This window comes from Centropristis striata, chromosome 13 (genome assembly GCF_030273125.1).
Source record: "Centropristis striata isolate RG_2023a ecotype Rhode Island chromosome 13, C.striata_1.0, whole genome shotgun sequence".
Taxonomy (NCBI): domain Eukaryota; kingdom Metazoa; phylum Chordata; class Actinopteri; order Perciformes; family Serranidae; genus Centropristis; species Centropristis striata.
Window position 1 is genome coordinate 31,967,401 of NC_081529.1, and position 227,929 is coordinate 32,195,329.

Sequence of the window (227,929 nt, forward strand, 5' to 3'; positions counted from 1 at the left end):
GCACTTTGAGACAGTAATTGAGACAGTACTCCTCGCTGTCCTCTTTTAAAAGAAATCTTAAAACCCATTTTTATTCACTGGCTTTTAACCCAACATGAGCCTTTGCTCTATTTTATTTGTTTTTATCTGTTCTTTGTGGTTTTTAAAAATAAGATTAATTTTAAAACCCACTTTTATTTACTGGTTTTCACCCAGCATGAGACTCACTCTGTTTTAGTTGTTTTATTTGTTCTCTGTTTTTATTGTTGGTCTGTCCTGCCATGTACAGCACTTTGTATCAGCTATGGCTGTTTTAAAGGGCTCTATAAATAAACTTGATTTGATTTGATTTGAATGTTGAATGGCTAAACATTACAAGTATGAAAAAAAAAATCTTATTCCACACACTAAAAGCACAGAAACAAAAACAACAAAAAGTGGTTCCACCAAACCTCATTCAGACAAACACATGAATTTGGGCTTGTTAAACGTCATTTTTAATGATAGTTACCAAAAGTATTTAGGAGCAATGGCATTCGTGCATATTATGAGGACAGGCAATGTGTGTATTACACACATCGTGCTTGAGGTACACAACACTCGCAATGATTAACACAAACCAATACAGTCATGGCACGGCACTTATAGATCTCACATGTTCCTGCTGTGTTTCCAGTGCAGCAGTACAACCATCTGTAGGCTTATGTGTGGACTGATGCATCACAAAGTGGTTGTAATGCAGTAGTTGAGCTTCAAAGAACCAAATTTAGATGTCTTTTCAATACATTGATGGTGAAAGACCACTGCAAAAAAAGAAAAGTTGGGTGAACTCAAAATTTCAAGGCAACAAACTTCGATAAAATTTTACTTTGGACAATTAAACTAAATATTTTAAGTTGGTTTTTGAGTTTGCTCAACTCTGAATTTAGGTTTTTGTCAACTCAACTATAAGTTGTACTAACTTATAATTTTACATTGTAATAACTTTTAATCCTTACTTCTGCTAACTTCTGCAATGTGCTGAATTGGCACGATTGTAACGGCGCTATGAAATGTCAGCTAATGTTGTGACCACAATTTTGAGTTAGCATTGATACGCTAATGGCTACTCTTTCAGCTGTAACAAGCAGCACCGCTAGCATCAGTTAGCTGCTAGCTTTCGCTAATGACCGAATTTCACCGCTTTCCCACATTTCACAACAAAGAAATAAGAGTTAGCAGAACTATTGTCCCTTGTTGTGAACCCCAACTTAAAGATATAAGTAACAACAAGTCACCAACTTGTTTTTGAGCAGACAACTGGCTTCCTTTGTTGTGCTAACTTACATTATTGCCCTAAATGTCAACCATTTATATTTCCAAGTTTTACCAACTTAAATCACTGTTTTAGGCCCAAAAATACAAGTTGGCTTTTTTTGCAGTGCAGTTCCTTCCACAAGTCAATATTTTGATCACCTCAGAGTGAGAAATCCCCTCTGTGCATGGCTCAGTGGAAACTTTATCTCCGCCATCGAACTGAGGAGAAACAAATAGGATTGGAGTGCGTGCCAGGCCAATATGTCACCAGTCAATGAGCCAGATCTGGAGCAGAATAAATACCCTCATTAGCAGACGCTGAAGTCCACTCTAAATGAGACTCCAGTGGCATCTGATAGGGAAATTAATCTGGAAACATCAAATGGTGAACACCCACAAGAAATTACTGTGAATCTGATTACAAAGCAGGGTGATCACCGCCGTGTGCTCGCAATTACACAACCATCTGTATTTGGTGTCGCGGGGCATATGGATTATGGTGTCACACACATCTGGATAATCGGAGGGATATGCATTACAGTGACGGTGGCAAAACACAATTATTCAGTCTACAAGATGATGGAGTGCAAGGAGAGAAGTGTGTGTAGAGGAGAGGAGAGGAGGGGAGATGAATCTTCTCGGTGTCATGGCAGTTAGATAGATTACCTGAATCTAATTCACCAATGAGGGTCCTCACAAAGATAGAAATACAAGAATGTGTGTGTGTGTGTGTGTGTGTGTGTGTGTGTGTGTGTGTGTGTGGTAAGTTGCTGGGAAGAAAACCTGACCTTGCTGTCTCCACTGTGGATGTTAACAGCATTGATCAGTCCACGCCGCCAGTCGAGGTGAATTTCAGAAATTAAATTATGACCCCGGTCGGCTGACCCGTCTGGCAAAGGTCAAAGTTCAACGGTCAGGTTGTTACCATATCAACCTGACCCTGTGGGAAATACACAAGGGGGTCAGCAAAGTGTCATTTAATGAGGAAACGGCAGACAGAGACGCATTTGTATTGATTGAGTTCAAGGTGTTACTCCGGGTCGGGAATACATAACTTATGACAGCGATTCCCAACCTTTTTCTTGAGGGACCCACAATTTTACCATTGTAAACATTGTAAATTACTTACTTTTGAAAAACGCAGGTATTCAAATTTGCATGAAGCCTTGCCAAGTGTTGTGAGTTTGTAGATTGGCTTTTTTTTTCTTTAAATTTATAGGTATAGATGTATATATTTAACCCATTAGATTTATTACATCCCTTAAAATCAAGAGGGCTTTGCAAACCCCCGCGGATCTTTGGCGCCCCCCTGGAGGGGTCGGGACCCCCGGTTGAAAATCCCTAACTCATGACATAGACGAGCACACAAAATTTCCCTATTTCTATACTCTTCCTCCTCTTTGCCTGTATTGATGCATTACACTACATTAGAGCCGACTCGGCTAAATCTTATGTTTGGAGTGTAGTGAGACAGCAGGTGACAGTATAGTTGACTGGAGCCTGTCCATTAGAGTTTGTAAATTATGATATTGTTTATATTAGTGTCAGTCATCTGTAATCTGGAGGCAGTCCATCAGTGTAATCTGTCTGATGTGATGCAGGACTACAGTCTCTGAGATGTCTGCAGTGTTTCACTACTGACAACTCTTTTTTTTTTTTTTAACCCTCTATGGTACGGTGTTGCCCCATTTTTGGCCTGTCAAATTTCTACAATGCATCTTTTTGAGTGATGCAATACTTAAAAAAAGAGGGAAGAGTATAGGGAACCAATAGCAATGCTTTACTTTGTCACATGACCTCCAGGAGGCCATATTGAAACCCTATTTTGCAGACTTTTCCAAAGGAAACAGCTTTGCCATTTTGCGCCACAAAAAATCACTTAAAACATAATTTTGTTGCTGTTTTCCATCTAGAAGAAAATATATTCCTACTGATAGGTGAGTAAACCTTCATTTCTGATAGTTTCATACACTTAGACTGTTCAAGACATTCATTTCAATGGGTCATTGGTTCAATGGTACAATGTTTCCTACAGGCAACATTCAGACCAGAAACCGGTTAAAAAAGTTCCTTTTATAATGTTTTTAAATTTAAAATGTTATGTATTGTACCCTGTTGAAGCTACTGAATCTTCTACACATGTTTATTAAATAAATTATGTTAAAATTAATTTTAAAAACTTTCTTAAACTTACTTGTGCACTGTTATGGTACAATGTTGCCTATGGACAACAAACCCCAAAAACTTACAAAAAAAAAAAAAAAAAAAAGAATTATAAAAATTCTTCAGATTATGTTAATTTAGTCTATTTTAAGACCCAAAAAAACTCCAAACATTTTTTTCCAAACTGGCATCATAATGAGGGTTAGAGGTAGGCTATACTATGCAGAAAACTATTTATATACTTTATATTTATATTCTGGAGGCTTTTTCTGACCATTTTCATCCATTCTCGATATGAATAAAATTACATTACTGAGCACCAAATGTGTGTAGCAAATGACATCAACCCAAAAATTGCTGAAACAACTTCTGGGACACAGTTGAACATGGACTGGACTTTAGAAAGCGTCCACTAATGTTATAACCCTTTATTCACCATAATAGGCTTCAATAAATAAACAGTTAATTCATTAAGTCATTTTAATTAGATATTTTTGACCAGAACAACTTGACAATTCTATGACCACTTCTATGTGTCATTTATTGTTGACCTGCTATCTCCCCCTAAACATCCACTACCCACAACCACCAAAAAGGTCTTTGAGCAATAACAGGTTAATAAAACTCTGTGAAGTTAACTTTGAGTGTCACATCATCTGACTTCACAGACAACAGAAAAAGAGATAAGTGATGGTGCTTTGTTGCTAATCAGACGTGAGCTGTGTGGGTGGGCATTAGCCCCCCATACTGACTGTTGTGTTCTCAGAGCGGCACTCAGCGCTAATCAGATTTATGACATGCATAAACATAATTGTGTGTCTTTATGGATTCAAGTGATTCAATTGAACAATTAAGCTTCTGCAAACATTAATTTGCCTTCTTAATGCTTTTTTTAAGCTTTCTGTCCTTTCTCTTTCTGTTTCATATCTACAGTGTAAGATCTATTTCTCTCCCTTTCCTCTTATAATAGTAATAATAAAAATCAAAGTGCTTTTTTATTGATTTTCAACATAAAATTCAAACATCCCATTCGAGACAAAATAGTAGGACTCAAAATACACATCACAAATACAGGTCTAAACTACAGACAAAACAGTAACAAGAGACATAGTACTAATACTAATAATTTTTGGTCGTTCTGTGTCTTTTTTGGTAATTTTGTGTCTTTTTTGTGTCATTTTGTGTCTTTTTTTAGTAATTTTGTGTCTTTTTTTGGTCATTTTGTGTCTTTTTTTTGTAATTTTGTGTCTTTTTTTTGGTCATTTTGTGTCTTTTTAAAAATAATTTTGTGTCTTTTTAGGTAATTCTGTGTCCTTTTTGGTCATTTTGTTTCTTTTTTAAGTAATTTAGTTTTTTTTCTGTCATTTTGTGTCTTTTTTTAGTAATTCTGTGTCCAGCGGCCCCCAGGTAATTTGAGTTTGAGACCCCTGTCTTAGAGAATCTCTTCGTGTTGCCCTGCAAAGTAAATCTAAGATGTTGTAATTTAAGATGTGCCATCACCTCCTCTACCTATCATTTGTGAGTTGCTGCCTTTATCCAGTTAAATAAGATCAACCTCCTGTCCAACAATGACCTCCCTTTCCTCTTATAATAACCATTACGTCTTCTTATGTATCCTCAGTAAAGCTCAAACACAGCAACATGAAGCACACCTCGCCTCCCACAGAGAGGAGACACAGGGAGGGAGAGATGACACAGTAATATGCCGTGAAAACTTGTCAGCCTGTCATCCTTCAAAGTCAGCAAAGACCGCACCTGCCAAGGTCACTGGGCTGTTTGGGCTGTGTGGCTGGAGAGTGACGAACGTGCTACGGCGCTTAAAGTGTCATCCACCAGCAGCTATGGTTGTTTCTATTTTCATTTGAGATGAGATTAAAGTCCTTGGGGGGCAGAGATATCAATCTGTTGTAACATAATGAGTCTTTTCTAGAGAGCAAATAGACACTTGGGCCAACAATGGCCCGGTCGATATTTGTCTGCCACTCATGATTATATGCACAGGAAGCACAAAGTGACATAGAGAGACTGGGCACGGAGAGCGAGGGAGTGAGAGAAGACGAGCAGTCTTTCACCAGACACAAAGGAACTGTAAGGGAGCTGTTATCAACCTCCAGATCCACTGGTCTTTACTCTCTCTGGCCACTGACCTGCTTGCTTGACTGCTTGTAGTTTTTGTTGTAGCTCAGGGGTCTCAAACTCAAATTACTAAAAAGACACAAAATTACTAAAAAGACACAAAATTATTACAAAATTACTAAAAAAAAAAAGACACAAAATGACCCAAAAAGACACAATACGAGAGAAAAAAACTAAATTACTTTAAAAAGACACAAAATGACCAAAAAAGACACAGAATTAACAAAAAGACACAAAATTATTACAAAAGACACAAAATGACCCAAAAAGAAAAAAATTACTAAAAAAGAAACAAAATGACCCCAAAAAGACACAAAATGAGAGAAAATTACTTAAAAAAGACACGAAGCGACCAAAAAAAAGACACAGAATTACCAAAAAGACACAAAATGATTTACAAAAAGATACAAAATTACCAAAAAAATACACAAAATTACTAAAAAAAGACACAAAATTATTACAAAAAGACACAAAATTATGAAAAAAGACACAAAATTATTACAAAAAGACACAAAATTATTAAAAAAGAAACAAAATTATTTAAAAAAGACAAAAAATTATTTAAAAAAGACACAAAATGATTAAAAAAGACACAAAATTATTTTAAAAAGACACAAAATTACCAAAAAAAGACACAACATTATTTAAAAAAGACACAAAATTATTAAAAAGACACAAAATTATTTAAAAAAAGACACAAAAATATTTTAAAAAGACACAAAATTATTTAAAAAAGACACAAAATGAACAAAAAATACACAGAATTATCAAAAAAGACACAAAATTATTTTAAAAAGACACAAAATTATTAAAAAAACACAAAATTATATTAAAAAAATGACAAAGTTATCTTAAAAAGACACAAAATTACCCAAAAAAAGACACAAAATTGCCAATAAAAGTAATTAAAGGGACCTTCCACACACAACACGATAAAGTGCCATTCATATAAAACTCACATTAAACTTTCATATCAAGGTGGGGGCCACAAAATATCGTCACGAGGGCCATGAGTTTGAGACCCATGTTAGGGATATAGGGAACCAATAGCAATGCTTTAATTTGTCACATGACCTCCAGGAGGCCATATTGAAACCCTATTTTGCAGACTTTTCCAAAGGAAGTAAAAATGAAATAATAATCAGGTCATATAGGTGAGGTTGTGCTGAAAACAATGATACCAACACGTCATGGTAAAGATTTTTAAGTGGTTTATAAACAGACAGAATGAAAAGGAGTCAAAAACCGACAAAATACCCCCAAAGGGTTAAATCATGTGAATGCTTAGACTTCTAAGGATTAATAGTATCAGGAAGTGTTGGGTGGAATAATACTGTAATAGTTGCAACACACACACACACACACACACCCCATCCTCTTCTCCCCACAGCATCCATGTGTCAGAGTGATGAATGTCTCCTTCCTGTGAGTGACCTCCGAGGTCAGCGGCAGCGGGGCGAATGCAGCCTGGCTGCTTCATTTCCCCGGCAGCTACATCGAGGTAACAGCTCCGGCATAATTCACCATCGCTTGGCCACGGCTCTAATCGCAAATGTAATCAAACCGGCCGGGGTGCTGCAGGCTCTGCAGCGCCGGGCCGGGCTCCATCAGGGTGGGGTTGGGCTGAACGGAGGATCTGTTTCATTGATTCTGTAGCTGGAGCATGCAGCCTGTATACACATGTATGAGTGTCTGATGCAACACATGTTAATCTGCATCCATAGTGGGACATCACACACATTCCTGCACAAGGTCTAACGCCTTTATTACATCATGATACATACATGGCACTGTGCTTACATTACTGTCAAGTGCACCATCTGCTGCTGTGACAGGCCACACGTTAGACTGCTGGCATACATATGAAACAACCTGGTCTCACAGGAATCCGTGAAATAGCCACGGATTTGCTTAACTCAAAATCCGTGGAATAGCCACGGAATCACTCAAATTTCCGTGAAACTGACACGGATTTCGCTACAATGCAAGTTAATGACAGTCATATCCCGTGGCTATTCCAACATACAAAGTGATTATGTACATTCACTGAGTGAATATTTAGAAAATAAAACATATATTTCTCGCTAGAAATATGATCAAAATCCATTTTTATGCAGAAACTAAGTCAAAATATTGATTTTTTTCACTAAGAATGAGAGAACTGTCCGCCATGTTTTTTGTTCTGACCGCCGGGACCTTGAAAGTCACGTGACTTGGAACAAACCAATAGGAAAAAATATCCATGGAATAGCCACGGGATATGACTGTCATTAACTTGCATTGTAGCGAAATCCGTGTCAGTTTCACGGAAATTTGAGTGATTCCGTGGCTATTCCACGGATTTTGAGTTAAGCGAATCCGTGGCTATTTCATGGATTCCTGTGAGACCAGGTTCATATGAAAACATACTGGACCTGCTGCATGCTGCATGGACATTATAGACGACACAGTAGTAAGAAAGCTATGCACATATTTATAAGACTGCAGATAGGACTTAGAGATGACTGTGATTGCTGAGTGAAGTTTGTCCCAACTGTCTCTGCTCTTTGTGTTTGCCGTTCTTCATACAAGTTGTGTGTCTCTAACGTGGTGTTTGTTTACTTCAGACAGACCTTTGTCCTCCACAGTGTTAATTGGCCTGCTACACTGTTGGTGTTCCAGGGCTAACGGGACTATCTGCAGCAAATGCTATTTAACCCTCTATGCCAGGGATGGGCAACTGGAGGCCCGGGGGCCGCATACGACCCGCACCCTCACTTTAAGTGGCCCTCAGGACAACTACATGCATTTGAGCATGAAATCTTAAAAGTGCAGTGTAAAAATGCACAAAATTACTTCTTGCAATTAATGTTGGTCTGCTGTTCTTGCACTGAAAAAAAATCACAGTAAGTGGTTATTTTTTATTTGCTTCAAACCTTTTGTATTCCTATTTATACTGTTATACATGCATTTGAGCATGAAATATGTTAAGTTACTGCACTGTAAACATATTGAAAATTGCAGTTTCATCATATCTGGTTAAGTGCACGCTCCTATATGTGGCCCTGTGGTAGTGTCCATGAAAAATTGTGGCCCCCTCCAGCATTTAAGTTGCCCATCCCTCCTCTATGCCCATCCTTTGCCATTTTGCGCCACAAAAAATCATTCAAAACGTCATTTCCTGGCCCTTTTCCATCTGGAAAAAGATATATTCCTACTGATAGGTGAGTAAACCTTAATTTTTGATAGTTTCATACACTTAGACTGTTCAAGACATTCATTTCAATGGGTCTTTGGTTCAATGGTACAATGTTTCCTACAGGCAACATTCAGACAAGAAACTGGTTAAAAAAGTTCCTTTTATAATGTTTTTAAATTTAAAATGTTATGTATTGTACCCTGTTGAAGCTACTGAATCCACATGTTCATTAAATAAATGATGCTCAAATTGCAGTGAAATGTAAAGAATTAGCTTTTTACACTTAAATGCATGTTAATTCAACTCAATTAACATAAATGTAATGAACACATGGCAACTATTTGGCATTTAGTATTCATATTGCACAAAAGGTTTTGTTCTATTGTGTGTTTCTTTTGTTTGTTTGAGCAGCAACTGTGTGTCCTGGGAGGTAAAATTACTGTTTTTTCAAAGGAGTCTGGTGGTTATAAAGAGCATCTGAAATTGATTTTTTAGGAGGCTAAAATACGTTTTGCTGATGCTGCCATTTACAGCAGTACATTTCTTAGGCTGCCATCTACTCTAGGTAATACACTGATATGGATAAGTACCTCATAGAACCCCACCTCTATAAATCTGAACCATCCCACTCAACCGATGTGAACAAACTGCAGGATTGTAAAGAAAAACTCCATATGCCTCGTGCCAAAAAACCCATTTGTTCCGTTCCATCACGTATGCCACCTCTGCCTTGGGATGTGCCTGTAAATTATACATAAGTATGTCATTACGCACAGAAGCCAATGACAGTGGCCTAATGAATATGGGCAGCGTGGCAGTCAACAGCATCCCCTCACTGGAGAGATCCTATCTAGGCCACGGCATCAATCTTCCTGTCAGCGCCGCAGCACCCACTATCTGTGCCTCGCCATCATAAACAGATATATTATTCATGAATTAGCATTATTGTCCACTTAATTATTCAGCAGGTCTTAATCATCTGGCGGATAATCTATTCCAGGTCGTGGGAAATTAGATAAGGAAAGATAACGTTGTTTCAAGGGTCTCGACATCTTGAGGAGAGCGTGAGTGTTTTCTGCTTGTGTGGTTATGAATTTATTAAGAGTGTTCGAAAAACGGTGTTTTGGGAGAATTATTTGGTAGAAAAACGATATGAAAGAAGGAATAAAGCAGATTAGATAAAGAACTAAATGAGCCTGGGATGTATTTAGATTAATCGGACATTAAACATGTTTGTATACACCAGGGGTCTCAAACTCGCGGCCCGCAGGCCAATTGCGGCCCTCGTGACGATATTTTGTGGCCCCCACCTTGATATGAAAGTTTAAAGTGAGTTTTATATGAAAGGCACTTTACCATGTTGTGTGTGGAAGGTCCCTTTAATTACTTCTTTTTGGTAATTTTGTGTCTTTTTAATATAATTTTGTGTATTTTTTAGTCATTTTTTGTATTTTTTGGTCATTTTGTTTCTTTTTTCAGTCATTTTGTGTATTTTTTTAGTCATTTTGTGTATTTTTTTAGTCATTTTGTGCCTTTTTTTATTCATTTTGTGCCTTTTTTGGTAATTTTGTGTATTTTTTTAGTCAATTTGTGTCTTTTTTGGTCATTTTGTGTCTTTTTTTAAAATAATTTTGTGTCTTTTTTAGTCATTTTGTGTATTTTTGGGTAATTTTGTGTCTTTTTTGGGTAATTTTGTGTCTTTTTTGGGTAATTTTGTGTCTTTTTAAAGTAATTTAGTGGAGGTTTTTTTAGTAATTTTGTGTCTTTTTTTGGTCATTTTGATACTGCCTCCAGCGGCCCCCAGGTAATTTGAGTTTGAGACCCCTGGTATACACCCTTAGATTTAGATTTATGTATTTTTAAGAACAAAAAACGGTACAATATTTAGATATTTAGACATAGTCTGCATAAAATGATCAAACTGACCACATAAACATTACAGATGAAATACATAAATAATAGGAAAAGAGAGAGGGGAAAGAGAGAAAAGAAAAAAAAGAGAAAGAAGTCCATAAACAGTTGCTATTTATTGTAGAATTTGCTCAAGTTTCCCCTTCTTGAATATCTAATTTTCTCTACTTTTAAAAAGCCTCTTTAGTAATATGTGATTTTACATGGATAATGAATTACAATTAGCACCCTGAGGACTGTGCACCCTTAATGAGAACATTAATTTCAAAAGTTGTCTGTCAATGAAGGAGAAGAACGTTCTTAAGAGCATAAAACAAGATTAACATATGAAATGTCATTATGAAATGACACAATGGTAACTGCATGCATGCTGTAAGAAAACAGCCAAATTGCATTCTGGGCACATTTGTGTCTTTGTTGGTCAATTCGAGTCCTTTTTTGCTTGATTTTATGTAATTTTTTGGTCATTTTGTGTCTTTTTTTATATAATTTGGTGTGATTTTGTGGTCAATTTGATTCTTTTTTGGGTAATTTTGTGTCTTTTCTGACAAATCCCAAAATAGCAAGTTATTACTTCACAAGGAGTCTCTGGCTTGAAGCTGACTGTTACACTGTAATGTTGTGTTTGTTTTTTTAGTCATTTTGTATCTTTTTTTGGTCATTTTGTGTGTTTTTTGATAATTTTGTGGTCAATTTGTGTCTTTTTTTGGTCATTTTGTTTCCTTTTTTTTGGTAATTTTGTGTCTTATTTTGGTCATTGTATTTCTTTTTTGGGCCATTTTGTGTCTTTTCAGTTAATTTGTGGTCATTTTTTGTCATTTTGTGGTCAATTTGCGTCCTTTTTTGCTTAATTTTATGTAATTTTTTGGTCATTTTGTGTCTTTTTTTTATAATTTTGTGTCATTTTGTGGTCAATTTGATTCTTTTTGGGTAATTTTGTGTCTTTTCTGACAAATCCCGAAGTTTACAAGGAGTCTCTGGCTTGAAGCTGACTGTTATACAACAATATGATAAAAAAAAAACAACAGAGAAATGTTTTAGTTGTTGTCTGCTTCGTTATTTGTCCAAAATTCGTCGTATCAACTGAGTTTGTATGATCTGAACTGTGAGCGGACAAAATGCATGTTAAAAAAAGGTTGAGAACTACTGTTAATTGACAAGACAATCGTTTACAAAGCAGGTGAATAAGAAACATCCTCTTTGTCTTGTTTCAGCCCAAACCTCATCATTTCTCTCTTATAGTCCCTTCTGCCGTCCTCCACCTCTGGCTACATTCTGTCACCTCATCTCCCCTTCCTGCAACCATCTACCTCATCCTCTCTTCCCCTCCTTGTTTTCTAGTCCAAGCACATACACCACAGAGAGCGATGAATCATTCATAGCAGCACATAATGCCCTCGGCCCTCTCCCCAGAGAGACAGACAGACAGACAGACAGAAGAGAGAGAAGAGGCTCGGAATAGAGACGCTACAAATGAAATGGGTTAAGATGCAAAACAATACAGAGTGAGACAGATTAAATAGATGAAATAGATATAAAGCATGTTACAGGGAGGCTGGGTGAGACATTTTACAATTTAATAAGGTCTGATTTGCTGATATGGACAATTTTCATATAGTAGATAAGCCTCATCATTTAATGTTTTTAATAAAACTTCAAGTCAAAACACTTTCCTTTTTGTTTAATCATGCATGTCTATTGAATATTCATGCATAACATTAGGTATGAAGCTGTTGGAAAACTGAGCTTTAGACTCGTCTGGTACACAAAACAAGTCAATTTTAGACTAAAAGACTAAAATAACACTGCAAAAAACATGAAGCTTACCACGTATTTTCTTCTTATATCTAGCAATAGTGTCTTAATTATAATGTTTTGAGTATAATTCACCTACTGAACATAGCTTTATGAGTTTATTTAATTATTAGTATTATTATTATGTAATTATCTTATTGTTTAATAATAATTTATACATAGAAACGTAGGAAAATGTGTCTTCTCACTCACAATCCTCTGGTAAAGCTGTCAGAGTTATAGTTTGGGCGTAGGACGCAGAGAAGATCCACCAACACACACCAACAGCCTCATTGGCTCCCATATTAAAAACGCAGGAAGATTTCAGAAAAAGGGACATTTAACAGTTTTTGTAGATCGCTCTAACAAAGCTATTTTTTCATTTTTCTTAAAAAAACAAAAATATGTAGACGTTCAGGAAAAACTCAGGACGCTCAAAGTGAAGTCGGATCAATGATAGGTATTATGGTTTTGCCAAAAATGCTTTCTGTTCGAGGCCAGAAATTTCAGTCTGTCCACCTCTGCTGTCACTGTGCCGGAACATTCAGGTGCCAGTTAATTCTGTTGATTGCTTTGGTCTGATTGCCTTTGATCCTTTGATGTGATTACAGTTACAGATACACGCACACACACATGCGCATAAGCGCGCACACTCCTCAAGATACACATGCTTCAAACACGCGCACACACACACACACACACACACACACACACACACACACAGGGAACGTTATGTGATTTTAATTACACACACACACAGGTAACTTTATGCGATTTTCGTTACACACACAACTGCGTGTGTAATACACATACACACACAGACACACACACACATTTTGAGGTTAAAGGGCATAGGTTGCAGTTATTAGTTGTAGGTGTGCTCCTTGTATATTATATAGTATTATAACATTACTAGTATTAATTGTTTGAAATCTCTGAAGAATCTCATCATAGTGTACACACACCAGCAGTAGCCCACGTGGCCCTTTCAGAATTTCCCCAGAGGAAATTTTCAAGTTCTAAATATGCTATTGCTACATTTAATGGCAAAAAATGCACTGGTCTGTTGGACTTGAACAAAAATGAAAAATATTTAGCAAAATTTAGCATAAGCTTAAGCTTATGTATTCAGTCATTATTCAATGGTATACTAAAAATCCATGTGAAAAAAATGACTTCTCACTGTTCTCAGGTCAAATATTTATATGCGATTAAAATGCGATTAATTTCGATTAATTAATTACAAAGCCTCTAATTAATTAGATTTTTTTTTTTTTAATCGAGTCCCGGCCCTAAGAATCATATCTGGCGTGCAACAGCTCTGTGTGTACAGTAGCATCTGCTGCAAGTGCAGCCTGAGGATATCTATTGCTGTAACTCTGGTCAGCAGGGCTCTAAATCTTACAGCTAGTAATACACTTATGGTCCCCTGAGAGCACCCCGTGTGGTGCAGCAGCAGGTCTGAAACAACACACGCAGTGGCAGAAGCTAACACGACCACATATGGTCAGAGGAGGGGTCTTGATGTCTTTTTGAGAGCAAATCTGTGCTTGTGTCTGTGATAGTATCAGCAGCGGGAGAGTCAGATAACGCGTGTTAGAGCCTCCATTCTTTCATCAGCTCTGTATGGATTTTCCATTTCTCCTCTGCTCTACTCTCTCTCCTCATATTTCTTTTCTCCACCTTTCCTCCCTTATCCTTACTTACCTATCAAATCTGTAAAAATGGCCCGTTTGGCTCACACTATTACATTACAGCTACGCCAGCTCATTCCCCTTGGGGGGGAATTAATCAGCTGCTGCAGTGTTTGGTTGCAATGAAAAGATAAACACTTGTGGGTCATGATGGGACACCGTTAAAAACCTCTAAAGATCCATTTAGGAAAGCACAAAATGCTCTAAATCGGCAAAATTAAAAGAGCCTTTTAAGAAGTGCTCTGGCAGCAGCCCAGCAGACCGTACATCTCTTTATGGCCTCTTAAGATATTATGCTGACGTATGGCTACGCCTCACTGGGGAAAACATAAATATTCACCCCACAAATGTATGTGCAGGAATTGTAGAAAGTGAGACAATGAGCAGTAATAGTGTTTAGCATAATAAGCCGTCACATTAAAGTTTGTTTACCTGTCAAATGAGGTACACTGCAAATTATTTGGTTCTTACCAAGATAAAAAAAAAACTTAGATTTAGAAGTGTTAGATAATTTATCTTGTTTTAAGAGTTAATTTATTTTTTTTAAGCATTCAACATGCTTATTTCTAGATTTAACAAACTTAATTTAAGAAATCTTGTCAAGTGAAATTATCTGTCCATGCAGCAAGATCATTTCCCTCAGATTTAGTGTTTTTATCTTGTTTTTAGACAACCCTTTTTTTTGCAGTGTAAAGATAGACTTCTGCAGACTGGTTGTTTTGTACACAGTATGTGACCGGCCTGTCTGACAGGTACGGTCGAATGAGTGCTGGAAAGTACCAAAGTTACACAGAAAGAGGAAGGAGTTTGTTTATATGTCTATACAGGCAGTGGTGAGCATGCTTGTGTTTCTTTGTGTTCAATACAGAAAGTTCAAGCATGTGCAACACGTCTACAAAGGTCGCCTGTTCCTACACTCAGATACAACCCACAGGAGCTCAATTTGTGCTTCAGGTAAGAAAAAAAGTGCATGGTGGTTAGGTGCAGAAAAAGTAGAATAAATAGACATAACTACCAGAAGTAAGTTAATTAGATAGGTCGTGTAAAGCGTGACGAAGCCATGCATGGGCTAAGCAAAGTAGTTGAGCTATGTAACTTCATATGACAGTCATGTGCATTTTCATGCACAGTTTAATCGAGCTATGCTTAAAAATCGATTTTGGCGTCTAATTGGACTTCTGTCCTTGTCCCAGTTTACATGCAGCTGAGAAAATCGAATAACTGAAGGGAACGTGTCCTCCTCCTCAACGCTGGGTGGCAATATGCGTCATTTCAACAATACAGCCCCCTTACCAGTTGACCTGTTTGACACTTTGTGCCGCCGCTACTGACCGGCTAATGCTACTGGCTAATGCGTCCGGCTAATGCGACCGGCTAATGGGTCCAGCTAATGCGACCGGCTAATGGGTCCAGCTAATGCGACCTGCTACTGCGACCAGCTAATGAATGGCTAATGTGTCCGGCTAATGCGACCGGCTACTACAACCGACTAATGTGACCGGCTAATGCGACCGGCTAATCTGACTGACTACTGCGACCTGCTAATCTGACCGGCTACTGCGACCGGCTAATGTGACCGGATACTGCGACCAGCTACTGCGATCGACTAATGTTACCGGCTAATGCGACCGGCTAATGTGACCGGATACTGCGATCAGCTACTGCGATCGACTAATGTTACCGGCTAATGTGACCGGCTAATGCGACCGGATATTGTGACCGGCTACTGCGACCGGCTAGTGTGACCGGCTACTGCGACCGGCTAATGCGACCTGCTAATGTGACCGGCTACTGCGACCGGCTACTGTGACTAATATTTCTCTTTTTCAAGTGTCATGTAAACATACTGACTGATTTAACAGCCTATGAACTTGTTTTTTGCTGCTCGTCAAAGATAGAAAACACACACACACACACACACACACACACATACACACACACACACACACACACACACACACACACAGATGTCTTGGTATATTGTATCTTGCTGTGAGAATGACAGAAAAGTGAAATCCACTCTGACAGCCATTACACCACAAAGGGCCACAACATGACAAGCCTGGCCTATATGAGAAAAGGAACAAGTGCTGTTAAGTCTTCCATTATCCCCCGCCCTCTGCAACCTACAAAAGCGTATTTTTCCATCTCAAGGACCCTGAGTGTTTTCCTGTTAATGCATCCACTCACCAAGACCTCACCTCATCCTCCCCTGTCCTCCCCTCTCTCACATACAAATGCCTTTAATGTCTTCATCGGGAGTCAGGGGCCACTGTGTGAGAGTGTGTGTGCTTTGTGTAAGTGTGTATTAGCTCTACTGTTATCATGACAAGCTCTCAAAGTCCTAATTGCCACACTACGGCTGTAGCTACTGGGACGGACCCTTTAAACTCTCACCCTGTTTTCATCCTTTTCATTGGAAAGGTGGGGGAAGAAAAAGTGGCACAGACGAAGTGACGGAGAGATGAAAAGAGAGGGAGGAAAGCAGAGAGGGGATAAATGCAATGTGAGAGACAGAGAATGATGAGGATCACATACTGTATGTTGGAGGATCTGGGGGAAGAACAAGCACATAAAGATACAAAAGAAAAACTGCCTTTATCATTTTAAAGTCAAATACCTGAGACTTTATACTATTATACAATTAATTTTCATATTAGTCTGCAAGAAAATTTTAAATCCACTTGTTTTATTGTTGGGGCGTACTGTGTGGCATTATCCCATTAAAGGAGAAAAGTTATAATCAACTCCAGGATCTAAAAATAAAGATAGTAATGTCAGCTCGAGTAGTTATTAGTAACAAACGTATACAGTTAAAGATACTTCATAGATTAGCACGTTTACCTAAGGGTAAATTAGGGAGTGTAGGTGGGTGCATATAGGAAAAAACCCCACCTAACTCTAAAACAATTCTAACAAAAGGTTTCTCAGCTGTTTGTAGTATTAGATGTACTTAATAAAATACTAAAAGTTTACCAAAATCTGACCACGAGAAAGGTGTCCTTTTAAAAGGGGAAGGAAGCCTCCATCACTAGACAAAGAGATATGAGAAAGGAGAAATCTGTAATTAGTGAAGGGAAACTGTAAAGTGTCTGTGGTGCAAGGTGTTCATGCAGGAAGGCTCACTGGAACTGACCAGATCTTTGTGGTTGTAAATGTAATAAATAATACGAGTGAAGCTAATAAAGTTCAATTAAATGTATGCATGGTATTCATTTTTCAGAATATATGCACTGTATATGACCTATATAAATTAGTTGGAAATTCTGTAAATACATGGCCAAAATGAACATATCTATTGGATCAAATAATCATCTAGTGATATTCTCAATAGCTTTAAATGATTCTTTGACCCAGAAAATGTAGATTTTGACACCAAGATTGACCTTCTAAGTGGCTTGGAAGATATTTTGGTTCTCATAGATTTTATATGGCTGCCATCTCTGATCCTCCGAAGTGGCTCCCACCAAAAATTTAAACTTATGGTGATAGATTTGGTAGATTTGGTCTGAATTTGTCCAACGTGTCCCCTTCATTTAGCTCCACCTCCTGACTAAAAGGAGTAATGGTTTTGAAATGTGCTTTATCCAATGTTCAGATGTATGTCGTCGACATATATGCAATTTAGTTCCTGCCTCATTTGCATATCTGAACATAAAATTCCAGAAAACTTGAAATGCAAAAAAATATATTCTTAATGTTTGATATATATAAGTAAAAAAATACCCTATTCACCTGTGTCTCCCTATAACTTTAAGGTAGATGCATCCATGTATGACAGTTAAAATGTGCGTTTTTTTTCCTCAAAGTGGCTCATAATTACAATCCTAAATAGAACAAGGTATTATTAAACTGTCTGGCTAATTACTGTACTTACTTATTAAACGGGCAGCAAGAAAATCCCCTGCATGCTCAACAGTTTTATTAGCAGGCAGCCGGCTAGACGCCTTGACCCAAGGGGTGCAGCTAACACACTCAGCTCAGGCCCCCACTACTGGTTGCCATAGAAATAAAGGGAAGGAGATACAGGACCTGCCAGATGGAAAATGTCAATTACTGTAGATATGTAGATATAAACAGGAAGAGGAGAGGCTGAGTAGACGCTGGTGAGCCCACCTGCCCACTTAAATATAATCCTGGACACATCTGTCTCTATCTGTCCATCTTCTCTCTCTGTTACTGATCAGGTGCTGAGTGTGAATGTGAGAGGTGTCAGAGAACAGGGGGTTTCTAGGGCAGCACCGAGGACTTAACTCCCTCCTATAATCCACATATTGATCCCTCTACTCGGCCTGAGCCACGATCAATAGAGGCAATAAAACCAGTCCCCGGGAGCCTCTCTGGGGAGCTGTGACAGACCCTCAGGCTGGGTATGTGTAGTACATCTCTCTGTGTGTTAGCAGCGTGGTGTGTGAGGTGATGGTGTGTGTGTGTCCCAACACAAATCAGTCAACTGGACAGCCCTCTTTGGCTGTCATGCGCGCTTCCCTCCCGGGACACTCTGAACATTCAATATGACAAAACAGTCAGCGTGCTGCATAAATGATCAGACATCTGCCGAGCACAGAGAAAGTTGTATCACAGCATATGCTATCATCGTTTCTGCACGTGCACGCACACATTGTGCATGAATGTGTAAATGCACAATCACAGAAGCATGTACACACACATGCATACATGCATAGACACGCACACACACGCACACACACACTGAAATACACTGCCACCTGCAGGTGAGTCACACACTGATCATCTGCAATAACTTTCTGATATTGGGCCACAATATCCTTTTATATCCCACTATTCTACTGGCTCAAACTAAGAATACTCCTATATTCAGGGTTCGTACGGGTGCTTGAAATCCTTGAAAATGCTTGAATTTAAATGTTGTATTTTCAAGGTTTAAAAAGTGCTTGGATTTTGGATAAAGTGCTTGTGAATGCTTGAAATTCTTACTGTATTTCTCTTGAAATCTGACTATAGATAATCACATGTTCAACGTAAAAAATAATGAGTAGCCTATCTGAAATGAAGACCGTTCCTCCTAAAGGTGTAATACCATCGCTGTTGGTGTGGTTAAGTGAAATCTCCCCCTTTTAGTATGTAAGTACTCATCTAAAACATGCAATTTACAACAGGTGTAAGATACTGTAAAAGCTTGAAAATTTACCTTGAAAGTCCTGGAAAAATGCTTGAATTTGACCACTGCTAAAGTGTACGAACCCTGTATAATATGTGTCAGAGACAGTAAGCTAACACACAGGGATTATGTGCTCACTGTGTGCATACACATGATGAACTGTATGCAAACACACAAACAGATGAAGTCATGCATGCAGCAATTAGAGCCCGACGGATATGGGATATTTAAGACCAATATTGATTTTGAAGGGGAAAAATTACCAATTTGGTGGTCGATAGAGCTAGGCATTAAAAACAACCTCACATTACAATATATACAAAAAATCAGTCCCACAGAGATAGATTTGAAAATAAAATAAAATATTCTGTTTCTAGTCTAACATTAATTATATAATGCAAATAAACATTTTACACATTTTACATACAATGTATTACACTGTTAACCAATTCTAGAAATGAAAACTAAGAAAATACTATAAATAATATTAAATAAATAAATACAGTTATAAAAAAAAAACATCAGTACTGTGTGCTCATCATAGGTTAATTAGGGACCATTAAAATAAATAAATAAATAAATAAATAATGCCATTTCTAAATGAACTAAAACATAATTTTCTGCGTTGCATGTTCTGCAAAAAAGTTTTTCATATTGGTGTATACTGGATAGCATGCACACTGTCAGTGATAAATTGTGCCAGGATATGAAAAACCTGCTAAACATCTCTATGCATATGCTTATTTGCAGTCAAACACACACAATAGTTAAGCAAAGGGAGCCAATTTCCCTGACCCGGAATAAAAATATAAATTAACTATGAAATTACAGCAGGGAGGATGTTTATAATTCACTATACATCACAGGGTTTGTTATTGTTACCACCCCCACCGCCTCGGTAATCATCATTACTTTTATTGTGGCTGTTAGCGTAGCATCATTAGCATACTGTATTGCAGTGGGTGAGGGGAGACCCGAGGTGGATTGCGATGCTCATAATATTGTCATTGTGGGGCAAAACTATTGTTACAGGCAACACAATTATGCAATTTTGCATCTTTTAATATCTGTTGGAAATTACACAGTTCCAGCTTCAATCAAATTCATGAGGTGTGTGAGGTGAAACACTGGAGTATTTTATATTTATGGAAATCAGCTCATGAAAATCTCATTTCTGTGATTAGACATCTCCCAGGCCGTAGTTAATACTATTAGCAGCAAATATTATGCATCATTTTTATGTGGAATCCTGCACAGTGAGTTATTCTGGGGACATGTTTTTGCTATAAACACAGTCTGAGGATAATATTGTGCACTGGACTCGGCTTGTAAACAGATAAAATTAAATCTGACCTGCTGGTGGGCTCCTGGCCATCCACTAACTGCAGCAGAGAGAAGGAGAGAAACACAGCAGAGTGAGAACTAAAAGATATACTAGGAAGTATTTTAAAAACAAGAGAAATCAGGAAAAAATCCAGGCAGATGGGCAGGCAGACTGAGACACAGACACTGTAATATTAAAGAGTAGCAGAGTGTTGAGCCGGGCAGACGAAGCAAGCCTGTGATAACTTGACAAATCCCAGTGCTTGTGCTCTGGAGAGGATTGTGCTTCATTAACAGATAAAGAGTGGATGAGACGGAGGAGAAGAAAGAGAGGGGCGAGGGGAGACAGGCGGCTCCGCTCTTTGTTCCTCAGCCTTTACTCATTTCCCTGTTATCTGCTTCAGGGAGCTTTATTTGATGACATGACCTTTAAGTTGCAGGAACATGAATTGACAATGAGCACAAGTTTCCAACAGTAACATTGATTTGTGTTTCCTGTCCTACTAAGATCCTTTCTTATCACATCCCTACCTGCAGTGTGTGTGTGTGTGTGTGTGTGTGTGTGTGTGTGTGTGAGAGAGAGAGAAGGTTTTAAATGTGTCAGAGAAATAAATATGCTGCGTTCACAAATGGCTGCATCTAAACTACACACTTGGTCTGCTGCCAAAAACAAACGTCAAAGTAGCAGAAAAACACACTCAGTTATCTCGTTCAGTCACTTTAAAGAAGATATAAGAAGAACTATAACATTTCTAAAGACATTTTGAGTGTGCTTGAGGCTTTGGTAGCTAAGCAACCAGGGAGCCAATCAGAGCAGAACAATCAACTGAAATCAACTGCTCCTGTGAAGCCACTGACTGAGAGCGAAAAACAGCAAAACGTTCTCCTCGAACAGAAAGCATTTTTGGCTAAACCGTAGCTCCTATCATTGATCTGACTTCACTTTGAGCATCCTGAGTTCTTCCTGAACGTCTACATATGTGTTTTGTGAAGAAAATTAAGAAATTGTTTTTTTAAAGCGATCAGAAGAAACTGGTACCTCTTCTTTCCTCCAGAAATGTTCCCGCATTTTTAAAATGCCGGTCTATGAGGCTGTGGGTGAATGTTGGTTGCACATCTGTGCGTCCTACGCCCAAACTATAACTCTGACAGCTTTACCAGAGGATTGTGAGTGAGAAGACCAATTTTCCTACGTTTCTATGTATAAATTATTTCTGTAGAGTGGTATCTGCGGCCTTGAGCATAGTTTCCAAATGTATTTCTTGACAAATTTTTCTCTCCCTCTGCACTCTAGCGATGATGTCATCCACTCTAGCCTCTCCATAGGGTAACATAGGGAAGATTTTTTGGCGTGTCTTTGACGAATAATTTGAAAACCGTTTGCAAAAACCCTTAGAAAAGTCATAGCGCACTTGTCAAGGCAGAGCCGGTCGATATGAGACTCTTTTTACCTCATCAATCCCAGACTCCCCTGGGAGTCCCAGGAGAGGTCAGAGGTCACAGCCTCAGACAGACCAGCCCAGACACGACCCCTGACATTATAACCTTCACATCAGCTGATCAATAACTGAAAGGGAGAAAGCAAAAGTTAATTTCTAAAATAAATGACCTGCAGGATTATAATCAGAGCGATACTGGCGGAAGGACTGTGATTAAAAGCACTCTTTAATTATAGTTCACAACTCTCCTTTTTTTGTTTTTTAGGACTCAAGAAGAGAATGTGGGAGGCGCTGTTTTATTTTACATCTTTATAAACAGTTTTCTCTGGGTGAAGCCTTGAGTTTGACTACACTATTTCCTTTTAAGAGTGAAAACTTGGTTGTGGCTTTTTTTTAGCAAAGAAATAAAATATAGCTTTGTATCCAGGGAGGTTGCTGATTGTGTACGTGCAGTTATGGAGAGTGCTTTTATTATTGCAGAGTGTGGAGAAGTAGGGAGGGTGTGAGGAGGATGATGAACAAGGGTGTTATTTATAAACCGCAGATCAATAACCATTACAATTTTAATTTCGTTGCAACAGGGGTTAGTGCCTGTGTGCATGTGTGTGTGTGTGTGTGTGTGAAAGGGCAAGAGAGAGAGAGAGAGGAAGGGAGGGAGAATTGGACAATTATTCCTTTTAGACAATATTTGCAAGCACACACACACACACACACACACACACACAAACGCTATGCTTTTGTTAATTTTCCCTTCAATCTGGTGATGAATGGAAGGCTGAGGTCGTTCTATTAAATCTCTCTCTCTGGTGATTGAATAAGAGTTCCTGAGAGAGATTTAGATTGATATCACGCCTCTTCTGTTAGAGAGGCAGAAGCAAAACACGCCGCCTGCACTCGACAGCACATGTTCATTCCTTCAGCGCTACTTCTCACTTTATATAACCATTCCTCAGATATACTCTGTATCCAAATTCTCCTCATATCTATTTTCTCCTTTCTTCGTAGTGAGTTGGAAAAGGTTTTTTAGAGCATGAACGGCAGCTGGTAAAGCAGTTGTTACCACTGTGATTGTGTACTTAATGGCCTAACACTTATGCATGAGAAACTAGCTTTTTAATGTGCTACACACTGAATTTCATTTGCAAAACAATTTTTTTTTACCATGCCATCGACATGGCTTTGGGATGCCAATAGGTGCACCTCCATTCATATGTTTTTTTAATATGCATTTCTAATTTGCACATAATAAAACATGAGTGGAAACACAGAAAATTCCCCCCCAAGCTTTTGAAATATTGCAAAAATGATTTTTTTTGTTGGGGGTGGGGGTGGGGTTTTGGTGGGAGTTGATATATCCATAAAAGCAAAATGATGGCGTACATGAAGTGACTTTTTGCATTGAAGCATCTGCTCTGTTTAACCTGTTAGTGTTCCTTGACTCATATATATAACTACACTGTTATGCTTAGATACAAACCCACTGTGTTGGAGTTGATATGCATGCTACATATCATTGGAAAGCTAAGATTCTTGTGATTCTATTGATTAAAACCACATTTTAACATTTTAAAATACAACCACAACGGCAAAATTTTACTGTCATTAGAGCCCAGAATGATGACTTTAGGTTGCAGGGTTCAAAATTTATGCACATTCGGTATGTCACCATGGTTACCGAGGATGCTATTGTAGTCTCCATAAACACATAATCATAATTATTATTATGATAATTATAAAATATGTGTAAAATGGTTATTTTTTGAGATATCTTCATCAAATCTGAACTGGGAGTAGGCGATATTTTATACTTTGACCCCATTGTGTTTTCCAGCTAATAAGTCCCCGCTGTAATGATCTGCAGGCCTGTATTTACCAAAAATATTCAGGCGGACAATAAAAAACAAATTAACAGCAGCACTTTCTGTTATTCTGTCTCTTTGGGAATAAACTCCAGAGTGTAACCTTTCAAATGTGACCAAAACCAGATTTACTCTTAATTATTCAAGAACAGCTGTTGTGTGTGTGTGTGTGTGTGTGTGTGTGTGTGTGTGTGTGTGTGTGTGTGTGTGTGTGTGTGTGTGTGTGTGATGATTTTTTTTAGGTGTTTTAAGGTTAATTTGCAGGAATGCTAAGGGGTTAAGAGACAAAAATAGCAGCAGAATAAAGAATATCCACATATCTGATGTACTGTTTCTCACATTAATGCAGAAATGTCAGGTTTCTATTGCATTTTCTAAATAGTTTTTCACCTTTTGAGGTTCAACTGGCACTTTCTTTTACTCCAGTACTTACTATATTTACAGTTATTTATTACAATCTTGTTCCTCCCTCTTCTTCTGCAATGCTACGATGGTTTTCTGACTGGAGAATTAGCAACACCTACCCCTTATCTCCATTAAACCAACTCCTAATAAACATATAACGGATAATGTATAGAAATGAGCATTCATTTGGATTTTCTTTTGCAGATTTTCTCTGCGTGTTGGTGGCGCATCTGTGCGTCCTAAGCCCAAATTATAACTCTGACAGCTTTAACAGAACAATGTGAGTGAGAAGACCAATTTTCCTACGTTCCTAGGTATTAATTATTTCTGTAGAGTGGCATCTGCGGCCTCGAGCGCAGTTTTCAAATTTTCAAAAAGCAACCAGGGAGCCAATCAGAGCAGAACAATCAATTGAAATCAACTGCTCCTGTGAAACCACTGACTGAGAGCGAAAAACAGCAAAATGTTCTCCTCGAACAGAAAGCATTTTTGGCTAAACCGTAGCTCCTATAACTGATCCGACTTCACTTTGAGCATCCTCAGTTCTTCCTGAACGTTTACATATGTGTTTTGTGAAGAAAAATTAAGAAATTGTTTTTTTAGAGCGATCAGAAGAAACTGGTACCTCTGCTTTCCTCCAGAAATTTTCCCGCCTTTTTACCATGGTGGTCTATGAGGCTGTGGGTGGTGTTGGTGGATCATCTGTGTGTCCTACGCCCTAACTATAACTCTGACAGCTTTACCACACCAATGTGAGTGAGAAGACGTATTTTCCTACGTTTTTATGTATTAATATTTCTGTAGAGTGGCATCCGCGACCTCGAGCGCAGTTTTCAAATGTATGTTTTGACAAATTTTTCTCTCCTTTTCCACTCTAGCGATGATGTCATCCACTCTAGCCTCTCCATAGGGTAACATTGGGGGCATTTTTTGGCACCTTTTTGAAAAATTTAATTTAAAAACCTTTTTAGTGTATGTACGACCAAAACTGTGGGAGGAGTAGTGGAATGGAAAAAACCCAGAAGAAACAGAAGAATAATAAAATTAGGTTTAAACCCGGTGGAGAGTATATAGTGTGCTCTTTCAAGCACACTCAATTATGTATATGAAATATGTATATTCATTACCTTGGATAATCTACTTTTAGAGGTCATTTCTTATTTCTGTTGGGAGTGTGAGCCTCCTACAACAAAACCTATTTAGCGAGCGTATGCTGTACCACTCAGCCTCCAATCAGCCCTGCCATGATCCCCTGCCTAACCCCTAATGTACTGAGGCCTGGGTGGGCAGTGAGTTAATTGCCGTCTCGTTTGACACCACGACGGAGACTGCATGCTAAATAGAGCCGTTTCCCTGGAAACCCACATGAGAACCCAATGTTTATTTCAAGACTTATATTCGTGCTCTGTCTGACAGGTAACGAATGTTTGATCGTTGATTGTGTTAGCTGGGTGAAATGTCATTGTGTGGGATGTCGATTTCCCCCGGTGAGCTCTGAAATGTGTGGAAAACACCCAGCAGACGCATCGCTGGAACCTGATATAGACGGAGGACGCTGCGGTTTGGCCACAGCTCTGCCTGAAGACAGAAAGTAATCACGGTGAGTTATACTTCATCTCCAGCTCTCTCTCATTCTCTCCCTGATCAAACATTAACTCCACGGGGAGTGATAGACACACACTGAGCCCACCTGTTCTCCACAGCAGCTTTGTGTGTGTGTGTGTGTGTGTGTGTGTGTGTGTGTGTGTTCTTCTACTTCCTACATAGTGAGGACCAGGACACATTTTTAACCAACAGAGTGAGGACATTTTTGCAAAGTGAGGACATTTCGGCCGGTCCTCATTTCTTTAAAGGCTTTTTTGTGAGATTTCAGACTTTGTTTTAAGGGTTAAAGGTTACATGATAATGATAATTAACTGAAACTGTATTGTGTGGTTACCAATCTAACTAAAATTATAGTGGAAATGTCCTTCATTATCCTCTTTGTCAACTTTTTTCATGCATAATGAAGATGGATAAGACAAAGGAAATAGAAGCAAAATTTACTGTGACCTCTTTTAATCTCCCACCCAACAAATACCCCATTACAAAAAACTTAAACTAATAAAAACTAAACTAAAACTAAAGTATTTAAAAAATAAATAAATACTAAACTAAAACTAGCAAACTCACTCTAAAAACTCATTAAAACTAACTGAATTTTAAATAAAAAAATCACAACAAAATTAGATAACGCTTTATATTAAGGTCCTTGTAATAACCATAAATTAACAAGCAATAAGGCCCTTGTAAGTCCTTACAAGATGCTTATTAACATTATTGTGTGTTTATAAGCTTATATAAGTGTTAATAATGGCATTACAAACACCCATGGCCCACCCATTATGTCTTTGCCATGCCTTTATTAATCTTATTTTGTTTGCTTATTGATATTAAAATATACTTTATTGCTCATCTATTATAAGTTAACTATAAGTTAACTATGCTTTTTGCAACTACCGGATCTAAAGCGAGAACAATGCCTTATTACTTGTTAATTAATGGTTATTAAGGACCTTATTATAAAGCGTTACCCAGAATTAAACTAAAACTAATGAAAAATCCAAAACTATTATAACCTTGCAAGGGAATTCACTGTTCCAATGAGGGTCCTCACAAAGATAGAAGTACAGGAATGTGTGTGTGTGTGTGTGTGTGTGTGTGTGCTTGCAAAGATGCTGAACTCCTGCTTGCCTCTGCAATCAAAAACCACAACTGCAGTGGAGCGCCTTAATACAGAACAAACACAAAAGAGGAGTCCAGCCACCAATCAAAAAGAACAAACTCACACGCTCACTGTCCGGCGACATCTTGGTGGGAATGAATCTGTGCCGGGCTAAGTCCAGGCACACACTGGGGACGGAGAGGGGATTACAGGCCAACGGCCTATTCTTCTCTCCACAGCAGCCAGACAGCCGGCCCCAGATGAGCTCTATTCACCATTCCTATCTCGTAGCCGCAGCCCCGCAGGCTCATCCATCTCCATTTCCCGCTGCCTGTCGACGCGTCTCCAGCAGCAGCTCAGCCTTAATCAATCTAATTACCCACCGCCGAATGGACCCCAGACCCATCTACCTGTGCGCTGAAACCCTACAGACCCCCTCAGAGCCTTTGCTCTAAACACCCCCACCCTGCTGGAGCTTGATTAAAGAGTGCTTGATTATTGATGGTTAATGGCAAACAGGGAAAAAAAAACAGAAAAAGGGGGAATAGATGGGGAAATTGTGCCTAGAGTGGCTGTTGTGATACAGGTACAATATAGAATAGATTGAAAATATATTGTGAAAAAGTATAATATTTTTTGTCAGTCATTTCAGAAAGTGAAACTGATACATTTTATAGATTCATTACACATAGAGTGAAATATTTCAAGCCTGTTTTTCTCGTAATTTTGATGATTCTGGCTTTGAGATAATGAAAACACAAAACTCAGTGTCTCAGAAAATTAGAATATTGTCAAGAAGTTTGAGGTTTATTTCTCGTTAATTTGTATTTTTCTCATGAATTTTTAGATTTTTTTTATCATGAATTTGTATTTTTTGTCTTAAATTTTGTATTTTTTCTGGTAAATTTATGATTTTTTTCTTGTTAATGTATGTTTTTTTCTTGTAAATTTATGATTTTTTTCTTGTAAATGTATGCGTTTTTTCTCCTAAATTTGTGATTTTTTTCTCCTAAATTTGTGATTTTTTTTCTCTTAAATTTGAGATTTTTTTTCTTGTAAAATTTGAATTTTTTGATCGTCAATTTTAGATTTTTTTTTTCGTAAATGTGTTAGTTTTTTCTTGTAATTTTGATGATTTTGGCTTAGAGATGATGAAAACACAAAACTCAGTGTCTCAGTATAAAAGTAGAATATTGCTGGTGAGTGTAATCTACTGGTCCTGGGTCAGTGGTGGTTTGGGTCCATGTCCTCTGCTGCTGTTGCTCCACTGTGTTTTCTGAAGTCCACAGTCAACATAGCAGCCATCTAGCAGGACATTTAGAGTCTTCATGCTTCCACAAGCTCTTTGGAGATGCTGCTTTCATTTCCCAGCAGGACTTGGCACCTGCCCACACTGGCAAAGGTACCAAAAGCTGCTTCAATGACCATGGTGTTACTGGGCTGGACTGGCCAGCAAACTGGGCTGACCTCAACCCCATAGGAGTCTATGAATTATCTCTAAGCCAGAATCATCAAAATTACAAGAAATACAGGCTTGAAATATTTACCTCTGTGTGTAATGAATCTATATAATGTATGAGTTTCACTTTCTGAAATGATTGACAAAGAATATTGAACTTTTTCATGATATTCAAATTTTTTAGATGTATCTGTATACTGAATCATGATTTCACAATAAAAATACACATATGCTAATATCGTGTTTCAGTTGACATTGTGTTGACACAAGATGTTTGCATGCATTGTGGATTTTTTCACTATACAATACGAATAATTGTCCTTTTTGACGTGTTTCAACCAGTTATGGTTACAGGAGATCTCTCCCGCTCCTTAGACGCGTATTTTGAATGTAAATAATTTGCCAAAAAAAGGAACAAAATACACAATAATTCTTTTTCAATTTTGTTTTATAGATATCATCATAATATCTCTTGACCACAATAATTATGTAGTGAAAAACAGGGCAGCCCTATTTTTTTTTTAATTATTCCAGCAAAAAAAGTTTAATTTGGCTCCTGGGACAATAATTTAAGAATTTGCATCTGCTTTATATTTCTATGTTTCCATACACCTAGCGTTTCTTCAAATAATATTTTGTATATAATTAAATATAATTATGCAATTCAAATAAATATATTGAAAAGAAAGACAACACTTGCTCTGTGTTAAATGAAATAACAAATATACATTTAACATTAATTAAAATTTAAATCCACAGCTGATACATGTGCAGTAAAAGAGTGAAAATGAACTTGGATGTACTCTCCGACAACTTACTGATTGTTACAAAGGGATCAAATCACATTCCTACCAGGCCTTTATAATATAAAGCGTGGCCAAGCGAGGAGAGAAAATTAGTCCGTGATTTCTCTCTCTTCCTCTCTGACAACGGCAAGCTAATTAAAATCCTGGCATTTCATATTCATGACTAATTAGCTAAACGAGATGGCAGCTCCAGAGTGGGCTGCTCTTAATTAAGCCGGAGAATTTGAGTTACACCTTGGTGCGGAGGTGTGTGTCTGTATGTGCATTGTGTGTGTGTGTGTGTGTTTGTGTGTGTTTGTGTTCATGTGTGCTAGCATTGAGGCAGTATTCATCTCGTCTGGCGCCCTGGCATTTTCCAAGAAGCTGACCCGTGTCTCAGAGGAGTTAGAGGGTAAAGGTGGTCTAATGCTGCCTGTATATACTGTACACTACACACCGTGTCCCTGTTGTTCCAGAGTGTCTGCAGTCCTGTTTCACACCCGGCTAATTATCAAGGTGTTATTATAATACAGGAGCTTATTTTACACAGCAGCTTCAGTGGCGCAATGGCACAAACCTTGGGACATTTTTAATATCACTATGAAACACCGATATCAGTCAAATCAATCAAATCAAAATTACTTTATTTATCCCCGAGGGGAAATTCAGTTAGTCTGTTAAAATGAGACAGCCTGATGGCGAAGTATACAAGCGTATATGTATAGGAGCGAAGGATCCTGGCGGCAACCTCCGGGTGTGAGCAGGGAGGCAAACCAGGAAGTGCCTTAAGCTGCATTCTACCAAAAATTCCAGCAGGGGGCGCTAAGGGTGGCTGCAAAAAACATTTCTGTCCATTCATTTCAATGCAAAAAGAGAAAACTTCTCACTTGGTTTATTAACTCAGAAATGTTTTTTAGGACAACACTATGGTCTCAATCACTAGTAAAACATCTTCTTCTAAACAATTTGATGTTAATAGTGTAAAAATGGCCCCATTTAGAAGAAAATAGAAGATAAAGAATCATATGATTTGGGGCGTGGCTACCTTTGATTGACAGGTCACTAACAAGGCGAGCCGTCATCAGGAGAGAAGCAGAACAATGCGTATCCACGGCAACAGGGGACTTTTATTTCATAATGCCATTTTATGTCTGTACTTATGTACTTATGTATTTCTTTTATATTTTATTATTTTTGAAAATAATTTTATTTATCTCTATTATCTATTTCAGTGGATTTATATTTCCCAATGTCACATTTCTTTCACGTCTCATATTCAAATGAATGGAATGTGGCTACTTGACAGATTCAAACTAAAGCAACTATAGATAAATAAATGTGGAATTCTGAAAATAAAAGTCCCCTAAAAATAGTCCTTCCCTTTACAAAATGTACATATTTTTACTCCCTTTTTTTTATTTCAGGATTTATCTAATAAGCATATTTTTTAACATATTGACTTAAATGGCTATCCATAGGTGAGAAGATTAATAGCACTCTTAAAATATCTGTTTCCTATTATGAAACCCCATCCAGCAGGCAGTTAGCTTAGCTTAGCTTAGCTTAGTTTAGCTTAGCATAAAGACTGGAAACAGGGAAAAGAGCTGACTCTGTAAAGGGAACATCCACCTAGCAGCACTGTTAAACCTCACTAATTAACTAATCACTCATTTGTTTAACTCATACAATATGTAAATAACAATTTGCTGTTTTATAGTTTACTATACTTTACTACCTTAAACTTAATGATGGAGATGACAGGAGCGTATGGAAGTAAATCTGTGTCATCGGAGTTTGAAATAAAAAAGACGTTGAATTTCTAGCACTGAATATTTATGCATTGCAATTATGTATCTGAATGTTTTTCAACGTTAAAAATTCAACCTCAAAAAATTCAACCTCAAAAAATTAAAGTGCAAAAAATTAAACCGCAAAAAATTCAACCACAAAAAATTCAACTGCAAAAAATTAAACCGCAAAAAATTCAACTGCAAAAAATTCAACTGCAAAAAATTAAACCGCAAAAAATTCATCCTAAAAAAATTCAACCTGAAAAAATTAAACTGCAAAAAATTAAACTGCAACATCCGGGGACCCAAAGATGAGCAATCAAATTTTTTGCGGTTGAATTTTTTATCGTGAAAAACATTCAGATACATAATTTCAATGCATAAATATTCAGTGCTAGAAATTCAACGTCTTTTTTATTTCAAACTCCGATTACACAGATTTACTTCCATAGGAGCACCTTGACCCCAGTAAAACTCCTAGATTTACTAAAGATTTTCAGTTTTTAGTCTGGGACGGTGGAAATCTTTTGGTGTAAGTCCAACATTACACAGATACACAGTTAGTAAGGAAACATTTTTTTGGTGCTTCTGGCCTTCTGTGTCCGGTCCCCTGTGCCTGTGTGACCGTATTAATTTGGTGTTTTAGGGTTTCTATGCGTGTTTCCCTGCGGCAGCGTCCAACATGGCCATTAAATCTGAAAAGAAAGCTTTAGTTTTGTCAGGATCAACACGTCCCCCAGGCCTCAGTCTGCTCCCCTCACAGCACAGCTTAGACACACTGTTTAACCACCAGCTCCCATTTAGTCATATTATGTCTTTTAGGTTGACTGATCTCTGACACACACACACACACACACACACACACACACACACACACACACACACACACACACACACAGTCCTATACAGTGAATTTGAGATTAAAAAAACAACTTTTTATATGTAAATTGTCTTTGTCCCTTCAACCGTCTCATCCCTGTCACACCTACATTTTCATACATGCTTTTTTTAAAAATGTTTTTAAAATAATTTAATGGTTGTTAACTTCTGTCTAAAATATTGGGAGCTATCATAAGATCATTGATTTTGATTGCAATTCTTCAGTTGTACTAAATTTTTGATGAAAAATTACAAGAGTGCTTTCAAGCATAGGTACACTTCAGGCTTTAAGATGGCAAAAATGTGATATTTTATGTGGTTTTTCAATTTAAAATTATTGAATTAACGTGGGGGACGTCTGATCAATATAAAAAATATTGCTTTCATTAGAACATTTTTTTATGATAATATTCAGAGAGCTTCCATAGTGTACACAACGGAGAATTACAGTAGACACATCCTGAAATAATGACCAATAAATAAAGAAAACTAATGCCTGAGATGGGAAAATGTGTTTTTCTGATATTTAAATATGTCCTTAATGATGTGGGATGTACATACAAATAAAACATTTTGGTAAAAAATGTGAAAATGTCAAAAAAGTCCAATTCTATCCATTCTCATAGAATGACTCACACGTTGAGGACTTTTTCTTCACTGTTCATATGAGACATATTTGAAGCATAAATCTCCAAAGTCTGGATAAAAATATAATATTCAAGGTTTTATTACCTGACAAGCACATCCTCCTTTGTTTTGTTACAAATATTTCCTTGTGTGTGAGATCTTTACTCTGTGGCGTAAGACGCAGAGATCCGAAGAGGAGGAGCAAGACGAAGAGAAAGGTGAGAAAAGGATAAGAAGAGAAAGGACAGGTACGTAGAACTTTTCACTCCCTTATTCTGATTCTCTTAATCTCTGCCAGAAAATCCTCCTTTATTCTTTACAAGATTCCCAAATCCTGCACAAATCCACAGCAAGACATTAGTGCACTGCAAACCCCTGTCTGACTTTCTAGAGATTTGCATCCTTCAAAGCCCTCAGAGCCTGAAGACTTTCATGTGGTCGTGTTACACAGAAACTGAACTATGCTGCTGTTATTTTCTATCTGAGCGTCAGAGGAGAAATGTTTTGTTTTGCATATTGTACCTTTAACCCTCTATGGTACACATTATGATGCCAGTTAGGAAAAAATGTTTGGAGTGTTTTTTTTTGTCTTAAAATAGACTAAATAAACATAATCTTTTTTTTTTTTTGAAGTTTTTGGGGTTTGTTGTCCGTAGGCAACATTGTACCATAACGGTGCACAAGTGAATAAGAAAGTTTTTAACATTAATTAATTTTAACATCATTTATTTAATAAACATGTGTAAAAGATTCAGTAGCTTTAACAGGGTACAACACATCACATTTTTATGTGTAAAAACATCATAAAAGGAACTTTTTTAACCAGTTTCTTGTCTGAATGTTGCCTGTAGGAAACATTGTACCATTGAACCAACGACCCATTGAAATGAATGTCTTCAACAGTCTAAGTGTATGAAACTATCAAAAATAAAGGTTTACTCACCTCTCAGTAGGAATATATTTTTTCCAGATGGAAAAGCGGCAGGAAATGACGTTTTGAGTGATTTTTTGTAGCGCACAATGGCAAAGCTGTTCCCTTTGTAAAAGTCTGCAAAATAGAGTTTCAATATGGCCTCCTGGAGGTCATGTGATGAATTAAAGCATTGCTATTGGTTCCCTATACTCTTCCCTCTTTTTTAAAGTATCGCATCACTCAAAAACATGTATTGTAGAAATCTGACAGGTACAGATTTAAATCATCTCAGAAAGAATCAATAAAAATAGATACAAAAGATATTTTCACATAGTTTTGATGTTATATTTTGTCATATCACCCAGCCCTTTTCTCATCCAACTCTCAAGAAAGCTATGAAAAAGGAAAAAGCATATCTATCCTCTTTATCTCCTGAAAACATTGAGATTCTTCAAATACTACGAATGCATTGGTAACGAATACTGAACTCACACATGCAGCTTCCTTTGTGCTCGATTAATAAAAATGAACGGACCAAGTGAATTGTCTCTAAATGGTAAAAACTTCAACACATATAATCATATTCAACCAAATAAAGCAATTTAATTAAAGGTAGGAGACGATACTGTACGTGGGTGCCGTGTCTCAGTAACTAAGCAGCTTTTAGCCGCGGGGAGTAGAATGTAGATTTCCATCCGCTGAATAAAGGACACTAAGCTCTCTTGCTTTCATTCTTTGTATCACAGTATCGCTGCATCAGCTCCAACAGTCTGTAAAGCAGACTGTAACGCGGCCTCCTCTCGTGTCTCTTTGAACCCTGGCGCCCTACATAATGAATGAAACCTACCAGGGGTCCTCTGTAATGAATGGGACCTGAGCAGGAGAGCTGTAAAAATGATAAAACCACATACTTCCTTAATAAAGCAGTCTCATTTGGAGTTTAAGGGAGATTAAAGGGACAGTGTTTCCCCTTCTCCCCGTCTTTTATATCATCAGCACGGCTGTAAAAGCCTCGTTGAGGAGACAAAATAGAAGATGTCATGTTCTGTGCAAGCTTTGCTTGTGTTTGCCTTTAAGGGTGATTCATTATTTTTTCTTGTTTAAGCATCTTCTTTCCTAGCAAAGTACGCTTGGTAAAGAATTGTCACTAGCACTTATTGATGCACTAATAGCATCAATAAGTGCACTATACCTTGATTGTTTGCTTTTATTCTTCCTGTAAGTCGCTTTGGATAAAAGTGTCTGCTAAATGACTAAATGTAAATGTAAATGTAAGTCCAGTCCATAGACTGTATATGAATATTGGACGTAGTCATCGTGACATCACCTGTTAGTTTGTGGCCCGTTTGAGGCATCGAGTTCAGCGTTACACTCGACGCCATCTTGTTTCCGATACAGGAAGCAGACCATATTTGGACTGTGGAGGAGCGAGAGGGATGTGATCACTGACTACAGCCTCTCTACACCTCAACATGACTGACTCATGTTAGCATTAACTGGGATGTTCATTTTGGCAAAAAACAAAAACAAAATGTTACTGACCTCAGAAAACTGAGCAGCGACTCCTTGGAGTGTCTGTTAGTCCAACCAAACACTGAACAAGACATTTAATGAACAAAACATTCAAATAAACATCCTTTTTCATATCTATATAACGTTAATAATAACTTTATTGTCACGTTGCCGTGGATACGCATTGTTCTGCTTCTCTCCTGATGACGGCTCGTCTTGTTAGTGACCTGTCAATCAAAGGTAGCCCCGCCCCAAATCATACGATTCTTTATCTTCTATTTTCTTCTAAATGAAGCCATTATTTACACTATTAACATCAAATTGTCTTGAAGAAGATTTTTTACTAGTGATTGAGACCATAGTCTTGTCCTAAAAAAAGATTCTGAGGTAATAAATCAAGTGAGAAGTTTTCTCATTTTGCATTGAAATGAATGGACAGAAATGTTTTTGCGGCCAAACTTTGCGCCCCCTGCTGGAATTTTTTGGTAGAACGCAGCTTAAGGCACTTCCTGGTTTGCCTCCCTGCTCAGACCTGAAGGTTACCGCCTGGTCCAGTCTTTGTTCTGATAGGTGGATTAGGTCACATGACACTGCCAGGTCATAATGTAGAGACTTTGATCATTAAAGCATTAGCTTCTTCATGCCATGTGGTTAGCTTGTAGCTTCCAGCTATCTTCATCATTTCCTCCCGCTGCCTGGGAAAAGGATCCCTTGTGAGTTATGTTAACGTTTTCAATCAATCCTGTTGTTCAGGTGTTGATGTAGTGCATTTCGATATGTTATATAAATGTTTAGTTTATTTGCATGTAACTGTCGCTAATGCTAAATTAACAGTGAATTACAACTATCTACATCAGGGGTCTCAAACTCAAATTACCTGGGGGCTGCTGGAGGCAGTATCAAAATGACCAAAAAAAGACACAAAATGACTGAAAAAGCACTAAATTACTTAAAAAAGACACATCATGACAAAAAAGACGCAAAATGACCAAAAAAAGACACAGAATTACCAAAAAAGACACAAAATTATTAAAAAGACACAAAGTTATTAAAAAAGACACAAAATTATTTTTTTTAAAAAGACACAAAATTATTTAAAAAAAAAAGAAACAAAATTACCAAAAAAAAGACACAAAGTTACCAAAAAAAGTAATTAAAGGGACCTTCCACACACAACATGGTAAAGTGCCATTCATATAAAACTCACATTAAACTTTCATATCAAGGTGGGGGCCACAAAATATCACCAAGAGGGCACAATTGGCCGGCAGGCCGGGAGTTTGAGGCCCATGATCTACATCATTTACAAGTTATGTACAGCTATTTACATTATTATCTCTGTGATTATATTATGTTATTTGACCAACCAGTCAGTAACTGATGCTATATTTTTTCAGTATCATTTCAGTTTTACAAAAAAATTGTTTCATGAGAATGAAGTAAAGACCAAGAACTTTACTCCAGCTTCTGTCCTTCTCTTGGAGTTTGTTCGCTATCTGTCAATTTGTGTACAGAAACACACACACACACACACACACACACACACACACAGAGGACAGAATAGAAGACAAGGTTTTGTTTTTTAACATGAGTGACGGAAAGCCGGCGGTTGTTTTCAGCAGCTGACACTGTTGAGACGGGTTGTCTCGATGACAGGAAACGAGTATAAAAACAGACTATTAGGTGTAAATATGCACAGCCCACATACAGTACACACACTTCACACACACACGCTTCGAGTCATAATAGATAAATCTAATTTCATGTGCGGGGTATAATATTATTAGGGCACTGAACTACTTGTGTGTCGGTGTGAATGTGTGCATCTGTGTGCATGTGTTTGTGTTTGAGTGAAGGCTGCTATCCGTCAAATGCTATTGGCTGCTGAGGCTGGCGGGCTCTAATCCACTTGTTTCTGCAGTGTGTAGATTAGCACCAGGTTAATGGATAGGCTGCCAATGGCACACACACACACACACACACACAGGCAAAAAAAACAAACTGTAACAGACCTTTTGGTCATACCACTAAGACAATCAAGGAGCAATAAAGGATGTGGTTTTATAGAGAGGGACACCTTAAACGTCCTGGAGGAAAAGAAGAGAGAAAGAGACGCAAAGTCAGCAGATGGAGATAAAATGTGAAAAAAAAAGGAGCGAGGAGGAGGAGGAGAGTGATGAAATCATCTAATACAAACACTTGTCATCTCCATGGTGCATAATCTCCAAGCTGCTGTGCAGGTGTGGTGCACAGGGATGTTTGATACATGATCACAGCCTCTTATTATGAATAATAACACCGTGCTGATTTCAATATATATACAGTCATGTAAAAAATTATTAGACAATCCTTGTTTTCTACTTGCTTTCTTGTACATTTTAATGCCTGGTACGACTAAAGGTATATTTCCTTGGACAAATGTAATGATAACAAAAAAAAAAACCTCATAAGAGTTTTAATTTAAGAGCTGATATCTAGACATTTTCCATGGTTTTACTGACAATGATTTTGGTTATTATCAATAAAACCATGAAAATGTCTAGATATCAGCTCTTAAATTAAACTCTTAGCAGCTATTTATGTTGTTATCATTATATTTGTCCAAACAAATGTACCTTTAGTTGTACCAGGCATTAAAATGAACAAGAAATTGCAGAAAACAATGGTCTAATAATTTTTTACATGACTGCATATATATATATATATATATATATTATGGCAAGCCGTTCAGGAAATTATGATATTATTATATCATGAGCAATTATATATGGATTCAAAACCTGAGAATATATATTAAAAGTTTGAGAATATATATTGAAACCTGAGAATATTGAAACCTTAGAATATATATCAAAATCTGAGAAAAAAAATTGAAGTCTGAAAATATATATCAAAAGTCTGAGAATATATATTGAAACCTGAGAATATATAAAGAAAATCTGAGGTTTCTCTATATATTGTCAGACTAAATATATATTCTCAAGTTTCAATATATATTTTCTATATATATTCTCAGGTTTTGAATCCATATATAAGTGCTGATGATGTTTCTGTCATATGTTTTCTTCCTTATTGTCTGTCTTAATACATCTCTCCTGATGTGACAGGCATCGATCAATAGCTCTCCACCCACCTCTCACAGAGGAATATAGCCAACACAGAAATTCTTCTGTGAACGGTGAAGTGGGTGGAAGCTGCTCAAATCTCCCAGCCACATGTGGAAACTAAAAACAAAATAATTCCATGTCATACACCAGGCCTAACGATATATCAGAGCGGAGACAGAGACAAAACAAAGTGCAGACTGAGGAGCCTTGGAGACGCAGTGAAGGAGGCGGAGGATCAGTGGAGTGAATCTACTGAGGGACTCTGTGCCAACATTTCTCCTCTAATAAAGAACACGTTCTCCCTCTGCCTCTCTGCAGGCTTAGGGAGGCTGGCTTTATTGGTTCATATCTGACTGACTGACTGCTGAAGCCACAGGGGGAGTGTGTGTGTGTGTGTGTGTGTGTGTGAAGTGGGTGGTCAGCATTCACATAATATTAAACCCTCACACAAAGAGAAGAGACAAGTTGATGGAGAGAGAGCGAAAGCCCTGAGGACACATGTGCACACGGCAATAAAGGAGTTTACTTTTTCAGTTAATCTTATGGCATATTTGACATAATAAGGGCAGGGAGGTGACTTCGATCAAGGTTTGCGCTTGTAGAACCCAGGCGGCAATCTCCGTGTCTGAGCATGGAGGCCAACCAGGAAGTGCCTTAAGCCTGCAATCCACCGAAAATTCCAGTAGGGGGTGCTAAGTTTGGCTGCAAAAAAAATCTGCCCATTCATTTCAGTGCAAAATTTGAAAACTTCTCACTTGATTTATTACCTCTGACATTTTTTTTAGGACAACACTATGGTCTCAATCACTAGTAAAAATGATCTTCAAGACAATTTGATGTTAATAGTGTAAATAATGGCCTCATTTAGAAGAAAATAGAAGATAAAGAATCGTATGATTTGGGGCGTGGCTACCTTTGATTGACAGGTCACTGACCAGGTGAGCCGTCATCAGGAGAGAAGCAGAACAATGCGTATCCACGGCAATGTGTCAATAAAGTTATATATAACGTTATATAGATAGAAAAGAGGACGTTTAGCGGTTTGGTCTCATAACTTTGACCCTTTCACTGTATTTTCACTTAATGACAGTTTATTTGAACGTTTTGTTCATTAAATGTCTTGTTCAGCGTTTGGTTGGACTAACAGACACTCCAAGGAGTCGCTGCTCAGTTTTCTGAGGTAAGTAACAAACATTTTGTTTTAGTTTTTTGCCAAAACTAACATCCCAGTTAATGCTCCAGTTAATGCTAACATGAATTAGCAGCAGCTTCTCTCAGTCAGGTTGAGGTGTAGAGAGGCTGTAGTCAGTGATCAGATCCCTCTCCTCCTCCACAGTCCAGATATGGTCTGCTTCCTGTATCGGAAACAAGATGGCGACGCAAGATGGCGACGAGTGTAACGCTGAACTCGAGGCTTCCAACGGGCCACAAACCAATGGTGACGTCACGGTCACTACGTCCATTATTTATATCCAGTCTATGGTAGAACCTGATAATGTAATAAATTCCCGATAATGTAATAAAAATCTGCACTTGAGTCCATTGAAAATGTAATAAAACCTGATAATGTAATAACTTCCCGATAATGTAATAAAGTGCATTTCCCAATAATGTAATACACTTTTTACCAATAATGTAATAAAGTATAACATTAATGGGAGGTTATTACATTATCAGGTTAGACTTCATTTCGCAAGTCCTGATAATGTAATAATTCCCCAATATTGTAATAATTGAACAGCAGACCACCCATTACTTGGGTTCAAGTGATGATACTGTGTATCAACTCTAGCTCAAGAGCTCTAGCGCCACCAACAGGTCAAAGTTGAATGTTTATTCACTTTTGACCCGTTCATCCGTTTTTCACAAAGGATGTATCACTGGAACCCTTGGGCCAATCCCAGCTCAATGCGTCCTCAATGGGGTTTTTCGGCCATATTTGAATTTCCGCCATCTTTGATTTGATCAAAAACCTTCCATTAATGTTATACTTTATTACATTATTGGTAAAAAGTGTATTACAATTTTGGGAAATGCACTTTATTACATTATCGGGAAGTTATTACATTATCAGGTTTTATTACATTTTCAATGGACTCAAGTGCAGATTTTTATTACATTATCGGGGTTATTACATAATCGGGAATTTATTACATTATCAGGTTCTACAGGGCTTTATGGGATATGTCCTTTAGTATCTCCAGTGAGTTCCTGCTGGGAGATTTGTTTAACGAGGCAGCTATCAGAGGTTTAGGGAGGGGTTTTGTAACGTCAGTGAATTGGCTCTTATGACTGACAACCAATGGGGAAATAAAAGGAAACACCTACCCGTGCTGAGCTGTTGGTGATGTGTTTGTCCTCAGTGTCTCTGTAGACGCCTGATGGCAGTTCCATAACCTGGGTGAAAAAAACAAAAAGGCACAGGACAGACAGTCAACCGAGACTTGGTGATAAGATTCTGAGGCGGCGACCAGATTGTTGTCAGTTTTGAGGTCAATAGTTGGAAAATAAACGAGGTTGCTCACAGTTTCATCCTGTGTGTGTGTGTGTGTGTGTGTGTGTGTGTGTGTGTTTGCTTCTCTTCTTTCCTGCTGCTGCCTGTCTACTTTGCCATCCAGTTTCCTGTCACACTTTCCTGCATTCTGCTTTTTCACGCTGATCTACTTTTTCCAATTATCAGCATCAAAGGGGAGGAGGTGCTGTTTCAGTGTAGTATTAAAGGATTTGTGCCTCTGAGTGGATAAACAGGGGCGGCACCAGAGGGGGGACTCACTACAGGAGTCAGGAGGAGACAGGTACAGCTGTCAAAAAAGAGTTGTGATATATACAAAAGGATACAAAATGACTCTTAAGTGATACAAAATGACAAAAACTTGCCAAAACAACTACAAAGAGATGCAAAGGCTCTACAAGGAGACACAAAGTGACACAAAAATTGCTTCAAAGAGATGCAAAGCTATTACAAAGAGACAGAAATGACCACAAAAAGGCACAAAACTACCAAAAAGAGACACAAAACGACCACAAAGAGACACATAATGACCATTAAGAGATACAACATGACTTCAAAAAGTTGGAAAACAACTACAAAGAGATACAAGGCTCTATGAAGAGACACAAAAAGACACAAAACTGATTTATGGAGATGCAAAGCTATTATAAAGAGACAAAAAAACCCAAAAAAGGCACAAAACTACAACAAAGAGCCACAAAAAGACACACAATGAGCATTAAGAGATACAAAATGACTACAAAAAGTTGGAAAACAACTACAAAGAGATACAAAGGCTCTAGAAAGAGACATAAAAAGACCACAAAAACACTACAAAGAGATGCAAAATGACCACAAAAAGACACAAAACTGATACATAGAGATGCAAAGCTATGATGAAGAGACAAAAAAGACCACAAAAAGGCACAAAACTACAACAAAGAGACACATAATAACCGTTAAGAGATACAAAATGGCTACAAAAAGTTGCAAAACGACCACAAAGAGAAAAGATTGTAGATCTACAATCTCTAGAGCAAAGGCTCTACAATGAAACACAAAGTGACACAAAAATTCCTCCAAAGAGGTGCAAATCTATTACAAAGAGACAGAAATGACCACAAAAAGGCACAAAACTACTAAAAAGAGACACAAATTGACCACAAAGAGACACATAATGACCATTAAGAGATATAAAATGACTTCAAAAAGTTGGAAAACAACTACAAAAAGATACAAGGCTCTAGAAAGAGACATAAAAAGACCACAAAAAGACACAAAAACTCTTTCATAGAGATGCAAAGCTATTATAAAGAGACAAAAAAAGACCACAAAAAGGCACAAAACTATGACAAAGAGACAGAAAATAACCATTAAGAGATACAAAATGACTTCAAAACATTGGAAAACAACTACAAAGAGATACAAAGGCTCTAGGAAGAGACATAAAAAGACCACAAAAAGGCACAAAAATACTACAAATAGATGGAAAATGACCACAAAAAGATACAAAACCGATTCATAGAGATGCAAAGCCATTATAAAGAGACAAAAAAAGACCACAAAAAGGCACAAAACTACAACAAAGAGACACATAATAACCAGTAAGAGATACAAAATGGCTACAAAAGTTGCAAAACAACCACAAAGAGATAGAGATTGTAGATTGTAGATCTACGAAGAGACACAAAAATATGACAAAGAGATGCAAAATGACCAGAAAGAGACATAAAACTAATTCATAGAGATGCAAAGCTATTATAAAGACACAAAAAGACCACAAAAAGGCACAAAACTACAACAAAAAGACACACAATGAGCATTAAGAGATACAAAATGACTACAGAAAAGTTGGAAAACAACTACAAAGAGATACAAAGGCTCTAGAAAGAGACATAAAAAAAAACACAAAAAGGCACAAAAATATTACAAAGAGATGGAAAATGACCACAAAAAGATACAAAACCGATTCATAGAGATGGAAAGCCATTATAAAGAGGCAAAAAAGACCAAAAATTGCACAAAACTTCAAAAAAGAGACACATAATAACTATTAAAAGATATAAAATGGCTACAAAAAGTTGCAAAACAACAACAAAGAGACACAAAACGACCACAAAAAGACACACAATGACCACAAAGAGATACAGATTGGCTACAAATTATTATAATTTTTTTTTTAAGGATTTACTATTGCCTAGAACCAGTGAGAGTCTTGACTGAACAAATATTCCCCTCTCCCCACTTTTACACACGTAAAATCTGCTGGTTCCCCCATTGAAAAGTTTCTAAAGCGCCCCTGTATATAGAGGCAGCATCCACTCCTCCCTCCTCTGTATCACAGCTCAAAGTGATGTGCAATCATGGGGAAAATTAATTTGGTCTGACATGAATCTCCTCTCCGTCCTGCTTTCTACCTCCAGTTCTGCAACAGATTCTTTCTCTGTAACATACAGCCCTCACTCCATTCATCAACAACCTTTCTGTTCTGTGCTCTCACATGAATCATTTCTCCCCTTAACCTCCATTGCTATTCACCTGCAGTCTCACCTGGCTGCATACATCAAACCGGCTTTTTAAAACCCTCTTTTCCAGACAGCCGGCTGGCTTTATTCGCACTATCTCTGATGAAATTTGCAGGCTGTCAGGAGACTTGAGCAGGAAAGTCAAACACCAATCTGGCGAGCGTGTCCTTGCTACAGGAGCACATTTAGGATTTTCCCCAGGCACATACACACTGATTGGATCTTTTGGTGTGCGCTAAGTCCTGCATGCAGATGATATACACAAACACACACACACACACACACACACACACACCAAAGACAAACCAGGCCGTGCTGGATTCAATCCTCCAAATCCCTCAGCCTGCATAACTTTCATTTTCAACACTGGAACATTTCTTTTGTGCTGGAAAAACAAACTGCAACTTATGCTGGGTTTAGAGCAAAAGATTTCCCAGACTAAAAACTGAAAGTCTTTAGTAAATCTAGGAGTTTTACTGGCGTCATGGCGCTCCCGTCATCTCCATGGTTAAGTTTAAGGTAGTAATCTGCTCTGTTTCATATCAGTCTTTCCTAGTCTTGGTTTGGATCATATCAAACGTGTTTGATATTATCTCAAGTCTCAGTGACGTAACACAATCACCAACCAATAGATGAGCGGGGCCAAAAGCTGCTTCTCCTCCATTTAGTAAGTTTTAAAGTTAAGAGCATGATGGAAAAAAATGCTAAAATGATCTAGTTGTAGTCTTGTAAATAGTTACTCTGCAAGATTGACAGTCTGTCTAAAGCAGGGGTCTCAAACTCAAATTACCTGGGGGCCGCTGGAGGCAGTATCAAAATGACCAAAAAAAGACACAAAATGACAGAAAAAAACTAAATTACTTAAAAAAAGAAACAAAATGACCCAAAAAAGACACAGAATTACCAAAAAAGACACAAAATTATTTAAAAAAGACACAAAATGACCAAAAAATACACAAAATTACTAAAAAAAAAGACAGAATTATTTTTAAGACACAAAATTATTAAAAAAGACACAAAAATATTTTTAAAAAGACACAAAATTACCAAAAAAGACACACAATTACTTAAAAAAAACACAAAATGACCAAAAATAGACATTACTAAAAAAAGTAATTAAAGGGACCTTCCACACACAAAACGGTAAAGTGCCATTCATATGAAACTCACATTAAACTTTCATATCAAGGTGGGGGCCACAAAATATCGTCACGAGGGCCGCAATGAGCCCGTGGGCCACGAGTTTGAGACCCATGGTCTAAAATCTCATTGTGAAACTTGGCTGGGACTAAAAACTCTTTTCCAAATCTTTTCAAAGTCTTCTGATGTTTAGGGAGCATAAGAAGGATCTCAGTCTCAGAGAGGGGTAAACGATGTTTGCACCAAACAGAACAAAATCAATTCACCTAGACTATAAAAGTTCACCGTCTGCATAGTGAAACAAACACAGAAAAACAAACAAATATGTGGCCAAAATGAAACATGATTCAGAGTGAAAGTAGACATGGTGAAGGACTTGAGTAGCGTATTGATTCAGAGTTCTCTTGAGGACAAGTCCCTGCAGGAACTCTCCATCGACACAATTATGGGAAGTATTGAGTTTCACACTTCACTCCAGACGCTCTTCTTCCATTAACAGGAAGGAAACGCACAGAAACACACCCTCAATGTCTGATTGAGTCCCTTTCAATCTTCTTTTTCAAACTGTGAAACTTTCGCCATCCCTTTCTTTCTTTCTTTCTTTCTTTCTTTCTTTCTTTCTTTCTTTCTTTCTTTCTTTCTTTCTTTCTTCTGTCTTTTGTCACAAACTCCCACCAAACATCGTATTTCTCACGCATGGAAATGTATTGTGTGACATCCACCAAGTTACACTGTTATTTATGCAGTGGAACATGTAGCAAGATGCTCTGAGCATCATTTAACTCAACGGGAGCTTGACATGCCCCTGTCAATAAGATCAACTACTCATCAGCCATGATCCAATTAGAAAATAGCACTGTTGTATCTGACACAACACCCCCCGACCCCCCCGGACACAATCTCACCATGACAGACTCTGTTGCTCACAGATTTCTGCTGCTGAACTTCGATGTACATTTACATTTCAGTAGAGGCTAACATGACAACATGCCTCTGAAGTTTGACTTTTTGCACCATTAAAATACTTAAAGGCTAATCTTCTGCTGCATGAAACATGTTAATGCTCAAATAGTACACATTTATGCTTCTTTAATGTTTTTGCATTGTACTAAAATATGTAATAACATTTTCAATGGGCATAAATGGAGCTGAAACAGGTGCATCCCAAATGTTTCAACATTTACATATTAATATAACATAATAGTTATTATGGCTTTTTTGTGGAGGTTAGGGAGTGTACGATAGGCCCCCGTGGCCCCTGTGGCCCCGGGGCCTAAGCTTTCGTCCTTAATGGCATTTTTCCCCCTTACATTACTTTTACTTTTATACTTTCAGTAGTTTTGAAATCAGTACTTTTATACTTTTACTTGAGTAAAAAGCTTGAGTTGATACTTCTACTTCTACAGAAGTCTTTTTAAACCCTAGTATCTATACTTCTACTTCTACAGAAGTCTTTTTAAACCCTAGTATCTATACTTCTACTTCTACAGAAGTCTTTTTAAACCCTAGTATCTATACTTCTACTTCTACAGAAGTCTTTTTAAACCCTAGTATCTATACTTCAACTTCTACAGGTCTTTTTAAACCCTAGTATCTATACTTCTACTTCTACAGAAGTCTTTTTAAACCCTAGTATCTATACTTCTACTTCTACAGAAGTCTTTTTAAACCCTAGTATCTATACTTCTACTTTTATAGAAGTCTTTTTAAACCCTAGTATCTATACTTCTACTTCTTTTTAAACCCTAGTATCTATACTTCTACTTCTACAGAAGTCTTTTTAAACCCTAGTATCTATACTTCTACTTCTACAGAAGTCTTTTTAAACCCTAGTATCTATACTTCTACTTGAGTTATGAATGTGAATACTTTTGACACAACTGTTGGGTTGCAACCACGACACCCAACTAACTTCTGACACTGAACTCCTCACCTTGGTGCTCCAAACACAGGGTGTAGGACTAACGGAAGACAAGAACCAGGATTATGTCATTAAAATACAAAATATGAGTAATTGCATTCTGCTACAGCTACAGTTTAAATTGGTCTTTACTTGAAGGGATTACTTTATGTTTCAGTTAAGTTTGTTTGTTGGTTTGTCAGCAGGATTGTGTAAAAAACCACTTGCCCGATTTTTCTGAAACTTGGTGAAAGGGTGATACATGGGCCATGGAAGAACCAATTATTATTTGGAGCAGATCCAAATCACACGGAATACACAAATTATTTTTTTTCTTTTGTTAAATTTGCCAGATTGGGCTTGGTGTTGGCACAGCTCTGCACTTTCTTTTTTTTGTTTTGTTTACTTGCTGAAAATCATATGAGGCACGGAAAAAATGTGCACCAATTTGTGAGCCTGTCACCTGAAAATGAAGAACGAGGCACAGCAGGACACTTTGTGAAATGTGTTTTTGGCACGGCAATATAAGACCCAAACAAATGAGCTCAGCAGGTTGATTCTGAAGTATTCAAAAAGTATTACAAAGTATTTAGAATACAAGTAATAATATAGTATCATATATGTTACAAATTACATTTCAGGGCATGTATTCAGGAATCTATGGTTTTAACCCTCTATGGTACGCATTATGATGGCAGTTAGGAAAAAAAAGTTTGGAGTGTTTTTTTTGTCTTAAAATAGACTAAATAAACATAATCTGAAAAAAAAGTATATTTTTTTTTTGTGGAAGTTTTTGGCCTTTTAAGGTTGATTTTAGTTTTTAAAAATTTGTTTTTAAAAATGAATTTCAACATCATTTATTTAATAAACATGTGTAAAAGATTCAGTCGCTTCAACAGGGTACAATACATAACATTTTAAATTTAAAAACATTATAAAAGGAACTTTTTTAATAATAATAATAATAATAATAATAATAATAATAATACATTTTATTTGTAAAGCACTTTTCATAAAGAAATCTCAAAGTGCTACAGAAACCAGAAACAAAATAAACAAAAGACTAAGAGAAAAATCAGACACATTAAAATCAGCAGTAGATAAAAAGACACTAGGTAATAAAGTACATTAAAGAAAACACTGCCTGAACAAAAAAGTTTTAACCGGTTTCTTGTCTGAACCATTGAAACTCACCTATCAGTAGGAATATATATTTTCCGAAACCTGGTCTCACAGGAATCCGTGGAATAGCCAAGGAATCACTCAAATTTCCGTGAAAGTGACACGGATTTCGCTACGAGGCAAGTTAATATTTTTTCCTATTGGTTTGTTCCAAGTCACGTGACTTTCAAGGTCCCGGCGGTCAGAACAAAAAACATGGCGGACAGTTCTCTCATTTTTAGTGAAAAAAATCAATATTTTGACTTAGTTTCTGCATAAAAATGGATTTTGATCACATTTCTAGCGAGAAATATATCTTTTATTTTCTAAATATTCACTCAGTGAATGTACATAATCACTTTGTATGTTGGAATAGCCACGGGATATGACTGTCATTAACTTGCATTGTAGCGAAATCCGTGTCAGTTTCACAGAAATTTGAGTGATTCCGTGGCTATTCCACGGATTTTGAGTTAAGCAAATCTGTGGCTATTTCACGGATTCCTGTGAGACCAGGTTGTTTTTCCAGATAGAAAAGGGCCAGGAAATTATGTTTTGAGTGTTTTTTTTGTGGCGCAAAATGGCAAAGCTGTTTCCTTTGGAAAAGTCTGCAAAATAGGGTTTCAATATGGCCGCCTGGAGGTCATGTGACAAATTAAAGCATTGCTATTGGTTCCCTATACTCTTCCCTCTTTTTTAAAGTATTGCATCACTCAAAAACATGTATTGTAGAAGTTTGACAGGCCAAAAATGGGGCAACACCGTTCCATAGAGGGTTAAAAATCACCCTCCCAACCTGGCACTATGGTCACTTCTGCTAAATGACTCTATACACACTACTATAAAAGTCCTCTGGATAAAAGTGTTCACCACATGCTAAGTCAAGAGCAGCAGAATGAACAAAGACAAGATTCACAAAGCTACAAACTCCAGATCGAAGAAATACTCCACACGTAAGCATGCGCGGTTACAAGCTCGCATTTACACACGTTCGCTCGCATTTATTTCCATTACAGCAGCGTAATCGCTGACATACATCCACGACTCGTTTAATTACTCACAGTAATTAGCCAGAGGCATCGATGCTCTCCTCTCTGTGTCTCACCTCTCTTCCTCTGTCTGGATCTCTCTCCGTGTGTCGCAAGTGTAAGTCAACCAGCGTCCAGCCAGTGTTTTATACACCGCTGCATTCTTTTATTATGGCCAGTGAGTGGCATCACGTATACAGCTTCAAGAGTTTATGCCCTCAATAATGTGACCCTTTGAACCCCGTTTCTACCTTTTTATTAAAACCCCTAAAACCCTTCAGCTGTGATTTTAGTTTTTCCAGCCTGAACCTGCACAACATTTTTTTTTTTGATTTTCTTTTTTTTTCTTTTTCCACTTTGATCCAAGCAAAACCCACTATACCTCCCTCTCTGTTCAGTCAGCTAATTGAATTTGCATGTGACTTTTAATTAACAGCAGGGCTGATTTGCATAAAGTGGGATCATTTGCATATGGTCGACAGCCCCCCACACCCCCCCTCCCCCCCACGTGTCTGAGTGCCTGGCACAGAGCCAAGAAGAAGAAGGGGAGGAAACTGACATCGGAGAGAGGAATAAGGAGGGAGGAGGAGGCGCATGGAGGAGGAGAAGGTGAGGTGTCTGCCAACAAAGGAGAAGAGAAACAGCAGATGGGGGAAGGAGGAGACAAATGGGGGCAAACAACAACTCATGCCATGCAATGGAGGAGGCAGACATGCACGTACACAAAAAACAAATGTATGCACAGGATCAACCACATGCACACACACACAATACACAAGACACACATTGGCGCAAATATCTCCACAGATTTTGTAATCAAGTTAGCTAATTAGAAAATCAAAGGGGAAAAAATAACGCGATGCATGCTAAATAGTTATACTCGTCTTACAAACAGGTGTTAATTGGTGGCACGTTGCCTCTATGCAGATGAGCCGAGAGGACGAAATAACAAGACACGGCAAAGAGCTGCAATGCAAACGCATTCATCGACTAACGGCAAGACAGATTCATACAGAGGGAGGCTGCAAGAGAGCATGCAACTCATGTAGGGCTAAAAAATGACCAAAAAAAAGACACAAAATGACCAAAAAAAGACACACAGTAGGCCTAAAAAGAAACAAAATGACCAAAAAAGACACAAAATGACTATAAGAAGACATAAAATGACCAAAAAAGGAAACAAAATGACCAAAAAAGACACAAATTGACCACAAAATGACCAAAAAAAGACACAAAATGACCAAAAAGACACAAAAAATAACACGATGCATGCTAAATAGTTATACTCGTCTTACAAACAGGTGTTAATTGGTGGCACGTTGGCTCTATGCAGATGAGCCGAGAGGACGAAATAACAAGACACGGCAAAGAGCTGCAATGCAAACGCATTCATCGACTAACGCCAAGACAGATTCATACAGAGGGAGGCTGCAGAGAGCATGCAACTCATGTAGGGCTAAAAAAATGTCCAGCAGTTTTTCCAAGTTGAGGTCTTGTTTTGTCACTCCTAAAAACAAAGATTTTGAGTTTAATAAAACTAGTGCAGAGCCTGTAGGAAGTATGTATTCGTATAGTGGGAGATTAAGTAGATTTTTTATTTATGGCCAAATGAGGTTGTGTGTGAAAGTGGGATGTACAATGAGGTGTAATACTCTTGCGTAGTGTTAATATACAAAGTGTATATTAGGTAATACATGAATGTACATTGAGATATAAAGAGACACAGAAATAGTTATTTTAAGATAAAGAAACTTAATCATTCAACATGGTTAGACATATATACAGACACAGATATAGGAGGGAATAAATTTACATGCAGCACAAACAGATGAATGTGAATAATGTGAGTAAGGGTTATTAGGTGTGTTGTGGAATGTGTAGATTGATTGATAACTATTGTGTTTCATATATTGTGACTACGCAGACTGCTACAACGTCTACAACTCCATAAAACACTTACTTTTCATAAGGTACCACACCATCCAGCACATACACATTGAACATTGATATTCGCTGGAAACTATTAGAATATTCTTGGAAAATCAAACCTTGTAGCCACTTTAAAACTCCTAAAGATAGGTAGGCTAAATAGACTTACAGATGAGATGAGTCAGGGTGGAAATCCAGAGTGAATTGTGTTACTGACCAGGTGTAGGCCTGTCACACAATGGGGCGGAGCTCCCCTAAAAGGGGGCGGAGCTCCCCTAAAAGGCGTCCGATCGTAAACAAGCGTATAAAATCGTGTGTATCAGGAATCCCCATATTTAAGAGGCAAAAAAGCATTTTCTAGAGCCTGACAGATTTATGGGATGGCCAATTTTATCAGCTGACATTGAACTATCACAGACATATCAGTATCTGTCAGAATCAGTGTATATTTTTTCCCAATATGTGCTGTTACCAAAACAATTTTTATAGATATAATGCAAAAAACGATCCTCTGGGTGGTTTGAAATGTTGTCATATAGCCATTTTTTTTTTAAATTTATAATCAATGAGTCTACTAATCGTTGCAGCTCTAAACTCACATGGACTATGCATTCATGTTAGAGCAGACATACAGAATCAACGTGTAGTTTAGCATTAGATAAGCACCCCCTCCCCCAAATCCACTGCCACTAGAACCACAGCTTGCATATTCATGCAGTCACACATTAGGTTGAGTATTCGTCAAAACCACTTCCTGTCCAGAGGGCTCGCTCTGCTCTGATAGGTCCCATCTATCACACTGTGCCAAGTTCACCCAATGAACCTGCCCTTTTCTATTAATTTCCATCCAATAATGCCTGGCAGAGCGCTCTGTCTGTCTATCTGGCAGTACTGTGTGACGGTGGATGACACACTAGAATCTGCAGTGCAATCTGGCATCAGAGTGGCGGAGCTGTTAAGGTGTCACCAAGCATTAAAACAGCTGGCGTGGTGCAGTCTGGAGCGTGCACGCAACTTCATACACAGTGTGTAAAATTGTGCGTTCGAGCAGAAATATCGCCACAATCTGCATAATATCAAAAAGCTGAAATACAACTCGACATGTGCTCGAACACAAACACACAGCCTGTAAACAAACTCTGTGCTGAACAACACAGGTTCTCTCTCCGTCTGAGACTTCATTAGTATCCAGAAAGAATGCAGCTCGTTAATGAATGTCATTAAGGCGGGCGGTGGAGCGCTGGGTGGCTGCCAACAGGACGACTGCTGGGCGGCGTGCAGCAGGGAGGGACGAGCTGCGGCCACAACGAGGAGAGATGCAGCTGCTGCTCCGCCGGCTGTTCCCCGGGGAGACGGAGAGAGAGTTGGAGGGCAGCAGTGGGAGAATGTGGGGGTCTCAACTTATGACTTGGTGCAGGGTTGGCTCCAGGGCTGGGGGTTGCAGGCGTGTCCCGTCTTCATGCTGCGGGAGAAGACGGGGCACGGCACACGCCATTTTGAGGGGCGATGCGGTAAGTCGCCATTTTGAAGTGGTCTGCGTGGGGAAAATGGGAATTGATGGTTTAATGTTGACACTCGGAGAGGCTGATTCATAACGGGGCTGATCCCTGTGTTCTTCATGTAAACTGTTATAGTAACAGGTCGGTGAGGCCTATCGCTGCAGTTAACATTGAAGCAAAGGGAGTGGACGTTTCAGATGTAGATATCAGTCCAAAGTCAAGAAAACTGGCCAACAAATTAAAGGTTTTACCCTCTATGACAGTAGTTCTCAACCTTTTTGAGTCGCAACCTCTGATTTAATATGCATGTTGTCCGCGACACGCACAGTTCAGATCATACAAACTCAGTCGATATGACGAATTTTGGACAAATAATGAAGCAGACAACAACTGAAACATCTCTCTGACCAAAATGACCAAAAAATTACATAAAATTAAGCAAGAAAGGACTCAAATTGACCACAAAATGACAACAAATGACCACAAAAAGACACAAATTGACCAAAAAAAGACACAAAATGGCCCTAAAAAGAAACAAAATGACCAAAAAAGACACTAAATGACTAAAAAAAGACATAAAATGACCAAAAAAGGAAACAAAATGACCAAAAAAGACACAAATTAACCACAAAATTATCAACAAAAGACAAAATGACCAAAAAAGACACAAAATGACCAAAAAAAGACACAAAATGACCAGAAAAGACACAAAATGACCAAAAAAGACTAAAAGACATTAACACATGAACACTTTAACACAGAGCTGACTTACAAAATGATTTGGCGACCCCCAGAAATCATCTCGCGACCCCAATTGGGGTCGGGACCCCAAGGTTGAGAATAGCTGCTCTATGGTTCAGTGCTGCCCTCAGGCAACATACCCATTTTTGGCCTGTCAAATTTCTACAATGCATCTTTTTGAGTGATACTTTAAAAACAAGGGACAAGTATAGAGAACCAATAGCAATGCTTTAATTTGTCACATGACCTCCAGGAGGCCATATTGAAACTCTATTTTGCAGATTTTTCCAAAGGTAACAGATTTGCCATTTTGCACCACAAAAAAAACACTAAAAACGTCATTTCCTGGCCCTTTTCCATCTGGAAAACAAATGTATTCCTAGAAGTGTAATTCAGGAGAGAGACCCTTGTCCAAATATTACCATTTCCCAAGAGGCCTCAATCATTGTCACAGCAATAGCTAATGGGTTCCAAGATTGCCTTCGGGTTAATTCCATTGAGCATTAAGTTCTTTAAATAAAAAATAAATATTGAAATCGCTATAATCTTAGCTAGTTAGTTTTTACTTGATATAATTCCATCAGCTGTGTCTACATGCTGCTGCTCCAGTAGCTCTGCACGCTGACGTCTGCACATCTTCACAGTGATCGAGGCGTCATGCAGAGCTCAGGACTCGTCTCCTCCGTCTCTCTTACTGAAGGAACAAAACACGTACTTATGCATTCAAGTAATTAGTGCTAATCAGCCATGCACTGACCTCGCAGACGGACAAATTGATTTCAGAGGCGAATCAAGGAAAAGCTTAATGATATGACAATTAAAATGCTCCAGAATGTGAATTACACCTGCGATTAAATGCTTTGAGGATCCACTGTAGTAGAAAATGATCTAAATCATGGGTCTCGAACATGCGGCCCGCGGGCCAATTGCGGCCCTCGTGAAGATATTTTGTGGCCCCCACCTTGATATGAAAGTTTAATGTGAGTTTTATATGAATGGCACTTTACCATGTTGTGTGTGGAAGGTCCCTTTAATTACTTATTTGGTAATTTTGTGTCTTTTTTGGTAATTTTGTGTCTGTTTTAAATCATTTTGTGTCTTTAAAAAATAATTGTCTTTTTTTTGAGAAATTTTGTGTCTTTTTTTGGTAATTTTGTGTCTGTTTAGTAATTTTGTGTCTTTAAAAAATAATTTTGTCTTTAAAAATTTTTTTTTGTCTTTTTTTTAGTAATTTTGTGTTTTTTAATAATTTTGTGTGTTTTTTAAAGTAATTCAGTGTTTTTTCAGTCATTTTGTGTCTTTTTCTGTCATTTTGTGTCTTTTTTGGTAATTTTGTGTCTTTTTTATAGTAATTATATGTCTTTTTTAGTAAGTTTGTCTTTTTTTGGTTACTTTGATACTGCCTCCAGTGGCCCCCAGGTAATTTGAGTTTGAGACCCCTGATCTAAAGTGTGGTCTTCATCTTTAGCTCCTCTGCAGGCTGTAAAATGTATTGATGGGGAAAAACAGTACAGTAAAGAGGAAAATATTCACTACTGCAGTGATATAAATAAAAAAAAAATCAAAGAAATTATATATTTACAACTTTAATCTTTATTTCTTTTAAAATAAGATAAAGGAGAATTTGTTATTATCAATAATACAAGTACAAAAAAATGTATCAGAACACAGAAGAATATACAGGACAGAGCATGACAGTGACAGCTTAGGGAATTATATATGCTTCAAACAGATAAAGATCCTCGGTATATTATGAAAAATAGAAGTAAAAGTGGGCTAGTCAATGGAAGACTTGATTATTTCCCCCGAGATAAACAAGGGAAAAGACTGAAAAAAATGTCTAAATGTAGTCAACTTGGCACCAACAAACCTGCTCTCTTTCCAGTTTTCAGCCAAAAATGCTTCCAAACATTCTCCAATAAATAAGGCACTACGACGGGCCCAAAGGGAGGAAAAGTATGTGTGTCTGCGCACGTGTATGTGTGTGAATAAGTGGACCACAACTGATGACAAACGTTCACATTTTATAGCGTGCATAAATACTTATTCATCTTAAAATCACTCTTAAGATATTTCTATTAATAAACATTTATTACTGGGAGTTTAAAAAGGCGTCGAGGAGCGGACATCCACATTTAACATTTAAAAAAAAAAGCAAAAAACGCAGCTTGTGACAAAAAAAAAAAAAAGATACAAACACATGATGTGCTATTTGATAACCAGTTTGTGTTGAACCAGGGGAGAGAGCTGACAGACTGGTTGTGTGTCACATGCTGGCAAAGCGCGACCCGGCCCTCCTCCAACATGCTTGTCGATGACAGACTTTGTAAGCGATCAAGTGCAATAATGAATATCATCACCTCCCACATGTGTTGATACAGCTGTGTGCATCAAGGCAGAAAACTGTGCTTCTGTTACTGCATGAAATCTTATAAGCACTGCTAAAAAAAAAAAGAAACCCATCAAACTGAAATTAAAAAAAGGAAAAGTGGACGAGATTAATCCGTGTATCATTCGTTCTTTCCATTTTCAATTGGCAATCAAAAATCAAATAATGAAAAATTGACTGGTTATTTTGTTATTTGTTTTTTATTATAGCACAAAAAACTGAACATTTTTTTGTTTTTTCAGGTTTCAATATCAGGTTCAGATCAAAAATACGAAATGGAAAATCAGGCACAAGGACAGAATTTGATTTTAATATTTAATTGTTCTAGTTTACGTGAACAGGAAGTTTGACTGCGGTCAAGTGAGCCGTCATTTGTTTCTCCGTAGTCAAACCAGCCGTCCCTATATTATAATAATAATAATAATATATAATGTAGTGCGCCCGTATTGTGATATTTACGGTAAAATTCATTGAGACTGCTGAGAGCGAGCTGACATGAAGGATAAACACTTTACTGTCATTCTTTCTCACTTTTTTTCGCACAGTCTATATCCAGATGCGTTTTATTTAAAAAAAAAAAAAAAAAAAACCCACAATGAATATCATGCAATTATTCTTATTTCCATATTTATCTGATATTTGGGCCTGGTTGTGTAACACTTTATTCTGAAAACTGAAAACCGCATGTCAACGCAATTCGATTATTTCACGTGTTCAAAAGTAAAGTTAATACTTCATCTCCTCTCTGCTGGTAAGAGTTTTATACTGAAAAAAAGTGAAAAAGACTGACCGTAAAGTGTTTATCCTTCATGTCAGCTCGCTCTGAGCAGCTTCAATGAATTTACCGTAAATATCACAATATGGGCGCACTACATTATATATTATTATTATTATTATAATATAAGGACGGCTGGTTTGACTACGGAGAAGCAAATGACGGCTCACTTGACTGATGTCAAACTTCCGGGTCACGTAAACTCGAACAATTAAATATTAAAATCAAATTCAGTCCTGGTGCTTGATTTTCCATTTCATTTTTTTTTTATAAATGAGCCCAATATTGAAATCTGAAAAACCAATAATTTTTTCAGTTTTTGAGCTATAATAAAAAACAAATAACAAAATAACCAGTCAATTTTTCATTATTTGATTTTTGATTGCCAATTGAAAATTGGAAAGAATGAATGATACACAGATTGAGATTAACATGGTTAAGGCGATTCTGATATTAAGTCCGTTCTGTTTGGCACCACGTGGGTTTATAACTGTAAGATGTGGAAGCAGGTAAAATCAAGCCGCAGCACATTAGGAAGAACCAAACGTCTCTTCACTCTCTTCGTCAGCGATAGTGAGAGGAAAGTGTTTGTTAATGAGGCAATAATCTGACACCAACAGTCCATTCAGCCGCCGGAAGTCACGGAAAAATAAAGTCCCTCTGGCAGGCTTTGAGTTTTCTATCCCGCCTGTGAGATGGAGACTGGATGGAGTGGAGGGCTGGAGTGGTGGCAAGACTGTCAATGGAGGTTTAAAGTCTCAAAGCGAATGAATTTCACCCAGCTGAGGTCACCTGCAGCGAGGCGGGTGGCGTCTACATCTCGTGGGCGGCGAGATGGTGTTCTGGGACGCCGTTAGCGTGAGCCACCACCGTGTTGTTCTCGTTGAGGCGCCTCACGCGATACATTTCATAGTGGATGCTGCTGGTGATGTCCTTAATATTCTGCATATGGGTCCTGGAAGAAAGACACATACGCAGCAATTAGGAACTAGTGGACGAAAGGGACACACCTTCACACTTTACAATAATATCTAAAATTCCCTCAAGTTGGATGGATGGATGGATGGATGGATAGATAGATAGATATCGATATTCTTGGCGATATGACAAAATACAGAAAAATATATAGAAAATATGATTTTTTTTTAGCCTGTATAAATAAAATAAAAAATAAAAATAAAACTCTTGACTCTTGAGTATTAGCAAATAATAAAAAATTATCCAGGGGCCCCACCAGGAGAAAAATGTGTACATTTTATAGTACAATGTGATTAATCTTGTCCACTTTGAGAGCTAAATGTGAGCAAACACCTCACATAACATTTTCCACAGTCAACAGGGCTTTCCACTTGGACATGGAGCAGCCACACAGTGTTGAAAAATAGTCTGTTAGGGGGGTCTGGGGGCATTTCCCACTAGAGAATTTTTTTTCATCATATAAACTGATCTTATCATTGCATATTTTAATTAATTATTGTAAAGGGCAATAAAGGTTCTTGTATGTTTTATTTATCTTATTTTGACAGACTTCTTGTGAATTCTGAGGTGGATTAACACTGTGCTCTTATTTTGAAAGCTGTTGTTTAGCGACAGGAAGTAATAGTAGCTTTTTGTGATTGAAGCAACTTTAATTGTTAGCTAATGTTAGCTTGTGGCTAATGAACAGCATAATGCACCAGTGTGTCTTATTAAAAACATTAATTTGGATTCCTGTTTTCTTTGATAGGATTTTTTTTAGGAATGTTTAACTAGTGATTAATCTTTTGTTTATGGAATAAGCATATTGGATGCAAATTATTATTCAAAGCAGAGCATTTTTGCATGTCATAAAAACACACACAAGGCTGTATGAAAACTTACAGAATTTAAGATGGAGACATAAACATATGAAGACAAAATGACTCACCTGATGAGAAGATCCCGTAAATAGGCGAACTCACAGTGGGCTATGTTCTCAACTAAAGGAGAGAAAGAGAAGTTATCAGAAATGACTGGCATGAGCCACACCACACAGAATAGGACCAAAAAGACAGACTGACAGCTGAGGTATGCTTTGTTGCTGCTAAGTTTCTTAAACTGTCCACTAGGTGGAGCCAGTGATCTCAGTGTGACGTCTCTGTAGACACAAAGATACTGAGTGTTGTCTCAGGACTTAAATCAGGGGTCTCAAACTCTAATTACCTGGGGGCCGCTGGAGGTAGTAACAAAATGACCAAAAAAAAAGACACAAAATTACAAAAAAAAGACACAAAATGACAGAAAAAAAACAAATTACTTAAAAAAGACACAAAATGACCAAAAAAAGGACACAAAATTACTAAAAAAAAAAGACACAAAACGACTAAAAAAAAGACACAAAATTAAAAAAAAAAAAGGACACAAAATTACATTACATAACATTTCCACTTCTTCCAGAAACAACAACACGGCAGATAATAAAAGGTCCGGTAGCAGCTGCCTTTCTTTTTGTTAACGTCGTCATAGAAACAAGTGAAACAAAGCTCCAGCTGGAGCAATAAAGGGACCTTCCACACACAACACAGTAAAGTGCCATTCATATAAAACTCACATTAAACTTTCATATCAAGGTGGGGGCCACAAAATATCGTCACGAGGGCCGCAATTGGCCCGCGGGCCACGAGTTTGAGACCCATGACTTAAATCATCATCAATATACATCTCTGTTTCTAGCTTCATCTCCTTAGAGTCCTCCGGAAGAGATAAAAACTAAATGCTCTAAAACCCCAGAGTGTGTGTGTGTGTGTGTGTGTGTGTGTGTGTGTGTGTGTGTGTGTCTGCACAGCACACTCTCGCAGAGTTTCATTTCCTGCAGACACTTGATAGAGGGGTGGTGCCTCCTGTCTGGAGTGGATAACATAATTAAATATTGAAAGAATGAAGCTTGCAGTAAGAAAGGATGTTAACAAAACGCAACACTGTACTGGTTCCCTCCTGGCTAAACATTAAAAAAAAATGTAACCTGTTATTGTTCAAAGACCTTTTTGGTGGTTGTGGGCAGTGGATGTTTAGGGGGAGATAGCAGGTCAACAATAAATGCCACATGTGTGTCAAATTGTTCTGGTTAAAAAAAACAAAACATCTAATTAAAATGACTTAATGAATGAATAATTTATTTATTGAAGCCTATTATGGTGAATAAAGGGTCATAACATTAGGATACGCTTTCTAAAGTCCAGTCCAGGTTCAACTGTGTCCCAGAAGTTGCTGCAGCAATTTTTGGGTTGATACCATTTGTTACACACATTTGATGCTCAATGATCCAATTTTATTCATATGGAGAATGGATAAAAATGGTCAAAGAAAACCTCCAGAATATCACATCAATATATAAAGACCTTTGGAACAACATAGAAGAATCCATGCTGAGATTTGTGTTCAAAAACTTTGGTCATTTTGGAGATTTCTGTATTTTCAGCGATTGGATGACGAGCACTTCTGTTCTACAAACTGCTGAGAAACCCTCGTATTGTCAATAAACCTAGGAAAGCTGCACACCCTCTGAATGCTCCAGGTCTCTAGTTTATGCTTGTAAAGTTTCATGAGGCTGTGATTATCCTCGAGGTCACAGCAGCTCATTTTATACACCGAGGTCCAGACTCAAGAAATGCCCTCAGTGCAATGAACTGGCTACTACTGATGACTAACATCATCCCACATGAAGAGAACTGGACTCACTGAATCCACAAGAGTCTCAGCTTTACACTGATACCCAGTTTATGTCATTCAGCCTGTTTAGGGACCTCAGTGTGCACAAATATTCACATACAGTAGGAGGAAATGGAACATTTGTGCTACATGAGAAAAACTATGTGGTTTTGCCTTAACCCTTTGATGCACAACATGGGTCTAAAGTGACCCGACTGAGTTTTTATATTCTATATCTTTGCAATAAATACATTTCATCATTCAGAATTGCAGGTTTTCCTCAAATAACTTGTTTTTGACCATCATGCAATCTAATTATTTGTTTTCATTTCTTACTTTTTGAATAAAATCCCTTTTTTTATCACTACGCTTCTAATGCACAAGGTTGTTTTTGACCCATGTTGCGCATTAGAAGGTGTTTATATGTTGTCACCAATTTAAAACCTGACAAAGAAGACACAAATATTAACTATCCTATTTTGTTAAATTGGTGTTTTTTCCAATGGAAATTATTATTTGGTGGCTCTAATAAGTCTCAAATGTTAAAATATGTGATTTTCCAATGAAATCCTGTGGTTCTAACAACTCTTTTAAAGTTAAACCTTCAAAATAAGACAAACATAGTTACACATATACTCAAATTGTTAATTTAGTGTTTCACTTTTTGTATCACTACGCTTCTAATGCACAAGGTCATTATTGACCCATGTGTGTAAACTTGATGTAATAATACAAAAACTATTTTTTTTCATAAAGTATGAAAGGAAAAATGGATATAATGATCTGTTTTCATAAAAAAAAAAAAAAAAAGATATTCAAACACACAGCAGCATGAAATAACATGGGGAATGAATGTGGGTCATTTTTGACCCATGTTGTGCATCAAAGGGTTAAACTGCATGTTATCAGCCTACTGCCTATTTTCATTGAGATGGCATGACATGCAAAAAACATATATCCATGTTCTATGTGGCTATCAACAGAGTTCCCTTTGTGACACAGAAGGGGTGTGTGCTGTGGGGGAACCAAGCAAACAAATGAGGTCTCTTCAGACGTATAAAATATAAGTAAATTATTAGATTTGGAACCATGATTTGAAAATGAATTTTATGGTTTTTTGGGATGTTTATTGGGTCCAAATGTTAATCCGGTAAGTCAAAGTGAAAAAAATAATGATCATGTCATGAAGGTGAGATTGTGCTGATTTGTAACCAACATTTAAAATTCTTCATTGAGCATGATTGTGTTTTGAAATTAAAAGAAACATTATTTTCAAAATCCAATCTAAAAAACAAGCAAACTATCAGGTCATATAGAGGAGATTCTGCTGAAAACAATGATAACACGGCATGGTAAACATTTTTGTTTTTGTCGTTTGTACAGGGAGAATTATAAGTATACAAGAGACTCCAAAGGGTTAAACTGCATGTTATCAGCCTACTGCCCATTTTCATTGAGATAGCAGGACGTCCCCCCCACTAGATTTTATGAATTTCAGCAAAAAACATATATCCATGTTCTATGTGGGTATCAACAGAGTTCCCTTTGTGACACAGAGGGGGTGTGTGCTGTGGGGGAACCAAGCAAACAAATGAGGTCTCTTCAGAGGCCTGAACCAGCTGCACGGCACACGACACCAGTCTGCAGGCTGAATGGACCATTGTTTTATTGACTGACTGCTCCCTCAGCGAAGTCTTTACCCATCTCCCTTTTGTCTTTTCTCCTCAACAAAAAAAAAAAAAACACTTGCAGGGTAAGTTATGTGCAATCTGACAGATTCTGTCCTGAAAGTGTCGCTCAAAACAAATTTCATTAGAGAACAAAGGCAGAGAAGAAGGAGGGGGGAGTCTTCATTTTATCTGCCGTTTATTTCTCAGTCTTGTGTTTTTAACCCTCTATGGTACGCCTTATGATGTCAGATAGAACAAAAAATGTTTGGAGTGTTTTTTTGTCTAAATAAACATAATCTGAAGAACTTTTATAATTCTTAAAAAATGTTTTTTTGGGGTTTGGTGTCCGTAGGCAACATTGTACCATAACGGTGCACAAGCTAAAAAGAAAGTTTTAAAAATTAATTTTAACATAATTTATTTAATAAACATGTGGTAAAGATTCAGTAACTTCAGCAGGGTACAATACATAATATTTTAAATTTAAAAACATTATTAAAGGAACTTTTTTAACCGGTTTCTTGTCTGAATGTTGCCTGTAGGAAACATTGTACCATTGAACCAACGACCCATTGAAATGAATGTCTTGAACAGTTTAAGTGTATGAAACTATCAAAAATAAAGGTTTACTCATACTTTGTGGCGCAAACTGGCAAAGCTGTTTCCTTTGTAAAAGTCTGCAAAATAGTGTTTCAATATGGCCTCCTGGAGGTCATGTGACAAATTAAAGCATTGCTATTGGTTCCTTATACTCTTCCCTCTTTTTTAAAGTATCGCATCACTCAAAAACATGTATTGTAGAATTATGACAGGCCAAAAATTGGGCAACACCGTACCATAGAGGGTTAATCATAATTAGTCAACATCCTGTTTTTTTTAGTCATCAGATTATATTGAACATTTCAGTCAATACCAAATTTATTGGTATGAACCTGGTGTAATCCTAAAATGACATGAAACTGCATTACTGAAAATAAAATATTCTATTTGTCATGGAAATCTAATAAACTTTTTTTTTTTTTAGTCTTGTATTGTCACTAGGGTTGAGAATCACAGTAGTTCACCGTACGATACTATCACAATAATGACAATACATTGGGGGTTGTCTACCTATTTTTCATTATTATTATTTTTTTTTTATTTTTTCCCTTTTTCTTATTTTTCAACACTCAATATTGTTGATATGTTTGGTTGGTAGTATTGCCATTGTTATTTATTTATTGTTTGTTATGCTACACTACCATTTTATCTTCTTTGTTGCTGTTGCTATTATTGCCCAATTGATGCTTGCCACACCTGCTTGTTTGTTTGTTTTAAACTAAATGGAAAAACCTATAAAAAAATTGATCACAAAAATAAATAAATAATGACAATACAGTGATTCTGCAACACTGCAAGACAATAATCTACGATACATTGTGTTATCTGTGGAACTGAAGGAGAAAAAACACCCCTAAAAAGCCCCAAAAAAACAGGAATTGTGTATTTATTCACTCCATTGTGGTGTCTCAGTAATTGCTGCCGTCTCATCATCTGTCATGGAAAGAAAAGCTGTTAGACATATTTATTCCTACAACACTGACCTTCAATAGTTCCCCACTTGGTCTTCCTCCCCAGCAGCCTCCTGCCGTTCACCTGGTACTCCTGGTCGCTGCCAACCACAGCAAACGGGATCATCTCCTGCTCAGAGTAAAGGCCAACAGATGATGGAGTCAGAAATGATTCACGCTAAATCAGGGGTCTCAAACTCACGGGCCGTGGGCCAATTGTGGCTCTCGTGACGATATATTGTGGCCCCCACCTTGATATGAAAGTTTAATGTGAGTTTTATATGAAGGTAATTTTGTGTCTTGTTTTTATATAATTTTGTGTCTTTTTTGGTAATTTTTTTTCTTCTGTAATTCTGTGTCTTTTTTTGGTCATTTTGTTTCTTTTTTAAGTAATTTAGTTTTTTTCTGTCATTTTGTGTCTTTTTTGGTAATTTTGTTTCTTTTTTAAGTAATTTAGTTTTTTTCTGTCATTTTGTGTCTTTTTTGGTCATTTAGTGTCTTTTTGGGTCATTTTGTGTCTATTTAAATAATTTTGTGTCTTTTTTGGTCTTTTTTTTTTTTTAAGTAATTTAGTTTTTTTCTGTCATTGTGTGTCTTTTTTGGTCATTTTTTGTCTTTTTAGTCATTTTGTGTCTCTTTTTTGGTAATCTTGTGTCTTTTTTGGATCATTTTGTGTCTTTTTTTTGGTCATTTTGTGTCTTTTTAAAATCTTTTTCTGTCTTTTTTAGTAATTTTGTGTCTTTTTTTGGTCATTTTGTGTCTTTCTTTGGGTCATTTTGTGTCTTTTTTAAATTATTGTATGTCTTTTTTGGTAATTCTGTGTCTTTTTTGGTCATTTTGTGTCTTTTTAAAGTAATTTAGGTATTTTTCTGTCATTTGTGTCTTTTTTTGGTCATTTTGATACTGCCTCCAGTGGCCCCCAGGTAACTTGAGTTTGAGACCCCTGCTCTAAGTACATTATAGAAGACTGTCATGATTCAGTGCTCTGTGGAAAGGCATGTCTGAGCATAAATGAGGAGAACAGAGTCACAACCCCTGCCACATGTATCTGTAGTGGATTCTCACCCTGATCTTCTCATTGATCATTCTGTCCTCAGCATCCTCGTCAAATTCTTTCTGAGGGTACACGTCGATCCCGTTGGCTCGCAGCTCTTCCCTGATCTGGTGATCAAACATAAAGAAAAACACAGAGAATGTTTAAACCACTACAGTTTTAAAAGGATACAAACTAAGGCCTTTAATTGCAGGAGTAATTATTAGACAGACGCACTTGATGCAGTCTTCAGAGAAATCAAACAAATGTACCTAAATCTGCACCGTGTACAGATTAAAGTGGTATTAACACTAATCTGCCTTCTAATCTACTCCAAAAGTTTGGGTTTAGCTGTTAATCGCTGTCTGTAAACAAGCAAAAAAGTCACAAGATGGATAAAATGTATAAACCTGTGCACACACCAAGTCTGCCATGCACATATACAAACACACACAAACACATATGAGCATGCACACATAAACAGGATAAACAGGGGGGAGTTAAGGCTTCTCATTGCTCATGAGAGGAGGGGAAATCCTGAGATCCTTGAAGTCTGCCAATAAAAACATTAAATGAACGGCTGCAGCTTTATTAACTGTGTAAAGGAAGTGTAGAAACTAAAGGGTACAGAATGAGCAAAGCTCTAAATACCATCTGCATGTGCATATCACATAAAATGTGAGCTGTGCACGTAATTCTCAGCTCGACATGCAACGGTGCACACAACTTGGTACAGAAATGATGCATGTTGTGCAGGGCTGCCTGTCATGCTTTCACGCCACATGTCCATTTTGTCACGCAGTGAAAAACAAATAAAAATTGAATAATGATAATAATTTCATTTTAAGTGTCTTACTACACGCGGCAAACAGGACACAACTCTCCATACGGGATTTAATTGCTTTTTCTAAATCCTATCTAAAATTAGAAGTCGTTTCACTGACATGTTATATTGGCTCCAGCTGCAATGGAAGTGCCAAGAAAGAAGGACAAATAGGCCGAATGGTGCAGGTAATTTTAAAAGTTACATGCACCAGTGCATGCACAACACATTACATCTATCTATAAAGCAAGAAGTGTGTGTGTGTGTGTGTGTGTGTGTGTGTGTGTGTCTAGGGCATATCTCTCTGACCGTTAGTCAGACTGACCTCAGATTTCGTATGTGGATTGCACATGGCATGAAGTTGTGCATCCTCGATTTTGAAGATTTTTGAATTATTTTTTTCAAAATATCATTATTTACGTAGGACGTGTTGCAGCATTGCAGTTTCCGATCGGACGCCTTTTAGGGGAGCTCCGCCCCATTGTGTGATAGGCCTACACCTGGTCAGTAACACAATTCACTCTGGATTTCCACCCTGACTCATCTCATCTGTCAGTCTATTTAGCCTACCTATCTTTAGGAGTTTTAAAGTGCGCTACAAGGTTCAATTTTCCAATAATATTCAAATAGTTTCCAGCGAATATCAATGTTCAATGTGTATGTGCTGGATGGTGTGGTACCTTATGAAAAGCAAGTGTTTTATGGAGTTGCAGACGTTGTAGTGGTCTGCATGTAATGTGCAAATTCGGTTATTCGCGATTAGCATGCTAAGCGGAGATTTAGCTTTATTCACTTCTTATGTTGCATTACTATGTAATTCAGGGATGACATTCATGTTGCTTAGCGTAATGCCCATAATCATTTGATATGAGATACCTACATGCAATATAGTATATCAGCTAATTGGGTTCATGTTAATGTACTTTTAGTGCAGCATACTGCGTAATGTGCTATCTCACCATTAGCATGCTATGCGGAGATTTAAGCCCTTTCTTCCGCATCAGTTTGATCCATTGAAAACAGTCAAAACAAAACTTTATCAACTGACAGCTAAGCATAATACGGACTGAAAGATACTTCCTACAGGCACTGCACTAGTTGTTATAGTGTTACAATTGTAGTTGTGCATGTATACAAAAAAAGAAAGAAAGTATTTTGAGCCCTGAAGAGAGAGAGATGCTCTGGAGCTGTTGCTGGAATGTTGTGTGACTGTCCAGAGAGCATCGGGGAGAGAACCACCAGAGGAAACCACAGGAACTTCTCCTATCTCTGGTTACGGCTCCACAAACATTGAAAAATGCAAGCATGAGGAGGGAGACAAAATGGGACGTTTCTAGATGGTAGATGTGGATTTAATGGAACAAAAAGTATTACTTTACATAAAATATTACAGAAATCTATTGAAGTAAAAAAAAGTATAGGTTGCAAACTGGATGAGGACGTTCTTGTAACTGCCTTCAGTGTTTTGTTTTGTTGATAAATTTAAAAAAATTATACATATTTATTTGACATTAAGTGGCTATATATAGAGAGAATCTCTTATTTGAAGTGTTGAGTATCAGGGTTTAGGCCTAGATAAGTATTTATTACTTCAGCCTACTCCCTTTTTTTCGGACAAAAATGATATAAGGAAATGCGTATTGAATATTAAGTTAACTGGTTCTTATTTCTATCTTATTACTTAGACGGGGCAGATGCATGTATATGTATAGGGCTTTATATACTGTATGTGTGTAAATGTTTATATGTTTATGTACATCTGTTTAATGGTGTCTATGTGAGTATGTGTATGTACATATATCTAGCCTTCACTATTGCAGTTTATGTTATTGTTTATTTTTCGGTTCGAAAAGAAGAATTAATTAAATGAAAAAAAATGAAATGAAGAATAGACAAATGAGGAAATGGAACAGAGAAAATGTTACCTTCTTTTTGAAGAAGTCCCTCTCCTCCAGGGTGAGTGTGTCCGCCTTGGCAATGACTGGGACGATGTTGACCACCTTACTGAGACGTCTCATAAATTCTACATCAAGAGGCCGCAGACTGAGAGGGAGAGAGAGAGAGAGACAACATCTGTAACACAGAACTCGTCCACCAGGGGGCAGATGATCCTAACTATTTCTCCAGATGGAGAAACTACTGTACCAACTAACAGAGTATTCACAGCTCAAACTGTTGCACCCATGACCTGATAATCATACTATACAGTGTGTGTGAGCAGCTACTTGATGAGGTTGAAAGGACTTGTGGTAGGTTTAAGACAGGGGTCTCAAACTCAAATTACCTGGGGGCCGCTGGAGGCAGTATCAAAATGAGCAAAACAAGACACAAAATGACTTACTTAAAAAAGACACAAAATGACCAAAGAAAGACACAGACTTATTTAAAACAGACACAAAATGACAGAAAAAAAAAATTACTTAAAAAAGAAACAAAATGACCAAAAGAATACACAAAATGACCAAAAAAATACACAAAATTCCTAAAAATTACACAAAATTATTTTTTAAAAAGTCACAAAATGACAGAAAAAAAGACAGAATTACCAAAAAAGACACAAAATTATTTAAAAAAGACAAAATGACAAAAAGACACAAAATTACCAAAAAAAGACACAAAATTACTAAAAACAGTCACAAAATTCTTTAAAAAGACACAAAATTACCCAAAAAAGTAATTAAAGGGACCTTCCACACACAACACGGTAAAGTGCCATTCATATAAAACTCACATTAAACTTTCATATCAAGGTGGGGGCCACAAAATATCGTCACCAGGGCCGCAATTGTTTGAGACCGCGAGTTTGAGCCCCATGGTTTAAGATACTTCTTCCAGTTTGACAGAAGCATCTGCATGTGGTTACTGTGGAGGATTCCAGCCTGGCTAACAACACTTTGACAAAGAATCACTACTGTCAACAAGGAGTCTCATGCTCTCATGCATGAGCACACTCAATAAGACAAAAGAGCTGAATTGATTGCATGCTCCCAGACACCCAGACACCCACACAGACTCTCTGTCTCTCTCGTCCTTCCTTCCTCCGTCCCATTAGACTTTTTAAGGCAATGGCTGAGCAGCTGCTGGCCAGCCCATGTGACATCTGCAGCGCTGGATCAACATGAAACGTTACTGGATGCGGCACCGAGAAGGGGACATTTCACACCCCGCCCCCCTCTGCCTGAGTAAAGACAGGCCAAACAATAATAGAGGTGAATGGAGCTCTGTGATCGACTGTGTGTCTTAGTGTGTGTGCTCAAACAACGCTGACAATCTGCAGCTGCTTTTTAACATTTTCCCCAGACTGGCCGCTGCACTATGCTAGAGTTACACGAATGCAAAAGGCGATAAAATGCGTGGTGAATCTATCACTTGATTTCCCCAGACGGAGAAACTACTGTACCAACTATTCACAGCTCAAACTGTTGCACCCATGACCTAATAATCATACTATACAGTGTGTGAGAGGAGCTACTTGATGAGGTTGAAAGGACTTGTGGTAGGTTTAAGACAGGGGTCTCAAACTCAAATTACCTGGGGGCCGCTGGAGGCAGTATCAAAATGAGCAAAACAAGACACAAAATGACAGAAAAAAAACCTAAATTACTTAAAAAAGATGCAGAATTACCAAAAAAAGACAGAATTACCAAAAAAGACACCAAATTACTTAAAAAAAGACACAAAATGACCCAAAAGGACACAAAGTGGCCAAAAAAATAAACAAAATTACTAAAAAAAAAAAGACACAAAATGACCAAAAGACACAAAATTATTTAAAAAAGACACAAAATTACCCCAAAAGACACAAAGTGACCAAAAAAATACACAAAATTACAAAAAAAGACACAAAATGACAGAAAAAAAACTAAATAACTTAAAAAAGAAACAAACAATGCTGACAATCTGCAGCTGCTTTTTCACATTTTCCCCAGACTGGCCGCTGCACTATGCTAGAGTTACACAAATGCAAAAGGCTATAAAATGCGTGGTGAATCTATCACTTGGTGGAGACATGAGACTGTGTGCACTCTGCCCCTAATTTCTCCTGCTAGTCTCCTCCAGCCCCCTGAGCTCTGAGCAGCGAGGGGCTGAACCAACACTGTGTGGAGAGGGACGGCAGTTTATGCAGTTCGATCAGAGCCAGATGTGTGTCTGTAAGAGATCCAGGGAAAGAAACTTGGGACATTGTGCTGCTTCGGGGCTTGGCGAGAACAGCCCATCTTTCCAGTGTGTGTGTGTGTGTGTGAGTGAGTGTGCGTGTGTTCTTGTACTTCCTACATAGTGAGGACCAGAACATGTCTTTAACCAACAGAGTGAGGACATTTTTGCAAAGTGAGGACATTTCGGCCGGTCCTCACTTCTTTAAAGGCTTTTTTGAGATTTCAGACTTTGTTTTAAGGGTTAAAGGTTACATGATAATGATAATTAACTGAAACTGTATTGTGTGGTTACAAAACTAACTAAAATTATAGTGAAAATGTCCTTCGTTTTCGTCTTTGTCAACTTTTTTCATAGATAATGAAGATGGATCAGACAAAGGAAATAAAGGCAAAATTTACTGTGACCTCTTTTAATCTCCCACCCAACAAATACCCCATTACAAAAACTAAAACTAACACTAAAACTAATAAATACTAAACTAAAACTAGCAAACTCACTCTAAAAACTCATTAAAACTAACTGAATTTGAAAACAAAATCTAAACTAAACAAAAACTAATGAAAAATTCAAAACTATTATAACTTTTGCAGGAAATTCACTATTCCAATGAGGGTCCTCACAAAGATAGAAGTACAAGAATGTGTGTGTGTGGTGAACTGGTGTTCTGGGATATGTTGCATCGTGCTGAGCGGAAATGTGTGTGGGCGTGTGTGTGTGTTCAATATGAGGGGTAAGAAGGAGGAAGGGAGATGTTTCACATTGCTTCACATTGAAAAGCTTGAGAACAAAGAGAAGCTGTATCTATACAAGATCTGTTACCACAAGATATGTAATTCTGTTGTCACATGAAAACTAGTCAGGTTAACCCTCTGGAGTCTCCAAAAGCTCCAAATCCAGACTTCTTCATGACATCCAGACTAGAAAACAAAGCAGCGTGGAGCCCTACTGTAAATTTACCTCTAAAGTTCTGGCTGTAAACTCCATGAGGCCAGTTTCAGTTTGATGATGATATACCAAGTAAAACTGGAGACAAGCTCAAATATATTTAGTATCAAATGATAGAACTGGATGGAACCCTCTTATATGTTAGATGTGCAACCTTTGTTCACATGTGGAACATTTAAAATTCTTTATTGAGCATGATAGTGTTTTGAAAGTTAAAAAAACGATTCAAAATCACATTTTATGTTGGACTAAAGGACTAAAAGAAACACAAAATGACCAAAAAAGACACAAAATGAAAAGACAGAATGACCAAGAAAACCCCCCACAAAAGACACAAAATGACAAAAAAAGACACAAAAAGACACAAATGACCAAAAAAGACACAAAATTATTAAAATAAGACACAAAATTACCAAAAAAAAGACACAGAATTAACAAAAAAGACATTATTTTAAAAAGTCACAAAATTATTTTAAAAAGACACAAAATTACCAAAAAAAGTAATTAATAATTTTGTGTCTTTTTTGTATTTTTTTTTGTATTTTTTTTTGTAATTTTGTGTCTTTTTTTTGTTGGTCATTTTGTGTCTTTTTTTTTGTCATTTTGTGTCTTTTTTATTGTAATTTTGTGTATTTTTTTAGTCATTTTGTGTATTTAAAAAAAAAAAAAAATTGTGTCTTTTTTTGGTCATTTTGATACTGCCTCCAGGTAATTTGAGTTTGAGACCCCTGCTTTAAGGTAAGTTAGCCGGCCGCTGCTTGTAGCATCATTTTTGCCGTACAAACACACGAGTGGTTTCAATCTTCTCACTGAACTCTCAAGCATGAAAGTGAATAAGTGTATTTGCCAAAATGTTGAAAAATGTCTCCAACATGTTGTGTTTCTCATCTCAGGGAAGCTGATATGCAGCTCTGATATTTTATTTTAGTGTTGGGCGGTGACCAAGGGAGAATCAATAATCTGGCCTTGCTCTGTGTTTTCGACTTGAGTGCACTTGTGCTTGCGTGTCTATATTTAACTGTGTTTGAGTGTGTGCTCACCAGTGTCCGGTCGGGGGGATGAAGTATATGCAGCAGTGGACTCTGGAGTCTGGAATCCTTTTCTTCCTGTTGATGTTGATCTCCTCCTGCAGGTACGCCTCGTACTGGTCGTTAATGAACTTCATGATGGGCTGCCAGCTGCACCGAGACAAGGAGGGATTGAGGGAATGATAAGGAAGGAGCGGAAGAGCAAGAGATGGACAGATATGAATAAATGAGGAAAGAAGGAAGCAACACAGAGGTAGAAAAGGAAGAGAAGAGGTAGATGGGTAAAAGGAGGATGTGGGGAGTTAGACACGTGAAAAGGATAAAGAGTGACAGAGAACAGGAAAAGTAAGGAGATTGGAAGTTGCATGTGGTTATGCTGCGTTCGATTGCACTCGGAAATCGGAAAGATCCGACCTCCGAGTCGGAAAAGTGCAATAGAACGGCCCTTGAACTCGGGATTCCGACTCGGGAATTTGGGTAGGATCCGAGCAGCCCGAGTAGGTCGGAAATACGTGGAAAACGTTTGGCTAGGGTTAACACACTGTGCTCTTATTTTGAAAGCTGCATTGTTAAGCGACAGGAAGTAATAGTAGTATGTAAAATGTAAATTAAATTGTGATTGGGCTTGTTTTGATCGGCCACTGGACTGGTTTTATCACACAGACCTGGCAACCCTGGTGCACAGTTTAACAGAAACGGTCGTACTTTGGCAATGTTCTTATGATGATAAAAGGCAGTTTTGGTAATATTTTTAATATGGGGCTCAAAGCTTAGATCACAATCAATGATAACTCCCAGGGTTTTAACTTGTTGACAGGTTAAAATGCAAAATGGCGCCACACACCGTGAGAGGTAAACAGTCACTTCATCTTCAACATTTAGTCTGTTATGTGTCGTTTAATTTAGCATTTGTGTTACTAAACCTGTAGGATTACTTTGTAGTGGTGTTTGCGCTCCCACTCTGTTAATTAAAGAGTTTGTGTGAGAGTAGTAGGGACGAAAAAGCACAGTAAAATTGTAAATAATATTATAGTTTTTCCCCATATTTAAACTACATTAGTCTATAAGGTGTAATACTGGACTTCTTTTTATTATATCCAGGAAATTGATAAGATTTAATTAGATTTTTGTCTCTTAAGTCTTAACCCTTAATAGGGCACTCATTGAAATACTTGCAAATTCCAAATTTCAACCCTAGAGAATATTAGAGGATATTACATACTGCCAGAATGTGTAAAAAACAACAACATACGAAAAAATATTTTGAGAAAAAAGTTTACGAGATTAAAGTGGCTACAAGAATCTACAAGAAAAAAATGCGTAGATTTATGAGATTTAAAGTGGTGAATCTGGGAGAAAAAAGTTGCTTTTCCTCCCACTTTTTTCTCGTAAAACTGCAACTTTTTTCAAGCAGATTTGCCACTTTAAATCTCTTAAATCTGCAACTTTTTTTCTTGTAGATTTGCCACTTTAATCTAGTAAATTTGCAACTTTTTTCTCGAAATATTACCTGAAGTTACCAAATATAGTTCTTTGCCTGATAAAGGGTTAAGCAGACAACAATTCCGTCCTATATTTGGACCCAGAGAGGACACAACCATTTAACTGTATGTTGTACCAGGTAGCTGATTTAGTTCCCCACAATAATCTTTAAATGCTCCAAAGACATCCAAACAAACATCAGTTTGCTGTGGCCGGCCATGTTTTCCGAGGTTGAGCAATGAAACGCATTTACCTCGGAAGTCGGAATTTCCAACTCGGATCTTTCCGAGTTCCGAGTGCAATCAAACGCAGCATTAGACACAAACGACATCTTGCTGTTTGTACACTCGTAGAATTGTAGCGTACCAGTTCTCGTTGTTGATCTGGTCCCCAAAGCCTGGTGTGTCAATGACCGTCAGCTTCATCCTCACTCCCTTCTCCTCGATGTCTGCAATCAATCAATCAATCAATCAATCAATCAATCAATCAATCAATCAATCAATCAGACTTTATTTGTATAGCACTTTTCATACAAGAGAAATGTAACACAAAGTGCTTCGCATTAAAAAAGGAGAAAATAATAATAATAATAATAATAATAATAATAATAATAATAAAACATAGAAACAAGCAAACACCCTCCATCCCATTATAAACAAAGCACAAACTGAGGAAGTGAGGAAACACTGGAGGCAGCTTAGAACTTAATTAGATAAAATAAATAAAAATAAAGTAAGGGAGAGGACAGGGGAGGCTGGAAACATGACAATACTTCAATATTTACAATATGTGGAGACCTAATTTATTCTTTTCCGATATTTCATGACACTTTCGGGCACTTGGTAAAGTGTTTATATTTAAATTCCATTTTATCAAAGAAATTGAACTTTTTTTTCTGATTTCTGTCATTCTAACTGTGTTAATCTGCACAAAGACATGTTTGAGTTGTTCCCACTTCTAGCCATGATTGTGCTGATTCTAAATTTATAGATTTATAGATTTTATATATTGCAGTGAAATACAAGGACACAGAGAGGAAAATGTAAAAAAGAGCAAAAAACACCCTGAAACGAAATGAGCCATCCAAAGTGAAAAGAATGGATGTAAATATTAAAACTTTTATACTTTCTTTAGCTTTATTTTTTGCACACACCAGTGTTGCCAGGTCTGTTGTTTTCTAACATAATCTGGCTACTTTAAAGTGTTACCAAAGGATTCATTTAAGTGGGTTAAGTGTGCAAAATAAAGGACTTGTCAGTGAATTGGTCTTCATAGAGATTTGTTTTATTAACTGCAATTCCAAAAAAAAGTTAAAACTGTGTAAAATGTAAATTAAATTGTGATTTGGCTTGTTTTGATCGGCCACTGGGCTGGTTTTGTCACACAGACCTGGCAACCCTGGCGTAGAGCTTAACAGAAACGGTCGTACTTTGGCAATGTAATTAAGATGATAAAAGGCAGTTTTGGTAATATTTTAATATGGGGCTCAAAGCTAAGATCACAATCAATGATAACTCCCAGTTTTTAACTTGTTGACAAGGGTTAAAATTGGAGTTTCATAGTTAGTTTCACTCTGTGCTTCAATAATGATAATTAAAACTTCGGTTTTGTCCTGGTTGAGCTGTAAAAAAAAATCTCTGCACACAAAGAAACACACACACTGTAAACTATAATCTCAAAAACACAATGTGCACTTCATACAAGAAAACATTTATTTAGCCACAGCCGCCCTGAAGCCTGAAGCAGGCTTAGTAGATGTAAAAAAAAATAATTAAAATGTAGCTTGACTCTGCAATTGCACTGGCTTTTTTTTTGTTGTTGCCTGAAATGTATTCAGAAACTAGAGTGGATAATTGGTCATAAATTTGAAAAACATTTTTAAAACAGCCAGCTGCCAAATCTGAAACGACGCTGGTTTTTACGAGGAAGAGGAAGAATATGGTATATTCAGAGATTGTTTCAGCCATGATTATAGTAATTAAAGATAATTAGAATTAAAGGAAAGTAGAGAGAAATAAGGATGAAGTACTATAAATGTGTGTCAACCATGGCTTGTGTAGTCACTCCAAAGACAAAAGTCTGAATAGAGAAGGAGAAGAGAAGAAAAAGAAAGTGTCTGAGATGAGTTGAAGGGGGCCGTACCGTGACTGATGGACTTTATTTCGATTGTTTTGGGGATCTTCTCCTGGGCCGTGGCCAGCACCGACTTACGGCTGACTTTAGACTTGAACAGCGTGTTCATCAGAGTCGACTTTCCCAGGCCACTCTGTCCTGTAATCAAAAACACAGTCAGAGAGAAAGAAACACACATTTCAAGATCAACCCCACCCCCAATGATACCTTACAGTCTAAACCATGGGTCTCAAACTTGCGGCCCGTGGGCTAATTGAGGCCCTCGTGACAATATTTTGTGGCCCCCACCTTGATATAAAAGTTTAATGTGAGTTTTATATGAATGGCACTTTACCGTGTTGTGTGTGGAAGGTCCCTTTATTTACTTTTGTGGTAATTTTGTGTCTTTTTTAATAATTTTGTGCCTTTTTAAAATAATTTTGTGTCTTTTTTTGGTAATTCTGTGTCTTTTTTTTTGGTAATTTTGTGTCTATTTTTAAATAATTTTGTGTGTTTTTTTGGTCATTTTGTGTCTTTTTTAAGTAATTTAGTGTTTTTTCCAGTAATTTTGTTTATTTTTGAAATAATTTTGTGCATTTTTTTGGGTAATTTTGTGTCGTTTTTGGGTAATTTTGTGTCTTTTTTTCGTAATTCTGTGTCTCTTTTTTTGGTAATTTTGTGTCTTTTTAAAATAATTTAGTGTCTTTTTTTAGTAATTTAGTGTTTTTTCAGTCATTTTGTTTCTTTTTAAAATAATTTTGTGTCTTTTTTGGGTAATTTTGTGTCTTTTTTGGTAATTCTGTATCTTTCTTTAGTAATTTTGTGTCTTTTTTTGGTCATTTTGATACTGCCTCCAGCAGCCACCAGGTAATTTGAGTTTGAGACCCCTGGTCTACACAATATGTGACATCATCATATACCCAAACAAGACCCAGTTTGGATGACTCCACACTGTCTGCTTTTAGGCTGAAGCCGTGACAAGCTGCAGGTGTCTGTCTGCACAAACACCGCCAGCACGGCCATCATTACACATGTGTAAACCCAAACACGGCCTCAATAAGACAGAGTGAATCCAAGGTAAACCAGACACAGTACAAAGAATCCTCTGTACACAGTAATACAATACAATTTGACAGTCCTGGAAGTTTTATTTTAATTTCTGCTTCAGAAATGCTTTATTTTTTGCACACACCAGTGTTGCCAGGTCTGTTGCTTTCTAACATAATCTGGCTACTTTAAAGTGTTGCCAAAGGGTTCATTTAAGTGGGTTAAGTGGGCAAAATAAAGGACTTGTCAGTGAATTGGTCTTCATAGAGATTTCTTTTATTAACTGCAATTCGAGAAAATAAAAAAGTTAAAATTGTGTAAAATGTAACTTAAATCGTGATTGGGCTAGGGTTAGCACACTGTGCTCTTATTTTGAAAGCTGCATTGTTTAGCAACAGGAAGTAATAGTAGCTCTTTGTGATTAACACAACTTTGATTGTTTGCTAATGTTAGCTCGCGGCTAACAAACGGCATAATGCAACAGTGTGTTTGGACCATTTTGACCTCTGACGGCCCGGACAGGTTGATAGGATTTAGCTCGGTGTGTAGATGAACACAGAGAGATGATGTGGGGACGGGACTGATACAGTCTAGGTCATTAATGGGAAACCCTTACGCCACTACGTCAAGAAGTAGGAATGTTGCCAATATCATGATATGCATTTTTTTGACTCATAAAAAAATGATACTGGTGTAATCGTGAACGATGCGATATTGCACACCCCTAGATTGGGCTTGTTTTGATCGGCCACTGGGCTGGTTTTGTCACACAGACCTGGCAACCCTGGCCCACAGTTTTGATCTATATGAGCACATGAATGGTTGCCGCTTTCTTGCAAGGGCATGATGAGTGAGTCTTAAAGTTCACATTGCAGTGGGATGATATAATGCTCTCCATCTGGATGAGACTGACTGAGGATGACTTTATGAACCAGTGAGACTCCCTATCCATGAGTCATCATCATCAACTGTCTGTTTATATGAAGAGGACCCTCTCTGACCCCTGCGCACCATGCTAACATAACCACGGATTAATGAAGCGGAGTTGGGAGAGGCCGAGTGGGCAGCGGACATTCACAGTTCAACTTCAGGTTAAATCAACAGCCAGACTGTCACTAATTTATAGAGACTCAAACTCAGATGCATGTACAGGCAGTCAGCAGCTCAGATTACACAGAAACATGGATCTATGCGACCAGTATGGAAGCCAACAGCTGCAGCTGTATTCCCCAAAGTGTTTTGGTTCAACATTCTCCCACTAACAAGCATCACAGAAAGTAATGTGGTGCCAAAGTCCCACACTTTATTATGTTTGAAAAACGTATGGAGTTTATTTAAAACTTTTTTTTTTTTGCCTAAATCATCTCCTCATGGTAAAATCATCTACATCCTCAGTTGATCAGATCATGTGATTTTACCCCTTTAAGATCATCACTTCTTTGACAATTTGCCACATTCATAGGCATCAGATAAGAACCCAGCAAAGAAGAGCTAGAGCAGGGATGGGCAACTGGAGGCCCGGGGGCCGCATACGGCCCGCACCCTCACTTGAAGTGGCCCTCAGTACAACTACATGCATTTGAGCATGAAATCTTAAAAGTGCAGTGTAAAAATGCACAAAATTACTTCTTGCAATTAATGTTGGTCTGCTGTTCTTGCACTGAAAAAAAACTAAATCACAGTAAGTGGTTATTTTTTATTTACTTCAAACCTTTTGTATTCCTATTTATACTGTTATACATGCATGAGCATGAAATATGTTAAGTTACTGCACTGTAAACATATTTAAAATTGCAGTTTCATCATATCTGGATAAGTGCACGGTCCTATATGTGGCCCTGTGGTAGTGTCCATGAAAAATGTGGCCCCCTCCAGCATTTAAGTTGCCCCTCCCTGACATAGAGGCAGATTGTTTAGTTATCAGTTTAGTTTATCAGTGTTTTATTGTTGACACTAATATTGGTAACACTTTATTTTGAAGGTGTCTACATAAGAGTGACATGAGCGTGTCATAAACATGACATGGGATGTGTCATGAACATTAATGACACTCTGAAGTAACATTAATGCTCATGATACTTGTCATGTCATGTTTCTGACAGTCTTGTGTGATTCTTATGTAGACACCTTCAAAATAAAGTGTTACCATATCTTGCTTAAGTCACAAAGGCATGTTCAAAAAATTGCCTCAGTCATTTATTTCTCTTAAGTTACATAATTTACACACAGTGTTATTACTATGCCAATAGCCATCCTTTGTTACATCCTTTTTGAGTGAAATGATCAATAAATGTCATATGTTACACATTTGGTGAAATTTTTTGCGTTTCCTGCAAAACAGGAGAAAATTAGTTGACGATATATAATCAGGATGAGATAAAATATCTTTCATTCCTGTGTCGCTGTCAACAGATAGAGCTTTCTTCCCTTCTTATCTCTGTTGTAAGTTTCAACTTTACATAACTCAGTCTCAACCCTGAGGCTGCTTCTGAAACAGCTTTTTTTTTTATTTGTGGATGAAACACAAGACCAACTGGCGCTACATCATCAAGAGAAGACGTACAGTGGGGAGGTGGTGTGGGTTTTATGGTGGCCTGTCTACTGCTGAGGTGTGTGTGTGTGTGTGTGTGTGTGTGTGTGCGTGTAATTAGCTCCTGTTTTAAAAGGTGTCTGATCACAGTGATGAGGGCTCAATAAAAAAGAGGTCCGACTGTGTGTGGCTGCTTATTAAAATAAGTTTGAGGCCTCCATTTTCTGTCAGTGATTAGAGAGAAAAATGTACCTGCCTGAATAACAGGAAGCATGTTATAACAGCTGACTGAGGTTTTGAGACACATATTTAAATGTATAATGGTTATGGCTTGATACTATATGAAAAACTGGATTCTGTCTGGAGTCTGCACTTGATGACAAGGCTCTAGTCAGGTGCAAATATGGTTTAACCCTAAAAAAAAAATCTAACAAAAGGTTTCTCAGTGGTTTACAGAAGTATCAGATGAACTTAAAAACATACTAAAAATTTAGCAATTTCTGACTCCAAGAAATGCCCCATTCAAATTAGTGGCCGCCAGGTCTTTAAAATGACCATTAGTCCTTTTAGTCAGGAGGCGGAGCTAAATAAAGGGGACACGTCGGACAAAAACTAAATTTTTTCCACATGCTCTCCATCACCATAAGTTAAAATTTTTGTTGGGAGCCACTTCATCAAGATTGCAGATCGGAGATGGCAGCCATATAAAATCTATGAGAACCAATATATCTTCCAAGCCACTCAGAAGGTCAATCTTGGTGTCAAAATCTACATTTTCTGGGTCAAAGAATCATTTAAAGCTATTGAGAATATCAGTAGATGATTATTTGATTATTTTTTAGGGTTAGGTGTTGTTTTTTTCCATATATGCACACGCCTACTCAGAGAATGAGAGAGAAAGAGACTCATGATTAAAGATAATAATTGTGCCGTATGTTAAGTTTCCTGCTTGACGCTAGCTCAAACCAAATCTGGACAATATAACTGAAACTTGCTACTTACCCACAACCATTATGTTCAGCTCAAAACCCTGCTTCATGGCTTTCCTTCTCATCTGCTCCAGAATGGCATCAATGCCCACATAACTGAAGTCCACCGCGGGGCCACCGGCCTTCTCCCCATAAGGGCCACCACCCACTGCTGGGGCCACCATGGCATCAGGCACCACCGCCTCAGACATGGCACTGCTGCTGTAGCTGGAAATCACCTCGGATCCTGAAATAACAGAGAGAGAAGGTTAGAAAGGAACTGGACGAGAGAGGTGTGTTGCAGGGTAAGATATCGTCACACTGTTAAAATAATTGCCCAAGTCATTTTTTGTCAAAATTGTTTTTTTTTGCCTAAATCATCTCCACCTATGGTAAAATCGCCTACTTCCTCAGTTGATCAGATCATGTGATTTTACCCCTTTCAAGATAATGGCCTATGTCAAGTGTGTGACTTAAGCGGATTTTTTATGCCTAAGTCAAAATAAAATGTGACTTAGGCAATTTTTTGAACATGCCATTGTGACTTAAGCAAGATATGGCAACACTTTATTTTGAAGGTGTCTACATAAGAGTGACATGAGCGTGTCATAAACATGACATGGGATGTGTCATGAACATTAATGACACTTTGAAGTAACATTAATGCTTATGATACTTGTCATCTCATGTTTCTGACAGGCTTGTGTCACTCTTATGTAGACACCTTCAAAATAAAGTGTTACCATATCTTGCTTAAGTCACAAAGGCATGTTCAAAAAATTGCCTAAGTCATTTATTTCTCTTAAGTTACATAATTTACACACAGTGTTATTACTATGCCAATAGCCATCCTTTGTTATATCTTTTTGAGTGAAATGATCAATAAATGTCATATGTTACACTTTTGGTGAAGTTTTTTGTGTTTCAGGCAAAATTTGAAAAAAATGAGTTAATCGATTATTTTAACAGGGTGACGATATTGGAAAACATTCATCAGAAGAACTGTGTGAATATAAGACCCAATAAAACACCTGTTGGCGAGCTGCCAAGGTGCATAAAAACCTCCAGCAAAAGTAACACATTTTGGGTGAAATGCTTATTTGCAAGTCATATGAGAGGATCAAAACCACTTTATACCTGTCTGTTATATATAAAGCTGCAGTCAGCAGCCGATTATCTTATCTTAGCATAAAGACTGGAAACGGGAAAACAAGCCAGGTTCTGTCCAACAGTAAAAAAATGTTGCCTGTAGCTCACTAATAAAGGCATTATCTCATTTGTTTAATCCAGATAAAAAAGACAGTTTTACAGGGGGTGAAACAGGGGGTTGTGTGCCAAACTATTTCTTGGCTCCAAGCAGGTGCCAAAACAACAAGAGGAGACTCCAGGAAGTTATTGGTTGCAGCCAAGAAGTTGTCTGGCACATAACCCCCTGTAAAACTGCAAATGGATGCTGTGAGACTATGTTATTTGTATGCATTAATTAAATAAGATTCAACATCTTAACAATAAGTGAGCTTCAGAGTTGCTGGTAAGCAGATTTTGTTACCTTTGGAGAGAGCCAGGCTATTGTATCTGTTTCTAGTCTTTGTGCTAAGCTAAGCTTATCAGGTTAACCCATTTAGGCCTGAAACGCCTGGAAAAAAAGCCTGTAAAACCTCTTGCCAATTTTAAAATAACCCCCTGAAACCTGAAGTTTTTCTGGAAATTCAACAGAAGTGTCAACGCTTCCTACTAAATAATAGATTTTTCAGCCTCTGTAGCAGATAGAAATGAAATTCAAAAAGTATTTGAGAGCTTATAGCTGTGGCTTTCATGAGAAGTTGGGTTTATTTGTGCAAACCTTCAATAAAGTTTTTTTTTAAATCATTAAAAAATCTAATGCATTGCAACACTAGAGGAATAAAACCATTTACAACCAGAATAAAACCATTTGAAACCAGTTAAAACCAGAATAAAACCATTAAAACATTTAAAACCAGAATAAAACCATTAAAAACCAGAATAAAACCATTAAAACCATTTAAAACCAGAACAAAACCATTTAAAACCAGAATAAAACCATTTGAAACCAGAATAAAACCATTTGAAACCAGAATAAAACCACTTGAAACCAGCTAAAACCAGAATAAAACCAGAATAAAACCATTTAAAACCAGAATAAAACCATTTAAAACCAGTTCCCACACGTGTTCTGATGCATTTCATTGGCCAAGAGACCAAAATAGGTGGAAAAAACTACAAATACTACAAAACGAGGTATTCGCTTTCCTGGCTTTAATGGTAGAATAACACAACAGTGCCCCCGGCTTTAATGGTAGAAATGTGGTAATGCTTTCCTGACTTAGGTGAAAAATTTGATCAATGGATCAATCCCAAATCGATCCATTAACCCATCTAACTCTCTCATAGAAATGAATTTCCAAAACTATTAAAACTATCCCTTTAATCATCAGCGACTTCTTGAGCCATGAAAAAAAACAAAAACCTGTCTGCTCACCAGTGCTTTGGATGCACCTGCAGAATAACTGGAGCAGAAGTGACAGAAAGATCTGGTTAGTTGTTTTAGTTTGCTTTTTATTCAAACAACACACACCTTTTGAAAAACACACCTCCTGACTTTCAAAGAGAACAGACAGCTGATCTCATGCCTATACAGACTTTTGACTCAACAGAAAGTTATTGCAAAATATACTCGGTAGTATTAAAATACTTTGCACTTGGCGGGAGGTTATCCCTGCAGTTTGTTTTAATAATGATTAGCTTAATGTCCTCCTGTGGAATGCCTTCGGATGTGTGTCCAATTGTAAGATAAATATTTTACTTTTAATATGTTCAGTAAGGTCTGTTAACCCTCTGGAGTCCACGAAAGCACCGGAGCACGACTTCTTCATGACGTCACCACGTAAAAACGAAGCAGCATGGAGCCCTGCTGTCAGCTGAACTCTAAAGTTTTGGCTTTTCCAGAAGTTTTCATGTCCAATTTAATGTATAAACCCTTTTTTAGCAAAGGTAAGTAAAAAAAACAAACACCTTGAAGTGTATTAACATGATTTTACTTTTTTTGCAGAGATTTTTCTAATTTAGCTTTGTGCATTTAGCATTTGTAATGCAATCTTTTGTGTTTACAGTTTTTTTTTGGTTGTTTTTTGTGTTTTTATCTGTTTTTTGTAATTTCTTTGTGTTTTTTATGTGTGTTTTTTGTAATTTCTTTGTGTTTTTTATGTGTTTTTTGTATTTTTATTGTGTTTTTGGTGTGTTTGAGTGTGTTTGTATGTGTTTTTTGTAATTTTGTGTGTGTTTTTTGTAATTTCTTTGTGTTTTTTATGTGTTTTTTGTATTTTTATTGTGTTTTTGGTGTGTTTTGAGTGTGTTTGTATGTGTTTTTTGTAATTTTGTGTGTGTTTTTGGTTTGTTTTTCATGTTTTATGTGTTTAACGTGTGTTTTTTGTAATTTTTTTGTGTGTTTTTTTTGTGTGCAAAATGTTGTTCCAATAAGTCAAAATGAAAAAATTATCAGGTCATATAGGTGAGGTTGTGCTGAAAACAATGATACCAACACGTCATGGTAAAGATTTTTAAGTGGTTTCTACAGGCAGAATGAAAAGAAGTCAAAAACCGACAAAATAGCCCCAAACTCCAAAGGGTTAAATAATGTGCTTAAATAATGCTTAGACTTCTAAGGATTAACAGACACCAACATGCATGCATGAAGTGGCTGCAGCTCTGCTTAACAAAGTGTTAAGTCAGCGTAGGAGGAGAGTTTACAGTGCATACGTAGGTTTGTGTCTGTATGTAGAGCGGTTCATGGAGCTGCTCCCCCTCTCGAGGCCTCCCTCTCCCTCGCTCTCCACAGTGCAGCGTTACTGTCCTGCTAATGTGAGAGTGGAAAAGAGAGGGAGACTGCTGAGGCTGAAACCTGATCCGCCTGGGTCACACACACACATAAACTGAGAGTAGATGCCTGTGCATTTAACAGTGGACGCCGTGACCTCGTACACACACGGCCTTCCCTCCTTTTGATCACATAGCTGACCTACAGGCACCGGGGTTATAATAGTTAACCCTTAATAGGGCACTCATTGAAATACTTGCAAATTCTAAAATTTCAACACTAGAGAATATTGGAGGATATTACATACTGCCACAATGTGTGAAAAAAAAAACATACCGACATTAAAGTGGCAAATCTACGAGAAAAAAATGCGCAGATTTATGAGATTTAAAGTGGTGAATCTGCGAGAAAAAAAGTTATTTTTCCCCCACTTTTTTCTCGTAAATCTGCGACTTTTTTCGTGCAGATATGCCACTTTAATCTAGAAAATGTGCAACTTTTTTCTCTAAATATTTCCCGGGTTTGTATTTTTATTCATATTGGCCCTAATATGCCGTCATAGTCAAGTTCTCCTGGTACAAGTCATTGAAGAAAAACTCTGACTGTTTCTTGCAGATTTTTTTTCAAAATGTTTCATTTTTATATTGGAGGTCCAGGTCAATAAAGTTAATATTATTATATTATTATCATACTGGTTGGTCAGATGTCATGGTGTCACCGTCTGTGACGTAGCCTGATCTTTGCTGATTAGCTGGCAGAAATCCATGTGGTTCTACGACCAAACAGAGAGACATGGGGACCCCATTTATATATCCACTGAAGTTACCAAATATAGTTCTTTGCCCGATACAGGGTTAACGAAAACTAACGAAATAATGAAAACTACACTGAAAAAAACTTTTTGGCCCTGTAATTATTATTTCAATCATCTATATAAATTCTACAAAGAAATACGAATTCAGTGCTTTTACTTTAAAATAGCAGTTTTTCATGTAGTGCATTACTTAGTGATTGTTTATCACACACACACACACACACACACACACACACACACACACACACACACACACACACACACACACACACACACACACACACACACACACACACACACACACACACACACACACACACACACACACACACACACACACACACACACACACACACACACACACACAGAGTCAGCCTTGAACTGGCTGCCAAGAATTAAACAGCTATTGAATTCCAGCTCAGTCACAAATTTTACTTCACTTGAACACTTGACCTGCACAAGAAGAAGAAATCCAGACAACCTGCCAGTTCACTTGTACCACTCTGGGTTTTAAATATTATACAGGGAAAGACAAGTAGAAAGTCCACACACTTCAAACTGGCACCGCATTGATTAATGGAAGAAATTCAGTGAAGAATAACACCGCTGTCTAAACTCAACACTCACATTCAACATTGAGTCTTACTTTTATAATGTGCTCCATTGTGTGTGTGTGTGTGTGTGTGTGTGTGTCATAGAGACCCACCTATGGAAGCAGCTCTCCTGGCCTCCTTCACCACTTCCCCATCCTGTTCCAGCAGTCAGTCAGCAACTTACTGTGACTTACTGCCCTCCACCTCTCCACGTCACCTCCCACATTCCCGTACCTCTGCTCATGTCTTTCTCTCTCTCAACCTCACCCTTTCCTCTCTCCACACACACTGACACTGTCCTATCTCCCCAGTCATCAGTTTCCCCTCTCCGCTCCATCTTTGTTTTGCACCCTCCCGTCTGTCTTCTCTGCTTCTTTTGTACAAAGTCGCCTTCATCCTCCCCTCCCACTGCTCACCACGCTTTTATCTTGAACATCACATTTTGTCCTCCTTTTTCTAAACTCTGCAGAAGTCACCTCTTTTATTACCTTTATCTCTACCTCACAAAACCTTTGTTTCTTTATATCCTACCGCTGTTCATGTCAATCTCTCTGTCTCTCTCTGCTCCACCAATGCTTCTTTGACTGCGTTGTGCTGTAAACAGAGATGTGGGCCGGGGGCTAGCACACCTTGCCAGGCACGGCTGTGACAACTGAGCCTCACCTGAGGCAGGACAGAGCCAGCAAAGCATCAAAGGGAACGGACACAAAGTGAATGATACTCGAGATCAGCCTCAGTGGACTCAAATTAGGGCTGGGCGATATGGCCCTAAAAGATTATCACGATATTTCAGGGTAATTCTGCGATAACGATAATTTTGACGATATCAAAAAATACTGAAAAATATATTGAAAAAGATTCTTTAGTCTGTATAAATAAATAAACATCATGCAACAAAATAAAAATCAATCATGAATCTAAAATGTAGTGTAAATTGCAAATCTCAACAGTTGCCAAATACAAAAAAAATACTCTTGACTCTTGAGTATTAGCGAATAATAAAAAATAACCATCTAGTGGGTCCAGGGGGAGATAAATTTGTATATTTTATACTACAATGTGATCAATCTCGTCCACTTTGAGAGCTAAATGTGAGCAAAAACCTCACTTTCTTTTTCATAAAAGCCCAAATTTGGTGCCTCTCACACATTCTAATGCCGCTATTCCATCATATACACTGATGTCATCATTGCCTATTTTAATTAATTATTGTAAAGGCGAATAAAGGTTCTTGTATGTTTTATTTAAGGCATCTTATTTTGACAGTCTTCTTGTGAATTCTGTGGTGGATTCTTTGCTCTTATTTTGAAAGCTGCATTTGTTTAGCGACAGGAAGTAAAAGTAGCTTTTTGTCATTAACACAACTTTACTTGTTAGCTAACGTTAGGCTAACGAACAGCATAATGCATATTACCCATAAAAAAAAAAATATATACCGCTATAATCATGAACGATACAATATGGCACACCCCTAACTCAAACATCACCCAAAAGCAGCCAACTACAGCTGCAACACACTAAAATGAAATCTTCTCTTTTAAAGTGAAACAAAATCTATTTTTAAAGGCTTTATGTGCACAAACCAATACAGTACATGTGTTTGATACAAGGGCTTGCCCTGAAACAAGTGTCTCACTTCATTGTTTGAGTACAAGGTACTGAGAACAATAACCACCCACATGTATTGTATTAACAAGCTGTCTGTTCTGCTTAACAAATAGTAAACACAGAGCAGTTTTCTGGTGTGGGTGGGAAGATACTAAAGCCACCAAAAGAGCTGAAGAGAGACAGAAAGATGTCTGTGTATCCTGTGTCTTAACTAGCTGGTTTCCCGGACGGAAGCAGAAAGACTCTTCAGAGCATCGTTAACTGTCCTTCATGAGTCATGAGTGGCATTTGCCCAAGTCAAAGTGGAGTCAAACGCTGTAAAAGACTTGGCAAACATACAACACACACACACACACACACACACACACACACACACACACACACACACACACACACAAAGAAGTGCAGCAGCATTACTGTGGGAACCCCAGCTCTACCCAACAATTGGAATCAATCACTTTCATTACAGGTAGTAAACCGTTTCAGTCCCGTGTCGTCAATTTCAGCAAACGACAAATCCACCAAGTGAAGCACACTGTGTTTCCTGTTGTTTTGAGAGCGAATAAAACCAGACTAGTGAAGGACTAGAAGTAGTGTTCTGTAAAAACATCTGGATAAACTAACCATTTATCAAACAGAGGCATTCGTACTCTCAGCCCTTCCATGATGTCCAGCCAAAGTGCTGTAGACCTATAATGGATTTGGAGCCTGTAAACACAGGTGTCAGGAGACAGCCGGTTGGAGCACGACCCTATAAATGTTGAAAGACATTTGACCTTAACATGAAGAAAAAGAAGTCTGGCCCTGGTGGATTACCAGCTGGTGGACATTACCCCAACCTTACCAGACACAGGCCAGTCAAAACACTGCCCTGACTGAAAAAGTACAGCTTTATGCCAGGTCAAATAGGAACGAGAACAGGAACATCAGGCATCTTAATAACTCTGGTAGATGTTCTCACATAAACTGGTTTAGGTGTTAACTTGTGTTAAAATAGTCTCTTTTAGCCTCAGGTAAACTGATCTAGATCCAATTTCTAAAAAAACAATTGTGGTGCAAAGTTTATTAAATATTATGCTAAAATGCCTGCAGTGTTTGACTGTCTCGGTGTGAAGATAAACACTTTTTTCACCTGCAGCAAAAGGTAATAATGGAGGGGAAGTCAGAGAATGCAATGATCCACCAAGGCCACGCCCTTACTTGCAACGTTAACAACAGTGTAACACCTCATTGACTGAGGTAAATAAGAGTCAGGACATGGTTAATGAATGTCAAAAAGTAGCAACAAAACAAATGGTGAAAGCCCTTTAACCAAATTAAGCCGGGAAAGCATTACTGCATTTCTACCATTAAAACCGGGGGCGCTGTTGTGTTATTCTACCATTAAAGCCGAAAAAGCGGATACGTTGTTTTGTAGTATTTGTAGTTTTTTCCACCTATTTTCGGTCTCTTGGCCAATGAAATGCATCGGAATACATGTGGGAACTGGTTTTAAATGGTTTTATTCTGGTTTTAATAGTTTTATTCTGGTTTTAATGGTTTTATTCTGGTTTTAAATGGTTTAATTCTGGTTTTAAATGGTTTAATTCTGGTTTTAAATGGTTTTATCCTGGTTTCAAATGGTTTTATTCTGGTTTCAAATGGTTTTATTCTGGTTTTAAATGGTTTTATTCTGGTTTTAAATGGTTTTAAATGGTTTTATTCTGGTTTTAAATGGCCAATGAAATGCATCAGAATACAGGTGGGAGTGTTGCAATGCAACATGGGAACTGAACTGAAATCATAGCGGAAGACGACTATAGCAGAGGGAGCTCAGATATAACAGGTATAAGCTCTCAAATACTCTTTGAATTTCATTTCTATCTGCTACAGAGGCTGAAAAATCTATTATTTAGTAGCCGTTGACACTTCTGTTGAATTTCCAGAAAAACTTCAGGTTTTAGGGGGTTATTTTAAAGTCGCCCAGAGGTTTTCCAGGCATTTTTTCCAGGCGTTTTAGGCCTAAATGGGTTAAGCACAGCTGAACTACATAAGATGTCTTCATTTCCAAACAAATTGCCTCCAAAAAGTTAGACTTAAACCTGAATAAAAGCTCTCAAACACCATCTCAATGATGACAACACATTATCATCTTAGAGTACTGCTCACCTTTACTGACTCAGCAAGGGAGTCTGAACACAGAACAGTGTTCAGTAACAATAACTTCAATGAGGGCACAACAAAATGAAAGCAGTTATTCATTTCGTTTTAGGGCCCTAAAACCTTCTTCAACTTACTATGAGGGGAAAGAGTTCACATAAACACAACATGTTCTGTCAAAGTTGCAACAATTATTGTAATGTATTTGAGCAATCGTCTGTATTTTGTGTTTTCTCTGTGCTTATCTCTGTCATCACATTTTGATTAAAATATTCCTTGTTTGCTTGTGTTGCCTTCGCTGCCAGTCAAATCTGGTCAAACCACAGCCACACAGTCCTGATGAGGCAGATTAGCTCAGTTTTTATCGGGCGGCAACCTCCTGATCTGAGCAGGGAGGCAAACCAGGAAGTGATTTAAGCTGCATTCTACCAAAAATTCCAGCAGGGGGCGTTAAGTGTGGCTGCAAAAACATTTCTGTCCATTCATTTCAATGCAAAATGAGGAAACTTCTCACTTGATTTTTTGCCTCAGAATTTTTCTTTAGGACAACATTATGGTCTCAATCACTAGTACAAAATCCTCTACAAGACAATTTGATGTTAATAGCTCTAATAATGGCCCCATTTAGAAGAAAATAGAGGATAAAGAATCATATGATTTGGGGTGTGGCTACCTTTGATTGACAGGTCACTGACAAGGCGAGCCGTCATCAGGAGAGAAGCAGAACAATGCGTATCCACGGCAACGTGTCAATAAAGTTATATATAACGTTATATAGATATAAAAAAGGACGTTTAGCGGTTTGATCTCATAACTTTGACCTTTTTACTGTATTTTATGTCTATGGTTTTTATGTGTTCACCTGAAAGTATTAATGCACAAGTCTTTAACTGAATGTTTTTTAAGATTCTGAACCATGTTTTCATTCATTAATCATCCTTTAGCTCTACCTTCTAAAATGTTTCTCCCTGTGTCAGGTCCAGTTACGGGATGGCATATGTGATGTATTTTCTTTGAGTCTGTAAGAAAGTTGAATTAATTTTAGAATTTGGAAAGCACTGAATGACTCATTGGTCTTGCTGATCCTGTTTTCAGTTACAGGCACTAAAGATTTTTTTTTTCTTGCTTCCAGCAGTATCAGATTACTTTTCTTTTTGTAAATATGGTCGGCGAATACCACAAAGCTTTTTTGAGGGGAGAAAACAGGAGAAACAAGAGCAAGGAGGAAAGGTCAAGAGAAGATGTAGTCAGGAAGAGGTGGAAGAAGGCATGAGCCAAAGAGGGGAAGCAAAAAGGAAAAGGATTATTGAGTAGGGGGAGGTAAAACAAAAAAGAAAAAAAGATAAAGCCAGGAAAAAGAGGACATAGGAAGGAGTGTGGAATGGAAGAGGAGGAGGAGGGGAGAAACCAGGGAGAGAGAAAACAGTCTGGAGATTACCGTTTGTGATTTTTTCACTCTGGGTCATTCCTCACTCACAGGCCTCCACACGGGGATGTAAATACATTTGAAAACAGTTAAACATGTCCCTGTTTGTTGCCTTTTCAAAGAAAAGAAGAACCTAGAAGAACTATGAAAAACACTGCAGCAGTGTTGTCTGTGTTTAGTGGAGATGTGGTCAGAACCACTGAGCCATGCCTCAGCTGTCCAGGGTGTTGATCTTGACAGCGTGGCGAGCAGGTCAGAGGTCACGTTCCCAGTTTAGGTTGGAAATGAGTGGCGCTGAGGTTAGTCCCTTCATGACACACCAGTGGTTTGACCCTCTATACGAACTGACTTAAATCACAAGAAAGGAATCCAGAGGAAGAAAAGGACTGGAAACTTGGACCAAGACGAGTTCAGATCAGGAGAGTGATTCACCCACTGACTCTTCAGACTCCAATTCAATCTTTCCCTTTATTAACCCTTTTAAGCCGGGAAAGCATTACCACATTTCTACTATTAAAACCGGGAGCGCTGTTGCGTTATTCTACCATTAAAGCCGGGAAAGCGGATACGTTGTTTTGTAGTATTTGTAGTTTCTGTATTTTTTTCCAACTATTTTTGGTCTCTTGACCAATGAAATGCATCAGAATACATGTGGGAGGTATAATAAGGGGGGTAAGAGGGATATAAGCCCTCAAATACTTTTTGAATTTCATTTCTATCTAGTCTTGGGTTTGGATCATATCAAACGTGTTTGATATTATCTCAAGTCTCAGTGACGTAACACAATCACCAACCAATAGATGAGCGGGGGAAAGGTTCCAGACCGGCCAGTAAAACCAGTAAAACCACTTCCACAGGAAAAAGGAACATCACAATAATGCCTCAATAAAAATATAGTGATGTCATATATTTAGATGTTTCTCAGTAAAGACAACAGTAAGGAGACCCAGTTAAAATGTATAAATAAATGTATACATAAATAAGTAATAAATAATCAATGATTAATGTATGATTTTTTTGAGGGGGCATTTTGTGGCGTCTTCTCTTTCTTTTGGTGTTTTTTTATTTCAACACAAACCACTGCACACACTAGAGCAGCTGGAGCCAAAAGCTGCTTCTCTTCCATTTAGTAAGTTTTTACTAAGAGCATGATGGGAAAAATGCTAAAATAATCTAGTTGTAGTCTTGTAAAAAGTTTCCCTGCAAGATTGACAGTCTGTCTAAAATCTCAGTGTGAAACTAAACACTCTAAACACTTGTCTTTAGATGTGAGCTGATAGTTTTCCAGGAGTCTTTTGAGTCTTAATGTATAGGTAGCATCTTATTCTACAAATAACATTATACTGACAATATTAGTGTAACCTAATCTTTATCTGCATATGTGCATTAGTACCATGCAACATTCACATGCTGATTTAGAATTGAATGTTATTTCATGTCAGGTCATTCCACTATTTGTCTGGAGTTCCACGTCAAACACATCAGTGGACTAATCCACTAAACGGGTCGTGTGCATCTTTGCTCTGCTCTAAAATCTTTTTATGGGCCCTCTTTAAAAAACATCTGCTCCTCTCGTCCTTTATTTACATTCCCAGGCAGGACAAAGGAAGTTTGCAGGCAAGTCCCATCTTTTCGTGGCTACAACTGTTTTGACGATGACTCAGATGCTTCTTCAGAAGTGTGTGGTTTGCTGTAAATCTTATTCGATGTGATCGTATCAGAACGGTTTCTGTGAGGCTCTTCCAGTGTTTCTCAAGTTTTCTTTTCTATGGTTGGTTTCCCCTGACTTCCCCTGAACTGGGGCTCCAATAGCCCTCCAGCACAGAATCAATTAGATTCCCCCGGACCACATGGGTTTAGGGCAGGCCCATGGGGAGGGGTAGAAACACACATATGCATACACCCAAACACTTTTTCCCACCCTCTGACAGTGAATCCCTTAATAAAAGGGGGAAATTGGAGTGGTGGCAGTGCAAACATGGTCTGTTGTGTTATTAAAGTCAGCATGTTTGTGCAGCAAGGCCCAGTTCCCAGAGTCCTCGTCATTCAGCTCTCTGGAGAAATGTGCCCTTTGACCCCTGTAAGGTCCAACTAGCTCATCGTGTCACCTGGCACTGGACAGTGACTGTGCATCTGCCTGTGTGTCACATGCTTGTATAGTTTCTTCTATTTATAATGTGTAATGCATGTCTTATATGCACTAGAGCAGGGATGGGCAACTGGAGGCCCGGGGGCCGCATACGGCCCGCACCCTCACTTGAAGTGGCCCTCAGTACAACTTCATGCATTTGAGCATGAAATCTTAAAAGTGCAGTGTGAAAATGCACAAAATTACTTCTTGCAATTAATGTTGGTCTGCTGTTCTTGCACTGAAAAAATAGAAATCACAGTAAGTGGTTCATTTTTATTTGCTTCAAACCTTTTGTATTCCTATTAGGGTTGTCAAAAGTATTGATACTCAAAAAAGTACTGATACTAAAGCACTGTATCCGGATACGATACTCATTTTCAAAAGTATCGATAAATAATAATAATAATAATAATAAATAAATCAGGCACGTAGTATGCCCATATTACATTAATTGACGCAGTGTCAGTATACATAAGCATGAAGAGTTAATAAGTTTACATGAATGTTGGTGACTGAAAAGTGTTATTTTCTCTCTTGAAGTCCCAGAATGAAGCTGAGAAAAGTCGACCTGCAACCAAACAGCAACACACACAGCCGAAAATATTGTTCTAATTGTTATTGTTTATTGTATTTATTTATTTTTTGCACTACCTCAGACCTGAAGCTTGTTATCATAGTTGCAGTTTCTTTTTGCACAACTGTTTATTATAAATATTTAACCTGTGGTTCTGTTAATTTTTACATGTTGCATTTTTCTTGTTAATAAAAATATTTCAGTTCAATTTTGGGGTCTTTGTATTTATCCTTGTGGTATTGAAAATGGTATTGAGTATCGAATATTTCCCTGAGTATCGGTATCAAGTTGAAAATGTTAGTATTGTGACAACCCTAATTCCTATTTATACTGTTATACATGCATTTGAGCATGAAATATGTTAAGTTACTGCACTGTAAACATAATTCAAATTGCAGTGTCATCATATCTGGTTAAGTGCACGTTTCTATATGTGGCCCTGTGGTAGTGTCCATGAAAAATTGTTGCCCCCTCCAGCATTTAAGTTGCCCCTCCCTGCACTAGAGTGTATTTTGTGTGCATGTTTCTAAAGAATTAAGACAACTACCTACAGATACAAACCAATGCAACTTAATCACAGTCTAAATACAGTCTTGGTGCTTCCAGTGCAAGGCCCTGGTTGTATCCATGTCAGTGCAAGTAGCTTCAGCAGCTAGGGTTACTTTGCAGACAGTTGAGAAATGTTGGTAAATTGCAGTAATGACAGTAGAAGCCCACAGGTTTGTCTAGACTGCCAGAGGAATTTGTTCAGTCTCCACACTGCTGTGGTGCACAAGAGAGCTGTTGTCTTTCTAGGCTCTTTAACTGCCTCTGACACAGAGCAGCTCGCAAGAAAAAGGTCCTCCAACTGCAACAAAGTGCATTCTGCAAGATTGAATCCATGAAAAACAAGATAACTACACCTTATGGACTAACTCATCAATCCAAGGCTCGTTTATTTATTTATTTCTAACTCAACATCTACATTTAAGGAAATCTATTATACTGTAACAATGCATTCCAGGAATCGACTACATTTATAAGTCTTAGAAAATAATATTCTAGCCCAGAGCACCTGCTAAACATTAACCCCTAAGTGTGTTTACACAAAATCTAACTGAATCAGGAAGTTGCCAATTTTGTGAGGCTCTTGGCAAAGAGGCTGAATAATAAGTTAGCTAGCCATTATCTGCTAGTTGCTCACTGACAGGAGTTGTTAAAGTCATTAGGCAGGCTGTAGTAGCTAGCCAGTGTAGTTCTTTATCTCAGTGTGTGGGTCAAAGTGTATCAGTGAAATGGTTGTGGGTCCCCAGGGCCAGGGGCCTCAGCAGTCTGACCCCTGTCCTTACCCACAGCTCACATCAGGGACACATTCAGAATATCACACTTAGAAAACTTAATTTTCACATGTAGCTGTATGTTGATAAGCATCAGTAAATAAAACCAACATCAACAACAATCCTTTTTATATTTAAGCATCTACTCAGAGGTGAGTGGTCAGTAGAACTAATGGGAGGTGTGTATTTTGGTTGAGTGATATGACAATATCACTATATATAATGTTGTCAAAGCAATATGAAAATATATAGTATACCGGTATAAATTATAAAAAAAAGCACATTTTTAACAGCAATATTTACATAATTTAGACAACGCTTTAGGTCAAATGGGAGCAAAGCTAGAGCCAACCATAGAGGTCATGTTTCGCTAACGTATAACGCTATGTATAAAAAAAAAAGGCTTTATCATGTGGTTATTACATATAGAATAATTATTTATTGAATTACCAGAACACATATATCATGATATATATCAGGGGTGGGCAATTCATTTCCCCAAGGGGCCACATGACCAATACCACGAAGGTTGCGAGGGCCGGACCAAAACTCTGGACTAAATTCTGCTTAATATTAATTTTAATCGCTAAATTATCTGGTTTTGAGCTGCTACTGATAAGAATACATGTTATGATACTACTGTTAATGTGGAGTAAATCAAATATAGTAAAAAGTAGGAAATACTCCAATCACTATATCACTTTAACATCTATTTCAAACACAAGTGTAAATGACTTTTAGCAAGGTTCCTATTGATGTTTTTGCATTATATATCTTGTTTTTCGTGATGCTTTTATTTTGAAAAAGGTTAGGGTTAGGGTTACAGACAGGACAGGACAGACTGAAAGATGCTAAACAGAGACAGAAACGAATGCATAGGAAGTTGACAAACTTGAACCAAAATCTCCTGGACTTCATAGGTTTAAACAGCTCGTAGTAATGTGCAAAGGCCCACTGTTGGTACTAAAATCATTACATTGCATTACATTACATGTCATTCAGTGTGATTACATCAGGTACGCTCTTACCCACACTGTATATTTCACTTTCAGAGGTCAACTTTATTTCAGTGAGTGTTGAATCTCAAGGCCACCAATAAAATGTCTGTGTATGTGTGAATGTGCACAACACACGTCCATCACTCTATTAACAACACAACCAGCGGGAATCCTTCGGCTCTCTGACACATTCCACTATCGGTGTGTGTGTGTGTGTGTGTGTGTGTGTGTGTGTGTGTGTGTGACATAAAGCCTGTCACTGTGGTCCTCTGCAGGCCTCAGGAGCAGTATTTATGGACTGTGACTGACCCACATACACAGCTAAAGAGTACAACAGCAGACAATAGCTTCAGGAGAGACCCAACGACTGGCTATGATGCTTTTCTATGTCCCAATGTTAGTCCAACATGATCTCCTGCTTTGACAGTTGACTAAGTGCGATTCACTTTTCATTCACTGAATGCATGTTGAATATGAGTCATTTTTTATAGCCTCTTAAACACTGATATCAGCACCTTTGAAATCTTTACAGCATCAGAATCATAACAGACGTCTTTGATGTCTACACTTCACACCACATGGTGAGGTCAGCTTACTACTATCTCTCAATACAGTTTTACAATCCTTATTGTCTCAGAAGACGTGCTCTACTTTTAAATTCCAAAACAATTTGACAGTGCGTACATTACTCACTCCCTAAGGGGTAAAGTACTACACTGTTGTTGCTGCTAGTTTACAGTAAGTCCTGATTTACAGCTGCTCTATTTGTGACAGATTATGGGGGAGAAAAGATTATTTTTTCCCCTGAATATCAACTGAATGAGAACATTCTGTTTCCGTGTCTATAGGTCACAGGTTTAACCCTCTGGGGTCTGAGCCTATTTGCCCTTTATACACCACATAATATTTACTGTACCCATGTTTGGTATTTGGTATTCTCTCAGCACAACTTCAACATGATTATTTTTTCACTTTAACCCACTTTATTAACATATTGAGCTCAAAAATATATATTAAAAATGCGGAATCTGAATTAAATTTATACTATTTATGACAATAAAAACCACAAACATGCTTAATGAACGGTTTCGGACCTGAAAATGTAAACATAGGTTGCAAATATGAACGTAAAATTAAAATATAATAAAACTATACACAAAAAAAATACCATAAAAACATATTTATAGGAACAGTGTTAGATGATTAGAACCCTTTTAAACCATTTTTACAAAATGCCACGCCTGCCTCGTCCCATCCTACTATTTTTGTACTATCAAATTAAAACGATCATATCTTTGGTTTTAAATGACCTCGGAACGTCAAACAAAAATCTGGGGAAAGTTTCAAGTCTGTAATATGGAGTGAAGTCGACAGCAGTCAGAAGTTTTCAACAACACCTCGAAGTGTATTAACATGATTTTACTTTTTTTGCAGAGATTTTTCTAATTTAGCTTTGTGCATTTAGCATTTGTAATGAAATCTTTTGTGTTTCTGTTTTTTTTTGTTTTGTTGTAATTTCTTTGAGTTTTTATCTGTTTTTTTGTCATTTTTTTGTGTTTTTTGTATTTTTATTGTGTTTTTTGGTGTGTTTTGAGTGTGTTTGTATGTGTTTTTTGTAATTTTGTGTGTGTTTTTCATGTTTTATGTGTTTTACATGTGCTTTTTGTAATTTTTTTGTGTTAGGGTTAGGGTTCTTTTTTGTTACGGCGCTTTAAAAAAAAGCCACGTTATCTGACCACACCAGAGAGATCATAGACCCCAGAGGATTAACTAAAGCAAAACAAACTAACACCCCACATTTTACAACTATTTCCTATAATGAACACACAAAATGCATGCATCCACAAACATCCACACACAAGGAAATTTTCTATTCTGAGAATGTACAGCATGTCAAGCTACAGAGACAAAAAATCTTATCAATTTTACACCACAGAGCTCCGGTTACATTCATAAAATATTTAGCATTTCAAAGTTATGATGCCAAATTCCACAACAGATACATAATCTTACTGCCACGACTTACTGGCTGACTCAAAACGTACACAGACGCACAAAGATATTCAAGATAGGGAAGGTAACGATGACCTTTTCAGCGTCCCATCAAACGCTGGTGAAAGGCCACTGTCTGTTCTCGCCTGGCAATGCACAGGGGCCACAACAGAGCTCCTTTCAACAGCTCTGGGTCAAAGTATGTGTGCGTGCCTGCTTGAGAGGCAAAACAGAGGCGGGTGACTTTCTATAAAGGTGAAGGGTGGTTGCTGTTTTTCATCGGTTTGATATTATCAGAGAGCAATGCCTTGTATTCCTTAGGTCAAGCCTTGGCAACAAAGCCTGGATGACACACTGCAGAGGCTCAGCTTTGTTCCAACTGCTGCCAGTTAGACAGTCGCTCACACAACACAATCACTTTCTAGCAGAAAAAAAACAGGCGGGTGATTCTCATGAAGCCAGTCTAAGTTCTGTGTTTGTGTTTTTTTTTAAATTAAGATTCATTTTAAAACCCACTTTTATTAACTGGTTTTTACCCAGCATGAGACTCACTTTGTTTTAGTTGTTTTTGCTTGTTCTTTGTTTTTATTGTTTTTATTGTTGGTCTGTCCTGCCATTTACAGCACTTTGTATCAGCTAACGCTGTCTTAAAGGGCTCTATAAATAAAGTTGATTTGATTTGATTTATGTCTGTGAAGATTATAAGGACATATTTAATCAAACTAAATATATTTCACTTTTATATGAATGAACAATGTAGCCGTAATGAGGAACAATACATTGTTTTGTGTTAAAATAATATTTTCTATATGGCTGGGGAGAGGGGCACCTGGAATGTCCTGCTGCCCCCGCGACCCGGCCCCGGATAAGCGGACGAGAATGGATGGATGGATATTTTTGATTAACAAATTCATTACCGTAATGCGTCCAAGGACATATTTTATTAAACTAAATATATTTCACTTTTATATGAATGAACAATATAGTATATATAATGAGGCACAATTCATTGTTTTGTGTTAAAATAATATTTTCTAAATTTTTAAACATATTTTTGATTCACAAATTCATTACTGTAATGCGTCCAGATAAAAATGTCATTGTTTCCCCCACACTTTTATACAACAAATATTTAATAAACTTTATGAAAATGAATATACATTTGTTTAAAAATGTATAATTTAACAGAATATAATCAAACATAATGTTTTTAACAATGTATAAGGAACAAAATCTGAATGAAAATTGATGAGAAAAAATGGTTAAATGTTACGGTAATGATAGAATCGTTTGCATTAAAATATGTGTATATTTTAATAAAATACATTTTGGTGATACCAGCAACTTGAGCATATTAAAGAGCTTGCCAAAGGAAAAGAAAAAAGAAAAAAACTTTTGTTGTTTTTTTATTAAAAAATGTGTTACGGTAATGAATTTTGCTCACAGTGTCTCTAAAAATGTCAGAAAATACCTTGAAATAAAAAAAAAAAAGATTATAAATTCATATTAAACAGTGACTTTAGATTGTATATGTTATAAAGGGTCAAAGAAAATATATATTCAATGCTCTTGGATTTTTGCTATGAGCTGTACCATGTTTATGAGAATCATCCAGATATGAAAAAATAAACTTTAAAGCGAAACTTGAGATGTATCGGGTGACCGAAACCACTCAAACAACAATAAAAAGAGAATATGCTTCGATTTCGGTCACCATTTGATCCTTTGTGTTTCCCACTGGAAAGGAATAAGCACTTTTTTCCAACGATTAAAATTAGCAAAGATGAGTCTTTCGATGCACTTTCCAAAGCACAAACTGAACTTAATGATTCCCTTCCGCACTCTCTGTGGAGCCGACTAACCACATGTTGTGGAGCTAACCTTTCACTTTGCTGCACACACACACACACACACACACACACACACACACACACACAAACAAAAAACACACGTTTGCTACGTGATCTGGTAATGGATCATTGTCAGAAACAGCAGAACATGTCCAGTGTGTGGACAATGTTAGGAACATGAAGAAACAGAGAAGGGAATTTAAACAGAGGAACAGAAACACGATGGAACTCCCCTCCACATACACACACATGTGTTTTAGCAAAGAGAAATTGATTACAGAGCTGGCTCACACACACAACATTTAACGGATGAAAGACAGAGAGAATGCAAAACCTCAGCAATGACAAACAAGCACATAAACATGTAAGTGCAAAAACATAAAAACCCACGTAAAAAAAATCTCCTATATGTGAACTTAAAGCATTTTTCCTTAGCACCCAACATATTAACACAGCCACATTGCATATTGAGCTCTGCATATTAAGACAGTGAACTGTTGAAAACAACAATAACACTTAGACACACATAAACAGCTGCTTGGCTCTCGAGTCAAGTATGGAAGGCATGCAGAGATATTTATCAACTAAAGTATGTGAAAACAACAGATGATCAAAATCTCTTCTTCCAGGGAAGAGGAAGAACATGCAAAAAAAAAAAAAAAAAAAGAGCACAACAAAGGAAAATTTACACCCTCTCATTTCAACTGCTTTCTTACTTTGCACACATCACACACACACACATATACACCCACACACACGCACTCCCTCCCGGTATGCAAAACACTCACCGTGTGTGAACTGTGTGTGTGTGTATGAGTCGTCCCCTGCCAAAGTGCAGCTCTCCAGTGAGAGGCCAAACTCTGCTGTGGCTCTGGAAGCTCCCAGCCGGCCCCTCCCACCCATGCTCGTCATGTGACTCAGCATGCAAGGCAACAAGACACACCCACTTCCTTCAAATACTCCCCCCACCTCCAACACAGAAAAAAACTTTCCTGCAGGACTATTAAAAAGGCAAATACATGAGCTTTAATCCTCTGGAGTCCATGAAAGCACCGGAGCACGACTTCTTCATGACGTCACAACGTAAAAAGGAAGCAGCATGGAGCCCTGCTGTCAGCTTTTCTCTATAGTTTTGGCTTTTCCAGAAGTTTTCACGTCCAATTTAATGCATTTGCACCCTTTGTAGCAAAGGTAAAAAATAAAAAATAAACCCTCGAAGTGTATTAACATGATTTTACTTTTTTTGCAGAGATTTTTCTAATTTAGCTTTGTGCATTTAGCATTTGTAATGCAATCTTTTGTGTTTACTGTTTTTTTTTGGGGGGTTCTTTTTTGTAATTTCTTTGTGTTTTTTTGTAATTTATGTGTTTTATGTATTTTGTGTGTGTTTTTGGTGTGTTTTGAGTGTGTTTGTATGTGTTATTTGTAATTTTGTGTGTGTTTTTGGTTTGTTTTTCATGTTTTATGTGTTTTACGTGTGTTTTTTTGAAAAAAATAATTTAATTTTTTTTGTGTGTGTGTTTTTTTTGTGTTCAAAATGTTGATCCAGTAAGTCAAAATGAAAAAATAATCAGGTCATATAGGTGAGGTTGTGCTGAAAACAATGATACCAACACGTCATGGTAAAGATTTTTAAGTGGTTTATACAGGCAGAATGAAAAGGAGTCAAAAAAACAACAAAATAGCCCCAAACTCTAAAGGGTAAAGTAATGTGAATGCTTAGACTTCTAAGGATTAAATAAGACCTTGGAGATTGGTGGCGTTACAGAGAAGAAGACTGAAGCTCTTGGGACAGCTGAGTATCCTTCTCCCAAATTTCGGAGATAATTTACAACCCTAATTATCTGACCTGACCCTTTCATCTGTGCCTGAGGCTTTGCATTCATCACATCCCATTCATTCCTCTTGCACAGACCTGAGACACATCAAAGTGGGATTCCCTTTGTCATTACATTTGTTGACGCTATGATCAACTTTGCTTTTATTTTTCACAATGCTAAAAAAAACCCTTCTGTATTCCACGGCTGAAATGCCGTCTCTGTATATTCACAGGCGCTCTCATTGGTTAGTTTTTATCTATAAATCTATTCTTGGGCTGCTTCCCTCATACCTGTGTACATACATGTGTCGAAAAAAAATTCGGACAGCTCAATATTGTCCAGATGCTGGTGCCAAGAGTGAGAACGGAGTTAGGTCAGAAAGCTTTTAGTGACGTCCCTTTATCATGGAACAATCTGCAAAAGGACTCTAGAGAATCTAACCTAATCTAATCTAATCTAATACTGTCTGAATTGATCACAATCGATGAATTTAAATCGATTCTAAAGGATAAATAAATCTCTTCCCTTGGTCAGTGTTTCTGCTCCTTTCTCTACTGAGGCTCCTTCATTGTTGTTATGATGATTGTATTTGTATTTATTTGTATTTAATTGTTTATGATAACTGTGTTCAAACGTTGTAACTTGTAACATAAACTCTTTTTATGCTGCTTTCTTGGCCAGGTCTCTCTTGGAAAAGATTTTTTAATCTCAATGAGACTTTTACCTGGTTAAATTATATATATTATATATATATATATATATATATATATATATATATATATATATATATATATATATATACATACACACACACACACACTACCGGTCAAAAGTTTTAGAACACCCCAATTTTCCAGTTTTTTATTGAAATTCAAGCAGTTCAAGTCAAATGAACAGCTTGAAAGGAACTGCCAGAGGTAAATAAAAAAGGTAAGCTTAACCAAAATTGAAATTGAAAAATATTGTACATTTCAGAATTAAGTAGGCCTTTTTCAGGGAACAAGAAATGGGTTAACAACTTAACTCTATGGAGTCTTAGGCTATTTTGTCATTTTTTGAATTATTTTCATGTCTTTGAAAGTCATTTTGTGTCTTTTTTTGGTCATTTTGTGTTTTTTTTAGTCATTTTGTGTCTTTTTTTTAGTCCTTTAGTCCAACATAAAATGTGATTTTGAATCTTTTTTTCACTTTCAAAACACTATCATGCTCAATAAAGAATTTTAAATGTTGCAAATGTGCATTAATTTCAGAGTGCACTGAGACATTAAACTGCATAATTTTCAATTAAATTCTGGAAAATTTGGTGTGTTCTAAAACTTTTGACCAGTAGTGTATGTATGTATATATATATATATATATATATATATATATACACACACACTAATATATATATTATATATATTTCAACCAAAAACGCAGTGACTGCAATTAGGCTTTGTCGGGCAGAATGCAGACTCTACAAGCGGTAAAGTCAGTTTTACATCACTATATAATGTTTTAGGGGGGAGAAGGAAGGAGAGAGAAGCACCATTAAATAAAAGTAAAAACCCAAAAGTGCCACAACATTTGCAGATTTTCTGTAGAATAGTCAGAAACACAACACACTTGTTTTTTTAAAAACCTGGGAACGAACCAATTACTTTGGCTGATTACTATCCTCATGGAGTATGTATTTGTGTGATTAAAGAGGAGAGGAAACAGCTGTCTCCAGCCTCACAGGAAGTGTAATTACACACCAGTGTAAGGGCTGGAGTGCAACCTCATAGCCACATGACGCGGACACACATGCACACACAGGGCAGCACCTGCATTCCTCCAGATGAAGAGTCATGTTTCTGAAAAAGCAGGCACAACAGGCTGGAAAAACTGTTTTTTTTTCTCCTCCAAGCATTACACACACTTTGCTGCCAAGATAAACCTTTCTCCCAGCACATGCTAAGCACCTTGCCATTAAATGCCTGCTACACCCAGTGCAGAATATGTACCATATCCATCTAACCAATTAGCTACGGGTCTTCGAAATTCTGCACCATATCAACATACAGTATATAAACACACAAGATACAAAAACTCAGCACACATATACACAGATGGCCTGGTACGTGTGATCAAAACCAGGTATTACCAAATAAGGAGTTAAAATAAACCCTTGTTATCCTTAGTTTTACAATGTGGGAAACAGTACGTTTTCCCCCAAACCAAGGGCCCCCTGTCTTTAAACTGTTGGGTCTTTTCCTTCTCTCTTTTCATCTCCCCCTCTCTGAAACTCCACTTCATCACTCCAATAAAAGCCCAGTGTTTAAACTGGAGATACTAAAATGTAGATAAAACTGACAGGAGTTATTACTGCGTTCAGAAACTGCTGGAGTGAGTTTGCTGGGCTCTGCTAGTTTGATTTTTTAATCACCTCAGCTCCATTTTTTGTGTACTTAAGAGTATATTCCACTGGAGTTCTTGCAGAAATTGGTCCTTCCCAGGCGGCAACCTCCGGGTCTGAGCAGGGAGGCAAACCAGGAAGTGCCTTAAGCTGCATTCTACCAAAAATTCCAGCAGGGGGCGCTAAGTGTGGCTGCAAAAACATTTATGTCCATTCATTTCAGTGCAAAATGAGAAAAGTCCTCACTTGATTTATTACCTCAGAAAGTTTAAGACAACACTATGGTCTCAATCACTAGTAAAAAATGTAATTCAAGACAATTTAATGTTAATAGTGTAAATAATGGCCCCATTTAGAAGAAAATAGAAGATAAAGATCATATGATTTGGGGCGTGGCTACCTTTCATTGACAGGTCACTAACAAGGCGAGCCGTCATCAGGAGAGAAGCAGAACAATGCGTATCCACGGCAACGTGTCAATAAAGTTATATATAACGTTATATAGATAGAAAAGAGGACATTTAGCGGTTTGGTCTCATAATTTTGACCCTTTCACTGTATTTTCACTTAATGACAGTTTATTTGAACGTTTTGTTCAGTAAAATGTCTTGTTCAGTGTTTGGTTGGACTAACAGACACTCCAAGGAGTCGCTGCTGAGTTTTCTGAGGTAAGTAACGTAGATTTTGTTTTTGTTTTTTGCAAAACTAACATCCCGGTTAATGCTCCAGCTAATGCTAACATGAATTAGCAGCGACTTCTCTCAGTCAGGTTGAGGTGTAGAGAGGCTGTAGTCAGTGATCAGATCCCTCTCCTCCTCCACAGTCCAAATATGGTCTGCTTCCTGTATCGGAAACAAGATGGCGACGAGTGTAACGCTGAACTGCCTCAAACGGGCCACAAACCAACGGGTGACGTCACCGTGACTACGTCCATTATTTATATACAGTCTTTCTGAATCAGAAATATATTCTCTCTCAAACAGAGGCAAACAAAAGCCATATGTTCTTTGGACTCAAAATGACACATAAAACTACTGGATGTTGTTTTGCATCGTCATGGTAGAGTTGTTTGAAAGGACAAATGAAAAGGCTAAACAGCTTTGTGCAAACAATAATTTGCCAACTCTTGAGCTCCAAACACAAACTTTCCCTCCTGCCTCTTTCATACATGGCCGCCTCTCTGGAGCCACACTCCTCTCCTCTCCTTCATGCTCACTAATAACTCAAGCTTGTCTTTCTCTCTCTTTTACACCAAATCATTGAGTCAAAGTCCCTCTGAGCTCCCCGGAGTTCAGAGTGTAAATCTGTGTTGCCCCCATCGCCTCTGACACCTAACAAACCCTGATTCACTGCAGCTCAGTCTGTGTCAACTCTAAAGCGATGGAAGCTGACACATGACTTTACAGATGTTATTAATAGCCGAAAAAAAGACCTTTTGTAAGATTTAAAAAAAAAAAAAGAAAAAAATATTTCCATTCCCTCCCTCTTCCAAGCTCTTTCTTAAAGACGCTGCCTCCTGAGTGAACCCTGCATGCATGCGGGGTGAGCCAGCCATCATTTGTTTGATTTAACTTGGCGTGTGTGCTCCTTTATTCCAGAGCTGCTGCCCCGCTGGGGACACGGCCCTCTCAGATAAAAAGATTTTTGAGGAGATGGGGGGGGATGTAGTGACAGAAAGAAGCCAATGGCAGGGGCCGATGTAGCTGGGGCCGCGCAGAGCCAAGATGGTGTCATGTGTTGGCAGGCGGAGTACGGTGCTGCCTGGCTGACTCCTGACAGCGTTCCTCGCAGCTGTCCAAGGGGTTTCTTCACACAGAAACATGATAGATAGAAAAAGCATGACTCACTGGGTGCTTTACATTAAATGCATCACTGGCTGGTCTTTGTTTCTCTACAGAAAGAGTGAATGTACAGTACAGGCCAAAAGTTTGGACACACCTTCTCATTCAATGCGTTTCCTTTATTTTCATGACTATTTACATTGTAAATTCATCAAAACCATTAATGAACACATGTGGAATTATGTACTTAACAAAAAAGTGTGAAATAACTGAAAACATGTCTTATATTCTAGTAAGCAAAGGGTGGTTACTTAAAGGAATTATTATTTCACACTTTTTTTGTTAAGTACATAATTCCATATGTGTTCATTCATATTTTTATGCCTTCAGTGAGAATCTACAATGTAAATAGTCATGAAAATAAAGAAAAACGCATTGAATGAGAAGGTGTGTGTCCAAACTTTTGGCCTGTACTGTACATACAGGCCAAAAGTTTGGAAGCAAGATCAAATTTGTACAAAAATAGATCATATTTCCATTGGTATATAAATAAACATAATTATTATATAAAGAGTCACTTATCAGAACACATTTTAACTATAATTATCAGGTATTTTGGTTTTTCTTGCTTAGGTTTTGCTTTTCTAACCTCTTCTGGCTTTAACAACAGCATGGCATATGCGAGGCATTCATTCCACAAGTTTTTTTAAGATATGTGCCAGGAACTGATTCAAGTTTTCTTAAGTTCATAAATGAGAGACTGCTGATTCGTGGGGCGCACTTTTCTGACTGATCGATCCAATTCGTCCCACACAAGCTCGTAGAGAGAGGTCTGGAGACTGGGGGGGGGGGGGGCAAATCATCTCTGGAAGAACACCTTCCTGTTCTTTTTAGTCTCGGTAACCCTGACAGAGCCTGGATGAATGCTTAGAGTCATTATCTTTTTTTTTTTTTTCATGTCTTAATTGATTTAATTTATTCAAATTATAATGATTATTGTTTATATATATATTTTTTATATTTATTTTTTTTTATTGGTGAAATGACGTAACAAACAGGTGACATGAGAGACAAATACACTACACCATGTGGACCACAAGTAGAGACAGTAGACATACAGCGCGAACAACAACAAAGAAAAACATGAATGATAAACGATTTGCAGAGGCATCACAGGTGTATGTGTGCGTGTGTGTGTGTGCGTGTGTGTATGTGGATGCTACGACATATATATATAAAAATATATAACATGGCTCATTTATATGTATCACACAATGAAAATAAATAGGCAAACAAAGCAAGAAGCGCTAACGAGAGAAAACAAATAAACAAGAATAAAATAACTAATTAAATAAATAAAAAAATTAAAAAAACAGTAATATTAACCCAATATAAACCAACGCGTTATGACAGTGACAACCACAACAACAACATACGTCGCAGTGGGGGGGCGGGGCCAGGCCAGAGTCATTATCTTGCTGCAAAACAAACGTTCGACCCACAAGTCTTAGTCCAGATGGAACTGCATGATGCTGGAGGATGGAGTGGTCCTGTTCTTTCTTCATGATACCTTTTACTTCAAACAAATCTCCTACTCTATCACCTGCAAAACTTCCCCACACCATGGCTCTACCACAGGGGTGTCAAACTCAAATACACAGTGGGCCAAAATTTAAAACTTGCAGGCCAACATTGATATTTATTGAAAAAATTGACCTAAACAAGTTCAAACGAAATGGAACAAGCAAAGCTTGATATAACTTAATATTGCAAACATGCAAAATCGAATATCAAATAAAACAAACAAACACATCAATGGCATTCATTTCTTAAATAAAATTTAAATAAAAATCGTATGTCCCTTTATTTTACATGCGGCCTTCTTTAAATTTAACAGTAATCTTTTTCCACAGGCTAAAAATAAATGTAAGAATAAAATAACAATGATAAACCAAATGACTAATAATAATATCCTTCAATGGATGTGCAACCATTCAAGCCTTAGACGAGCAAGAAAAAGTACATAAAGACAACTTTAATTGTTGCTCAGTTTGCTACACACTGATCTACTGTGTTCAAGCCAAAACACCAGCAGAGCATTCTGGGATTTGTAGTATTATTTGCGCTGTATAATAGTAATGTGGTATTGCCTTGTGGGCCAAATATAATTATACTGCGGGCCAAATTTGGCCCGCGGGCCAGAGTTTGACATCTCTGCTCTACCACCTCCATGCTTTATTGTGGGAGTAATGCTGGAGACGTTCACCAGTTTTACTGCAGACATAGACTCTGGGACTTAAACCAAATAGTTCAAATTTTCTTTTGGCGGTCCGGAGAACTTGTTTCCAGTCATCTTAGATCCAATTTTTGCTTGATTTTGCCCACTCATGTCTCTTTCTCTTGTTCTTTGGACAAAGTATTATTTTTTTTTTACTGGTTTTTAAAAAAAGTCATTGTGAACAGAAAATTGTTTGGCCTGTATCGTCCTTGCTTCCAAACTTTTGGCCTGTAGTTTATCTATGCATGAACATTTGTGGGTACAATATTATTCTATCAAAGAAAACACAGATATAGAGATATCATGTGCCCTAAAAGCTTGTATTTTCTGGGTCATTGAGCTTTGGGAGGATAGAAGGATGGAGTACGGTTGGTCATGGTGCCATGCAAATGATCGATGTTGAAATCAATTTCTATTAAAACAAACCCATGACTTTAAATTTGATTGAATTGTCAGTTTCTTTAGCAGCACTGTAGAACTGTACATGTTGAGGTTTTCGGAGAAAAAAGAAAACACACAGCAAGACGAGAGCATCATTATAAAGAGTCGTTTGTATGATGCTCTCATGCTGCTCATGTGAAAGATGTGGGTGGTGACCACAGAGAAACTAAATGTTTCCTTTGTGTGTCTTTTGACTCTTTCTGCCGTTCCCATAGGAAATACTAAAGGCTCCTTACAGAACATCAAGAGAAAGTATGTACACATCTTTGTGTGTGTGTGTGTCTGTGTGGGTGTGTTTTTAGAGGTGTCACATTAATTCACTTCTTTAAGAAAAGCTCAAGTACTTCCTCAGTTGAGATCATTTATATACAGGAGCATCTCAATACACTAGAATATGATCCAAAAAGTCCATTTCCAGTAGTTCAAGTCAAATAGTCCCAACCAAGTATTGAGTCATGTGGATGGACATACTTTTAAGAGGCCAAAATTTCCTTATTAAACATACTTTTTAAAATTGGTCTTTTGAAATATTCACATTTTTTTGAGACACTGCATTTTAGATCTTCATTCAATGTAAGCAATAATCATTATAACAGGGTTCGTACACTTTAGCAGTGGTCAAATTCAAGCATTTTTCAAGGACTTTCAAGTTAAATTCTCAAGCTTTTCCAGTATCTTACACCTGTTGTAAATTGCATGTTTTAGATGAGTACTTACATACTAAAAGGGGGAGATTTCACTGAACCATACCAACAGTGATGGTATTACACTTTTAGGAGGAACGGTCTTCATTTCAGATAGGCTACTCATTATTTTTTACATTGAATGTGATCATCTATAGCAGTGATCATCAACTGCCGGCCCGCGGGCCGAATCCGGCCCGCCGAACTGTCCAGTACGGCCGCGACTGGATTCCAAAATTGTAAATCAAGGAGAAAAAATATGTGGTCCGCACTATTAAATCAACTGAAAACAGCAACGACAACTGAGACTTTTAACTATCAGTAATGCCCACCATACATGACTCTATTTAATGAGGACAAACTCGCTGCACTGTTTAAATCAGGGCTTGAAGACCTCCGGCACGGTGCCGGAGGCCGGCTCGTTAAGAAGAGCCGCCGTTAGCGGCAGTTAGCTACAGTTAGCTCTGTATCAGTACAGTGTGTATGTGCTGCTGCTGCAGGAGGTGTTCACTTAGCGATCTCTGTTTGTTTACAACAAGCACCGGACACTCTGTGCACATGTAGTGGGTCTGGAATAGCCACATATAGTTATAGTTATCACATTAACAGACACCCCCTCTTTTTCATTTTAATATCTGAACTTTTATTAATATGGTGCTCTAACAACCAGTGGGTCTAGGCAAATAGTTTCTGCTCTGCGCATGTGCAGAAAATAAACCTGCTGAGCAGCAGTAACATGAGCTAACAACTCTCGTGTTTCTGTTTGGATCCACAGGTATGTAAAATGTATTATTTTGTACATTTTTGTTCGGTTAAACTATGTAACAACATACAGTGAAGCCACGACGAGAAGCTAAGCATGGTAGAATGTGGAAATATGTACTTTATCGTCTGAGTTTATTATATGGGCGTTCCCGTCCAGGTAGGTCGGTTGAACCAGAGTGAGTGTGTACGTGTGTGTGAGAGCAGTTCCGACCATAAACATGCCTGTTAGAGTTGTTGGTTATTAATATTTTTCTGGAAGTAACTGGTACAGTATTTACAATGTTGTGTATTCTGAAATGTGAATATTAAGCGTTTATTAATATTTTTCTGGAAGTAACTGGTACAGTATTTACAGTGTTGTGTATTTTGAAATGTGAATATTAAGAGCATGTGCAGAGAATAAACCTGCTGAGCAGCAGTAGCATGAGCTAACAACTCTCGTGTTTGTGTTTGGATCCACAGTAACGCGAGATCCCGTGGTAAACTGTGTATAAGGTAAACAACAATAACAACAACAAACAGCTTACTTTGCTTTTCCGACGTGGAAGATCTGTTGATCTGACCATCTATCCTCATAGAAAGAATGTGTTATGTCATAAATGATTGTATGCTGTTCCACTTCAACAATCAGTCTCTTGTCGTCCGTGTCTTCGACCCTCTGAGACCCTTTGATTGATTGATTGATTGATTGATTGATTGCTGATCTGGTGCCAAGATGTAATGTTGATGTAAAGTTATTTTAGGCTGCACGAACTGCGTATTGTTTTATTTTGAAAGGAGCAAAATTTCTGACAGGATTCTGTATTTTCATCTCGTTAACATGAATCAGTTTTCAGTTTTCCAGTTATGCAGAATTTGTCTGGAGTCCATCTATTTCGCATGTTTTATTTACAGTAATAACTTTATTTATATATCATAACTAGACAAGCTGAGAAAGCTAGTTAAAAGTGCAATTATAGGGGCTTTCACACAGTGTAACATTTCTGTTTCTAGATCATTTTTAAAATGTGAATTTTCCTTTCTACAATGATTTACTATTTTTTAATTTACATGCAAAAATAATGCTTTATAGTTTTATTATTTGTTATTTTTTATGCTGTTTTTGTGTGTATAAATAGTAAAACAAATTGGTACATTTCCATAGAAACCTGTGTCTTTTGGGTTCCTGGCAGCTTCATACTTTTAATTAAAGAAAGAAGAAGACAAATCTGACTGGATAGCCAAGTTTGTGTGGAGGAAAAGGAGCCATGCATGTGATGTAAGGACAGACTGAAAGATGCTGAACAGAGAAGAGAAAATTAATGCATAGGAAGTTGACAAATTTGAACCAAAATTTCCTGGACTTCAGAGGTTTAAATGCAGCAGTGACACCAAGCTTTCACTAGCTCGAGGCTTGATACCTTCCAGGTGTTTCAGACCGACTACCTGTGTGACAGCATCTCCTGCTGGTTGCTGTGAGAGTTGCAGCAGCCTTCTAAAGAAGGCGACTAAAAATCCAGCTGGGGAGTTTTTTTTTGTCATTTTCATTTCTCTTTCAACCCATTATTCCTGGAACTCTACTGTGTCGTGTCCAATAAGGGCAAAATATCAAATCCACCCCATTTATAGGGGCAGATATCAGCATTAACCCTCTGGAGTCCATCTATTTATTGAAAATTCACATGTGTTATTTACAGTAATAACTTTATTTATATGTGATATGTAGACAAGCTGAGAAAGCCAGTTGAAAGTGCAATCATAGGAGCTTTCACAGTGTGCCATTTATCTTTCTAGACCATTTTTAAAATGTGAAATTTCTTTCTTCAATGAAGACTATTACTATTTTTAATTTACATGCAAATAGACTGTTTTGTAGTTTTATTATTTATTATTACTTCTGCTGTTTTTGTGTGTATAAATGGTAAAAAAAAAAAAAAGGTACTTTTCCATAGACACCTGTGTCTTTTGCTTGTATTTTGGGTTCCTGGCAGCATTATACTTTGTTAATTAAAATAAAATTAAAAATCTGACTGATAGCCAAGTTTGTGTGGAGAAAAAGGAGCCATGCATGTGATGTAAGGACAGACTGAAAGATGCTAAACAGAGACAGAAACGAATGCATAGGAAGTTGACATATTTCAACCAAAATCTCCTGGACTTCAGAGGGTTAAAGAGAACAAAAAAAAAAAAATGAAACTAATATACCAGTAAAAAAAAAACATTGCAAAAGTAGTGAAACATACATAAAAAGATGGTTAATTATTAGACTTCATGCAACCAGCTGTAACCAGCTTTATTATGCAACTTCTCTAATCTTGTAGCAACTTGTTTTGTTAGTTTCATTTCCAGAGAAACGGTTTCCTAAAAAGAAAGCTACACCTCCCCTATCACAAACACACAGATCAGATACCTGACGGAGCCAGACTAACACAGGTCAGCTTTCTTATTTTCTCATTGCTAATTTTGCACATTTTTGTTGTGATGCTAATCTAGACGATTAATTAAGCATTTAAAGCCTTCTTTGTGAGTGTTCTGTCTTCTTTGTGTTTCTATCCCTCCACAAAGGGACAATGAACTACAAAGAAAAGCTGTAAATAGAAACTTAAACAGGGAAGTTTGTACTAAATAGACTGTTTTGATGAACTTAGACTGTGTAAAATGTAAATAAAATAGAATGACATCATTTTCTGATCCATTTTAATATATATTTAATTGAAAACTGTACAAAGACATCATATTTTACGTATTACCTTATCGACTTCATGGATTGGGAAAAACATATGCCAATTTTAAATATGATTCCAGCTACAAAAGACTGGGAAACTAGTGGAATGCTCAAAAAACAAACAAACAAAAAAACAATATCATGGGGCAACAGTTTTTCACATGCAAGGCTGCAAGGAGCAAATAGTCCAAAAGCTATGAATAATATGAAAAATGGTCATCATTCATCAATACCTTCTTCGTCCTTAAGAAACTTAAAGTTCATGAAGGTGTTCCTAAACCGCAGAATTGTCTGTACCCGTGATCTTAAAATGATTAATCACATTTCCTCATAAGTTTAAAGTATGTGCAAGTTGTTTCTAATGAGACCGCGGCGGTGTGCACAGTCAGACACACGGAAATTAAAAAGAAGTAGTCAAGAATGCCCAAACAAAGTCTAAAGAGGGTGCGGCACAGACTCCAAACTAAAAAAAAAAAAAAAAAAAAAACCTCAGCAGGTATTTCTGCAGGAATTAAAAGCCAAACAAGCTGTTGGGTGATTCTCATGAAGCCAGTCTAAACTATGTCTGTGAAGATTATAAGGACATACTTTATGAAACTAAATATATTTCACTTTTATATGAATGAACAATATAGCCATAATAAAATAAAATAATATTTTCTATATTTTTAAACATATTTTCGAGTCACAAATTCATTACCGTAATGCGTCCAGATAAAAATGTCATGGTTTCCTTACACTAATATACAATAAATATTTAATAAACTTTATAAAAATAAATATACATTTGTTTAAAAATGTATAATTTAACAGAATATAATCAAACCTAATGGTTTTTAACAATGTATAAAGAACAAAATCTGAATGAAAATTTATGAGAAAAAATGGTTAAATGTTACGGTAATGATAGAATCGTTTGCATTAAAATATGTGTATATTTTAATAAAATACATTTTGGTGATACCAGCAACTTGAGCATATTAAGAGCTTGCCAAAGAAAAAGAAAAAAAAAACTTTTCGTTGTTTTTTTTTGTTTAAAAATGTGTTACGGTAATGAATTTTGCTCACAGTGTCTCTAAAAATGTCAGAAAATACCTTGAAATGTTTTAAATAGATTATAAATTAATATTAAACAGTGACTTTAGATTGTATTTGTTATAAAGGGTCAAAGAAAATATTTATTCAATGCTCTTGGATTTTTGCTATGAGCTGCACCATGTTCATGAGAATCACCACTGTAGGTTATAGTGAGAATCTTAAACTGGATCCTGTATGCAACTGGGAGTCAGTGTGGTAAAAAGGTGTTAATAAGCTACACATCAAAACAAAATATATTAAAGTAAAAAAAAATCATAAGTTGCATCTGTAGTTGAATTGAAAGTGTACAGCAGGGATGGGCAACTGGAGGCCCGGGGGCCGCATACGGCCCGCACCCTCACTTGAAGTGGCCCTCAGTACAACTACATGCATTTGAGCATGAAATCTTAAAAGTGCAGTGTAAAAATGCACAAAATTACTTCTTGCAATTAATGGTGGTCTGCTGTTCTTGCACTGAAAAAACAAAAGATTCTAGATTTAACAATCTTAATTCAAGACATCTTGTCAAGTGAAAATTATCTGTCCATGCAGCAAGATAATTTCCCTCAGATTTTAGTGTTTTTATCTTGTTTTTAGACACCTTTTTTTGCAGTGTACATGCATTTGAGCATGAAATATGTTAAGTCACTGCACTGTAAACCTACAGTACAGGCCAAAAGTTTGGACACACCCATCTCATTCAATGCGTTTTTCTTTATTTTCATGACTATTTAAATTGTAGATTCTCACTGAAGGCATCAAAACTATGAATGAACACATATGGAATTATGTACTTAACAAAAAAAGTGAAATAACTGAAAACATGTCTTGTATTTTAGATTCCTCAAAGTAACCACCCTTTCCTTACTAGAATATAAGACATGTTTTCATTTATTTCACACTTTTTTGTTAAGTACATAATTCCACATGTGTTCATTAATGCTTTTGATGAATTTACAATGTAAATAGTCATGAAAATAAAGGAAAAACATTGAATGAGAAGGTGTGTCCAAACTTTTGGCCTGTACTGTATTTAAAATTGCAGTTTCATCATATCTGGTTAAGTGCACGGTCCTATATGTGGCCCTGTGGTAGTGTCGATGAAAAATTGTGGCCCCCTGCAGCATTTAAGTTGCCCATCATTGGTGTACATTATGGATGAATAAGGCAAAAGATAACCTTTTTTCTGTATCTACACAGGACGATGAAGATGTCCGGAGGAGTGACGAGGGCCTGTGTTGCTCTGTTCTTTGTCCTGACTTCTGTCTCCGCTGTACAGAAATCACTGAAATCAATCAATGATTTGAAGAAAATCAACTTTGACACATCTGTGTCCAAGCACAGTCTTGTGCTGCTCTACTGGTTTGCCAATACAGTTGACATGAACAACAACAATATCATAAGGCTGACCTTTGACCCGAACAGAGATTACGGCTCACATCATTATGGCAACTTTGAGGGTCTGTTGGAGCCTCTGCCTCGGGGAAATTCATACCGGTACTTCACTGTTGGCAACCTTCAAGAAAGAGATACTCAAAACAGGATGCTACTTCCATCTTATGTTGCCCATCCCCCAAGGGCGGAGTTTGCGGGAAGAAACATGGACAGGATCATATTCCGCACCAGGGAGCAGAACACGGTAGACCAAGTGTACATCACGCAGCATTATGACACTTCTGAACAGCAGGGAACACGTTATGATCCAGACCACACCTACCAGATAACTACCTACCTCCTGAGACAGATCAGAGAGTTTTCTGTTGGAGGAAACCAACAATCACTGTTGCAGCTCAGGAACCGCTATGGAAGCAACGCTGATAATTCCCAGCTCAGAAACATGTGGGGAGAGCTTACAAGCCTTGGACTGCTGTTGTTTATTGTGATCCAAGAAAAGTACTCCTCTACCCAAGACAACAACAGACGGGGAAATAGACAAAATCATTTGGATGATGATCCTCCAAAGAGGGAGAGAAAGAGAGAGAGCAATGTTCCTCGACCTTTTAAAGATCATGTTGCCGTGAACATCGACGACTGGGAGGATTACAGAAACAACAGGATCAACAATGTGAAGGACCACAGACCCTACAGGATCAACAATGTGGAGGACCACAGAGCCTACAGGATGACGGAGAATAGGGAATCAGGCATGTCGCGCTGTTGTATTTGCTGTATTTGCTTTACCTGTTGTATTGTTTTGGGTATCGCTTTGGGTGTTTATTTCTCTCTTTTCTACAAAAGAGGATAAGATGAGACTTTAAAAACTTTATTTGCTGTGCAGCAGTTGCATTCTAAAGTAGGACGAGTGAAAATATAGAGTGCAAATATAAATAAGATGAAAATAAGGAGAAAAAAATTGAAAAAAATATAATGATGGATCAGATTTTACAGGGAATTTTGATCACATTTGTACAAAAAAAAGGTCATAGTTTCATTGCTGTACTTGCTTACTGTATTATGTAAAGAGTCACTTTTTAGAACACGTTTTTACTGTAATTATCAGGTCTTTGGGTTTTTATTGCTTAGACTTTGTGTGTATCCTTATTTCCTTAATGTATAAATCTGTACTTTTTTTTCTTTACTCAGCTGCTTCATTTTTTGCCATTTCTTTGGTAGTTTGTCAGAGATAAAGTTGAGATTTATTGTGATTTTTGTATCCAAACTCTCAAGTCAAAGAGCTAGAGTGAATAATGCAAGCTGTGACTTAAAAAAAAAAAATTTTGCACTGAAGTTGTGAATCTTCCAAACCTTCTCAACCCTAAAACTAAGCACTTCTTTTCTTTTGTTAACATTTATTCAGCAATGGTCTGCTAACATCAATGTATACCTAAAGGTCAATTGAGGAAAAATGTCTGATCATGCAGTAAACGCATCCAAAAATCCAAAGAATCCATACTGGTTTTTAAGAAAGTGATTGAAAATGTAAGTTTCTTCCAAACTTTTGCCCTGTAGTGTGTAGTATGCATGTACAGTATCAAATCTCAAGTTTAGATAGTGCGTGAGCTCAGGTGCAAAGGAAAGATATCTGCCTGCCAGGATCACATTTTTTCACGGTCGGGCGTCACTCCTGCACTGACTGCACCTTTCGTCTTGTCTATTTCACGTTAACAACAATGGATAAGAGCACAAACAAGCATGGCATGTGTCAAGGACCTAAGAGTAAATGTTTATTCAATGAATCAGTTGTGAGGACTTCAGCTGTAATGGTCAATAAAACAGTAGCACTGAAGGAAAACCATGAAAGAGCAAGAGAGAGATGAAAACTCAGCCTCAGTTTGCTGCTTCATAATAAAAGCTTTTAAATGACTAATTTGAACTTTTATTGTGTAGGATTTATAGGAAATTAAATGTGTTTATCCACTGTTTTATAACCTCTCCTTTGACCACTAGTCATGGATCAGCTCGCTGTTTTTAATGTCATCTACTTAAGACAAGTGTGTCATCAGTTAGAGACACACCTTCCTGCATTGTTGTCATGGATATGCAAATATGTGCTGTGATGGACTGGAGTGCAGAGTTAAGACAAGACAGTAAATGTGTACATAAAAGGCCCATAATAGTAACGACTCACTGATGATTCATACTGATGAAGAAATGTGATGATGTAAATTGTTATGCTGGATAAATAAAACAGTTGAGTGAATACTCTCCAGTCTGTTAAGCCTACACTCGTTGTGTTTGTATGTATTAGCAAACAGGAGTGCATTTCATTGATGTTTGTATTCTTTATGTATTGAGAGTTGTGTTTATTAAACAATAATTGTTTCAGTTTACCCCATGTCAGTGTTTTTATTTTAAGCTCAAGGAAACTGGATAAGCACAAAATAAATGTGCAAAATAATGAAGACAACTTTAACTATTTCTTGTTCTGCCGACAGTCGACCGAGCTGCTGATAGATTTAAGAACAAATTAGTGAAATTGTTGACCTGCCATTTTGTAATGTAGAATTAATATCAAATGTCTTGAAATGCGGGCTTTTTAACCATTTTGCACCATAATTTTTCCTCAAAAAGAATGAAAATATCACCCTTAACAGATGGTTAAATATTAGATAAATCAAATTTAACAAAAAAAATGAAAACACAAAATAAGTCGTGGTGGCCTAGCAGTCTCAGCTGGGGATGTTTTGCTGCAGGTCAGCCTTGTCTTGTGTATAGGTGTATTAATCCAAGTTTCGATAGGTCATATAGTTTTTTATCAATCCCTGTTCAATGACCATGATCATTTTTGGAGAAATTCTGAGATTATAATGGGTGTGTATTGCATGGAATGTTCCAGGCAGTCTGGCAACCAGAGAGCTTTCTTAGCCCTGTTTTAGGGATCCAATCACAGAACGGGGAGGGACGGCAAGACGATGAACTACTCGGCAGACGGAAGCTTGTAGTTTTCTTACGGATCCAACATGGCTGCTGCACACGCGAAACTCTCTTTAGCTGTAGATGGTGTTTTAAATAGTTTAGAGCGAAAGTTGAAAGGCGAAAGGTCTCTCTGCGGCTCTGCTGTCCCCCGGCTCGTAGCGAGATCACCGGCGTTACGGTAGCTGGGCTAATAGCTAATAGCCCCGCTACTGTAACGCCGGTGATCTGGCTACGAGCCGGGGGACAGCGGAGCCGCCGAGAGACCCGCAGCAGCTTGTTTATTGCCCATAAAATCAGTGGATGTGTGTGGCTGAATGACATGAGGGGGAATAAAGCGTGAAAATAAATAATCTTGCAGAAAGCGAGAACTGGAGAAGCAAAGCAGCAAGCAACACTCTCTCACACACACACACACAACAAACATCCATTTCTGTTGCTCTACTACGTCATCTGGTATAACTGATCTGATTGGCTAAGAGCTACCTACAGACGCTTTTGATAGACATTCTAAGCGTCCAATAAACGGCTCTGGATCGTAAACCACACCTCCTCTACGGAAAAATGAACGGTTGGTTTCCAGACTACATCTCATTTGTGATTAGTCTGGTGTTAGCCAGGCTAGTCCAATACGGGCAAACAGCCAAACTTGGGTTGTCCCAGTGGTTCAAAGATTAAGATTGAGTTCTGACTGCAGCGGTGAAGTAAAAATAAATAGTCATTGTCTAGTAATCAGGTAATTATTAATCTTCCGGTTTCCACTAGCAGTGCTTGTTAAGCCAGCTTCGCTTACAGGGAAACAGTCACTAAAAGGGAGAAACACCTGCTGTCACACATCAGCTCAGAGATCAGATCCCTGACAACAGACTAACTCAGGTGAGCTCTCTTCTTTTCTAATCACTGGTTTTGTTTTAATATTTACCGTAGCATTATTCCATATGATTGATAAAGCATTTAACTTAAGTCTTCAGTGAGAGTATTCTCTCCTCTTGGTATTATTATCCCTCGACTGCACCTCCACGAGGAAATGCTGTCTGTCCAACGCCAGGTTTGGGAATTTCATACTGTAACTTTAGGAGAAGTTACACAATTGATTTGTTTAAATCAGGCTGCTGAAGCTTTATAGAATTACTTAAGATTACATTTTTACACAGAATGAGAACTGTGGACTCCTTACCAACACTAAGTCTAACTCTTATTGCTCGGTATGTGCAGCGAGGTTTGATGACGACGAGCAAAACCTGTTTCAGTGTTCATTATGGCCACCTGCCAATGGTCACTCTATCCTTTAGAATAAACTATTTATCAAAATAAAGGCAGATATTATTAAATACATTTATCAAATGTATGAAATCATAATCATTTGATGCATCGGTTATTTCAAATACATGTATGGATTGAGAATGTGAAGTATGAATAAAAAAATGGGAGAAATAACTTTTTAAATATCTTTACAGGATGATAAAGATTTCAGGAAGAGGCGTGAGGTATTCTGCTCTGCCTTCTGTGTCGGCAGTACAAAGGCTGGATTCAATCAGTGATTTGACGGATATCGACTTTGGTGAATCTGTGCCCAAGCACAGTCTTGTGCTGCTCTACTGGTTTGCCAACAAAGTTGTCATCCATTACAACGATGAAATAACGCTGAATTTTGCCCCAAAACGTAAAGATTATGGCTCTCTTCGTTTTTGGAACAAAGAGAAGCTGCTGGACCCACTGCCCTGGGGACACCACTACTACACTATTGGCAGTTTAAAACAAGGCACGTCCATGCAACTTCCAGATTATGTTACCCATCCACCAAGTAGGGAATATGCGGGAAGAAAAAGGGACAGGATCATTGTCCGTGTCAAGGATAAGATAATAGACAAAGTGTATATCACACAGCATATTAAAGATCAGGGAGACTATGATCCAGATCACACCTACCAGATAACTACCAACCTCCTGAGACAGATCAGACGGTTTTCTGTGGGAGAAAACCAACAGCAACTGTTGGAACTCCGACGCCTCTACGGAAGTAACGCTGATGTTTCTGAGATCAGAAACACATGGGGAGACGTAGCTGGCCTTGGACTGCTGTTGTTTATTGTGATCCAAGAAAACAACAAACATGGAAATAGACAAAATCATTCGGATGATGATGCTTCAGAGAGTAAGAGTGAGAGCAATCCTCCTCGAGCTTCTACTGGCAAACGTTATGATGATGATGTGTCATGCTGTCCAACTTGCTGCATTTGCTGACTCTGTTGTATGGTATTTGGTATCGCTTTGTGTATGTAATCTTATTTTTTCAACAAAAGAGGATATGATAAGACAAGTAGAGACACACCTTCCTGCATTGTTGTCATGGATACGCAAATATGTGCCGTGATGGACTGGCGTGCGGAGTTAAGCCAAGACAGTAAATGTGTAGAGAAAAGGCCCATAATAGTAACGACTCACTGATGATTCATGCTGATGAAGAAATGTGATGATGTAAATTGTTATGCTGGATAAATAAAACAGTTGAGTGAATACTCTCCTGTCTGTTAAGCCTACACTCTTAGTGTGTGTATGTATTAGCAAACAGGAGTGCATTTCATTGATGTTTGTATTCTTTATGTATTGAGAGTTGTGTTTATTAAACAATAATTGTTTCAGTTTACCCCATGTCAGTGTTTTTATGTTAAGCTCAAGCAAACTGGATAAGCACAAAATAAATGTGCAAAATCATGAAGACAACTTTAACTATTTCTTGTTCTGCCGACAGTTGACCGAACTGCTGATAGACTTAAGAACAAATTAGTAAAGGTCCAATTTTTTTTTTTGCTCTGCTGAAATTGTTGACCTGCCATTTTGTAATGTAGTATTAATACCAAATGTCTTGAAAAGTGGGCTTTTTAACCATTTTGCACCATAATTTTTCCTCAAAAAGAATGAAAATCTCACCCTTTACAGATGGTTAAATATTAGATAAATCAAATTTAACAAAAAAAATTAAAACACAAAATAAGTCGTGGTGGCCTAGCAGTCTGAGCTGGGGATGTTTTGCTGCCTTGTCTCTTAATCTGTAATTAGGGCCAAGGGCACAATAGCACCGAGCACTGGCCCCTACAGCAATAGTTGTAGGGACCAGTGCTCGGGATCGGTGTGCTATTACTTTTCTCTACGGAATACAAATTTATTTTTTAAATGTATTTTTTCGCGAAAAACTGTGCAAAATTTTGCATTGAATGGGATGGCCAAAAAAAAATTAGCGAAAAAGAACAATAATTGGAGATTTTCTAACGTCTACTTCTCCGGCATAATTTCACCTAGAGACTCCATTTAAACTTTAAACAGTAGACACAAGTCTTGTGTATTGGTGTATTAATCCACGTTTCGATAGGTCATATAGTTTTTTATCAATCCCTGTTCAATGACCATGATCATTTTGGGAGAAATTCTGAGATTATAATGGGTGTGTATTGCACGGAATGTTCGTGTCGGAGTTTGTGACATCATCGCCAGAGTGTAGAGGGAGAGAAAAAATTGTCAAAAAATAAATTTGAAAACTGCGCTCCAGGCCGCAAATTCAACTCTACAGAAATAATTTATACATAGAAACGTAGGAAAATTTGTCTTTTCACTCACAATCCTCTGGTAAAGCTGTCAGAGTTATAGTTTGGGCGTAGGACGCACAGATGATCCACCAACACGCACCATTGACTCCCATATTAAAAACACAGGAAGATTTCTGTAGAACAGCATATTTAACAGTTTTTCAGATCGCTCTTACAAAGCTATTTCTTCATTTTTCTTCACAAAAACATATGTAGACGTTCAGGAAGAACTCAGGACGCTTAAAGTGAAGTCGGATCAATTATAGGTATTATGGTTTTGCCAAAAATGCTTTCTGTTTGAGGCCAGAAATTCCAGTCTATAATATAGTATCATAACATTACGAGTATTCATTGTTTTAAATCTCTGAAGCATCTCATCATAGTGTACACACACCGGCAGTAGCCCCCGTGGCCCTTTCAGAATTTCCCCATAGGAAATTTTCTAGTTTTAGGTATTAAACTGTCCAATACGGGCAAACAGCCAAACTTGGGGTGTTCCAGGGGTTCAAAGATTAAGATTGAGTTCTGACTGCAGCGGTGAAGTAAAAATAAATAGTCATCGTCTAGTAATCAGATAATTGTTAAACTTCTGGTTTCCACTAGCAATGCTTGTTAAGCCAGTTTCGTTTACAGGGAAACAGTCACTTAAAGGGAGATACACCTGCTGTCACACATCAGCTCAGAGATCAGATCCCTGACAGACTAACTCAGGTGAGCTCTCTTCTTTTCTAATCACTAGTTTTGTTTCAATATTTACCGTAGCATTATTCCATACGATTGATAAAGCATTTAACTTAAGTCTTCAGTGAGAGTATTCTCTCCTCTTGGTATTATTATCCCTCGACTGCACCTCCACGAGGAAATGCTGTCTGTTGAACGCCAGGTTTGGGAATTTCATACTGTAACTTTAGGAGAAGTTACACATTTGATTTGTTTAAATCAGGCTGCTGAAGCTTTACAGAATTACTTAAGATTACATTTTTACACAGAATGAGAACTGTGGACTCCTTACCAACACTAAGTCTAACTCTTATTGCTCGGTATGTGCAGTGAGGTTCGATGGCGACGAGCAAAACCTGTTTCAGTGTTCATTATGGCCACCTGCCAATGGTCTCTCTATTCTCTAGAATAAACTATTCATCCAAATGAAGTCAGATATTATTAAATACATTTATCAAATGTATGAAATGATAATCATTTGATGCATCTGTTATTTAAAATACATGTATGGATTGAGAATGTGAAGTATGAATGAAAAATGGGAGAAGTAACTTTTTTAAATATCTTTACAGGATGATGAAGATGTCAGGAAGAGGCTTGGTGTGCTGTGTGGTTCTGTTCTTTGCTCTGACTTCTGTGTCGGCAGTACAAAGGCTGGATTCAATCAGTGATTTGACGGATATCCACTTTGGTGAATCTGTGCCCAAGCACAGTCTTGTGCTGCTCTACTGGTTTGCCAACGAAGTTGACATTGACGATTACGACGATGACATAACGCTGACTTTTGACCCAGACAGTAGAGCTTATGGCTCACATCATTATGGCAACTTTGAGGGTCTGTTGGACCCACTGCCCCAGAGAGAGGGATACTGCTACTACACTATTGGCAGTTTCAATCAAGACACGTCCATGCGACTTCCACATTATGTTGTCAATCCCCCAAGTGATGAGTATGTGGGAAGAAACAGGGACAGGATCATAATCCGTGTCAGGGGTCAGATAATAGACCAAGTGTATATCACACAGCATATTGAAGATCAGAACGTATATGATCAATATCACACCTACCAGATAACTACCAACCTCCTGAGAGAGATCAGAGAGTTTTCAGAGGGAGAAAACCAACAATCACTGACCCAACTCAGAAACCGCTATAGAAGTAACGCTGATGTTCCTGAGATCAGAAACACATGGGGAAATGTGGCTGGCCTTGGACTGCTGTTGTTTATTGTGATCCAAGAAAAGTACTCCTCTAGGCAACACAACAACAGACGTGGAAATAGACAAAATCATTTGGATGATGATGCTTCAGAGAGTGAGAGTGAGAGCAATGTTGCTGGAGCTTATTATAACAAAGGTTATGTTGCCGTGAATATCTTCGACTGGCAGGACCACAGAAACAACAGGATCAACAATGTGGAGGACCACAGAGCCTACAGGATGACGGGGAATAGAGAATCAGGCATGTCGCGCTGTTGTATTTGCTGTATTTGCTTTACCTGTTGTATTGTTGCTTTGGGTATCGCTTTGGGTGTTTATTTCTTTCTTTTCCACAAGAGAGGATAAGATGAGACTTTAAAAACTTTATTTGCTGTGCAGCAGTTGCATTCTAAAGTAGGAAGAGTGAAAATATAGGGTGCAAATATAAATAATAAGATAAAAATAATGAGAAACAAAGGACCACAGAGCAAAGAGGATGATAGTGAACAGAGGATCAGACAGTCTATACTACTCAGCACCCCGGAACAATAACCAAGAATTGTTCCGTTGCATTTGTTTTATATTAGTTGTATTTGTTGTATGCTTGATTTTGTATCTTTCACAAATGGGATAAGAAATGACAACTTTATTTGCTGTGTAGCAGCTGCATAATAAAGAATGGTAAAAAAAATAAAAAAAAGAATTGCAAAAATAGTTGGGATCGGTTTTGGTGGGGTTGTTATACATGTATGTACAGTATCAAATCTCAAGTTCAGATAGTGTAAGCTCTTAGACTCTTGCTGTCAACTTCTGTGCTGACTTACAAGGGAACTGAGGCAGGTTGCACCTGACGTCACTAAGAGACCATAACCAGTTGCTTTTAAGTGAAAGCATCTGAAAGCTCTGGGTAGCCCGGCCCTACAATTATTAACTTATTCTCCATATTTTCCACCGAGTGAAATTTATGGGAGAAAGTAAAGATTGTTTTTTTTCTCTTCATGGCTGGGCAACACTCCTGCATTTGACCACACCTTCCACCATGTCTATTGACATTAACAACAATTGATAAGAGCACAAAAATGCACGGCATGTGTCCAGGTCCTAAGAGTAAATGTTTATTTAATGAATCAGTTGTGAGCACTTCAGTTATAATGGTAAAAATCTGAGAATTTATAGGAAATTAAATGTGTTTATCCACTGTTTTACAACCTCTCCTTTGACCACTAGTGACAGCCAGGGATCAGCTCGCTGTTTTTAATGTCATCTACTTAAGACAAGTGTGTCATCAGTTAGAGACACACCTTCCTGCATTGTTGTCATGGATATGCAAATATGTGCTGTGATGGACTGGAGTGCAGAGTTAAGACAAGACAGTAAATGTGTAGAGAAAAGGCCCATAATAGTAACGACTCACTGATGATTCATGCTGATGAAGAAATGTGATGATGTAAATTATTATGCTGGATAAATAAAACAGTTGGGTGAATACTCTCCAGTCTGTTAAGCCTACATTCTTAGTGTGTGTATGTATTAGCAAACAGGAGTGCATTTCATTGATGTTTGTATTCTTTATGTATTAAGAGTTGTGTTTATTAAACAATAATTGTTTCAGTTTACCCCATGTCAGTGTTTTTATTTTAAGCTCAAGGAAACTGGATAAGCACAAAATAAATGTGCAAAATAATGAAGACAACTTTAACTATTTCTTGTTCTTCCGACAGTCGACCGAGCTGCTGATAGATAGATTTAAGAACAAATTAGTAAAGCTCCAATATATTTTTCTACTCAGCTGAAATTGTTGATGTGCCATTTTGTAATGTAGTATTAATACCAAATGTCTTGAGAAGTGGGCTTTTTAACCATTTTGCACCATGATTTTTCCTTAAAAAGGGTGAAAATCTCACCCTTTACAGATGGTTAAATATTAGATAAATCAATTTTAACAAAATGAATGAAAACACAAAATAAGTCGTGGTGGCCTAGCAGTCTGAGCTGGGGATGTTTTGCTGCAGGTCAGCCTTGTCTCTTAATCTGTAATTTGAGGTATTCTACTGTCCAATACAGGCAAACAGCCAAACTTGGGGTGTCCCAGGGGTTCAAAGGTGAAGCTTGAGTTCTGACTGCAGCGGTGAAGTAAAAATAAATAGTCATTGTCTAGTAATCAGGTAATTACTAATCTTCCGGTTTCCACTAGCAGTGCTTGCTAAGCCAGTTTCGCTTACAGGGAAACAGTCACTTAAAGGGAGAAACACCTGCTGTCACACATCAGCTCAGAGATCAGATCTCTGACAACAGACTAACTCAGGTGAGCTCTCTTCTTTTCTAATCACTAGTTTTGTTTTAATATTTATCGTAGCATTATTCCATATGATTGATAAAGCATTTAACTTAAGTCTTCAGTGAGAGTATTCTCTCCTCTTGGTTTTATTATCCCTCGACTGCACCTCCACGAGGAAATGCTGTCTGTCCAACGCCAGGTTTAGGAATGTCATACTGTAACTTTAGGAGAAGTTACACAATTGATTTGTTTACATCAGGCTGCTGAAGCTTTACAGAATTACGTAAGATTTCATTTTTACACAGAATGAGAACTGTGGACTCCTTACCAACACTAAGTCTAACTCTTACTGCTCGGTATGTGCAGCGAGGTTTGATGACGACGAGCAAAACCCGTTTCAGTGTTCATTATGGCCACCTGCCAATGGTCAACCTACCCTTTAGAATAAACTATTCATTCAAATAAAATAGATATTATATACATATATCAAATGTAATCATAATCTTTTCATTGGGGGTGTTCTTAGGGTAGACACTCATTTGTCCTCCTTTTGAGAAAATAACAAAAAAGGTCCGCCTTTTGACACGTTACCTTGTTAGTTTGATACTTATTGGCTAAAAATGTGTGTCAAAAAAGCTATGTCAAAAACAGTAATTTCATTGGTTTCATTTCAACTCATGGCTAATTTGAATATTCAAATGAGTTGAATGTGCTGATTCGAAGAACACGGGTTTGTTACAAAAAGTAAGAGGGATGAGTTTAATTTTTTTGTACATTATGTCGAAGTGATGTAGATGTGAGCAGCAAAGGCAAAGCAGCTATCGAGAGACATGCTAGCACTGACAAGCATCAAGCTAATCGGAGTACAACTCTGCTTAAAACCGGATCATACCAAACAAATATCTGCTAGCGTGTCCCCGTGGATGCAAAGTGTCCTCCTTTTTGATGTGAAGGAAATGGCCACCCTAGATGTGCCAGGTCATATCGTTCGCGGCCCACCAGAATCTCTTGTGCTGCGCTAACGTCACGTTTCAAGCTGCTTAAAGTATATCTACACTATTTATAATGTAAAGTTATTTTGCATTGTGTCTCTGTTCAGCAGAGTGTCTGTCACAAGTCAGTCAGTCAAAACCCCGTCCTCCTCCGAGACATGCGCGCATTCACAAACACTGAATGTACCGAGCTGCACTCCCCACTGTGCTTCAAAACAAGACCCTACCTGTCTGTAAACTATCAGTCCCATCCCCACATCATCTCTTTGTGTGCGTCTGCGTGTGTGCGAGCCAAACTAAATACTATCAACCTGTCCGGGCCATCAGAGGTCCAAACACACTGTTGCATTTTGCCGTTCGCTAGCCGCGAGCTAACATTAGCTAACAATAAAAGTTGTTTTAATCACAAAAAGCTACTATTACTTCCTGTCGCTAAACAATGCAGCTTTCAAAATAAGAGCACAGAATCCACCACAGAATTTACAAGAAGACTAAGTCAAAATAAGATGCCTTAAATAAAACATACAGGAACCTTTACTCTCCTTTACAATAATTCATTAAAATAGGCAATGATTAAGATGAGTGTATATGATGGAATAGTGGCATTAGAATGTGTGAGAGGCACCAAATTTGGGCTTTAATAGAAAAAAATTATCCAGGGGGGAATGCCCCTGGACCCCCTAGATCAGGGATGGGCAACTGGAGGCCCGGGGGCCGCATACGGCCCGCACCCTCACTTGAAGTGGCCGTCAGTAAAACTAAATGCATTTGAGCATGAAATCTTATAAGTGCTGTGTAAAAATGCACAAAATTACTTGTTGCAATGAATGTTGGTCTGCTGTTCTTGCACTGAAAAAATAAAAATAAATCACAGTAAGTTGTTATTTTTGACTTGCTTCAAACCTTTTGTATTCCTATTTAGACTGTTATACATGCATTTGAGCATGAAATACGTTAAGTATCGTGATAATCTTTCAGGGCCATATCGCCCACCCCTACCTTTCATGCATCTGTTGGGTTGAGAATGTACAGTATTAAAAAATTGGGAGAAATAACTTAAAATATCTTTACAGGATGATGAAGATGTCAGGACGAGTCATGAGGTGCTGTCTTGTTCTGTTCTTTGCTCTGACTTCTGTCTCAGCAGTACAGAAAAAGCTCAATTCAATCAATGATTTAAAGGAAATCAACTTCGGCCAATCTGTGCCCAGGCACAGTCTTTTGCTGCTCTACTGGTTCGCCAACGAAGTTAACATTGACGATAAAAATATCATCACGCTGGCCTTTGACGTAGACAGAGGAGATTATGGCTCACATCATTATGGCAACTATGAGGGGCTGTTGGACCCTCTGCCCTGGGGAAATGCATACCGGTACTTCACTGTGGGTAATCTCAATCAAGAAACTTTGTCCGTGCAACTCCCAGGTTATGTTGTACATCCCCCCCAACCAGAGTATGTAGGAAGAAACATGGACAGGATCATATTTCGGGTCAGTGAGCAGAAAACAGGACGGAGAGTTGTGCAAAGGGTTGACCAAGTGTACATGACACAGCATATTGAACATCAGATGGAATATGATCCAGATCATACCTATGTGATCACTACGAACCTCCTGAGACAGATCAGAGACTTTTCTGTGGGAGAAAACCAACAGCGACTCCGACGCCTCTACGAAAGGAACGCTGATGTCTCCCACATCAGAACATGGGGTGACCTCGCTTCCCTTGGACTGTTGTTGTTTATTGTGATCCATCCAAACATGTTCCGACCAGCAAACAACCACACACCGGATAAAAAACGTACACCGGGAAAAAACTACACATTGGATAATACACACACAGAGAAAAAAAACGACACGCGGGATAAAAAACACACACACAAAAACAACCAGAAAGGACCAGAAAACAACCTCACACTGGAAAGTGACCACACATTGGAAAATAACTACAGACCGGAAAACCACCACACACAGGGATACAACCTCACACCGGATAAAAAACACCTACAGGGAAAAAACAACACACCGACAACAAAACACACACACATAAACAACCAGAAAGGACCAGAAAACAACCTCACACTGGATAATAAACAAACACAAGAAAAAAATGACACACCAGAAAACAACCTCACACTGGAAAGTGACCACACATTGGAAAATAACTACAGACCGGAAAACCACCACACACAGGGATACAACCTCACACTGGATAAAAAACACACACAGGAAAAAAACGACACACCGGATAAAAAACACACACAGGATAAAAAACACACACCAGAAAACAACCTCACACTGGAAAGTGACATGTTCAAAAACAACTACGGAGGAGAAAATAACTGCACACCATCAAACAACAATACACAGGAAAACAACTACACAATCAAGTTCAGCCCAGGAAACAACTACAGACTAGAGAACAACTACAGACTAGAGAACAACTACAGACTAAAATGCAGACTAAAATGCAGACTAAAATGCAGACTAAAATACAGACTAAAATACAGACTAAATGATTGTGATAATGGTGCCTCAATTAATTTTTGTCTTTTAATATTTGCTTTAATCTGTATATTTATTCATGGGTGCTTTACTATGGTGGGGAAGTATATGTAATTGCAATTAATTTTAGGGTTGTTTTCTCAAAACAATTAGTACAAACTGCAAACCTTGTTGATAACCTGCAAAAGTGCGTCACTTGCTCAATATGGATCGCTCATTCCTCAAAAGCAAGTATTCAGGTCAATGAAAGTGTCAGTGTTTATGAACAAGATAGTTAAATGTCTCTGTCATGTTTTCATTATGACAGTTTACTCTGTACATGTTTTCCAATGCAAAAAAAGTCAGATCTTGGTGATGCTACCTGAAAATGCTCAAGACAGCACTATATACCATTTGCACTACACTATTGGCAAAACATACAAAAAAACAGCCAATGTATGTAATGCAATTTTAAATTGATCTGTGATAATGCTGTGCTAATAATAAGCCAGGCACGATAACAGTTTCCCAATTTATTAGCCCTGTAGTCCAAAGGACATGTCGCTGTAAAACTTGGACCCTGAGCTGCTCATAAATTTCTCAGATGACCGACAGAATTCCTCTAAAAACGGTTACGAAAATATTTTTTTGCCCCTTTGTTCAGGCAAATCCCAACAAAACATTGAAGAGAGTACAAGATTCCAAACAGTCTTAATATCAAATTTCCTGTAATGTCCAGCGATGTCTGTGTAGCCAGCTTCATTTACAGCAAAACAGAAACCTAAAAAGGATTTCCGCATGCTCTCCCACAAACACAGACATTAGATAGTGGACAGCAGCAGAGGAACAGAGGTGAGCGCTCTTATTCTGATTGCTAACTTTGGTTTTGTATTAACCGAGGCACCATTCTACATAATTGGTGAAGCTTTTAGAAGGTGCCGTTAACAATATTCAGAAAATTAATACAGCTGAAAACATATACTTGCTATGTAAAGATATATTGGAGTAACGGCACTGAGAAGAGAATGAAGCCACTCTCCCTCCATGTGTGTTGTAATCTGAGCTTCTCTGTTATTTGTTTTGGTATCTTGTCCTTGGATGTTAATGCATTTGGGCGATTCTCATGAAGCCAGTCTAAACTATGTCTGTGAAGATTATAAGGACATACTTTATTAAACTAAATATATTTCACTTTTATATGAATGAACAATATAAGCAAAATGAGGCACAATTCATTGTTTTGTGTTAAAATAATATTTTCTATATTTTTAAACATATTTTTGATTCACAAATTCATTACCGTAATGCGTCCAGATAAAAATGTCATGGTTTTCCCCACACTTATATACAATAAATATTTAATAAGCTCTATAAAAATATATATACATTTGTTTGAAATGTATAATTTAACATAATATAATCAAACAATGGTTTTTGACAATGTATAAAGAACAAAATCTGAATGAAAATTGATGAGAAAAAAAATGGTTAAATGTTATGGTAATGATAGAATTGTTTGCATTAAATATGTGTATATTTTAATAAATACATTATGGTGATACCAGCTACCCTTGCTAAAGAAAAAAGAAAAAAAAAACTTGTGTGTTACAGTATTGTTACAGTTACAGAATGTTACAGTAATTATTATTATTATTATTTAAAAAGATTATAAATTCATATTAAAACAGTGACTTTAGATGGTATAGGTTATAAAGGGTCAAAGAAAATATGTATTCAATGCTCTTAGATTTTTGATATGAGCTATGCACCATGTTCATGAACATCAATTTGAGTCCCTTCTTTAGGCATCAGTATTTGAGGACAGGTTTTTTTTTCGCCGTTCTTAAAATCAATATCGGTCTCAAAAATCCCTCATCAGTCAGGCCCCATTCTTCAGTATTTCGAGTATCTTTAAATCTACTTCTTTGTGAGTTTTCTTTCCTCTTTGTGTTCCTATTCCCCCACTGAAACTCAAGAAAACTGTCTATTGAAACAAATGTTGTACTTAATAGACTATAACTTTGGAAGATACTCACTTGTAAAATGGATGTAAAATATTAACTTTAGATGAACTTACAAATACATTTTTGTACAGAACGAGGACTCTTGCATCTGTGGCTTCCTTCCAAACACTTGCCCAACTCTTACAGGTGAGTATAATGGAATGATAACGACATGGAAATTTTAATGTTCAAATGGCCTCCTGACTTATCAACTCATAAAGATAACATTTACATCCATACAGGATAATGAAGACTACAGGAAGTTGCTGTGTAGTTCTGTATTTTGCCCTGACTTTTGCCTCGGCAGTACAGAATAAGCTTGATTCAATCACTGACTTGAAGAAACTCAACTATGGCCAAACTGTGCCCAAGCACAGTCTCATGTTGCTCCATTGGTTCGCCAACACAGTTGACATCGACAATAACGACAACATATGGCTGACTTTTGATCCGAACGTTGGAGATTACGGCTCACATCACTATGGCAACTACGAGGGGCTGTTGGAGCCGCTGCCTCGGGGAAATGGATACCGGTACTACACTATTGGCAACCTCAATCAAGAAACATCCGTGCCTCTTCCACCTTACGTTGTCCATCCCCCAAGGCAGTATGTGGGGAGAAACAGGGACAGGGTCATAATTCGTGTCAGGGTGCAGAACACGGGATGGAGAGATTTGCAGAGAATAGACCAAGTGTATATAACGCAGCATTATGACACTTCTGAACACCAGGGTACGCCTTATGATCCAGATCACACCTACCAGATCGCTACGAACCTCTTAAGACAGATCAGAGAGTTTTCTGTGGGAGAAAACCAACAACCACTGTGGTATCTCAGAAGGCGCTTTGGAAGCAACGCTGATGATTTAGACATCAGAAACACGTGGGGGGACCTGGCTAGCCTCGGACTGCTGTTGTTTATTGTGATCCAGGAAAAGTTCTCCGCCAACCAACACAACAATGGACATGGAAACAGGAGAAACCTTAGGGCCAATGATGCTTCGACAAACAGGAACAATGTTCCGAGAGGTTTTCCAAACCCAGTTGACTTTGTAGTGGATTTGGAGGATTATGAGGTCCCTGAAACCAGCGAGGCAACTGGGAACAGAGAATCAGACAGTGACAATATCCCAGTACCCCGGTGCAAGACCCGGATGTCATTCTGTTGTATTTGCTGTACCGTTACTGTATGTTTGGTTTTATTGTGCATCATGGCAGTTTTTTTGTATAAGAGAATTTCAAACAATTGATTCTGGAACCGCATGCAGCAGTGGGAAGAGTGCAAATATAAAAGTGTAAGACAACAATAAGGTTAAAATAAGGCAAAATCAGGTTATCAGTATGGACCACAAATATATGTAGGTGAACAACAGGAAGTCAGTCTAGGTGAGGTTGTATATAGATATTTAGATGAAATATTTAACCTGAAGTCACGGTAGTCTGACAGTACACGATAAGTAAATAAATGCGTTATCATGTCATTATCTTTATGATATTGCACTTAATGTCCCCTTGTGTCCTGTGAGTCAGTTTTAATTCAATTCAACTTTATTTATAGAGTGCATTTCATGCACAAGGCAGACTCAATGTGCTTCACAATGGATATACATAATTACAGTTAAAAAAACAACAACAACAAAAAACAGGTAGCAGGTAGACAAGCTATTCCATATTCACCACAGATACACTTACTTACTCACACATGTGCACCCACTCCCACAACCACACATGCACACAATTCAACCAAATGCTGTAGAGAAAAGATAGGTTTTTAATCTGTTTTTAAAAATGGCTACTGATGTGGCAAGTTTAACTGTGTCAGGCAGGGTGTTCCACTTTCGCGGGGCATAAATACTAAAAGCTGCTTCTCCTTCTTTGGATCTGGTGTGAGGGATGAGTGAGTTGCCACTGCCTGTTGACCGAAGTGTTCTTGCTGGGGTGTAGGTGAGGTGGAATTATATATTTAAAAAATCTGATGTAGTTCATGAAAGACAGCAATCCAGAGAGAAAAGAAGAAGACAGAATATATATATATATATATATATATATATATATATATATATAATATAAGCTTAGGATAACATTATGACAAAAGGCCATACCCATCTCAAATTGTCTGCTATGAAGGGCTTCCTGATAGTCTTCAGGACATTTTGGAACTTTGTTGCTCTACTTATTAGATATTGCAGTTTGTTTATGAAAGCTGGAATTCTTCTTCATTACAATTTTTTTTTAGCCAAATAGCTTCTACAGACGTCAAGTGACGTCATTAGAGACTCATTTTGTTTACGCTGCCATGTTGGCAGGAAAAGTGTGATCAAAAATAACTGCCTCTCGTGTTACCTTTAAGCTGTCAGACTTCATTGTGCACTTTAATTACAAGGAAATGTAAACCTAAACATAAACATTACTGATCCCTTTAACCCATTAAGGCCTAAAACGCCTAGAAAACATGCCTGTAAAACCTAAAACCTGAAGTTTTTCTGGAAATTCAACAGAAGTGCCAACGGCTACTAAATAATAGATTTTTTAGCCTCTGTAGCAGATAGAAATGAAATTCAAAAAGTATTTCACAAGTACTGATGGCTTTCCCTTTTACTTGTCTCTGATTGTTCTAGCATCCCAGCGCATAACAGCTATCCACCATGTTCATACAAATACAGCAGGTGACTATACTTGCTGCTAGCATTCATTAGCCTAGCAATACTCCAGTTTTCCTGCCAACATGGTGGTGTTTCAACTTGGGCTGATTGTGGGATGTCAACAAGCTAGTTTTATTGCTTTATTATATATGACAAAGCACTTCTCTGGCATGGTCATAATGCTCCAAGCACCATTCATACAACTATGTCATGCTCCAGTATGTTTAATTTAACGATAATGTCTCACTGATGATTCATCCCGTGTCTGTCAGAGATGAAGACAGTATTGATTGTAATGATGGATAAATATAACAGATAAGTGAAAGGCTCTCAGGTCTGTTAAGGAAAATCTTCACTGATGATATATTGCCTTTAAAAACCAGAATTGTGTCTTATTAAGGCAATTGTTCTGCATTTTCTGCAGTGTTGAAAAAAGTGTCTGTTTATTAAACAGTAATTTATTAGTCATTCTGATGTCAGCATTTTTATTTTAATTTCAAGGAAACTGGACGAGCACAAATTAGATGTGCAAAATAACAACTCACAAAAGAGGCACAGATCTAATTTAGCATGCTATTCATATGGGGTGGTGTCATTTTTAGAGAACTAATTAGTATTAGTCCAACATTGCTTTTTACTACTTATATTTTGCCAATTGCTGAACTGGTATTTTATAAATGTCTTCAAAAAGGGTTTCTTAAAACGTCTAATAATTTTGCACCAGCATTTGTATTAATACTTTAAAAAAAAAGGAACAATCACTCCTTATAGGTGGGAAAATATTGCATAAATCAATTTCAACTAATCAAGTAAAAAAAATATATTTGTCTCTCTCAATAATGTACCTGCCAATATTTCACTCCCATTTAAAGGCGATGATCCTTCAGATTTGGTGATCAAGGCTTGTGACACTGATATGCACCAGGGAAAGTATAAAACATGTATAGGTAACACTTTACAATAACCAACTAAGTGATGTTTATAGATGGTTTATAGACCAATTATTAACCATTTACAAAGTGATATAAATATATAATACAATATATATTTTAACCAATTTAAAAAAAAACATTAACATACTTAATATGGTGTTAAAAATGTTAAAATAAGTGCAACTAAAACTATTAATAAACTATTAATTATAATTTAATTGTTTGTTAATGGTAAAGTTACTATAAACTTACATTAATATACCATCGATTTGCCATTTTCTAAATTATGTCGTTAGTTAAACATTAATAAATTACGTATTTACCTTAATAAACTATCTGTTTACCATTTATAAATGATGGTTATTGTAAAGTGTTACCCATGTTTATACTGAGGTTTGAAATTGATCTGTGAAAATTGAATACTGACTTTTGATTCAACCTGCTCATAACATTGCAAGATGACTGACAGAATTACACTCCTTGTTTTGCCAGTTTCGTTTACAGCTTTACAACAGTAACCTAAAAGGAGACACGCCTACACCAATAAACACAGAGATCAAATCACTAACAGCAGCAGACAACAAGCTATGAACGCTCTCACAGACTTCCCCTGCACAGGCAGCTTTCAGTTCCTAAACCTGCTCAAAAAATCCCTAGATGACTCACACAATAACACAATCATTCCTCTGAAAGAAAATAATCAGCTTTTTGCTTTTCTGCAGGCACATGGCACAAATATGTGAAAGGTCCTATAATCTGTTCAGGGCTGATAACAGACATCACTGATAATGTATTAGCTTTAAAAAAGGAGTGCCTTTCTTGGTTGTGTATTATTTCTGTAGTGCTGAAAATCATGTTTATTAAACTGTAATTAAATAATAAATAGAGGAGCTTGAGTTAGGATGTGCAAAATCATAAAGGCAATTTTAACTATTCTTCTTCTAACAGAGAATCAGGGCAGATGCAAGGATACCATTTAGCATATTATTGATATCTGTGGGTACTGGTTTTAAACAAAATTAGCATTTGCCCAGCATGGTTTACACTGCTTATGACATTTTGAGGATCGCCCTTGTAAGTAAAGTAGTGAAACATTTCTAAAATAATCATCTAAAAACTGTAAATATTAATTGGCTTTATACATTTCTACATGCAAACAACCCCAAAACATTATTGAAAGAAGGCACTACCTTTATTCTCTTAATAGGGAAGAAAGTTTGATTTAAACCACTGAATTAGATACATATAATATTCAACCTCCTGTTACCACCAGCAATGCCAGTTTCATTTCCAGCAAAACAGTAACCTAAAAAAAAAAAAAAAAAGGAAAAAGGAACCTCCGCACTCAGGTCACTGCAGACGGCAGTGACTACTGCCTCATTATATGACTGACCCCCCAAATATGTGTGTGACTGGAAACAGAAATGTAAAAGGTTTTTTAAAATTTAATTTCAAAAAACATATTTTTTGTTATGGCCAAGTTTAAACCCATTTAACAATTTGAATCCGCTAATAGGGAAATTAACAAATTAAAGTCACAATTTTAATATATGTTATGGAGATGCAAACAAAAAGGCAAATGGTTATTTGTTTTTATTTATTATTGATTTATTCTTATTTTGTTACTTAAAAACAAATCTGACAAATAATTTGCTGTTAAAGAGCCCTATTAATGTCACAATTTTGACAAATGTTGTGGAGATTTTTTTTTTTAAAAAGGCAAATTTGTGTTTCTGTAAGCTTTTTTTAATAAGAAATATCATAAACATATATACAATAAACGCCCAATGTAACGTATATATCACATCACAGATCTTTGACATTTATGGGTAGAATTTTTTTTTTAAATATCATAAATGTGATCTATGTGGTTTATCCCCCATAATGTTCCTTTAAGGATTACTGGTTCTGGGTTCTTATGGGTTAAAGGAAGTAAGCACTTCTATTATTGTTTTGAATAGAGAAGAAAGTTTAATCCCAGCAGCTGTATTACGCAACCTCCTGTATCCTGCAGTAACTCTTATTTTGCTAGTTTCGTTTCCAGTGAAACAGTAACCTAGAGGGAGACGTGCATGCTTTCACACCAACACACACATCAGATCCCTGGCGGCAGCACACTGACTCAGGTGAGCTCTTCTATTTCCTGATTGCTAGTTTTATTTTTAGTATTTACTGTTGCACTATTCTACACGATTTGTGAGGCATTTAACTCAAGTCTTCTTTGTGAGTGTACTATCCTCTTTGTGTTACTATGCCTCATAGACAACTCAACAAGGAAACGCTGTCTATAAAAAACACAGAAGGGAAGTTTCGTACCACCGTTACTTTGAGATCGACTTCCTTGATGTGATTAACTCACATAGCTGCTGAAGTCTGCAGAGGATTGTGCTTTACTCTTACCGCTCGGTATGAGCAGGAGGAATAGCAACAACAAGTAAAACCTGTTTTAATGTTCATAGCTGCCATCTGATAATTGTTGTAGGAGAGATGTTTTACTGTCGACCTATCTGCAAGGTAATGCCTTATTAATAAAACTAGTGCAGAGCCCGTAGGAAGTATGTATAGTGGGAGATTAAGTCGATTTTTCAATTCTGGCCAAATGAGGTTGTGTGTGAAAGTGGGATGTACAATGAGGTTTAATACTCTTGCGTAGTGTTAATATACAAAGTGTATATTGGGTAATACATGGAGATATAAAGAGACACAGAAATAGTTATTTTAAGAAAAACAAACTTAATCATTCAACATGGTTAGACATACATACAGACACAGATATAGGAGGGAATACGTTTACATGCAGCACAAACAAATTCATGGATGTGAATAATGTGAGTAAGGGTTATTAGGTGTGTTGTGGAATGTGTAGATTGATTGATAACTAACGTAAATAATGATATTTTGAAAAATGAATTCAAAAATCGTCAAAATCGAGGATGCACACCTTCGTGCCATGCGCAAGCCACATACTAAATCTGAGGTCAGTCTGAATAACAAACAGTGAGATATGCCCTAGAGAGACACACACACACACACACCGTCTAGCACCAGTGTTTACTTGTACTGTTTAAGGTTGAGCTGCCAGCCGTTGTGAGAAATAAAGCATGACATCATCATAAACAACACAACGCAGAGTTCCAGGGTGTGGAGAGGCTCATAACACACGGGCCGGGTAACAAATACAATTATACATTTATTTCCTTTCTTACATACATGTTTATATTTTTTGTAACAAAATATGTTTTTATCAGACTTGGCTGGGTGGGCCAGTGAGTAAAATGGGCGGGCCAGTGCCGCCTAGGCCCATTACTGGCTACGCGTCTGCTATGTGTAAAAGCTGATCTGTGTAGATCTGCTGCAGAACATAGATAGTGAATAACTGTCTGGTCCTGATGATCCAGTGGACCTCGTGCGTAAATGCGCGCAGCCTCTTCTTCAGCTTGGCGCCTGAGCAATGGTCCAGTCCTGATATACTGTTATAGGCATACACGCGTGTGACGAGCGTGTGCACAGGCGTCCACACTCTTGTACTTCTATCTTTGTGAGGACCCTCATTGTAATAGTGAATTCCCTTGCAAGGTTATAATAGTATTGGATTTTTTATTAGTTTTAGTTTTAATTTTGTTGTGAATTTTTTTTTACAAATTCATTTAGATTTAATGAGTTTTTTAGAGTGAGTTTGCTAGTTTTAGTTTACTTTTTATTAGTTTTAGTTTTTTGTAATGGGGTATTTGTTGGGTGGGAGATTAAAAGAGGTCACAGTAAATTTTGCCTTTATTTTCTTTGTCTGATCCATCTTCAATATGTATGAAAAAAGTTGACAAAGATGAAAATGAAGGACATTTTCACTATAATTTTAGTTAGTTTTGTAACCACACAATAAAGTTTAAGTTAGTTATCATTATCATGTAACCTTTAACCCTTAAAACAGAGTCTGAAATCTCAAAAAAGCCTTTAAAGAAGTGAGAACCGGCCGAAATGTCCTCACTTTGCAAAAATGTCCTTACTGTTTGTTAAAAACATGTTCCGGTCCTCACTATGTAGGAAGTACAAGCGCACACACACACAACACACACACCTTGCTTTTATGGATAGATGAAAACAGAGATTACAAAAAAAACAGATATTACAAAATCAAGAAAATAATCATTAGCTGCATCTCAAGTTACAAATGCATGCATGCATTTAGAATGTATAGTATGAATGAATAAATGGTGAAATAACCTTTTAAATTTCTTTACAGGATGTCAGGACGAGTCATGAGGTGCTGTGTGGTTCTGTTCTTTGCCTTAACTTCTGTCTCAGCGGTACAGAAAAAGCTGGATTCAATCAATGATTTGAAGAAAATAAAGTTTGGCCAATCTGTGCCCAAACACAGTCTATTGCTGCTCTACTGGTTCGCCAACGAAGTTGACATCAACGATAACAACGTCATCACGCTGACCTTTGACGCAGACGGAGGAGATTACGGCTCGCATCACTATGGCAACTCTGAGGGGCTGTTGGAGCCGCTGCCTCGGGAAAATGAATACACCTACTTCACTATTGGTAATCTCCATCAACAAACGTCCATGCCACTTCCACCTTATGTTGGACATCCCAGAGCAGAGTATGAGGAAGGAAACAGGGACAGGATCATATTTCGTGTCAGGGAGCAGAACAGAGGAAGGAGATCTTGGCAGAGGATAGACCAAGTGTACATCACACAGCATTATGCCACTTATGAACATCGGGGAACAGGTTATGATCCAGCTCGTACCTACAGGATCACTACTAACCTCTTGAGACAGATCAGAGAGTTTTCTTTGGGAGAAAACCAACAGCAGCTTTTGTATCTTAGAAACTACTATCGAAGTAACGCTGATGTTTCCCAGATCAGAAACACGTGGGTTAATCTTGCTGGCCTTGGACTGCTGTTGTCTATTGTGATTCACTCCTCCAACCAAAACAACAAACAAAGTGATTTTGTGGTGAATTTCAACGATGATGAGGACAAAAAAGCCCCGACTGGGAACAGAAACTCAGGCAGCTACAACACCTCAGAGCCCGTGAACAACGACTGGGGGTGCATGTCTATTTGTGCTTTCATACTTTTCATTGTATTGTTTATTTGTGTACTTTGTTTTTTCTATTTATAAGAAAAAAATAAAACTGTATTTATCCTGTGGGAAGTTACTGTGCAACTGTTCCAATACAAAATGGGAAAACTGTAAATATAAGGACTGCAAAGATAAAGTGTAAGAAACAATGTGTGTGCAAAGTGCAAAGCTAAAAATATATTGGCAATGCAAAAATCTGGTTAAAATATGTTACATAATATAAACAGGTTAACTTTATCAGTCTGGTTGGGATTGCATATAGATATGTATGCACAATGTCAAATCTGAAGTACCAAAAGGAACACGTCTCTATTACAATATGCAATAAATGAATCCATGAATGATTAAAGGCTGTGCTGTACATTAATTATGACAACTATGGCTAGGAGAAACATGGTGACCAACCAATCTAAAATCACCACATCACAGGTTCAAATTGACCACATTTCTTAGGCCATTAAATGCATTAAAATCAGAATCAGAAATCTGACATGAATATACCTTACAACATGGGTCTCAAACTTGCGGCCCGCGGGCCAATTGAGGCCCTCATGACGATATTTTGTGGCCCCCACCTTGATATGAAAGTTTAATGTGAGTTTTATATGAATGGCACTTTACCGTGTTGTGTGTGGAAGGTCCCTTTAATTACTTTTTTTGGTCATTTTGTGTCTTTTTTGGTATTAATTTTGTGCATTTTTTTGGTATTAATTTTGTGTCTTTTTTAAGTAATTTAGTGTTTTTCTGTCATTTTGTGGGTTATTTTTAGTAGTTTTGTGTCTTTAATAATTTTGTGTCTTTTTTGGTAATAATGTGTCTTTTTTGGTCATTTTGTGTCTTTTTTATGTAATTTTGTCTCTCTTTTGGTAATACTGTCATTTTGCGGGTTTTTTATAGTAATTTAGTGTCTTTTTCTGGTAATTTTGTGTCTATTTTTGGTAATTCTGTGTCTTTTTTAAGTTTGAGAGTTAGTTTGAGACCCCTGCCTTACAATATTTATCCCTCAAATATGATGATCTAAATTGATGATGTAGATAATTACTGGGATACGACACATTACTATTAAAGAAGATATTCACTGCAAGTTGCAACATTACAATGAAAATTTGCACGGACAAAAGTAGCCAAGCATGTTTGTACTGTGATTAGAGATTGTTTGGTAAATACTGGTTAATATTATTATTATTATTATTATTACTATATTTCTATAGCACCTTTCAAAACCAGGGTTACAAGGTGCTTTACAAAATACATTATCACGGAGGCAATACAACAGTTAAAACAAAAATAACAGAACATCATCAAAAACAGTGAACAAGCTAAAATAATAGGATACAAAATTAAAATATGTGTAAGATGTTAGAAATCATTGCACAAATGCCAGTCTCTACAAGTGGGTTTTTAAAAGTTTTTTAAAATGATACACAGACTCATCACCTTTTTGCATAAAAGACACATGGCTGGTAAACGTGACAGGCGCAGCAGGAAGCTTGATACAATCAGCTGCTGTTTGCAATTTCCTGTTCCTGTCAGCAACACTCATTTGGCTAGCAAAGTAGAAGTTGTGCGTGCAGTCACACAAACACAGAGATCTGATAACGGAAGTAAACTAATGCAGGTGAGCACTCTTATTTTCTAAATGCAAGTTTTTAGTATTTACCGTAGCACTATTCCACATGATTGGTGAAGAACTTCAGTCTTATTTGTGAGTGATTTCTCCTCTTTTTGTTACCATCCCTCCACTGCAACTCAACAAGGAACCACGGTGTCTTAACCTCCTGTGACCCTGCGTCCTCATATGTGGACATTTTATTTTAGGTTTTCTGGACCTTAATACTTAATTCTGCTTAACTATGACCTGTTGTCCTTAGTATTTCACACTCTAGAAAAAGCACCAATCAGTGTACAAATCAGATGGCAGCATCTTGGTAAAGTCAATCAGCAGCTTTACCACCAAAACAAAGTGGACCAGGTACAAAAGCTGATCAGATTTTATGGTTAAAACTTGTTTATTTGTGCTTTATAATGTTTTATAGTTTGATATTCTGTGCAAGTTTGACTATTTTTAGCAATAGCAACAAGCTACGACACTGCTAATCAGGAAGTACTCATTTGAGAACGAATAGACTTTTACTATCGTTCTTTAAGTAAGAGGGTGTAAATGTCAGGAAATAAACAGTTTTATACACTGGCAAATTAATTGTGTTATACAATTAACCCTTTCTTTTTTTTTCTTCCAAAAACTACTTCCTGTTCAAAGACAATGCTTAGTTTTTGTACTGATCAGATCCTACTGATCCAAAATATCTAGGAGAAACTAACACATGCCAAACAAAAGCTTGGGTCTCAGGAGGTTAAAACATAAAAAGGGATATTTGTACTAACAAGACTGTAAGACACTCACTTTGATTTGATTAATAGGAGGAACAATGACGACAAGTATAACCTGTTTCAATGTTTAGTACGGATGCCTGACTATTTTAAGACACATGTAATTAGTCATGCTATCTGTTATGTGTTAGTAAGAGCTATTCATCTAAATCATGGGTCTCAAAATTCGCAGCCCGCGGGCCAATTGCGGTCCTCGTGATATTTTGTAGCCCCCACCTTGATATGAAAGTTTAAAGTGAGTTTTATATGAATGGCACTTTACCGTGTTGCGTGTGGAAGGTCCCTTTAATTACTTTTTTTGGTAATTTTGTGTCTTTTTTTTAATAATTTTGTGTCTTTTAGTAATTTTGTGAATTTTTTCGGTCATTTTGTATCATTTTGTGTCTTTTTTTTGGTCATTTTGTGTCTTTTTCGATCATTTTGTGTCTTTTTTTGGTCATTTTGTGTCTTTTTCGATCATTTTGTGTCTTTTTTTGGTCATTTTGTGTCTTTTTTTTGGTCATTTTTCACTTTTTTTTTATGACGACGTTAACAAAAAGAAAGGCAGCTGCTACCGGAGCGTTCATTATCTGCTGTGTTGTTGTTACCGGAAGAAGTGGAAATGTTATGTAATGTAATTTTGTGTCTTTTTTTGGTAATTTGTGTCTTTTTCTAATAATTTTGTGTCTTTTTTTGGTATTTTGTGTATTTCTTTGGGTAATTTTGTGTCGTTTTTTGTCATTGTGTCCATTTAAAGTAATTTAGTGTTTTTTGGAAATTTTGTGTCTTTTTTAAGTAATCTGTTTTTTCTGTCATTTTGTGTGTGTGTTTTTTAGTAATTTTGTGTCTTTTTTGATCATTTTGTGTCTTTTTTAAGTAATTTCCGGGGGGTTTTCTGTCTCTTTTTTTTTCAATTTTGTGTCTTTTTTTGGTCATTTTGATACTGCCTCCAGCGGCGCCCAGGTAATTTGAGTTTGAGACCCCTGATCTAAATCAAAACAGATGCCTTTCGAAACTAATCATTAGATGAAGCTCTCGTTAAAAATACATGTATGGACTGAGACTGTACAGTATGCATGAATAAAAGGAGAAATAACTTTTTCACAGGATGAAGATGTCAGGAAGAGTCATGAGGTGCTGTGTCGCTCTGTTCTTTGCCCTGACTTCTGTGTCGGCTGTACAGAAAAAGCTCAATTCAATCAGTGATTTGAGGGATATCAACTTTGGCATATCTGTTCCTGGGCACAGTCTTGTGCTGCTCTACTGGTTTGCCAACACAGTCAACATCGATTATAACGATGACATAACGCTGGATTTTGACCCAAACAATGGAGATTATGGCTCACACCATTATGGCAACTTTGAAGGGCTGTTGGAGCGACCGCCTCGGGGATACCGCTACTACACTATCGGTAACCTCCATCAAGAAACGACCGTGCCACTTCCATCTTATGTTGTCCGTCCCCCAAGTAGGGACTATGTGGGGAGTAACAGGGACAGGATCATAGTCCGTGTCAGGGTGCACAATACAGGACGGGGATCTTTGCAGAGGATAGACCAAGTGTACATCACACAGCATTACAGGATTCCTGAACATCAGGGAACACCTTATGATCCAGCTCATACCTACAGGATCCCTACCAACCTCCTGAGGGACATCAGAGAGTTTTCCACGGGACAAAACAACCAATCACTGACCCAACTCAGAAACCGCCATGGAAGTAACGCTGATGTTTCCCACATTAGAAACACATGGGGTGACCTTGCTGGCCTTGGACTGCTGCTGTTTATTGTGATCCAGCACAGATACTCATCTGTCCAAAACTTCTCTTATAAAAAAAACAGCAGGAGCAATCAGAACGACATTATATTGATTCTATTTTTCGTTATCCTACTCCTATTTTTAAGAGCTATTTTCTTGGGAACATAGACAATAAATGAGGGAGAGGAACAGATAGGTGGAGTCTAACCAAGGTGTGATTGAAGTGCTTCTCAAGGACAATGAGGACCACAAAGGATTCGTTGATTGGGAACAAATAATCAGGAAATTGCAACATTCCGTACGTTTACATGACACTTGAAAAAAAATAATTATTGCCTTAATCTGACTATAACTGGACAACTGAAGTGCATGTAAACATGCTAGTTGGAGTTCTCCAACTCTGATTAGGACATTCAGATAATGTGATTGGAATAGGATTTTCGCTGGCATGTATGACAAGACAACGCCTGCTCCACATGCTCCATCCAAGCCGTTCGCATTAGCCGTTCGCATTAGCCGGTAGCATTGGCCGGTCACATTAGACGGTCGCATTAGCCATTCACATTAGCCGGTAGCATTAGCCGTTCACATTAGCCGGTCGCATTAGCCAGTCGCATTAGACGTTCGCATTAGCCGGTAGCATTAGCCGGTCGCATTAGACGTTCGCATTAGCCGGTAGCATTAGCCGGTAGCATTAGCCGTTCGCCCATCAGTAGCGACGGCACCAAGTGTCGAACTGAGGTCAACAGAAAGGGGGCCGTATTAACCTGCTGACGTTCCCGTCAGTTATTCAATTTTCTCAGTTGCATGTAAACTGGGACAGGGACAGAAGTCCTATTGGACGCCAATATCAATTTTTAAGCTTAGCTCAATTAAACTGTGTATGTAAATGCACTGACTTGAGGCCAGGGTTTTCTCCGCTGTATTGTTGTGTTTTATGCTTTGTTTTACGTTAATATGCCAAATCTAATTGTGTACTGTATTCTCTTTTAAGTTTTCACATAATTAAGATGGAGTGATGTTGGGGGTCCTGGTGGCTCACACTGGTAGAGCGTGTACTACTTGAGGCTGAGTCCTTGTTGGGTGGACCCGGGTTGGAATTTGGCCTGAGGTCCCTTTGCCGTCAATATCTAATAAACCATGAAAAATGCCGGAAAAATAAGATATTTAAGATATTTAAGATATTTAAGATATTTAAGATATTTAAGATGGACTTTGAGCACCATCGAGGAATCTGCTGTAAATAAACCCAAAATCTTTGATGGATATGACTTTCTGGAAAATTATAATAATAATAGATCAGAAATAGCATGCCTGTTTTATTACACCAAGAGGAGTTGCATTTCAACCACGGATGGAGATAAAAAAAAAAAAAAATTAAATTGCAGTTCAACTGGCTAAATGGCAGTTTTTTAATAAACAAAAAGTCTTGTGTAGTATTAAATATTGGGAGTAAGCAAAGTGGCTTTTAAACTATATTAAAATGGACTGCTTTGGTATAGTCATAAAGATCGAGGCTTTATTCATGCAACACTGCTGATTGTCTGTTTGAGATTGTATGTTATTCTGATAGATAAAACAGACAAATAGGTGGAAGGCTCTCTTGTCTATTTAGGACTGGTAACAGACATCAGTAATAATGTATTAGCTTAAAAAAAAGGAGTGCATTTCTTGGTTGTGTATAATTTCTGTTGTGTTCAAAATTATGTTTATTAAACTGTAATTTACAAATCAAACTGATGCCGTTTTTGCCAAGAGATAGGATGTGCAAAATCATAAAGGCTATATGAACTATTCTTTTAACCAAGAATCAGGGCAGATGCAAAGATACCATTTAGCATATTATTGATATCTCTTGGTACTAGTTTTGAACAACAAATGAGCATTTGCCGAGTCTGGTTTTTACTGCTTTGAGCTGGTATTCTGTGTAATATTCTTAAAAAGGCCCAATATAATTTTTAGCCTGCTGAAATTGTTGACCTGAAAAGGTCTTTTAAACCATTTTGCACCATAATTTTTCCTCTCACGGTTTACAGATTGTCAAATATTAGATAAATCAATTTTTAACTAAATAAGTTAAAACACAAAATAAGTTGTAATTTTGTGTCCTTTTTTTGGAAATTCTGTGTCTTTTTTGGCCATTTTGTGTCCGAGTAATTTTTTGTATTTTTTGGCCATTTTGTGTCTTTTTTTAATAATTTTGTGTCTTTTTTGGTCATTTTGAGTCTTTTTTTAATAATTTTTTTGTCTTTTTTGGTAATTCAATTGAGTTTTTTAGTCATTTTGTGGTTTGACAGAAATGGTCTTTTTAACCATTTTGCACCATGATTTTTCCTTAAAAAGGGTGAAAATCTCACCCTTTACAGATGGTTAAATATTAGATAAATCAATTTTAACAAAATAAATGAAAACACAAAATAAGTCGTGGTGGCCTAGCAGTCTGAGCTGGGGATGTTTTGCTGCAGGTCAGCCTTGATTCTTAATCTGTAATTTGAGGTATTCTACTGTCCAATACAGGCAAACAGCAAAACTTGGGGTGTCCCAGGGGTTCGAAGGTTGAGATTGAGTTCTGACTGCAGCGGTGAAGTAAAAATAAATAGTCATTGTCTAGTAATCAGGTAATTACTAATCTTCCGGTTTCCACTAGCAGTGCTTGTTAAGCCAGTTCATTTACAGGGAAACAGTCACTTAAAGGGAGAAACACCTGCTGTCACACATCAGCTCAGAGATCAGATCTCTGACAACAGACTAACTCAGGTGAGCTCTCTTCTTTTCTAATCACTAGTTTTGTTTTAATATTTACCGTAGCATTATTCCATACGATTGATAAAGCATTTAACTTAAGTCTTCAGTGAGAGTATTCTCTCCTCTTGGTATTATTATCCCTCGACTGCACCTCCACGAGGAAATGCTGTCTGTTGAACGCCAGGTTTGGGAATTTCATACTGTAACTTTAGGAGAAGTTACACAATTTATTTGTTTAAATCAGGCTGCTGAAGCTTTACAGAATTAAAAGACTACATAAAAGACTTAAAAGAATTAAAAGACTACATTTTTACCACTCCTTAGACTCCTTACCAACACTAAGTCTAACTCTTATTGCTCGGTATGTGCAGCGAGGTTTGATGACAACGACCAAAACCTGTTTCAGTGTTCATTATGGCCACCTGCCAATGGTCTCTCTATCCCTTATAATAAATAAATACATTTATCAAATGTATGAAATGATAATCATTTGATGCATCTGTTATGTAATCTGGTCATCAGATCTAAAAAAATAATTTAATTTAATGTATTATTTAAAATACATGTATGGATTGAGAATGTAAAATATGAATTAAAAATGGGAGAAATAACTTTAAATATCTTTACAGGATGATGAAGATGTCAGGACGAGTCATGAGGTGCTGTGTGGTTCTGTTCTTTGCTCTGACTTCTGTCTCAGCGGTACAGGAAAAGCTGGATTCAATCGATGACTTGAAGACAATCGACTTTGGCCTATCTGTTCCCAAACACAGTCTATTGCTGCTCTACTGGTTCGCCAACATAGTGGACATTGACGATAACAACGATGACATAAGGCTGACCTTTGATGTAGACAGAGGAGATTATGGCTCAGAACTTTATAGAAACTCTGAGAGGCTGTTGGAGCCTCTGCCTCGGGAAAATGAATACACATACTTCCATGTCGGTAATCTCCATCAACAAACGTCCATGCCACGTTATGTTGGACATCCCAGAGCAGAGTATGAGGAAGGAAACAGGGACAGGATCATATTTCATGTCAGTGATCAGAACAGAGGGAGGAGAGCTCGGCAGAGGATAGACCAAGTGTACATCACACAGCATTATGACAGTAATGAACATCGGGGATCAGGTTATGATCCAGCTCGTACCTACAGGATCACTACCAACCTCTTGAGACAGATCAGAGAGTTTTCTGTGGGAGAAAACCAACAGCAGCTTTTGTATCTCAGAAACCGCTATCGAAGTAACGCTGATGTTTCCAACATCAGAAACATGTGGGGTGACCTTCTTGGCCTTGGACTGCTGCTGTTTATTGTGATCCAGGAAAGGTTCTCCAACCAAAACAACAAATCAAGTGACTTTGTGGTGAATTTCAACGATGATGAGGACAAAAAAGCCCCGACTGGGAACAGAAACTCAGACAGCTACATCACCTGGGAGCCTGTGAAAAACGACTGGGAGTGCATGTCTATTTGTGCTATAATAGTCATTTTCTTGATTATTTTTGGAATTTTTGTTCTTCTATTTATAAAGATAAGATAAAACTGTATTTATCCTGTGGGAAGTTACTGTGCAACTGTTCCAATACAAAATGGGAAAACTGTAAATATAAGGACTGCAAAGATAAAGTGTAAGAAACAATGTGTGTGCAAAGTGCAAAGCTAAAATATATTGGCAATGCAAAAATCTGGTTAAAATATGTTACATAATATAAACAGGTTAACTTTATCAGTCTAGTTGGGATTGCATATAGATAAGTATGCACAATGTCAAATCTGAAGTACCAAAAGGAACACGTCTCTATTACAATATGCAATAAATGAATCCATGAATGATTAAAGGCTGTGCTGTACATTAATTATGACAACTATGTCAAGGAGAAACATGCTAGCTAAGTTTAAAGTTTTTGACTAAAAGGTTAAAGGCATTTTTTTAAAGCTACACATTGAATAATACAAATTGTGTTGGGCCTACACCAATGATAAATTTAATTATAAAGAAATAACTGTTTCATTTCCTAATTTTTTTGTCACAGCCACAGGGAGCCACTGCAGATGGTCTGAAGAGCCCTGCCCTATAGTCTGTTCAGGACTGATAACTGACTGATCATGTATTGGCTTTAAAAAACAAAAAAAGTGCATTTCTTGGTTGTGTATTCGTTCTGTAATGTTGAAAATAATGTTTATTAAACTGTAATCTACCAATCAAACTGATGTTTTTGTTTCAAGTTCATGACAAATAGAGGATCTTGAGTTAAGGTGTGCAAAATCATGAAGGCAATTTGAACTGTTCTGCTTTTAAGAGAGAATCAGGGCAGATGCAAGGATACCATTTAGCATGTTATTGATATCTGTTGGTACTAGTTTTAAACAACAACAAACTGATATTCTGTGTAATAATCTTAAATGTCTTGACAAGGGAATATAAAAAAAAAGTTTGCAAACTACTTCTACAACTTGTTTTGCAACTACTTTACAAAATAAGTTGTGCAACAGCTCTGAGAAAGATTATAAGACTATAATAGCAGCCTTATATATATATATATATATATACACACACACACACCCACACACACATTTTAGTACTTAAATCCAGCTTGAGATGACATTTAGAGGGTCACCCTTGTAAGTAAAGTAGTGAAACATTTCTAAAATCATCATCTAAAAACTGTAAATAATAATTGGATTTATTTATTTCTACATGTAAACAACCCCAAAACATTCATGAAAGGAGGCACTACCTTTATTCTCTTAATAGAGAAGAAAGTTTGATTTAAACAACTGAACTACATACATATAATATTCAACCTCCTGTTACCACCAGCAATGCCAGTTTCATTTCCAGCAAAACAGTAACCTAAAAAAAAAAAAAAAAAAAGTAAAAGGAGCCTCCACACTCAAGTCACTAACGACAGCAATGACTCCTCCCTTAACACGATCGCTCCTCTTAAAGCTGATAATAAAAATTAATCTGCTTTCTGCTTTTCTACAGGCACATGACTGATCCCCACACCCTTTATTTTGTTTAAAAAAAAAAAAAGAAAGTAAGCACTACTATTAATGTTTTGATTAGGGAAGAAAGTTTAATCCCAACAGCTGTATTATACAACCTCCTGGTACCACCAGCAAAGCTTGTTTTGCTAGTTTTATTTCCGGGCAAAGAGTAACCTAGAGGGAGACACGCATTATCTCACACCAACACACACACATCAGATACCTGGCGGCAGCAGACTGACTCAGGTGAGCTCTTTATTTCCTTGATGCTCATTTTGTTTTTTAGTATTTATTATGTATTTGTTGCACTATTCTACACGATTAGTGAAGCATTTAACTCAAGTTTTCTTTGTGAGTGTACTCTTCTCTTTGTGTTCCTATCCCTAGACCACACCTAAACAAGGAAACAATGTCTATTGAAACACAGAAGGGATTTTTGGATTATATAGACCTTAACTTTAAAAGATACTTGCTTAGTGTGATTAAGTCAGGGCGCTATAGCCTCATATTCAACTTCAGATAAACGTACAAATAAGTTTGCACAGAATGAGGACTGTGGATTCCTTCTTAACACTGGCTATGTTTTAAGACAGATTTAATTGTTCAATCACAAAAGCACATTTATTTATCAAATATTTATTTTAAATTTTTTTACAGGACAATGAAGATCTCAGGAATAATCACATGTTGCTGTGTAGTTCTGTTCTTTGCTCTGACTTCTGTGTCGGCAGTACAAAGGCTGGATTCAATCAATGATTTGAAGAAAATCAACTTTGGCCAATCGCTGCCCAAGCACACTCTTTTACTGCTCTACTGGTTTGCCAACGAAGTTGACATTGAAAACTACAATGTCATAAGACTAAACTTTGACCCAAACAATCGAGCTTATGGCTCACATCATTATGGCAACTTTGAGGGTCTGTTGGACCCTCTGCCCTGGGGAAATGAATACAAGTACTTCACTGTTGGCAGTCTCAATCAAGAAACATCGTCCGTGCAGCTTCCACATTATGTTGTCAATCCCCCAAGTGATGAATATGTGGGAAGAAACAGGGACAGGATCATAATCCGTGTCAGGGGTCAGATAATAGACCAAGTGTATATCACACAGCATATTGAAGATCAGAACGTATATGATCCAGATCACACCTACCAGATAACTACCAACCTCCTGAGACAGATCAGACAGTTTTCTGTGGGACAAAACCACCAATCACTGTTCCAACTCAGAAACCGCCATGGAAGCAACGCTGATGTTTCCAACATCAGAATAACTTGGGGTAATCTTGCTGGCCTTGGACTGCTGCTGTTTATTGTGATCCAGGAAAGATACTCCTTTACCCTACAGAGCAACAGAACAGAATACACCCACAGACCAGAAAGCCACTACAACCCACAGAGCAACTACAGACCACAGACCAACTACAGACCACAGACCAACTACACACCACAAAACTACAGATCGGCAAATGATTGGGATGAAAGTGCTGTAGTTGTGGGCCTTCTTTTCATATTTATTGTATTTGTTGTAGTCCTATTCATTATTGCAAGTCTGGGAAAGTAGATAACAACAATGAGGGAGAGCCATGATATTGTCCAAATCAAGGTTTGGGGGTGCTTTTCAAAGATATTTGGGACCATAAAGCCAGCAAGTTAATGGGGATAAAATTATCAGGCAGGTACAACACCTCAGTACCCGTTAAAGATGGCCAGGGTTGTTCTGTTGTACGCTTTGTTTTACCTCTACATGTTTAATTTTAGTATATTGTGTTTTATGTAAATGGTGTTCAGTTCAGATTGAGTTGTAGTCTTGGTATGATATGCAGTTACTCGGGGTGAATAATTAATCAAAATGTTATCAAAATCAAATTATGGACGAGTACAATATAATTTTTTTTTGAAATCGCAGGAGGTTGATTCATTATTTTGTTATTATCTTTACTGTAAGTCGCAATGGATTTGCAAGTCATTGCATTATTTCTCCTCTTTTTTACAAACCTATTTTTTGGGGGAATTTGGGTTGGGATCAGGAGTTTTATAGCTCTATTTTTCTAAATTGTATTGAAACTAAGCTAAATGTTTTTATTGTATATTTTAATGCACTGTTCTGGCATGGTCATAAATCTTCAGGTATCCTTCAGGTCTTGTTCCAGCATGTCTAATGTAATAGTTATGAGATGAAGTGAATGTAAAATTGCACTGATAGATAAATGACACGGATAAGTAAAAGGCTCTTTGGTTTAGGACAGATAACAGAATGATGAGGTGTTTTCTGATAATCTATTAGCTTTTATACAGGAGTGTTTTCATTCATGGTTTTGTATTTCTGCAGTTTTGTGTGTTTATTAAACTGGAGTTTTTCATTAAGACCCTTGTCAGTGGTTTTATTATCAGTTCAAAGAAACCGTATGAGGAAAAAATTAATTTGGCCAAATCATTTAGACAGGTGACCATCTGTTTTTAACAGCATTCATGTCTCATGCAAGACACACCCACACACAGATTAACAATTTATCAGCAAGGCCATTCCCATCCCTTGAGACATTCACAAGTCCTTGTTTCTAGCCAAGTCTGCTGCAGGCCTATCAAAAGGCCTTTATTAATACAGTTTTAATGTGGTTTAGTGTGTTTATACTGCTTATATTATACTAATTGTTAAACTGGTATTCTGTGTAATAATTGTAAATATCTTAAAAAGGTAATATTTTTAAAAAAGTTTGAACTACTTTGCAAAATAAGTTGTGCAACAGCCCTGAGAAGGATTATAATAGCAGCCCTAATGTATGGGAAAATATTAGATATATGAGTATTTAAATCCAGCTAGAGATGATATTTTGAGGATCGCCCTTGTAAATAAAGTAGATTAAGATTAATTACTTTATTAATCCCACAATGGGGAAATTCAACCTCTGCATTTAACCCATCCTTTTTTTTCACACAAGTGAACACACCATGCACGGAGCAGTGGGCAGCACATTACTGCGACCGGGGAGCTGTGCAGGGGGGTTAGGTGCCTTGCTCAAGGGCACTTCAGTCCTTAACCTGTCAGTACCGGGATACGACCCGGCGACTCTCCAGGTACAAGCCCTAAGTAGTGAAAATATATTTAAAATCATCATCTAAAGACTGTAAATAATAATTGGATTTATTTATCTCTACATGCAAACAACCCCAAAACATTGGAGAAAGGAGGCACTACCTTTACTTTCTTAATAAAGAAAGTTTGATTTGAACCCCTGAACTACATACATATAATATTCAACCTCCTGTTTCCACCAACAATGCCAGTTTTATTTCCAGCAAAACAGTAACCTAAACACCTTAACGCGAATATTCCTCTAAAAGCTGAATAAAAATAATCTGCTTCTTGCTTTCTTGCATTTTATTGTTTAAAAGGAAGTAAGGAAGTAAGCACTTCTATTATTGTTTTGAATAGAGAAGAAAGTTTAAACCCGGCAGCTGTATTACGCAACCTCCTGTATCCTGCAGTAACTCTTATTTTGCTAGTTTCGTTTCCAGTGAAACAGTAACCTAGAGGCGTGCATGCTTTCAAACCAACACACAGATCAGATCCCTGGCTGCAGCACACTGACTAAGGTGAGCTCTTCTATTTTTCTTAATGCTAGTTTTGTTATTTGTTGTGGCACTATTCTACAGGCTTTGTGAAGCATTTAACTCGAGTCTTCTTTGTGACTGTAGTCTCCTTTTTGTGTTACTATTGTGTAACTGCAACACAACGAAGAAATGCTGTCTATTAAAACACAGAAAGGAATTTTGTACTTCATGACCATAACTTTAAAAGATAGTTATATACTCATATTCAACTTCAGATAAACATACACATTTTTGCACAGAATGAGGACTGTGGATTCCTTCTCAACACTGGCAAGCTGACTATTTTTTAAAGACAAATCTAATTGTTCTATCACTTAGGTGTTACAATGAGCTATTCGTGAAAAAAGCATTAATGAAAAAATAAAACACACACTTAGAGGTTCAGCTGGCAAATTCAATAAGATTTGGCAACCTTTTCTGATATATGTGGAAGAGAAATCAGAGCTGCATGACTCAAGTTAATTAGGAAACCACAGATTTCATTGTGCTAAGATGACAACCCGCTTAAATACTATTCAGTATACTGTACTTCTAATGTTTTTTTCTTGTTTGTTTTTTTTGTTTGTTTTCTGTAAAATTCTCTCCTTTTTATGTTTATATATGTCCTCTTTTACAACATACTTAACTTATATTGTCTTAGATTTAGTCATCTATTGATCATTATTATTATTATTATTATTATTTATCTATCTATCTATATATTTATTTATTTTTACTTTTTGGGGTGGGGATTCTGTTGTGAGGGTTCCTGTATATCTGTGTTTTATTGTGAAAAAACTCCATAAACAAAGTTAAAAAAAAAAAAAAAAAGCATTAATATATATATTTTGAAATATCTTTACAGGATGATGAAGATGTCAGGAATAATCACACTTTGCTGTGTAGTTCTGTTCTTTGCTCTGACTTCCGTGTCGGCAGTACAAAGGCTGGATTCAATCGATGATTTGAAGAGAATCAACTTTGGCCAATCGGTGCCCAAACACATTCTTGTGCTGCTCTACTGGTTTGCCAACACAGTCAACATCGACACTTACACTGTCATAAGACTTAACTTTGACCCAAACAGTAGAGCTTATGGCTCACATTATTATGGCAACCATGAGGGTCTGTTGGATCCACTGCCTCGGGGACATGGATACACGTACTTCACTGTTGGCAGTCTCAATCAAGAAGCATCGTCCGTGCAACTTCCACATTATGTTGTCAATCCCCCAAGTAGGGAATATGTGGGAAATAACGGGCAGGATCATAATCCGTGTCAGGGATCAGATAATAGACCAAGTGTATATCACACAGCATACTGGAGGTCAGAATGTATATGATCCAGATTACACCTACCAAATAACTACCAACCTCCTGAGACAGATCAGAGAGTTTTCTGTGGGAGAAAACCAACAATCACTGACCCGACTCAGAAACATCCATGGAAGCAACGCTGATGTTTCCAATATCATAAAAACTTGGAGAAACCTTGCTGGCCTTGGACTGCTGCTGTTTATTGTGATCCAGGAGGGACAATCATCTTATCCACACTAAACACCACAAAGCTACAACAGACCCGAATACAACTCCAGACCAGAAAACAGCAACAATTTTTGGGGTATATGTGTACGGGTAATTGGCTTTATTCTTTTGGTTATGGTAGTTGTGGTGGGCTTTCTTATTCTTTTAAGTGAGGCAAATAGATTACAAAAGGGAAGATGAGGGAGATGATATCGTCTAAATCAAGGTGTGGGGGTGTTTTTCAAAGATATTTGGGACCATAAAGTCAGCAAGACTCCCAAAAGAATAATCAGACAGTAACACCACCTCAGGAAGATGGCCAGGGTTGTTCTGTTGTAGGCTTTGTTTACCTATATATGTTTAATTTAGCTGGTAGTATATTGTGTTTTATGTAAATGGTGTTCAGTTCAGATTGTGTTGTAGTCTTGGTATGACATGCAAATAACAAATAAAAAAAAATCAAATTATGGACGAGCACAAAATCAAAATAGTAGGAGGCTGATTCATTATATTATTGTTCATTTGTAAAAAGTTGGGACATATGTAATCAAATTCAGAATTAATGTTTATATGCCAAAATTAGATTTCTTGTCTCCGTCTTGTCTCATTCAATTTAATGTAAGTCTCAAAGGATTTGTGAATAATTGCATTATTTTTCCTCTTTTTACAGTCCAAATCTTTGGGAAATTTGGGTTGGGATCAGGAGTTTTATAGCTCTATTTTTCTAAATTGTATTGAAACTATTGCATCTTTTAATGCACTGTTCTGGCATGGTCATAAATCTTCAGGTATCCTTCAGGTCATGTTCCAGCATGTCTAATGTAATAGTTATGAGATGAAGGGAATGTAAAATTGCACTGATAGATAAATGACACGGATAAGTAAAAGGCTCTTTGGTTTAGGACAGATAACAGAATGATGAGGTGTTTTCTGATAATGTATTAGCTTTTATACAGGAGTGTTTTTCATTCATGGTTTTGTATTTCTGCAGTTTTGTGTGTTTATTAAACTGGAGTTTTTCATTGAGAGCCTTGTCAGTGGTTTTATTATAAGTTCAAGGAAACCGTATGAGCAAAAATTAATTTGGCCAAATCATTTAGACAGGTGACCATCTGTTTTTAACAGCATTCATGTCTCATGCAAGACACACCCACACTCAGATTAACAATTTATCAGCAAGGCCATTCCCATCCCTTGTGACATTCACAAGTCCTTGTTTCTGTCTCAAAGGATTTGTGAATCATTGCATTTTTTTCCCTCTTTTTTTACAGCAATGCCAGTTTCATTTCCAGCAAAACAAAAAAAAGCCCTCAAGTCACTAACGACAGAAGTGACTACTCCCTTTATACAATCATTCCTCTAACTTTTTACAGTCACATGACTGATGACCCCACCTTTTTATACAACCCTCTGTTACCACCAGCAATGTTTGTTTTGCTAGTTTAATTTCCAGTGAAGCAGTAACCTAGAGGGAGACGTGCATGCTTTCACACAAACACACAGATCAGATCCCTGGCTGCAGCACACTGACTCAGGTGAGCTCTTCTATTTTTCTTAATGCTAGTTTTGTTTCTAGTATTTATTGTTGCACTATTCTACACGCTTTGTGAAGCATTTAACTCAAGTTTTCTTTGTGAGTGTACTCTTCTCTTGGTGTTACTATCCCTAGACCACACCTAAACAAGGAAGCAATGTCTATTGCAACACAGAATGGATTTTTGGATTATATAGACCTTAACTTTCAAAGATACTTGCTTGGTGTGATTTATTCAGGGCGCTATAGCCTCATATTCAACTTCAGATAAACGTACAAACACGTTTGCACAGAATGACGACTATGGATTCCTTCTTAACACTGGCAAACTGACTATTTTTTTAAGACAGATTTAATTGTTCTATCATTTTTTCAAATAAATTATAATTATAAATGTTCATATTTTTTACAGGACAATGAAGATGTCAGGAATAGTCACATGGTGCTGTGTCGCTCTCTTCTTTGCTCTGACTTCTGTGTCGGCAGTACAAAGGCTGCATTCAATCAATGATTTGCTGAGAATCAACTTTGGCCAATCGCTGCCCAAGCACATTGTTTTGCTGCTCTACTGGTTTGCTAAAGAAGTTGACATTGACAATCACAATGTCATAAGACTTAACTTTGACCCAAACAGTAGAGCTTATGGCTCACATCATTATGGCAACCATGAGGGGCTGTTGGACCCACTGCCTCGGGGACATGGATACACGTACTTCACTGTTGGCAGCCTCTATCAAAAAAAGTCCATGCAACTTCCAAATTATGTTGTTTATCCCAGAACAGAGTACAAGGGAAATACCAGCGACAGGATCATATTCCGTGTCAGGGATCAGATAATAGACCAAGTGTATATCACACAGCATATTGAAGATCAGGCAGAATATGATCGAGCTCACACCTACCAGATAACTACCTACCTCCTGAGACAGATCAGAGAGTTTACTGTGAGACAAAACCACCAATCACTGACCCAACTCAGAAACCACCTTGGAAGCAACGCTGATGTTTCCAACATCATAAGAACTTGGGGTAACCTTGCTGGCCTTGGACTGCTGCTGTTTATTGTGATCCAGGAGGGACAATCATTTTATCAACACTACACACCACAAGGCTACTACAGACCAGAATACGACTACAGACCGGAAAACAGCAACAATTTTTGGGGTATATGTGTACGGGTAATTGGCTGTATTCTTTTGGTTTTGGTAGTTGTGGTGGGCTTTCTTATTCTTTTAAGTGAGGCAAATAGATTACAAAAGGGAAGATGAGGGAGATGATATAGTCTAAATCAAGGTGTGGGGGTGTTTTTCAAAAGATATTTGGGAATATAAAGTCAGCAAAACTCCCAAAAGAATAATCAGACAGTAACACCACCTCAGGAAGATGGCCAGGGTTGTTCTGTTGTAGGCTTTGTTTACCTTTATGTGTTTAATTTAGCTGGTAGTATATTGTGTTTTAAGTAAATGGTGTTCCGTTCAGATTGTGTTGTAGTCTTGGTATGACATGCAAATAACTGTTAAAAAAAAAAAATCTAATTATGGATGAGCACAAAATCAAAATCGTAGGAGGCTGATTCATTATATTATTGTTCAATTGTAAAAAGTTGGGACATATGTAATCAAATTCAGAATTAATGTATATATGCCAAAATTTGATGTCTTGTCTCTGTGTTGTCTCATTCAATTTAATATCTCAAAGGATTTGTGAATCATTGCATTATTTTTCCTCTTTTTTACAGTCCCAATTTTATAGCTCTATTTTTCTAAATTGTATTGTAACTAAACTAAATGTTTTTTGTTGAATCTTTTAATGCACTGTTCTGGCATGGTCATAAATCTTCGGGTATCCTTCAGGTCATGTTCCAGCATGTCTAATGTAATAGTTATGAGATGAAGTGAATGTAAAATTGCACTGATAGATAAATGACACGGATAAGTAAAAGGCTCTTTGGTTTAGGACAGATAACAGAATGATGAGGTGTTTTCTGATAATGTATTAGCTTTAATTCAGTGTTTTTCATTCATGGTTTTGTATTTCTGCAGTTTTGTGTGTTTATTAAACTGGAGTTTTTCATTGAGAGCCTCGTCAGTGGTTTTATTATCAGTTCAAAGAAACCATATGAGCAAAAATTAATTTGGCCAAATCATTTAGACAGGTGACCATCTGTTTTTAACAGCATTCATGTCTCATGCAAGACACACCCACACTCAGATTAACAATTTATCAGCAAGGCCATTCCCATCCCTTGTGACATTCACAAGTCCTTGTTTCTAGCCAAGTCTGCTGCAGGCCTATCAAAAGGCCTTTATGCTTGTGTGAAAGAGATAAATACAGTTTTAATGTGGTGGAACTAGGATAGCGCTCAGCAGGCCAGCACAAGATCCATCAGATCATAAGATAATGAGTCATCACTGAAAACTGTTGCAGACTCAGCTTTAAGAAAATACTAATCAAAGGCTAATCCAAAGCCAACTGTTAATGACAAACAGGCACTGCTGTTTGTTGGGAAAAAAGGTAGTCGATAAGTTGACACCAGGCGGCAACCTCCTGGTCTGAGCAGGGAGGCAAACCAGGAAGTGCCTTAAGCTGCATTCTACAAAAAATTCCATCGGGGGGCGCTAAGTGTGGCTGCAAAAACATTTCTGTCCATTCATTTCAATGCAAAATGAGAAAACTTCTCACTTGATTTATTACCTCAGAAATGTTTTTTTAGGACAACACTATGGTCTCAATCACTGGTAAAAAAATCTTCAAGACAATTTGATGTTAATAGTGAAAATAATGGCCCCATTTAGAAGAAAATAGAAGATAAAGAATCGTATGATTTGGGGCGTGGCTACCTTTGATTGACAGGTCACTAACAAGGCGAGCCGTCATCAGGAGAGAAGCAGAACAATGCGTATGAGGATAAAACGCCCCTGTCAGCACATCAGTACTGTTCACGCACAGCATGATAATAAAATCAGATTAAAGTTCTGTCAAAAGTTTATGAGGGAAACTATGTACTTAGGAGACAATAGGTCCAAATAAATTCTCACACACACACACACGTGCGCGCACGCACGCACGCACGCACACACGCAATGATGACAATTTTCCTGATCAATATATACCAAATATGTATTTTTATCTTTAAGTATATGTATATTCCAAATCCCATTCCTAAACCTTTCAGTGAATATTTCCATATCAACTCACAATTACATAAGTACACTACTAGATAACTGACAAGACTTAACACGCCTCACTATCGTACTAGCCTCGGTCAGTTCTCTTTAAAATACAGAGGATCAATACTCAATAAAAATATTAATAATAATAATAATAATCAATTTAATAGTTCGATACAGTTTTCCTTTCTGAACACATACAAGAGCAGTTTAGTGGCTCTGATTGCTGAGGACACACTTTTGTTTTATTTTACTTTTAATATTATTATAATTTTGCTTTATTTTTATGTGTATATTTCTTTCTCTATTTCATAGTTACTTGTTTTTTAAATAGGTAGAGGCCTGTAGAAGCCCTTTTGGGTTTCTTGCAGCTACCTTTTGTTGTAATTTCTTTATCCTTTTTGTCATATTATCGTGCAAAATAAAATAAAAACTTTGAACTTTAGTGTTTGAACCAAGAGGTTCAGTTTTAAGGGTTTACAGAAAAAAAATTAAAAAAATTTTTAAAAAAGCACCAACCGAAAGCTTCAGTCTCTGAAAATAATCATTTTCTGCACTTTTAAGGCACGGGACAGGAAACTAGGAAGAAGATTGTACAAATGAATAAATGTGTGTGTGTCTGTAAACATGGGATCACATCCTGTTGACAAGACTGGACACAGCTGCTCATTATTATAGCCGGCAAATCAACAAAATCAGAGCATGTAATTACAGCCTCTTGTACTTTTATAAACAGCTGCCACAAAAACAACCAGGTTATCAGTCAATGTCCCATGGGCGAGACATTCTTAACCTCGTTATCTGTGTGTAGATGAACACTGATATATGAACGCACATAAGCATTGACACACAAACACAGTAGGAGCCCTGAGGCAGAAGGAAGTATCACATGAAGCAACAGTCTAATGGGCCAAATGGGACACAGAAAAACACACCACTGGATACAGCACTGACACACGCAGGAAAAATAAAGACATAAATGGAAACATTCTGTTTTCCCTGAATATTTATGTGGATAAAGAATGACTTAAAAAAATTATTTGCCTGAATCTGTGCTTTCTGGAAAGTAAATTGTAGTTTTGGGCAACTTGTCAAAGCACTGTGGTCTGTCCATTTACTCCCAAATGACGGAAGGTTAAAGTGGGCTTTTCTCATTTTGTTTTCCCCGTGCAGACAGACTTTACAGCAGGGGTCTCAAACTCAAATTACCTGGGGGCCGCTGGAGGCAGTATCAAAATGACCAAAAAAAAGACACAAAATGACAGAAAAAAAAACTTGATTACTTAAAAAAGACACAAAATGACCAAAAAAATACACAAAATTACTTAAAAAAAGACACAAAAAACAAAAAAAGACAGAATTACCAAAAAAGACACAAAATGACCCAAAAAAATACACAAAATTACTATAAAAAAAAGACACAGAATTACCAAAAAAGACACAGAATTACTAAAAAAAAGACACAAAATGACAGAAAAAAACTAAATTACTTAAAAAAGAAACAAAATGACAGAAAAAACTAAATTACTTAAAAAAGACACAAAATGACAGAAAAAACTAAATTACTTAAAAAAGACACAAAATGACAGAAAAAAACTAAATTACTTAAAAAAGACACAAAATGACAGAAAAAACTAAATTACTTAAAAAAGAAACAAAATGACCCAAAAAAATACACAAAATTACTATAAAAAAATACACAGAATTACTAAAAAAAAAGACACAAAATGACAGAAAAAAACTAAATTACTTAAAAAAGAAACAAAATGACAGAAAAAAATAATTACTTAAAAAAGACACAAATTGACAGAAAAAAACTAAATTACTTAAAAAAGAAACAAAATGACACAAAAAAAGACACAAAATTACCAAAAAAAGTAATTAAAGGGACCTTCCACACACAACACAGTAAAGTGCCATTCATATAAAACTCACATTAAACTTTCATATCAAGGTGGGGGCCACAAAATATCGTCATGAGGGCCGCAATTGGCCCGCGGGCCACGAGTTTGAGACCCATGCTTTACAGGAAATCACACTTTCTCGCACACTGTACGTCTTCCTCCGTTATCCCTCCCTCTCCCCTTCTGCCCTAAATCTCTCTCTCTCTCCCTCTCTGTTTCTCTCTCTCCACCTCCTATCTGCTCCACGTTTCTTCCCAAGCCTCTTTCGAGCAGCGCCTCCCTCTTTCCTAATGCGCGGCTGAGCAGGAAGGTGGTAATCTGAGCCAAATGTGGCAGAAGTTGAGACTTAATCCTCTCACTTTTCCTTGCTTATTTCCTTTCCACTGACACAAGGCCGCATTTCAAATATTCAGCGTGCATATCTGCTGAATGATTCACCAAAACTGTGGTACCTGAGAAACACCAAGAAGCAGTAATAACATTAAATCCCTGCTGTAGCCGTCTACAAAGGAAGCACAGTGGATAGAGAGAGGGACACAGACAGGCAACACGCAGCATAAAAAGTGGAATTGGAGGCTTTCTATTTTTATGTTGAATGTTTTATGACCTCCAGATTTGGAATGTATCACCTCCCAGCCGCCTACGCCTGGATACTACTCAACCAGTGAGAGCAACCCATGAGCACAGCTGTCTCCAGATAACAGGACTACACACACACACACTCACACACACACACACCAGCACAAAGACACGCCATTCTAATAGGATAAGAGTGAGGGAAGGAAACAGCACAAGCAGGAAAAGAAGCCACTGTATACAAACCTGCACAAATAAACACACATATTTTACCACAATAACAAGAACCAGTTCCAGGCTCAAAATCTAAACCTAGGCTAAAAAAAATTTTTTTTTTGGCCCTGTAATTATTATTTCAATCATCTATATAAATTCTACAAAGGAAAACAAATTCAGTGCTTTCACTTTAAAATTGCAGTTTTTCATGTGGTGCATTACTTAGTGATTGTTTGTTATTATGTGTCCTCAGTTTTGTCTGTAAATTGAATCATTCGTTCCAAGTAATATTCACTAAACCAGTTCATTGGCTTAATTAGTTGATATTTCCAAGTAAAATGTAATTGAGGGACATCAGTGAATCTGCAATTTACTTGTGTATTTTCCTTTTTTTTTTTTTAAAGTGGATCTATTAAATAAATATTACTTAGAAACAGCCTGAGTGAAGATTACAAACACTTTCTGTGTGGAAAACTTGCCGAGCTTTTTTTAAGTAAATGCACTCCAATTTTTTTCAGTGTACTTGTGAATTAAGGTAATGAAGAGATACAGCGTGCTGCAAAAAATTAAACAATCAATGCTCTACAACTCCCTGCATTGCACATTTAGTTATGCTGCTGAAACAAAACAAACAAACCCCATAAAAGCTTGATAATGGCCCTTAGAGGCTGCCATTCATTACACATCAAAGTCAACAAAGAAACAGATTAAAGAAACATACTGACAATTTTGGTATTCATAGAACTTTGCTATTAATTAAACTGAAAATACAGAGTTTGTCCTGAGGGTGGTGCAAAAAGAAAGGTCACCTTAAACATTAGGCTTCACCCACTGAGGATGAGGATGGAAATCCAGCTATAAGTTTTCTAGAAACAACTAAATGCATATTCAGCACACGCACAAAACCTGTAAACTGTAACTGTTTATCTCAGGTAATCTGAATGAACAGTGATTTTAACCAGTGGCTGATTCAAGTTATCTGGCTCTACTTGCCTGCATGAGCTCTTTTTTTAAGTGTCGCCCTGAGAGCAGCCCTGGGATTCTCATCATCACCCTGCCTGACCTACATTCACAGCTAGTCTAGACTGACGAGCTCACAAAGACTCTAGCTTGTGCTCTTTATGGTTGGTATTGTTACTTCACAACTGTCTCCTAGCCTGGACAAAAAAGGGTGCAGCGATCCTGAATAAGTACAAAATGAAATCAGTAAAGATTTAAATGTGTGTCACACTGAAGTACAAACTTCTTTCAAATCAGGTTTTAAGAATGGAAAATATAGTGAATCATGAAAGACATATATTCAAATGTGATGATGCACAATTCTGTGTGTGTGTGTGTGTGTGTGTTCAAATGAAATGGTTGTTAACAGAAAAGAGAAACTGATCAACATCATGGAAAAGCAGCGATTAAATGATTTCATCACAGCATGGTTGCTGCCAAACTGTTGCAAGTCATTGGATTTAGAAAGATAGGCCTTGCAAAAACCGGTTACAACCAAAATGAGGAATGTCAAGTGGCCCTTAAAGGGATAGTTTGGATTTTTTTAAAGTGGGTTATATGAGGTACTTATTCATAGTCACTGCATTATCTACAGTAGATGGTGGTGGGCACACCCATCAAAGTGAAACTCGTATATTATATAGATTCATTACACAGAGTGAAATATTTCAAGCCTGTATTTCTTGTAATATTGATGATTCTGGCTTAGAAATAATGAAAACACAAAACAGTCTCTCAGAAAATCACTAAAAAAAGGATATTTTAAACACAAATGTCAGGCTTCTGAAAAGTCTGTTCATTTCTCTCCATCAATACTTGGTTGGGCTCCTTTTGAATCATGAATTAGTGCATTAATACTTGGTGGCATGGAGGAGATCAGCCTACAGCACCATGTTGCTTTTATAGCAGCCTTCAGCTCATCTGGTGTCTCTCACCTTCCTCTTGAAAACAGCCCATAGACTCCTATGGGGTTGAGGACAGCCCAGTTTGCTGGCCAGTCCAGCCCAGTAACACATTTTAACATTCGGTGCTCCAAAGTACTAAGGACAACACCTCATACAACCCCACTTTAAAAAAACCTAAACTATCTTTTTTAATGTTGCAAATGTCTTGTTAAGCAGTTCATTTGGACAAACACAGCTTACACAAACATGCTGAACTTAGCAGCTACTCACTGTCTGTTGGTCGGGCTGCGGGTGGCTCTGTGACGGGCGACTGCACCCGTTCCACTCTGGGCTCCGTCAGGGAGGGCAGCGGGGCGCTGGGTGCAGGAGGCGGGTGGTTGTTGTTCTCCACTGCGCTGCTTGGCACCGAAGCGTCCGGCTGTCTGAAGACGGGCATCTCTGGCCTCCTGGAGGCCGCCTCGACTGGGCTGATGACCGGGGACGGGGGCTCTGATCTCCTCTGAGGGGGCTCGGGGATCCTTGAGACCGGGGCCGAGGACAGCTGGGCGTCCATCCTCTTGGGAGGGGCCGGAGGCTCCAGGGGCCGCGTCATGCTGAGCTCCGCCCGCCTGTTTGTGGCGCTGGAGTTGGAGGAGCTGTCCGAGGGAGTACTCCGATTGCTCAGGCTGACCTCGGGCCGCTTGAGGCCGAAGCGGGCGATGCCAGCGCTGGGGGAGTTGTCGATCTGCTTCGAGGAAACCTCGATGGACATTTCTGTGCGGCGGGACGAGGTGGTGTCGGGGTTACGGCCCCCCGATAGCTCGATACGCCTCATGCCCGTCTTTGGGGAGCGAGGATTGGAGGACTCGGAGGGAGAGGATCTGGAAGAGGAGTAGTCGGAGTTGCGGGAGCTCAAGTCGTAGCTCCGCTGGCTGGATGTGGAGGAGGTGGATGAGCGGAGGGGGTTGGTGTTTCGACGGGAAAGGGGCGAAGGGTGTGTGGATGGATCTGTCTCCTCCACCTCAAACGACCGTTTCAGCGCTGGAAAACACAGAAGATTTGTAATTAGAAAAGAAAATTAAGGATCTCTTTACGCCCGTGGAGGTGCTGGTGCTTTAGCTGCAACACCAATATAGTACTGCCTTTGCACATCAGACAAGCCTCCTCACTGTCCATTTTTAAAAGTCATCTTAAAACCTATTTTTATTCCTTGGCTTTTAACCACGCATGAGACTCTGCTCTTGTTTTTAGTGTTTTATGGTTTGCTTTAATTTATTGTTTTTTAAAAAGCAATGAATCTATTTATTTTAGTGTTTATTTCCTGTTTTATTTATTTTATTGTCTCTTGTTTGTTTATGTACAGCACTTTGTTGCGACTGTTGTTGTTTTAAAGTGCTTTACAAATAAAGTTGAGTTGAGTACAGTTACATCTCAAGAAATCTGAATATCAGGAAAAAGTTCTATATTTTTTTTGTCAATCATTTCAGAAAGTGAAACACAGAGTGAAATATTTCAAGCCTGTTTTTATTGTAATTTTGATGATTCTGGCTTAGAGATAATGAAAACACAAAACTCAGTGTCTCAGAAAATGAGAATATTGATCAGAAGTTTAATCTGCTGGTCCTGGGTCAGTGGTGGTTTGGGGGAGACTCAAACTAACTGTCCACTACAGTTAGCTTGCTACATATTTCAACATTACAACAAGCATCACACAATATATTCAGTGGATAGGTCTGTGGGAAAATGCAGTTCACATAATTTAACCCTCTGGAGTCACCAAAAGCACCAAAGCACGACTTCTTCATCACACCCAGATATACCAAGTAAAACTGGAGACAACGCCAAATATATTTAGGATAAAATTATAGAACTGGACATAACCCTCTTATATATTATATTTGTAACCTTTGTTCACATTTGCAACATTTAAAATTCTTTATTGAGCATGATAGTGTTTTGAAAGTAAAAAAAAAAAGTCAAAAATCACATTTTATGTTGGACTAAAGGACTAAAAAAAGACACAAAATGACCAAAAAAGACACAAAATGAGAAGACAAAATGACCACAAGAAAAACACAGAAGACACAAAATGACTAAAAAGACAAATAGACACAACATGACTAAAAAAAAAAGACACAAAATGACTAAAAATGTCTTTAAAAAGACACAAAATAACCAAAAAAGACACAAAATGAGAAGAGAAAATGACCACAAGAAAAACACAGAAGACACAAAATGACTAAAAAGACAAATAGACACAACATGACTAAAAAAAAGACACAAAATGACTAAAAATGACTTTAAAAAGACACAAAATGACCACAAAAAAAACACACAGAAGACACAAAATGACCAAAAAAGACACAAAATGACCATAATTGTTATGCTAAAAACACAAGACACAAATAAAATTGAGTCAGGATGAAAATGATTCAAAAAATAAAAACAAAAAAGCTCCAGACTCCATTGAATTAAACACACTAAGTCGCCCAAAATACACAGCCAAAAGTCTGCTAGTCTTACCAGATTTGACACGCTTCACGTAGCTCGATAGCATGGCGGTTGTAATTCCTCTTTCACTCGGGAGAATATTCCTGTATTCCCACGAGGTAATTTTAATTTTTAATAATAATGTCGGAGACTAACACACATATACTACCGAACGAAAAAAAATGCGTCTTTTTAATCCTCCGGCTCAGGTTTCATGAAGTTAGACGGACATCTTTTCTTTATAAGTTAACGTCTCGCGCACCTGTTGACATGACGACGACTGAGGTGACCACGCCCCCCCGCGAGGTCTGATCACGTGATTACACCAATATCAATTTATGAGTAGATAGATAGATAGATAGATAGATAGATAGATAGATAGATAGATAGATAGATAGATAGATAGAATTAGATATTATTCATTTATTTATTTATTTATTTATTTGTATTATAAACTGCACAACTAAAATTAACTACATTTAACTGATTTATTCACATTAAATTAACTGAAGCTTTGTAATCAATATAGTGGATTAAAACATGTAAACAATTAAATTTGAGTTGAGCAGAAGTAGAAGATAAAATAGAAATAATCAAGTAAAGTGCGAGTATGTTACAATTGTACTTGAGTAATTGTACTTAGTTACACCCCACAAACCATCCTTTCCTGAAAATGAGTACATACAGATTTTTAAAAGACAAATATCGCCGGAAAAACAGAGGATCAATGTTCCGTTACTTAGACTAAATTACATTGCAGCACATGGAGAGAGTCCGGCGGCTAATGGTGCGTTCAAGGTCTACACGAATGTCAGAATATTTAACGTTGAAGTTCCGACTTTCAAGTTCCAACGTTACGGTAAGAACGCGTTAGACCCGCCTTCAAAATAAAAGCAAAACACATGTAGCTTTCAAAATAAAAGCACATGGATGTGTTAGCAGAGTCCACCACAGAATTTACAAGAAGACTCTCAAAATAAGATGCCTCAAATAAAACAGGGCCCTTATTCTCCTGTACAATAATTCATTAAAAATATGCAATAATTAAGGTGGAATAGTGGCACTAGAATGTGTGAGAGGCACCAAATTTAGGCCTTTAAGGCAAAAATTGCTCTGGGGGAGTATGACCCCGGACCCCACTACTAAGTTATGGTCTCCCCATCCGCCTGAACACACATTTACTTTAACAGCATATACTGAATAATCAATACTCCAAGACATTAAAAAAAAAAAAAAAAAAAAAAATTCCCTTTGTGTTGCAGCTGTGGTGTAATGTGTCCTCAAATGTTTATTGATGTAAATTCCTGTGTGTTAACTGTATGTGGCAATTTTGCACTTTTTCATTACACCACAGGAAAAAAATGAAATAGAGGTTGTGAAAAACAACCTTGTGACTGATTGCAATATAAACTCTGATTGTTTATATGTATTGAATGCATCTCCACTATCAAAGACAGTTTCATCTGACTCTGACACTAATATCTTTGTTTTAATCACATGGAATTATGTAGCTTCATTTGAGAAAACAGGCTCTTAGATTTTCCTGGAAAAAAAGGATTGTCTGTGTGGTCTGTTCTTCTTCAAGCTGAATAAATAAGCACAGGAATGACACACTAGTCACAATTAAGTTATATGTAAAATTCATCGGATACAGTGGTAAAAGCTTCAGACAGGAATAAGAATTTCTTGCCAATAAGGACAGGAAATGAACCGCAAATGGAACAGCTAATTAACTCTCCATCAAGCCTTTAATGACATTACTTGCACTAGTCATGGATGTGTGATGCTCAGCTTTAAAGGGATAGTTTGGATCATGTGAAGTGGGGTTGTATTATCTACAGTAGATGTGTCCCAGTCTGGAGAAGCAGGCAGCAGCACTGGCATTAAAGCTAAACAATGCACTGCTGTGGATGAAAGCCTATTTTAGACACCCAAAAAAATTCCCACCTAAAAATAAATGAATATCAGTTTAAGTTTACGCTATATTTCAGATGTTTTCACCACTATACCTTGCCTTCAGACCAAAGTTATAATAGTTTTGGATTTTTCATTAGTTTTACACTGTAAAAAAGGTGTGTCTAAAAACAAGATAAAAACACTAAATCTGAGGGAAATTGTCTTGCTGCATGGACAGATAATTTCACTTGACAAGATTTCTTAAATTAAGATTGTTAAATCTAGAAATAAGCATGTTGAACGCTTAAAAATAAGAAATTAACTCTTACAACAAGATAAATTATCTAACACTTCTAAATCTAAGGTTTTTTTTTTATCTTGGTAAGAAACAAATAATTGTCAGTGCACTCTGCTCGGGCAAGTTCATCGCTGCTTGCAGCTTTAATTTATCTGTACTCTTGTTTCTTTTGTCAGAGATATGAACACAGTTGAGATTTATTTGTTTTTTGTTTCAAAACTCTCAAAAGCCAAAGAGCTAAAGTGAATAATGCAAACAGTGATTTGTTTTGTTTTTACTTTTGCACTGAAGTTGTGACTCTTCCAAATATTCTCAACCCTAAAACTTATTTTCTTTTGTTAACATTTATTTAGCAATGGTCTGCTAACATCAATGTATACCTAAAAGTAAATTGAGGAAAATGGTTCAATTAATAAAGGTAAAGTATGATCATACAGTAAACACATCCAACAATCCAAAAAAGAAAGCCATTGTGAACAGAAAATCTAAGTTGCTTCCAAACTTTTGGCCTCTATTGAGGTAATAGACTGACTATAGTTTAGTACCTCATCCACCCCCACTTCAAAAAATCTGAACTTTCCCTTTAAGGACAAGAGCTTGAGCAGTGAAAGTCCATATAATATGCAAAAGGATATTCAAAGTTCCACAGACCACTTAAAACTGTGTTTGACTGTGATTGTGATATAATGACCTCTTTGCTTGGGATTGTGCTAACTGTGTGGTGTGTGTGTGTGTGTGTGTGTGTGTGTGTGTGTGTGCCTGCTCTGTGGTGACAGAAGAGCCCGACACACTGAGGTCCTCACAGACACAGTGGAGACAGAGGCCCTGTCAGTTATGTTTCCATCTCTCTCTGTACGTGTGTGTGTGTTTAAACACAGCTGTGGAGTAAAGCAAACACAGCCTGGTCGGCTCTGGTTGGAGCCAAACTCTCTGCCTCTGTTAACGTCACACACATCCTGGGATCTGTGTGTGTGTGTGTGTGTGTGTGTGTGTGTGTGTGTATGAATCAAGCAGCGACCTCTTGGCTTAAAAAGTGAAGTGCCTTAATTATCTGCATTCTTTCCAATGGCCAGCAGGGGGCAACTAGCTGTAAAAAGAGGCTAATGTATACAGCTCTACAAAGTCTAACTGCAGTAACTATGCAAAGGGTAAAACTGAGAAAAACTGCTTTATAGTTTTTAAAAAATGTTTTTTAACCCTTTGATGCACAACATATTGACCCCCCTTCTAATGCACAACCTGGGTCAAAAATTACCCTCATTCATTTCCTTCATGTCATTTAATGCTGCTGTGTGTTTCTGTGCTCTATATTTTGATATGAACTTATGTTATGATTGAATATTCCAAGTATTCTTTAAATGTCTTGTTTTTGATGAACAATAGATCATTATTTCCAGAACTATATTTGGTAACTTCAGTGGATATCAATGAGGTCCCCATGTCTCTCTGTTTGGTCGTAGAACCACATGGATTTCTTCCAGCTAATCAGCAAAGAACAGGCTACGTCACAGACGTAGATATTTTGAGAAAAAAGTTGCAAATTTACTAGATTAAAGTGGCAAATGTGCGCGAAAAAAGTCGCAGATTTACGAGAAAAAAGTGTGGGGGGGGGGGGAACAACTTTTTTCTCGCAGATTCACCACTTTAAATCTCATAAATGTGCTTTTTTTCTCATAGATTTGTCACTTTAATCTCGTCAACTTTTTTACCATTAATTTGATTTTTTTTTTCTCACAAATTTGTATTTTTTTTACCGTTAATCTGAGATTTTTTTTCTCACAAATTTTTAACTTTTTTTTATCGTTAATTTGAGATTTTTTTCTCATAAATGTTTAACTTTTTTTCTCAAAATATTACCCCCCTCCCCCGGGTCCGTATGTTTTTTGTTTTTTTTACACATTCCACAGTCCACATTCTGGCTGTATGTAATATCCTCCAATATTCTGAAAATTGAAATTGAAAGTTGAAATTTGGAATTTGCAAGTATTTCAGTGAGTGTCCTATTAAGGGTTAAGGAAAATAGAAGATAAAACAGTGTATGCATTAAGTCGTGGCTACTTTGTGAACACTGGTGAACTGAAGACACTCCAAGGAGTTGGCTGCACTAGGGATGATAACTTAGCTCATATAAATATAAATATATATGTGGATCACTTGAAATATGGATCACTTCTGGCTCCAAAAAAATCAAGATGGCGATACCCCAAAAATCAAACTCAAGGCTTATAAAAATGGGCAAGAAAAAGAAGTCTCTGTCAACTTTCATACAGTCAAAACCATTTGATGTCTCCGAGCTGCTGTATGCTGCTGCTGCTCTGAGGCAATAGCATCGATCACAGCCTTTCCAACCACACTAAGATAATACTAATGAGCACTAATATGAACCAAATGTAAACTTTAGTTCTCTTTCTCTCTCTTTGGCTCCTTCTCTTTACCTCTCATTTAACCTGGAATTGAAACCTCATTACTTTTGGACTCCATTCTCAGTATGATACTGTAAACCTGTTAGCGGATTAAACTGCCAAATAAGGAAAACGTTGCAGCCAAGCATGATGTTTTTCAACTAACATTCATTGAAACATGATAAAACTGCCAAAAAACCCTCACATGATGATACTACTCTGCTCTCCAGTGTAGCATGTACTGGATGAGCCCCACATGGACATTCTCCATGCCTCTCTGAGCGTGACACTAGATGAGTTGGATTTTTCAATGAGATGCCTTTTGTATCCAGTTGTGGAGGATTGCTACAGTGTAAGAGGGGTTTCTGTCAAGCCGCTAACCAACCTGTAACTTACTATGACTACTGTCGCAAGCAACCAGCATACCACTGATATTTAAGGTCCCATATTTTAAAAAAGTATGTCTTTTTGATTATAATGCAAGTCTATGTTCTGTATAAGTACACTGTAAAAAACCTTTGTAGAAATTACAGTAAAACACTGTCAAATTGCATCAGAAATAGGTTGTCAAATTAAACATTGTACATCACCGTAGTGAATACTTTTAATTACTGTAAATCAAAGAATATCATAAAACTTTAAATTCAACTGCCATAAAATGCAGAAAACACACAGTTTTAGTGTAAAAATATAACATTTTGATGTAAAATTAATGGAGAAATACCATGATGACACAATTATCCTAAAAGTAATGGGATTATTCAGTATAAATTACAGTTTTTGCGGATATTTACATTTACATACGCTCACTGTATTTTTTACAGTGAAGTTCTGGCAACCAAAGCTGCCGGTATTTTACCGTAAATTAAACAGATTTTTTTTTTACAGTGTATTGTGAAAGCTTCAAAATGCTCAATCTAAAGAGAAACAGCCCATATTCAAAAACGTCCAGACTTCTGCAAAGTTGTGATGTCACAACTATGCTGCCCTATATACAAAGTCTAACTGCAGTAACTACGCAAAGGGTAAAACTGAGAAAAACTGTTTTAAAGTTTTTTTAACGTTTTTTAACTGGCCAGCCAAATTGGTTACATGTAGGTAAGTGATATGACACTTATTTCTACATGTATCAATGATGTAATATTTATGCTCAAAATTCATGATGATTTATTTGACCTTTGACCCCAAAAACGTAGTTACTGCACTCTGGTTTTGCTGTAAAAGGTTCTAATAGTAATGATAAACAGATTGCAGTAACTACAATGTTGTTGTCTTCCTTCAGCTTTTATATTTTGTTTTCAGCGAATAAACATTTTCAAATTGATTTTGTTATCAGTGTATTTAAAAGTGTTTAACATCTAAAGATTTGTGTATTTTAGACTTAATATTATAAATAAATGTTATATTTTAGTCCTAATATCATTTTTAATTACTTTTTTACTTAATTACTATCTAGATAATAATTTCCCTATCCAATAAACTTATAATTTATATTATTTTTATGTTTAAATTTGTGTATATCTCCAAAGCAGACCATGGTAAGTGCAATTACTGCTTGGTTTGAGTTGGATTTTGTGGTTTTTATATTTCTCTGCTACAAAGCAAAATTAAAATCTAAAACTTTGTCACAAGATAAAACAGACATCAAGGAGTTCATTTTTAGTTTTAACTCGATTTTGACCAAAACATTAGTTACTGCAGTTAGGCTTGGTAGGGCTGTATAGTATATAGAAAGTGTCACAATGTTGTTTCTCGGCTGCAATGATGGTGCAGAGACCTGACCAATCAGAACAGAGTCGGCTTTTTGGGTGCTAAAACAGCATTTTAGTAGGAGAAAAATAACGAGTTTGCATTAAAGTATGTAAATATGTTCTAGAACAGGGATGGACAGTTAATTTTTCCCTATGGGCCACATGACATACTGTAAAGGTTGCAGAGGGCCGGATCAATACGCTGAACTACATTCTGCTCGATATGAATTTCATTGCTTTATAAAATGCAGTAAATTATATCGTTTTAGAGCTGTTTGTGGTAAGAATATATGTTATCAAAGACTATGTTAATTTGGAGTTAGTCAAATATAGCAGTAAAAATTGTAAAAAAAACATTTATTTTAAACACAACATACATTCAAACCACAAAAACAATATAGAGCATGTGTAAACAAACAATTTATTTACCCTGTGCAAAAAGTGTTTTTAACAAGATAAATCTTTGCAGGTGCTTATGCATGCACGCACATACGAAAAATCACCTTCAAAATAAAAGCACTGTGGTTGTATTGATTTCTAATTTCGGGCCCCCGGGCCGCTTAATGCCCAGATCTGTTCTAGAATATGTTCAGAAACTCAAAATATAAGCATGGGGTAATATTAATACTATTTATTTTTATTTTTGAAGCAATAGCTATTCAGTGTATTTATAACTTGTAATCACTTCTCCGTAGTTTAGTTTTCATTGTTTAATAACAGAGGCCACCCTTCAGCTCAGTTCAAATTGCCTTCACACACATTTCCAGGAGATGAGGCATGCATGTAATATTGTTACTGTTTGTAATTTTTACCTCATTACATGCCTTACAGTTTATTTCACTCACCCAGAACCATATCAGAGCTCTAATAAGTTCCTACTGCTGCTGTTTCAAATTAAAATATTTAACTGGAGAAAGATGGGATGGGTTTTTTTGACATGCAGTCACGGGAAGCGAAATTAATTCGTCACCGAAGCGAGAGCTAACCGTGATGATTTCCAATACAATTTTTATAAATAATGGAAAAGAAAGACCACCCAATGAGCTTGGATGAAGACCTGCACGCCTCCAACTTTTTTAGCAAAGTCACCACAAGTTTGTTTGGCTGCACTGTAACGAGATCACTCTTCTGTACAAACAGCTTTGCAGAAAGTGGTTTCTGTAGTATTGAACTGCAGGTGTTGTTACCGTTAACCAAGATTAGGATAAGTCAAAAATTTAACAATACAGCCAGTTTTACATGAAATCCCTCACATGCATCATCTGCTCTTTGAAAAAAAGGTTCTGCAGTTTACTACAATAGCCTAAAACCAGGGGCGCAGATTCAACTCAATGAGTTATTTTTCCACTCCATGCCTTAACCCAAATATATTTTATTGACAAAAAAATTAAATTAACTGTAGTGTAAACAACAACCAACATTTTTACATGTATGAAAAGAAGTTTGTACATGAAATTCCCAGTGCAGCCAAACAAATTTACTGACTTGAAGCTGACTCAATGAAGGACCCAAAAACATCTCTCCTCCTTTCATCACCCTGAACACACTGCTGGGAAATTTTCTTGTCTGTCAGGATTTTCTGAGACTATGATGGGGGACCCAAACAAAGTAGGAGAAAAGTTTTGCCCTAAAAGCCTAAATTTGGTGCCTCTCACACATTCTAATGCCACTATTCCATCTTAATCATTGCATATTTTAATGAATTATTGTAAAGGAGAATAAGGATTCTTCTGTGTTTTATTTACGGCGTCATATTTTGACAGTCTTCTTGCTAACACATCCATGTGCTCTTATTTTGAAAGCTACATGTGTTTGATTTATTTTGAAGGCGGGTCTAACACGTTCTTAACGTAACGCCCTATGGTGTGTTTAATTGCCACTGAAAGTCGGAACTTGTAGCTCGGAACAACGTGGAAAATTCTGACATTCGTGTAGACCTTGAATGCACCATTAGCCACTGGACTCTCTATGTTCTGCAGTGTAAATAATCTAACTAACAGAACATTAATCCTCTGTTTTCGCCGATGTTTGTCGCTTAAAGTGTGGGGGACGGATTGGGATCACTATGAATGTGGGGGGGACATCCCCCCCGTCCCTAGTGCCCTAGTGCCATCTGCGTGCATGCCTAAAACGCCTCTGCATGTCAATATGTGCCTTAGACTACTGGAATAAAAGCATCTGGCCTTTAAATATAGTTTTGAAGCCCAACTTTCTTTCCTGGAGGTGTCCATTACAGATGTCAAACACATTTTTTCATTCCGTGCAGAAGAAAAAACCTTTCCCTTTCTACTCAATATACAAAAGAAAATCTTTCATCACAGGCTATTTGTTTTTAGCTGTAGCATGGAGCCTGTTGCTAACTCTGGGGTCTTGCCCGGGGTTGGCACTGGTGCAGGTTTCACTCCACGTGTCCAACAGGGAGAAAAACAGCGAGGAGCGGCTTTAAAGCCTAACAAAGACCTGCTGTGTTCGCTCCACCTCACAGTGACCCTTGGTGCTTCCCGGCAGCTCCAATGCTATTGGCGTCATTAGCAGGAAACCTGTCCTAGCTGGTGGGTATAGAGCGTGGTGATAATACTGATAAGGATAGAGGCTCCTGAGGGCCGCTTTCAGCAGCCTCTGTCAGGAGACACTTCCTCCCTCCAACACACAAGCTCTATCTGTGAGGCTTCTCGTGGGCTTCGTCACAAGACTGACCCCAAACACCATAGTCCTGTTCTTTGGCAAAAAGACATATTTATACCAAAACTCCAAGCACTGTTTCAGTGTATCATGAGTTACTGAGCACCGACTAATTTCACAGAATGTCTGAAAGTAATCCAAAACCACAGCTAAGTGGCAGTTGGCGTATAATAACAGTTTTCATATTGAAAGACATTTAAGATCCCACCATGATCACTCGTCAAATTTCTCTTTCTTTTAATCATAAACTCCTAAAGAAACAAAGTGGGTTCCTTTTTTTAAAATAGATTATCAACATTTTCCTATATATGATAAGGAGAAAATAGTGCTAGGTTCTCAAATGTTGCAGGGTCAAATGTGATGCTTTTAGATATTAGAATAATTAAAAAGCACCAATGAAAAATGACTATGAAACACATACATAGCAGCTCTAACTCTGGTCTCCTGGGGTTTTATTTACCCACCCATTCACCTCAGTTTTCTTAATATGTGGACTTTCCTGCTCTTACTGGTACCAAGTTTATTCTAGTTAACAAAAACTAACAAAATAACGAAAACTAGAATTGAAAAAACATTTTTGTTAACTGAAATAAAAAATAAAAACGAGAGTTTTAAAAAAAAAAAAACCATAACTAACTAAAACTGTATTGTGTGGTTACAAAACTAACTAAAATTATAGTGAAAATGTCCTTCGTTTTCGTCTTTGTCAACTTTTTTCATACATAATCCAGTGTTTCTATTAGCCGCTGAGTGTGTGTATTCCTGCTTTGTGGGCTTCCGGGAGAAGCAAGAGTGAAATTACCGTAATGACTCCATATTGGCTGTAAAGAGCAACCTTTCAGCTCTCAGAAAACATTGGAATTTTTCCGATAGCGCAAACCGTTTAGTTATTATGGTAAAAACACCTGGAACTGTAAGAGTTAATAACCTTATTGGGGCTAAGACCAAAGGAAATAAAGGCAACATTTATTATTGCCCATTACAAAAAACCTAAAACGTACACTAAAACTAATAAAAACTAAACTAAAACTAAGCATTTTCAAAAAATAAAAACTAAACTAAAATTAGCAAACTCACTCTAAAAACTAATCAAAATTAACTGACAAAAATTCACAACGAAATTAAAACTAAAACCAATGAAAAATCCAAATCTATTATATCCTTGACTTCACTTCCTCCATCGCTCCTGTCATAAATACTGCAGCCACTAGAGGTCGCCACCTATTGTTCACGTTTATATGTGGTTTAAATCAAAATTAGAGTTTGTAATTAAAGCTTTTTCGTAGGTTCAAGTTAAAATAGTGACTGAGAACAGCCTGGTTATTTTAATGGGTTAGTGAGTGCCATGCAGGCTGCGTCCCATGCAGATCTGTAAAGACTGAAGTGCTCAGATCCAGTCCTCCGCTGCCTACCCCGACATTTCCACCCACCACAGAAATCTACTCCTGTGGAATTTCCTCTCACTGGACCAGTGAATGCCCTTACCATGCAGCTTAGAGATACAGAGGAAAAAAAAGTGAAAGAAAGAAAAAAAGACTAGCAGCAGTGGCAGAGTTTGGGCTCCATTTCTAGAAATAGGAGTCAATATAAGTCTGATATCTGGGGCCGGATTCACAAAAGTGTTCTTCAGATAAAACTTAAGAAAATTCTAAAGAAAAAATAGGATGTTTCATAAGAATGTTCTTAACCCATAAGAACCCACGGTGACACGGTTGTAACAAACACTTTAAATCTTCTAGAATCTCCCATATTCAGCTTTTTCCTTCACATTAACTCATTAAATCCCTAATCGACACATACTCAACACCCTGGTGTGGTGGTCATGTGACTGTGACAGGAAGTGACTTCTCCAAAATGTGACTGGAAACAGAAATGTGAAAAAGTAGCTAATTTCAAAAAGCTTATTTTTTGTTACTAGGCTAAGTCTAAACCCATTTAACAATTCTAATCCGTTAATAGGGTGTCCTTTATTGCATTTAACCCTATTAGAGTTTGTTATTTGTTTTTATTTATTATTGATGTATTATTATTATTTTGTTACTTAAAAACAAATCTGAAAAAATAATTTGTTGTTAGAAAGCACTATTTCACATTTTGATATATGTTGTGGAGATGCAGAGAAAGAGGCAAATTTGTGTGTCCGTAAGCAGAAAAGGTGTCGAGATTATTTATATTAAGATAAGAAATATCATAAACAAATGCTACTTAATTAATGATCTATGGATCTTAAGTTAAAAATCTAAGAACATCCTAAGTGAGAAAAGTAAGAAGTTCCTAAGACATACGACAATTCTTAAGAAAAAAATGGTGAATAGCATTTAAGAACATTCTTAGGATCATCTTATTTTTTTCTTAAGATTTTTCATAAGTTTTATTTTAAGAACACTTTTGTGAATCCGGCCCCTGGTTACTGCTTTAACTCTATGGAGTCTGGGGCTATTTAGGCCATTTTTTAAATGCCATGTTGTTGTTGTTGTTGTTGTTTTTTCAGCACAACCTCACCTATATGACCTGATAATAACTGATTTTTTATTCTGACTTACTGGATCAACATTTTGAACCAAAAAGAAACAAAGAAAAACCAACATAAACGTGATCTTGTGATTGTGTGTGATCCTGTCATCCAACTCTGGTTTTTATTGTAGTCATTTTGTGTCTTTTTTGGTCATTTTGTGTATTTTTGTGTCTTTTTTAGTTATTTTGTGTCTTTTTTTGGTCATTTTGTGTCTTCTTTAGTCCTTTACTCCAACGTAAAATATCATTTCGAATCTTTTTTTTTAACTTTCAAAACACTATCATGCTCATAAAGGAGTTTCAAGTCAGAACTTTAGAGGTAAATTTACAGTAGGGCTCCACGCTGCTTTGTTTTTACGTCTGGACGTGATGAAGAAGTCATGATTTGGTGCTTTTGGTGACTCCAGAGGGTTAATGCCTCACTGATAGAGATGTGTTTCATTTAAGAGGGAAATACAAGAAGCTGTCTGCTGGACAACAGACCTCTTTCAAGGAGCTGTAAAAAAAAAAAAATGACATTGTATGAGTGTGTGTGTGTGTTCATTCTGCTGAGCGGGAAGCCCACAGGCCTGGTCAATGAACGGTGTCAGTATGTGAGGTTGAGGTCATCAGCCTCATGTCCTCTGTCCCTCTCCGCCTCTCACTGGCGTCATCAGCTCAGGGCATGACAAAGCCAATCACACAGTTACAAAAAAAAAAAAAAAAAACATCCTACTCTCATTCACCATTTATCTCTATAGATTAGATTACTGTAGATCACGGGCCAACTGCAGCCCTTGTGACGATATTTTGTGGCCCCCACCTTGATATGAAAGTTTAATGTGAGTTTTATATGAATGCCACTTTACCGTGTTGTGTGTGGAAGGTCCCTTTAATTACTTTTTTGGGTAATTCTGTGTCTTTTTTGGGTCATTTTGTGTCCTTTTTAAATAATTTTGTCTTTTTTAATTATTTTGTGTCTTTTTTTTAATAATTTTGTGTCTTTTTTGGTCATTCTGTTTCCTTTTTTGGTAATTTTGTGTCTTTTTTGTAATTTTGTGTCTTTTGGGGTAATTTTGTGTCTTTTTTAAATAATGTTGTGTCTTTTTTATATAATTTTGTGTCTTTTTGAATAATTTTGTGTCTTTTTTGGTAATTTTGTGTCTTTTTAAAATAATTTTGTGTCTTATTTGGTAATTCTGTGTATTTTTTGGTAATTTTGTGTCTGTTGTAATTTTGTGTCTTTTTTTCAGTCATTTTGTGTCTTTTTGTAATTTTGTTTCTTTTTTTTTTGTAATTTTGTGTCTTTTTTTGGTAATTTTGTGTCTTTTTTAAGTAATTTAGTTTTTTTTCTGTCATTTTGATACTGCCTCTAGCGGCCCCCAGGTAATTTGACTTTAAGACCCCTGGATTAGATATAGAATAAGCAGCTTGCACAAATTAGTCTCACATTCAAAATGACCCATGTTTCCTGTGGTTCTTTTCACACTGCAAAAAACATGAAGCTTACCAAGTATTTTCTTCTTATATCTACCAATAGTATCTTAATTATCTTGTTTTGGGTATGATTTACTTACTGACCATAGCTTTATGTGCTTATTTAATCATTAGTATTATTATTATGTGCTTATTTAATTATCAAAGTATTGCTAACATTAGCCACCATACGCTACTGGTCATACCAGACCAAGTAAGGCTGCAGCAGTAAAACCTCCGGAGTGTTCACTGCATTAAGAAAGAGTGTTTTATTGCTTGTGAACCAGACTTCTCCTTCGTGAGAGGAAAGCTTTGTTATTTCTGCTCTCAAATGTTATATAGTCTTGCCTTAACTCTGTGGAGTCTTGGGCTATTTTGTCCATTTTTGAATCCTTTTCGTGTCTTTTAGTTATTTAGTGTCTTTTTTTGGTCAATTTGTGACTTTTTTTTGTCATTTAGTGTCTTCTGTTGGGTTTTTTTGTCATTCTGTCTTCTTATTTTGTGTCTTTTGTGGTCATTTTGTGTGTTTTTTGATCTTTTTTGGTCTTTTTGCGTCTTTTTGTGTCTTTTGTGTCTTTTTTGGTCATTTGTGTCTTTTTTGGTCATTTAGTGTCTTCTGTTTGGTTTTTTTGGTCATTCTGTCTTCTTATTTTGTGTCTTTTTTGGTCATTTTGTGTCTTTTTTGGTCTTTTTGCGTCTTTTTGTGTCTTTTTGTGTCTTTTTTGTTTTTTTTGCGTCTTTTTGTGTCTTTTTGTGTCTTTTTTTTAGTCATTTTGTGTCTTTTTTTAGTCATTTTGTGTCTTTTTTTAGTCCTTTAGTCCACCATAAAATGTGATTTAGAATCTTTTTTTTAACTTTTAAAACACTATCATGCTCCATAAAGAATTTTAAATGTTGCAAATGTGAACAAAGGTGTCAAATACAACATATAAGAAGGTTCCATCCAGTTCTATCATTTTATACTAAATCTATTTGAGCTTGTCTCCAGTTTTACTTGGTATATCATCATCAAACTGAAACTGGCCTCATGGAGTTTACAGCCAGAACTTTAGAGGTAAATTTACAGTAGGGCTCCACGCTGCTTTGTTTTCTAGTCTGGATGTGATGAAGAAGTCTGGATTTGGAGCTTTTGGAGACTCCAGAGGGTTAAGTTTTGCTGTCATGTTAACTAAAACGTAAACTAAAAGTTGTGGGGGGATTTTTTGGTGGTTGTCATTAACTTGATTATGATAAGAGTGAAGGTGGTTTTCATCTTCTATTTATAACAATGCTTTTTACAGATCTTGTTATAGGAGCAAAATTTCACTGCAACATCCACTTGACTGCAGAAAGCCCTGTAATTCTTGCCTTTTCAAAAGCAGTTTAATTACCTCCGCCAACGAGGTTATGTCTTCAGTTCGGTTTGTTTGCTTGTTTTTCTGTTTGTCAGCAGAGAAAATACTGGCCCGATTGTCATTAAACTTTGGCAGAAGGGTGAAGCAACAAAGAACTCATTAAAAGAATACTTCACCCATAAAATGTCCATTCGTATATAAACGCAACCATCATTTACTTCTTGTCATCAAGGATTTTTTCACATTCTCGTCTCACCACAGTGCACCACAGCAAAAGAAATGTTTTCTTCAAGGATTTAAGGTAACATTGGATGAATAAATGATGTTGGTAAATTTTGGAGCGGATCCGATACTCCGATACTACTTCTAGTTGAATATTTTATAATCTCATGAGAGATTTTTGATTTTAGAAAGTTAAAATCTATCTATAAAGCAAGTGTGTGTGTGTGTGTGTGTGTGTGTGTGTGTGTGTGTGTGTGTGTGTGTGTGTGTGTGTAGGGCATATCTCTCTGACCGTTAGTCAGACTGACTTACACTGAAAAAAGAACCAACTTAATTGAATTGTTTCATTTGGTAACACCTAAATGAATTAAGTTCTTTCAAATTAATTTAAAATCAATTGTGTTAATCTAACTTATTAAATTAATTTGAAAGAACTTAATTCATTTAGGTGTTACCAAGTGAAACAGTTCAATTAAGTTGGTTCAACTATTTTCTTTTTTCAGTGTAAGATTTCGTATGTGGCTTGTTCATGGCACTAAGGTGTGCATCCTTGATTTTGAAGATTTTTAAATTCATTTTTCAAATATCATTATTTACGTAGGACGTTTTGCGGCATTGCACTGTTTCCGATCGGACGCCTTTTAGGGGAGCTCCGCCCCCTTTTAGGGGAGCTCCGCCCCCTTGTGTGATAGGCCTCCACCTGGTCAGTAACACAAGTCACTCTGGATTTCCACCCTGACTCATCTCATCTGTAAGTCTATTTAGCCTACCTAGCTTTCGGAGTGCGCTACAAGGTTCGATTTTCCAATAATATTCAAGTTCAAGTTTTCAAGTTTCCAGCGAATATCAATGTTCAATGTATGTGCTGGATGGTGTGGGACCTTATGATAAGTAAGTGTTTTATGGGGTTGCAGATGTTGTTGTAGCCCGATTAGCATGCTAAGCGGAGATTTAGCTTTATTCATTTCTTATGTTGCATTACTATGTAATTCAGGGATGACATTCATGTTGCTTAGCATAATGCCCAAAATCATTTGATATGAGATACTTACATGCAATATAGTATAACAGCTAATTGGGTTCATGTTAATGTTCTTTTAGTGCAGCATACTGCGTAATGTACTATCTCACCATTAGCATGCTAAGCTAAGAGGAGATTTAAGCCCTTTCTTCCGCATCAGTTTGATCCATTGAAAACAAAACTTTATTAACTGACAGTTAAGCATAATACGGACGGAATGATAGCGTTTCTGTGTTATATAAAGTTACACTAGCAAAAGGTATGTACATCCCACTTTCACACAAAATCATTTGGCCATTATTGAAAAATCTACTTAATCTCCCACTGAATGAATACATACTTCCTACCGGCTCTGCACTAGTAAATAACAAACAAGTGAATCTGTTACTGTAAGGCGAGATCTTTACTTTCCAGCCAAATTCTCCTTGACTTCACACCCTGCTGCATCTGTGCCATGCTGTCCTCACTGAGCCACACAGGGCCATACATCATGGTGCATGGTGGTGACACAAAGGTATTATCACCCAACCAAGGCCAACACACACCACTGACAATCACAACAGTGACCCATTATGTTGGTGTTACACATGAGCAAGGGTGTCTAAAAGCATGACTTGGAGCTTTAACATGGCTAAAGCACACTTTTTCTCCCCTTTTTTCTGAACGCCACTTATCTTTCTGCTCTGCTGCACCGTGTAAGCCGGCCGTTTAAATACCTAAAGTCAGGGGAGGAGAGATCCACAATACATACCACAAGCAAACTGGTGTTGACAGAGGAGCAGCTCCGGACAAGTGCGGATGCGTTCCTAATGGCTATGTGTTTGTGAGAGACAGGAGACAGATAGTCAGATAGACAGACAGGTTGGGGGAGAGGTGTCGGCCTGTCAACCCCCCTCCACCCTAACCCCCCCTCCACACACACACACACACACACACACACACACCCCTCACCCTCCTCGCATCCGCCAGCACGAGAGTTTTTTAAAAAACGACAACTAACTAAAACTGTATTGCGTGTTTACAAAACTAACAAAAATTATAGTAAAAATGTCCTTCGTTTTCGTCTTTGTCCACTTTTTTCATACATAATCCAGTGTTTCAATCAGCTGCTGAGTGTGTGTATTTCTGCTTTGTGGGCTTGATGATCTGTGTCACATTTATTATGACCTCTTTGAATCTCCCACCCAACACACTAGCCCATTGCAAAAAACCTAAAACTAGCACTAAAACCAATAAAAACTAAACTAAAACGAAGCATTTTCAAAAACTAAAAACTAAACTAAAGCTAGCGAACTCACTCTAAAAACGAATCAAAACTAAGTGAATTTGAAAACAAAAAAAAATTCACAACGAAATTAAAACTAAAAACTGATGAAAAATCCAAATCTATTATATCCTTGACTAGTACAGCACCTCACTTCCTCCATCGCATCCACCAGCAGCAGCAGCCAGGCTGAGGGGAGAGGGGGATGAGGATGGACGAGCTGCTGAGAGAGGAAAAAAGGGGAAGCACAGCCGTCGGACGGAGTGGTGGAGGAGGAGGAGGAAGAGTGGGAGGAGAGGGATGACAGGGGGAATCTGTGGGCCAGGGGCAGAGAGATGAAAAGGAAGAGGAGGCGAGGGAGCAGAGGGGGGAGGTCTGCCAGGTGTTCCCCTCACAGCCGTGTGGTCAGTTGCTGTCTCCTGAGAGCTCGGCGTACAGTACGGCCTCTCCGTCATGCAGAGGCTCAATCAGTTGCACAGTTTGCTTCGTACACGCCATCCACAACAAACACACCCTCATGCATCTCAACAAAAGTTTTTAAGAGCAGTTAAAAGTAACACTTTTAGCACGATTTCCCTTTTTTTTCCAAACACCACAGCAGCTCACCACAGACGTCAACGGGCCCTTCGCACTCTCCGATTTTTCCAGTTCCGCTCGGTTCCAATCAGACATGTGGAAACCATCTATAGTGTCCTCATGGCAGGGTTAAAGAGCGCCTCGCTCCACGCAGAGTGACAACAAGAAGAAGAGAAGAAGAGGTGCAAGCAGCACAGCTCAAGAGAGACAGAAACAACTAACCTTCAAAGTCTGATATGATCCCTTCCAAGTGTGCGTTGACAGTGGAATCAGACATTTTTAAGGAGCAAGTGTGTATGTGAGGGTGTGTATAATGAGAGAGAGAGAGAGAGGGAGCAGGGTTCCCTTTCCCCAGCAAGGAAAAGTCTTCCTAAGGCGCAGTCCCGCTTTTAAACAAATCCCAAATTAGGAGCCCGTGCAAGAGAGAGGAGAGGAGGGGAAGAAAAAAAAAAAAAAAGTAGCTCACTGATCCAAACCCTCTCTCTATCTCCTCTCTCTTTCTTAAAGCAGCAACTTATTTTTCTCTTCTCCTCCTTCTCAACTTCCAGAGCTTGGAATGAGCGAGCGATGACAACCCCCCACCCTCCCTCTCTCCCTCCCTCCTTCTCTTCTCCCTCTCCTTCCCTCTAGCTCACTGTCTTCCCTCCCCCCTTTTTTCTCCTTCCCTCCATACCTCCCTCCCCTTCTGCAGCCGTCCTCTCAGACTGGTTCCTTTCTGTGAAAGCTCTCATTTTTGACTGGGCAGGTCAAATTATACGCATGCTACGTTCAAACACACTTCCTGTCGGCCCGATCACATGACTGACACACTCGCTGAGCAACTGATGGAACGCTACGTAGCAATTACTGAGATTTATTTAAAGCCGACTCTGTTGATTATGCCAACATCAGCATCCTATAAGCACAAAAATCAGCACATTTACTTAAAGCCACATAGGAGAAAAGTCTCCATGAAACATATCTTACAGCAGATGGAGTGAAAAGTCACAGATAAATAAATCCAGAGTGGAGAGAGGAACATGCGATGGACTAATATGGTCAGGACAGGCGGCTAGTTCATAGATCGTCTGACATGCTCAGTCGCTCTGCAGGCAGACATCAATAAATAAGTAGCCTAATGACTTAATGACCATGTGAATGAGCCTCTGTGTGTGGGGGGGCGGAGCGGGAGGGAGGGCAGGGGCGTTGGTCAGTGTGTGTGTGTGTGTGTGTGTGTGTGTGTGTGCTTGGAAGAAAGACGGATGTGGCAGTTGGGGGATGTCAGTATCTCTTTATGTGTGTGTAGCTGTTTAATGAATTCAAGTCCAGATAAACCCGTCCTCTGGATTGTATTCTGATGATGCACAAACACATGAAGAGTGCCGTCTCACAGTAAATGTTGGTGTAAAGTCAAATTCTCACACTCTGGGTAAACTGGAGTAACCTTATTCAGTCATTATCCAATATACGAAAGTTTTAACCCTCTATGGTACGCATTATGATGCCAGTTAGGAAAAACATGTTTTTTTTTGTCTTAAAATAGACTAAATAAACATAATCTGAGGAAATGTTATAATTCTTTTTTTTTTTGGTTTGTTGTCCGTAGGCAATATTTTACCATAACGGTGCACAAGTGAAAAAGAAAGTTTTTAAAATTAATTTTAACATAATTTATTTATTAAACATGTGTAAAAGATTCAGTAGCTTCAACAGGGTACAATACATAACATTTTCAATTTAAAAACATTATAAAAGGAACTTTTTTAACCGGTTTCTTGTACCATTGAACCAACGACCCATTGAAATGAATGTCTTGAACAGGCTAATGACTGTTCAAGACATTCATTCTAATGAAGTATGAAATGATAAAAAATGAAAGTTTACTCCCCTATCAGTAGGAATATATTTTTTTCCAGATGGAAAAGCGCCACGAAATGACGTTTTAAGTGATTTTTTGTGCCGCAAAATGGCAAAGCTGTTTCCTTTGGAAAAGTCTGCAAAATAGGGTTTCAATATGGCCTCCTGGAGGTCATGTGACAGATTAAAGCATTGCTATTGGTTCCCTATACTCTTCCCTCTTTTTTAAAGTATCGCATCACTCAAAAACATGCATTGTAGAAATGTGACAGGCCAAAAAACCCCGACCATAGAGGGTTAAATTGTGTTAACAATATGTTTTTGATTCACAGTTTTATTTTACATGGTTTTGTCGGGGCTACACAGCTTGCAGCTCTTCTGTGTGGAGTTTGCATGTTCTCCCTGTCTCAGCGTGGGTTCTCTACGGGTCCTCCAGCTTCCTCCAACACTCCAAAGACATGCAGCTTAGGTTTAATTGCTGACTCTAAATCTATAGTGTCTCTATGTGTCAGCCCTGTGATAGTCTGGCCTCTCCAGGGTTACCCTGCCTTTCACCCAATGCCATCCCATTGGCAACCCGAGTTCTGACAAGTGATTAAAGATAATGGATGGATGGATGGTTTCGCTAAATAAAAAGTTCAAAAAAAGCACACACTTTTTGCGCCATGCCCACCAACACTGCTCGCACTAGGTTGATAAATGGAAGAGCAGTGTGCATCAAGATAAAGATAAATAGTAAATAATATAATTACTAACAAATGATAATATTATTACTAAAAAACATTTGTAATGAGACTTACGCTATTCGCCAACTGTTCATTTATTCATCCATTATCTTTAACCGCTTATCTGAACTCGGGGCTGGAGCCAATAAGCTGACATTAGGCGAGAGGCGGGTACATACGGTGGCCCTGAGAGCTCACAGCACTGCAACTTAAGAAAACACATGCAAATACACAAAACACAAGCAAATTGAGAAAACATCTTCATCAATTTGACAAAACAAGCGCAGCATTTAGAAAACGTTGCAAAGACCAGAACACAACACAATAAGAAAACGCGCTGCAAGTAGATCAGAACACAACAGAAGTGTTTCCAGAGGACACTTAAAAGTGATGCACACGTCTGGACAAGCTTGTGATATTATCAAGTTATTTCAAGATAATTATAATTTCACATTATAACGTTGTAACGATCATATCGTGCTAACACTAACGGCTGATCGATAGCATGTTAACGTTAGCGGCCGATCGATAGCGTGCTAGCATTAGCGGGCTAGCAGACCAAGACCAACTCTGTGCTGTTGAGAGAGACCAACTAAAATGTGTATCATTAATTTATTTGTTTTGTTTAACTGCAATGTGATTGCTACAGGCTAGCGGGCTAACGCTATATATCACGTTATAACATGAAAATATCATTATCATGAAATAACGTGATAATGATATGTGTGCATCACTTTCAAGCGCCCTCTGGAAACACTTCTGTTGTGTTGTGGTCTTTGCAGCGCGTTTTCTAAATGCTGCGCTCTTGTTGTCAAATTGATGAAGATGTTTTTTCAATTTGATTGTATTTTGTGCATTTGCATGTGTTTTCTTAAGTTGCAGCGCTGTGAGCTTTCAGGGCCCTCGTAGGTACACCCTAGACGGGTCACCAGACTATCACAGGACACATAGAGACAGACAAACATGCATGCTCTCATTCACTCCTATGGACATTTTAGAGTCACTAATTAAAGCTACGCTGCATGTCTTTGGACTGTGGGAGGAAGCTGGAGGACCTGGAGAGAACCCATGCTGACACGGGGAGAACGTGCAAACTTCACACAGAAGAGCCGCAAGCTAGATTCGAACCCATGACACTCTAACTTTGGGGCAACAGTGCTAATCACTAGCCCTTTTAGCTAACAGTAATTAGATAATATGTGTATTAGTCGTACGTGCTTTACTGTAATTATAACCTAGCTGGGGACCAGAGTTTGAGGGCACGGGTGCCATTCTGACTCATAAAACAAATTGTTGCTGTCAAGAAATCTTTGCTTGCAAAATACCAATATGTAGCTTCACCTGGCACCTGGCTTTACCTCTGTTACCCCTGATTTCATTAGCATTACACTAATGATATGTAAAGCTCCACCTTGTCAGCTGATGAGATTGATTCCTTAAGTATGTGACATATTAAAACGCATCTGTGTGAATCCATAATTTTGAGACTAATATTTGTACACTGCAGCTAATGGCATTGATTGCTTATTTCGCTCATGAAAAAAATAACATATGGGCATTTAAACAAGGTAAAAACTTGATTTTCATTGGAGGGCGTCTAGTACTGACCGCACAGTAAACACTAACAGTAGAAGCAGTAGCATGTGTGTATGTTAGAAGACTTTCTTCTCATAAATCAATTTGCAAATTGTTAACATGCACTCCTGAAAGATTACTCAAGTCAAATAAGAAGATACATGAAATGGAAAATGTGGAGTATGTGGAGAGATAACAGAAAGTAGAGATAAAGAAAATATGGACTTGAGCTCTAATAAATCATTCAGGCTCTTAAGTGACAGAAACAACCCTCATACTTGATATCCCATGTGTGATTTATCATAATTGTGTTTGGGACAGAAATATTTCAATGTCTGGCAATAAGCTAACCGCTAATTTGTTGCTTACATTGGAATCAAAGTTTGCTTTTTTTTGTTGATTTAGGCATGTTTACCAATCATAAACACAGATGTGCATGAGTGCACAAACACACAGTTTTAACAACAAATGTGAGGATTTACTGTACCAAAAACCTGCAATCTGATCTTGATCTTATCCCACAGTTCACCCCAAATGAAATATGCAAAGTATGTAAGCTACAACAATGTGTGAGGAAACACTTCACAAAACATTGTCCAGTGTCCAGACATACACACATCTATAGTATAAGAGCATACAGTTTTGTGATTTCATTATCTGTAAGCCAGAATCATCAAAATCACAAGAAAAACAGGCTTGAAATATTTTACTCTATGTGTAATCAATCTATATAATGTACCAGTTTAACTTTCTGAAATAACTGACAAAAAATATTGAACTTTTTCATGATATTCTAATTTTTTTAGATGTACCTGCACATGTTTCCTCGAGGGTTGAACCCCACAATATCTGACACTGTGTCGCGTCCCCCAGCAGGGGTCAGCGTTGCTCCTATAAATAAAACCTGTCGCTATGGGCTACAGTGTTAGTGGTAGCACTGTCACCAGCATACAGAAATGTGATCTGGAAACAGATAAAGATGGAGACATGAGGAGAATCCTGCTCCAGACACACCCTCCACCCACACAGTGTGTTCTGCCCAACACATGTGTGTCAGATTCCTCCACTCCCTGGCACACACTCGTATTCAGACGCACACTAAGACACACTAACAGACAACCAATCTGTGCGCAGCAGATGCATGCAAAAATACAAACATGCATGCACCCAGCCCAGCACCCAACCCTTCCACTGAGACACACACACACACACACACACACACACACATATTCTCGTACTTCTGTCTTTGTGAGGACCCTCATTGGAATGGTGAATTCCCTTGCAAGGTTATAATGGTTCTGAATTTTTCATTAGTTTTAGGTTTAATTGGGTTTTGAATTTTTGTTTTCAAATTTCACATTTTTAGAGTGCGTTTGCTAGTTTTAGTTTGTATTTATTTATTTTTTAAATGCTTTAGTTTTAGTTTAGTTTTTATTAGTTCTAATTTTTTGTAATGGGTTATTTGTTGGGTGGGAGATTAAAAGATTAATAACCTTGTTCCCTAGCCCCTTACCTTACATAAACCCTAACATAAACCTAATTGTAACCTTTACCCTAAAACAAAGTCTGAAATCTCAAAAAAGCCTTTGAAGAAGTGAGGACTGGCCGAAATGTCCTCACTTCGCAAAAATGTCCTCACTCTGTTGGTTAAAAACGTGTCCCGGTCCTCACTATGTAGGAAGTACAAGAACACACACACACACACACACACACACACACACACACACAGAAAAGCACACTTCCTTCCATGCATATCCCTGCAAGCCCCAGCATGCCCCGACACTGCTAATTCAATCTGCTGTAACAACTGTCACACTGGGAGAAGACTGCAACACTTTTCTCTGAACTTCATGCGTACCATAGCAATCATAGTGATTCAGTCTGCAATGCAATGCTCTGAAAACAGTCTTTACCTGCCATTATCACAACATGCACCTTGGATACAGTATGTAATGGCCTTAGTGAATGCACAAGTCTGGAGGGTTATACCAGGTCGAGCTGATTCCATATATAAAGATATATCTTTAGCTCCTTATGGTGTGAATTCCACCACACTGACTCGTCTTTCTTGGAAACTTAATTGCTGCATCCTGATGCTAAATAAAAGTCATATTTGTCATCACCAATGATAAACTGTGAGGTATAGAAGTAATGCAGCAGGCCAAACTGTAAACATACACCTAATGATCCTAAGAGCTAATTCAACATGAGAGACTCCGGGGCCCCCACCATCTTTTTTTTGCTGTTGATTTTTTTCTGTCTCTTTGTGTGTGTGTGTGTGTGTGTGTGTGTGTGTGTGTGTGTGTGTGTGTGTGTCTTTTGTGGTCACTTTGTCTCTTTGCTGTGATTTTGTGTCTCTTTGTGGTCATTTTGCATCTCTTCATGTGGTTTTGTTAAGGTATTTTGTGTCTCCTTGTGGTTGTTTTTGTGTCTTTTTTGGTCACTTAGTGTCTTTTTTTTTTAGTAATTTTGAGTCTCTTTGTGGTCATTTTGTGTCTTTTTGTGAGGTTTTGTAAGGTATTTTGTGTGTCCTTTGAGTGACATTTTGCAGGTTACCAGCAAATATGGAAATCCATCAATCTCAAACTGGAGTAATTTTGTGTCTCTTTGTGGTCATTTTGTGTCTTTTTCTGAGGTTTTGTAAGGTATTTTGTGTCTCCTTGTGGTTGTTTTGTGTGTTTTATGGTCACTTTGTCTATTTGCGGTGATTTTGTGTCTCTTTGTGGTCATTTTGCATCTCTTTATGTGGTTTTGTTAAGGTATTTTGTTGTCATTTTGTGTCTCTTTGTGGTTGTTTTTGTGTCTTTTATGGTCACTTAGTCTCTTTGTAGTAATTTTGTGTCTCTTTGTGGTCATTTTGTGGTCACTTCCTCTCTTTGTGTACATTTTTTGATGGTCGTTACATGTCATTGAGTGACATTTTGCAGGTTACCCACAAATATGGAAATCCATCAATCTCAAACTGGAGATTGAGATTTTTTTATTTTGACTCTAAAATTAGTTTTGACAATGGTGTATAACTGTTTTGTTAAACTGAAGATAACTAAACTCTCTTGGGCCCTCAGGCCTCCTGTACATTAGTATATTGTAATGTATTTGAATAGGCAGCTGTTGGTGTTATATTGCACTGCCGCATACGGATGAAGAGAGACAGAGACAGCCGCCTACGGCCTAAAGAAACCCAGACCACCACCACCACCACCACTCCAAAGTGGGTCCTGCCCTCCTGAGAGCTGAAAAATGAGTGGGAGGAGGAGAGGATAACTTCTATAAACTGATGCCAAGCCAGCGTGGCAGTTGCTAGGGCAATGCCAGGGCAACAGCAGGCTGTGAATGTCAGTGGTCAATCCGTGCACGTACACACACACACACACACACTCGTCTTTGCCCCTCGGGGGGCCCAACAGTTTTTTACTCATTTATGGGATCCACCCTTTCCAGTGGTTCTACACTGCTGTAAAAAATCAGGTAACATAAGAAAAAAATCCCAATCACAAAAATCACTTCAATTTAACAAAATTAAACTTTTGTCTCCCTGACAGTTTTTTGGTCACTTTTGGGGCCCGTTTCTAATGTACAGTACTTGTGAGGTCCAGTGTCTCACACACACACACACACACACACACACACACACACACACACAGACACTTATAGGTTTACATGCTTCAGTGCCGGTCTGCACTCTCCCCTGCAGTTGCGTTGCTTTCATGTAGCGCCGCTATGACGATCAGCTACATAGAGTGGTACATAGATACAGTCAGAGTTGTTACTGTGACATCCTACTACAGTGTGTGAGGTAGGTAATACAGGGCCAAACACACTGTTGCATATGCCGTTCGGTAGCCACCAGCCAGCTTTCAAAATAAGAGCACGGTGTGTTAACAGAATCCACCACAGAATTTACTAACTACAATACTATCAAAATAAAATGCCTGAAATAAAACATAAAAGAACCCTTATTCTCCTTTAAATAATTTTTTAAAATATGCAATGAGAAGATGCAGTGTGTATCATGGAATAGTGGCATTAGAATGTGTAAGAGGGCACCAAATTTTGGAAAAAAATTCTCCAGTGGGACATGCCCCTAGACCCCCCTAACCAGCTGTTTTTCAACACTGTCTGGCTGCTGCATGTCTTAGTGGAAAGCTGTTAACTGTGAAAAATGTTATGTGAGGTGTTTGCTCTCATTTAGCTCTCAAAGTGAACAAGAGTGATGTATTTTACTTAAAAATGTACATGCCCCCAGACCCCCAAGATGGTAAGGTTTGGTTCAGATGACGACTATTTCATCATACATCATGCATCATCTGTTTTTGCCTGCTGTTAGGGCCCCTTGTTGTGCAGAATCCCCTTTTTATTTTTTCGCCCCTGCCCTTCAAACAGTCTGAGTCCGCCACTGCCTGTGACGGACGTCCTGCGGTTTCTCCAAGTGGCCCCTTCTGGCCACCCATCTAAAAAATATTCTGGGGGCGTCAGTGTTTATAGTGTGAATAATGATCCGTGTTTCATTTCAGGTCATGTCAGGTTTAGACAGACATTGTTATTTTAAACATTACCCGTATCAGCTACAGAGGAAACTCCAACTTCCTGCTGAGTTCATCCTAAAACAACAAAAGCTTTGTTGGCCTAGATGCAGACAACTCAGTCATGAGTCAGGCTATATCAAATAAGCCATCTGGATGAGGTAAAAATCTGTGCGTGCATTGCGTCCATTGCTTGCATTGATTGCGTGTGCTTCATTGGTACATGTGTGTATGTTTTGGATGTGACTGGCTAGTTACCGCAGCTCTGTTTACATGGCAACCCCCATAATAAGCAGTTTTACCTGGCCCAGGACATCAGAAGAGAGAGGGGGAGAGGAGAGATGGACTAGACAAGAAAAAGAGGAGGGAAAAGATGAGGAAAGGTGTGCCAGTTTTCTCCCTGGGCAGAGAGAGAACCCCCATTGCTTTAATGGAAACTAGGAAGCAGGAAGAGGAAAAAAGAAACAGAGAGACACAGAAATTGAGCAGCGTTAGCATGACTAATGGAATCAGCAGCACTGGTAGTGTAAACAGAAAAGTGCCTGGCTTTAAGTACAGTACAGTATAGTACTGTGCTCTCAGCTAAACGTGGGAATGAATGGAGCAGAGAGCACTGCAGTGAGGATCGCTGACTGTCCAGAATGTTAAAAAATATTTGAGAGACAAAAGAAAAGATTTGCACCGCTGAAGCTGATCCGTGCACAGATAGTCACACAATGAGAGTCTACGGTTGCGTGATCATAGCAAAAACATATTCACGATTATTGTTGTTAGTATTGAGATCATACATACAACAACTTTCTATCTATTATAATAGTAAATGCAATTAATAATAATACTGCAAAATGTATGAATATATATATGCATGCACTGTTTTTGTAAAATAATTTGAAATTAATATAAATAAAAAACATGCAAATGCACACAACTCTAAGTAAAGAGGTTGGCTGTATTTACAACTCAAGACATTATGCCTTTTTTCCCTAATCGTTGCTAGCCAAAAATCATCATTAAATAAGCCCCAGCCAGCCAGCTTTCAAAATAAGAGCACAGTGTGTTAACAGAATCCACCACAGAATTTACAACAATACTATCAAAATAAATTGCCTGAAATAAAACATAAAAGAACCCTTATTATGTAGAGTCTACATTATTTGGTGAAATGTAAATGTACAGATATGGGGCAGCAGGTCAGACAGTTTCACAATATTCCACACACACACACACACACACACACACACACACACACACACGCATACACAAATGAAAACCCCTGGTGTGGCCCCACAGTCCACATGGTGGAGTAGCTCCGTCTAAAGTTTATGCACAGCTGTAGTGACAGCAGCTGCTCTTAACACCAAATGTTAAACAGCAGCACCCAGCCAGGCCCCGCTAACTTTAATCAAATACAGCACCTGTTGGAAACAGGCTCCACTGCACGCACACACACACACACACACACACACACACACACGTTGGCATACCCCCCTAATTTTTCTCACTGGTTCTCCCTGCAGTGTGCCTGTATGTGTGTGTGTGTGTGTGTGTATGTATGTGTGTGTGTGTGAGTGTATTGGCTGCACACATGCTGCTGCCTGCATATGTGTGTATGTGTTCCCTCACGCATGGGATGGCTTGGTAAATAGAGAGAGCAGCTGTCCTCCATCACAGATGACTCTCAATAGGCCTCCCTCTCTCTCTCTCTCTCTCTCTCTCTCTCCCACCTCCGCCCTCCGCTCCGTCCCTCCACCGGGTAATAACACTGTTTAGTACGTCAACAAGCCAGCATTGTGAGCGCCATCCTCCTCGTCCCGCTGCACTCACATATTGTTCTGCTCAGCGTGTCGGCATGGCAACGAGCCCAACAACATCCCTCTTGAAACAAAATGACCACAATTTCCTTCTCTGTAAACCTATAGAAGGTGATATTCAAAACAAATAGGCTGTGACTGAGAAAACAACACAGTAAATACCAAAACAACTTGTTGCCCTGTGTGTGACTGTTTACAACTGAGAGAGGGAGACATAAAAAGTGTTTTCCATTACTCAACTCAGCATCTCCACCTGGTGGTGGAAGCATAAATTACATATGAAACAGAACTTTCAGTACAGATTCAAGCTTTGTATCAGGGTCAGCTAAGCCAGTTATTCCACACGAGGGGGGGGGATAACTGAAATTATGATTTGATTAAACGAATATCAGCTGTAACACCTGAAAGCTACATGTTGCAGTTATGTAAGAGTGACAGAAAAGAATTTAGCAAGTGAGCACAGGAGGCTAAATAGTTAGCTAAAAGTAATGTTAAATACTTAAAAGTAATGGATAAATGGTTGAACTAGTTATCTAAAAGTAATGACTAAACAGGTAAAATTGTTAGTTAAAGAGACTCACTCGACAGTTCAAATAGTTATATGAAAGTAATGGATAAACAGTTGAAACTTTTCTAAAAGTACAGACTAGCACCTACATATTTAGTTAAAAGTACAAATATTTAGCTAAAAGGAATAGAGAAATGTTGAAATAGTTAGCTAAAAGTACTGACTAGCATCTACATATTTAGCTAGAAGTACAGACTAGCACCTAAATATTTAGCTAAAAGTACAGACTAGCACCTAAAAGGAATAGATAACTAGTTTTAATGGGTAAACTGTTGAAATAGTTAGCTAAAAGTACTGACTAGCACCTAAAAGGAATAGATAAATGGTTCTAATGTGTAAAATGTTGAAATATTTAGCTAAAAGTACTGACTAGCATCTAAATATTAAGCTAAAAGTACAGAATAGCACATGAATATTTAGCTAAAAGTACAGACTAGCACCTAAATATTTAGCTAAAAGTAATAGATAAATGGTTAAATTAGTTAGCTTCAGTAGTATAGTAGCATAGCAGTACAATTGCTGACCAAACCATCCTAGTGTTGACAGTTCAACTGTATAAAAAAAGAATCAACTCTTATATGATGAATGAGCATCATAAATGTGGAAAGTACACTGGGATGTAATGAGTAATAAGTGCATGTGAGTTCATCTGACAGGCCTGTGGGGAAACCTCAGACCAAAGGTTAGGAACCAGTGAGCTAAACTAGCCGAGTCATGAGTCCGAGCTGATGTGGCCACGTCCAGCAGACGTTTCATTAAACACCATCAGATGACCTCGCTGTGACTGGAAGGAATGGGGCGCATCAGCCCCTTTACGCTCTATTCTCAGTCTCTGTGTGGCTGCTGGACAGTTTCCGCTGAGCGCGTCATCACTGTTGATTCATGTGGGAAGAAAACACAGGAAACAAAGGGAGCCTTGCACATCAGCATCAACACCAGAGTGGGAGGAACATTAGTGAGAAGTGAATTGAATTGATTTGGCCAGAGGGGGGTGAGAAGTACTCATGATACGTGTCCAGATAACACGGGACAATTTTTATTCTATCCTAAATAAAATATGTCAAAAGACGACTTTGTTCTACTTTTCCACACATTGTGGGCTACGCATACAGTCACAACAGAGAGCACTGCTTTTAGACATACTGGATACTAGGGTGTGCTATATCTTATCGTTCACTATTATACCAGTATGATTTCAAATAATTATATTGTGAGTAGACCAATATTCTGACTCCTTTAAGTATTGACGTGATAGCCTTATGCATAGTAGCAACAAAGCATGGCTAAAAGCAAAGTTGCTACCAGTTCCAAAAAGGTGAATATATATATATATTTTTTAATACAGAATCTAATTCTGAGTTACTGTTTATAATTATGAGATCATTCTTTTTTAGCTTATACTAGATATTTAAAGGCTGCTAGGTTTATGCTGATTTGGGAAACATTTAGGAAACAATATTTTTTTGTCCTAAAATAGACTAAATAGACATAATCTGAAGAAATTTTAGAATTTATTTCTTTTTTTGGAAGTTTTTGGGGTTAAATACCATAAACGGTGCACAAGTGGAAAATAAAGTTTTTCAATTTCATTTCAACATGCATTGTAGAAATTTAACAGGCAAAAAATGGGGCAACACCGAACCACAGAGGGTTAATTTTAAAAAGTAAAGTATTTTTCATATCAGAAAGAATATAATTATCACTGAAATCCCTGAAATATCCGTCATATCGCCCATCCCTTATAGTGGACATTATTCTTATTTGTCAGCACACACACACACACACACACACAATATCAGTATGAATGCATAAATACTCCAGTGCACATTCTCTCAAAACAGAAACATACACAAAGTATGTCCTGCTGAAGCTGTTACAGCTCCCTGGAGGAAGCACCTGGAGACAGGGGGCCACAACGAGAGAGAGAGAGAGAGAGAGAGAGAGAGAGAGAGAGAGAGAGAGAGAGAGGAGGGAGGGTGATACCTCCATCACACACACACTTGTCAATGATCTCACCTACATCCAGATTCCACACACCGTGAAGGTGCTACAAGCTACGCTAGGTCACAGCACACACATGCACGTGCTGCTGCAGCCGCTTCACCATTTCCACTCAAGTTTTTTTTTCTTGCCAATGAGCTTTTTAACAACACACACTAACGCTCATAAAAATACCATCAAGAAGCAGACAGCTTTACCTCACTAATGACTTTAGCATAATGTACAGCACACGTACACACACACACACACACAGACAACTAATTCAACATGCATGTGGTTTGCAGCATCCAACTGGCGGACAAAAACATTGTTTTATTTGCAAAGTCAGCTTTGCTAGTGGAGTGAAGCAGGGCTTTCTCTCTGCTGTTAGCTAAAGGAGGGACTGACTGATGGCCGATTTGGGATCAGAGCCACAAGGGACAAGAGTAGTACTGTTCAAACAGAGCTCTTTCCTGTTTTCACACTAAAGAAGAATGGGAGAATGCAGATGGAGGAAAAGAAAAGAAAAAATGTCTAAGAAATAAGTGTGTCACTTCAACGCAAGCCCAAGAAAGCTTTCTCTTGGAATGAATGTCTAGTGAAAATAAAAATGTGTGAATAAAGGCAATGGAAAAGAGGTGGCGACAACCTGTAAAGACAAAAACATTTAAGTGGAAACAATGGGACAGACGGAGTGGAGAGACAAACAGAAAGACAGAAAAGCCTGCAAACATAACAGAGACAGATAAAGACAGATAAACCAAAACAGGTCAGCTAAGCTGCTACACAAACTGCTGCAGAGCTCCAAACCCCAAAGAAAACATGCAGTCAGCAGCAAACAGGACAGAATGAGAGAGTGGAAAATACCATAGAGGGGAAAATAGAGGCAGGCTCCTACAGAATAGACACCCGATCACAGTAAAAACGCTGATTGAAGAAGCTCAAACTACACTTTGTTTTCCATTCACAATCTGGCCTGAGAGTTTCCGGAGAGTTTGTCTCTTACCTGAGAATTTGTCCCCCTCCATAACCAGATCACTCCCTCCACAGCCACATGTAGTGTCTGCTCTATGACTCCACTCTCTTTCTCCCTCTCTCTCTCCCTCTCTCTGTCTTTTTTTGGACTTCCCTTTCTCTCTCCCTCCCTCCCTCCCTCTGTTCCTCTTCCTCCTCTTCTTACTCTCTCTTTCCTTTCGGGCTCTCCCTCCCTCCCTCTCTCCCTCCCTCTCCCCAGTTTGATTCCTTCAGTGTGTCTTGCTAATGAATTCAGAATTACGACATCCCCATGTGCTTATCATATGTTGCATTCGCTGTTCTCTCTCTCTCTCTCTCTCTCTCTCTCTCTCTCTCTCTCTCTCTCTCTCTTTCTCTCTCTTTCCTCTGAAGAGACCAAAAGACTGAAGCAGCATTGTATCTTGAAAATAGAAACCATTAGCTCTGCCATGTGACATGGACAGGCTCCTTACAGACTAAAATAACTCGCTGGACTTGCAAACTCTTCCCTCAGCTTACTTTTAATGTTCCTTGTGTGTGTGTGTGTGTGTGTGTGTGTGTGTGTGTGTGTGAGTGTGTGTGAGCATGTGGCCTTGATTCATCTGATAGCAACAGAAATCTTGTCAAGCTGGATTGAAAGACGTTCCCGGTCTAGACTTCCTCATGATGAATGGCATAGAGCTCTGCCTTTGTTAACGTGTGGAAGGATGACAGCCTGTTGAAATAATACTGACATGCAAAAACAATACAAGAAGGAAGCAAAGGGGGGACTCTATCAAAACACACTTCCCAGAAATGCTTTTCGGGGTCAATAAAGGAGAGAAAGTGTGAGGAAAAGATGAAAGGAAGAGTGAATATGAGACAGAAGATGGAAATAAAAGGGATTACGGAGTGTGCTATCAGGATTAGACAAACTCCGGCTAGTGCAGCTCTTAAATGATGCTTGGTGTCAGTGGTGGACTCAGGGGGTTAAATACTTCATTAAAATAGGCAATGATCAAGATCAGTGTATATCAGGGGTCTCAAAATCAAATTTCCATGGGGTCTGCTTGAGGCAGTATCAAAATGACCAAAAAAAGACACAAAATTACAAAAAAAAAGACACAAAATGACAGAAAAAAACAAAAAATTACTTAAAAAAGACACAAAATGACAGAAAAAAAGACACAAAATGACAGAAAAAAACAAAAAATTACTTAAAAAAGACACAAAATGACCAAAAAAAGACACAAAATTACAAAAAAAAGACACAAAATGACAGAAAAAAACACTAAATTACTTAAAAAAGACACAAAATGACAGAAAAAAACAAAAAATTACAAAAAAGACACAAAATGACTGAAAAAAACACTAAATTACTTTTAAAAAAGACACAAAATGACCAAAAAAAAACACAGAATTACCAAAAAAGACACAAAATTATTTTAAAAAGACACAAAATGACAAAAAAAAAACGCGAAATTATTTTAAAAAGACACAAAATTACCAAAAAGACACAGAATTACCAAAAAAAAAAGTAATTAAAGGGACCTTCTACACACAACACGGTAAAGTGCCATTCATATAAAACTCACATTAAACTTTCATATCAAGGTGGGGGCCACAAAATATCGTCACGAGGGCCGCACAGAATGACCAAAAAAGACACAAAATTATTTTAAAAAAACATGGCGGACAGTTCTCTCATTTTTAGTGAAAAAATCAATATTTTGACTTAGTTTCTGCACAAAAATGGATTTTGATCACATTTCTAGCGAGAAATATATGTTTTTTTTTCTAAATATTCACTCAGTGAATGTACATAATCACTTTGTATGTTGGAATAGCCACGGGATATGACTGTCATTAACTTGCATTGTAGCGAAATCTGTGTCAGTTTCACGGAAATTTGAGTGATTCCGTGGCTATTCCACAGATTCCTGTGAGACCAGGTTGGCTGGTGCCCTTTTTCTTTTTTCGCCCCTGCACTTCTAACAGTCTGAGCCCGCCACTGCTTGGTGTGTTGACCTGGCTGAATGTTCAGGAAACTCAGATGACCTCTGACCTTTGGCACGTCCCTCACACTGCGCCGGGGGTCAGAGGTCACATGGCAAGCGTCTGAGCTCCGATAGAAAGATCAAACACACTTAGACATGTCAGCCTGACGTCTTGTGCAACACACACTGCTCGGTGCCCTTGTGTATTGCATGTAACTAAGTACTTTTACTGATGTATTTGAATTTGATGCAACTTTATACTTCACTACATCTAAAAGGAAAATATTGTACTTTTTAACTTCATTTGTCTGACAGCTTTAGCAACTGTTCTACAGTTTTTCATCTATTATGTGTTAAAAAAAAAATTCTCCTACTTCTTATTTGTGTTTAATACAATTGTTTAAGTATTTAAAAACCCTGTTGCATCAGCTGGAAAGTGCATTATCTCAAACTGAAATCACTTCACTGCACTTTCAGTACTTTAAGTTCATTTTGCTGATAAAATTATTTTGCTTTTACTTACACTACAGGCCAAAAGTTTGGGAGCAACTTAAATTTTCTGTTCAAAATGGCTTTCTTAAAAACCAGTATATGGATTCTTTGGATTTTTGGATGTGTTTAATGCATGATCAGACTTTACTTTCATTGAATTGAACCATTTTCCTCAATTTTCCTTTAGGGATACATTGATGTTAGCAGACCATTGCTGAATAAATGTTAACAAAAAAAAAAAAAGTTTTAAGGTCGAGAAGATTTGGAAGAATCACAACTTCAGTGCAAAAGTTTAAAAAAGACACAGTTTGCATTATTCACTTTAGCTCTTTGGCTTTTGAGAGTTTGGATACAAAAACCCCAATAAATCTCAACTGTTCATATCTCTGATGAAAGAAACAAGAGGGGGAAAAAAGAAGGATACATGAAGTCTAAGCAATAAAAACCCAAAGACCTGATAATTATAGTAAAAATGTGTTCTAATAAGTGACTCTTTATATAATAATCATGTTTATTTTGTTGCAAAGTACAGCAATGTTTGTTTGTTTTTGTACAAATTTGAACTTGTTTCCAAACTTTTGGCCGTAATGATTTGAATGCAGGATATGAACACTTCTTTCCCCACTGGTGGACATGTGTGCATCATTTGTTAGTGTTTGCTTGGTAGCATTTGTTATGCATGTGCTTGTTTTTGTTATATATATCTGTCTCTAGTCATATGTTCATTATTTCTTTCATTAAAGCCAGCTGCTTCATTTTGATGTATTGGGTGATGAAATAAGGAAAATGTGAATATTGGCGGCCCCAAATGGCCAAAATATGTAACTTTGATGGCTTGTAAGTTTCCTTAACTCTATGGAGTCTTATAGGGCTATTTTGTCCATTTTTGGATCCTTTTCATGTCTTTGTAAGTCATTTGTGTCTTTTTTGTGTCTTTTTTGGTCATTTTGTGTCTTTTGCTGTGTCTTTTTTTAGTTATTTGTGTCCTTTTTTTGGTCATTTTGTGTCTTTTTTTGTCATTTTAAGTCTTCTCTTGTGTTTGTTTTGGTCATTTTGTGTCTTTTTTGTTCATTTTGTGTCTTTTTTTGGTCATTTTGTGTCTCTTTTTGGCAATTTTGTGTCTTTTATTGTATCTTTTTTTAGTTATTTGTGTCCTTTTTTTGGTCATTTTGTGTCTTTTTTAGTCATTTTAAGTCTTCTCCTGTGTTTGTTTTGGTAATTTTGTCTTGTCATTTTGTGTCTTTTTTGTTCGTTTTGCGTCTTTTTTTGGTAATTTTGTGTCTTTTTTTTAGTCATTTTGTGTCTTTTTAGTCCTTTAGTCCAACATAAAATGTGATTTTTAATCTATTATTTACTTTCAAAACACTATCATGCTCCATAAAGAATTTTAAATGTTGCAAAAGTGAACAAAGGTTGCAAATCTAACATATAAGAGGGTTCCATCCAGTTCTATCATTTTATACTAAATATATTTGAGCTTGTCTCCAGTTTTACTTGGTATATCATCATCAAACTGAAACTGGCCTCATGGAGTTTACAGCCAGAACTTTAGAGGTAAATTTACAGTAGGGCTCCACGCTGCTTTGTTTTCTAGTCTGGATGTGATGAAGAAGTCTGGATTTGGAGCTTTTGGAGACTCTAGAGGGTTAAGGAAAGAGCTCACAGTTTACACAGTTTACTCTGCAGGAGGTGTGGTGAAGGATTAACAAACAATTCTGAAGTAATTAAGGACTAATTAAGTGAACAGTCATCATAGCTAAACACTGAAAAAGGAAGGTTTAGTTTTCAACCAAGGTGGTCAGAGATGCTTTAAATAATACAGAGATTAGGGAAGCTAAGTTTTTCAAGTTTATGAAACATGTTCTTACTTTTAATTTATAATTTTGCTGCCAATTTGGCAAATAAAATAAAGCATGGGTCTCAAACTCCCGACCCGTGGGCCACTTGTGGCCCTCGTGACAATATTTTGTGGCCCTCACCTTGATATGAAAGTTTAATGTGAGTTTTATATGAATGGCATTTTACCATGTTGTGTGTGGAAGGTCACTTTGATTACTTTTTTTGGTAATTTTGTGTCTTTTTTAATAATTTTGAGTCTTTTTTGGTCAATCTTGTGTTTAAAAAAAAAAAATTTAGGTCTTTTTTTGGGTTATTTTGTGTCTTTTTTGGGTCATTTTGTGTCTTTTTTGGGTCATTTTGTGTCTTTTTTGGTCATTTTGTGTCTTTTTTTCTGTCATTTTGTGTCTTTTTTTAGTAATTTTGTGTCTTTTTTAGGTCATTTTGATACTGCCTCCAGCGGCCCCCAGGTAATTTGAGTTTGAGACCCCTGCGTAGACGGAAGTTCTTCACTAGTTCTTCTTTTGGATGCAACATAACATAACATGTTAACATACCTTCTTGCTTATTGCCTATTCTATACATATACATAAACTTTAAACAAGTTATTTCACCTTGTAAACATGGACACCTCTGACTGTGATCAGCACTAATTGTGTGTGTCCAACACAGCAGGATCTGCTGACTGCCAGAGGGGAATTAACACACACACACAGGCCAACAATAGGGACAGTGTTGGAGAGACCAGTGTGTGTTTGTGTGTGTCAGGAGTTGAGGTTACAGTAAAGCATCCTCCCAAACACCCGCCTGCTGGCTCGTAAATCTGCCCTGTTGGCAGATGTTTTGTATGGGGCATCTCCCTCCAAATGCCAGTTCACACACACACACACACACACACACACACACACACACACACACACACACACACACACACAAACAGACATACATGCCCTGTGGCGACCGCATTAACGCCAGGGAGGTCTGCTGACAAGCAGGGCCTTATCCTCAGCCTTAAGCACTTCCCATCAACCTGTATGTGTGTGTATCCACTTATGCATATCTGCATCTGTGTGTGTGTGACTGACGGCGTGCTTTTGTGTGTGTGAGTGAGTGTGTGTGTGTGTGTGTGTGTGTGTGTTTATATGTATGTGAATCTGTCATTCTGGCTGACGGAGCAGGTCAAGAACTCAGGATAATTGACTCATGATCTCTGTGATGGGTTGGCCTGGGTATATCTATACTGCCTTGCATGCTCAATTTCATTTCGAACTGCAACACAGTCTGGAAACTACGGCCGTTTCTTAGCCCTGTTTTAGGGATCCAATCACAGAACGGGGAGGGACAGCAAGACGATGATGAGTACTATTCAACAGACGGAAGCTTGTAGTTTTCTTACAGATCCAACATGGCTGCAGCAGAAGCGAAGCTCTCTTTGGATCTAGCTGTAGACGACGTTCTAGATAGTTTAGAGCAAAAGTTTATTTTAAAAGAAGAACAACGTTTGACTTTACACTCCTGTTTCACCACCAAAAAGGATGTTTTAGCCTTGCTTCAGACAGGATTTGTCCAAAGCCTAATCTACCAACTAGCCCCGCTACCGCTCGCTGCTGTAACCATGGTGATGTGGCTACGAGCCGGGGGACAGCGGAGCCCCCAGAGACCCCCAGCAGCTCGTCTATTGACCATAAAATCAGTGGATGTGTGTGGCTGAATGACATGAGGGGGAATAAGGTGTAAAAATAAAGAATCTTGCAGAAAGCGAGAACTGGAGAAGCAAAGCAGCAAGCAACACTCTCTCACAGACACACACACACACACACACACACACACACATACACACAAAGCGACTTACAATAAGTGCACACACCAACACTACCGCTCAAAGTAGAGATGGGCTAGTCTGGCTATGTAAACATCAATTTCTGTTGCTCTACATATGTCATCTGGTATAACTGATCTGATTGGCTAAGAGCTACATACAGACGCTTATGATAGACATTCTAAGTGTCCAATAAACGGCTCTGGAGGATCGTAAACCACACCTCCTCTACGGAGAAATGAATGGCTGGTTTCACAAATCTCATTTGTGATTAGTCTGGTGTTAGCCAGGCTAGTAATGGGTTAGAATTTGTACTCTTTATTTTTATATTTTATTTTTCGTTATTGTTGTTTTTATTATTGTTATTATTATCATTATTATACATTTTCTGTTTTATACGTATATGTTTATGTTATTGTTGTGGCTTTAATTTCCATATATTTTGTTGTTTTGCTGTTTGCAGTCTTGTTGACTGTGTTGTACGTGTTTTCAGCATAAAAAGCCAATAAAAATATTTGAATAATAAGAACTCAGGAAGCTGAAAAAACAAGCTGACAAAAATTAAATCTGAATAAAACCAATACGCTTATGCTGTGCATATTTTGGATGTTGTGCATATTTAGTATAATATAGTTAACTTCTAATTTTCTCCAGATATTTAGGCAGATTCTGAGCACTTGAGAACATTAGAGAGTGGCTGCCTGAAAGGGAAATGTGGCTGTTTGAGGTCAAATTTATTTCACAGCAGTATATATATATATATATATATATATATATATATATATATATATATATATATATATATATATATATATATATACAGTATATATATATAGTCTAGACTGGGAAGTAGGAAGTCCTCGGGGTCACAGAAATTTAAGTTCCTCTTTTTTTTTTCTCAGAACGTTTATGATGCTCATGCTGATGTCCTCACTTGCTCCCAAAACCTCGACTTGTTCTGTGCTTCCTCATTTATTATTTATTTTTTATTTAATGACCTCCAGATACCCATCTGTGTGGACACACTCAGGTACACGCAGAAACACACACAACCACCGCAAACAGTCACAATGTGTCTGCTGATGAATACACATCCTGGGGCCTGTTTTAAAAAAAAAAAAAAGCAATCTGTGAGAACACACAAATCACAAATGGTGATCTTGCATGCTCAGGTATTTAAGTTAAAGGTGTCAAAATGAAGACGAAAAGGAAATGATCTCATGTTGCATGTCAAAGCTTGCATGCTGCAAAAAGCGGGCTGCTGAACGACACACGGCCTTCATGTCAAGTCAGCAATCTGTGTGTGCAAACCTAGTGTGTGTTTGTGTGTGTGTGTGTGTGTGTGTGTGTGTTCTTGTTCTTCCTACATAGTGAGGACCGGAACATGTTTTTAACCAACAGAGTGAGGACATTTTTGCAAAGTGAGGACATTTTGGCCGGTCCTCACTTCTTTAAAGGCTTTTTTGAGATTTCAGACTTTGTGTTAAGGGTTAAAGGTTACAATCAGGTTTATGTTATGGTTAGTGTAAGGGGTTATTATAGTTAACGAAAACAACACGAAATAACGAAAACTAGAATTGAAAAAATATTTTTGTGAACTGAAATAAAAATAAAAATGATATTTTTTTTAAAAACCCGATAACTAACTGAAACTGTATTTTGTGGTTACAAAACTAACCAGAAATATATTATCCTTCGTTTATATATATATATATATATATATTATCCTTCATTTTTGTCTTTCTCAACAGAGAACTAAGAAACTAAGACAAAGGAAATAAAGGCAAAATTTACTGTGACCTCTTTTAATCTCCCACCCAACAAATACCCCATTACAAAAAACTAAAACTAATAAAAACTAAAGTAAAACTAAAGCAATTCAAAAAAATAAATACTAAACTAAAACTAGCAAACTCGCTCTAAAAACTCATTAAAACGAACTGAATTTGAAAACAAAAATTCACAACAAAATTAAAACTAAAACTAATGAAAAATCCAAAACTGTTATAGCCTTGCAAGTAAATTTACTGTTCGAATGAGGGCCCTCACAAAGATAGTACAAGAATGTGTGTGTGTGTGTGTGTGTGTGTGTGTGTGTGCTTCAGTCCCCCTCCTCTCTATGTGCTGATGCTGCAGAAGGCGTTTGCTCTTCCCACTGCTAGAAGATGCCTCAGTGGTGAGCCACAGCCACAGCTTCAGCCTGCCTGCCAATAGTGTGTATGAGCTACATGCACAAACACACACACGGGTGCACAACAAACACAGAAGTGCACAAATGACACAAATGTAAGTTTTTGTTTTATGCACATTATTAAACTGCACAGTAAAAAAAACCTGAAGGCAAATATCAGAAAATACAGGAAATATTTTAGAAAGTATTGCAAAAAATATTGTTACTTGATATTACAAGAAATGTTGCACAGACAAAACAAAGTATAATGGGATGTCCAATGCAACATATTTCATGATGAATCAGGCCATTACTTTTACTGTAATCCTGCTGACAAACAGACAAACCACACTAAACACATAACCATTTGCAGAGGCCATTATGAAATCTTGTTCAGTTTAACCCTCTGGAGTCCACGAAAGCGCCGGAGCACGACTTCTTCATGACGTCACAACATAAAAAAACTTCAGCAGCATGGAGCCCTGCTGTCAGCTGAACTCTAAAGTTTTGGCTTTTCCACAAGTTTCTATGTCCAATTTAATGCATTAACCCATTTTTAGCAAAGGTAAAAAAACACCTCGACCAAATGTATTAACATGATTTTACTTTTTTTGCAGAGATTTTTCAAATTTAGCTTTGTGCATTTAGCATTTGTAATGCAATCTTTTGTGTTTACTGTGTTTTTTGTAATTTCTTTGTGTCTTTTTGTTTTTTGTGGGTGTTTTTTTGTATTTTTATTATGGTTTTGGTGTGTTTTGAGTGTGTTTGTATGTGTTTTTTGTAATTTTTTGTGTGTTTTCCGTGTGTCTTTCGTGTGTTTTTTGTAATTTTTTGTGTGTTTTCCGTGTGTCTTTCGTGTGTTTTTTGTAATTTTTTTGTGGGGTTTTTTGTGTTCAAAATGTTGATCCAGTAAGTCAAAATGAAAAAAATAATCAGGTCATATAGGTGAGCTTGTGCTGAAAACAATGATACCAACACGTCATGGTAAAGATTTTTAAGTGGTTTATACAGACAGAATGAAAAAGGAGTCAAAAGCCGACAAAAGAGCCCCAAACTCCAAAGCGTTAAGTAATGTGAATGCTTAGACTTCTAAGGATTAAATTGAGAGAAACATAGCTGATTTTCCACTTTTTCCAAAAATCTATTTTTCTTTTGATTGCTTTTAGATCATTTAAAAAAGTTCTTTGTAGGTATGAAATAACTACACATTTCTGCACCAATAGACTAAACACATGCACACTCACACACAAACATGAACACAGTCAGCACATGCACGAAAACACAAATGTCTCCTGTGTGCCTTCCCTCTGTCTGCTCAGCTTTTTATCTCTGCGTCTGTCATCTGCCGTCTACCTGCTATCAGCTGTTATCTGAACAGGAAACAGTTCCTGCTCTGCCCTCAGCGTTCCCGCCTCCCTCTGCTGACGGTCAGTGACACTGACTTGCGTAACACTTTACAGGAATAGTGAGTGATTAAATGGAAGCTGGTGAAGGCAGTGCATGACTCTGACAATGACCTAAGCCGGATGGATGACAGACACATGGACACGCATCCGTCAGCACTCAATGAATGTTTATACTGTGTTTTCATAGATGGAACGATGAATGGGCCGATGTACTGTATGTGCAGATCAGGGATGGGCAACTTAAATGCTGGAGGGGGCCACAATTTTTCATGGACACTACCACAGGGCCACATATAGGACCGTGCACTTAACTAGATATGATGAAACTCCAATTTTAAATATGTTTACAGTGCAGTAACTTCACATATTTCATGCTCAAATGCATGTATTACAGTAGAAATAGGAATACAAAAGGTTTGAAGCAAATCAAAAATAACCACTTACTGTGATTTTTATTTTATCAGTGCAAGAACAGCAGACCAACATTAATTGCAAGAAGTAATTTTGTGCAATTTTCACACTGCACTTTTAAGATTTCATGCTCAAATGCATGTACACTGAAAAAAGAATCAACTTAATTGAATTGTTTCATTTGGTAACACCTAAATGAATTAAGTTCTTTCAAATGAATTTAATAAGTTAGATTAACACAATTGATGTTATATTAATTTGAAAGAATTTAATTCATTTAGGTGTTGCCAAATGAAACAATTCAATTAAGTTGGTTCAACTATTTTCTTTTTTCAGTGTAGTTGTACTGAGGGACACTTCAAGTGAGGGTGCGGGCCGGATGCGGCCCCCGGGCCTCCAGTTGCCCACCCCTGGTGTAGATGGAAGTGACAGGGGTGCGGTCTACTTACTGGGACTGGTGATACCAGATCCCTCTCGTTCTGTTCTCCTTGTCCGAGCGCTGGCTGATCTCACTGTAAATGGGGACAAAGACAGAAGGACAAATGAGCAACATCTCCTGGAAAAACTGTGCTGTTATCATCGGATGTACAATGGGATTAGGAAAAAATAACTAATGATGCATGATTTCTGATGAATAGTGTTAGAAATATGAAGGCTTACAGAGGACCAGCATGAGTTGGTGACTTCACATAACCCTCTATGGTACGGTGTTGCCCCATTTTTGGCCTGTCAATTTCTACAATGCATCTTTTTGAGTGATGCGATACTTTAAAAAAGAGGGAAGAGTATAGGGAACCAATAGCAATGCTTTAATCTGTCACATGACCTCCAGGAGGCCATATTGAAACACTATTTTGCAGACTTTTCCAAAGGAAACAGCTTTGCCATTTTGCACAAAAAAATCACTCAAAACGTAATTTCCTGGCCCTTTTCCATCTGGAAAAAAAATATTCCTACTGATGGTGAGTAAACCTTCATTTTTTATAGTTTCATACACTTAGACTGTTCAAGACATTCATTTCAATGGGTCGTTGGTTCAATGGTACAATATTGTCTACAGGCAACATTCAGACAAGAAACCGGTTAAAAAAGTTCCTTTTATAATGTTTTTAAATTTAAAATGTCATGTATTGTACCCCGTTGAAACTACTGAATCTTTTACACATGTTTATTAAATACATTATCTTCAAATTAATTTAAAAAACTTTCTTTTTCACTTGTGCACCGTTATGGTACAGTGTTTCCTACGAGCAACAAACCCTAAAAACTTCCCCAAAAAAAAAAATTATAAAAGTTTCTTCAGATTATGTTCATTTAGTCTATTTTAAGACAACAAAAACACTCCAAACATTTTTTTCCCTTACTGGCATCATAATGCGTCCCATAGAGGGATAAAAGGGATTTTTAGCTCTGGACTTGGACAATGCAACTAAACATGCATAAGTGGAAAACAGTAACTTTTTGAGGCAGTTGTCATGTGGAAAAACAAAGTCAGCCGATATTTGATTATTGCTTGACCACTGAGCAACTCACATTTGGTTACTGAAGTAGAGCTGGACTCCATTTATTCTCAAATTTAATTTGTGCTTCGTTTTTATAACTGTGCAGATGAGGTGGAAATAACTCAGACTGAACTTGCTTGTGAGACAAAATGCATGAAGCAGTATTGCAGTCTGCATGGCACAGAGTAACAGCCATGCACGCGGGGGGGGGGGGGGTTCATAGTGATCCCAATCCGTCCCCCACACTTTTCCTACATAAGGCGACAAACATCGCCGGGAAAACAGAGTATTATTGCCCATTAGTTAGACTTATTTACATTGCAGCACACATAGAGAGTCCAGCGTTTGTGTGCAACGGCTAATGGTGCGTTCAAGGTCTACATCAGGGGTGTCAAACTCAAATACACAATGGGCCAAAATTTAAAACTTGAATAAAATCGCGGGCCAACATTGAACAAATAAATCTTTTAATATATACCAAACATGTTTTGCTTTAACATTAAATATGGAACCAGCAACGTGCTAAATAGTGCAGACATGCAAAATCAAATTTCAAATAAAAAACACATCAATGTCATTAATTTACAATAATAATATTATAATTTGGTATTGCCTCGCCTGAAATTACACTGCGGGCCAAATGTGGCCCGCGGGCCAGAGTTTGACACCCCTGGTCTACATGAATGTCAGAATTTTCGACGTTGTTCTGAGCTCCAAGTTCCGACTTTCAGTGTAAATTAAACACACCATAAGGCGTTACTGTAGGAACGTGTTAGACCCGCCTTCAAAATAAAAGCAAACACATACACATGTATCAAAATAAGAGCACATGGATGTGTTAGCAGAGTCCACCACAGAAGTTACAAGAAAACTGTCAAAATAAGACGCCTTAAATAAAACATAGAAGAACCCTTATTCTTCTTTACAATAATTCATTAAAAATGCAATTATTAAGATGGAATAGTGGCATTAGAATGTGTGAGAGGCACCAAATTTAGGCTTTTAGGGCAAAAATGTTCTCCGGGGGAGCATGCAACCTGGGAATGGGATCATCCAAGGACCACATGAGAGCAAAAAGGATAAAAAGGCTTTTAAATGTTCTGCTGCGTCTACCTGGAACGATGTGCAGAAGGACTTGAAATTGACACATCTTGTAACTCTGGGGGAATTCAAGTCAGTTTTAAAAGACAGAGAAATAAGCCCAATGTGATCTTGTGATTGCTCCGTGTAATCCTGTAATCCAACTCTTGTTGTTCTTGTAGTGTGACTGTATTTTATGATATTCTTGTTGAGATGTACCTGTATGTCACTATGAGGACTGTTACATGAGTCTGGTCCAGGTCCAGTACATTTAAATGTCTGTTCTGCATCCTTCGACACTGGTGGAATGTGTGTGTGTGTGTGTGTGTGTGTGTGTGTGTTCTGCTGAATCACTAGCCGCTGCATGCGGGGAGGATGACCCAAGCAGGGAAACAACTGTTGTGTGTTCAGATGAGTGACTCAGCTCCATTAGACTGGCTGCTGTTTCCATCCCTTTGTTACTGAAACATCTCTGCAACTGTTGGAAGGATTGCCGCAAACTTTTGTAAAGACATTCACAGTGCACACACAACGTCAGACCATGAGATTCACATTTATTTCATTTGTTTCTTTTTCCTGGAACAGCTGAAGACACAATACTAAGATGCTGCATGTCTCTAAGATCAACCACACACTCGTTCTTGTCTTTTCCCCACTTCCCCCTTCAACCCGTCTCTGCTGTTCGGATGATGTGAGTTCATCCGGTGGCTGGTGAGTCAGTTGTCCCATCCTGTTTTTTAAGTTCTTAGAAATACTTCCTGCCACAAATCAATGTACGGCATGACATTCGTTTTCTGCCAATAATGCCAGCAAACATGGTGGTTTTCTGCCTGTGTTGTCAGTGGTTTCAACATAAAGACAGCTGGTCTGAAGGAAACACAGTGAATGTGCTGCAGAATGACTGGAAGATGTGAGTAAAGCTGCTGTAACGTGTGTGTGTGTGTGTGTGTGTGTGTGTGTCTGAGTCTGTGTGTGTGTGTGTGTGTGTGTGTGTGTCTGAGTCTGTGTGTGTGTGTGTGTGTGTGTGTGTGTGCGTGTGTGTCTGTCTGTCTGTCTGTCTGTCTGTTTGTGTGTTTGTTTGTTTGTTTGTTTGAGTGTGTGTCTGTATCTGTGTGTCTGTGTGTATATCTGTTTGTCTGTTTGTGTGTTTGTGTGTGTGTGTGTGTGTGTGTGTGTGTGTGTGTATGTGTGTGTGCGTCTGTCTGTCTGTGTGTGTGTGTGTGTGTGTGTGTCTGTCTGTCTGTTTGTCTGTGTATGTGTGTGTCTGTGTGTGTGTGTGTTTGTGTGTGCATCTGTCTGTCTGTCTGTATGTGTGTGTGTGTGTGTGTGTGTGTGTGTGTGTGTGTGTGTGTGTGTGTGTGTGTGTGCGTGTGTGCATCTGTCTGTCTGTATGTGTGTGTGTGTGTGTGTGTGTGTGTGTGTGTGCATGTATGTGTGTGTGTGTGTGCATCTGTCTGTCTGTATGTGTGTGTGTGTGTGTGTGTGTGTGTGTGTGTGTGTGCGTGTGTGTGTGTGTGCATGTATGTGTGTGTGTGTGTGCATCTGTCTGTCTGTCTGTCTGTATGTGTGTGTGTGTCTGTGTATGTGTGTGTGTATGTGTGTGTGTGCATCTGTCTGTCTGTATGTGTGTGTGTGTGTGTGTGTGTGTGTGTGCATGTATGTGTGTGTGTGTGTGTGTGTGTGCATCTGTCTGTCTGTATGTGTGTGTGTGTGTGTGTGTGTGTGTGTGTGTGTGTGTGCGTGTGTGTGTGTGCGTGTGTGTGTGTGCGTGTGTGTGTGTGTTTGTGTGTGTGTGTGAGAGAGAGAGATTGAGGTCGTTCACTTTTTAAGAGTAAAGTAAATTAAAGAAACTACTGTAAGAGATGATGAAATGTTTTCTGTAGAAACTGCTGCAGTATTTCTCTCCTTCAGAAACAAACAGATCGGATCACTTACAAGCCAAGCTACCACCAATAGTGAACACATTTTTTTAATTCACTCAACCCAGAGGCAACTACAAAAGCACAGTGAATTTCAAATGAGAACTTGATAACTTGTGCACACAAATCATAAAAATTACAGATTCATTTCATGGCATATTTGCTGTAACAATTCCTTGTTCCTCTGATATCTATATCATCTAATTAATCAGCATTATTAACTCCAGGTTAGACAGCTGAGTCGTGGAAATATGTTACATCATATCATATTAATCACTCAAGTAAGAGTTGTGTAAAGCATATCTGTTTACTTTTCACCAATTATATTGCTGATACACTTTCAATGACTATACAATAATGCAAAATCATTTCTGCATTAGCTCATTTCTTACTCTGATATGCAACAGTCTCTGTAAAGTTTGCAGGAGGAAAGATTGAGAATAAAGCTGGCACAGGAGGCTGTGATACGTGAGTCATTCTTCTGATTATTCTAACCGCTCGGTGTGTGTGTGTGTGTGTGTGTGTGTGTGTGTGTTCAGGACTGAATAACCTCATGCAATATGCAACAAAGCACCTTGTAGAAACAGAAAACATGTCTGTGCTAAAGTAATGGAAAAAGTTCATTTCCTGCAATGGAAAATGGTGAGAATGTCTTCCTGAGTTCCTGCAAAACAGGTTAAGATCAATTTTCATCCAACTGTGCAGCCAATAAGTCAGATTTAACTAAAGAGGCTTGTGTCAGTTATACCTGACAACCTCTGAATAAGGCATTTACAGAGTAATGTCACTTTTTCTTCCAGAAATTGGCAAAAAAAAACATAATATATAACAATGCTGCTTCTGGCTTCATTGTTGATCCAGAGAGGAAGTATTGAGTCATTTTTTGGACTTTTTCAATCGCTAACTGGGCGTTCAGACCTGCCAAAGGTGCAGTCAAAGAGTCAACCGTCTTTTTCCTGCTTTAAGTGCAAATCATTAATCTGCCATGAGCCGTGCGATAACGCCATCGGCCTGTAATGCGAGTGTGTACACATCTACGTGTGTTTCAGAGCTTTAAGTGTATGGAAACATGACGGAACAAATAAAAGCCAGCCAAGTCTTTCAAGCCTCGCAGCCAAAAAGCATGCCTGTACCTATTTACTCTGCTCGCTGGGATCGAGAGAGGCGAGGCGAAAAAAAAAAACACACACACACACACACACACACACACCCTTACAGTGCTTCAGAGTTTACCATTGCAACAAAGTTGTGCGCCACAGAAGCCGTAACAACACCACAAAGTTGTGTTGATAAGAGGATATTTGGCATTGAGGTGATCTAATCCAACACTGCCGGTTTGAAGTGAGGGCAAAGTACTGACAGACACAGAGAGAGAGCAAATATGCAAGAGCCAATCACAGCAAACTGAAGGAGTGACACCTGAAAAGTTAAACTGTGTGTGTGTGTGTGTGTGTGTATCTTTCCTCACCTGCTCAGTCTTGTCTGAAGCACACACACACGTATCACTGCTTGAACAGGTTTCATCAAAATCTCCCGACACTATGATCCATGTCTTTGTCCCCCTCGAGGGGATTTGTAATCTTCTGAGGTCATATTTGCCTTATGACACGACTGTGTACGACAGAGGTCATAACGTGCACATGACACATGAAAAGAATGAAACCAGTGTTTAAACTAAAGGGGGAAAAACTACTTTAAACAGCAACGCAAGTCACATTGTGAAGCGGAGTAAATGCATTGCTGCATGTGTCTTTACTATAGGCCTCGACTGAGTGATGTCACTGCTTGTTGACGTGTGTGTGTGTGTGTGTGTGTGTGTGTGTTCTTGTACTTCTTACATAGTGAGGACCGGTACACGTTTTTAACCAACAGAGTGAGGACATTTTTGCAAAGTGAGGACATTTCAGCAGGTTCTCACTTCTTTAAAGGCTTTTTTGAGATTTCAGACTTTGTTTTAAGGGTTAAAGGTTACAATTAGGTTTATGTTAGGGTTAATGTTGGGCATTTAGTGGTGATGGTGAAGGTTAGGGTAAGGGGCTAGGGAACAAGGTTATTATAGTTAATGAAAACGAAACGAAATAACGAAAACTAGAATTGAAAAAACATTTTCGTTAGCTGAAATAAAAATGAAAGTTTTTAAAAAACGATTGTGAAAATGTCGTTTTCGTCTTTTTCAATTTTTTTCATACATAATGAAGATGCATAAGACAAAGGGAAAAAAGGCAAATTTTACTGTGACCTCTTTTAATCTCCCACCCAACAAATACCCCATTACAAATAACTAAAACTAATAAAAACTAAACTAAAACTAAAGCATTTCAAAAAAATAAATACTAAACTAAAACTAGCAAACTCACTCTAAAACCTCATTAAAACTAACAAAAATTCACAAAGAAATAAAAACTAAAACTAATGAAAAATCCCAAACTATTATAACCTTGCAAGGGAATTCACTATTACAATGAGTATCCTCACAAAGAGAGAAGTACAGAAATGTGCGTGCGTGCGCGTGTGTGTGCATGTGTGTGCGTGTGTGTGTGTCTGTGTGCGTGACCGGTCAAGTGCTTTGCTGTGCCTGGACAAACACGTCAAATGATTAGTTATTGGTCTCAGATGACTAGAGAAGGTAAACAGAGGGCACAGGGTGCAGCACTTTAACACACTTGAAACACAAGAGCTATCACACACACACACACACACACACATGACTGAAGGCCTGCAAACAAATACACATATGAGGGTGGAGGGATTATAAACCATGCACTATAATGCACGCTCTGTCTCTTTCACACACACAACTTCCTGAGATTTTAGTGTTTGCAGAAGGAGGCCGCGTCGTGTCTTATTTGAGCAGGAGGTGAAGGATCTTCACCTCGCTTGTCCTGACTTCCATCTTTCCCTTCAGGGCGAGGTGGTGCTTTGATTAAAACATAAATCAGCTGTGTGGCTGACACTGTTCTAGTGTAGCTACAACAATGTGATGAAAGCGTTTTGTTTTCTTTTAACCCTCCATGGTACGGTGTTGCCCCATTTTTGACCTGTCAAATTTCTACAATGCATGCTTTTCATGCATGAAATGCATCAGAATACATGTGGGAGTGTCGCAATGCAACACGTTGATTGTTAAAAAAAAACTTTATTGAAGGTTTGGACAAATAAACTCAACTTCTCATTAAAAGCCACAGGTATATGTTTTCAAATACTTTTTGAATTTCATTTCTATCTGCTACAGAGGGTGAAAAATTGCTTATTTAGTAGGAAGCGTTGACACTTCTGTTGAATTTCGGCATTTTTTCCAGGCGTTGTAGGCCTAAATGGGTTAAACTGCCCTAAACCTAGGTCAGTGGTTTTACAACATAAAGCCAAAGAAATTGCAGCCTTTTTCTTCTTTTTACAACCATGAACCGTACGTGTGTGCTATATTTTTGGAACACGCCGTTGTACCGCAAGCTATGCCGCGATACTGTAAGACACAAAATGACCAAAAAAAGACACAAAATTACCAAAAAAAGACACATTTTTTTTTTTTAAAAAGACACAAAATTACATTACATAACATTTCCACTTCTTGCGGTAACAACAACACGGCAGATAATAAACGCTCCGGTAGCAGCTGCCTTTCTTTTTGTTAACGTCGTCATAGAAACAAGTGAAACAAAGCTCCAGCTGGAGCAAAAAAGGGACCTTCCACACACAACACGGTAAAGTGCCATTCATATAAAACTCACATTAAACTTTCATATCAAGGTGGGGGCCACAAAATATCGTCACGAGGGCCGCAATTGGCCCGCGGGCCGCTGGTTTGAGACCCCTGTCTATGTATCTATGATATATCTCTGTCATCTATATACGAAATATGTCATATCCTAGAAGCTAAAGACACTTTAACTATGGATGATTATCATAAATCACAATTATTTGTTGAGTCACAAATCCCAATGTGAAAAGGTGAACATCATTCATCATTAGTTCTCTTCCTCTTCTGTCTCTCTTCTCATCCATCTGTTCCTTTGTGACTTTATGGCCCTCATTACACATGTTAAGGGTCCGCTGCAAACACACACAGAGCGCTCTGCTTATGAAAGAGCTGGGAGCGGATGGACGGGTGGAAAGAAAGAGAGTGAGGGGAAAAAAAGAAAGAAAACAAGACAGATTGAATAGAGAGAAAGCCATTTTTCAGGATTGTTTTTACAGCCCAGATAAGGCGTTTACCTGGATGCATTCTTAATGAGTAAGGACCGCACCAAACACACACACGAACAGACTTAATGCACATGTGGTCACATATTGTCGAGGAAGGACATTGGCCCTGACCCTGAACTGCACTCCTCCCAAATGAATAGCTGTTGTTCTGGCGCCAAAGGTATGAACCGGCAACACCTTTTCCTACCTCTGCACTTTCAACACAAGCCTATTCCTCACTCACCACGCTCATTGAAAAGCAACAGCGCTCTGACAAACACACAGGCACCTTTCTGTACTCTTCACAACGCAAACAAAAGCCCAAATCACATCATATAAAAGTGTTTTTTAAGCCAGGGTTAGACAGGATACAGCGGCAGTCGATAAAACAATACTGCTGTAGCAGATAAGATCTGCCTTCCTTCTTCAGAGGCTGTTAAAACCCACAGAGTCTGTTAAATAGTCCATAGAGCTTTATGGGTTGAAACTCCCCCAGGAAACATGTAGTTACTGTATGTCATAGGTGAAGAGTGTGTGTAGCGGTGTGTGTGTGTGTGTGTGTGTGTGTGTGTGTGTGTGTGTGTGTGTGTGTGTGTGTGTGTGTGTTCTTGTGCTTCCTACATAGTGAGGACCAGAACACGTTTTTAGCCAACAGAGTGAGGACACTTTTGCAAAGTGAGGACATTTCGGCCGGTCCTCACTTTTTTTTTAAAGGCTTTTTTGAGATTTCAGACTTTGTTTTAAGAATTAAGGTTACATGATAATGATATATAACTGAAACTGTATTGTGTGGTTACAAAACTAACTAAAATTATAGTGAAAATGTCCTTCATTTTTTCATCTTTGTCAACTTTTTTCATCCATAATGAAGATGGATAAGACAAAGGAAATAAAGGAAAATTTTAATGTGACTTCTTTAAATCTCCCACCCAACAAATACCCCATTACAAAAAACTAAAACTAATAAAAACTAAATAAAACTAAAGCATTTAAAAAAAAAAAACTAAGCTAAAACTAGCAAACTCACTCTAAAAACTCATTAAAACTAACTGAAATTGAAAACAAAAATTCACAACAAAATTAAAAATAAAACTAATGAAAAATCCAAAACTATTATAACCTTGCAAGGGAATTCACTATTCCAATGAGGGTCCTCACAAAGATAGAAGTACAGGAATGTGTGTGTGTGTGTGTGTGTGTGTGTGTGTGTGTGTGCGCGTGCGTGTTGAGAAATGTCAGAAACACTAAACAAATGTCCCTCCATCTCAAAGGTGTAATAAGTCCCTTTTCCACATTAAAATGTATAAATATGACTAGACCAATGTTCTATATTTGTTGAGTTGTGTGCTTACATTATCCCAAATGTTTCCTGCAATTTTCCAACCCAGGGAAATATGTAAGTTTACCATGGTAACAGCCTGTTTCATTTGGTCACCTGTCAATGGCATCAAATCCCCTTTGAGCACTGGTTGTCTGCCAGAAACTGTCCTAAACTTCCCTTTATTTAGTTTTAAGCCAACATTTTTTTTAGATCTTTGTTGTTTTTAACTTTATATTTTAACTGGGTGAAGGATTTTCAGCTGTCTGGATCACAGACTGTATAAATAGTGGACGTAGTGACCGTGACGTCACCCGTTGGTTTGTGGCCCGTTGGAAGCATCGAGTTCAGCGTTACACTTGTCGCCATCTTGCGTCGCCATCTTGTTTCCGATACAGGAAGCAGACCATATTTGGACTGTGGAGGAGGAGAGGGATCTGATCACTGACTACAGCCTCTCTACACCTCAACCTGACTGACTCATGTTAGCATTAACTGGAGCATGAACTGGGATGTTAGTTTTGGCAAAAAACAAAACAAAATGTACGTTATTTACCTCAGAAAACTGAGCAGCGACTCCTTGGAGTGTCTGTTAGTCCAACCAAACGCTGAACAAGATATTTTTACTGAACAAAACGTTCAAATAAACTGTCATTAAGTAAAAATACAGTGAAAGGGTCAAAGTTATGAGACCAAACCGCTAAACATCCTTTTTTATATCTATTTCACATTATATATAACTTTATTGACACGTTGCCGTGGATACGCATTGTTCTGCTTCTCTCCTGATGACGGCTCGCCTTGTTAGTGACCTGTCAATCAAAGGTAGCCCCGCCCCAAATCATACAATTCTTGATCTCCTATTTTCTTCTAAATGGGGCCATTATTTACACTATTAACATCAAATTGTCTTGAAGAAGATTTTTTACTAGCGATTGAGACCATAGTGTTGTCCTAAAAAAAAATGTTGCATTACAACATTACATTGAGGTAATAAATCAAGTGACAACTTTTCTCATTTTGCATTGAAATGAATGGACAGAAATGTTTTTGCAGCCACACTCAGCGCCCCCTGCTGGAATTTTTGGTAGAATGCAGCTTAAGGCACTTCCTGGTTTGCCTCCCTGTTCAGACCCGGAGGTTGCCGCCTGGTTTGGATCTGAAGTTATCAGAGAAACAAGCTGAGCAGCATCCGAAAAACACTGATGTTTAACTTAAAACTGCTTTATATATATATATATATTTACTAGTTTTTTTTCACAGGGTCTATTTTGGAGAGGAGAAGACCTCTCCGAAGACGAATTCAGCTCCTGGTAAAAACCTCCTGAATGTACTTGTACTTGTACCTGTAAAGGGAATGGGAAATGACAATCTTATTGGTTTAAGACGTGTTACACCCAAAACACATCTTTGATTAATTAAGAGAATAAATCTTACTCACAGATCTTGCGCCATTTATCCAGCAAAGTCCTGGACACAGCTTAAATGCACCATGAACTAGACCGTGCCATAGAAAGTTTAAATAGGGCCGGTAAACTCACATATTCCCATGTGGGTGTGCATGAAAATATGTCATCAAGATGTCACCTCTACTGTATCTAATCACTTTTGCAATACTGTTTCTGACCTATCGTCTATAATAAAGCTGATCAAACTGAAAGGGAAAATAAAGCATGTCCCCATCAGGTGAGCTGAGCTAATAAAAATAATGTTTTGTTTAACTCCCAGGTTGTTATAATGTTAAAAAAGAGTGATTATATTGGACATTACTGCTATAAGTGACTAAAAAGAAAGTTTGTGGGCTGCCAACATCAAGACTCGCATGCAGCTTACATGCATTATCTTGCAAATTTTCCGCTCCAGTAAGTGTTCTTAAAAGATATGAATCACTAACACTTAAGTGTTTGCAATAAAGTATTCAGTCATGTCATGACAGGACGAGGTTCCTGCTGCCAAACAGTGGAGTTACTATCTCCTGCGTGGGCTCTGCGGCCTGCACAGGTGAAGCAATATACACACTTTTTCCATTTAAGATTAGTGACAAAAATCTTTCCAATCAAATCTACAAGTGAATCCGATGACTTGAATTTAACCCATAAGAACCCACAGTGACACGGGTGTAACAAACACTTTAAATGTTCTTGAATCTCCCATATTCAGCTTTATGCTTCACATTAACTCATTAAATCCCTAAGCGAGACATACTTCAAGTGACTTCTCTGAAATATGTGTGTGACTTGAAATAGAAAAGTGGAAAAAGTAGCTAATTTCAAAAAGCTTATTTTTTGTTACGGGGCTAAGTTTAAACCATAGACTGTTTAAACCCATTTAACAATCCTAATCCGTTAATAGGGAACTGAACAAATTAAAGTCACAATTTTGATATATGCTATGGAGATGCAAACAAAAAGGCACATGGTTATTTGTTTTTATTTATTGTTGATTTATTTATATTAATTGTGTGCCTTTTTAAAATAGTTTTGTGTCTTTTTTTTAGTCATTTTGTGTCTTTTTGTAGTCATTTAGTGTCTTTTTTTAAATATTTTTTCTTTTTTGATAATTTTACTTTTTGATAATTCAGTGTATTTTTTTTTGTAATTTTGTGTATTTTTTGGTCATTTTGTGTCTTTTTTTTAAAAGTAATTTTGTTTCTTTTTTAAGTAATTTATTTTTTTCTGTCATTTTGGATGTTTTTTTTAATTTTTTAATTTTGTGTCTTTTTTTTTGGTCATTTTGATGCTGCCTCCAGCGGCCCCCAGGTAATTTGAGTTTGAGACCCCTGATTAAGGATTACTGGGTCTGGGTTCTTATGGGTTAAGGTCACTTATAAGTTTGGGGTATTTTACTTCATGCAGCTATTTGAGGTGGTAAGGTAAATGCATGTGTGGCTGTTAATGCACTTTATCATCCTAATACCCATGTCGAGATGTCAGTGCACATGTTCCACCACACATCAGAACCTCTCTGAGCCTGCCATTATCTTTTTACAGGCTCTCTCCTGGCCTCGGGCCTACAGTACAGGCAGTCTGTTGTGTCAGTTGACACCCTCAGCAGCCAGCATCACAGAGCCGCATTCTTGGCTGCAGATAATAAACACAGAGCAGAGTGGACACTTCAGAGCAGGCTCCACACGACTGAGAGGGGAGGACCAAACCCAGCAGAGACAAGACATAGACTGTAGGCCTCCTGCAATCAGGGGAACTCCACATTCCAGATGATATCAATGACACTGTGTAGCACAGCGTAGGGCAAAGTGGAAGTGATGGATAAGTTAAATGCATTCAAGCCCTGTGCACAACCAGAGCAGTTTGTAAAGAAATACTTGTTGGACAAATTGAGCTTTACCAAGCCACGCCCACTCAGTTAGCTACACCTGTCACCTATCTACGGTGGCCCTGAGAGCTCACAGCGCTGCAGCTTAAGAAAACACAAAAAAAAACAAAAAGTAAAACAACAAAAAAAAAAAGTTTTAACACACATTTTTTATGAAACGAGTGAATTATCCTCATTGAACCATGATCTGTGAGAGGCAAAGAACACCATTGCACTAAATATTGATTAAAATGGTTAGTAATGGGGTTATTAATGAAATATAAAAAATGTTTATTGGGATTTTTTAGTTTCTGACACTTTTGGATAATTAAACATGCCCTGGGTCAAAAAAAAGAAAGAAAGAAGAAAACACATGCAAATACACAAAACACAAGCAAACTGAGAAAGCATCTTCATCAATTTGACAACACGAGCGCAGCATTTAGAAAACGCCCTGCAAAGACCACAACACAACAGAAGTGTTTCCAGATGACATTTAAAAGTGATGCACACGTCTGGACATGCATGGAATTATCAAGTTATTTCAAGATAATTATAATTTCATGTTATAACATGATAATTTCACATTATAACGTGAAATGATCATGTTATTTCATAATAATTATATTTTCATGTTATAATGTCATATATAGCGTTAGCCCGCTAGCCTGTGTCACATTGCAGTTAAACAAATCAAATAAATGAAATGAAACATACAATGATACATGTTTTAGTTTGTCTCTCTCAACAGCACCGAGTTGGTCTTGGTCTTGTTAGGCTGCTAACGTTAGCATGCTATCGATCGGTGGCTAACTTTAGCATGCTATCGATCGGCCGTTAACGTTAGCACGATATGATCGTTATAACATTATAACGTTAAATCGTCATTATCTTGAAATAACGTGATAATTCCACATGCGTATCCAGACATGTGCATCACTTTTAAGTGTCGTTTTAAGTCTTTGTAGCGCTTTCTCTAAATGCTGCGTTCGTGTTGTCAAATTGATGAAGATGTTTTCTCAGTTTGCTTGTGTTTTGTGTATTGCATGTGTTTTCTTAAGTTGCAGCGCTGTGAGCTCTCAGGGCCACCGTACCTATCTTTGTATGCTGCCTTAAATTTTCTCAAAGCTCAGAGATCACCAGTTGTGATATGTTGGCCTTGGAGTTTATTTTTCAGTAGCTATTTAGTTAATACATTGAGTTATTCTTTGTAATTTCATAGTGCCAGCTTTGAACAACCTGTTATTCAACTAGCAAGGTGTCCTATCATGTGAGCTCAAGATTTATGTTTGCGCTGGACGATAGTCTGGCCTGTCCCCCATTAAGATGTACCAGGACCAATCAGAGATCACACCAACATAATCGACCACGATGACATAAAGTTCAGGCCACTGCTTGCCAAACAGTCATAGCTGCTCCCAGAAGAACTAGCGCTAATGCTAGTGCTAGAACAGAAAACGTAGTCATAAGTGCATTTATTGCTGAAATAGATGCAATAACAACCATTACGAAGCAGAGACATTTCCACAGCTCTACCAGTTTATCCAAAGTGTTCATCCCGTGCAGTGATATTTTTTTCCTAGGTGAGTGAAGGCATGTCCCACATTACTTTGCATCTGCCTTCACCCACCTAGGAAAAAAATAACTTCCCATGTATCCACTACACAGTGTGACGAGATGGTGTCACATTTTTTTTGGCACACTGATTGGCTGAAGGAGTTTGTCTGTCAAGATAAAGTACTCCCTAAACTCTTACCATGCTAGGCTTCTACATGGAGCAAAATCCAAAGCTTAATAGAAGTGTTGTGCCTAGTTAGGGTTGCTTTGCATGATTGGGGTTTAGCAGTGGGCGATTTGTAAAACCAACAGGCACATCATGCTGGAGGAGAAAAGTCACCTTTGATAGGTATGATGAATAAACCATTAAATAAAACCATTTATCATATTTCTGGGCATCGATTCAGTCTGTCGTTACAACTCAAACAAGTCAAGTGACTTTCTGGCTTCTGATCATATTTTCAAAGTAATCTCCCTAAAGTCAAACCTGCAGCTCTATGACACCACTATGCTAGATCATACCAACCAGAGTACTGTATGTGCATGTCCACGTGTGCCAATACCTTATTAGTCCATTATTCACAGGCTTCTAGGAAGCCAAATTGAGGGTTAGACCATCCTCGGCATGCTCTGCTAGATGACAGGGCAAATATGTCTCAACACAGTTTATAGCTCGACTTTCAAGTTACCATCTAACAATAGCTTTAGGCTCTGAAGCAAAGCCTCGCTGACTCTCCAGTATAAACAGGCTGAAAGCCATAATGCAGCGCGGAGTGAGGCATTTGTCACACAGGTACAAGTAGTGGGGTAAGGCGTGTATGTGTGTGTTTTGAGTAGCACATAAAAGCACATACCAGGAGGAGTGTACTGGGAAAATAATGACTCTATGTGTGTGTTGGAGTGGGCTGTTATTCATGCAGGTTACTCATTGATCCAGACGACTTGAGGGAGGGAGTGGTGTACAAGGCGGGGATCGGCTCCGCGAGCAGCTGCGAGGGGCTGCATGAGTGAATGCAGACACACACACACACACACACACTTGTATACAACATACACATATCTATACATAAGGTCTAAAACTGGAGCCAGATACACACACACACTCTCTCTGTGAGGGTATTTGCGTACAAAACACACACATGCTGACACACAGGCCGACCTTTCTCTCTGAAAGTCACCCCTCCGCATCTCTGATGCTTGTCTAAACACCCCTACACGTTAGAGAGGAGGGCCTTTCACACACACACACACACACACACACACTTTGTTATTAGACAATTCCCCAAGTGGAGCTCTGACAAAGAATGTGACAGCTTCACACAAGTCGCGGAGCAGAGAGAGAACACACACTAGGGAGGAGGAGGAGGAGGAGAGGCAGCATGACCCAACATGCACTTGGCTCCGATGGAAAACCGTCGGACGCTCCATCGCACAAAGAGGAGCCGGGAAAGCCGGCATTCCGCGGGATAGGGTTGTGTACACTGGACTGAGCCGGAGCTTAGAGGGGGGGAGGGGGGGAGGAGGGTAAGGAGGTTCAGAAGATGATGGAAGTGATAGAAAGCAGTGCTGGAGAGAAAGAAGGAGTACTAATACCACACTGTGAAAATACCCCACACAAAGTCCTGCAGTCATAACCTCTTCTGTCAGTGTTTTCAAGTCAAATCACCTATATTGTCTTTATATAGGCAGCTATACAGCAGAATTAAAAGTGCCACTGCATAAGGTGCATAGTTAAGACAATTATAACACAAAACATGAGTAAAACATTTAAAAATGCCGAGCTAAACAAGGACACAAACAAGAACAAGGACATGTGGCTTGTTTCTATGTTTCGTTATCTTTTTATTATTATTATTTTCTCCTTTTTTTTATGTAAAGCGCTTTGTGTTACATCTCTCTTGTATGAAAAGTGCTATACAAATAAAGTCTGATTGAAGGACAGAAACAAGAACAAGGTATGTGTTGCACATATATTTTACGTCTATATATGATGTTTTGGATTAATATTACTGATGCAATTCATGTGTAAGTTGCATTTTGCTGCTGCAGATGACGTAAAAGTTGTGCTCATTTTATGTACTGTTGGGTAGTGTAATCTACAGCAATGCAACTGATTCTTTAAGATCATCATGTTTGTAGCATGAGAACCATGTGTCTCTAAAAAGTTAACTTTTCATGGTGTCAGTAATACAGCCCTGTTTATTGTCATTATATAGGCAACTATATAATGAAATTGAAAGTGCCACTGCATAAGGTGCATAGTTAAGACAATCATAACACAAATCAACATGAGTAAAACGTTTAAAAATACCGAGCTAAACAAGGACAGAAACAAGAACAAGGACATGTGATGTAATAAATAAGCATAAAAATAAATAAATGACGACTGAAAATGCTACAAAATCATAGATGAGGTTGATAGTATGTGTTGTACATATTTTGCGTCTATATATGATGTTGTTGGATTAATATTACTGATGCAATTCATGTGTAAGTTGCATTTTGCTGCAGATGAAGTAGAAGTTGTGCTCATTTTATATACTGTTGGGTAGTGTGATCTACAGCAATGCATCAGATTCGTTAAGATCATCATGTTTGTAGCGTGAGAACCACTTGTCATTAAAAAATCAACTTTTCATGGTGTCAGTAATACAGCCCTGTTTATTGTCTTTATATAGGCAGCTATACAGCGAAATTGAAAGTGCCACTGCATAAGGTGCATAGTTAAGACACTCATAACACAAACCAACATGAGTAAAACAAGAACAAGGACATGTGGCTTGTTCTTGTGGTCTTGTTTCTATGTTTCGTTATCTTTTTATTATTATTATTTTCTCCTTTTTTTAATGTAAAGCGATTTGTGTTACATCTCTCTTGTATGAAAAGTGCTATACAAATAAAGTCTGATTGAAGGACAGAAACAAGAACAAGGACATGTGATGTAATAAATAAGCATAAAAATGAATAAATGACGACTGAAAATGCTACAAAATCATAGATGAGGTTGATAGTATGTGTTGCACATATTTTGCGCCTATATATGATGTTTTTGGATAAATATTACTGATGCAATTCATTTGTAAATTGCATTTTGCTGCAGATGAAGTAGAAGTTGTGCTCATTTTATATACTGTTGGGTAGTGTAATCTACAGCAATGCATCCGATTCTTTAAGATCATCATGTTTGTAGCATGAGAACCACATGTCTCTTCAAAATCAACTTTTCATGGTGTCAGAAACACACTGTTTTCAGCTTTGAGATGATGAATTTTCTCAACCCCTAAAGCAAAAAAAGATTTTGCATCCCCCTCAGTTTATGAGAAGTATTAAAATACGGAGACATGTGTTTTTTACTGGAGAGGAAGTGGATGTTAAATTGTGATCTGAAAAGTGCTGTCATATAAATATGGTGGAGTAAAATGTGCAATATTTGCCTCTGAGTTGCAGTGAAGTGGAAGAATTTTAATCTAATTTTAGGAAAAACAGTTAGAGCATAAAAAACATACCACCATATGCATAAAGTCAGAGTAGTTCTTTAATGCAATCAGGAGAGTTTGATCTGCATTTGCATTTATCAGTCGCTGCAACATCCAACATCACAGCACTGTTATGCAATCTGTCTGCTATAAATCTGTGCATGTGAACTCCTAACTAAAATGAATAGTGTTTTTGAGAATCGATACAATATTGCAAAACATCACATTGCAATACTTGAATTATTTGATATTTTCTTCAACCCTTAAATGGCAACACAGTCTTGCAGATATCTTTGATAAGCTGCACGCTGTGTAATAATACCCAGCTATGATAACCTCTGCATATTTCGCAATAACCACAATCAGATCCAGCAAGTCCCAGAATAAAGCTTGTAAAATAAATCAAGTCATTCTTCAGGGTATTAGCGGGGAGGAGTGAATGAACTGCACCATAAAGCTGTCAGTCAAAACAGATTAACTGCCTAACTGTCTCATGATTGGAGTAAACAGGATAGGATTGTAATATTTAACATATTTCTTCTACAAACACTACCTGTGTGCATTCCATTTTTTAGTGTCACACTGTTGTTTTGCTCTTTGGGGCCTAATAGAAACTTTTTTGCCTGAAGCAAACTTTTGAGCTCAGCTCTCTGTGCCACCTTCCTGTCATGATGTCATTCATATGAATGTGTGTAAGGCTACAATCAGAGATCATTGGGGCCTTTGGAGAAGACGTTTTTACAACCACACCCACAGATCCATGTGTGGGCCTTGTGTTTAAAATGATTTTTATAAAAGGCAAATATAAAAGAGGAATAGCTTGAAATGTAGAAATCTGTGGAGGAGCAGAGATTTTTCTTTTTCTTTTTTTTAACCCATAAGAACCCAGACCTAGTAATCCTGAAAGGAACATTATGGGGGATATACCACAGACCAAGCGGACCACATAGAACACATTTATGATGTTTAAAAAAATAAAAAATAAAATCTACCCCTAAATGTCAAAGATCTGTGATGTGACATTGGGCACATTTTCTACTTACAAATGTGCCTTTTTCTTTGCATCTCCACAACATATATCAAAATTGTGGCATTCATAGTGCTGTTTAACAATAAATTATTTTTCAGATTTTTAAAAACAAATAACCATTTGCCTTTTTGTTTGCATATCCATAACATATATCAAAATGGTGACTTTAATTTGTTCAGGAAATATGGTCAGAACAAGTTAAATGCAATACAGGACACCCTATTAACGGGGTGAAGTCACTTCTTGTCACAGTCACATGACCACCACACCAGGATGTCGAGTATATGTCACTTTAGGGACAGGGATTTAATGAGTTAATGTGAAGCATAAAGCTGAATATCGTTAGCCTCATAGCATAATTGCCTAAGTCATTTTTTGGCCAAATTGTGATATCTTTACTTTACTCTCCTACCACTGCTGCATCTTTCTGCCTTATTGCCTATGTTCTCCCTATCAGAACACTTGTTAGAGTCCAAAATCACTTTCTGCCTTAGTCATCTCCTTGACTTGGGCCAAACTACATTATTAAGAGAAAAATTGCCTTAGTCAGGGCATATTCTGCCTAAGTCACTTTTAAATGTTATGAAATCGATGTGTTTATTTTTTTATGCAAACTTGTTCACACTTCTATTTGAACTTACTGTTACAATATCAATTAAAAATACCAATGGGCTTACTAAAAATTGTGTATTTTCTTGTTTCCCGAAAACGTTCAAATATGACTTAGGCAAATATGCTATGAGGCTAACGATATGTGATTCTAGAAGATTTAAAGTGTTTGTTACACCCCTGTCACTGTGGGTTCTTATGGGTTAAACACAAAAAAAACTATTGCTGTTAAACATTTACCTGAAGTTACGTCAATCTTTCTCCCTGTGCGTCTTTAGCTCTCTTGACACACTCGTGCACGCACGTACACACCAACACTTTCCCAAATTACCAAACTTATCTGGAGCACGCGCTTACCTGGATTTGAATATTTCTTCATGGCTGCAGATGTTTCCTCTGTAGCAGTTCTGCAGCGTGAAAGTCTTGATCAGTCGCTCCTATTCCTCAGTGTGTGTGTGTGTGTGTGTGTGTGTCAACGGGACGTCAGTATCCGTAACTTTTTCCAAGTTTGTTCTTCTTCTTGCGCGCTCCTCTCTTTCTCTCTCTCTGTTCCTCTGCCTCTCCTGGACGGTCAGCTCTCCAAACGCACCTGAGCGCAGGTAAATTCACTCCTTCCTGAACTTAATCCCGTCTTTATTCCCACCGCACTCTGTTGGGAATGGATACAATCACACCTGCGCTCCTGACGCACGCCCAGTCCAGGAGCGGGAGTGGTTTACTGTAACTGTGGGGGCTTTCACCTATCAAAGCTCAGAGGTGGAATAAAGGCAGGTTTGAATCCTATTTGTTGTAGGATTGTGGGTTGAGGAAAACTACCTGAGGCAAATAAATAATTTGGACAGCCCAGTAAGCCTGAAATGAAGCAGGGCTGCCCTGTTGCGCAACATTTAAAGGAGCATGCGCGTAAGTGAATAACTGTCATCCATCAGCAGAAGCATTAAAAGCTTAATACCGAGATTTAACCTCTTCAGAACACGATTATGTTCCAAATATTGTAATGGTGGATTCCTACTGTAAATGCACCTGCACATAATTAGCAGGAAGAAAAAAATAATCACTAAAATACATGTTTCTGTCCACTCCAAGAGACAAAGAATAGTGTTAATAGTAAAAATAGGTAACACTTTACAATAACCATCATTTATAAATGGTAAACAGATAGTTTATTAATGTTTAATCATCATTTATAAACCGTATATAGGCCATTTAGAATGGTAAATACATAATTTATTAATGTTTAACTAACTACATCATTTATAAATGGCAAATAGATGGTATATTAATGTAAGTTTATAGTTAGTTTACCATTAACAAACAATTATATTATAATTAATAGTTTATTAATAGTTTAGTTGCACTCATTTTAACATTTTAAACACCCTAATTAGTATATTAATGATTTCTGAAATGATTCATATAGGCCTACCTTTAAGAAATTGGTTGAAAACATTTAAAGATTAAATATGTATAGCAC

General features: G+C 37.6%; 5 protein-coding genes and 1 long non-coding RNA gene across 10 annotated transcripts; 5 read left to right on the forward strand and 1 right to left on the reverse strand.

Annotated features, from left to right (window-relative positions):
• Nucleotides 1–55,471: 55,471 nt before the first annotated feature.
• Nucleotides 55,472–227,179, reverse strand: LOC131982917 (septin-9-like). Of its 4 annotated transcripts, XM_059347511.1 has the most exons (12): nucleotides 226,813–227,179; nucleotides 206,920–206,982; nucleotides 162,736–163,485; nucleotides 78,718–78,930; nucleotides 74,169–74,297; nucleotides 72,393–72,474; nucleotides 70,557–70,694; nucleotides 66,339–66,456; nucleotides 63,623–63,718; nucleotides 62,591–62,687; nucleotides 57,578–57,629; nucleotides 55,472–56,626 (listed from the first exon to the last, which is right to left on the reverse strand). In XM_059347511.1, the coding sequence occupies exons 1-12, from the start codon at nucleotides 226,832–226,834 to the stop codon at nucleotides 56,485–56,487; spliced, it is 1,902 nt and encodes a 633-aa protein (XP_059203494.1). In that variant the 5' UTR covers nucleotides 226,835–227,179; the 3' UTR covers nucleotides 55,472–56,484. The 4 variants fall into 4 exon arrangements, with proteins under 4 accessions (XP_059203494.1, XP_059203495.1, XP_059203496.1 ...); XM_059347512.1 differs by lacking the exons at nucleotides 206,920–206,982; nucleotides 226,813–227,179 and adding an exon at nucleotides 182,572–182,786; XM_059347513.1 differs by lacking the exons at nucleotides 206,920–206,982; nucleotides 226,813–227,179 and adding an exon at nucleotides 164,968–165,212.
• LOC131982922 (uncharacterized) lies at nucleotides 110,493–114,666 on the forward strand. The gene is made up of 2 exons (XM_059347519.1): nucleotides 110,493–110,516; nucleotides 113,086–114,666. The coding sequence occupies exon 2, from the start codon at nucleotides 113,090–113,092 to the stop codon at nucleotides 114,128–114,130; it is 1,041 nt and encodes a 346-aa protein (XP_059203502.1). The 5' UTR covers nucleotides 110,493–110,516; nucleotides 113,086–113,089; the 3' UTR covers nucleotides 114,131–114,666.
• Nucleotides 129,596–130,965, forward strand: LOC131982923 (uncharacterized). The gene is made up of 2 exons (XM_059347520.1): nucleotides 129,596–129,646; nucleotides 129,742–130,965. Exon 2 carries the CDS (start codon nucleotides 129,746–129,748, stop codon nucleotides 130,748–130,750), a length of 1,005 nt encoding a protein of 334 aa, XP_059203503.1. The 5' UTR covers nucleotides 129,596–129,646; nucleotides 129,742–129,745; the 3' UTR covers nucleotides 130,751–130,965.
• On the forward strand, nucleotides 134,921–138,687 carry LOC131982928 (uncharacterized). Of its 2 annotated transcripts, XM_059347527.1 has the most exons (3): nucleotides 134,921–135,200; nucleotides 135,337–135,480; nucleotides 137,315–138,687. In XM_059347527.1, the coding sequence occupies exon 3, from the start codon at nucleotides 137,316–137,318 to the stop codon at nucleotides 138,207–138,209; it is 894 nt and encodes a 297-aa protein (XP_059203510.1). In that variant the 5' UTR covers nucleotides 134,921–135,200; nucleotides 135,337–135,480; nucleotide 137,315; the 3' UTR covers nucleotides 138,210–138,687. The 2 variants fall into 2 exon arrangements, with proteins under 2 accessions (XP_059203510.1, XP_059203509.1); XM_059347526.1 differs by lacking the exon at nucleotides 135,337–135,480.
• Nucleotides 151,587–154,189, forward strand: LOC131982947 (uncharacterized). The gene is made up of 2 exons (XR_009395441.1): nucleotides 151,587–151,640; nucleotides 152,503–154,189. It is a non-coding gene; the product is annotated as an uncharacterized LOC131982947 (long non-coding RNA).
• On the forward strand, nucleotides 154,961–156,768 carry LOC131982929 (uncharacterized). The gene has a single exon (XM_059347529.1). The coding sequence runs from the start codon at nucleotides 155,112–155,114 to the stop codon at nucleotides 155,961–155,963; it is 852 nt and encodes a 283-aa protein (XP_059203512.1). The 5' UTR covers nucleotides 154,961–155,111; the 3' UTR covers nucleotides 155,964–156,768.
• Nucleotides 227,180–227,929: the final 750 nt, after the last annotated feature.

Excerpts from the sequence above, each read along its gene's own strand:
- LOC131982922 (XM_059347519.1), top strand. The coding sequence starts at position 113,090 with ATGAAGATGTCCGGAGGAGTGACGAGGGCCTGTGTTGCTCTGTTCTTT.
- LOC131982923 (XM_059347520.1), top strand. The coding sequence starts at position 129,746 with ATGAAGACTACAGGAAGTTGCTGTGTAGTTCTGTATTTTGCCCTGACT.
- LOC131982928 (XM_059347527.1), top strand. The coding sequence starts at position 137,316 with ATGTCAGGACGAGTCATGAGGTGCTGTGTGGTTCTGTTCTTTGCCTTA.
- LOC131982929 (XM_059347529.1), top strand. The coding sequence starts at position 155,112 with ATGAAGATGTCAGGAATAGTCACATGGTGCTGTGTCGCTCTCTTCTTT.
- LOC131982917 (XM_059347511.1), bottom strand. The coding sequence starts at position 226,834 with ATGAAGAAATATTCAAATCCAG. Across the intron at positions 78,931-162,735 it reads CGCAGCCCGACCAACAGACA|GATCCGAGGTGATTTCCAGC; the intron begins GTGAGTAGCTGC and ends CTGTTATTTCAG. Across the intron at positions 74,298-78,717 it reads GCTGAACATAATGGTTGTGG|GACAGAGTGGCCTGGGAAAG; the intron begins GTAAGTAGCAAG and ends TTTTGATTACAG.